Source organism: Schistocerca serialis, chromosome 3, assembly GCF_023864345.2.
Source record: "Schistocerca serialis cubense isolate TAMUIC-IGC-003099 chromosome 3, iqSchSeri2.2, whole genome shotgun sequence".
Lineage (NCBI taxonomy): Eukaryota > Metazoa > Arthropoda > Insecta > Orthoptera > Acrididae > Schistocerca > Schistocerca serialis.
Window position 1 is genome coordinate 852,471,610 of NC_064640.1, and position 288,358 is coordinate 852,759,967.

A 288,358-nucleotide genomic window follows, 5' to 3' on the forward strand; every position below is an offset into this window, starting at 1 on the left:
AACTCCACCTGACACACTATTATCGTTGCTATGGTTCCTGTAATATCCCTTATAGCCGCAGAGGGCAGGGGTTCGCATTGCTGGGAACCAGGTTTCCTGGAGGGTAATGCAGATGGCAGGTGTAAAGCTTAACAGTTGCCGTAGCTCAGCCAGACAGTGGAAAAACAAGCCGTAGTTCGACTTGAGGATGACATGGTGAGACTGGGAAGACATGGAACATTCACTGAGGCAGTTTACGCCTCAGAGTCACCTGCTGCCGCCGATTTATTGCCTGAGCAGTCTATATCCATTGTGTCTGAGGGTCTGGTGAGATCTAGGTCCTCAGCAGACGCCAGAATCTCCACCTCATCGTCAGACGCAGAGCTTGTAGGTAGCAGTGGTGTGGGTGCCACTGAAATTTCCTTCGTCTTAGGGGTTTTCTTTTTGGATTTCTCTCGCTGCTCCTTGGGTTTCCCTGGCTGGGAGGACTTCATTGGCTCCGTCTCTGGGACTGATGATGAGCGTGAAGCCCTACAACCAGCTGCTTTTGGGCTCTTCAGCCACTGGTGGGCGTCATCTTTCCCACTAGAAGAAACCTGGGAAGGGAGTGACCCAAGGGACCCCTTCCTAGCCAGAGAAACTGAAGAAGACTTATGCTTCTCTGGCTTAGAAGTGGGGACGGACGTTCCTGATGGTTGGTGGAGTGTTGCTCCCAAAGTAGGTGGTGCAGGAGCAACAGGGAGGGAAACGCCCCCACCATCAAGGGGGCAGGTGTAGTCTTCTGGCTCTGAGAGGTGACTGGGGTTGGAGGAGCTGATGGTGCCAGAACTGTTGTAGCGGTGGTGTAAGACGATGTCATACACACAGCATGCAAGCGTTCAAATTTTCTCTTAGCCTCAGTGTAGGTCAGTCTGTCCAGAGTCTTGTTCTCCATGATTTTCCTTTTTTTCTGGAGAATCCTGCAGTCAGGCGAGCAAGGTGAATGGTGCTCTCCACAGTTGACACAGATGGGAGGTGGGGCACACGGAGTATTGGGATGTAATGGGCGTCTGCAATCTCAGCACGTGACGCTGGAAATACAGCGGGAAGACAGATGGCCGAACTTCCAGCACTTAAAGCACCACATCGGGGGAGTGATATAGGGCTTTACATCACACCATTAGACCATCACCTTGGCCTTCTTGGGCAAGGTATCACCGTCAAAGGCCAAGATGAAGGCACCGGTGGCAACCTGATTATCCTTCGGACCCCAGTGGACACACCGGACGAAATGTACACCTTGCCGCTCTAAATTGGCACGCAGCTCATCGTCGGACTGCACAAGAAGGTCTCTGTGATATATGATACCCTGGACCATATGTAAGCTCTTGTGGGGCATGATGGTTGCAGAAACATCCCCCAGCTTGTCACAAGCAAGTAACTCCTGTGACTGGACAGAGGATGCGGTTTTGATCAAGACTGACCCAGATCTCATTTTGGACAAGCCCTCCACCTCCACGAACTTGTCCTCTAAATGCTCAACAAAAAAGTGAGGATTCATCATCATGAAAGATTCCCCATCAGCTCTCGAACATTCAAGGTACTGGGGTGAATAAGATCCGTCGCCATCCTTAGCCTGACGTTCCTCCCATGGTGTGGCCAGGGAGGATAACGATTCTTATTCATAATTCTGTGCGTTGAATTGAGCTTGTGATTGCTTAGAGGCTGCTAGTGTTTCACCACCAGCAAGAGATGATGGACTACGCTTCATCGCTTGTCATTCACCCAGATGCCACCAACTCCGACCAGGGACCCTCCCCACGGGTGCCACCCAGCTGCAGTAAAGGCCACCTGGCAGGATGGCCATTGCTGGGAGACCTGATGCCCCAGGAGGATGGGCATCTACCACTTGGCATACATGTGGAGTTAATGGCACAGGCATCAGCAGAGCGGTCCCTGTGTGGTCAGGGGCTACAACCAACAGGGTACATGGCAGCCCCACCATAAAGGACTGGCTACTGTGCTGGATATCAGGTGCCAAGAAGTCAACGCAGACATTGACACTGCATAGTGCATGGTGGAACACACACCCAGGAATTTGTCCTCACCCAAGAGATGGAGAATGGGCAGGACTGCAATGCGACAACAAGAAAGTGGGCTAAAGATCTCAATGCATGATGGACACGATGTACCTTGTAAGACACCCTTCACTAATTGGCTCGCTCTTCAGGAAAATTTTTGAGAATGGAGGTCAAACCATACAGGGGACCATCACATAAAGGCCGAAATGTGTGAAACTCTTTTTAGTCACTTCGTATGCCAGACAGGAATACCTCAGACCTATTCTAACCCCCATACCTGCAGGGGGGGTATACATGTTTGTTATCTTGATATGGGTCTTATATTTTGGGAAATACCATTTTGACTATCTGCATAATTTGAAAATGTATCCCAAGCCAAAACTTGTCAATGAGTAAATGAAAGTGAAATTTTCAACCTTGTCTGTTTTTCCATTGTATTGAATATTTGCTTCATTCTTCTGTGCCAGCTCATATGTATGTACATATTCACCCTGCATATTCTGTTGGCATAATCCGCTATGGCTTGTCAATGCCTCCTTGTAACAGTACTCAATCATTCCTGAAAGAACATTGCACAGCTCTGCTTCTTGTACCTCTTGAGAAGCCCCTAGTTTATCTGCTCAAACATTTATGATTTCTTAGTGCCTCTGTATATTCCACAGTAGTTTTCAATTCTTCCACTAGATGTAATTTTGACACCAATAACAACTGAACATTGGACTAATCACCAATACCTGCTGACATCATTGGGTCCTCAACAAATACCACCACGTCCTCAGATGACCTTCCAGGATGAGGAGGGGGGGGGGGGGGGCGTGCAGCAGCTGATCTATTACTTGGTCTGGTGCCTGGAGCAATGCCATTTCCTCATCCTTAACTGCAGTTTGCCCCCATTACTGTTTTATCTGCTGACAACTGTACTATCTTTTCTTTCAAAAAATGAACTGCCTTAAGCTCCAAACTGCACCATGTGTGACTGCCATTGCAACACCTTTACTCATCATCCACACACAATACACAAAGTATAAATATGCAACAGTTCACAACCTGAAAAAATAAATAAATTACAAACTACACCTTATCATGAACACTACACTCCATATACAGCCTTGCAACATGGCCATATTGTAGGATGTAAAGCAAGTTACATATACTCACTCAGCCCACACTGCAGAATTCCCGAGCAGATTACATTGTGAATATCTAACATCCTCCAAACACTGAGCCTTACCATTGTCCTGAAACTCAGACACATTATCCAGTTGCTCTGACCTAAACCAAATAATTTCAAGTTATGGTGATAGTTACTGCTAGATCCCATGTCTGTCACACACAACAAAGATAACCAATAGTTCTCTCACTCCCCCTACTGTGCTGACACTGTAGGCAGTGGTCCAGACATCGTGCTGCTTGGACAATGCACCATCTAGTGCCTATTGGAGATGCCACCAATTCTGGTGCCAATTATAGCCAAGCTTGAGATGGAGGGGCTACTACAATGTAAGGATGGCAGACAGCAAATGGTTGAGGCAAGGTAGCAGGCTGGTGAAGGTTCAGAAAGAGGTGGCTGCCAAAATTAATACTTTATTTCGCACTATTACGTTAGCACTGCATCAGTGCAAGGAGGCGACCATGCCCTCACTTCATGGGAAGAGGGCAGGTGGTCAGCAGGATGACAGCAAGCAATTGGCCAGCTGGCTGCAACCCACTCACACACAGCTATGCTGACACATGCAGTTGGTGCTTGGCATATGACTGTCACAAGAGCCACAAACAACAGGTGTCAGTGGTGAATGAAGGCGAACAGGAATCTTGCAGAGGTAGCCAATGAGTGACCACGCCCAAGTGGCTGCTGCTTGCAGGGACCAATTGCTCCCGGGACAAGAGTCCAGCTGCTGCCCACTGTACAACAATCTGTGCAAGTACAGTGACATTATTTTTCTGCCGTGGAATATGCCTCTCTAGTGTGAAAGAGCAATGGGTACAGGGCACAATGAAACCTTTAGGCTGACTCAATGCAATAAATTTTATTACCCAGCTGGAATAGTGCCAGCCTTTCTACACAAAAAGGGGTAAAGGGGTGGGGTGGATGGGGGTAGGGCGAGAGAAAGGGGCAGGGGGAGGGGGGGGGAGGGCGAGAGAAAGGGGGAGGGGGAGGGCGTGGGAAAAGGGGAGGGCGAGAGGGGGGGGGGGGAGAGTTGGGCAGATCATGTAACCATTGTGGGGGCATACCCCTCGTACTCAATAGCTGAAGTACAGGACTAGTTTCCTATGATCTTCCAAGATTCCTGCTGCAACACCTGTGAAGGCAAGTTTTTAACTACAGAAGGAGAAACCACTCTGGACCACAGGAGGGCTGCCACTGAAGAGGAGACAGACTTCCAGAATACAGTCTTCAGTGTTACCCAGCAGCAGTTTTAGGTTATACGGATATGCATTTTCAGACTGCTTTTATTTTGCTGATTGCTTTGTTTCATGGTAAATATTTTTTCTTCCTGAAGGCTTATTCTTCCCCTCCCTGCTCCTGTAGAATTCTTACCGATACATACCTATAGGTACTAAGGTGCTGCAAAACTTTTTTTTGTCTTTTGGTAACGATAAACTAGCACTGCAATTTAACAGCTATGGTACTGCAGAGACTGTTAGACACCATATCATTCTTTCTAAATCTTGAATATTTATTAGGTACTTACCATCTGCAAAGGGTAAGCAGTTAGATGGGATTGAATATGGATATATGGCATTCACAACTAAGTATATTATAAACAAAAAATAGTCTAAACCCATGTAGCTAACAAAATTTCAGCTGTCATCCTTAGGGAATTGATTGGATGTCGTATCATTCAACCATCTTGCTGATCAGTGATATCACACACAAAATACTAGATAGTGAGTAATAGTATAGGTCAGGGAGAAACTGTGGGAGATGTCACTGTCAAAGCTATCGAGGTGGTCAGTCAGGAAATGGAACACTACTCTCAAAGAGCTCTCCAGGACTAATTAATTTTTCATTGGACTACAAAAACATCATACTGCTGAGAGGAATTAAAATGAAGAAGGCTAATTGTGGTACCTTTGTCAGTGTAGAAAATGCAACACATTACATGGTTTATAGACGTCTAACAATTTCTCTAAAAGGTTCAGTAGTTATGAAACATTGCAAGAGCAGCAATTTGCTCTCATTTCTCCATACCTGTTTCTGCGGTTCAGTTGTATCCAGGAGCTTGGCCTGTATTCTACAAATAAAGCTGACAGGAACACATTCTTCAGATTCATCAATGGTTGTATACAGATTGAGTATTTTGATTATCTGAAAAACATGTGTAGCAGTTAGAACCATACAAAATAAAATGCAGTAATAACAACAGCAGAAATATTCATTAAATTAATAGCTGTACTACTACTACTGCTGCAACATTACATTTGTAAGGATGTCAACTTTCTCCTAACTTCAGTATCTGATAAAATGGAGACAGACAAAACTGTTCCTCAAAGAAGAATTTCAGAAGGAAGAATTAATTGTACATACAAATAGTACATAATTCAGAGACAACAGCTGATACTGATTAAGACTTCAAGCACATAGAATTCTGATGATATTCTGTCTGCAAGTATCATGTCACCATATCTGATATAACAAATGCCAACACATTTGTGTTCTCACACTGACAATGGCAGATATCGTTAGCCATGAAAGCCCCATGCGTTTGTCGCAGGAGGAGACAATTCCATTTACTTATATAGATGGATGCCTGCAGTGGTGTGTATGCCACGAAGTATTTAATTTTGCCAATATGTATACCATACAACATGACTGTACGAAGACATCCTGAAAAGCAATGCCTCTGAATTTTCTACACGAAAACTCTAAGATTCCTAAATAAAACAAATATTCTTAGCAGTCTGTATCTCTATTCTCAGTATAGTAATCCTGGTAACACATTTCTCCCTGAGACGACAATTTCTTGGTACAGTCATTGCAGAATATTTGACCTGCTTGATGGACCCAGAACCTCACCTCGGCTTGCACCTCTTTTTCATTGTCAAAGTAACATATTTGAAGGTGTTCTTTAAGTTTTGGAAAAATGAAAATTTGATTGTGCCAAGTTGGAATTGTATGGAGGATGATCGATGACAGTGAAACAAAGGTGGACGATTGTTGCAGATGTCACAATGCTAATTTGTGATCTACCTTTGTCATACTAAAGGAGCAGCATGTGTGAACAAACTCTTCTAACCAAGAATCTGATTTTAGCATGCTGTTTCTAATCCACTGACATACTTACATCACTCACCACCATGTTACATGCTACAATTCAGAGACCTCTCATGGCAGAGGGCTGCAAATATATATAAATGAAGAATAAAGATGTAGAATGTTAATAACATGTGCTTTATTTAAAATGCATTAAGAATTTATGTATAAAAAACTTGGAGGCATAAATTTTTAGCACACCCTTGTACATGCTCCCACGCAGGGCATTAGGAGCAGATAGAGGGCAAAATACTCAGAGATCTAACAGACTTAAAAGCAAAATATCAAGAGGGTTACATCTGAAAAAAAAGTTTATTGTAGCAATAAGTCTGGTAGCAGATGCATAATATTTGTCTCCAAAGGAGTTGCAGAGAATTTAAGGAGTTTCCCTTCCCAACAAATTGCAACTCACTGGAACTTGGACATGGCAACCATGGCAGGAGAAAGATATGGATGCAAAGTATGAGGACATACCTAACCACACCACAGTTAGCTTGATTGGTAATTTCTTGTTAATTACTTTCACATTTGTGAGCAAGCTTTTCCTTTTGCCAAAGTGATAGGGAAAGAAGTGTAATCTCTGAAAGATTTAAAATGTTTATCAGAGCTAGCATTCCTGGCAGACATGAAAATACATCTGAACAATTTAAAATGTTACTGCAATGGATGGAGAATTAAATGGTTGATGTGCAAAACAAAATCTGAGTGTTCTTGGAAAAGCTATGTTTGAGACACAAATGAGAAACTGCAATTTAACATTTTTGGGTCACCTGGCTTCTTTAAGATTACTAGTTTTACTGATTACCAAGTCAAGATAAACCAGTTAAGCATGTCTTAAAAAGGGACTGCAGGAGCTCAATATTTTGGAAATGGAAATTAAATTATTCAACAATCCTTTCCTGGTTTCATTCCATGATCTGTCACCAATACCAAAGTTAAAATATGTGAATCTTGTATTTCTAACTTCAATGAAAGAAAGATACCACAGCACACTGACTTAGTCCTAGTGGAATTTTTCATTACAGCAAAAATGTTTCACAACCTATACAAAAATATGGTCATGATCATGTGCATGTTTGGGTATATATATACTAATGTGATCACGTTTTTTGTCCATAGCAAGAGTAAAAAGCAAAGAAGGGAGTTTTCTTTATGAGGTTACAATGAATCTTCCACAGTAACACTGCAAACACTTTGATTCTCAATATTTCCTCTTAATATGGAAAAACCTCAAACTTCAGAAGCCTAATGAACATATTACATACTATTAATATGATTCCTTATTATTTATTTCCTTTGTTTCCTGCATTTTTTAGTTAATGTAACACTCCAAATTTGTTGTTGGCAATAACATAAAGTGCACCATTTATAGTTGTCAGATTACAAGGTGCTGCTATGCAGGCTAATTCAATTCCTCACTGACACCAACACTGGTTGGAGCAATCCACAAATTATTACAAGCACATAAGTTGGAACAACCTGTTCTAGCTGCAGAGAATTACATCATCAGTTGCTGTATAATATACATATGAAGCACCAAGAAATGCTAATTACTTTAATGAAAAAACAACTGTAGCTCACAAGTCTTTATAAATATGTTTCTTCCTAACCCATATGGTATATAAACCAGTCTTTAACATGAGTGGATGCATTACTATGTAAGAACCATCACAATGAGCAATCTAATCATGCACAAAATTTAATAAATCAGTTATAACTGACACCAATTTGAAACAATGATACAGTTAATTTTGAATACATACCTGCAACATTGAAAGTTTATCACACATATTGCATACATGCTGAACATCTTCATCCAGCTTACGAGCCTGTAGCAAGTGGGCAGCCTGAATTGTGGGCTGTAATGTGGTTGGCACGACAGTATACTGGAACAAATGTGATAATTAACCATTTGAAACACTGAATTTTGCTGCATTTAAAATTATTAAGAGAACACCAAGTACTATGTTTTGGTCTGTATTGAACAGCAGAATTGAATAGACATCCACAAAAGAAATCTCAGTTCTTCAGTTTACCAAATGTGGGCACTGAAATAATCAAGTTATGTGTCATAAGTGGACTTCTGCTGATGATCATCTAAAGTACCATTTTATGTAAAAACTAATGGAATACTGGTAAAAAAGACCTATGTAGATTCCCATTTCCTTTCAAATTTTAATGCTCTGTTGATAGTACAGCCAGGAAAGGGAGGAACACTTGTGATAATGTGAAAGGGTCAAAAAAGAAATCAGTGGTGAGGAGTAGAAAATTTAGGACTGGTCCTGTATGAAATTCCACGAACAAAAACAGACGAATGATTTTAGTGTCACATGGACATCTTTGATTATTATTCACAAAAAAGGGGAGCACCCTACAACACAAATGTAGAGTGGGGTTCCTACAAATGATAGCTTTTCTCCTGTAAAACTCTATTCCCTGCAGGAGTACACAGATCCACTTCACTGCATTATTAAATCACTTAACTCAGTCACAAATGGGAAACTGGGATGGCTGGTGCAGTTATTCCTACTCACTGAAATGAATGGCTACAGATGACAGTGATAGACCACCAATATGTTAGAAATATCAATAAACTGCCAAAACAATACTGATATTGATACATTGTTACTGTACCACTGATATTTGTCTCACTATACTGGCCTTTCATAATTATATTTGATAAACATTTTTACTGGATACTGAATTAAATAATCACTGTTTTTCAGGTATCCCTGTTAGAGGGACTCTGTAAAATGAAGACTCATTAAGTACTGTTAATACCAGATTGATATGACACATAATAAAGAAGATTAGAGATTGTTACATTCATAAAATGACCAGTAAATATCAATGTGCAAAGCATGGTGTGCTCTGAAACATTTGTGCTTGCATCAGTGTTGTACTCTGTTGTTGGATCTTTCTTAATCTGTGTTACAGAGCAGACAAACTTTCAATCTCCATGTCCTTTGGTGGGGTGCAGCTGTCCAACATGTCACCTACTCATACTTTCACTGCCCTTCAACCACTTTCCATGGATACTGAGAACAGTAGCACACAAAGAGCTAACCAACTTAGGTTTCAAGTCATAATAACTGCCATTTGCAGTAGTAGTATTAGTAGTAGTAGTAGCAGCAGCAGCAGCAGCAGCAGCAGCAGATTTATTCATCCGTAGATCTCTTATTACAAGGATATTGGACATGTTAAAGTATTTACAAGTTTAGAACAATTTAAAGTAAGCTAATTAGTAGACACACACATTTGCAGACTTCTAGTTAGAGACAACCATTAGATTTACTCCTGGTATAGAATACTTTTTTTAACAAATAATTTGTTAAATAATGTAATGCCACACTGTTCAGTCATATCTCACTATCAGTCACTGCACATGGGCCATTTTCTGTACCGCAATTTCCCATTTGCTATCCTGAAAAACTGAATCAGCATTCCTCCATAAAGAGTGAGATGTTGAGCTCAGAAAGAGGAAGAAACGTTACTATTGTGCCATGCATTGCTTGGGGGTAAGTATTTCTAGGAAGGAAAAGAGAACGAAAAAAACTAAGTGAAGGTGTTATGTGGAATGTGGAATGTTGTATGTTTTATCATCATCATCATTTATTTATTTATTTATTTGTATAACTTTTTTTTATCAAACCCCTACTCTGTTTTAGCTAAGTAATCCTTCAATGTATAAAATATATTTTATAACAGGCACTTTTAGCTGTCTTTTTAAGGAAGTGTATTTCTGCAATTTCTTTAATCTCTTTTGGTAATTTATTGTACAGTTTTATTCCTTGGTAGAAAGTGCTGATTTGAGTTTTATGTTTTTTTTCTTGGTAAATGTAAGTTGAGTCTATCTATCTCTTGTTGCATGGCCATGGACAGAGCTGTTTGTGCAGTAATTACCAATGTTATTTTTGATGTGTACAATTGACTGGTGAATGAATTCACAAGGAGCAGTTAAAATCCCCAGTATTCTGAACAGAACTTTACAAGTTTGAAAATTATGTTCATATTTTGTGCATTTGTTCCCCAAAAAAGAATGCCATAGCTAATCATTGAGTGTACATATGAATAATATGTAACTAAATGACACTGCATGTTACACACTGATGATAGGAGTCTAAGGGCTGATGACATTCTGTTTGCAAGTACCTTTGTGTGTTCGCACCACTTCAACTGAGAATCAATAGTCATTCCTAAAAATTTTGCATTTATTACACAGTCTATAGAGGTAAAATCTACATTTAATTTAACATGGTCATTTTTACTCTTCAAACTGAAATTCATGGCATTAGTTTTCTTCATGTTAAATGTCACTTTATTGCTTATTGACCAATCATAAACTTCCTTGAGAGTTTCAGTTGCTTTCTTGGCAAGGAGTTCTCTTGTTTTCTCCACGACTATAATATTGCTGTCATCAGCAAAGACAATTTTTTCACCACGAGTAACACAAGTGGGAAAGTCATTGATGTGCTACCATGTGGAACCACTATATTAATGTATTTTGGTTCTGATAAGAGTTTTACTAAATGTTTAGTTCTATTTGAAGTATGTGTTCTCTATTCTTTGTGCCCTATCTGCTTCATATGATGGAAACCAGTCATTAGCTACTCCTCTTATTCCTAATGCTTCTAATTTATTTAATAGAAGCTTGTGGTTGACTGTATCAAACGCCTTAGAAAGATCCAAAAATATGCCTGTGACATACTCATCTTTATCAAGAGCATCGAGTACAACTTTTGTGAATTCTACTATTGCTGACTTCGTATTTTTGCCACTTTGTAAACCAAACTGTGATTTGCTTAAAAGATTGTATTTATTCAGGTAATTCATTAATCTGTCTTTCATAATTGCTTCTATTATTTTTGAGAATGCTGACAGCAGGGAAATGGGCTGGTAATTTTCTGTGTCTTCTGCATTATACTGTATTTCTTAAGCAAAGGTACAACTCTTGCCTGCTTTAACTGCTCTGGAAATGTCCCTGATGTGAAGGATTCATTTATTATATTTGTTAAGGGGCCTTGTATAATCCCTATGCATTGTTTCAGTACAAACACTGTTACTTTATTTAAGCCTGCTGACAATTTATTTTTTAGTTACTGAACAGTTTTATTAACTTCATTCTCTGTGGTTGGAAGTAACATCATTGTATTTAGTGCAACATTATTTGCAGGTGTTATATTTGTTTTGGGGAATTTTTGCTGTAACTTGTTGGCAATACTTGAAAAATGCTCATTTATATAGTTTGCTAAGTGTTGTGGATCATTTATTACCTTATCCCACTCCCTTAGCAGTATGTTATTCTGCATTTGTTTGCCTCTCTCCATTTCCTTTTTTAATAACATCCAAGACTGTTTTGCTTTTGTTCTCTGCATTATATATTACTTTATCATTAAATGACTTTTCTGCAGAAATCAGCACATTCTTGTAGGACCTTTTTGTATCTGTGATAGAAATTTGAGAATTCTGGATCATTGCAAATCTTTTTGTTGGAACTGAGTTGTTTAAGAGTTTGGGAGGACTTCTTAATACCTGCTGTTATCCATCTGTTTTTGTGAGATGTTCATATAGACATGCATACTTTTGGAAATGCCTTTTCAAAGTTAAATTCAAACAATGTGGAGAATTTAGAGAATTTCATATTCACATTGGTTTCCTTCTGATAGAAGTCATTTGTAGACTTGGAGTTTAGGGAATGATTCGATGCCTCATTTTACGACTGTTATTTGACAGAGATTGTCTGATAGTTTGAGATCTTTTACAGCTAAATCACATTTTTCCCTGTCCATATTTGTGGCCACAGGGTCAATTACTGATGCAGTCATTGTAGTAACCCTTGTTGCACTATTGACCAATAGGGACATGCCAAAACTCTGAAGGATGTTTATGAAGGTGCTGCTGGATTCATCTATGATATTACTGTTGATGTTAATATCCCCACACAGAATTATGTTGACCTTTGCACTTCAGACTACTTCTAGAACTTCTGTTAATTTATTGAAAATAATGTCCACACTGCTACTGGGAGATATATACTCACACAAAAGAATTAATTTCTTGGTTATATCAAGCCCTGTTAATTCAGTAGCTGATATTTCAAAGTGTTTGTCTTCACTTACTGTACTGAGGTCATGTCTTCATTTGAACTGTATTCCTTTTCTAATATAAATACATGATCCTCCACCCCTTGAAATAGTTGCCATTCCATACAATGTTAATACTACATATTCGATTTCTGTGTCTCTACACCAGTACTCAGTAATACAAACTACTGTGCTGTTCAAAGATTGGAAATCAACTTCTAATAGTTGTATTATAATTTTTATTGATTGCATGTTTTGATGGAGGATTGTTAAGTCTGTGAAATGCCCCATGTTACTCTTTCCAATGGTTTATTTTTCTTTGCGACATCTGGTACGTGTGAAATTTGAAGTGTTAAAATATGTCTTGTGAGTGATTGTTTCAGTATTTTTTAAACTGCTTGAGATAATCTCTATGAGGGGAACCTGGTGTCTGGATTTATCCTAAAAAAGACCTACTTTTCCTACCTATGACAACAGTTATTTGACCATGTGTGGCCCAAGATCCACTCCCTATACTTTCATGAATCAGCTGTATCAATCTTCCCTTCCCAGTCCTGTTTAGGTGCAGGCCATGCCTAGTGAAACCCTATCTGTTGATAATCCCGATGGGCGGCAGAGACACATGAGCAAAGTTGGTTGTCCTCAGAGCCATCCTTAACCCCACATTGATTCACCTCACAGCTCCATCAAGGTGTGGTTGATCATGAAGCATTAACAGCTCAACAAAGTGTACATTGGTGCCATGAGTCAGGGAAGCTATCTTGTCCGTGTCACCACCTATGTCATATGCCCCATCCCTGTCCAAACTGTTTCCCATCCCACCCACTATCACTACATGGTCCTCTTCTGTGAAGTCCTTACATAAAGACCCTAGGTCCTCTATCAAATGACTTAGCCCTGCATTTGGCTTGAATATACTGGTGGCCTGGTACGCTGCCCCTAAACTTTCCTTTAACTGAGGACCTACACCTCAACCATGGCTACTACCTAGCAGCAGCACTTTCTTCTTCCTAACACTTTGTACATTCCTAGGCTTCTTGGCCATGGTTGAAGTGTGCTGCATATTTCCTGCTCCTCATTCTACCTGAGGCACTTCTCCATGTAACTCTGGTAGTGGTAGATGCCTGTTTTTGCTGTTGACAATAAAACTGTCAGATAATGTTCTCTTTCTTCCTATCCTCCTACCAGCTGCCACTTCCCAGCCACCCTCCTCCCCCTATCTCCCTTGATCCTTATGAATTCCTTCCTTGCTCCCTCCGACTGTGTCTGAAGGGCATAGATTTTCCTTTCCTGTTCTCCAGTCAAAATGTTCCTACTGCATACTCTGCAGTTCCAGGAGAGAGCCTCTTCTGTTCTCCCAAAATTCTGCCCATTTCTATGTTTGCTGTTTTCTTGTACATGAATAAACAAACATTGTTCTTTGGGCCGCACTATTGTTTATGTCTAATATTATGACACAATTGGTGTTGAGTGTGGTGTTCACTTCATCATGCTCAGTGTATTTGGTTTTTCTGTCAGTTCTCATGTCCATGCAAGCAGTGCTGAAATCTCTCCTTTAGGAAAAGGAGGCCCTTTCAGTTGCTACCACAAATTTGTCAGCCACACTGACTGTGTAGGTAGGCTTCTATGTTGTCAGCATAACCACTACCCTTTCCCCATTATTGTGTTGGGTCTGAAGACAATTGGCTTATGAGAAGTGGCTTAGGTAACACCACTTTGTTTTTGGTGTCACCAGTGCAATCATGCTTAAGGCTTTGTTCACTTCTTGGATTTCCCCTCAAATTTACCAGTTGTTGTTCCATCTTGTCCCACTCCAGGAACCATGATCACTTTCATTTGATGAAATGTGTAAGTGTGTAATTTCTCCAGTTATCACCAAAAGTGCATGCATGTAATTGCAGCACATGCTGAGTTCTATTGTTGACATAAATAGCCCCATCAGTCCTACGGCCTCAGTTGCAAATATCAGTTTGTTACTGATGCTTGTCAGGATTCACATGCTGATTCTATGGTCTGTGTTGCCACCATTCGATTGGCTCTGGAAAGGAGGGGCATCAATACAGACTACAGTCTGATAATCTATTTTTGGCTGAAGTGTTGAATATTAGTCAATCTTTTGAGGCATCTCATGCTGTTGGTGATTAGACTGAGGCTTGGTATGATGTCACCACAGCAACTTCTGTTCCTGGTTGTTTGACATCAGTTAGTTCTTGGGGGAAGAAGGAGGGGAGGGTGGAGTATATCAATCAGATTCCTTTCAGAGTATGCAGGCACAATAGCGCTTTTCTTAGCAATTGTATACAACCACTCACTTGACGAAAGGTCTGTTCCTAAAGACTGGAAATAAGCACAGGTCACACCAATATTCAAGAAAGGAAATAGGAGTAACCCACTGAACTACAGACCCATACTACTGACCTCAATTTGCAGTAGGATTTTGGAGCATATACTGTACTCTAACATTATGAATCACCTTTAAGAAAATGACTTATTGATACATAACCAACACAGATTCAGAAATTATCTTTTTTGTGCAATGCAGCTAGCTCTTTATTCCCATGAAGTAATGAGGGCTGTTGACAAGGGATCTCAGATCGATTCCATATTCCTAGATTTCCACAAGGCTTTTGATACTGTTCCTCACAAGTGACTATTAATCAAATTGCGTGCATATGGAGTATTGTCTCAGTGGTGTGACTGGATTCGTGATTTCCTCTCGAAGAGGTCACAGTTCGTAGTAATAGATAGTAAATCATCAAGTAGAACAGAAGTTATATCTGGTGTTCCACAAGGTAGTGTCATAGGCCCTCTGCTGTTCGTGATGTACATAAATTATCTAGGTGATAATCTGAGCAGCCCCCTTAGATTGTTTGCAGATGATGCTGTAATTTACTGTCTATTAAAATCATCAGACGATCAATTCCAATTACAAAATGATCCTAGAGAGAATTTCTGTATGGTGGAAAAAGTGGCAGTTGGCACTAAACAAAGAAAAGTGTGAGGTCATCCACATGGGTACTAAAAGAAATCTGATAAACTTTGGGTATATGATAAATCACACAAATCTAAAGGCTGTCAATTCAACTAAATACCTAGGAATTACAAGTATGAGCAACTTAAATTGGTAAGACCACATAGATAATATTTTGGGGAAGGCGAAACAAAGACTGCGCTTTGTTGGCAGAATACTTAGAAGATGTAACAAACCAACTAAAGAGACAGCCTACATTACACTTGTTCATCCTCTGCTGGAATATTGCTGTACAGTGTGGGATCTTTACCACGTGGCATTGACGGAGGACATCGAAAAAGTGCAGAAAAGGGCAGCTTGTTTCGTGTTATTGCATAATAGGGGTGAGAGTGTCACCTGACATGATACGTGAGTTGGGGTGGCAGTCACTGAAACAAAGGCAGTTTTCTTTATGGCAAGATCTATTTATGAAAGTTCAATCACCAACTTTCTCTTCTGAATGCGAAAATATTTTGTTGACAACCACCTATGTAGAGAGGAATGATCATCATAATAAAATAAGAGAAATCAGAGCTCGAACAGAAAGATTTAGGTATTCCTGTTTCCCACGCGCCATTTGAGAGTGGAATGGTAGAAAAGTAGTATGAAAATGATTTGATGAACCCTCTGCCAGGCACTTAAGTGTGAATTGCATAGTAACCATGTAGATGTAGATGGCAAGTTACCCAGTGCCTAGGGCACATAGCCTTGACATGCTACATGAAACAGTGTGGGAAAGATGGGCGAGGTGGTTGGTTGTCATTTGTCACTGTCGATGAGGGTGCAGAAGCTGTGTGCACTATATATAATATTTTGCATGCGTCATTCCAAGCCCTCTTCTGCAGGTGTTAATTGTGTATCTCCAATGCTTATGACTTTTAACAAACTGTTTATTGAAGTGTGAGTAATAGACAAAGAGTTCAGGCAACAAGTGGACACACATATGCAGCTCTGACATTGCTGAACTGGTGAACCTATGTTAATTTGGTATGTTTGGCATCGTGTCTGTGTACTTAACATCTGGCGAGTTACAACTGAACAACATATTCCAGCTCTGGGGCAATTTACAGCTTGACTGTGTATAAATCTGTGGTTCATTCCTTAACTCTTCTGGTAGTGGATGTTGCTGGTGCCAACAATTTATTTGGTCTGGATGCTTTCCATGTTTCTGGTTTTTTATTGCAGATGCAGTGCACCTTGCTTCTGATGAGGTCCCTTTAGCAGCAGTTAGATTCGCAGATTCTGAGTTCACATTTTTTTATGTTTTAGGTTGTGCCACTAATTTTACAGCCCACATTACCTTGAAACCTACTGTGCAGCCACATTTTTACATGCGTGCTCTATTCCTGCAGCTTCGAACAAACAAATGAAATTGGAATTGTATAGGCTGATGATTTTCGAGTCTTACAGCCTATTACAACAAACATGTGGCCTACCCTAACTGTCTGCTAAAAAATCAAATGGTGAGTAGCGCCTCTGCAGTGACTATAAAGTTTCCGATAACACTCACACTATTATTGACACTCACCCTTTGCCCCATCAGGATGAGTTTTTGGTCAGACTTATAGGAGGCTAGTTATTTGCTAAAACCGAATTATCTGAAACCTATTTACAGGTTGCATTGGATGAGGATCCAAAGAGGCTCCCTGTGACTGGGACGACCTTTGGGATATAACAAAATCAGTGCCTCCCATTTGGTGTGGCTGGCACACCTGTGATTTTTTCAGCATTTTTGGAACAATTGATGATGTCTGTTCTGGCATGCATCAACTATCCTGATGATATTGTCATGGTGGGTGTATCCAAGGAAGAGCATTTATGCAACTTATGCTACTTGGTCATGGCCTTACATACTGCAGCCATCAATTGTGTATTTGGTGTTTGAGTTCTCTCAGGATAACATAAAGCAGGGTTGATCAAGATTTCAGCTCCCAGGCCATGCCCAGACACAAGGGCCAAAGTGCTCAGCCTCCCTTCATGTTTCCGCTATTGCCATGATACACTGTCTCAGTGCAAGGTTGGAGAAGAGGGGAAAATGGAACACACCTTATTTAAATGGCAGTACAAGCACACTGCATAATACGTGGTTTTATATTTCACATTTACCAACAACATAGCTAACAAAAAACAAATTTTTGGTATTATTTAATTATTTTTGGCTCATTGAAGACATAATTTTTATCTGGTAGCAACTGTTGGTATATGGACAGATGCAGACAATTTCACAGTTTTGCACTCAAGTTGCCACATAATTGTGACTTATTTAGTTTCATAGTCAAAAAAAATGTTTTTCACACAAATATGATGATTGAAGCATTGTAGCACTTTTGTAATCTCATTATGATGACTTTGAAACTCTACCTGGTGAAATATAAACGTTCTGGACAGTTTTAATGCAGAAAGATTTTTAATGAAAACTAGAATTACAAGGCAGTTCAATCAATCACATCTGTATAAGATTAGGGGCACTTTCAACTGAAACAAAGGGTCTAAGAAATAGATGTACAATTGACAGTGTCCTCAAAATCTTTATAAAACTATCCTTGTAATTCTTGCAAGGCCACAATGGATTCCTCAAACCTTGTATTTTCTTCAATGCTAGTCAGCTTATGGAATTGGACTGTCTTTGCCAGAATGTATCCGTTCTACAACGTGATTTTCTCTTCAAATGCATCCACATAAAATAAGAAAGAAGTGTGGATAGTGTGCAGTCGAGTCTACTTCAAATGCAAAGTCTGTACTCCATTGTGGATGTTCAAATTTTCATTCCTGCTCTCCTTTTTCCTTCATAAATTCAACAATAGTGACTTTTAAGTCAAGAAATCATTCCAGGCATGTGCCTTGACTTAATAAATGTACTTTCAGTAATATATGAAATCTCTGCACCCTTTGTTCAGTTCTATCTATTGCAACTGACAATGGAACAATGTGTGTGACTTCAGAAATTTTACTGGTCATACCATCAATTTCTTCAGGCACTCCAGGCCTGCAAATGTATCATAACATGCAATTTGACTTACAGAACAATGAATCCCATATGTATCATCACAGTTTTTTGCTCTTTCATTGTCAACTAAACCTTCAAATTCTTGTTGCATAGTGTTGTAATTTCATCTCATAGCAAATATACAGTACCTGTCACTTATGTGAACTGAGAATTCTCATCCCTCTCTTCTGTCATTCCTATTCACTTTAAAGGATTGCAGTGATAGATTGCTAGACTGCCTCTTTTTGTAAAACAACCAGTGGACCTTTGAACATCCTTCCATACCATCAACCAACAGCAAAGGTTAAACAGCACTGACAGTGCAATTCTGCCAAACTCAGAAAGTTGTGCCAACTGAAAAATGCTGCACCACACTAGTAAATGAAATGTCACAACATTCCCTGTATGTCCAAGGAGGACTGAGCAAAGCCAAGTGACAGGCTGGGCCTTGTCCTGCCCGCAGTCCACACCCGTTGCATGCGTGAAGTTTGGCACAATGTGGCTGGCCCTGTTGTAAAGCCTTCATGTCATCATGTTGCTGTCACAGCTCTTTGCCTCACCCTTCCAATGTCAAAGAACACCCAACTGCTTTTAGAGAAAATTGCTTACTACCATAAATTCATTCTGGCTGTGTCCACAGCGGACCATCCCCTCCACAAATTTCACCACAAGGACATTTCTTTTCACTGAACATCGGCCTGGCAGCATGCATTAATGCTTCTGAAATGTATGCTGCATTCTTCTCCTGGCATCCTGGCCACCAAATGGTCTTGGCTACAGGCTCCTCTAAGTATGGCCTGATGGTCGTGAGGCTGGTTCTTAATGTCTGATAGTTGACATGTCAAAAATGCTTAATTCCACTCAGCAGCACTACTGCCTAGTTGAGGAGGAGGCATTGCTATCATCTATACCTTCAAAAAGTTTGATGTATTCTTGTATGGATCTAAGTTCCACCTCATTACTTACCACAAGCCCATGGTTCTGTTGTTTAGTCCTTCTGCTTTGTACTTAGACAAAGCAGCAGATTGCCTCCAGTGTGGGGCCTTGTTTCTGTCTCACTACAACTATGAAATACATTTTTGGCCTACTGCACAGCATGTCAATGTCAATGCACTGTCCCTGATTCTGACAGGGCCATACCCTACTTTTGATCAGGAAGAGTTCCTTTGTTTTCATTTAGATGTTGAGGCAGAACGTATAGTGGAAGGGTTTCCTATTGCAGGCTTCTGGATTGCAGCTGCTGTTGCTGTCAACCTGACTTTGCACCAAGTTGTTCAACTTGGTTTGCCAGACAGGTCTTTGGGCAGGACTTCTGATTTTTTATGTAGCTATTCTGTCCTTTGTCACCACCTTCCAGTGTGTAATGGTGGTTTTCTCTTAGCAAATGATGGGCTGCCATCCAGGGTTGTGATTCCAATAGCTGTAGAGTATGGTGTGCTTCAGTTCCTACAGCTGGGAAAGTGGAGGGCTCTATTATACCAAGTCACTGACCCATCGACACATCTTCTGGCCTGGCATTGACGAAGACATTGTGTGTCTTGTCACGGCCTGCTCTCAGTGTGCAACCCATCAGGTGGTAAAGCTCTCTTCCTGGCCTAGGTGGTTAGTGACTACAGCATTGGTGCAGTTCTGCCACTCTGAGGACCCAGATGTCTAGATGCTACCAACACCATTCTCACTGGCCCTCACTTATGGCACTTTGCAAGAGGTGGCCACTGCACACGTCAGGGGCTGTGTCACTTCCACCTTTACTCACCAGTTCCATGCCAGAATCTCCTCCCACATCCACCAGCATCTCCGTTGCCCACCACATAGGTCATGGTTGTGTCATCATTTGCCCCAATTCCGTCATCAGACGAGTGCCCTTTTGGTAAGGGGGAGGGGTGCTATAATCCTGTACATATGGATATGATCCATGTTACCAGGTTACCAGTGCACTACACTCATACTCTGCCAATGGCATCTGTGCGAGATGGCCACCAGAGGCTGCCCGTAACTTGGGCACATGGTATGGCACATGGTGCATCTGCTGGAGATCTCCTCCATATAAGGACAGCACAGCAGGTGCTCATCCTCAGATTATGTTCTACTGTTTATTGTACCATTTGTGTGTTTGCTGTTTACTTGTATGTGGATAAACTAATTTTGTTCCTTGTGGCAGCACAACAGACAGGTGACAGCCAATCATCACAACTGTAGATAGAATGATATGGCATCTACACAATATTATTGAAACACATATGAAGATATATAAAATGATGAGACAGAGTGTCATTGTATGGTAACTGTTATATTTGACAAAAAATAATGATGAAATTGATTTTAACGTTCTAATCTAACATCTGCATAAATGAACCTTAATTTGAAATTAGAATGAAAACTGTTTTGTCATTCAAAACTAAGTTGGTATTCTATATCATACGTTTATTGATTTAAACTATCCATTTACCTTTTTTCTTAAAGTCATGTAAAATGTTGCAGCACACATCTTAATGCATTATTTTCTTTTAAGAGATGTTGTGCAAGGTTGAACCCATCTTCCATAGTGTCCATCTTCTCTGATGTTCTGACAACCTAACTGCCACAGATGTGCTTGACTGACCACTTATACTTTTCCAATATGTTTGCAGTTGATTTTGCACACACTGATCTGCTCTTAATATTTCATTGTGTCTTCAATTTAAAATAATGATTAAGTTATGGATATTGTTTGAAAATCAGATTTGGATAATGGAACCAGTGAGAGGTGACACACCAAAGGAACTGAAAGCTGCTTACTTGTGACTGGATGGTACCATCCTGCACAGGTCACAGTAGAAGTAGCTGTTTTTCTGTAAGTGATAAATAGACCTTTAATTGTGTTAGTGGGAGATCCTTCTATGAAACATTTGCCAGATCACAATTAAAAAGTGCTGCTGCCAATAGTGACGCTATTTTGTGTGGTAAAATTAATACAATTATCAAGTTCAAGAGGAAACTTGTGTCCAGCGATGTTATCACTAACAAAGTCAAAAAATAAAAATACCTAAATAATTCTAAATTTCACAATCTGTATGAAGATCCAACTGCAGCTTCTAACAACCAAGAGGAACAAAACACTATAAAATCATGTGAAAATTTCGGTTCAGAAACCAGCAGCTGGACACTTGTAAATATGACTCCAATGGCTCCTAGATGTTTTGGTTTACCTATGTTACATACGTATGACAGCCAGTAGTGTCCAGTTTCTCTGCTTCTTGTTGATTACTATGGAAGAAACTAGATTACATCACAACAAGAAAACAAAACTTAACCTAATATTTGGCATCAGAAATTCCTCAGCTCTTGTAGCTAAAATTCAAACAATATTGGCTTTAACTACACTGCCTGACAAAAAGTCACTTAATAGCCATGGTCAGATATCAATTTACTTTCATATACATATGCACGATTGTTGAGTAAGTAATGATTAGAGTTGCAGGTAGTCCATTACTGTTGTTTGAGTTAATTGTTGTTACCAAGCCTGGTAGGATATATAAGGAGCATGGACAGTGTAAGATGTTGAATGATCACTGTGAAGAACGTGGAGGTGCCACATACTCTTTTTAGACAGTGTTATCAGCACCTGACAGAGTTTGAAAGGAGCCTCATTGTGGGTCTTCAATTGGCTGCCTCATCAGATTGTGCAATATTCAAATCTGATGGCATTTGTATGTGACAGTGACTGTTTGACTGTATGGGAGTGTGAGGGCTCATATACTTATTGTTAATGTTTCAGTGAACCGCACCTAACCACCACATAGAGGGACTGTCATAGTTTGCACTAACAACACTGTAACCCCTTCTGACTTACATCTGCCTTCTGAGAACAAATAATGAACTCTTGCTACATTCTGTGTCATTCCATACCTTTGGTCAGAAACCAGCAGCAGTTTCACCAGAGAATTACCATCCCATGAGGTGGTCATTAAAACCACAATACAGACTTTTTTTTTTTTGGAGTCATGGTACGGCCAGGAAGAATAAATTGCTAAGTAATGATGTCACATTGCCTTTGTTGATGAACTGAAGTTTGTACTACCCTGGATAACCATCATTGGTGAGTACAATGCCAGTCTGGGAGAGGTCCCATTCTTTCATGGTTTTTTAGAGGCACAAGGTGTTACTCCTGGCATTACGGGGTGTAAAGCCATTGGGTGTAACTCCAGGTAACAGGTTATACTGACGCAGAAAACTCTGAAAGACAATGGTACACCACAGGCATCCTGTGTGTTACCTCTCATGCAAGAAGATTATGGTACCATTTTTCAACAGGATAATGGTCATTCACACATGATGTGTATCTATGAACTGTCTGCATGATGTTGAGGTTTGCCGGTGGCCAACAAAATCCCCAGAACTGCCCCTGACGGAACATGTGTGGAATCAGCTTGGATCTCAACTAACATCCCATGCTGGCATGCAGTATATTAATGACTAGTTACAAAAGTTGTGGGCCAACTTGTCTCAGGAGAGGTCACAAACTCCTTATGACACCTTTTTCAACCAAAGAAGTGCATACATCCATCTCAGAGGGGTGCAACATCATACTGATAAGTGGACTCCTACTATTAAGCTCTTTGTAAATTTGATTCAGTTTTGTAACCACTGCTGTAACATCACATAACTTCTCAAACTGTGAAGTTTATTTTTTTTCCCTTCTTGCAGGTTCACTTTCTTTGTCAGGTAGGGTAGTTTCGTTAAACATCACTAGCTTGTATACAAATACTCCCACTGATGAGTGCAAAAACAAATTGAGATACCTTTTACACATACCTAAGCTGAATTCCATAGTGCTACACATCAGCAATTACCAGTGAAACATATGCAAAACAGAATTATTTTCTGTTTGAGAACACTTACTACAGACCATCTAATGACATAGCTATGGATTTCTTTTATTAGTCCTAACTACATGGTGTTTTACAAACAAATTGAACAAGTGCTCTTCCTGTGAAAGCAACAATGAGCTGAAAAATTAAATACTGGATCAGGTATGTTGGCAATGTGAAGTGTTTATGGAATGGTATCACTAGATAAATGCATTCCTACAACATTTAAAGTCACAATACAAGGTGTACAACTTTGCTTACACTGTTTGCCAATAGGTGGCGACAATAGTAAGTAGCAGTCGAAACAAACAGATCGCAGACATCAGGCAGTTAGCTTGGACCTCAGTCAACATAACCTCGGTCAAACATTAGTCAATTTTTGTCTGCATCATGAAGTTGTACTTGATTGAAAATGTCATTTTATGAGCCTAATTCTCATGATTTGTGGGAGATGTTCCTGTTTTGTTTCAATATGAAGAAAACAGTGGTTGAGTCTCATTGAATGCTCTCAAGTATGAATGGTAAGGATGCTATTAGTGAAAGAATGTGTCTTGAGTGGTTTCAATGCATCAAGAACAGTGATTTTAATGTCGTTGACTGGCATGGTGGAAGAGAGAATGTTTTTGAAGATGCAGAATTGGAGACATTGCTGAGTAAAGACTCTTGTCAAACTCAAGAAGAATTGGCACAATTAGTGGGAGTGACGCATCTAGCAATTTAAAAACTTCTCAAGGCTATGGGCATGATTCAGAAAGAAGGAAGTTGGGTCCCATGTGAGCTGAAACCAAGAGACGTTTAATGGCATTTGTGGGTTTGTGAACAGTTGCTTTAAAGGCAAAAACAGAAGGGATTTCTGCATCATTTTGTGACCAGGGACGAAAAATAGGTTCATTATGATAACCCTAAATGCAAAAAATCATGGGGATATCCTGGCCATGCTTCCACATTGATGGCCAAACCGAATATTCATGGCTCCAAGATAATGCTTTGCATTTGGTGGGACCAGCTTGGCATCGTGTACTATGAGGTGTTAAAAACACATGAAACAATCACAGATGCTTGCTATCGAATGCAATTAGGTGCATTTGAGTGGAGCATTACAGTGAGATGCACAATATAGCGATTTTGCAGCACGACAATGCTCAACCCCACGTTGCAAGAGAGGTCAAAACATACGTGGAAACATTAAAATGGGAAGTCCTATCCCACCTGCTGTACTCTCCAGACATTGCTCCCTCAGACTATCACCTGTTTAGATCAATGGCACGTGGTCTGGCTGACCAACACTCATGAAGAAGCCACAAACTGGATCGATTCATGTATTGCTTCAAAAGTTGAACAATGTTTTTGATGCAGGATTCATACACTGCCTGAAAGATGGGAGAAAGTAGTGGCCAGCAATGGAAAATACTTTGAATGAAACACGTGTAACCATTTGTTTCATTAAAGCCTCAAATGTTGGGGAAAAATGGCGGAAGCAAAGTTGTACACCTTGTACAATAAAATCCAGTTCACTATGGAGATGGGAGGTTCTTCTGTAAATTATTTCAATACAGATCTACTGCTCCATACAATGAAACATCACTCATGAAGTTAGTTTAATGTAAGTGTATCTGTCATGTTTTTAGAGTAGAAGGTATCCTATGCACCTGTGCTGAGATACCTCACAATATTATCCCATATGACATCAAGGAATTAAATACAATTCAAAGTAAAGTAGTTAAAGCATACCACAGGTGCTGACTGTAGATATTGGTATTATTATTGTAAAGCATGTTATCTACATTCACCATTTGCAGATGAAATGTACATGCCTTCCACAAGAGTTGCCACACTTGTCTTCAGTCCTAGAAGTCTGATGTACCACACTACATGATTAGGACATTATTGATGGCTGTAATAACACCAATCTAAAAGGAATTATTCAATAGAAATTACTTATAGTACATTTTTATTGTAACAGAGTTACACTCTTATATGTGACACATCAACAGATTTCCCTCTGATATGTTATTTGTGGGGCTACATTATGCAGTTCCAGATGACAGTCTATTCCTTATGTTATCTGCAAGTTACTTTGGAGTCATCTGCTACACTTGATGACAAGTCATTGTTGAGTAACAGGAAAAGAGGGTGTCCCAAGGCAAAACACTGTATAATACCCCAAGTAAGTGACCTAATCAGACCAAATTTAATTTTTAGTTACATAATAGTCTAAAACAACATTATTTTTCCCACAACATAATGAGATTAAAGGAACTGCATTGATTTCCCTAAATCCTTATTGTTGTCGATTTGACAATACAAAAGTGATTCCATAAGCCAAAGCCTATGAATACTCCACGTTTCATTAATGTTGTTCTTTGCAGGGAGGAGGAAAAAAAAAATAGACTACAGATAACACTACATGTACCTGTAGTCTCATGTCACGACACCACTGTTCAAGATGTGATAGATTATATCTTATCTGCATTCCTTTACTCCAATGACACAAATCCTTTCGGAGCAGTAGGTTATTCATTGAAATGGCACAGATGAAGTAGAATACCTGCAAAATTAAAACACACAACTTCACTTAAAATGGTAACATTGTCATGGGTATTTTCTTTTATTTCTGGTTTGCAATCTACTAGAGACTTCAGTATTTACAAAATACAGCAGTTTCCTTATAGCCTAGGATCATGTAACTTACTGTTAGAAAATTGGTCATCTCACCTGCCGAAATATCTGGACAGTAAGTTCTGGGTCAACACCATGGTTCCCCATAATTTTATAGATATAATTTAGTTCCTGCAAGAGTGCATCCAATGACTTCTGTACACCCAAAAATGGCTCAGAATCCCATGATGACAACACAGCTCTTCCTCTCTTTCCACTAGCTATCTGACTTGTCAAGCCACTTATTTCTTCATGTTCAAGAATAGCTGGCACCACCAGTGGCTGTATCTTTTCTTGTATGTGCCCAGCAATATAATTTAGTTCCTGCAAGAGTGCATCCAATGACTTCTGTACACCCAAAAATGGCTCAGAATCCCATGATGACATCACAGCTCTTCCTCTCTTTCCACTAGCTATCAGACTTGTCAAGCCACTTATTTCTTCATGTTCAAGAATAGCTGGCACCACTAGTGGCTGTATCTTTTCTTGTATGTGCCCAGCAAGACTCTGAATAATGGCATGTGAATGATAGGCATTATTTTGGGGACCGTTATTATATACCTTGTAGATGAATTCATAAAACTGCTACGTTCATAGATGAAATGAGACCAAAACAATCTGTTAAGGAAAACTCAAAATAGGACTAAAACATGTTCTTATTTCAATCCTTTAATGCAGATATTCAATCCTCTATATAGTCAACAGAAAAAAATCCCTACTTTATGTCCTCCATGCAATGATTTAAGAATTAATTAATTAATTAATTAACAAAGGAAGTGTATAATTGAGTCTGTAATGTTTCTCAGCACTTACATAAGAAAACCAAAGAGAATACAAAGACTATAAACCATGTCTTCAAAACTGAAGAAATTTACAAAATCCACAAAACTTTAAACAGACCTGATCAACATTGTTTCTTCACCTCTGTGCACCTCTGTTGCATCTCATACTATGGTGTGCATATCATCTCGGGGTATTACATGCTACACCATTTGGACAGTAATCCCAGAATCAGTCTGCACTTTCTTATCATGTAGCCGTGTAGTAGTTACACACTATAAGGGTACAATATTCAGTAGGTGTGAACTAATTTGAGCTAGAACTTGGGTATTATTTAGAATATTTCATAAATACAATAAGTAAATCAAGTGCCTATCACCTTAATGAAAATTTTCGAGTTTTGCCAAATGAACCTAGCTCCAACTACTCAAAAATTTGACACTGAACTGTGCAGTCTGTGCATGGTTCTTAGTAGAGTCACATTTCCATGATAACACTGTATAAAATTAGCTTGTTTCTTCATACTTTGAGTACAGTATCTACGTCTTATTCAGTATTTAATCTGCATCAATAAGTTGTGTTCCAATTCAAAAGCTATCCTATGCAATGACACACTAAGAAGCTGAGGTTAAGGAGGAGATTAAATTTCAGTGCAGACTAATTCTCATGAGTCTTGCAAGGAGCATATGAAGGTTACACTTGAAATGTAATGAAATCACTTTCCAGGCATAGCCTCATGAGGTAATCAGTTAGGTGGAAATTGTTATATAATACTCTCAGATGAAGAATTATTGCACTATTAAACACAATGGGAGAACATTAGGTGGTATTTAAGAAAGATTCTCAGAAAGTTAAGATAGATCTGGATTTTGCACATGAAAAATTTAGACAGACACAAAATAGTTAACAGAAATCTGTTCTATGGCTTGGGCATGCATAAAATACAGAGCATAAATTATAATAAGTCACATATAGAGTGAGTAGGGAGAAATTTCAACACATAAATTGCCATGTTGACATTCCAAGTTAAAAATATTGCTCAATGTTATGACCTCCTGCATCCATGATAGCCTGGATACCATCTCAATTGTTTGCAGCACTTTTTGAACAAAGGACAATGGAATGTTCAGCAGTTGTGGCACAGCTTGAAGATCGTTACTGTGTCCAGCTTTCTCAGCCATGGCAACAGTACATTCTTCAACAACATGTGACACAACTGGCCACTGGCCTTTTTCAGGAGTAATTCCCAAATTGTCAGTTAGTTCTGACTTCTGAATCATATTCTTCAACACTGGTGTAGAAAGAGGACCTCTTCATATACCTTTAATGCATGAGACTTGTGAAGAGCAGCAACACTAGTGCTGCTGTTTTGATAAAAAAAAGTTCTATGAGTAAAGCTCTGCTCACATGCCCAGACCCTTATTGACTGTCTGCAGCTGTAATGCACATTGATACTTACGTTTCAGCACTTTGTCTCTGTACTAGTATTCCTACTAATGGCAAGTCATGATACTACCACTATTGACAATGCAAATTCTGCAGCACACAGTCTGAACACTGTAAAGTTGGGTACCCATATGGTAAATGGTAATCCACCTACACTTGCTCAAATAGCGAAGTTCAATAACAATCCTCCTCCTCCTCCTCCTCCTCCTCCTCCTCCCTCTCTCTCTCTCTCTCTCTCTCTCTCTCTCTCTCTCTCTCCTCCCTGGATTGAATTCAGGTGTTCTAGAAAGTCATTCAAGTTCTCACTGCCATGAAGCCAAATAACAGAACTATCATCTACGTATATGAAAAAACATGCTAGTTACAGCTGCAGACTCCAAGGTGTGTTCCTCGAAATCTTCCATATACAAATTGGTAATGATGGGTGACAATGGGCTTCCCATTACAACTCCATCTGTCTGCTCACAGTACTGGTCATTGAATAAAAAGTAAGTGGGTGTCAACACAGTGCTTACTTTCTGCAGTTTTGCATTGAAAATGGCAAGGTATGTTCCTGTTGAAGTATCTGCAGTTGTCAACGATGCCACCCAGCTGCATTCTCTTAAGTTATTTGAACACTGTATATGCCAGAAGAAACTAAATCTCACATTGTTAATTTCCTCCCAATAGAACTAATCACTGCTTGTGGAGGTTGGATAAATTCTGCAGCAGTACAGTAAGATTGCAATGTGCAGTGTTGTTTTTACTGCAGTGTTGTGATCAAAATATTGTTCCAACATTTGCCAAAGTAGTGCATCATATTAATTCTCCTGCCACTAGTCTTATCAAGCAATGCACTAGCCTAGATATTGTTTATGAGAGGATCCATTACACTCACTGACAGCTGGATTTTGTTTCCAAGGAATTTTTTCAGCTTCATTTAACGCCTGCTTCAAAATTTCAACTTTTTCTTGGGATTGGTGGATGATGCTTCATGGCACTGGGAATTTCATTCTGTAACTGCCAGGCATTTGGCAAAGTTTGAATGTTTCTGTGGCTTGGAATCTATACTGTATCTCAACATTCTGTGATATGTCTCATGGAGAAAGCTTTTTGATGAAGCAGCTTTATCGGAGCTCCAAAGCATTTGCCAGTGGTTGATTCTATAAGTTCTCTTGTACACACTCTTTTTAAACTACCTCCTGATGTTGCAGAATATACTAGGAGGAAGGCATATTGTGTGTTGACTGGGGGACGTACACCCAAGAGTAATATCACAGCAGCTGAGAGGACTGCTTTACGTTCACTTAGAGTTGACCCGTCAAAGGATGCAGTTTTTACTGTCTGATTCCACATATCGCAGGATCGGTTCTGACCCAACAAAAAGTGTTGAGAGAAAGACTAACAACCTCCTGGAAAAAGTTCCTTATGGTAGGAGAATATCAAGAGCCTCAATTCTTATTGTGCTATTCTCTCTAGGGTACTTGGCCTCCCTAAGGTCCACAGGGAAGAGGCTCCTCTTCATAAGATTGTGATTAAGACTGTTGCTCTGACATTGTGTAGAAAAAAACTTTGTTACTCTGTTGAGTCATATAGTAGGTCAATGTAAGCACCATGTTAAGAACTCAGCAGATTTTGTAGATTAGTTAGAGTGACTGCATTTGAATGACATATTCTTGTAAGTTTTGATGTGGTCTCTCTCTCTCTCTCTTCTCTCATGTACTTCTGTCCGATTCATTACAGTTGATTGAGGTTAGGACTGGTGCTGAATTAATGAACCCATTTCAACATGTGTTAACTCACTTCCTTTTTATTCAATGAGCAGTACTATGAGCAGACAGATGGAGTTGTCACTTATCATTGCCAGCTTGTTTATGGAATATTTTGAAGATCTTACCTTGGAGTCTAAGGCTTTGAAAACTGCATGTTTTTTTCAGATATGTAGAAGATTCTTTTGTTGTTTGGCCTAATGGCAGTGAGAATTTGAATGACTTTCTAGAACACCTGAATTCAACCCACCTCAATATTCACTTCACAACAGTGGTGGAAAAGGATGGCTGTCTTCCATTCTTTGATGTGGTGGTTAGGAGGAAGGTGGACTGTGTGTTGGGACATGCCAATTATAGGAAGCCTACTTACACTAATTTGTATCTGCAGGCTAATAGTTTTCACCATATAGCTTAACATGAAGGGGTACTTCAAACCTTGGTTCACAGGGCCAATGTCATCCTGGGCCCTGAGAGTTTGTCAGCAGAGTTAGTCCATCTTGAAGTCACCTTTTGTCGGAATGGTTGTAGTGAAAGAGAGATAAGACATATGTTGCACTCTTGACCAACTATGCACTGTGTGAGCCATGATAATACTGAGGTGGTACCAAATTCTACGGCTTTTTGGCCTTACACAGGAAGCATTTCAAACAGGATTGGTCATATTCTGTGGAAATACAATGTGATGTGTGTGTTTTAATAACCATTTAAAATTGGGGTCCTTTTAGGTAACATAAAGGATGATCTTGGTTCACGTAAGGTGGTTGTCTACTGTATTCCTTGCAGCTGTTTCATGTCATATATTGGTCAGACTATCAGGACTGTGAAAGGCCAATGTTCTGAGCATAAATGGCATGCACGCTTACAACAGCCAAGTAAATCTGCCACTGCAGGACATTGTCTTGACACCAATCATTCTTTGGAATATAACAGAGATTCCTATATGCACTTCAAGCTATTGGGATAGTGTTCGTGTATTGAAATAGAGAGAGAGAGAGAGAGAGAGAGAGAGAGAGTGTGTGTGTGTGTGTGTGTGTGTGTGTGTGTGTGTGTGTGTGTGTGTGTGTGCGCACGTGTGTCTGCACATACGCACGTTAGAGGACCCGAACTTAGAAAGTGATTTGGGCTGGCTATCCTTATGTAAAAAAAAAAAAAAAAAAAAAAAAAAAGCAAGGATTGATGATTATTGGTCAACGAATCCGTTGCTACACACACCGATATTTGACAAAGTGCTGTCCCGCAGGCAATTCACACAAATATTATCATTTTTACATTTTTGAATGAACAAACATTTGAAACAAACAAATTTTATATTTATTTACATTTTTCTGACAGCAAAATAAAGTGGATAATACTTACCAGCTTTTCAAAGTGCAACTCGTAATTGATTATTTTTCCAAAAAGTTTGAATGAACAAACATTTGAAACAAACAAATTTTATATTTATTTACATATGTATATCTTCGAAATTTCATGTAAGTAGGGGAACGGGATTGAGAACTTACAAGAACTAGTGATGATATCTCCTAATAATGTCAAGAATGGCCAGTGACAAGCCAAGTAATCTGAATTATCACTGTCGGGATCAATTTGTACGATATGTGCAGCCAGCGAAGTGTTAATATAGTATCCCGTAGCAGCATGGCCCTTCCCGTATCATTTTCTCTTCTCTTTCCTTTGATTCCCAGTCAATCCAGCAGACACATATTGCCCAACAAGTAATGATAATAGCTCTTTACGTGCAACATAATACATTCAGCATCTCAAAATTATAACAAATTATTGTTGTGTTAGTGGTTATTTCTTAGTGCTTAACTGATGAATCACAGTATGATAATACATACATATATGAATTCCTTCTTCATGAATTAACTGTAAGCCAAAATCAGTAATGGCAGTATCAAGAGATTGTTAGTAGTGTTTTACTAATATGCCATTTTCAGAGTGTGGTACCTTGTTTCGTCAGTTGCAGCTATATATCCTTTCAAGCCACATGGCAATGGCCCCATTATATGCCTCCTTTAAAATTATTCCTGCATATGTCTCTGCAGCTTTACTGTATGGTTAAATGATGATGGCATCCTCTTGGGTAAAATATTTCGGATCTCCGGGCGGGGACTACTCAGGAGGATGTCGTTATCAGGAGAAAGAAAAGTGGCGTTCTACGGATCGGAGCATGGAATGTCAGATCCCTTAATCGGGCAGGTAGGTTAGAGAATTTAAAAAGGGAAATGGATAGGTTAAAGTTAGATATAGTGGGAATTGGTGAAGTTTGGTGGCAGGAGGAACAAGACTTTTGGTCAGGTGAATACAGGGTTATAAATACAAAATCAAATAGGGGTTATGCAGGAGTAGGTTTAATAATGAATAAGAAAATAGGAGTGTGGGTAAGCTACTACAAACAGCATAGTGAACGCATTATTGTAGCCAAGATAGACACGAAGTCCACGCCTACTACAGTAGTACAAGTTTATATGCCAACTAGCTCTGCAGATGATGAAGAAATTGATGAAATGTATGATGAATAAAAGAAATTATTCAGGTAGTGAAGGGAGATGAAAATTTTATGGTCATGGGTGACTGGAATTCGAGAGTAGGAAAAGGGAGAGAACGAAACATAGTAGGTGAATATGGATTGGTGCTAAGAAATGAAAGGGGAAGCTGCTTGGTAGAATTTTGCACAGAGCATAACTTAATCATAGCTAACACTTGGTTCAAGAATCACAAAAGAAGGTTGTATACACGGAAGAATCCTGGAGATACTAGAAGAGATCAGATAGATTATATAATGGTAAGACAGAGATTTAGTAACCAGGTTTTAAATTGTAAGACATTTCCAGTGGCAGATGTGGACTCTGACCACAATCTATTGGTTATGAACTGTAGATTAAAACTGAAGAAACTGCAAAAAGGTGGGAATTTAAGGAGATGGGACCTGGATAAACTGACTAAACCAGAGGTTGTACAGAGTTTCAGGGAGAGCATAAGGGAACAATTGATAGGAATGGGGGAAAGAAATACAGTAGAAGACGAATGGGTAGCTTTGAGGGATGAAGTAGTGAAGGCAGCAGAGGATTAAGTAGGTAAAAAGACGAGGGCTAGTATAAATTCTTGAATTTAATTGGTGAAAGGAGAAAATATAAAAATGCAGTAAATGAAGCAGGCAAAAATGAGATCGACAGGAAGCGCAAAATGGCTAAGCAAGGATGGCTAGAGGACAAATGTAAGGATGTAGAGGCTTATCTCACTAGGTGTAAAACAGATACTGCCTACAGGAAAATTAAACAGACCTTTGGAGAAAAGAGAACCACTTGTATGAATATCAAGAGCTCAGATGGAAACCCAGTTCTAAGCAAAGAAGAGAAAGCAGAGAGGTGGAAGGAGTATATAGAGGGTCTATACAAGGGCGATGTACTTGAGGACAGTATTATGGAAATGGAAGAGAATGTAGATGAAGGTGAAATGGGAGATACAATACTCCATGAAGAGTTTGACAGAGCACTGAAAGACCTGAGTCAAAACAAGGCCCCGGAAGTAGACAACATTCCATTAGAACTACTGATGGCCTTGGGAGAGCCAGTCCTGACAAGCCAGTCCTGACAAAGTTCTACCATTTGGTGAGCAAGATGTATGGGACAGGCAAAATACCCTCAGACTTCAAGAAGAATATAATAATTCCAACCCCAAAGAAAGCAGGTGTTGACAGATGTGAAAATTACCGAACTGTCAGTTTAATAAGTCACAGCTGCAAAATACTAACACGAATTCTTTACAGACGTATGGAAAAACTGGTAGAAACCAACCTCGGGGAAGATCACTTTGGATTCCGTAGAAATATTGGAACACGTGAGGCAATACTGACCTTATGACTTATCTTAGAAGGAAGATTAAGGAAAGGCAAACCTATGTTTCTAGCATTTGTAGACTTAGAGAAAGCTTTTGACAATGTTGACCAGAATACTCTCTTTACATTCTGAAGGTGTCAGGGGTAAAATACAGGGAGCGATAGGCTATTTACAATTTGTACAGAAAGCAGATGGCAGTTATAAGAGTTGAGGGGCATGAAAGGGAAGCAGTGGTTGGAAAGGAAGTGAGACAGGGCTATAGCCTCTCTCTGATGTTATTGGGTTGGGTTGTTTGGGGGAAGAGACCAAACAGCGAGGTCATCGGTCTCATCAGATTAGGAAAGGATGGGGAAGGAAAACGGCCATGCCATTTCAAAGGAACCATCCCAGCATTTGCCTGGAATGATTTTAGGGAAACAATGGAAAGCCTAAATCAGGATGGCCGGACGTGGGATTGAACCGTCGTCCTCCCAAATGTGAGTTCAGTGTCCCAATGTTATTCAATCTGTATATTGAGCAAGCAGTAAAGGAAACAAAAGAAAAATTCAGAGTAGGTATTAAAATCCATGGAGAAGAAATAAAAACTTTGAGGTTCACCGATGACATTATAATTCTGTCAGAGACAGCAAAGGACTTGGAAGAGCAGTTGAACGAAATGGACAGTGTCTTGAAACAAGGATATAAGATGAACATCGACAAAAGCAAAACGAGGATAATGGAATGTAGTCAAATTAAATCAGGTGATGGTGAAGGAATTAGATTAGGAAATGAGACACTTAAAGTAGTAAAGGAGTTTTGCTATTTGGGGAGCAAAATAACTAATGATGGATGAAGTAGAGAGGATATAAAATGTAGACTGGCAATGGCAAGGAAAGAGTTTCTGAAGAAGAGAAATTTGTTAACTTCGAGTATAGATTTAAGTGTCAGGAAGTCGTTTCTGAAAGTATTTGTATGGAGTGTAGCCATGTATGGAAGTGAAACATGGACGATAAATAGTTTGGACAAGAAGAGAATAGAAGCTTTCAAAATGTGGTGCTACAGAAGAATGCTGAAGATTATATGGGTAGATCACATAACTAATGAGGAGGTATTGAATAGAATTGGGGAGAAGAGGAGTTTGTGGCACAACTTGACAAGAAGAAGGGACCAATTGGTAGGACATGTTCTGAGGCATCAAAGGATCACAAATTTAGCATTGGGGGGAACTGTGGAGGGTAAAAATCATAGAGGGAGACCAAGAGATGAATACACTAAGCAGATTCAGAAGGATGTAGGTTGCAGTAAGTACTGGGAGATGAAGAAGCTTGCACAGGATAGGGTAGCATGGAGAGCTGCATCAAACCAGTCTCAGGACTGAAGACCACAACAACAACAACAACAACAACAACAACAACATGTCTTTTTCCACATTCAGATTAAAAAAGAAAGAAATGTATTAGAGACAATATGGATGTCACGTCAAACCTTATTCTTTTTTAAATTTACAACTTTTTAAGCAAATATCCAGCAAAGTTTAACTTCTTGAACTGATGAAATACCAGGACCACAGAAATAAAAGGCCTCAAATGGCACATCTGATATCTGAAGGCAATGACTTGTTATCGGACCCACTTCAAACAAAATTCCCAATTGAACTACATGACAGAAGCTGTCAATTTCATACAGAGCAACACAGCAAAATCATGTCCACTGCTCATAATAGTTATTCACTACTGAAATTTGCAATGATACATCAAATGAGACGTTATCAGTACTAGCTTCTCTCAAAAGTGGAGAAGTTTTCAGTATGACAGTTCTTATCTAATATACAAGTGAACCTTCCAAATTTCAATCTAAAATACTGTTACACCAAACTTCTTGTTTGCTATAGTAACTGTTCAGAATGGGAATTGCAATTAAAAATCATGGCAGATGTGGAAAGCCATTCAGTAACATTGCTCTTAGTGGAATAAATATCTCAGTGTCACTGACATTCATTAAAAATAATTATTGTATGGGAACTGAATGTTATGAATGAATGTGGTGCACATTGTAATGTGCAATAAGCCATTTGGACCATGTATATTCTCAAATTTACAATCTCATCCATTTTTCAATCTTATTTGAAATGTTTTAAACTCCGACTGTATAATATGTCGTGCTAACACAATTAACCCCTGTGATAAAAGAATTTCATAAAAATTACTGTACTACAAAAAACAAAACAAAAAAAGCTTTGTTCATGTGATTACATATATTATCATAATTGTTCTATTGTGCTGCTGAGTGAATTTCATTTTCTGTAAATTATTCTTGATTTAATAATCTGTTTTGCTCTTAGTATGCCTAAATCTTTACTGATGTACTATGAAATGATGTGAAGTGGGTGCCAGTTGGTTGTATGTTGTCTGTCTGGAAGGAAGGAAGGAAAAATGTAAAGTTGTCTGGAGTTTCAGACAAATGGAATGTATTTCACTGAGTGAACATTGTAGTTGACGTCAGCAAGGCATATAGGATTATTAAAATTTAAAACTACATATGAATCAGTTTGTAGTCTATGTCATTTCAAGAAACATGTCAATCTATAGGGTTTCCAGACCTAAAAGAGAACCTGGCTTCCATACAGAAGAAATTCAAGCAACGGATTGAAGGAGATCCTTTAAAAAAGGAAACAAGAAGAGTATTTTTTCTTTAAATCTACCACTAGATCTGCCCAACAGTATTTCTACTCAATGAACAATTATTACAATTAACAGTCATCCAATGTGCATAACAAAGGAGGTCGTTAAAGTGGTGCCCTTGTGGCCAGGATACTTATACGTTTGGATTTTTGACAGTGTTTATGTTTCAGGTGATCAAAAAGCATATAATTGTGTTGCAAAGTGTAATGATTTTAAACCAAATATTGTTTGACATAGTACATGTTGAGAAGTTTTGGAATGACACAACACTATGGACATACATGGTTTTAAAAGGTTGAAACATTATTACGAAAGTTGACACCACCTACCCAATCCAGGACAATAATAAGCTAAGTACCAATTAAAAAATTTATTTTTGTACTTTCTCAGTGCAATGTTGTGTGGACATTCTGACTGGCATTTTTTCAAGCATTGATAATTTATGAACAAATTTACAACAAATGGATCATGATCAGAACAATGAAATAAGTATGCTGAAGCTACCAGCTTCAACTTATGACTTTAAAAAGGACATAGCCAATAAAGGCATGTTTCAGGACGCATTAGGCAGTAGTTGACCAAAACAGTTAAATGAAATCCATGCAGAATCGAAATTTTTAGACAGTATTGTGTTATATTTGAGTCCAGACCATGAGAAACAAGTATAGTTGCACGTAAGTGAAACAATGCCGAGTGAAAAACCGAAACAGTTAAATTTACAAGACATGTTTACTGCATTAATGTCATCAATGAAACAAAGAGTGAAAAACTGTCATTGATAGAGAAAAATAGTGAAAAACTGTCATTGGTAGAGAAAATTAGTGAAAAAACTGTCATCGACAGAGAAAAATTGTGAAAAACTTGAAAGTCAATAGTCTCAGAATGTAATGTCATTAGAGCAGAGCTTAATGCACAAATTTCAGATATTAAAAAAGACTTAGTTGGTGTTTTTTCGCAAGTGAAAGCTACAGATGAACATGTGAAAAAAGTAGAGAGGAAGTTAGAGGCTTCAGAATCCAAAATTCAATCATTAGAGACAAAACCATAGGAAGCAGACAAGGGTCTCAGATCTGAGATAGGTGCTTTTGAAGTTAGATGTAAAGATGCTGTTGGAGACACTAGTAAACAAGCTGTAAACTTTATAAATAAGCAAAATGAAAAAATAGACAGTGTTGTCTCAGAAATAGATAAAAAAAGTTCAGAAAATATCTGAGATAACAGACTCAAATGTGTTAGACTTACATAGTGATGTCACTATTACCAAAAAAAAAACAAGATGGGGCTTATCTAAAAAAATTCTGCAATGTAGGACACCCAAGCTTTCCTACTATGCCACTAAAATGTTTCCTCGGTGACAAGCATTTCCATCCAGTTGATTTTATATGACATTGCCATGATAGTTTTCTCCCTGGTCTGAGTGATGAATTAAAAATTAAGTTTATTAAAAGAACATTAGAAGGGGAAGGGCTGTCATAGGCCATCCAACGTGACTGTAGCAATTTATCCATAGATGAATTCAAAAAGTGTTTTTTGGAAAAGTTTTGGTCTGACACTGAACAGGCACAGATAAAGAGTGAGTTTTTAAATGGTCCGATGTACAGGGAGCAGAATGGGGATATGAAAGAGTTTTGCGAAGACCAGACCATGAAACATTCTCACTTAGACCAACCTTTTCATGAATTAACTCACATAGGTGCACTTAAGAGAAGGCTACCAGAAATAATTGAAATGGGGTTACTCTATGGGCCAGATGATTCTGTAGACCAGTCCTGAAATATGTAGAAACGTTGGACAGGGTGTGTAACAGGTTTGGCCACCACAGTACAGATTCCAGGAGGCTTAACTGGAGTAATCACAATAATAATAGAAATTCAAATAATAATGACAGTTTTAACCAAGGACATAACAACAACATCCTGGCAAGGAATGACAGGAATCCAAATAATTTTAGAAATTATCAGGATGTAGCATCAAACTATGGGGACCAACAGTTTTATGAGAATAGAAATTCTGGGAACAGAAATGGTGATGGGAATTTTGAAAATAGTGGTGGAAAATGGACAAATAGTAACTAGTCCCCCACATATGTGAGAGATAATGATAGTAGAGGTGATAGATTAAACTGAAACCCTCTCGGTTGGCAGAAACATTGGTGAACAGTCATTTTTGACAGTTAACAGTAACATAAAACCTATACAACACTGATTATGTAAAATTCAGAGAGTTAACAACTATTTGATTATTTTATGAGTACAAAAGTAATCAGAAGGATGTTTTTCTGTTTATAGGGAAAAAAGTTTTTTGATTATATCAAAAAGGTAAGGTAATGAAATTTTACAAAATGTACAAGTGTATCAAATTATTTTGAGTGCCCTGAGTAACCAGTAAACATGAAAGTGTAAAAGGATGTATAATGGTAGGAGTAATGAGATTAGTACACTGCATGTACACAATTTTTTGGGGAATATTGAGGAAGTATAGGGTATATATAGGTATTAGTAGAAGAATACACCAGAGCTATTTAGCATCATGCACTAGCTTGTAAAGGGTTTGTATAATGTTATAAGTGAAAGTACAGTTGCCCAGTGAAGTGCATTTGAAAGTAATGAAGTGATTGTAGGGAGTGTTACCTTTCTGACCCTTAACCCTTATGTGGTCATGTGGCTTTTCGTAATGTTAATAGTCGTGTAGGGTGTTACTAACACCCAAAATAATAGTGGCTATAATGACACTGTTGTGCAGCATATCACTGATATGAATAAGTTTACTTCACAAATGGCTATTTAGAATGTTATCTCCCAGTATATTAGCGTTTTATTTAATGTTACTTTAGTATTAAACTGGGTTATTTGAAACATAAGCAATAATTCCCATTTTCTTACAATATTTTGTTTAATTATTTATTTCTGTCATTCTTCATACTGTATTACAGGTGTAAGACATTATACTTATAATTAAAAATTTGTTCAGTCAATTCATACAAACATTTTATGAAATCAGTCACTATCACTGGCTGCAAGGAGTGCGTTATCATAGCACTTTTCACACACATTTCTCATGTGCTTTACACACATAACTTTCAAACATCGAGCACAGTGCAATTTAACTTTTATATCTTTACCCCGAGGACAAACTGTGCAGCACCTGGACTTAAGTATCCTTTGCTCAGAAGGTGGTGCATTGTTGCTGTCTTCAATTCCTGCCATTTTTGTGGCTTTCTGTCTAACTTGTTTAGGCAGGGAGTGAGTGGCTGCTCTCTTACACACTATGGGATTTACTAATGACCTTCTGACATCACGTAAAAACATTCTTTGGGAAATCCTCTCATTGTTATTATTTGCATATATCATGAAGGCGTTATTGTAAGCATTGTCAATCAGTCGAAAAAATAGGGCAAGTGACCAGCGTCTAGTTTTTCTTGAGGTTGAATAAGTAGCGCACATTTCATCTATTGTGTCCACACCTGATTTGGTCTTATTGTACATTGTCATAATTTCTTGTTTCTTTTCCTCTGCAGTATTAGTGTCAATGGCACAGTCATGATGCAAAGATGAAAGAAGAATAATGTTCTTGCTCTTCTTTGGCACATATGAAACAATGGTGATATCCTTTCTGAATCCAAAAAGGCTGCTTCTAAGTTCATGACCTCTCGAGCAAACAAAGTCTGGAGGGATCTCCCTCTTATTCTTTCTAAAAGTTCCTACTATTGTATGTTTCTTTTTCAGGAGCTCTTCAGTCAGTGGTATGGAACAAAACCAGTTGTCTAGTGTCACATTGCGTCCTGTGCCTCCAATAGGCTGTACAAGTCTACTTACTATCTCCTTAGGCGAGTTTGACAGTGCAAAGGGACCCTCTCGCTGTTTCCCCAACATAGATTTCCATCCCCAAAGTATACCATGTTCTAGCGTCACATAAGGTGAAAATTTTCAAACTACATTTTGTAGGCTTGCTTGGTATATACTGTCGGAAACTGCATTTGCCTCTAAATGCAACCAGTTGTTCATCCACTGTTGTATATTCAGATAGTATAATTACTGACACAGATTGACATGAGTAATTCAAATACTTCTCTGAATGCAGCTAGGTGATAGAATTTCATTCAATTGTTATTTGCTCTCTCCAGCCATTTAACTGTAGCATACCTCTTCATTATTTAACTCACATTTCCAGAAAGTAGTGTAAAGTTTAAGTTGTTGTTTCAGAAAATTCGCGCTGTTGTTTCTCTTTACATACAGTTGCGTATAGGCCAAATTTGTGGAATCATATGCCGGCCGGTGTGGCCGTGCGTTTAAAGGCGCTTCATTCTGGAACCGCATGACCACTATGGTTGCAGGTTTGAATCCTGCCTCGGGCATGGGTGTGTGTGATGTCCTTAGGTTAGTTAGGTTTAATTAGTTCTAAGTTCTAGGCGACTGATGACCTCAGAAGTTAAGTTGCATAGTGCTCAGAGCCATTTGGAATCATATTTTCGTGTTTACCTGTAATTTAATTGACTTATTCTTAATCAACTATTACGTTTATCATGAGTGAAAAGTGCTTGACTTGCCATAGAATCTTAGATCGGTACTTTGGTGTGACGGGTGCTGTAGTTTTTTCCAAGTGGGCGAATGTAGTGGCGTGGGAGTGGGGGAAGTAAATGATACTCGTCAGTGGTTTCATAGGATATGTAGTAGAGGTAGGATGATATTAGAACAGGAGGGGAAAATTGGCACCCTTCAGGCTGAGTTAGATGAGGCCAGGGGGGATCTTGACACGTTAAGGAGGGAGAAGGGCAAAAAGAGGTGAGAAGTGGCAACAGGAGGAACAGGCCTAGAAATTTGTCTGACAGCTTCGTGGTGAATAAGGAAAATAGATTTGACCTGTTGCTTTGGTTAGAAGCTGGTGAGCCTCAAGCAGTTGCAGGTGTAGACAGGGCACAACAAACTTTCAGCAGAAAATTGAAAAGTAGGAATGTAGGGAAATCAGTAAAGAGAAAGAAAGTGTTGGTGTTAGGTAGTTCCCATGGAAGAGGTGTTGGCCAAGTTTTGCAGGATGAACTAGGATGAGAATACCAGGTCACCAATTTTTTTTAAATCTAATGCTGGTCTGGAGCAGGTGACAGAGGATTTAGGATCACTTTGCAAAGATTTCACTACGGAAGACACCGTGGTTACAGTGGGTGGGCCAGGTAATAGTATTGACAGAGTTCCTGGGTGCAGTACATAGTGTGACCTGGCAAAGATTGCATCAGCATCGAACCATACTAGTGTTGAGTTTGTATATGCTCTTGGGCACCATGACCAACCCAATTTGAACTCTTCTGTTAGTAGAGTTCATTTGGAGTTGGTTGGTTGGTTTGGGGAAGGAGACCAGACAGCGTGGTCATCGATCTCATCGGATTAGGGAAGGATGGGGAAGGAAGTTGGCCGTGCCCTTTCAGAGGAACCATCCCGGCGTGATTTAGGGAAATCACGGAAAACCTAAATCAGGATGGTCGGACGCGGGATTGAACCATCGTCCTCCCGAATTTGGAGTTGGAATGGCTGCTTATGTCAGGTGCAGGGTCACACATTGCTGTGGTTCCTGTTGGTTCTCTCAATATGTGGGATTATACTAGGCATGGCCTTCACCTCAACAGAAAAGGGAAGGATAAACTGGCTGAGCAAATAGCAGGACAGTTAAAGGGGGGAGGGACTGTCATGAGTGATAAAATACCAGTGGTTATAGTGTTCAGGGAAGACTCTTTTTAAAGTAGGGAGGACAGAAAGTAACCAAGTTTTAAGAGAGGTTAGGATTGAGACAAACCTTCAGTTTGAGAAAGAAACCAAAAAAACATAATTCTAGCTTGTTACATCAGCATAAACAGCTGCTGGTTAAGAATTTTAACAATCAGCAGAATTATATTACAAAACCAATAGTCAATGGCCTCTCAGAGCATGGCATGCAGTTCCTTCTGTTAAATGTTAATACTGAACAGGATATAAAATATGTTAAATCTGAACTCAACAGGGTAATCAATAAGGCAAAAATGGATTATTTTAGGACACTCCTCAGAGACATTAACTGGAGTGATGTTTACAGTGCTCATGACATGAATGAAAAATAAAACTTTTTTGCTAATAAAGTGCTTACCTTATTTGAACACACTTTTCCCCCAAAACTAGCCAAGGTTAGAGCACAGTCTACAAAGAAGTCATGGATTATTCAAGGAATAGAGGTGTCTTGTAAAACAAAAAGAAAACTGTATCTGTCAATCCAAAACAGTTCTGATGATTATGCTATAGCACATTACAAGAGATACTGCAAAATATTAAAGACTGTAATACGGACATCAAAGCAAATATATTACATGGAAAAGATAGTCATATCAGATAACAAAATAAAGACAACATGGGATATAGTGAAGTGGGAGACTGGTAGAACCAGATATGAAGCGGGGCAAATAGCATTAAGAGTAAATAATACATTGGTGACAGATATGTATAATGTTGCAGAACTTCTTAACAAACATTTTATAACTGTTACTGAAAAGATGGGGTTGCCAGATTCTGTAGATGCTGCCGTGGGATACCTTAGACCAGACATTTCAAGTAACTTATATAATATGAATCTGACCCTCACTACCCCAACAGAAGTAATGTCCATCTTGGCCCACCCCATTAGCTGTGCCATCTAACGCACTGCTAGTCACTGCCAGTCCCTGGCACGAATCTGCCCGATGGATTAGTGTCAAAGTCCGGTATGCCAGCCAGTCTGTGGATGGTTTATAAGGCAGTTTTCCATCTGCCTCAGCGAATGCGGGCTGGTTCCCCTTATTCTGCCTCAGTTACGCTATGTCAGCGATTGCTGTGCAAAAATTTTCTCCGCGTATGTGTACACCATATTTAGTCTACCACAAAAACATAAAACATTGGGGCTACACTCTGGTGTGAAGAGTTACTAGGGAAGAGGGTCCACTGGGGGACGAACCACACAATAACTCTGGGTTTGGTGTGGGGCGGTAGTGGGGTGAGTGGACTGCTGTAGCCTGTTGTTGGGTTGTAAACCACTGAGGGCTATGGCATGGATAAAGCCTCTCCATCATTTCTAGGTTCCCAGTTCCACACAATACAATACGATACAACGTCCATCATAAAATCCTTAAAATCAAAAACATCTGGTAAGTATGATGAAATATCAACACAGTTAATTAAAGAATGTGATTCTGAGTTAAGTAACATATTAAGCTATCTGTGTAACCAGTCATTTATCAGTGGAATCTTATCACAAATAACATACTGTCATAGTTGCAGTTCAGATTTCTAAAGGGTTCTGATATTGAGAAGGCTATCTTCACTTACAGTGAAAATGTACTTAATTCATTAGACAAAAAATTGCAAGTAACTGGTATATTTTGTGATCTGTCAGAGGCATTTGACTGTGTAAATCACAATATCCTTTTAAGTAAATTACAGTATTATGGTGTAACAGGAAATGCTGCAAAATGGTTCAAATCTAATATCTCTGGCAGGAAACAAAGGGTGTTATTAAGAAAGAAACATGTATTGAGCTATTAGGCATCAGCCAACTGGGAACTAATTACATGTGGGGTCCCACAAGGTTCCATCTTAGGGTCCTTACTTTTTCTTGTGTATATCAATGGCCTTTCATCAGTAACATTACCAGATGCCAAGTTCATTTTGTTTGCCGATGATACAAACATTGAAATAAATAGCAAATCAAGTGTAGTCTTAGAAAGACCGGCTAATAAAATATTTGTGGACATTAATCACTGGTTCCTAGCCAATTCTTTGTCACTAAACTTTGAAAAAAACACACTAAATGCAGTTCAGAACTTGTAAGGAGTGTCCCACGAGTATATGCCTAACAGATGATGACAAGCAGATAGAAGAAGTGGACAGTGTTAAATTCTTAGGATTACAACTTGATAATAAATTCAACTGGGAGGAGCACACTTCAGAACTGCAGAAGTGTCTGACCAAATCTCTATTTTCAATGCGAATTCTGTCAGACATAGGAGATATAAAAATGAAAAACCTGGCATACTATGATTACTTTCACTCCATCATGTCATATGGGATTATTTTTTGGGGTAATTCATCAAGCCAAGCTAAAGCAATGTGCAATAAGAGTTATATGTGGTATGAACTCAAGAACATCCTGTAGAGGCCTGTTTAGGGAACTAGGGATTTTAACTACTGCTTCCCAATATATTTATTCATTAATGAAATTTGTCATTAAAAATATATCACTTTTTCAAAAAAACAGCACAGTTAATAGAATCAATTCTAGAAATAAGAATAAACTTCACAAGGATTTGACGTCACTTACGCTTGTAAAAAAATGTGTGCCTTATTCAGGAACACACATTTCCAATAACTTGCCAACAGCCATAAAAAACATAACAACCAATGAAATTCAGTTTAAGAGAAGCCTAAAGGATTTATTGGTGGCCAACTCCTCCTACTCCATTGATGAATTTCTCAGTCGAACCAACAGATTTTTGTGTGTGTTACAATCAAACTTCTGCACCATTTCAGTGTAATAATGTGTTCACTGTAAATAAGTACTGTAGTAGTTATATGTTTATTACCTTATAAATAAAATAAACATTTTTTAAAAATTTTAAATTCTGTGTATTAATGTGACCTTAGTAAATGAGTGTTGTAAAATAATCCTTTTATATAGTGTTCATTAAAAAAATGACAATCATTCCACTTGGGACCTTTGGAAGGTACATTAGCTTATGTGTTTTAGTTGTAAATACTGTATTTGTCATGTATTATTGTTTGTCTGACATGTTCTACATCCTGGAGGACCTCCTGATTACGAATCAAAAGGAATGACAGTAAATCTAATCTAATGTCTTATACTACATTACGTTATTTTGTGAAGTTTATCTATTGTGCAGGATGAAGCAGGTGATTTTTTGTAGGTGATTATTATCATTATTATTTCTTTACTTTCTCAGACGTTGAGTCTGGTTAAAAATGGGACGTGACGCGGACCTTGATCAAGCATTACTTCCTTTTAACTGTACAGTATGTTACATTGCATTTAGGAACTTTTGGGTAATTGAACATGTATCAATAATTACAGATTTCTGTAGTTGTATATATATGTTTGGATGTAGCTGTATTGCGTTGATGTACTGGTGGATACTGTGTGGTATGACTCCTGCAGTTGACAGTTTAATTGGTATAATGTCAACTTTATCCTGATGCCACACGTCCTTGACTTCCTCAGCCAGTTGGATGTATTTTTCAATTTTTTCTCCTGTTTTCTTCTGTATATTTGTTGCATTGGGTATGGATATTTCGATTAGTTGTGTTGATTTCTTCTTTTTATTGGTGAGTATGAAGTCAGCTTTGTTATGTGGTGGTGTTTTATCTGTTATAATGGTTCTGTTCCAGTATAATTTGTATTCATCATTCTCCAGTACATTTTGTGGTGCATACTTGTATGTGGGAACATGTTGTTTTATTAGTTTATGTTGTATGGCAAGTGGTTGATGTATTATTTTTGCTACATTGTCATGTGTTCTGGTGTATTCTGTATTTGCTAGTATTGTACATCCACTTGTGATGTGATCTACTGTCTCTATTTGTTGTTTGCAAAGTCTGCATTTATCTGTTGTGGTGTTGGGATCTTTAATAAGATGCTTGCTGTAATATCTGGTCTTTATTGTTTGATCCTGTATTGCAATCATGAATCCTTCCATCTCACTGTATATATTGCCTTTTGTTAGCCATGTGTTGGATGCGTCTTGATCGATGTGTGGCTGTGTTAGATGATACGGGTGCTTGCCATGTAGTGTTTTCTTTTTCCAATTTACTTTCTTCATATCTGTTGATGTTATGTGATCCAAAGGGTTGTAGGAGTGGTTATGAAATTGCAGTGGTGTAGCCGATGTATTTATATGAGTGATTGCTTTGTGTATTTTGCAAGTTTCTGCTCGTTCTAGAAAGAATTTTCTTAAATTGTCTACCTGTCCATAATGTCTGCTTGTGTCTGTATGTGTGGACGGATATGTGCGTGTGTGCGAGTGTATACCTGTCCTTTTTTCCCCCTAAGGTAAGTCTTTCCGCTCCCGGGATTGGAATGACTCCTTACCCTCTCCCTTAAAACCCACTTCCTTTCGTCTTCCCCTCTCCTTCCCTCTTTCCTGATGAGGCAACAGTTTGTTGCGAAAGCTTGAATTTTGTGTGTGTGTTTGTGTTTGTTTGTGTGTCTATCGACCTGCCAGCGCTTTTGTTCGGTAAGTCACCTCATCTTTGTTTTTATATATATTATGTCCATAATGTAGGTTTTTTATGTCGATAAATCCCCTTCCTCCTTCCTTTCTGCTTAATGTGAATCTTTCTGTTGCTGAATGTATGTGATGTATTCTATATTTGTGGCATTGTGATCGTGTAAGTGTATTGAGTGCATCTAGGTCTGTGTTACTTCATTTCACTATTCCAAATGAGTAGGTCAATATTGGTATAGCATAAGTATTTATAGCTTTTGTCTTGTTTCTTGCTGTCAATTCTGTTTTCAGTATTTTTGTTAGTCTTTGTCTATATTTTTCTTTTAGTTCTTTTTAATATTTGTATTATCTATTCCTATTTTTTGTCTGTATCCTATATATTTATAGGCATCTGTTTTTTCCATAGCTTCTATGCAGTCGCTGTGGTTATCCAATATGTAATCTTCCTGTTTATTGTGTTTTCCCTTAACTATGCTATTTTTCTTACATTTGTCTGTTCAAAAAGCCATATTTATGTCATTGCTGAATAGTTCTGTTATCTTTAGTAATTGGTTGAGTTGTTGATTTGTTGCTGTCAGTAGTTTTAGATCATCCATGTATAGCAAATGTGTGATTTTGTGTTGGTATGTTCCAGTAATACTGTATCCATAATTTGTGTTGTTTAGCATGTTGGATAGTGGGTTCAGAGCAAGGCAGAACCAGAAAGGACTTAATGAGTCTCCTTGCTATATTCCACACTTAATCTGTATTGGCTGTGACGTGATATTATTTGAATTTGTTTGGATATTAAGTGTGGTTTTACAATTTTTCATTACTATGTTTAGGAACTGTATCAATTTAGGATCTACTCTGGATTTTTCCAATATTTGTAGTAACCATGAATGGGGTACACTAGCAAAAGCTTTATGGTAATCAATGTATGCGTAGCGTAGCGGCCTTTGTTTAGTTTTAGCTTGATATGTCACTTCTGCATCTATTATCAGTTGCTCTTTACATCCTCGCACTCCTTTGCAACAGCCTTTTTGTTCTTCATTTATAATTTTGCTCTGTGTTGTATGTGTTATTAATTCCTGTGTAATGACTGAAGTTAATATTTTGTATATTGTTGGTAGGCATGTTATGGGGTGATATTTAGCTGGGTTTGCTGTGTCTGCTTGATCTTTAGTTTTCAGATAGGTTATTCCATGTGTAAGTGTATCAGGGAACGTGTATGGGTCTGCAATGTAACTGTTAAATAATTTAGTTAGATGTGAATATGTTGAGGTGAACTTCTTTAGCCAGAAATTTGCTATTTTATCTTTTCCAGGGGCTTTCCAATTGTGCATAGAATTAATTGCTCGGGTGACTTCATGTTGCAAAATTACCACTTCAGGCATTTGTGGTATCATCTTGTATGTGTCTGTTTCTGCTTGTATCCACAGTGCATGTCTGTTATGTTGTACCAGGTTTGACCATATGTTGCTCCAGAAGTGTTCCATGTCTGTTATGTTTGGTGGACTGTCTATTTTAATGTGTGTGTTATCTATTGTCTTGTAAAATTTCTTTTGGTTTGTAATGAATGTTTGGTTTTGTTTCCTTCTATTTTTACTTTTTTTGTATATTCTAAGTCATTTGGCCAATGCTTGTAATTTTTGCTTCTTTCCATCTAATTGCTCTATCGCTTCTTGTTGTGTGATTTTACCTAACCTTTTTTGTTTTTTGTCTGATATTTCATTTCTTATAAATTGTGTTAGCTGTCCGATGTCTTTTCTCAGTTTTTCTATTCTGATCTGTAGCCTGTGCTGCCATGCTGGTTTTGTGGATTTCTTCTGTGTGTTGGTTGGTTCTGATCTCTGCCTAGTGTGTATATTTAGAGTAGTGAGTGCTCCTATATAAACCAGCAGTTGTAACTCTTCCGTAGTTGTATTTTCATTTATTTTGTTGTGTATGATTGTGTTGATAGTTGTTATTGTTGTTTCGACTTGCGGGTTATTTGGTGGTCTATGCAAGAATGGTCTAATGTCTGTGTTTGTGTCTTTGTATTCTGTATATGTCAGCTGAAATTTTTCTTCTATATCTAACATGTGTGTCACTTTGTGTCCTATTTGTGCTTGTTCTGGTGGCTGTCTTAAGATTTCGTTTTCCTATGATTGTTTAATTGATGCGTGGTGTTCTTTATTTGTTTGCTCTGGGATGTTTGAGTCCATTACTGTATTTTATTCTTCTTCTGATTGCATATTATTTTGTCCCAGTATTTGTTGTACTTGTTGTTTGATGTTTTCTAATTCTGACTGGGGTATCCTGTTATTTTTGATTATTACACGGATCTGATCAGCTAGTCATTGTTCTGTTAAAAATTTTAATTCTGGGTATCTGGTAATAAATGTTGTGTATACTTGTGATCTGTATGCAGTTGTGTTGGTTCCTAAGTTTGTTGCTTGGTAATAACAGAACATGAGGTGTCGGTTAACTTCATCAGACCATCTCATCCTCTGTCTTTCTTTTCTTTCTAGGGTGATTGCAGGAAGCATGTCCTGCAAAACACCTATAGTTGGATTTAAATCATTTTCCGTGTGGCTAGCAGTGTCATTACCATTGTGGACGGGCATAGGGTTCAAGCGTCGTCCCCGACCATGACAGCGCTTGTCCGAGGCTTCATTAGTTCTGTCCTGAACCAACTAATCACATTAAAAAGGGGGTTAGCCCTATTAGTGGTTTGTTCTTTTCGTCGCCTTTTACAACTGGCAGAACAACATACCAGAGGCCTATTCTTTTCCCGGGCCTCCACGGGGATTATTATTATTATTATTATTATTATTATTATTATTATTTAAGTATTAAGTATTAAGTAGTATTTAAGTATTATTAAGTATTTAGTGGAGTAATAAGGTGATATTATGAGGATAATAGGTAAAGTTATTATGTTGATACAATGAGGAGATATTAGATGCATTTAATGAAGTATTTATGTATTACTTATGTGATGTGGAGAATGATGTTTGGTAGGGACTGGATAGGGAACATAACTTTTTCTTACCATGGAGAAAGTTTATGAAAGACACATATAGTCAGCAAGGTTTGTAGAGCAAGTTGTTTTCGGTCTGAAGTAACAGATGCAAGTAAATACTCAGTTAAATTTATGCAGAAAGGTTGGGTCTATGTGAAGTGTGACACCTTTTGTAATTAGGCAACATGTCAGTAACCTGTGCACTGGGAAGTGATTAAGTGTCTTGTTGGTAATTAATGTGAAGAATGTGACACTTTAAAATAGGAAGTAAGCTGGAGAATGTTTTTAGGGAATTAACAACTATACCTATACACCACTACATACTTGTACACTGATGAAAGATAATGAGAAGTCAGAAATGTTTATTTCTGAACTTATGAAATCTTTTTACTTACACTGAATCATACAAGGTAAGTCAAGAAAACACATCTGAACACTTGTGGGTAGATGTATTCAATATTCAAAAGGCTCTATAAATTGAACTACTTATTGTATCAGACTATATATTTGAGACATATAACTGTTCTGCTACTATTTCTGAAAATCTGATGAATGATGGGAGTTATATAGTTACTTTTCTGAAAACATGATGAGGTATATACTAAGTTTTTGAAACATTTTACCCCAGATGGCAGACTTATAATGAATTTGTTTTGTGCTTGATGTGCACCAAGTGTTGCAAGCCAATAGTGACTTACTAAAACATGTTATGATCTACATTTATTTGTACAGAAATTCTAGTTTTTAAGTTTTTAAAGTGTTTCACCACAACCATATCCCACACAATGACTTTTAAATATCTAAGTGGTGTTACATATTTTCTTTGCTGTTTTGTTATTTATGTAAGCAACTATGAGTATGGGAGTGATTCGTGAATGATACTATCAGGTACAAAGACTACTTTGCCATTGAATACTATACCCACACCGCATAAAAAAAACTGCATAACACTATCATTTTTGTAAATACCTTGAAGATAGTGTCTGATAACTAGTAATATATGTATACTATTCTTTGTCTTTGAACTACTTGTAAACAGAAGGCACCATGCGATTTTATTTAGATGTCTATGACACAAAACAAGCAAATCCTTTTGTCATCGAAGTGCGTAAAAGATATCGGGCGAGTTATTGACATCTGTGGGCACTTGCTTCCCAAAATTTGATACATCATATCATCTGCAAACAGTATATAATTTTGTGTATTACCTTTGTGGACATTGTCCAATTCAATCCGGTTTTAAGTGAATATTCAACCAGAAATGGTATGTAAATTTCAGACAACACCATGATCTGGAGAGGACATTTTCATTTTTATGCTTTCAGTGTTAGTTATATGACATGTTCTATGGACATTTACCATAGTGTTAATAAATATGTTATTTCATTGATGTTGTATATTATCCTCACTCACGAGTTGAACCAAACTGATAGTGAACTGGGCTGTGTGTTTAAACACACTACATGGTACCCTCAACTGGACTTGGACTTAAATTGTCATAAAGAACTTTTAGTTAAGTGCTAGATTTTACCATGTGGTATCCCGAATTGAAGCTGTGCCATGTTAGCACACCGGACTTATATTTGAACTACTATACACACAATCTAGTATCCTGGAACTGAGTAGTGCTTATGTAGCACACAGAACTTTGACAAATGCCTTGATGTTTTAGTAGTGTCTATGCTGCACACAGTATTTCATGAACTACTGACAATGTAAAATAGTACTGTAGCCATGGTAGTGCCAAAAAGGTACAGAGGACTTGTTTCTAAGATATGGTATCGCATTTTTCGGTAGCAAAATTGGTATAGCAATCTACAATAGTGCAAATGATATAGTATTTTACAGTTATGATGAAAGTAACAGAAAAGACTGTTTTCAAAATAGTATTAACTTTTCAAAAAATTTAGTAACTTTAGGAAGTCAATTGAATAAGAAAACAAATCATTTATCTTAGTATTTTCTGCATCCAAGTTAAAATTTACAGATTGCTGAGTGTTAGTTTTAGTCTTGTTGCCCCTAATGCATTAATATTTGCTTTACAGTTTTTGTCTTAGTGTAAGTATTTTTCTTTAATATTGCTAATTAGTAGTTATACAAAATTCAAATTTATTTATTTACTTTTTTCAAGATGAGTTAGTATTTGCTTTTACCTAAGGGTTTGCCAAGTATTCTTTTCACTCAAACTTCAAATCAGTTAAGAAGTCATTTTTATGTTTCTCTGGTTTCTTTTTGTAATGCAGACTCTGAAAGCCTTGTTTATCTTGGAATTTTCTCATGAAATATTTCACATATGTGGTTAGGGAACATTGGATTCTGAATTTTATACACTGAAAAATGTTGTTGGAAATATCATTGGAGCTGTGTCCACTCCTAAAAATCAAGACCATCAACAGTATGAAGAAATCTTTGTTTATGTGAATATATATTTTCATAATTGTTCTATTGTGATGATGATGATGACAAAAATTGCTGTCCATCTAACACTGGTGGCTCATGCAAAATTTTACCGATGTGCTACAATACTACAAATATAAACAGATTTTTTTTTTACTGTATCGTCATGACAGGATTGACTTAATACTGTTGTGATATTAGCCTTACATAATGAACTAAGCTCATGTATGATATTTTTATCTACATCTACGTAGATACTCGGCAGTTGACCACATGATGCATGGCAGAGTGTAGCCTTTACCAGTGGTAGTCATTCCCTTTCCTGCTACACTCAAAATATAGCATGGGAGAAATGACTGTCCACCTTTGTGTGGGCCCTAATTTCTCATGTCTTATCTTCTTGGTACTTATATCGAAAGTATATTTGGTGGCAGTAGAATCATTCTGTAGTTAGAGTCAAATACCATTCCTCTAAATTTTCTCAATAGTTTTCCTCAAAAACATCGTCTTCCCATTTGAGTCGCTGAAGTCTCTCCATAATACTCGTGTGTTGTTCAAACCAACTGCTAACAAGTCTAGCAACACACCTCTGAACTGCTTCAATGTCTTCCTTTCATATGATCTGCTGCAGATCCAAAATACTCAATCAATATTCGAGAATAGATCACTAGTATCCTATATGACATCTGCTTTACAGGTAACCACAAAACTGGTTATCATCCACCTTCACAACCACAATCCTCACATGCACATTCCATTTCATATTGCTTTGCAACATTACATTCACATGTTTAAATGATTTGACTGTGCCAAGTGGCACACTACTAATGCTGTTACAGAACAAATTTCTTTCCCTACTCATCCACATTAACTTACATTTTTGTACATGAAGAGCTCGCTGCCATTCATGACAACTAGGAATCTTCAAATAAATTTGTAGTTGAAATATGGACAACAAGCAGCCCTATAATGGAATGACGATAATGAAAATTTGTGCTGGGCTGGGATTTGAACCCTGATTTTCTGCTTATTGCAAGAGGTCATCTTACCATTAAGCTACCCAAGCATGCCTCATGGGCAGACTCGATCTTCTATATGTTGTTAACCATGTGTCTATAACCAACACTAGTAAATCCATTATGTCTATTCCCATACAGGGGAGACATTTTAATTGAAAGTCACTTGCCCAGTGTTGGTAGTTAAATAAGATATTGCAGTGCCTGTGTTGTTCAGAAGTACAATGTAGTGATCTGTCTGACATGTATGTATGTCCAGAGGACCACTGCATCACACCTCTTATGAAAACAAGCAGTGCAATTTTGTATCTTAAGTAGAAATCTTGTCTAAGGCATCTTGTATCCCATTACAGTCACACAACAGTGAAAAGTTCCTGTACATCACATTATTATCAGTAAATAAACAGATTGCTGCCCACCCTATATGTTTATGATTTCCATTGTTTCTTTTTTGTTAATGCATTGATGTCCTAGATCTTTCACCCCTTCTACCCCATGCATTACTGTTCATGAATAACAAACATGAAAAGCAAATAACACACTGTACACATCACAAACACAAATCCAATGCTCTTCATACACTTTCATACTAAATCTCCTCATATACTCACTTTTTTACCACCACCTACAACCTTTTGACTTACAAATGTGGTAATCTTAAGTAAATTGCATATATTAATTTTACCAATATAAATTTAACTGTTTAAATGTATTTAAAATTTTATAATTGAAACTTTAACATTATGATGGGGGAAAAGATGCACAGAGCAGCAAGAATCAAATGTGAACTGACAAACTGCCAGCTGGTATGCTTGAACAGTGCACCATGGCACTTATATGTCAAGTATTGCTCACAAATCCCTCATACTTTACTCACAAATTATTAGAGAGAACTTTACATTTTTTATGGCCCATGCAGGTGACATATGATAGTAAGTTCAAAGGGGCATCCACCCATTTCTACTCACACAGTTTGATCCAGATTTGTTAGGATTTAAATTTGGAATAGGTGTACCTAACTCTAATTCTTCCTTTCTTCTCCAAAAATCTCCTGGAAAAGGGCCTCTTCAGTAGAACATATACTGAATTTACCATATTGCTTTCACATCACCTTACAAACATCTTCAACGAAAAATACTGACTTGTGAATGACATCATGCCCTTAGTGCCACCAGGGATAATGTCACACCAGAGCATGTGCAATCAAAACAGACAGTTTTATTGCTTTTTTGAGTTGAGCATAGTGTGTATGACCATTTCAGCACTTGACACTTGTTTCTGGTTATCATATGGAGAGCACTACAAAACATTTTTTCGTCCATTTTATTTGCATACCAGCACACATTTTATGAGAAATGGTATAATTTTAGTGCAATGTTTACACTGAGCTGTAGCATGTTAAAACATGATCACCAGCCACACTGCCATCAGTAGTCAGCAACAAACTGGTGCAGGAAAATCACTAAAGAAATTCATGAAAGCTATCAGTTTTGTCATATCTCCACTGCCATAACTTTTTACAGACTTCTTCGAGCATTTTGTATGGGATCACGTCCAAATGATTAGGCTATCACGAGTTCTGTGCTCATTGTGTTCCAAAACGACTTTTTGAAAATCACAGAACTCAGCTGATGACTGCTTCTCTTGACAGTCTTCTCTCAATGTGTAGAAATTAGGGATTAAGTTGGGTGAGAGGATTGTTGAGGGAGAATTATGGTGAATTAGTGGGGAGTTACTCTTTGTATAACAGTGCAGATGGAGATGACACAGTGATTAACATGTTGAGAATTGATGGAAGAAGTAATTAGTACCTCTGGTGTAGTGTTTTAGGCTGGAAGCAGTAGACTATAGGTGTTGATAAGCAAGAGTGAAAATTTCTTCAGTGGGTTCATAGCAACAAGCCATAATGAGATGTATTGAATGGTAGGACTTACGAGTTTCAGAAGAAAGTTGAAATTGGTGCGCAGGTGGTCTTAGGACTGAGAAATGAGAAATTCCACAGAGTATTTTTTAGAAGCAATTGGAGGCCATGCTACACTTCTTGACTGCAGTCAATGCAGCAAGTCTTGTCTATTGATTACATTACCACCACCAATTATCATCATCATCTGGAATCTGTTGTTTGTACAACAGCTACAAAATTGCAGTAAATATAAGGCATACCTGGTAGATTTCTACAGCTGTATCTCAAAGAACTTCTCTGTATTCAGTGAGATCAAAATTCTGTAGACACTGTTCATTCTGTAGTGATGTGTTTTCAGTTTGGAACGTTTTGTCTCCACTATACTGTTTCAGATTATGCAGAAGTCTCACAGTATTTGAAAGCCACAAAACCATTATATCAATATCATCATGGCCTTTCTTAGTAACTTTTTCGATGGTGTAGATAGTTGCTGTCAGGAGTAATCGTACTTTCTCATAATCATTTTGACAGTCGGCATGCCTAATGCACATGAACAAAATGTATGCAGGCAATCCTGGCAGTAATGTTACAGCAATATGTGGCTTTAATTCTGCAATTAAAAGAATGTAAAATTCATAAACAATGGAAGTACTTCAATAAAGAGAACACATGAGTGAACATAATGAAAAATTATTCAGGGATATATACTGACCAAATATCACATGCCTAACAATATGTATAATATCCTCTTTGTGAAACTCAAAAATTCCTTGGTAATGTCTTTCATTCTTTCTTATCCCTCTTCTGTTATTCCTTTGACCTTGCCTCTTCACTAGCACTTCCTCTATTGAGTTTTCAGCTGTTTCTGCATTGTTATCTAATTTGCTGGAAAACACTAGGGGAAAAAATGTAATATTGTTTCTGAAGCAGTTACACAATCATTATAACAGCACCTCTCAAAATATGGAATAATTTTAACATCCTGTTTATTGGTCTTCAAAATATACTTACACCCTGCATCCTTCAGCACTTCAGTTTGCAATTTTAAGCTGTTCTTGCATTGTGAAAGTTCCTCTTTAGCTAAATCTAGTTTTTCTTGAAGGACCTGGAATTTGTACACAACACATTTAGAAATAATTAATATATCCAAAATGTATTTTGCCATTTGCACTGATTGTGGTAAAAGTATAAGGAAGCAAAACTGTATTTGCAGGCAATGGATTGGGAAAAAATAACAAAGAATAATAAATGTGGGATTAATTATAAAACTGCTGGGGAAATGATTGCACTACAAATTGCATCTATTTGCAAACCATTACAAGAAAAATTCCAGTGATGATGTTAGATGAAAAAGATCTTGCATTTCTCCTTGGACCATACTGATTTTTTCAATAATGATGGATGTGCAGGATTTATGTACAGTTCCTTATTATCTAGTGAGAAGGTATCATGAAAGGTTATCCTCAGGAGTCACATTCTCTGGCCACAAAAAATCATAAGATATATTCATTGTATCTCTGTCAATTAAACCTTATACTTATTTCCTCACAAATCATTTGTAATTATTGGTCCATGTACATTGGGTGAAGTTTAACAAAACACAAGAAACCAAATACAGTTCATCAGCATTCTTAAAATAGGGACTTCATAGTTCAAGCATATATTAAACAGGTTGGGAAGCCACAGAAGATGATCACAGCATTTACAATCTTATAGTCATATCAGGAGGGTGAAATCTGTAACTCTGGGCGTACCAAGAGTATCCTGAGAGGAAGCATTCAGTAAGTAATGTAAAGGAGTACAATGCTTTACCATTTCTGGCTCAGTTCTTTACTGCATTATGAGCATGAAATCTGCAGCTAAATGACAGATGCAAAGTTGCCAGGATTTTTCTATGCTGAAACCAGTAGATTGTATACCATAATCAAAGAAATGAAGCAGATGATGCAATACTGGGAGAAACTAAACTGCTTTCAGAATAAGATTTTCACTCTGCAGCGGAGTGTGTGCCTGTCAGGAAGTTTCACTATACTGCTTGCATATAGTGGCAATGAACTGCTAACTCATTACAAAAACAGCAATAAATTGGATAATAATAGTTTAAAATATAACTACTGGAATTTACATAATTATTCATGGTATCAGCAAAGTTTTCTCAGATGAGCTGCAGCTTGGCACAGGGTAAATGACAGCCAGTTGAGGCTTTGATTAGTACCCAACACAGTCAACATGTCTGCAACACATATCATTGTAAATATAATGCTTTCAATCAAAATTTCCATAATCAATCTAATGTTCATGACAATTTTCATAACACATGTATATCTTCCAACATGCCTGTGTGAGAAGTGAAACCATTACAGATATGTTGACATTACAACATTTTATTTCTGCATAAAGAATATTTCATATCAAGTTGCTGTTAACCTAATAAAAATGTACTGGTAATCTAATAACTTACATATTCACACACGCCTTATTGCCACATTCTGCAAAGTAGATGTGAAAGTTAATTTAGCATCAGTTCCAGTCAACTCTACTCTTCATGAAAGAATGCCACTGACATAGGAATGAAGGTGAGTGACCATTATGTGGAATCGTGATGAGGTTGGGTGAATGTGCATTGCTGTTGTTCAACTTTTAATATATTGTTTCTCAGCCACTCATGTGCACTAGTCCTGTCCATTATCTTAGTTGCCTCAGCCAGTTTCCAGCTGCAGAGCTTCATGATAAACCAAGTTACTTCTCATACTACAGGAAACAGACTCAGAAGGAGTATGGATTTCAGTTTGAACTTTTCAGTGCTCCAGGAAAGTGTGTTTTTAAGTGGAAGTACATTTCTTAGGTAAGCACAGCCCTTCCATCAGATTGGAGTGACATTAGTTAGCTGGAAAGTAGTGTTTGAGACAGTGAGATCAATGTGAGAATGTTTAGCTTCGATAGAAATTTTTAGAGTAATGTCTTTGTGTGATTCTTTCTCCATTTACATTGACTTTGAACTTCCTTTTTAGTTATTATTGACAACAGCTGCCAGTAGGCAGCTGGAAGTGATGTATTCAACTGACAGCATTTATCATTTTCCAGTCCAGAGCTCATATCTCTGAATCTGTCCTGAAAGTAGTTTGGTAAGTACAGGGCTTTCAATTATTGACTCTGGAGTAGTGAGAAGTTCAACCCTCTCTCACAGGTCAAGTCAAGGCTGGCAACCCTTATTTCAACTTACTGGGTAGTGTGGCAGTGCCGAGAAGTTATCCAGTTCTACTAATAATGCTTCAGATTAAATCTACAGAGCAGTAAATCACATTATTTGTGTAGCACACTGGTCATTGCTAAGAGTAGTGCATTCCAACTGCTGCCATGGATGGAATTGCATGCAATGCCACGGAAGCTCTGACATATGGACAAAAGGAATGTTTCAAACCCAACATTGCATAGTAATGAATGCAGCCATAAGGGTGATTGTTGTTTTAGTAATATAGTGGGGTTTAATAGCTGTTATTAAAATAGAATAAAAAGTTATGAAAGAAGTGATAAAATTATAATATGGTTTATAGGAAATTAGGAGTAGCATAGTATACAAATACTAGTTTGACAAAGAGAGAATGAAATTTTTCACAGAAAAAAAACAAACATGAAGAAATTAAGACCGAAGATGAGTTGTGTAACAACTGCAGGTGTAAATTGATTCCAATAGAAAATAAACTGTTTTTTTTATTAACAAGAATATGAATTTTATTGGCTGGAAAGACAATTTTTCAGAGTTTTGCCTAATTGAATAATAAAGGTAATTATCTCATGTTAGTGCATAGGTGCTCACCCAGAGGATACCAGCTTTAATGGTGGTGATGGAAGAAAGTTTCATCACAGGAATCTGGACAAGGGGATGAGGCAGGGAAAAGGTGGAAGCAGAGAAGAGAGGTGGGGTAACATCCCTAAAGTGTGTCACTCAGTCACTATGAGAGGGCATTTTGTACTGTTGGTTATTCCTCAATCAAATGTGAATGTAAAGTTTTACAAACACCCTCCAAGGATTTGATTTGAAGAATGAAGTATGTGAAGTGAGAGTTTAATTTCATTCCATGCTAATCTGCAATGACAGAAAAAAACTGCACTGCATAAGCACTCAGCACAGTCAACTACACAAGAAAAAAAAGAGAAAAAATAAAAAAAAGAAAGACGAAAAATGAAATGGACACTTCACTGCTGGATCACAAGATGAAAGCAACAAACATTTTCCACTAGTACCTGACAGAGAAAACAGCATGGTATTTGTGCTTAGCCATGAAGTTCAGCATTAAGTAAGGGACTAACTGGAAAAATCTAAAAAATTGGCATAATTATGAACTCTTAAAAAGACCACAGAAAACTACAACTGTTATTGCTGATTTGGTCTCAGTCCTCTATGCATTCTCCTATTGTTAAGTTTTGTTACTGAGAAGAAAGCATAGAATAATACATTGTTTCCCCATTACAGCAGTCTGTATTATCACCTCTTCATGCATGTGTGTTTCCTCCTAAGACATCCTGTACATGCTATAAGCTGTTTTAATGAAGTTTTTAAACATTAATATGATCTGAATTAATATTCACCAGCTTTTCTGAAGTCACTCTTATAATTTCATGTTGCATAAAAGCCTCAGTTTGAGTTTGTGGGCTTTTAGTTAAGCTTGGAGGCAAAAGCTTGTGCTGATTATCATTCTCCTCTCTGAGTTTCTCATTTTCTTGTTGGAGTTGTTCTCTTTCTGCTTGCCACTTATTTTTCTCTTGGTGCAATTCGTCTTCCAGCTGCCTACATATGGAAATGGAAATGTCGTGTGGCTAGGGCCTCCCGTCGGGTAGACCGTTCGCCTGGTGCAGGTCTTTCGATTTGACGCCACTTCGGCGACCTGCGCGTCGATGGGGATGAAATGATGATGATTAGGACAACACAACACCCAGTCCCTGAGCGGAGAAAATTTCCGACCCAGCCGGGAATCGAACCCGGGCCCTTAGGATTGACAGTCTGTCACGCTGACCACTCAGCTACCGGGGCGGACAGCTGCCTACATGAATTTACAGTTTAAAGAGTTAATGATTCCCAGACTTAACTAACAAAAATAAGATATGGTACTGCATTATTGCACATACCTGTTTATCTTCTTCTGTGCTTCAAATGCCAGTACTAGCTCCACAACCTCATTTATTAAGTGTACATGACTTCCATAGTTGATACTAGCAACATTCTTCAAACCTTCAGTTTGCTTTGCTAGAATACTGTGTAACTGAATGCATTCCTCTCGCCATCTGTCAACTTCAAGTTGCAGCTGAATGTACTGCTCTGAATGAGAACAAATTTATAAACTGTCATAAATAAATGAAATTAATAGTAATTCATGTATAACAAAATAACACCAGTCGTGTAGAAAATCAGATGTTATGCTGTTGAACAGTCACCTGTGAATGTCAAGTTACCATCCCTAGAGTATTTGGAAACACAGACTTAAAATGCACATCAGGAACACATTCTCAAACATTATATCTATTATATTTGTTTTAGTGTTATAGCAATTTTATACCTTTAGCATGTAGTATGATAGAATAATTATTTCTGTCTAGAACTGGCAGTATTTGTAAAAACCTGCACTTACAGAAGTCCTCAATTATTAGAAAGAGCATCTATGGAGGAAAAAAAACTGTTTTTCAGAATGAAAACCATGAACTTGGCCATTTGGGAACAACAGCAACGAGAAAGATCCTTACTATGATGAAGAAACAATTTGATCTTACTTAGCAATTCTTCTCGCCCTAGACCATCATCTAATGTTTGATTAGAACAGCAATCATCGAATGATAGCTGAAGTTTAGTCATATTTGCATGTAATCTTCGATTTTCCACTTCCAGTTGCTGCAACTGAAATTGACATATAAAAGGTGTCTCAAGAATGATGCCTCAGAGGCAACAGATACTTAAAACAGAATTAAACTGACTCAACACTGCTCAGTTTATGTTCCTGGCTCAAAAAAGATTTTTATGTAATGATATCACTTATCATTTTTTATGTACAATTTGAGGTACCTTAATATGCAGTGGTCTTTGTAGTATTGCATACTTGAGATTACATCAGAGTCTGTCACACATCTATAAGTATGACGAACCTTGTCTCTTAACAACCACAGAAAAAAAACTTATACAAAGGGTAGAAACTGGCACATCCCCATTATGATTACAAAAGTGGCCTCCTGCTGCTGCTCATTTGATACAGAAGTCTTATGATAACACAGCTATAAAACATTCTCATAAAAATAGGAGTATGCCATGCTGAAACTTTTGCTTCCACTGATAGAAATACGTTGCACAGAAGCTCGCTAAAAAGTGTATAATCAACTGTTTGAAATATTTCTCAATAATAGTTGCAAAGAGGATCCAAGTTTGTACCATTTATCCATCTTATTTGCTAAGTGAATAACAATTTCTGATAATTAGACAAAGTTAATTAGCAACAGTTAGAAAAAGTACCCTTTTAAGAAAGTGTCATTTGCAGCCTGTCTAAGTTTTCTGATTTATCATGGTATAGTTCTCTAACTGGATTCTTTCATGTCATGGTATACTCCTCTAAATATATGTTTACATTAAGAATATCCCTCCTAACAAATCTTTCTTACTACTATATTGAAAGTCATTACTGAATTGAATCTTTACAATAGGAAATGTTCCCATACATCACAGCTATTAACTACAGGCAGTGTAGATAACTGTTATGAGCCTGTAACAAGAGGACTGAGTGGAGAGCAAAAAGTTTCACTTCTTAATCAATACTGGTTCTGTGATACTGATATAGGATAATTGCAGATTAGAAACTGACATTTGTTTTATGTGGGTGACATGAGCTGCATACAATTTAATAAAGTATTGAGGAAGATTAGCTCAACATCCTTCTGGTAATGACAAATCAACTATGTCCTCCTCAACAGTAATATCTCATCATTCACCATAACTGATTTAGGAAAACCTGTTTGAAACCTGGGAAAAATAGGCAACTTTATCTCCACAAAAAATTAAGACCTGCCATGCAAGTGCATGAGGTCGGGCTTGCTGATCACAGCTTACTGTAATTGTGATAGTGCTGTAGGTTAACATCAACAGTGATCTGATAAACAATTAACCATTATGATAAAATTCTCTTGACCTCACAATAACATCAAATGGTGTAAAATCATCAAGCCCTTGGGCCAAGTACTCCTCTGCCATTGTCAAGTGGTGACTATCTTTTGGTTGCTGCCATCATACTTATACAGCAGTGCTTCCTTCTTTGATGTCACTGGTGTTTGCTCCACTGCCATATAGTGTAATACTTTCATTGCACACCCACAGCACCCACTTCAATTTTCTGATGGTAGGGTCCCAAGGCTTGCTTAACTATAGGCCATCAACTTCATTGAGAGTGTTGTTACAAATTTTTATCTCTATTGCTTTTTTAATTATGATATCCTAGAAACAACACATCTGTGTAATAACTGATGTCTTTTTGAATGAAATGTGATGTCTGTTTTCCAGAGCATGCTCTGCTACCCTTGATCACTCAGTGTAACAAAAGTGAAAGTATCTTGTGTTCTACTCAGCACTGTTCATTAGTATGCACAGTCTGTCAAACATAAAAATATCCACACCCACACAGTATTTTATGTACTACTGGCATTCAAACACCTATACCATCTTTCAAAGGACTGATGAGTTGTGAAACTTTTGTTGGAGCCCTGATGATCGAATCTATTTCATGCCTCTTTAGGAAATGGCTGATAAAAGCAATCAGACTTTGCAGGAGGCATGTCCAGCATGATGTTCTCCATAAACAAGTTGGGTATAACTAGAGCTAATGGACTTTCCAATGTGAGGCCGTCCATCTGATTTTGTATGATGGAGAATATAGAATGTTTTAATCAGACAAATGCTTTGCACTGGATGTGGCTCCTGCAAAGCCTAGTTGCTTTTATCATTACAATTGCAATACATTCATCATGTGGTCTCATGAATGTAAAAAGCTTGGGGAATTCTTGGACCACATCAACAATATCCATGACAACATCAAATTCACAATGGAGGTAGAGACTGGTAGTGCCTTGCACTTCCTTGATGTCCTCATCTGCCATAAAGCAATTTGTGTGTCAGCCACAGTGTTTACTGGAAACCCACCCACACATACTGCAGACTGCAGATACCTGCACATTAACAGCTATCACTATCTGTCACAAAAATATTCTGTTCTGAGGATCTTAGTGCATTGTATGGAAGGTGTCTCAGATGCTGAAAACCTGCTGAAGGAACTCAGCCACATACAGAAAGTATTCAAGGAAAACAGATACACTTGTTACCAGATTTCACAAACCACCTTCCTGAAAACACAGGAGCAGAAGGACCCTGAATAAAACTCAATGAAGCTTATGTTTTTTTCCGTTCTGTGGCTCATTAATCAGAAATATTAGCCACTTCTTAAAGGGGTATGAAACAGTTTCAGTCTACAGGCCTCCAACAAAAATTTGACAACTCACGAGACCTGTAAAAGTGATGTAGGCCTCAGAATGCCAGGAGTATATAAAATACTGTGTGAGCATTGACAGTTTTCTGTCAGACGGAACATGAGAGATGCTTTCCCCTGTCATGTCATAAGAAATCAGTGATAGTAGAGCATGCTCTAGAATATTCACATTATACTGCATTCAAAGAGACATCATTTATTACATGGACTAGTTGCTTCTGGGATAGCATAATTAAAGAAGTGATAGATAAAAGTTTGTGAAAACACCCTCAGCAAAGGTGGTAGCCTACCATTGAGCAAGGATTGTAACACAGCCATCAGAAAGCTGAAGCAGGTGCAGCAGGGGCGCAATGCAAACATTACCCTACATGGTGCTGGAGTGAGCACCAGTGACGTCATGTAAGGCAGTGCAGCAGTAAAGGATGTTAGCGGCAACCAAAAGACAGTCACTACTTGACAGTTGACCAGGAGTACTTGACTGAAAGCTTGTGAGTTTTAAACCACTTGCTGCAGCTGGAAGTTCAAGAGAGTTTTAGTGGTACATATCACTGCAAAACCATGCATTAATATAAATCCTCCATAATATTTTAAATGACTCCACATCATACTTAATCAACATGGAATGAGGTTCAGAAATGTTATATTTATGTATGGCCAACTTCACTGATTTGTACATCACTAAAACTAACCGACTTACAGCTAAGATCTTCCCAATTTCATATTCAAAAAAGATAAAAGGAGCACTAACAACTAGCCTCATGTTAGCACTTTGCCGTCCTCACATCTCGTGCAAATTTATACACTTGGCGCCGGCAGCACTAATTCAGATTACTTGGCTTGTCACTGGCCACTTGTCACCTTTCCATAGATGACAAGCTTCTAAAACATTGACTTTTGTGAGCTTTAATTTTCCAGAAATCCTCTATTTTGCCATGTCATTCCACAAACTCAAATTTTCCTTTCAAGTAACTTCTTTGCAAGTTCTACACTGTTATAATAATCAGCCATGCAGAAGTGGTGCCACTTTCCCTCAGAAGGTGTCAATAGTTCCATCACTGTTTTTGCTAAAGGCTGTCCAGCACCGGAATATATCTCGAATGAAGAAATGTATCCTGTACTCAAATCACACAGCATCCGAATGAGTATGCTGTATTTCATAATTTTTGATGGATTATAAACTTTAAAATTTAACTGTCCACCCAATGGTGTCATTCCTTCATCAGTTGAGATGTTCTGACTTGGATTAAACATTTCTTCAAACTTTTTGGAAAAATAATCTATTACGAATTGCACTTTGACTAGCCGGTCGGCATTATCCAGTTTACTGTTGCTGTTGGAAAAATGTAAAAATGATAATATTTGTCTGAATCAGTTGTAGGACATCGTTTTGCAAAATATCAGTGTGTCTATCAATGGATTTGTTGACCAATAATCATCAATCCTTGCTGTATTTATAATTCTCATAAGTATAGCAGCCCAAACCAATTTCTATGCTTGGGTCCCATAACATTGACAAATTTGGCATTTTTAAAATCCAGTTTCCTTCTCTTGCAATTTTGACTATAGTACTTGTTGGATTCGTTGCTCATATATTCAAATATATCGTTCCCGACATCTAATTCTATGATATCCTCGATGCTCTGTGTATTTTTGGGAAATATGTTTGGACCCGAGGATCCTTAAAATTTATTATTGGTCTTTGCTAAATCAAAGTCTGACCCCTGTGCACTGTCTTCTTCATCTGATTCAGCCGAATCAGTTGGAAACCGTAGCCTTCACTGAATTCTTCTTGGACGTATTTTACTGTCTTCCTACGATTCTGCTTCACTTTAAATTTTTTGATATCCTATGTCTTCTTCCTAATCAGCCAAGTCATTCAAAATGTCAGACAAGACGCCTGCACCTTCATTGTAAATAATCCTATTGTCTCTTTCATCTGCCATGATGAAAGGGTGCAAGTACTTATAAAAACAAAAATCTTATTGATGTGTGTAACTTATTGTTACCTAAACAAAACACCAACAGAATGCAAAAGATACTGAAGTGCTGTTGCTGGCCACTGCATCATACTATGCTCATGACACCACTGTGGTGTCACCGACCACTGAGCGATACTGTGCAGACGACACCACTGTGGCGTCGCCGGCCATTGACCGCTATTTTGTGCACGACAGCACTGTTGTACCACCAGACAACGTAGTGTTAATATTTCTGAATTATGAGAAGGAATTTGTTCTGTCCTGTGATGCAAATAGCTAGCCAGGAGGCGGTATTATAAGCAAAGATGTGAATGGGAAAGAGCACCTTGCAGCCCACGCATCAAAACAGTTAAATGAAGCTGCAAAATTACTTGAGTGTGGAAAAGGAAATGTTGAGTTTGATGTCTGGTATCATGTACTTCAGGCGCTATATTTATGCCAGGAAATTGAAAGTCTTAAATGATCACACAGTGTCAAAATGGCTATTAAGCTTGAAGGAGGCTCCAAGCAGGTGGACTTGGTGGGAATTGAAATTAAACAAATTTGACTGGAGGAGATTTATAAGCCAGGCAGAAAGCACATAAAATGCAGACGGATTAAGCAGAAAGTTTGGTGTGATATGGACACTTGGCTGTAACAATACAGAATGATAGAAGCTGCTAACTGCTGATGCTGACTTCAAGCTATTCAAAACATAGCCACAATCTGCCATGCACAATGGAATGCTAGGTAGGGCACTGAAGCTTGAGCCATGCATCATGATGTCTGCTGCATTATGGGAAGAAGTATTGAAAGAAGTTCACACCCACATTCTAACTGGGCACAGAGGTCAAAGAACAATAGATTGTAAGGTTGCTCAACAATATTGGTGAAGAGTGTGAATACAGGATGTTGACAAGTATGTGAGAAATTGTGTGCTAGGTGCATAGTGTGCTTCATCAGCAAGTACCACTGGTAAAGGGACACCCTCCTCTAACATTACCTTTATTCAACAGAAGTTATCGATAGCAAAAAAAAAACTTCCTACCTTATAAACAGGTTAATATTATCTCATCGGTTTAAATAAAAGAATTTCATCTGATTTTGTGAATGATGTATTATAGTTCACTCTAAAATGTATAAAAAGACATTATTTTATTACAATTGATATGTATTACCTGTATATTTACGGTTAAAATTAATTTTATTTTGGAAATATTTGAAATCACGAAATAAAATCACGAAATATCTGGCTCACTTAAAATTCCTATTATTAATTGCACAATCTGATAATATTTATTAAATTTATTTCTGGTCTCATTTATAAAATAATTATATAGCTTTGTGAAAATTCTTCTTTTGTCAAGAAAGTTTGTAAACCCTGTTTTGTAAACTCTTTGGACTGTTGTTAGTACCACAGAATGAAGTAATAGTGGGCACAACTCTGATGGAATTGGACATCTTTTTAATTTTGGCAATAAAAATAAAATTTTTGGTTTTATGGAAGTGTAAATTGTAAAGACAGTGTGATATAGAGAAATGTGATACAATAAAAAAGTACAAAAACAGAAATTACACAACAGATTCACTTAACAGTTATCATGTCATCTGAAAACATACAAAGTCAAAAAATTGAAGCCTCAAGAATCAACCCCTAGATGTGACAAACTGGAGCCAATGATGAGAAAAGAAGGTAAGTACAAAAGTTTATTTGTCAATCTTACTCCTCTCAAAGCTTATGAAACAAGTCAATTATTTAGAAGAGTGAAAATCAACTGTTGATGTGAGGGAGGGTAATTTTACAATTGGTGGCGTGATCAATTGACTGATAATGAAGTTTTGTCTGTTAGATAAGGGACAGTGATTTGTGCCATTTGCAGTTTATATTGAATTTCCCATCACTCAGAGAAAGAAGACCGAGAGTTGCACAGCCAAGTTATAACAACAGTGATGAGATATTTCCCATAATGATGGACCGGATCAATTGAAAGAGGACTTTACAACTACAATGAGGGACATCAAAAACGAAAGCTAAGTACAAAGTATTTGTGAAATTAATTTGTTTGTGTACTTGTGTGATTGTTAACAAAATGAATAGAGATGAGGGCAGGTGTGACGTAGAAGTGAAAGCTGTGGGACCCAGTCAGGACATGTATGAGCCGAGTGAAAATGTAGTCAGCAAAGAAACAATAAAAACTGATATTTTGCAGTTAATTTGGGCAAAGCTAGAGGAAATGAAGACAGATAATAACAGTAAATTTAGTGCATTAATGAGCAGTCAACTGAAATAAGCACGGACAATGATAGAAAATTTACTTCACTACAAGGACAATTAAATGACCTAAAAGCTGAAAACAATAGTAAAATGGATAAGGTACAATACCAAACAGACCAACTTAGTAATCGCGTTTCAGAGCTAAAAAGTGGGTTGTCCGAGGGATTAAGAAGTGTGAACAAAAAAGTTGATGTCTTAGAAAATAAATTTATTGTTTTGGAAAATGAGTTAGTTGCCGAGTCTGCAAGACAGATGAAGAATATTAATGACATCAGAGTTGAACAGAAGGTCATAGCAGAAAAAATGGAACAGAACTTTAGTAGTTTGTATCAAAGAATTTTAAATGTTGAAAACAGTATGCAAAATAATGTAAATGTTTTAGATCAAAAAATTTCAGCAGTTCAGAAAAACTGTATTTACAAAAATCTGCATTCAAACAATAGTGTTGCATGGTGCAACATTCCAATCAAAATTTTTTCTGTAAGACAATTCACATCCAGTAGATCTTCTGCACCACTGTAAAGAGAGTTGTGTGTCAGGCATGAGTGACAGTCACAAAATTAATTTTCTTAAAAGATGTCTTGAAGGCTAAGCTCTGTCTTGGGTAAATCTAAATTTAAGTCAGTGGGAAACATCTCAAAGTTTCAAAAAAAGTTTTTTAAATAAATTATAGTTAGAAGCTGAACGGGGGAGAATTAAAAGTGAACTTTTGAATAGTCCTAATTATAGGAATTGGGCAATACCCTGAAAGAGTTTTGTAAGAATCAACTTCAGAAATTTATGCACCTTGATAAACCATTTGATGAAATGGCAATGACTGATGCACTCGAAAGGAGATTACCAAAAAGGTTGCAGTGGGATTTAGTGCACAGGCCTGATGATTGCCTTGAACAATTTTTACAATATGTTGACAGGCTGGATAGGGCAGTAGAAAGAAGCATGTACCATAATAATCGAAATGAGAGAGATTACAATGGTAATAACTACAGAAACAGAGATAATGGTAGCTTCTATCAGGATCAAAATGTTAATAGAGACAGAAATTTTTAACATCAGCAGGATAGGAATAATGGGGATAACCTAGGGCAATTTAATAGAAGAACCAATTGTAGATGTAACTACTCGGGAAACAGCAATCCGCCTCAATGAAGGTCCATAGTTTTGGGGCATGGAAACACAAAAAGCATGGGACCTTCAATTTACACTTTTAATTTCTCACTTATGTTTTGATAAAAAGTTTTGAGATACTATATTTAATTATGGTGTTGTCAGTACCAATTACAAACCAGAATGTGACACTAATGGGAGTTTTGATGCAGTATGTACTAAGGATTTCTTCTTTTGGTCAGAAAACAGTGTTATTGATGTATACCAGTCAGGTGATGACTCCACTGGATCTGAAATAGATAGTATTTTTTATATAGATGCAAATGAGAGCTGTGAAATGACTGAAGTTGGTATGTCTGAGACTGGTAGCTTATTCAGAATGAATGTATGATCATCAATCATAATCAACAATCATACTCATCAATCATACTCATCAATCATACTCATCAATCATACTCATCAATCATACTCATCAATCATACTCATCAATCATACTCATCAATCATAATCATCATCAGGGAATATGATTATGATGATTATCGTGTAGTTGTGGAGTTTAAGAATAATGAAGTTTCAGAGTTATTTGTGAGTAAAGGTAAGGTGATGTATGTGTTGATGTAAGTGATAGTCTTGGAATACCAGTCCAGTCAAAGCAGTTTTTCATTAATATCACACAGAGTAATGAGATATCTGTAAGCCAAGAGAAAAAGGTCAAAACCTTTTTAAGTCTGTTTTGGACGAGACTGATGGTAACATAGAAAAATGCGCATTCTGGAATAAGTTAGCTGTAGTTAGTCAAAATTTATATCCAAATTGGTGGAATGAAGTCAAAGAAGATCTGAGCAGGAAGTGTAATTTTGACAGTAATATATTTTTTGTGTTCCTTCTGTAATAAGTGAGGTCAGTTGCACTATGGAATCCATTCCTTGTCTTTAATCTATACCTGACAAAATGAGTAACCAAAGTGATTCTATGATATCAGTAAAGTTGATTAAACCCTGTAAAAACAGTGTGGATGTAGCATTTGACAAAATTGAAAGTGATATTTTATATGAAGTGTCTATTATCAGAGATGATGATTCAGATTTTGGATGTCCATACATTAACATTAAGATTGATCAGTGGGAAGGGAACTGTTTGTTTGAGACAGGTACCAATTTGTGGTATATCTGAACAGTTTAGAGACAAGATCCAGCATAATAAGAATTTTGTGGAAATGTCCATTGCACGTGTAAAGATAGAAGGAACTAGTGGTAAGTAAAGCAAGTATGTAAAATGTTAAAGTACTGTTAACTTTTAGTATAGAGGACAAGACCTATGACCATGGTTGCTTAATTATCTAGTAGAAAATACACACTACGTTTGCAGATTCATAGGACTACATAATTGTGGTGTGTTTATCAAGAATGTAGTATGTAAGATAATGTCATTCCTAGAGTTTTGTCTTATCTATAGGCTGTTCAAATTTATGATGCACTATATAATGATGTTTTGTAATAGATTTGTGCTTTAGAATATGATACATATATACTATGAGTCTACATGATTAGATCCTTTTGCAATTTTGAAATGGGATAACATACATAATTTGTACTGTAAAAAATATGAATAGTATGTTAGTATATCTGTGTGTATCACCTTGTTGGTTTATTCTTTCCATTGCAGTTAACTCCGTTTATCAAAGTTTCATATGTGAACCATTTTTAAATCTCATCTCACATAAGTAACTGCTTTTGGAAACTTAATAGGGAGAGCATACTCCGTGTGATGTAAAGAAGGTATTGAACAGCATATTTAGTACATAAAACAATGTTTCAGGATTTGGTTGAATGCTAGACTGAAAGTTTGAGAACTCTAGGGAGGAAACTGAAAGCTGTGCGTAGATTCACTCCCACACTGCTGTATGGCTGTACCTGGCTGGACCAGTCAACTTACAAGAAATCATAGGTGCTGGGTAATGTACTCAAGCACCTGCCAACTACATCAGTGTTGTGACGGAGATTTGTAAATTGTTAACCAAGACTACCAAAGACAGTGTTATTTCACATAAATGTAAGTTTTTTTTTAAGTAGGGGGATTAAATTCCCAATACATTATGTAACTTTGAATCAGTATGTATATATATTTTTTATCAGTTGTAAAGGAGTCTTCTAGACCTTTATGTATGTAGGTTAGTTTGTATGTCTTCCACACTATTTGCTAGCATAGTCAATATAACAAGATGTATACATGTCTACTTCCATACACTGATTTTTGTCCTCAAGCTACTTTATTATGTCATCATTTAAAGCTATTTATGACTCTCCCTCCTTTCATGAATCAACATATCCTCAAATACTCTGGTTTATGTAGCTGATTGATTTTGTACTATATTCCTACTCATAATTGAGTATATTCCTCTGGTCTGTACCCATCGTCATATTTTTAGAGTCGGCTCACTCATCGTACACTTAGGCTCTGAATTTTTTCTCGTCTCTTTTTAAGGCTTTGAAGGTGTGATTTTATGGATGTGTACTTACAATTTGTAATTATAGTCTCTGTACTTATTTCCATAGTGTAGTGTTGTAATGTTTTGACTTTGTATTATCTGTCTTTTAACAGTATGCTCCACAGATCTGAAGAGCTGAATGCCATGCCCTGACATATGTATAGATTATGACTTGTATAGCAGATATTTTTCTGTTTTCTGTAATATGTTATGTACCAGATACTTCTATACATCAGTATTCAACCTTTTGGCATCATTTTGTACACCGATTGTCAAACTTTATAGTCTGTCACAAAATATTGTAAACAAACAGTTTCAAAATTTTGTGAAGGGGATACTGTAAAGGGACACCATCCTCTAACATTAACTTTATTCAACAGAAGTTATAGATACCAAAAATATTTTCTACCTTTTGAACAGGTTAATATTGTCTCAGCTATTTAACTGAAAGAATTTCATATGCTTTTGTATATGATGTATTATATTTCAGACTAAAATGCACAAGGAGAAATTATTTTATTACTTTATCACAATCTATATGTATTGACACTCTATGTACAGTTACAATTACTTTTCTTTTAGAAATATTTTAAATTACAAAATATCTGGCATACTTAAAATTCCTATTGTTAATTGCACAATCTGACAATATTTATTTCTGGGGTCATCTATAAAATGATATAGCTTGGTGAAGATCCCTCTTTTGTCAAGAAAGTTTGAAAACTCTTTTTGTTTTGTAAAATCTCTTGAATATTTTTAGTACTGCAGAATGAAGTAGTAGTGGGTATGGATCTGATGGAATTTATTGAGATTTTAATTTTGGCAATAACAATGCAATTCTAGGCTTTATGGAAGTGGAAATTGTAAAGACAGTGTGATATCAAAAAAGCACAAAAATAGAAATTACACAGCAGACTTACTTAATAGTTAGCATGTAATTTGAAACCTACAGAGTCAAAAAAAACTTAAGCTTCAAGAATCAACCCGTAGATATGACAAACTAGAGCCAACAATAAGGAAAGAAGATATGTAAAAAAGTTTATTCATAAATCTTACTTCTCTCAAAGCTTATGAAACCGGTCAATTATTTACAAGAGTGAAAATCAACTGGTGATGCAAGGGAGGGTAAGATTACACAATTCAATGATTACCAGGATCACCCAGGCCATTTTAGATGGTTGGAATGAACAGTTTTGGGTCCATTGAGCCAAAAATGATGGGAAACCACTCCTTTTTGACTATCATAGACCACTTTTTGTGTTACCTTGCAAAGATTACAAATCAGCTAGCAATTACAGTAGCACAAGCAATTGTGAATAACTGGTTACTGAAGTTTGGCATCCCCAACATGATAATCACTGAACAGGGCACCATCATTATGTCAGAGATAATGAAACAGCCATTACATCCATCACACATTTGGAAACAAAGAACCAGTCCTTGCACCTGCAGTCTTAAGAGAGGACTGAACACATTCACCAAACCATAGATAAGGTGCTGAGCTATTACTTCAACAGTCACCATAATGACTAGGATGTTTACTTACCCTGTGTAATGGCTGTGTATAATTGAAAGGCGCACATTAGTGTTGGGTTGTAACCATATAAGGTGACACATGGAAGAAAGATGCCATAACCTTTTGAGGTATTAAACCTAAGATAGGGAAAAAATGGGAAACATATGGAATTATCACAAAGCATTAAAAGATATAAGAAAGCAAATGCAAAAGGCAAGCAATAAGGCATTCGATTGGCAAGAGAAAATGGGACAGTATAAAGTTAAACTGCCAGAGTACAGAGCCAAGTGAAGGGTAATGTTAACTGGCCCCTATAACCAAAGAGTAAACTGAAGAAATTTATTACGCAATATTATGGGCCATATCAAGCTGTGGAAATGACATCACTAGTAAACATTCCATTGCAGTTTCTGACACACAAACCATTGCTCAGGTGAAGCACAGTTAATCTTTTAAAGGTGCTTCAGATACTACTACAATTGCCAGCACCACTACTTGGAAAGAAGATAGATGGCAAGAGTAAAGGGGAGTAAAGAATCAAACTCGCATGCAGGCTGCACACAAGATACCATATGCTCTCAGGTCACGCACATAAGTGGTTTGTATGTATATTTTAGAAATATTTTTTGTATGATTTATTGTATGGGAGATATGGAGTACATGATAAACTTCATGGTAGATTCTGTTGTGTTTGTATAGTTCTCTTATTTTTCTGTTAGTGTTTTCACTTTGATCTGTTTTCTAGTAATAGGCTTGGTATGAAGTGCAATACAGGAGTGGAACACATGTATATCAGCAAAACAGAATGAGTTATATCATGTCTGGTGTATAACAATGGACCATGGGCAGTGTTCTTATGAGGGGGACGTAGGGTAATGCAGATTCCATTTCCCCAGGTGGTGTTGCCACCAAAAATGGGCATGAGTGCAGTCTTTGCAAGGAATTTTGGTTACTTGCAATATTATTTTACTTGTGCATGAATTTTTCTTGGGATAGGGTGTTCATTTCTTGTGGTTTCATGTCAAGAAGAGTATGCTTGGATTATGGGAACCATTCCAAACTGTAGTATTTTTTGTGCACTTTTTATTGTTATTTGTACTGTTTATGTAGTGAGTTATGGGTTGTGTATTCAGTTTGAGGGTGTATCCAAAATTATGTTTGTTTGTTCTAAATAGTGGAAAGCTCTGGAGAAATACACACAACTAAGGACACCCGAGGTGATGCTGATCTCCAAACAAAGGGGATGCTATGTGTTAATGTTAGTGGATGAGATTTGTCAATGGCAGAGAGGATGGGTTACAATATGCCTAACTCAGATGCTCCAGACTGTCACAAAGGTGCGTGAGAGTTATTTTTAGGTTGGTCAGTTGGTTGGTTGGTTGGTTGGTTGGTTGGTTGGTTGTTTGGGGTTGAAGGGACTAAACAGCAAGGTCATCAGTCCCTTGTTTCAAATGTGGTCCATTCAGACAGTCTGACATCTCAGAAAAGTCAGAACGATGAAAGGAAAAGGCTAAAAAATGTAAAAGTGCAGTTGTGCCATCAATGGTAAAAACAAAATGAGGGAAGTCAGCAAGAGAGCAACTCCAAGGCTATGCTAGAAGCAGGAAATATCCCACCTCTGAATGCTTTTAAATAGCAGGTGGTCTTGCCTCTACTGCATCAACCACTAGAATGTAGACGTGTGTACTGGAAAAGGAGACTAACTAATTCTAAAAAGTGATAAAAACAGAGTAAAAGGGAAAGAAAAGAGGATCTTGGCCCTGCCCCAACACCAGAGTGAGGTTAAAAACCTTAAAACTGAGAATAAAAACCACTTTCGCGGAGGAAACTGAGAACAAGATCGACCATCTGGGATCTGCCAGCCAACATTAAAGGTAAAGTCTGGGGAAGTCTGTACTTAGTACGCAGAGCCAAAAGAAGGCGCCATTCCACCAAAATGCTGAGACCAAGGGATGGCAGGAAAAACACTGGTCAATAGCCAGAAGGCCACTCATTAAGTCCGTACATAACAAAACATGGTTGCGTTGGGACTGTTTAATAAAGGTAAGGGCCTGGGAAACTGCCATCAATTCTGCAGCAAACACCCCACATGTAAGTGGGAGTAGATGATTTTCCATGTCAACAGAGAATGTGAAGGCATATCCCACATGATCAGCAGATTTAGAGCCATCAGTGTAAAAAACAACAGCATCCTGAAACTCCCATAAAAAACAACAGAACGCCATCGGGGGAGTGGAGTCTTTCGGACCTCGAAGCAGCAGGTGGGTGATGTCCACGGTCTGGGAACAAGATAGAATAGGAAGGATGAGTGAGAGAGGAATGGACAGTGATTGCATAAGAAACCAAAAGCTGGGACCGCCGAACGGAAATAGGGGGAGGGGGGGGGGGATCCCAACTTCCACCAGGAGTTTATCAACAGGGCTAATATGGATGGCACCAGTGGCCAAACTGATACCACAATGGTGGACCAGATCCAGGAGGTACAGTGTGGAAGGAGCAGCCGAACCATAAACTTGACAACCATAGTCAAAGTGAGACAGCACTAAAGCCTGATAAAGGCGGAGAAGGATGAAGCAGTCCGCACCCCAAGAGGTGTGGTCAAGGAAGCAAAGGACATTGAGTTCACGGAAACATCCTACCTTCAGGAGTCTGATATGGGGCAGCCAAGTGAGCTTGCTGTCGAAAAGAAGACCCAGGAAATGAAACTGTGGGACCACAGACAATTGTTGTGCATCATGATAGAGCTGCAGATCACGGTAGATTGTAGCACGGCGACAGAAGTGGACCACCCATGGTTTTAAAGGAGAGAATTGAAACCCGTGTGAGGGGGTCCATGCAGAGGCACGCCGTATAGCTCCTTGGAGCTGCCGCTCTGCAGAGGCCATCAAAGAGGAACTAACCCAAATGCAGAAATCATCCACATACAGAGCAGGGGGTGACCAAAGAGCTGACAGAGGCCACAAGGCCATCAATGGCAATGAGGAAAAGTTCTACACTCAATACGGAACCCTGTGGGATGCCATTCTCCTGGGTCTGTGGAGAACAAAAAACGGTACCAACCCAGACCCTGAATGACTGATGGAACAGAAACTGGCAGATAAAAATCGAGAGTGGGCCTGGAAGACCCCACTGATGACGTGTAAGTAAAATGTGATCGCGCAAAGCAGTGTCATACGCCTTGCGAAAGTTGAAAAATACTGCAACCAAATGGGTTGCTGGGAAAAAGTCTGTGAAACTGTGGATTCCAAGTGAAGTAAATGATCAATCAGAGACCGCCCCTCTTGGAAACCACCCTGGTAAGGGGACAATAGACCCCGAGATTCGAGGATCCAAGTGAGCCGACGGGCCACCATCCATTCAAGTAACTTGCAAACAACATTTGTCAGGCTAATTGGCCGGTAGCTTTCGACAAAGGGGGGTTCTTACCAGTCTTAAGGACAGGAACCATGTTGCTATACCTCCACTGAGAAGGGAAGTCACCCTGGAGCCAAATACAGTTAAGGGGCTCCGGAAAGGCTCAAAATCATGAAAAGTTCAATTTTTACTTTTTTGCATTTTCTGAATCTGTAGACTATTACCTTTTAATAGATATATAATTTATTCAATTCCGAAGACTACAACTATTTTTAAATTTTTTTTGAAATGTGTTCTACATGGGCGTGACCCACTGTGGCGCTGTTAAACTGCTGTCAAATGGTGTTATTATTAATGTCCGTGTTCATCAGTTACATTTTAGTGATGTGAGATAAAGTATGTGTTGTGGCTAACCTGTGATGGTTCAATATATATCGCTGGTGTGATTGTCGATTGTTTCATGTTTATTTAATCTGTCGTTATCTCGAAAATATTCGTAATTAATTCTGTTTCTTGAGTCTCTGTTTTGTTGAAGTATAATAATGAGTAAAAGTAAAGTTATTAGAAATCCTCTGAAGGCTTTTAAGAAAAGGAGAAATGTTGGAAAGCCAAAGGTATGTGTTATTACTGTAAACAATAAAGACGATAACCAAGTGAGTGAACCTAACCTCTCAAGTACACCTGCCCATAGCAGTCAAAGTGGGAAAGAAAATACTTCACAGAAGAAGCTTGGTTCAATGAGTGAAAACTATGAATGTTTTATGGGCGAATCGGATGTGAATGAAATATTTGATATGTTGGTTCTCAAAGGAATTTTTTCAAACTGTGTAAGATGTATTCATTGTAGTGAAGCTGGTCGGGAACTCTCTATAATAAAGCACGTAGGACTTGCTAGTGAAATACAACTGAAATGTGATAAGTGTTCATACTTGACCACCTTTTGGAACAGTGTTGCAGTAACTGCAACTGAAGAAAGTGGTAGCAAAATCTACAAACACAACATTAGATTTGTTTATTCCTTGCGTTCAGTTGGTAAGGGTGCTACTGCAGGTGCAATTTTCTGTGGCATCATGAATCTTCCAAATCCCCCAACCAAGTTTACGACCTATAATAAATTAATAGGGTCTAAAGTAGAAGATGTCTGTATAGAATCCATGAAGAACGCTGTGGAAGAGGCAGTAATGGAAAATAATGGTAACAGAGATTTGACTGCAGCGTTCGATGGTACCTGGCATAAACGGGGACACACATCTCTTCATGGTGTAGTATCTGCCACCAGTATGTATACAGGGAAAGTTTTAGATGTAGCAGTAATATCAAAGTATTGTAGATGTCCACAAAAATATAAAGGTACACATGAAAATAATTGCAAAGCTAACTATAGTGGCAGTAGTGGAGGAATGGAAGTGGCTGGTGTTGCCAGTATATTCCAGCGTTCTGAGGCGTGTGATAAAGTGCGATATGTCAATTACCTTGGTGACGGTGATTCTAAAAGTTTCAAACATGTTCAAGGACTGAAGGCCTATGATGATGATGTTGTAGTGCAGAAATTTGAGTGTATTGGACACGTACAGAAATGAATGGGAACAAGACTTTGGCGACTGAAAGCTTCGTACTAAAAACAAAAACTCAGTGATGGTAAAGGTTTGGATGGGAAGGGAAGGTTAACTGACGGTGTAATTGACAAAATATAGAACTATTATGGAATGGCTATTAGGCAAAATACACAAAGTGTCGACGAAATGAAGAAGGCTGTTTGGGCTCTTTTTTTTTCATACTTCTTCAACCGATGAAAATCCCCAACATAGCTTGTGTCCCAAAGAAGAAGACAGTTGGTGTAAATATAAAAAAGGATTGCTAACTGGTGAAATGTACACTCATAAGCATAGTCTGCCTCATGCAATAATGGAGGTGATACAACCTATTTTCAGAGACTTAGCAGCACCTGAACTGTTGAAAAAGTGTATTCACGGAAAAACTCAAAACCCCAATGAAAGTGTAAATAGTGTTATATGGTCGAGAATCCCCAAGACTGTATTTGTTGCAATAGAAACACTTCACTTTGGTGTGTATGATGCTGTTGCGACTTTCAATGATGGCAACATTGTAAGGTGCAAGGTATTTAGAAATATGGTAATGAAGATAGGTTCTAACATGGTATGAGTGATGCTTGCTTTAGACAAGGAACACCTTCGGGCTGCAGACAGGGCTGTAAAGAGTCTAGAAATACAAGCAAGAGTAAACAGGAGGAGGAACAGGAGGAAGCTGGAGGAGGAGTTTGCAGAGGATGAAGATAATCCATGCTATGGACCTGGAATGCACTAAAAAGTTAATCCAATCTTTGTCGCTCGATTCCCAAAACTTTTATTTTCTCATACTAATTACATGTTTTCTAAGGATCTTCCAAACATATTTGTTTCAAACTTTCAGTAAATGTTACACAGAACCTTCTGCATAATTGAACACAGCCTTTTTCCCAAAAACTGTATATTTTTGAATATATAAATAAAAAATTGCAAAAAAATGTTGTGAATTTTCATTACAATTGAAAAAAATTATCTTTAATAACTGAACTAAAATTTTGTAAAATCCCTGTGTTAAGTTGTAGCCCATATTCCAATAAATAATGTGTAAAAAGTTCAACTTCCTACCTCAAATACTTTGTGAGGAAATATGTAATTTATAAGCGTTATTTTAATATTGCAAGTATAGGGCGTTCCGGAGCCCCTTAAACACCCAGAGAAGATGTTGCCATTGAGGAGCACTGAGATGTTGAAGCAATTGGTTATGAATGGAGTCTGGGCCAGAGGCCATATAATGAGAAGAAGAAAGTGTGGAAAGAAGTTCCCATTCAGTAAAAGGTTTGTTGTACGATTCTGACTGACAAGGGGTAAAACATAATGTGGAAGCTTCGGCCCGCTGTTTCTGGTGAAGGAAAGCAGCCGGATAGGAGGCTGCTGCTGATGCTGTTGCAAAATTGGTCACAAGATGTTCCACTAAAATCAATGGGTCTGTGCAAAGGCCATCCGGGAGGTGAAGGCCTGGGAGGATGGACAGCAACCTTGGAGAGAGCGAAGTGTAGCCCATACCCATGACATAAAGACAGTAGAACCGAGGGAAGGAACAAAGCTTTCCCAACACACCCATTTGCTCTGTTTGATTAAGTAAAGGGGCTTTAGCACAAAGGCATTTAAAGGTAATAAGATTGGCAACAGATGGGTGCCTCTTAAGGTGTTGCAAAGCGTGACTGTGATCACGGATGGCAATGGCAATTGCCGTACTCCACCACAGGACTTACTTGACAGTGATCACGAATGTCAATGGCAATGGCCGTACCCACCATGGGACTTGCCGGCGGCATGATGGTCCACTTGAGCGCAGTACAGCAAGGCTAGCAGCGCAAACAATTGCGTCAGACACATAACATAGGACGTCATCACTACAACCTGACAAACATGGAGAAAAAATGACCTGTGCAGTATATAGAGGCCAATCGGCACATTGGAAAGACCAACCTAGATAGATAGATAGATAGAAAGATAGATAGAAAGATAGATGGTCTGCAAGAAACTGGTCTATGAGAAGACCCTATCTAGATGGAAATGCACTGCCCCACAAGGGATGATGAGCAACCCCGAGAAAGAGGAAGGGAGGAGGAAGTTGCTGAAGAAGGGCAGTTAAGGCAGCAGGCGTAAGAGTCCTGTCAGGAGGTAGCTAATGATTGCAAACCGTGACCTCAGAGTCCAGGTGAACCCTAACAGCAACCGCTTCCAATGTAGTTTGAAGAGGAATCCACAACGTCCGTACAGACCAACGTACAAACACCACCAGAGGCCCGCAGGGACCCAACCCGATTTCAACAGAAAACATGGAACCCACAGATGGTCAGTGAGTGATCATCAGTAAATTGAGATTCCTGTAGAAGCACAAAAGCTGTAGAGTAAGACGAAACAAGGGATTTCAATTCTGGAAGGTGATGGTGGTATCCATTACAATTCCACTGGCTAACCGCAGAATGATGATTCAAATGGGGGTTGAACAGGCTAAAGCCAGTCATGCCACCGGGTCACCACTTGTCACCGACAAGGAGGGGTGACACCCACGAACAACAGATCAGAATCAGGATGCGAAGGTGGGGATGGGACCTCTGGTGACACCAGAGGCTCCTTGTCCTGGAACTTATGTCTCTTCTTCTTTTCTGTTTTAGATCATGGAGGGCTGTGTGGCATAAAGGAGCCAGCTGCAGCAAGATCGGGAACAGAAAGAGATCAGGTGACCTGGGGGCCCACAGACCATGGTTCTCGTGGGTCATCTCGTGGCAGCAGACCTTTGACCTGGAAGGTGCCGGTAAGGGGCATCCCAGGAGGGGCTCCCTTGACCGGCAGACGCTGAAGAAATGGGACACGTATCGGCTGGTGAGGGGGAGCAGCACCCAGAGGAGAAGGTGTGGGAGCCGCAGGGGAGGGGGAGGAGAGGGGTTTCGGGACTGGGGTAAGGGAGGCGGAGGAAGGGCTGAAGATTTAACTAAAGCATAGCTAGACGTCATGGACACAGGGTGAAGACATGCATACTTCTTACGAGCCTCGGTGAAGGTTAAATGGTCAAGGGACTTCTACTCTTGTATCTTCTCATGAACTGGGCAATCTGGTGAACATGGAGAATGATTGGCATGACAATTAACACACACAGGAGGGGGAACACAGGAACTCCTCTCAGGGAGTGGACGTCCCCAGTCACCACAGAGAGGGGCCTGCGAACAGCGGGAAGACGTGTGCCCAAAACGCAAGCACCTAAAACATCTCATAGGTGGTGGAATGTATGGCTTCACATCACATTGATAAATAATGATCTTTACTTTTTCAGGGAGCTTATCCCCTTCGAAGGCCAGGATAAAGACACCAGTATCAATGCAATTGTCCTTCGGACCCTTCTGAACACGCCAAACAAAGTGAACACCCTGCCAGCTGAGATTGTCCCGTAGTTTCTCATCAGTTTGAAGGATGAGGTCCCTGTGAAAAATCACACCTTGAACCATGTTTAGAGACTGTTGGGGGGTAATGGACACAGGAATTGTGCCAAGACGGGTACAGTCACGAAGGGCCACAGACTGGGCAGCTGAAGCAGTTTTGATCAACAACGAACATGACTGCATCTTTCTCAGAGAGTACACTTCGTCAAATGTGTCTTCAATGTGTTCCACAAAAAAGAAAGGTTTGGTATCGGTGACAGTATCCCCATCAGTCCTGGTGCAAACTAGATAATGGGGGAAAGGTTTCGCTCCTACCTGATGAGCCTGACCCTCCTCCCAGGGGGTAGCCATGGATAGGAAGGCCGAAGGAGCAGGAGAAGCAGCACTAAAAGAATCAGTTCCACGCAGAGAGATGGCCGCAGAAGAACGGCCAGAGTTCTGGACCTGTATGTGTTTCATTTGCATAGCGTCCGCCCTGATACCTCCCACTCCAATCAGGGGCTCTCCCCATGGGCGCCACCCAGCCACAACAAGGGCTGTCTGGCACGGTGGCCATTGCCAGGAGTTCTGATGCTCCAGGGCAACAAGCAACCACTCCTAGGCTTACACGAGGAGGTCACAGCTCAGGTATCAGAAGTGTGATCCCTGTGTGTTCAGGGGGCTCAACCAAAAGGGTACATAGCGACCCCACCACACGGGCTGCCTACCGAGCAGGCTATGCATCCTAGCATCAGACAACGATGTGAAAGAAAAGGTGGAATGAACTAGGAGGGCACACGTCGGAGACACTAGGTAAGGCACTCTTCCCCAAATTGCTCACACTACGGAACAGAAGTTTAGTAATGGAGGTCAAACCCCAGAGGGGAACCAGGAAACGCCAAAAGGATGAGGTGATTATGCAACAAAACCAAATTGCAAAGCCAACAGAGCCAGGAGGATAACAGGGCCAACTTAAAACAGGACACCAAGAGAGGGTGAGGAGAGGGGGAAGGGGAAGGAGCAAGGAGAGGAAAGGAAGGAAAGGGCAAGGAAATTCAGCCCTGGAAAGAAGGAAGGCTGGAATAGCTCGGGGCCCCATGCTCGCCATGCACATACTCACAGAAGGACCGTGAGGCCCATGGGGGGGGGGGGGGGGGGGGTGATTAGTTTTAGGGATAAAAGATGCCTTAGGATGCCAAAGGGATGTCATGGCACTGTATCCTTACTTTCAAAGGGCTGGAATGTATTATATCTAATCCATATTTACAACCAAAATAGTTGTTATAAACTGCTATGAGCGAGGATGACCGAAAGGGAGGATGAGGCTAAAATTATGAGGTAGTGTGCTACTGGTAAATGGTACAACTTGTGGCATAGCAGGAACTGCCTTACAGCTAATATCAATGGAACCACTATAATGAATATGGTACAGCCATTGTTGTATTAGCTGAAAAAAAAACTACTGAAACTACTACCAATCCAGGCTTAAACTTACATAAGCAATGCTTAAAACCTGACTTCCTTTCACTGGTTAAGCTTACAGCTACACAGAAATCATGCATTACTGCAGAGCAGGTGCTCCAGCATGTGTGGCAATACCATGATCAGTTATTCATAAAAAACATGACACAATGTCCTGGTGTCTGGTATCACCATGGTTGTGACTACTGTGTGTTACTAGTATCTACTTTAAGTGGGAAACCACCTGATTGCTTTAGCTTTTATTATGACTGCCAATAAACTGTGTTAATATTCGAAAACAGTACTTAAGTTAGTAAACAGCAAATGAACAAAGTGGTTCACACTGAACCTGAGAAGAGAGAAGTGGAGAATATTGGACATATATGAAACATCTATTAAGATTTTCTTTATAAATGTTAACATATCACAACTGGAGAGACTGAATCTCAAAGTGGAAGGTAGTGCTCTACCATGGCTTTGCCTGGTGTAGCAAACAACTGCTGTGTTCATTCAGCAGAATGACGTCATGAGGAGGGAAGCGTACATCAGCTCAATAATTAGGTGATATGGCACAAGAGTGCATATTCAGCACTCAAGAACATGTATTCAGTACACTGAAAATGGAGAAGATGCCAGCCATCATCTACAGAAGTCCAGAAGTTGAAGTTATGATGCCTCCCTACTCCAGTAGAGCTTCTGGAGGAGCTAACAAGATAGGAAAACCATGGCAAATGAAGTCAGTTTCCCAATGATTAAGTCTGACAATAGCAACCTGTTGTGACTTACAGGTCAGGACTGCTGCCGTTTGAGAAACACTATCCAGCCCAGCTCATCTACATACATACCCCCCCCCCTCCCCACACACACACAAAACCTAATTTAGTCCATCAGTCTCAGTAGCATTAATCTGCACACAGAAGGCCCAGTTACGCAGTTTATGCTGGCCACTAGCTATGAAAAGAAATTTGCTTGCAATCAAAGATGAAGCAACCAGTCATTGCTGTCAGACTTTGCTGTCAAGAGCTGCAGGCCTCTGCTTGAGCTGAGCCTGTATGCAGTTTACTGAATGACTACCATCTGCCAACAGCCACCTCCCTGGTGGGCCATGGTTTTGAGGCTGGTGATCTAGCTACCCTTGCATCACTGCCCTCTGTGGACACATGTAATTGCTGTTCACTGTTCAGAACAGGCACATGCCATTGTCATCAGTCATCCCAGTGTCTGTAGTTTAACCCCACCTACTCCATTGTATTCTCTGGCGTGTCAAAAAAGCAAGTGAGAACCAAGGTGGCTTCCTACTCCCTGTCACCTGTAGCCATTACTGCCTTGCAACAGCACTCTGCTGCTGTGCTGATTTGCTGATTACAGCATGATGGGTTACCATCGTACTGTGTGCCACCCTGGGCCACCCTCCTTGCAGACAACTGCTAATGCCAACACACTTTAGCAGCTATTGTCACCTACATCATGGATGCAAATGACACTTCCCTGATGCCATCACTGTAACTGTTATGAATAAAAGACTTTCTAAATCAGGAACATTTATCTGATGGGTCACCATACAACAACTGCTACCACCAACACTGCAGACATGCTAGAACAGGGAAACTGCACTACAGTCTGAAATATCAGCAGCCCAATTCACTTGCCAGCTCAGGGGCTATGCTCTACTGCTCATCATGGGTACAGCACTGACCTGTGCATGTGATGTCACAAATGTAAACAATGTGTGCCAATGCCATCATAGCCAATCTACTTACTGCTTCCCTTTTATATCTTTTGACAGATAACTACTGTCTGGTTTCTGTGAAAGTTGTAGACAGCCTGCAGTTCCACATGTTTTATCCACACTACTTTCACAAATGTAGTTTTGTCTTCGAAGGTAAGCCCTAAGCCACAGACTCAGTATCGCCTCATGTGTTCTTATATTCTTCCAGGAAGATGTATCAATATGATAGTACAGGATCTTTGGCTGACAGTCTCATCTTGCATAAATATGTTGTTATTGTTATTGATGATACTTTTAATTATTAATAATTAAGAAACAATTATTTATATTCAATTATTACTAGTATTAATGAAAGATTAGTAATTGTTAAGATCAATAATAATAATAATAATACGCCAGTCGTAAAAGGCAACGAAAAGAACAAACCACTAACAGGGCTAACCCCCCTTTTAGTGTGATTAGTTGGTTCAGGACAGAACTAATGAAGCGTCGGACAAGCGCTGTCATGGTCAGGGACGACGCTTGTACCCTATGCCCGTCCACAATGGTAACGACGCTGCTAGCCACACGGAAAATGATTTAAATCCAAATAGAGGTGTTTTGCAGGATATGCTTCCTGCAACCACCCTAGAAGGAAAACAAAGACAGAGGATGAGATGGTCTGATGAAGTTAACCGACTCCTCATGTTCTGTTATTACCAAGCAACAAACTTAGGAACCAACACAACTGGATACAGATCACAAGTATACACAACATTTATTACCAGATACCCAGAATTAAAATTTTTAACAGAACGACTAGCTGATCAGATCCATGTAATAATCAAAAATAACAGGATACCCCAGTCAGAATTAGAAAACATCAAACAACAAGTACAACAAATACTGGAACAAAATAATATGCAATCAGAAGAAGAATAAAATACAGTAATGGACTCAAACATCCCAGAGCAAACAAACAAAGAACACCACGCATCAGTTAAACAATCAGAGGAAAATGAAATCTTAAGACAGCCACCAGAACAAGCACAAATAGAACACGAAGTGACACACATGTTAGATATAGAAGAAAAATTTCAGCTGACATATACAGAATACAAATACACAAACACAGACATTAGACCATTCTTGCATAGACCACCAAATAACCCACAAGTCGAAACAACAATAACAACTATCAACACAATCATACACAACAAAATAAATGAAAATACAACTATGGAAGAGTTACAACTACTGGTTTATATAGGAGCACTCACTACACTAAATATACACACTAGGCAGAGATCAGAACCAACCAACACACAGAAGAAACCCACAAAACCAGCTTGGCAACACAGGCTACAGATTAGAATAGAAAAACTGAGAAAAGACATCGGACAGCTAACACAATTTATAAGAAATGAAATATCAGACAAAAAATGAAAAAGGTTAGGTAAAATCTCACAACAAGAACCAATAGGGCAATTAAATGAAAAGAAGCAGAAATTACAAGCATTGGCGAAACGACTTAGAAGATACAAAAAAAGTAAAAATAGAAGGAAACAAAACCAAACATTCAACACAAACCAAAAGAAATTTTATCAGACAATAGATATCACACACATTAAAATAGACAGTCCACCAAACATAACAGACATGGAACACTTCTGGAGCTACATATGGTCAAACCCGGAACAACATAACAGACATGCACTGTGGATACAAGGAGAAACAGACACAAACAAGATGATACCACAAATGCCTGAAGTGATAATTTTGCAACATGAAGTCACCCGAGCAATTAATTCTATGCACAATTGGAAAGCCCCTGGAAAAGATAAAATAGCAAATTTCTGGCTAAAGAAGTTCACCTCAACACAATCACATCTAACTAAATTATTTAACAGTTACATTGCAGACCCATACACATTCCCTGATACACTTACACATGGAATAACCTATCTGAAAACTAAAGATCAAGCAGACACAGCAAACCCAGCTAAATATCGCCCCATAACATGCCTACCAACAATATACAAAATATTAACTTCAGTCATTACACAGAAATTAATGACACATGAAACACAGAACAAAATTATAAATGAAGAACAAAAAGGCTGCTGCAAAGGAGCACGAGGATGTAAAGAGCAACTGATAATAGATGCAGAGGTGACATATCAAGCTAAAACTAAACAAAGGTCACTACATTACGCATACATTGATTACCAAAAAGTTTTTGATAGTGTACCCCACTCATGGTTACTACAAATATTGGAAATATACAAAGTAGATCCTAAATTGATACAGTTCCTAAACATAGTAATGAAGAATTGGAAAACCACACTTAATATCGAAGCAAATTCAAATAATATCACGTCACAGACAAAACAGATTAAGTGTGAAATATACAAAGGAGATTCATTAAGTCCTTTCTGTTTCTGCCTTGCTCTGAACCCACTATCCAACATGCTAAATAATACACATTATGGATATAATATTACTGGTACATACCAACACAAAATCACACATCTGCTATACATGGATGATCTAAAACTACTGGCAGCAACAAATCAACAACTCAACCAATTACTAAAGATAACAGAAGTATTCAGCAATGATATAAATATGGCTTTCGGAACAGACAAATGTACGAAAAATGGCATAGTCAAGGGAAAACACACTGAAAGTATGCAGTCATGTGAAACCAGGAGCACCAATGTGGGAAATTATTAGGGACGTTTTACGGGACCAACAAGACAACAAAAATCATCATGTTGTATTAATTGGAGGAGCAAATGACGTGTATTGTAACGAGTTAGCTAACGCTATTATCAGTCTCAAAAGTGCCTTCAGCTCATTAGAAAACTAAAAAGTAACTGTTATTGGTATACCACATAGGCATGACCTCATATCTGTTTCATGTGTGAAAGCCGAAATGAAGGAAGCAAATAAACAGATACAAACAGTGTGTCAAGTGTACTCAAACATAAGATTTCAATCAGTCGATTTCCTGGATAGATGCAGCTTTACAAAACATGGCATGCACCTGAATAGAAGAGGCAAGTCATCTCTGTGCAAAGCAATTTACGAAATATTAGAAACATATGAAAAACAGAGTATCTATGAGTCAGTACCAACTATTGCAATGAACTACCGATACATTACTGAAAGCAACCATGCAGGAAGTGAATATGTCCTGGAGACAACAACTAAAGCAGCTACAGAACCACAAATTGTTACAGCATCACGATCAAATTCAGTAACAATGGCAGCACCATCAAAACCAGCAACATCTGAATCAGCTTGAGCAACAAGACCAATAACAGCAGCAGCACAAGCAACTGAAGCAGAAATGGTGTCAACAACAACTGTAGCAGTTCCACTGCAGTCACTGGTAGAAAAGAGGAAGGAAACCACAGTGAGTATTGTATCACCACCTCCATCCTACGCCAAAGTGTTATCAAGTGCCTCCACTCAGCCTGCCCACATAAACTATGTAACATGTGAGACAAACAAGAACCTTGAGAAACAGACAACAAAAATGTCACCTTGATTACCGGATAAGAAGACAGAAACCTAAGTAAGTATTTTATCATCTCCATCCCATAGTGAAGTGTTATCTAGTGCATCAAATCAGCCATCCCACATAAATGTGTTATCAAGTAGGCCTATATCAACTCCCCCATGCCAGATAAATTATGCAGGAAGTGAAATAAACAAGTCTGCCACCCGAGCCTCAAACAGAACCAAAAAAATACCACAGAGAAGTAATGATTTTTTATGGCCTGCCACAAGGAAGTCCAGCCGCTACCGAAACATAACACCATCACCACACCAATCATGAGGACCAGTGAAAGGCAAACCACCATGTGTGCATCCCGTTGGGCCCAAGACATCATGCATCTTCCCTCTTGCTGTGAAAAATCAATATTATTCATGCACATAAATATTAGATCTCTGAAATATAAAGCTGATGAACTTGGTGTTGTATTGAATGGAAACAATAGAATTGTATTATGTATTAATGAACACTGGTTAAGAGAAGAAGAGATAAAACTGTATGTACCACCATGTTTTAATTTAATTACAAGTTACTGCAGGCCCAATGAAGGTTATGGGGGTTCCTCAATATATATAAGTGACAACCTAGGGTTAAGATATACTGTGGTTGATGTTAAGGACATATGTGTTAAAGGCATTCTTGAAGCGGCTGTCATGCTACTACCAACATTAAAACTCACAGTTATTTCAATATACCATTCTCCTGATAGTGATGCTGATCAATTTGTAGAGTGTTTAGATAAACTTATTCACCATACAGAAAAATATACCAAACACAAGACAGTAATTTTAGGAGATTTAAATTTTGATGTAAGGAAAAAAAAAACACACACAAAAATACTAATTTGCTTAACATGCTAAGATCACATAATCTCTTCTGTGCAAATTATAGTCCCACAAGGCAACTTTCTTGTCTCGACAGTTTTATCACAAATATACATAAAGATGATTTTGAATTGGGACTCCTTAATGTTGACCATCTGACAGGTCACAAAGGTATATGTGCAAAACTAACAATTAATGAAACAATGGGGGATTGTGAACCAACCCGGTTTGTCAGGTTATTAAATGATAAAGGCATAAATAGCTTCAGGGATAAGCTGAAGGTACTAAACTGGAATAATATAATATATGCTTCCAACAATGTTGAGGAGGCTTGTAGCAGGTTTGTTAGTACTTTATCTGAAATTTTCAATACCTCCTGTCCAATGGTTACCAAACAAAACAAAACTATGGCAAGTAAGCATGGTAGAACTACTCCACATAGGTGGTTCACACCATATTTACAGAAGCTAAGATTAATGGTCTTGATATGCTATGATAAGGTAAAAAATGGTAGTGTTGACAATGAAACATATGTTAGCCTCAAGAGACACTATAGATCACAAATCAGAGTAGCAAAATGTAGAGCAAATGATATCTTCATTAAAAACTCCAATAATAAGTGTAATGCTGTATGGAGGGTCATTAAAGCAGAATTAGGTACAGGTAGTCATAGTGTAAAAGTTACAACTGGTGTTAATGTCACCCCAGATGAATTTAACCTCTTTTTTATCAATGCAGCAAATCCTAATCCCTCATCTCCTCATAAGAACAGTTCAAAACAAAATTCACAATCTACTTATATAAACCAGTTTTTACAAAACTTTGCTGATACTGTGCCAACCTGTAATTGTGGACATGTGGAAATACGTGATGTAATTAAATCAGTGGCAAAGTTAAGTGACTCCAGATCAGAAGATATTTATGGCCCCTCAAATTTTGTGATTAAAAAAAATAATCGATTTGATGTCATTCCCCCTCTTCACTGGATATTTGACTGTGGTATTTCTCCAGAATGTCTAAAGAAGACAGTAGTAATTCCATTACACAAAGGGTGATAATAACTGCACTAATAATTATCGTCCAATTTCTCTGATACCTATTCTTTCAAAAGTAATAGAATATTGTATACAAAAGCAAATTAACATGGATTTGTCAAAAAACCGTGTACTGACTAAGTCTCAATGTGGTTTTAGGGCCCAGTTATCAACAATTAATGCTGTTGAAAATGTTGTTTCTATTGTGCAATCTTCTTTTGAATCTAAATTATCTGCTGAAGCCACACTAGTGGACTTAAGCAAAGCATTTGATTCTGTAAACCAAACAATACTGCTGGAGAAACTATGGTGTTATGGCATTAGGGATCTGGAATTCTCCCTCATTAAATCATATCTCAGTAACAGAAAGCAAACTGTAAACTACAATGGTGAAAAGTCACAGTTACTGAACGTCACTAGAGGGGTACCCCAAGGATCAGTGCTTGGGCCATTACTGTTTATAATATTTATAAAAGACCTGACCAGCAATATGCCATGCAAATCTGTGCTTTACGCAGACGATACAACTTTCATCAATTCAGGGAAGGACATAAATAAACTGAAGGAGCAAAGTAAAGATTTTCTCAGATTATCCAATATGTGGTTCGAAGCCAATGAGTTAGCTATTAACTATGAAAAGACTGTAAATATATCCTTCAGCTTATCCAATGCTGATACTGAGTACACTTCTACCAAACTTCTTGGCATATACTTAGATATGAAATTAACCTGGCAGAGTCACATAGACATTATATCTCAAAAGCTTTCGCGAGTTATCTATCTACTGAAAAAATTACGCACATGTGTTTCTGAAAGCCTGCTGATTAATTCCTATTATGCATTCTTTCATTGCCATATTAGCTATGGTATTCTTCTATGGGGTCATTTTCCATGGTCCAGGAAAATTTTAATTTGGCAGAAGAAAGCCATCAGGAGCGTCTCTGGGATTACCAAAAATAACATATCATGTAGGTCATACTTCAAAGAATTACAGATAATGACAGTCCCTTCTCTTTTTATATACAGCTGCCTTTTGTACATAAAAGAAAACTTTAACAGTTAAAACCTTAGGCAGTCCGTTCATAATCATAACACTCGTCAAACATTTAAGATAGACATACCAACAACTCGACTCAAGAAAACACAAGACAGTTATGAATACATGGGAATAAGGCTTTTCAACACCTTACCTGTGCAGGCACGTTGTGTCTCTCATAATATGTTTAAAAGTAAGACTAAAAAATGGCTGATAGACAAAGCTTCTTACAGTGTTAAAGAATTTGAAAACTCTTCAAAAATAGACCTGACTTATGAAACAACTTGCAACTCTGTTTGTACCTCTAAGCTTTTTTTGTCTCTGTAGTTCCACATTTAACTGTTAAACATGTGGAGAAATCCTTATGTATGAAATGTATTCTTTTATTATGCACATTCTTTAAAATGAACACTTTAGTTATGTGGGCTATCTTTATGTATCAAATGTATTCCTTTATTATGTATGTTCTTTTAAAATGTATACTTTAGCTTTGTGTGATACCTCACAATAGTTATATTTCTTAATATGTAAATTGTACATTACTCATGACGATATCGATTGCATGTAAATGCTTAAAGATGGATAAATAAATAAATAAATAAATGCACCACAAAAAGTACTGGAGAATGATTAATACAAATTATACTGGAACAGAACCATTATAACAGATAAAACACCACCACGTAACAAACCTGGCATCATACTCACCAATAAAAAGAAGAAATTACACAACTAATCGAAATATCCACACCCAATACAACAAATATACAGAAAAAAACAGGAGAACAATTGTAAATACATCCAACTGGCTGAGGAAGTCAAGGACATGTGGCATCAGGATAAAGCTGACATTATACCAATTGCACTATCAACTACACGAGTCATACCACACAATATCCACCAGTACATCAACGCAATACAGCTACATCCCAACATATACATACAACTACAGATGTTGGCTCTGAACACTATGGGACTTAACATCTATGGTCATCAGTCCCCTAGAACTTAGAACTACTTAAACCTAACTAACCTAAGGACATCACACAACACCCAGTCATCACGAGGCAGAGAAAATCCCTGACCCCGCCGGGAATCGAACGTGGGAACCTGGGAGTGGGAAGCAAGAACGCTGCCACATGACCACGAGCTGCGGACTACAACTACAGAAATCTGTAATTATTGATACATGTTCAATTACCCGAAAGTTCCGAAATGCAATGTAACAAATACCATACAGTTAAAAGGAAGTCACGCTTGATCAAGGTCCATGTCACTTTCCATTTTTAGCCAGACATAACGTCTGAGAAAGGGAAGATAATAATAATAATACAGACCAGCCAGTAAAACTGGAGAATTGGAAAAGGTGAAGATCTTTTAAAAAGGATAGGTGGTAGGCAAAAATGCCAGTTATAATACAGCAATATGTCTAATAGGAAAAATACAAAGATCCAGACAGATTTTCAGAAAAAGTATGTGCACAGTTCAAAGAGAAGTGATTGTAGTATTAATATGTGTAGACAACCATTTAATGATTATTAAGTTTATGAGGAGCCAATTCACCATTTCTTGTGTCCATATTTTAACATTCTAGAAAATTATTTCCTTGTAAAACATATACATGTGTTAATAAATCTGACATTTGTGGTTGGAATAGAGAAGACTAAACCTCGGTATATATGATAATGGAAGATTCAGTCACAAAAACATACAGCTCTTCCTCACTGAAGCTAAGCCACTTATGGGACAACTTGCGAAATATACTGTCAGTACCTCAGTTACGTAACATTTCTGCTGGAAGTGTAAACTGGTGTGTCCAATACAAAATAAATGACAAATGCACCATTGTTCAGTTTTGATTGTAGCAGTATACACACTGGGCACAGTGCAGAAAATTGTCCAACAACATCATGTGCGAGCAAATGTATCTTCCAGTATCATCCAGTTTTTATCATGTACTGAAGTCACTGCCCTGAAGTAACTCTGCTAAATGCATGTAATAGGGTGGAAGGAGAGCTCTGAGCATAAACACCAGCCACTGCATATCTGAAGCATGAAAGATTCCTCTTTGACTGGTGAGTCACATTACACATTGCTACACAGCAGTGGCAAGGTAGAAGCACATAAAAACCACAATAAATGATGGATCACTCTTAGCAGCAAGATTCAGTTCAGGCTAGTGGTAGTACTTACACACTTAAACACGAAAATGTGAACTAATCATGTGTTATGGCACTACATTTCCAAATCAATGTCTGCAACCTGCACCCAGATGAACCACCAGGTACCTTACCAAATTATGGTGCCTGTACTGGACACACACTGAGCTGACATGAAGGAAACCTCTGCTCCAGCACTGAAGTGTGTACATTTGCCACATACCAGGCCCTGCCAGCTGCTGCTGGGGCTGGAACACTGTTCACACAGCATGGTGTGAGATCCAGGTTATTGCAGTGACTACCTGGATTACATCCTGCCAGGAATGGCACTCTGCTGCTTCTGTGGTCTAAGTGGCCAAAAGTGACATACTGTCATAACAGAGCCAGATCGAGCGGCCCCAAATATCACATGCCTCATCCAACTGTTGTCAACTGCACCATACACTGAAAAGTACTCCATGGTGATCGTCGACCCAAAGTGGGTCATCTCAACTACAACTAGGTGCTACCTCCTCTACCTATGCATCTATGACCCACATGTAATCTCAATGCTGCCAGTAGCCAAACTGTTGCCTGCCAGCTAGAGGCCTACTGTTGGCTGTCATCAACTGACTCTGGGGCACCTTCTGGTGTCCTTGGTTCATTGCCCATCCTTGCATATTTTCTGCACCATGTCCAATGCGAGCTCCTGGCCTGCTGCATTGGCACCTGATAGCATAGCCAGCCTACACCAGAGTTTTCTGTCGTTGTGCGTCTGATGTTGGCAGGTATGACACAACTCCACACCAGACAATGTGCTGACTTCAGTACTTCTGTGGCCACTTGCCCAGCCTGACATCTTTGCACTAGTGGAATCTCGCACTGCCATGTGTTAAGCAAAGGAAATATCACAGCCCAGGGTCAACACGCGTCACTGGGATGCTGACTACTTGACTTGCGTGACTTTGGCTATATAAATAATAATGTTACCTTCACTGTCTTTACAATTCTATGACAGCTGAGAAACTGGTTCTTCTAACCTACTTTTCAGTCTATCATTCTTGTCCATTGTGAGATTAATAGCACTAAGACCATCCTGACCCCATTACACATGCTTTGTTTCTTTAATTTACAAAGGGCTGAAATGGTGCTGCTCATACATCTTTTCTTCTACAATGTATGTGAGTTACACAAAAAGCTGCAGGCAGAGTTTGAAAATTCATTGAGAAAGTATCACATCCCCACCCAAAAATTTGGTCAGTGGTTTGATCAACAAGCCATGGAAATTCAGTTACCTACCTGGTCCTCAAGATCATCTGAACACAATTTTATTTAGTGTGGCCACCTGGAATTCAGTTGAGAGAAACTGGCCCATCTTGGGTCCTACTTAGGCTGAAAGATAGAGTTGTTGATAGACCTAAGGGTAGTGTGACACTGTTACTTTTGGAGATCATGTGAACTATTGCTGCTACGACTATTGCAAGGCTGGTGCAGTATGTTTCTAGAGATAGTTTTATATGTCACTTGTTCATTAAGGCAGAGAAATCACCTTCACCTAACCCCTTTCTACATAAATACTGTCAATATCTTGTCTTGCAAGAACATGGCCCCTGCAACATTACAGTACTTTCAAAATGCCTCTCATTTAGCTCCAAATCCAGTTTAAGAATGATGGAATAGCAAAGGCCCTGCTTTCCTTTATTTGTTCCCTTCAGTCAACTCATTTGTTTGTCATCTGCACAACTGAGCTCAGCCAGCAAAAAATCACACAGCAGCTTGTCTCAAACACTTCCAAACTACTACTAATTGTGGTCCTCAATCCATCCTAAGCAGCCATTCCTGATAACTTTCCAGGAACTCCTCACATCCAACTTAACATTACCTTCCTGCCTTAGATCTCTTTCCAGTAAGGTGAACTGCACACTTACAAAACAACCTCAGCCTTAAAATGAACTTCAGCCCCCTTCAGAAAAGGGCTCCAGAAGCATGGTCATGGATCAAAGTAACCACGAGGCAGAGGGAACTCTCCTCATGTTTTCAACACCAATGCTTACACACTTTACCACAGGATGCTATCCCTATACGACCTTCAGCCTACACAACCGCCAGCAGCTCTTTCCAAAGCTCTTACCTTAATCCACGTGCTCACACATTGTCAACCACTTGAACCTTTATCTTCACTTTCACCCCCATTTCACAAAGCTAATACCACTAAACCCCTTACAGTTCGCCTCACTGTGGCTGGATATAACACACTCATAGAAAGATCTTCCAGCCTTTGTTGAGCATCATCTCCAATCAATTGTCCACAGTCTGCCTTCTTACATCAAAGACTAAATCACTTCCTCCTGTGCTTTGCACTGTGGATGCTATTTCCTGACACATCATCACCTATGCTCATAGCTTTATTGCCATGAACACATTTCCCAGTAACCTTCCAATATGAATCCACCACTTAAATCCTAATCCTTTCAGTCAATGACATTCTGCCCTATAATTCTCTCTTTTGATGCCTAAATCTACAAAAGCTCCATGGAATTGTGATGAGTATCAGTTTTGCATTAAATGCTAACCTGTTTGTGGGCAACCTAAACAAATAATCCATACCTGTTTGACCCCTAACAGCCCTTGTTTGGTTTAAATTAATTGACATCATCTTCATGATCTTGGGGCTTTTTTTTCAAGTTGCTTCATCATCATCATCATCATCATCATCTCCAAAACCTGCTTCATCTGACCATCAATGAGCTACCTTCCCAGATGTTGATTTCTCTGTTTGAGATGGCTCAATAAAACCACCTGTTGATGTCAAACACAAAAACCACCAACTGTAACCCTATTTCAGTAGCAATATGTTCCCACTCCACAAAAATTTTCTTTCCACTAACCTTAAAACATTTGGATGTTGTTTCTGAAATCTGAAACAAGAGTTGACAATGGAGTTGACCACACAGATGATGCATTTTAATATCGATTTACTATATAAGCTGTATGTATGTTTTGTGAGAAAGTTTGTACTGTTCTAATGTATCATTCAGATTGTAGGTTACAAAATTCATCCATGTGTTGTTAGCTAGTGTTAATGTACAGAACTGGTCAGGCAAGGCAGTTTGAAGAAACATAAAATAATTAATGCAAGCAACTTCTGTCAATACACATTAAAAAAACCATCATATAGATCAAAGCAGCACAGCACCCTTGATTCAAAATGGTTCTTTTATTGCATTTCAAGTCATCATCTACTACTCTTCTTCTTCTTCTTCTTTTCCTTCAGCATTTGTCCCATGTGCCTGCGGGGTCCCCTATATGGGTCCGTTGTCTCCATTTTGCTATATCAAGGGCTGCATCTGGGTGGATGTTCACACATTTAAGGTCTTTATGAATTGTATCAGCCCATTATTGCTTAGGTCATCCTTAGGGTCTGCTGCTGACAACTTCAAGTGTGTAACCCACCTTGGCAATAGAGTCATCACCAGCCCGTAAAACATGCCCAAACCATCGAAGATGACACACACACACATCTTGTTCTTACAAAAAACAGACACAGAAAAAATAATCCCCTAATCAATATTATTTTTGATATCAAATTCTAATATACTATCAAATAGATTATTTAAATAGTAGTACACAGAATTGAAAGTTTAATCATCACTTCAAGTCATACTCTAAAACCAACATGTGTAAATGCTGTATCACCACATGGACCATCTTTTTCTTTCTCTACCTCTTCCATTTGTTTCTGCAACTTGATTGTTTCTTTTTCCAGTTCTTTTACCTTCTGGTGGAGCCTGAGAACCAATTGAACACCTTCAGTCTGAAAACAAAGATAGCACTGAAAAGCATGACTAAAGCACATGAATCAATAATAAAGCTTCCTTACTGGTAGAGTTTTACTTCCATATCCTGTATTTTGAGGTGAAAAGCCTGGTTTTCAATAATATTGGCAAACACAATTTGAATGTCTTCTTACGTAGCAAAGTATCTACCAATGAGTCAAATTTCTTTTCATATTAAAGTACATACCATGGTCTTTATACTGGTGTCCCAAGATGAAGTTTCCAGAAGAATGTGGAAATGGTATTGATCAGACTAATTATAACTCACCTCTCTGGAGACCTGAAGAAAGATGTTTGTGGCCACAGATTTGCTTTGGATGAAGAGGTGCATGTCTGGGTACAATCATGGTTTGGTAGGCAACCACAAACATGTTTCTATGATGGTATTGACTGTGTATCACATAGTGGGTTAAGTTTATCAACAGTTATGGTGATTACTTTCAAAATAATGAACAGTTTACTTACTTTTTCCATCTGATTTCCAGGTAAATTCATTACATTTTATATTTTCTACAAAGTGGTAACAATGAATAAATTTATAAACATGTTTGCACATACTTTTTTGACCATATACGCTATAATGAAATTTATTTTGGAAGCTTCAAAATGGCTGACAGTTCTTGCAGTAACTCGCGGAATGGTATTCTGTGTGCACTCTACTGGGAAAACATTCAGGAATATGACAGGAATGATCATTTGGGGGAAAAAATAATAATCTAGTGAACTTGGGCTCTGAAATGCATACCTTAAGATCTGTGAGCACTTATTCAATAGAAGAGATACATTTCCCAGTAGCAAAGATGTACATATTCTCATAGAGCTTAAGGAATGCATTTTAGAGCCCATGCTTACTAGAGTTTTTTCCTTGGAATGGTCCTTCTCATCATATCCATGAATATTGACAAATCCTCTTGGGACACCAGTATAAAGGCCAAAAGGCCATGGTATGTACTTTAACACTGAAAAAAATTGAGTGATAGGTAGATCCTTTGCTACAGAAGAAGATATTCAAATTATAACCATGTTTATGGTTCATTTTACAAGTGCTGGAATAACCAAAGTGATCATACATTCATCATCAGGTGGATATATTTAAATTAACAGAGCATAATATTGATACTGTTCCATCTACTTCAGCAAGCTGTGGAACCTGAATAACGATTTTTTTCTTTTGCTGGAATTCCCTTCCTCCTTTTAACATTCACATGAGACAAGCCTGAAGTTTTAATTATTATTTTGAATTTGAAAAATATGTGAAGACAAAATTGTTTCATCTGTGTAAGTTATCTGATTCTGCATTACCCCAAAATGCATTTCACCTACAAGTAAATCCCATAGTATACAGACATTGCAAACACAAGATAAACACAGTGGGGATAATAAAGGAATAAAAACTTACATCTTCCCCATGGTCAGATACACCACTTATAGTTTTATCTTGTGCACTAACAGTGATTGGACTATAAAAAGAACACTGATGAGTACTTTTAGAATGCCCATGCCATTGCAGGTGACCCATTTCATTCTTCAAGCTTTCATTTTGTTTTTTCAATAGGTTGTGCTCTTCCAGGAGTTTCTGATATCCATCTCTATCTTTGCTCAGCATCAGCCTTTTTAGCTCAACACAAGCCTGTAGATTCTCTACTAAAATTAAAGAAAATTATTGCATAACATCACTAAAATATATACCATTTAGGGTAGCATGTCCAGTGGAAACAATTAACTGCAGTATATCCTTAAAAGGGTGTCTTCATTTTAGCATACATAATATACTAGTCTCAATAAATGTTGATAGCATCAAAAGAAGCATTATTGGAAATACAAATCTGAGTGACTACAAAGTAAGTGTATACATTTTTTTAGTGCCATGGACTAATAATAATACAAACATGAATCATTCTGATCAATTTAAGCTCAACTATAATCAGATAGTGAATGATTAACCGAAAACAAGCATAAGTCACCAACTGAAAAAGCTGTTGCTCTTCTGCATAGTTTTACACTCCTGTATACATAGTACAAGGTGCTGCTTTTGTATTCAAAGGAATTTTTAACACAGAATACTGACAGTTAAAAATTACACACAAAGTCTTATCAATTTTGAATATTACAGGCTCAATAATGAAAAATAATGGGCCAGAATGAAGTCCTCAAATGAGTTTAAGTGCAATGTCATTTTTCCAAGAATGTTGTTTCAAGATTGAACAATGTGTGAGAATAGAAGAGATGAAAGTATTTATTAGTGTCACTTTCCACACAGTAGCTGCTTAATGTCAGCTAGGTAGATCAATCACAAGCTTTCCTGTGGATTTTTTAAAATGTGAGTGGCAGAATAAATTGTTATAAGAATGATTATATTTGGCATCTGCAGGCTTTTCTTCTCCCATCAATATGGGTCTGAAATATTACAATGAATTAACAATTACAATTAAGAATTAACAATTGCATGAAATAAATACACCCTGATATCAAAGTTGGTCCAAACATACAGAGGCATTCACTACCAAAGAGAACTTTATACACATACAGCTGAGGAAAAGATACCAATGTGTTTAGCATCCTCTAAAGATATGAGCCTATATCAGGCTAGGGGTATCATAAATCCCATATGCTCTCCTAAATAACATCTCAGTGAAAGTGCCTTACAAATGCCCCTGTTTGGCCTGTTACCAACTATTAAGTGTGCATCTACATTCTGTGATTCTGTGGATAACTGATAAGCAATGGTGTCACATTGTGGTGTTGGAGACAAGTATGGAACAAATGGGAGGTTGAGGTATGGTTGATGGTCTCCCAAACCTAGCATAAGGTGGGAGACACCTCAACCACAGCCACCCACCCCCACCACAAAAGTAGTTGAAAACATTATGTTATTGTTATTGTTGTTGTTGTTGTTGTTGTTGTTGTGGTCTTCAGTCCAAAGACTGGTTTGATGCAGTTCTCTGTGCTACTTTATCCTGTGCAAGCCTCTTCATCTCTGTGTAACTACTGTAACCTACATCCTTCTGAATTTGCTTACTGCATCCATCTCTTAGTCTCCCTCTATGATTGTTGCCCCACACACTCCCCTCCAGTATTAAATTTGTGATCCCTTGATGTGTCCTTCCAACAAATCCCTTCTTTAATTCAGTTGTACCACAAAATTCTCATCTCCCCAATTCCATTCACTCTATACTCAATGTTAACAAATTTCTCTCCTTCAGAAATGTTTTTCTTGCCATTACCAGTCTACATTTTATATCCTCTCTACTTCGACCATCACCAGTTATTTTGCTTCCCAAACAGCAAAACTCATTTCCCAATCTAATTCTTTGAGCATCACCTAATTTAATTCTATTACATTCCATTATCCTCATTTTGCATCTTATATCCTCCTTTCAAGACACTATCCATTATGTTCAACTGTTCTTCCAAGTCCTTTGCTGCCTCTGGCAGAATTACAATGTCATTGGTAAACATCAAAGTTTTTATTTCTTCTCCCTGGGCTTCTAATTCCTACTCCAAACTTTTCGTTTGTTTCTCTTACAGCTTCCCCAATACACAGAATGAATAACATCAGGGATAGGCTACAAGCCCATCTTACACCCTTCTCAACAACTGCTTCCCTTCGGGCACCTTAACTCTTACAACTGCTATCTGGTTTCTGCACAAATTATAAATAGCCCTTTGCTCTCTGTATCTTACCCCTAACACCTTTAGAATTTGAAAGAGTGTATTCCAGTCAACTAGGTCAAAAGCTTTCTCGAAGTCTACAAATGCTATAAATGTAGGCTTATCTTTTCTTAACCTATCTCTATGAGAAGTCGTCATATTGCCTCATGTGTTCCTACATTTCTATGAAAACCAAACTGATCCTCCCCAAGTTGGCCTCCACCAACTTTTCCATTATTCTGTAAAGGATTCATGTTAATATTCTGCAACCGTGACTTATTAAGCTGATAGTTCAGTAATTTTCACACCTCTCAGCTCCTGACCTCTTTGGAATTGGAATTACTACATTCCTCTTGATGTCTGCAGTTATTTCACCTGTCTCATCCATCTTGCTCACCAGATGGAAGAGTTCTGTCATGGCTGGCTCTCCCAAGGCTATCAGTAGCCCTAACAGAATGTTGTCTACTCCTAGGGCCTTATTTTGACTTAAGTCTTATAGTGCTCTGTCAAATTCTCCATGCAGTATCATATCTCCCTTCTCATCTTCATCTATGTCCTCATCCATTTCCATAATGTTGCCCTGAAGTACATCTCCCATGTATAGACCCTCTACATGCTCCTTCCACCTTTCTGCTTTCCCTTCTTTGCTTAGGACTGGTTTTCCACCTGAGCTCTTGATATTCATACCGGTGGTTCTCTTTTCTCCAAAGGTCTCTCTAATTTTCCTGTATGCAACATCAATCTTACCATTAGTAATATATGCTTCTACATCTTTACATTTGTCCTCTAGCCATTCTTGCTTAGCCATTTTGCACTTTCTGTCGATCTCATTTTTTAAACATTTGTATTCCCTTTCACCTACCTCATTTATTGCATGTTTACATTTTCTCATTTCACTGATTAAATTCAATATCTTTTATGTTACCCAATGATTTCTACTACATCTTTTTACCTGCTTGGAACTCTTCTGCCTTCACTATTTCATCTCTCAAAGCTACTCATTCTTCTTCTACTGCATTTCTTTCTCCTGTTCTTGTCAGTCATTCTCTAATGCTCTTTCTGAAACGCTCTACAACCTCTGGTTCTTTCAGTTTATCCAGATCCCATCTCTTTAAATTCCTGCCTTTTTGCAGTTTCTTCAGTATTAATCTACAGTTCATAAACAATAAATTGTGGTCAGAGTCCACATCTGCCCCTGTAGATGTCTTACAGTTTAAAACTGGTTCAGAAAGCTCTGTCTTGCCTTTGTATAACAATCTGAAACCTTCTGGTGTCTCCAGATCTCTTTCACGTATACAACCTTCATTGACAATTCTTAAACCAAGTGTTAGTTATGATTAAATTATGCCCTGTGCAAAGTTCTACCAGGCAGCTTCCTCTTTCATTCTTTTCCCTCCAGTCTCCATTCACCTATTACTTTTCTTTCTCTTCCTTTTCCTACAGTCAAATTCCAGTCCCCCATGACTATTAAATTTTCATCTCCCTTAACTATCTGACAAATTTCTTTTTCCTCACCATACATTTCCTTAATCTCCTCTTCATCTGCAGAGCTAGTTGGCATATAAACTTGTACTACCATGGTGGGTGTGGGCTTTGTATCTAACTTTGCTACAATAAGGCATTCACTATGCTGTTCATAGTAGCTTACTTGTGTTCGTATTTTGTTATTAATTATTAAACCAACTCCTGCAAAGCCCCTATTTGATTCTGAATTTATAACCCTGTATTCACCTGACTAGAAGTCCTTCTGTTTCTCTTGCCACCGAACTTCACTAATTCCCAGTATATCTAGCTTTAACCTATCTACTTCCTTTTCGAATTTTCTAACCTACCTGCCTGATTAAGGAGTCTAACATTCCACACACTGATATGCAGAATGCCAGTTTTGTTTCTCCTGATAATGACATCCTCCTGAGTATTCCCCACCCAGCGATATGAACAGGGGACTATTTTACTCAAGAGGATGTCATCATCATGTAACATGCAGTAGAGCTGCATGCTCTTGTAAAAAAAATTACTGTTTTCGTTTTCTCTTGCTTTCAGCCATTCACAGTACCAGCACAGTGAGGCCATTGTGCAACTACAGAAAAAGCTGCTGCCCCTCTTCAGGAACAACATGTTTGCCCGGCCTCTTGACAGATACCCCTCCATTGTGGTTGCACCTCCATTACAGCTATCCACACGAGGCATGTAAGCCATCCCACCCATGGTAAGGTCCATGGTTCATGGGGGAGAAAACATATCTGACAAAAAACCAATTTTATGGATAACAACAGGAAACCAGTCCAACTGCCCATGAGTCGATTGTCAATATTAGAGGCAAAGAATTAAAGCCAGGAGGGGGCACTCTACCAGGTTGTGTGTACTACTGTCTGTAAGGTCCCATAACCACAATGTGGAGGTAGCTTGTTACATGAAGTAAAGCTGTGAGTTAGTCTGGTATGAGTGATAAGGAAGCGACATAGAACAGTAGAGTCCTTCTGGGAGGGATGGAAGGAGTGGCATGTAGCAGTAGTCTCCCTTATAGTGTGGAGTTTATTAGAAGGGGCAGTAGCCCACCAGATGTTCCAACTCAGTCTGAACAGAGACTATTTGCACTGGAAAATGTCCATCTGGGGTGATCAAAGTATATGTGGGAATTTAACTGCTTTTCTAGTCAAATGGTCAGCCAGTTCATTCCATTGGATAGCCACATAGCTTAGAGGTCAGAGAAAGACAACTATGCAGGCAGTGTGACTAAGGTAAGAGAGGTTATAAGTAGCCAATATTACAGGATGACAAGAATAGCATTAGATAAATGTCCAGAAAATTGCTCCTTGAGCCACAAATTAAAGAGCTATTAACGGAGGCCAGTTTCAGAAAACTTAATGCTCTGTTAATGGCTATCAGCTCCACTGTGTGAACACTACATGTTCCTGGGGCTGAATGTAAAAGCACATGTCATCCTGTCTATGGTTTCAGAGCATAAATGAGAGGTAACACCCTGATACTAAAACTCAAAGCAACAGATGCTGAAAAGTCATGGTGGCAATGTAAACTCTACAACCATGAAACAGATTGGTCTTAATTCATAGCTTGGGTATTGACCAAAGGGGAGGATGCAGGGAGTATGTTCTCAAGAAGTTAAGTGGAGATCCCGGCACAGGGCTGTGAGACATACGCCAACTGGTAATCCTATCAGGGGGTTGGTGTCAGGAGATCAAAGCCAAAAAATATGTTGGGTTGGGTTGATTTGGGGGAGGAGACCAAACTGCGAGGGCTATCCACAAAGTACATTACATTTTGGAATTAAAAATAAATAAAGTATTGGAATTTTTTTTTACTATATACATATGAAAGCCACACTTAAATACTACTTTTCTACATAGTTGCCATTTAAATTAAGGCACTTATCATAGCAATGGACGAGCTTGGAAATTCCTTCATCGTAAAATTCGGCCACCTGCACCTTCAACCACGTGGTTACCTCTTCTTTTGGGACAGAAAAGGTGTGATTTTTGTGGATTTCCTGGAAAGAGGCACTACAATAAACTGTCAAAGGTATTGCCAAACTCTGCACAACCTCAGAAGAGCAATACAAAACAAGCGCAGGGGAAAGTTGGGCTCAAAGATCTTGCTGATTCACGATAATGCCCGGGCGCACACGGCAAATGCCACTCGTGAAGTTCTTGAATCTTTTAAGTGGGAGTTGTTTCCTCATCTGCCGTACAGTCCTGACCTGGCACCAAGCGACTTCCACTTATTCCCAGCGATGAAGAAGTGGTTGGCTATGCAGCGTTTTGATGACGACGCACAGCTTCAAGAAGAGGTAACCACATGGTTGAAGGCGCAGGCGGCCGAATTTTACGACGAAGGAATTTCCAAGCTCGTCCATCGCTATGATAAGTGCCTTAATTTAAATGGCAACTATGTAGAAAAGTAGTATTTAAGTGCGGCTTTTATCTGTATATAATTAAAATAATTTCCAATACTTTATTTATTTTTAATTCCAAAACGTAATGTACTTTGTGGATAGCCCTCGTATAAGGTCATTGGTCTCATTGGATTAAGGTAGGATGGAGAAGGAAGTGAACCATACCAGCATTTGCCTGAACTGATTTAGGAACATCACAGAAAGTCTAAATCAGGATGGCCAGACAGGGTATTGAACTGTCGTCATCCTGAAAGTGGGGCCAGTGTGCTAACCACTGCGAGACTTCTCTCGGTCAAAAATGTGTGATCATTTGGATGATTAGGGAATTGTGTGATGGTAACAGCATAAGTGAGCAACAGTTGGTACTATCAGAAATAAAGAGGGAAGATTCTTGCTTCAGCAAGAAGTGTGTCTAGGGAACTAGTCAGGAAGGTGCCAGTGGCCAGTCTTACCCCATGATGACTGACTGGATCTAACAGTTTCAAAATGTAAAAGGGTGCCAAAACACAAACCTGGCAACCATAGTCCAACTGTGGCAATAGCAGGGCCTGATAAATACAGAGAAGAGTAGTGCAATCAGCACCTGAAGAGGTGTGGGCAAGAAAGCAAAGACTGTTAGTCTTTAGTTGACAAATATTGTGCAGCCAAGTCAGTGTTGAGGCTAACTGACATATCTGTCAATGGACAAAGGGGTTTTTGCCTAGCTTAAGAACTAGTATGATGATACTACCTAACCATTGTGAAGAGAAATATGGTTAAAGATCCTCAGTACATGGAGCAACTGAATAATATTCATTCAGATGTTGGATCATCTCATAATGAATTTAATCAAGGCCTGGGACCATACTGTGAGATGAGGAAAGTGCCTGAAGTAGCTCCAATGCAGTGAAATGTTCATAGTGCTCCCTACATTCATTTTTACTGCATTTAATTAGATAGTGAACCTCAGAATTTAGTTGCCTGAAAGGGAGGATGTTGGATTTCCTGGAAATAGGCACTACAATAAACTCTCAAAGGTATTGCCAAACTGAATAGGCATTGCAGTTTCTTTGGTCCACCATGGCACATACAATGGCGGAGGCAACCTTCAGAAAGAGGAATAGCAGTTCCAGCAGCATAGGAGATTGTATCAAAGACATCTCCCACAACCTTGTTGAAGCAATCTGACAAACAGGCAACAAAGATGATAGCAAAAGCATACAACTGTCATTGGTTCTCTGAAGTGCCAAACATGGTTATTGGTCCATAGGGCTGCGACAAGTGATAGGACACTGAAAAATGGTCACTGTACGAAGCTCATTGGGTACAGGCCATTCTAGCGAAGCCATGAGCTTAGGGGAAAGAGATCATAAGGTCAGCAGCTGAATAGGCGCTATGGGAAGCAACAAAGTGGCTAGGAGTATTGTCATTGAGGGGAGACAGACCAAGATTGGAAAGAAGTTAGCTAATCAGAAGGCCTAACCAGAAGAAATGGAACTTCCCCAGGGCATGATGGTGTGCACTGTAATTGTAAAGTAAGAGGAAAGGGCGGGACTGATTGATTAACTGAGAGAGTATGGGACCAAACGGTGAAGTCATCAGTCCCGCGATTCCAAAGGGGGTTACATTAGAAAGAGAGTCCACTAGAAATGAAAAGATTCAATCAGAGGAGCAAAATTATAAAAGAATGAACATTAAACACACACAGTATAAGCATAAAAGGTGAGACCAAACCTAAAAACTGGAAAAAGGGAAAGGGGGGGGGGGGGGGTTGGGGGGGGGGGGGTGGAGGCTGTCATGGGATCACAAACCGTGAAGACTGCAAAAGGAGTCCCAATCACAACCAACCTGCCCCTGCTCCAAGACAAAAGGAGAACCTCATAACTGGAAATAAAAACCACTTCCATAGAGTAATTTGAGGACCAGGTCAATCATCTGTGAATCATCCGCTAACATTAAACTTAAGGAAGCAAGGAGACTATACTTAGCATGAAGGGTCGAAAGAAGGGACATGCCACCAATATGCGAGATTTCGCCAGTCTGGCGTCACAACCACATTGTGGGGGGAGGGTCGTTATGTAGGAGGAAACAATGGGTGAGCCGGGTATGGCCAATAAGTAAACAACATAAAACAGTGGACTCCTGAGAGGGGGCCGAAAGAAGTGCCCCAAACTGCAGTAGAGTCCTTGATTGTGCGGAGTTTATTACCATGAGCAGTAGCGCTCCAGATGGCATTCCGCTGTTGAGCAAAGAGAGATTTGACATAGATCCACATATCCGCAGTTGGAATCGTGAAAGGAAAAGTGGGTAAGTATCTGCTTCTCTAGCCAAACAGTCAGCCACTTCATTCCCTGGGATTCCTCCATGACTTGGGACCCAGACAAAGATGACTTAACAGGCAGCATGCTCAAGGGCAGAGAGAAAGTCATGGATGGTGGAGACCAAGGGTGATAAGAGTAGCATCGATCAATAGCCTGAAGGCTGCTCATGGAGTCTGAACAAATTAAAACACTATGGAGGGAGGCCTGAGAAACAAAAAAGGAGGGCCCTGTAAATGGCTAGAAGCTCTGCTGTAAATACACTACATGATCCTGGCAACAAATAGTGCTCAAAGCTGGTAAGAGACGTGAAAGCATATCCCACCTTATCAGTAGTCTTAGAACCATCAGAGTAAAATATGGTGGCACCCTGGAACTCTGCAAGGATGGCACATACAAGATGCCAGTAAACCATAGGATCAACATAGATCTTAGGACCCTGGAAGAGAGTGCAGATGGAGATCCTGACAGAGGGTAGTGAGATGCATGCCAACTGGCAATCCCACCCTTGGGCAGGTGTTATGAGGGAGACATTCCTCATTGGTGAAGACTGCAGTGTATAGAGGATGGTCAAGGAAGTGGTGAATGGCAACTGCACAGGAAACAAGGAGTTGGCTCTGTTGGATGTCTATGGGGGGAGGGGAAATTCACGCTTATGTGAGGAGACTGTCAACAGGAGTAGTGCAAAGGGCACCAATAGCCAGATGCACCCCACAATGATGGACAGGGTCAAGGAGTTTCAAAGTGGAAGGAGCTGCTGAACCATAAACCTGACTACCATAATAGATAATAGAGTCTGGACAAAACCAGAGCATGGTGGAGAAGGAGGAGGAGGAGGAGGAGGAGGAGGAGAAGAAGAAGAAGAAGAAGAAGAAGAAGGAGAGTGGAATGGTCTGCACCCCAAGATATGTGGGCCAGGAGGTGGAGGGCAGTAAGCTTCCGTATGCATGTAGTTTTTAGGTAGTGAATGTGGGGCAGCTATGTCAGCTTGTTATCAAAAATAAGGCCCAAGAAACGGGACTGTGTTACAAAATCAAGGAGCTGATTGCCTATGTAAAGTTCTGGATCAGGGTATTGTGGGTTGACAACAAAACTGCATAACCTTCGTTCTGGAGGAGGAAAACGGGAAGTCGTGTGTGGTGGCCCACACAGAGGCCCATCGGATGGTGCCTTGGATCTGGCACTCAGCAGACGTCATCGAGTGGGAGCTGCACCAGGTGCAAAAATTGTCAACGTACAATGCCAGGGTAACTAGAGGCCCAACAGAGGTCACAAACCCATTAATGGCAGTGAGGAAGAGAGTAACATTTAGCACAGAACCCTGTGGTGAAGTGCCAACTTGAACTCGGAAGAACCAGTAAGATAAAAACTCGCAAATAAAAATCTGAAGAGGACCATGGAAGCCCCAGTCATGGAGGGTAACTAAAATGTAATGGCACCAAGCCATGTCATACACCTTATGTAGGTAAAAGAACAGTGGGACAAGGTGCCAGCAGTGAGTAGAAGCCTGTCAGATGGCTGATTCCTATCAGAGTAAATCGTCAGGTGAGAGAGTGGGGTGGGGCTGTGGTAAGGACGAGGGGGGAAGGGGGGGCATGGTAAGAGGAGGAGGAGGAGGAGGAAAGGAAGTAATAGAGGCAAAAGTTGAAGATAGTGTTCCCGGATGGAGTCTCTCATACTTTTGGTGAGCCTCAGTGTAAGACAGGCGATCCAGGGGCTTATATTCTTGTATCTTCTTTTCTCTCTTGTCAGCCGAGCAATCTGGTGAGTGAGGGGAGTGGTAGTAAGCGCAATTACGACACACATGCAGCGGAACAAGGGCTTCCCTCATGGACGGGGTGGTCACAGTCACCACACAAGTGGTCCGCCGTACAGCGGAAAGACATATGCCCAAAACGCAACCACCAAAAGCACCACATAGGTGGAGGGATGTACAGCTTCATGTCACATCTGTAACACATAACCTTGACCTTCTCTGGGAGGGTATCCAACTTGAAAACCAGGATGAAGGCGCCAGTATTGGTGCAGTTGTCTTTGCAACCCTTCTGCACACGTCGGACAAAATGAACACCACGCCACTCCAGATTAGCCTGGAGTTCCTCATCAGTTTTCAGGGCAAGATCCCTATAAAAAAATTACTCCCTGGGTCATATTCAGAGATTGGTGAGGAGTGATAGACACTGGGACATTGCCAAGACGATCACAGGCACAAAGAGCTGCAGATTGGGTGGCAGAAGTAGTTTTGATCAACACGGAACCCAATCACATCTTACTAATCGACTCCACTTCACCAAACTTGTCCTCTATATTTTCCACAAAAAACAACGGCTTTGTGGTGGTGAATTTGTCCCTGCTATCTGTCCTAGTACAGATGAGGTAACGGGGAAAAGGTTTCAGCTCCATGGGAGCCTGGCCCTCCTCCCATGGTGTAGCCAGGGAGGGAAAAGTGGCCAGGCCATGTGAGACAGCATTTAAGAATCCTTCACCATTTGAAGAGATGGCTGTGTGAGAACAGCCAGATTTTTGCAGCTTGCACCAAGCATCTGCCCTGATATCACCCACTGCAACCAGGGGCTCTCCCCATGGGCGTCACCCAGTCACAGCAAGGGCCATCTGGCACAGTGGCCGTTGCCAAGAGTTCCAATGCTCCAAGAAGACAAGCAACTACTCCTTGGCATACACAGGGAGGGAACAACTGAGGTTTCAGCAGTGTGATCCCTGTGGTGTCAGGGGGCTCAACCATATGGGTAAATAACAGCCCCACCACAAGGACTGGCTACACGTGCTGGTGACCTAGCAGTGTGGAAGGGGGCTAGAGTGGGAAAGGGAGAGGGGAACTGAGAAGGGAGAGGAATCCACACCGCAAATGCTAGGGAGGGAGTTCTTCCCCATATGGCTCACAATAAAAACAGGAAATTTTGAAGTGGAGGTAAAACCTCAAGTAAGGGCTAAAACGTCAAAAGGGTGAAAGAACAGGCAAAAGGAACAAAATTGCAACCAATACAGGAAACCAGGAGAATAGCCAGGTCAACATAAAGCAGAACACGAAGAGATGGGAAGGAGGTGGCAACAGGGAAGGAGCAGGGATAGGGAGGGAGGGGGCAGGGAGAAGGAAAATCAGCGAGGGAATGAAAAATGAGCTGCAATAACTCGGGGCCTCATGTGCACCACACACGAACTCATGAAAGAACCATGAGCCCCCTGGAGAGGAAAGATGGGAGGGGAGGGGAGTTGTTGGATTAAGTTGGTCATCTCAAGGTAAATAATAGCCTGCCTTGGAGGTGGTGGTGATTGCTGAGGTCATTCTCACATGCACTGCAATTGCTTCCACTGTAGTACAAACAGAAATTCACACATTGATGGCATGATAACAATGCAGCATTGGGAAATAGTCATCAGTGAAGCATGTTTGTTATAGAGCAACACGAATTGTAGAAGATGAGTAAATGAGATAATGTAGTTCTGGCAGGTGACAGTAATATCCATTACGGTTTGATTAGATCATCATGTGCTGGGTGTCCTGATTAGGCTAGAAGGGCCAGAAAGATCAGTTGTGCCCCAGAATCACTACCTGTCATCAGTGGGGATGGAATCATATTGATTAACATTTGTTCCATATCCAAATGAGTGGAGAGATCTGATGCCTCTGGAGTCACTGGAATGGCCTTCTCCTGGTATTTCCCTTCTGCTTCACAACCTTTGGTCACTGACATTCTTGTGAGGACTTATCAAAAAGGGTTCAAATGGCTCTGAACACTATGGGACTTAACTTCTGTGCTCATCAGTCCCCTAGAACTTAGAACTACTTAAACCTAACTAACCTAAGGACATCACACACACCCATGCCCGAGGCAGGATTCGAACCTGCGACCATAGCCGTTGCGCGGTTCCAGACTGTAGTGCCGATAACCGCTCGGCCACACCGGCCGACGAGGACTTATCCACAGCTGTTGTGGATAAGGATGAAGGGCAGACAACTCTGGCACCCCCAGGATGTGGCAACTCCAGGCAATAGTTGGTGTCAAACCTCTGACCTTGGGGTTTCAGGGGAAAGGGGTCCCAAGAGGGAGCACTGCTAGAGGAGGGAGCTGCTTCTCTGGATGGGAGCAGGATGTGGTTCCCAAAGATGGGGCCATGGAAACCATGAGAGAAGGGCAGAGGCAGGATGTAAGTATTCATTTTTTTTAAGCATCAATATATGACAGGTGCTCAATTTTTTATATTTTTGTACTTTTTTTTTTCTTTTTTAAATCTGGGCAAGTCAGTAAATGCGGAGGATAGGGTTTTTTTTTTTTTTTTTTTTTTTTTTTTTTTTTTTTTTTTTTTTTTTTTTTTTGAAAGTGAGACACAAAGAATAAACCACCATTTGACTGTAAATTACTATATTTTTCTTCTGTACTACCTATATTTCACATTTTACATAGTTATTGAGTACAATGCTAAAAGCTCTTACACCATTAAGACATCATATCTAGTTATATCTGGTTTTTCACCATATATAATGTGTTAATCGTCGAAGAACTTTTAGCATTGTACTTGATAATGGCATAAAATCTCAAATATAGATAGTACAGAAGAAAAATACAGTAATACACAGTCAAATGGTGGTTTATTCTTTTAAAAAATACTGCATGACTGTGACTCAGCACAATCAAAAACCTTTTACAAAGGTGGTTGTTTAAAAGGCTCTTCATGGAATGGCCATCTACAGTTGTCACATTTTATGGCATGTGGCATGATGACATATGACCAAAGCATACGCATTGGAAGGACCTCGTGGGTGATAGGACATAATGTTTCATTTCACACCTGTACACCATGATTAACTTCCTCTGGGAGGAGATTTGCTTCAAATACTAAGATGAAAGCAGCTGTATCTGTTCGGTTATTCTTTGGACCTTTTTGTACATGCAAAAAAATGGAAACCATGCCATTTGAGATTAACCTATAGCTTCTTGACTATCTACAGTGTAAGGTTTCCTTGGACTGGATTAGAGATTTACATGGGGCAATAGAGAGTAGTCAGGAGTACTGATTGCCATGCTGTGGACCTGGGTTAAATTCCCAGTACTTCTGGGATTTTTCCTTGGTGGGAACACTGGAACAGGGTTCACTCAGCCTCATGATGCCAACTGAGGAGCTACTTGACCTAGAAGTAGTGGTTCCAGGTTATGAAAACTGACAGTTGGGTCAGCCATGTGCTGATCTGACACCCCTCCATTGCACATCCAATAGTCCCATTGACTGAGGATGACACAGCGGTAAGTCAGTACTGACGAGCCTGCCAGGGCTCAAGGACAGAGTTCAACTTAGTGAACAGTCATTGGTAAGCTACCCAGTCGTCCACATGTTTAAAGAGCTTGAGATTGTGCAGCAGAGGTGGCCTTAAAAGTGATCCATTGTGCATTTCTCACAGGGAGTCAACTACAAATTTATCTCCAATTTGTTCTACACAGCCGGCCGAAGTGGCCGTGCGGTTAAAGCGCTGCAGTCTGGAACCGCAAGACCGCTACGGTCGCAGGTTCGAATCCTGCCTCGGGCATGGATGTTTGTGATGTCCTTAGGTTAGTTAGGTTTAACTAGTTCTAAGTTCTACGGGACTAAAGACCTCAGCAGTTGAGTCCCATAGTGCTCAGAGCCATTTGAACCTTTTTGTTGTACACAAAAATAATGGTGTTTTCACTGTAGAAGTATTCCCATTTACTCTAGTACATACCAGGTACCGAATAAATTTTTTTGCTCCCAGATGTCTGGCCCATTAGGTAGACAATGTGGGGAATTGTTTATGTGTTTTATTCATCTCATGATGTACATTTGCAATCCATTTGGTTTGCATATAGGAGACATGTCAAAAATCTATAAAACAGTTACAATGATTTTTACATTAATAAATAATAGCACTATAATAAATAATAACACTATAAGGATATTTCTTAGAATGTGTAACACATTGTCCAGCTCAAAAATTTCCAGTTTGTCCTGCATGAATTCATCCACTGAGTACTAACACTTCCGTGTCAGTACCTCATATAGCTTTCTTTTAAGTGAGTCTAAATTCATCTGCATTAACTTGTTCCCCTTTAATTTATTACAAATTTTCATTCCCATGTATTGAGGTCCCTGGGCATACAGTCTGATGTGGTGGATGGGGAGCATAAAATTTTCTGTTTCTAGTATCACGTGAATGGACAAAATGGTTTCTCTCAAATAATTCATGTCTGGTGTACAGAAATATAATAATCTCATAAATGTATAAAGATGGCAGAGTTAATATTTTAAGTTTTCTAAATACTGGTCAGCATGGTTCTTTGCGATTTGCACTGCACATATTTTGTATGATTTTTTCTGTCCTTTTAGTATCTGCACTATTTGTCGAGTTACACCAAAAAACAATACTATACCTAATAATGGATTCAAAGTAACTTGTATATGCTACTTTTTGTGTGTCCACGTCAGTTGCAGTTGATAATATTTGCATTGCAAATGCAAAGCTGCTCAGTTTGTTTGCCAGGTATTCAACGTGTGCCAGCCAGCTCAAATTTTTATCTACATTTAAACCCAAGAATTTGACTGAGTCAACTTCTTCTATAGGTTTGTTGTTGTGTACAATCTTAGTCTGCTCATATTTAGACTGTTTGGTTTTGAACTGCATCATGCGAGTCTTAGATACGTTTAGATTCCACCCATTTAGCTGAAACCAAGTTTCTAAAGCACTGAGGTTACTGATCACAGATTTGGGAATTTTTTTCTGAATCCTGATCTTCAACTAAGACAGAAGTATCAACTGCAAACAGAACTGATGGGGAGCTGATATTTAATGGTATGTGATTAACATAAAAGAGAAACAGGACTGAGCATAATATGGAGCCTTGTGGAACAACAATAATTTCCCCCCCCCCCCCCCCCCCCCCCCCCCCAGTCAGAAATATAATATATGCCATTTGAAGAAATGATAACTCTTTACTTTCAGTTGGATGAGTAGGATTTAGGATTTAAGCCACTGTAGGGCACTGCCACTAATGCCATATTTTTCAAGTTTGTAAACAAGCAATGTATTGTGTACAGAATCAAACACCTTTGTGAGGTCGCAGAAAATTCTTGCCATCTTATTTCTCTTGTCTAATGATGTACTTATTTTCTCAATGAAACTGTTTACTCCATCTATAGCATTTTCCCCCTGCTGAAAACCAAACTGATTGTTTAGAATAACAGAATATTTTGCAATGAAGTTTTGGATTTGTGCAACAGAAAGTTTTTCAAATAAAATATTTTAGATAGGACAGGGAGAATTGAGATAGGATGATAATTTCCCATGATCTCTCTTGATCCCTTCTTGAAGAGTGGTTTGACTTCAGCATATTTTAGTTCCTCTGTGAAACAGCCCTCTTCGAAACATTGATTCATTATTTGAGCTAGTGGGTTTGCAATTTTATTGTGTACCACTTTATGAACTTTGGTGGGTATTCCATCCCAACCCGCAGATTTTTTGTTTCTCAATGTTAGAATAGCATTTTCTACATCCTCCACAGAAACTTTTAGGAATTTTGTAAAGTATTCAGAGTTTTCACCTAGGACAAAGGGATTTACTTTGTTGTGGCAATCTATTACATCTACATCAGACTTTGCTACATTTATAAAGAATTTATTACAATACTCTGCTATTTGAGTTGCATTTACAATAGTATTTCCTTCAATGTCAATTTTTGAAATTGCTTGGTTACAGGCTTTAACACCTAACTCAGATTTAATGACTGATCACACAGCCTTTGCCTTATTTTTATGGTTTAAAATTAGCCTGTTATCTGCCAGTTGTTTTGCTGCCCTGACAACTCTTTTAAATATGGTTTTATAGAGTCTAACATATTTAATGAAATCTTCTCTGTGCAGTTGCCTTTTCTTTACACTGAAAATTTTTATGCCCTGGGTAATCCACTTAATTTTTTTTATTTTATTGCTGCACAGTCTAGGTGGAAATGTTTCATTAGATACAGCAAGATGACTATTTAGGAATTTCTCAAGGTTTTCATCACTTGAGTTACAATGATCAAAAGGCCATGTTTTCTCTTTTAGCTTCTCACTAAATGTTAGCAAGTTTTCTTTGCTAAAGTTCCTGCTCGTATGGGTTCTCATACATGAAAAGTTCCTGTGTCTGTGTTTGGCAGCTCAATGAACAATGCACAATGATCTGAAATACCTGGATCTGGACAAAATTTATACACATCTTCATATACATAATTAGTTAGAACATTGTCAATACATGTTGCTGATTTCCCATTGTCTCTGGTAGATTCAAGGAAATTTAACTTGAAATCATATTTTTTTTACTACGTCATTGAATTGAAGTGTGGCTACCATCACACATATCAATATTAAAATCAGCAGCTATTACAATTTTTTTCTTTTTTTCCTCTACAAAAGTTTTCTAGCATAATTTGAAGCTTAGATAAGAATAGTTCTGTTGTTGATGCCCCCAGAATTCTGTATATTGAGATTACTATGACATTTGTCAGTGAGTCCACTAATTCTACAAAACAGCTCTCAAACGCACATTCTTCATTTAAATAATTAAAACAGTTTCTCATCTCATAAAGTTAATATCACTATGTAGAAGTATACATGAGCCTCCACGTGACTTGTTTCTTCTGCTTATCTGAAGTTTCCTATATTGTTTAGAATTTTGATTGTGTCCTCTGTAAACCTGTGCTCATTTAAACAAGCAACTCTTAGATTTGCACATTCTGACAGAATGATTTCCAATTCATCTAATTTGGAGCTTTTGTTGTTAGAAGCATCAGTGTTTAAACCATTTATATTCCAGTGGATACCATACCTACTTTCACTATTTTTTATAGGCTTTAGCACATTTCTCACCAGCAGAACTGGAACTGTCTGCACTGAAATTCCTAGACTTCTCTGATGAGACAACCAGATCAGAACAGCCATTGTGGAAATTTAATTTTCAATGACTTAGGTGTAAAATGTCTGCCTCATGCCATCTACTCCAGTCTAGGGCTCTCCCTAACGACAAAACTCATCCACAGCAGAGGCCATCTGGCACAATGACTACTGCCGGGAGTTCTGATGCCCCATGAAGTTGGGAATCTACTCCTTGGCATGCATCGAAAGTTAGTATCGGAAGTGTGATCCCTGTGTTGTCAGAGGGCTCCACTGAAAGGGTATGCAATGACCCCACCATGTCAGATTGGCTACCACATTGGCTTTTAAGCACATGTATGAGTCTAAGCAGTTATTGTCCACAGATTATCTTTAACACTGTATGTAGTGGATGCTACTGACAGTGTTGTTCTCCAGTTATTCCACATTACAGAAAAAAGTTAAAAATGAAGATAAAACCTAGAAGGGAACTAAAATTGGTGTAATATAATTAAATGAAGATTTCAAGGAAATAAAGCAGAACCTAGGCAATGGCCAGGTCAACATCAAAGGTTGCCTCCATGAGGAAGCAAGATGAGTATAGTTGGAGATGGGAGACTGCAGCACGAGAAAGCAAGGAGATACTACAATAGATTGGGGGGCCGTGCTCACCATGCATCTACTAATGGAAGAGTTATGAGCCTCTTGGGGGTTGGGGTGGGTGGGGAGGTGGGGGAAGGGGACAGCAAGTGGCATGGACAGAGTGGCAGCATAAAAAGTAAAAGAGAGGAAGGAAACAAAGGGGTGCAAATGAAGGAGATTAACCATAGAAAAGAGGTATTAAGTGCTGATGATCCCAAGTAAGTAATCTCATCTGCAAGCTGTATGTCAATATTACAGATCTACAAAATTTAACTGATCACATAACTTTCAAATTTAAATAAATAAATCAAAGTAGAAACAAAGTAAAATAAAGTTGGTGAAACTTTGGTATTTATGAATGACATATGTTTAATGTGCTACTGGTTTACCTGCTGCTCCAAACTGAATAGATTTTATTCTCTCATTTAATTTGTCAAGCTCAGCTTTTAATCTAAGATTTTCTTTATTAATTCTTTCTACTTCTTCTGCTTTTTCTTTTTCAAAATGTTCCTTTTCATTAATTATAGTCATTTTTTCTTTCCTTTCATTTTCAAGCAAGCTTTTCAGAGTTTTTAAGTCTTCATCCTTTCTCTGCAACAAGGCAACCATCATTTTTTTCTCTGTCTCCACAACTCTCAAGGCATCAAACTTTCGTTTCATTTCGAGTAATTCTATCTGTGCCATCCTTAAAGCATTGTTCTCTCTAACCTGCAAACAAATTGTAAACAAGCAATTTTCAATAACAAATTGGTATCATCTGCATTACTGGTCAGCAATATGACCTCACATTCAGGAACATGCATAATATCATGAATGTGAAAAGAAATCCTACCTTCAGATGCCATTTTAACTGAGTTACAAATAAATTAAATTCAAGCTATAATACAGAAACAGTCACAACATATTGCAAAACCAGGTAAAGAACCACAACAAAGAGCAGCTAGTTGTTGATACAGGATTTCACTGAGAGAAGCTCTGTGACAATGCTGTATCCTGCTACCAGTGCATGTGACATATATAATAGAGGGAAACATTCCATGTGGGAAAATTTTATATAAGAAACAAAGATGCTGTGATTTACCAAATGAGAAAGCGCTGGTAGATAGACACAATAAAAAACACACGAACACTCACACAAATTTCAAGCTTTCGCAACCCAATGTTGCTTCATCAGGAAAGACGGAAGGAGAGGGAAAAACGAAAGGATGTAGGTTCTAAGGGAGAGGGTATGGAGTCATTCCAATCCCGGGAATAAAAAAACTTACCTTAGGGGGAAAAAAAGGACAGGTATACACTCACCTTAAAACCCACATCCTTTCATCTTTCCCACTCCTTCCGTCTTTCCTGATGAAGCAACCTTGGGTTGCAAAAGCTTGAAATTCGTGTGTGTGTTTTTTTTATTGTGTCTATCTACCACCGATTGGTGACTGCCCCTGGGAGGCGTTATGCATGGAGCAGAGCTGACTCTCTCTGTTTATCCAGTCGTACTTTTTACACTCATTGTTCTGTGCCTCGTATTGTGTGGATTCGTGAGAGGCCTATTTCTGTTACTGTTCAGAGGTTTATGAATAAAACATTTATTTGTGTTACTTTGATAAGTTTCATGTATTACTAGGTAAAGTCAGGCATTGAATCATTTCCTAAACTACATGCCTACAAATGACATCTATCAGAAATCAAAATAAAAGCTTTTTCAAAAGAACTAGAAAAACAAAGATGGGATGAAGTGTATAAGAAAACCAATGTGGATATGAAGTTCTCTAAATTCTCCACGTTGTTTAAATTTAACTTTGAAAAGGAATTTCCAAAAGTATGCATGTCTGTATCAACATCTCACAAAAACAGATGGATAACAGCAAGTATTAAGAAAGAAGTGCTCCCAAACACTTAAACACCTCAGTTCCATGGAAAAGATTCGCAATGATCCAGAATTCTTAAATTTCTATCATAGATACAAAAAGATCTATAAGAATGGGCTGATTGCTGCAGAAAAGTCATTTAATGATAAAATAATATATAATGCAGAGAATAAAAGCAAAGCAGTCTGGGATGTTATAAAAATAGGAATGCAGAATAACATACTGCTAAGGGAGGGGGATAAAGTAATAAATGATTGACAGCACTTAGCAAACTATGTAAACTAGCATATTTGAAGTATTGCAGAGACAAAAATTCCCCCAAATAAACATAACACCTGTAAATAATGTTGCACTAAACATGGCGATGTTACTTCCAACCACAGAGAATGAAGTCAGTAAAACAATTCAGAAACTAAAAAATAAAAAGTCAGTAGGTTTAGATGAAGTAGCAATGTGTGTACTGAAACAATGGATAGGGATTATACAAGGCCCCTTAACAAATATAATGAATGAATCCTTCACATCAGGGGCATTTCCAGAGCAGTTAAAACAGGCAAGAGTTGTACCTTTGCTTAAGAAAGGTAATGCAGAAGACATAGAAAATCACCAGCCCATTTCCCTGCTGTCGGCATTCTCAAAAATAATAGAAGCAAATATGAAAGACAGATTAATGAATTACCTGAATAAATACAATCTTTTCAGTTTGGTTTCCGAAGTGGCAAAAATACGGAGTCAGCCACATTAGAATTCACAAAAGTTGTACTTGATGCCCTTGATAAAGATGAGTGTGCCACAGGCATATTTTTGGATCTTTCCAAGGTGTCTGATACTGTCGACCACAAGATTCTATTAAATAAATTAGAAGCATCAGGAATAAGAGGAGTAGCTAATGACTGGCTTCGATCATACCCAACAGATACGGTAAAAAGAGTAGAGATAACACATACTTCAAATAGATCGAAACATTTAGTAAAACACTCATCAGAACCAAAATACATTAATATAGGGGTTCCGCAAGGTAGCATATTAGGACCAATATTGTTCCAGATATACATCAATGACTTTTCCAGTAGTGTTACTCATAGTGAAGAAATCCTCTTCCCTGATTCTTTTTTTAATTTTTTTAGGGTTTTAGGGCGCTCAACTACTGAGGTCATTAGTGCCGAGTCAAAAATGTAAGTGCACACATAATTCGGTACAACTCAAGGGGGGAAAGGGGGGGGGGTTGGGACATAAGAAAGTTCTTACAAAGACACAGATAAAATAATTAAAAGAGTTAGATGTCTTTGGATAAGTCCATCAAAGTAATAAAACAAAGAACACGAACAGCTGCTCGAGCGTCATCAGCTAAAATTTTCTGTCGTGTAGAGGGCAGAGACAGGACAACACGAGATTGAGTAAAATGGGGACACAACAATAAAACATGGCGCACTGTCAATGCATTACCACAAGGGCACTGCAGGGCGGGGTCACCAGATAGCAGGTAGCGGTGGCTAAACCGGCAATGCCAAATCTGCAACCTGGCCAAAATGACTTCCTCTCACCGAGATGGTCGGGAGGAGGTTGTCCAAGCTGTTGGGAATGGTTTTATGGCCCAGAGCTTATTTTCTTGAAGTGACTACCAAGTATCCCACCATAATGACACAAACCTCTTACTAACAACCCCACTAATGTCAGATGATTGGACACAAAGGGAGGATGGCCGAGGCAGGAGGACTGCAGCCTTGGCCACAGCATCAGCAGCCTCATTCCCAGGCACTCCTACATGGCTTGGAACCCACATAAAGCTAACTGGAGAGCCATCATCAGCAAAAGAATGGAGGGATTGCTGGATCCGTTGCACCAAGGGATTGACCGGATATGGATCTCCATGGCTCTGAAGAGCACTGAGTGAATCAGAGCAGAGTACATACGGAGAATGGCGGTGGCGGCGGACATACTGAAAGGCCTGAGAGAGAGCAAAAAGCTTAGCCGTGAAGCTGGAACACTGGTCAAAGAGCCGGTATGTAAAGGTGATGTTCCCGACGACAAAGGAACAGCCGACACCATCATCAGTTTTGGAGCCATCAGTGTAAATAAAAGTGTTACTGGTGAGTCGCACACGAAGTTCGACAAACCGCGAGCAATACACTGCATCCGGAGTACCCTCCTTGGGGAGTGAGCTGAGGTCAAAATGAATGTGAACCGGAGCCTGGAGCCAAGGTGGTGTCGGGCTCTCACCCTCTCTGCAGGTGGTAGGGAGGGCGAAATCCTATCGTCGAAGCAGGTGACGAAAGCGGACTCCATGGGGCAGCAGGGCAGACACATGCAACCCACGCTGACGGTCGAGAGAATCGTCGAAGAAGGACTGATAAGAGTAGTGGTCGGGCATTGACAACAGCTGGCAGGCATACCAACAAAGCAGTATGTCATGCAAGTAGGTCAATGGTAATTCGGCAGCTTCAGCATAAAGACTCTTGACGGGACTGGTATAGAGATCTCTGGTTGCAAGACGTAACCCCCAATGACGGATGGTGTTGAGACGGCGTAAGAGGCATGGGCGAGCAGACGAGTAGATGAGGTTCCCATAATCCAGCTTTGATCAGACTAAGGACCGATATAAGCGAAGCAGGAGAGTGTGAACCACTCCCCAAGATGAACCACTAAGAACACGTAGGATATTCAGAGAACGTGTACAACGGGCAGCCAAATAAGAGACATGCGGAGACCAACAAAGTTTCCTGTCCAGTGTGAGCCCTAAAACCTTTGTTGACTCCATGAAGGGGAGAACAACGGGACTGAGATGTAAGGATGGTGGAAGGAATGCTTTATATCACCAAAAGTTGATGCAAACCGTCTTCTCTTCAGAGAACCGGAAGCCATTAGCCGCACTCCATGAATATAGGCTGTCAAGACAACGCTGAAGGCAGCGCTCCAGGAGGCATGTTCTCTAAGCCCTGCAGTAGATTGCGTAGTCATCGACGAATAGAGAGCCGGAGACGTTAGGTGGAATGCAATCCATAACGGGATTGATCGCTATGGCAAAAAGGGCTACGCTCAAAACGGAGCCCTGAGGCACTCCGTTCTCCTGGAGGAAGACGGACAATACGGAACCCACACGTAGCCTAAACATTCAATCTGTTAAAAATGAATCAATAAAAAGGGGCAGGTGACCACGTAGGCCCCACCTGTGCATAGTGCGGAGGATACCTCCTCTCCAACAGGTATCGTAAGCCTTCTCCAAATCGAAGAACACAGCTACCGTTTGGCGCTTTCGCAAAAAGTTGTTCATGATGAACGTCGACAAGGTGACAAGGTGGTCAACAGCGGAGCGGCGTTGACGAAAGCTGCATTGAACATTAGTAAGTAGTTGTTGAGATTCAAGAATCCAAACCAACCGAGCGTTAACCATACGCTCCATCACCTTACAGACACAGCTTGTAAGAGAAATGGGGCAGTAGCTAGAAGGAAGGTGTCTATCCTTCCCGGGTTTGGGTATGGGAACGACGGCCTCACGCCAATGCGCGGGGACCTGACCTTTGGTCCAGATGCGGTTATAGGTACGAAGAAGAAAGCATTTGCCTGCCGGAGAAAGGTGTGTCAGCATCTCAACGTGAATGGCATCTAGCCCTGGAGCAGAGGACCGGGACAGTGCAAGTGCACGTTTGAGTTACCGCATGGTAAAGGGGGGTACTATAATCTTCCAGATTCAGCGAGTGGAAGGAAGGTCGCCGAGCCTCTTCGGCCTCTTTTCTGGGAAGGAAGGCAGGGTTGTAATGGGCGGAGCTTGAAACCTCCTCAAAAAAACAGCCGAAGGCATTGGAGACATCCACAGGGTCTACAAGTACCTCATAACCTGAAGTCAGGCCAGGTATTGAGGAGTGGGCCTTAATGCCCCACAGCCGGCGCAGGCCACTCCAGACGACAGAAGAGGGAGTTTGTGAAAGAGGCCCAACAAGCTTTTTTGCCGTCTTTGATGACTCGACGACATTGCACTCAGAGTCGTTTGTAATTAATACAATTCGCCAGTGTAGGATGGCGGCAAAAAGTGTGTAAAGCAGGTCGTCGAGCACAGATAGCATGTCTGCAAGCCTCATTCCACCAGGGGACTGAAACGTGATGTGAAGAAGAGGTAGTACGAGGAATGGAACGTTTGGCAGCATTGATGATAACAGCCGTGAGGTATTCGACCTGACTGGCACAGCTGAGAAAATCTTGGTCTGGAAAGGTCGCCAGGAAGGAGTAAAGTCCCTAGTCAGCTTTTGGTATGTTCCAGCTCGAGGGAAGTGGGGATGGGGTGTGGTGCAGGAGACGAATAACACAGGGGAAATGGTCGCTCGAATAGTTGTCAGAAAGGACATACCACTCGAACCAATGGGCAAGATTGGTAGAACAGATCGAGAGGTCCAAGTGGGAGTAGGTATGAGTAGAGTCTGAGAGGAAAGTCGGGGCGCCAGTATTGAGGCAGACAAGATTGAGATGGTTGAAAACATCCACCAAGAGGGAGCCTCTCTGACAGAATGCAGGAGAACCCCAAAGGGGATGATGGGCATTGAAGTCACCAAACGATAAAAACGGCGGAGGAAGCTGAGCAAACAGGTGCATCATGTCAGCCCAACTAACTGCGGATGCCGATGGAGTGTAGACAATACAAACAGAAAAAGTAAAGGCACAAAGAGTAATACGGACAGCTATTGCTTGGAGTGGGGTGGTCAATGGGATGGGATGGTAATAGACATCGTCCCAAACGAGCAACATGACCCCACCACGAGCTGGAATACCGTCCACAGGGGTTAGGTCAGATAGCTCGGAGGTATAGTGGGTAAAAGCAATACGGTCAGTTGGGCGTAACTTCATTTCCTGGAGACCAATGATGAGTGGACAGTGCAGGCGGAGTAGCAGTTTTAATTCCTCCCAATTAGATCGAATACCTCTTATGTTCCAATGTAACAGAGCCACCGCGAGTCAGAGAAAGGGGGAACGAAACGGGGGAGTGCCGGTCACCTCGATGGCCGCGGAGGGCCAGGTTTTGAGGGAACATCGCTACAACCATCGGGAGGCGGATCCTGTTCCATTGAGTCATCGCCAGCTGCGGCCACATTATTGGGTTGCACAGGACGGGCAGCATTGTCTGTTGGCAACAGGCCTGCTAAGCGCCTGGCAGCCGAGCGTCCCGGCGAAACTGAAGACATCCGGGAGCAGCGACTGTCAGATGGAGCATCAGACGAAATGCGCCGGGGTGGAGAGGGGGATAAAGACTTCTTCTTGGAGGCCTTCTTGGAAGACTGATGAGTCACAGGGATGGTGAGCTGTGGGGGCTGGACCCAAAGAAAGTCCTCACGCTCGGGGTCCTTTTTTGAATGCCGAACCTCGGAAGCTGGGGTCCATAATGTTTCCCCAATGGACGCCTGAGAAGAGGATCGCTTCTCAGGACGACGACGACGACAACGACGAGGAAGAGGAGGAGGATGAGGATGAGGATGAGGAGGAAGAGTGGCCCCTGGGGCAGAGGGGGCAGGTGCCGCGAGGGAGGAGGATTTGGAAGGGAGGGATGTGGGAGGTGGAGGCATAGACCCCGGATGGGGTGAGGAGGTGGAGGGGGGACAGGATAGGGGTGAGGATACTGCAGAAGGAGTGGACACGACTGAAGCAACCGACATTGTCAACATCACAGGATGGAGGCGGTCATATTTCTTCCTGGCCTCAGAGTAAGACAGACGGTCCAAGGTTTTCAATTCTTGTATCTTCTTCTCCTTCTGATAGGCGGGGCAGTTGAAAGATCTAGGCGAGTGGAGGCCAGGACAATTGACGCACTGAGGTGGTGGGGTGCATGTATGTCCCTCATGAAGATGACATCCACAATCGCCACAAAGGGGCTCAGCTTCACACTGAGACAACATGTGCCTGAAATGCAAACATTGAAAGCATCGCATAGGAGGTGTGACGTAAGGTCAAACATCGCACTGGTAGCACATCACCTTTACCTTCTCTGGGACAACATCCCCCTCGAAGGTGAGAATAAAGGCCCCAGTGTCGACGCAATGATCTTTGGGGCCAAGCTGGACTCGCCAGATGAAATTCATGCCACGGCGCTCCAGGTTGGCCCTGAGCTCCTCATCAGATTGCAGCAGGAGGTCCCGATGGAAAATAATCCCCTGCGTCCTATTGAGCTCCAGATGTGGGACAATGGACACTGGGATGTCCCCTAGTTGGTCGCATACCTGGAGCGCCACCGACTGTGTAGCGGAGGTGGTCTTTATGAGAATGGACGCCGAACACAATTTACTAAGAGCATCAATTTCTCCGAAGATATCCTTGATATGCTGTACAAAGAACATGGGGTTTGAGGTGGCGAACATCCCCCATTGGTCAGAGAACAGACTAAATAGCGGGGGAAGTATTTAGCCCCAAGCCGGCGGGCCTGCCTTCCTCCCAGGGAGTGGCCAAGGGGGGAAAGGCAAAAGGACCAGAACCAGAGACAAAACCTTTCCTCTTAGAAGATGCGGCCGCAGAGCGCCCCGATTCATGTTGACGTTTCATCTGCGAAACGTCCGCCCCAATACCATCCACTCCAACCAGGGGCTCTCCCCACAGGCACCACCCAGCCTCAGCAAGGGCCACCTGACAGGGTGACCATTGCCGGGAGTCCTGATGCCCCAGGTAGACGGGCATCTACTCCTCGTCTTACGTGGGGAGGGTGAAGCGCAGGTACCGGCAGTACAATCCCTGTGTTGTCAGGGGGCTACAACCTAGAGGGTACATGATGACCCCACTACAATGGGCTAGCCACTGTGCTGGATATCGGGTGCCATGGAAAGTCCATCACGATTGAAGGTGCAGATGGGGACACACTACGGGCGTAACCTGTGCAACCCATCAGGTGTTTAGGCCCAAATTGATGAACAGTGGGTGCAGTTACGACGCCGTTATGATGATGAGTGTCAAGGTCTTACTGCACTGTGGACCGGTGATACACCACGTAAAGTGTCCTTCCCCAAAAGGCTCGTACTTCTGTAGAATTTTGAAAAGTGGAGGTCAAACCCCAATGGGGACCATCACGTTGAAGGCCGAAATGGTTGAGACTCCTTTTGGTTGCCTCTTACGACAGGTAGGAATACCTCGGGCCTATTCTTACCCCGGACCCGCAGGGGGGCTCTTCCCTGATGACAGCAATATTATAGTCACTGAGAAAGCAAGAGAACTCCTTGCTGAGAAAGCAAATGAAACTCTCAAGGAAGTTTATGATTGGTCAATAAGCAATAAGGTGACATTGAACATGAAGAAAACTAGTCATGAATTTCAGTTTGGAGAGGAAAAAAGACCATGTTAAATTAAATGTAGATTTTACCTCTATAGGCTGTGTAAAAAGTGCAAAATTTTTAGGAATGGCTATTTATTCTCAGTTGTAGTGGTGTGAACACACAAAGGTACTTGCAAACAAAATGTCATCAGCTTGTTATGCCCTTAGAATCCTATCATCACTGTGTAACATGCAGTGTCTTTTCGTTACATATTATTGATATGTACACTCAATTCTTATCTATGACATTCTTTATTGGGGAACAAATGCACAAAATATGAACACAATTTTCAAACCCCAGAAAAGAACCATAAGAATAATAACCAAAAATAGTAGTCAAGCACATTGTGAAGATCTGTTCAGAACATTGGGGATTTTAACTGCTCCATGTGAATACATTTAGCAGTCAGTTGTACACGTCAAAAATAACATTTGTAATTACTGCACAAAGAGCTCTGTCCATGACCATCCAACAAGAGATAGACTCAACTTACATTTACCAAGAAAAAATAAACATAAAACTCAAAACAGCACTTTCTACCCAAGAATAAAGCTGTACAATAAGTTACCAAAAGAGATTATAGAATTTGCAAAAATACAGCTGAAAAGTACCTGTTATGCAATACATTTTATACATTCAAGGATTACTTAGCTAAAACAGGGTATGGGTTTGATAAAAAATGCTATACAAATAAATAATAATAATAATAAAGAACAAAAACGCTGTTACAAATTAGCACGAGGATGTAAAGAGCAACTGATAATAGATGCAGAGGTGACATATCAAGCTGAAACTAAACAAAGGTCACTACACTACTCATACATTGATTACCAAAAAGCTTTTGATAGTGTACCCCACTCATGGTTACTACAAATATTGGAAATATACAAAGTAGATACTAAATTGATACAGTTCCTAAACATAGAAATGAAAAATTGGAAAACCACACTAATATCGAAACAAATTCAAATAATGTCACATCACAGCCAATACAGATTTAGTGTGGAATATACCAAGGAGACCCATTAAGTCCTTTCTGGTTCTGCCTTGCTCTGGACCCACTATCCAACATGCTAAATAATACGAGTTATGGATACAATATTACTGGAACATACCAACACAAAATCACACATTTGCTTTACATGGATGATCTAAAACTACTGGCAGCAACAAATCAACAACTCAACCAATTACCAAAGATAACAGAAGTATTCAGCAATGATATAAATATGGCTTTTGGAACAGACAAATGTAAGAAAAAATAGCATAGTCAAGGGAAAACACACTGAACAAGAAGATTACATATTGGATAATCACAGCGACTGCATAGAAGTAATGGAAAAAACAGATGCCTATAAATATCTAGGATACAGACAAAAAATAGGAATAGATAATACAAATATTAAAGAAGAACTAAAAGAAAAATATAGACAAAGACTAACAAAAATACTGAAAACAGAATTGACAGCAAGAAACAAGACAAAAGCTATAAATACTTATGCTATACCAATATTGACCTACTCATTTGGAATAGCGAAATGGAGTTACACAGACCTAGAAGCACTCAATACACTTACATGATCACAATGCCACAAATATAGAATACATCACATACATTCAGCAACAGAAAGATTCACATTAAGCAGAAAGGAATGAGGAAGGGGATTTATCGACATAAAAAACTTACATTATGGACAGGTAGATAATTTAAGAAAATTCTTTATAGAACGAGCAGAAACTAGCAAAATACACATAGCAGTCAGTCATATGAATACATCGGCAACACCACTGCTATTTCATAACCACTTCTACAACCCTTTAGATCACATATCAACAGATAAAAAGAAAGTAAATTGGAAAAAGAAAACACTACATGGCAAGCACCCGTATCATCTAACACAGCCACACATTGATCAAGATGCATACAACACATGGCTAAGAAAAGGCAATATACACAGTGAGACGGAACGATTCATGATTGCTATACAGGATCAAACAATAAACACCAGATATTACGGCAAGCATATTATTAAAGATCCCAATACCACAACAGATAAATTCAGACTTCGCAAACAACAAATAGAAACAGTAGATCACATCACAAGTGGATGTACAATACTAGCAAATACAGAATACCCTAGAAGACACGACAATGTAGCAAAAATAATATATCAACAACTTGCCATACAACTTAAACTAATAAAACAACACATTCCCACATACAAGTATGCACCACAAAATGTACTGGAGTTCCATTCAATATTTGGTGTTTGGTGATGCTGGTGTTGAGAACTTGTTCAGGATGGACACATTTCCAGCATTTAAATTTTCTATCACTGGCATAGTTCGCCTTATATCCAATCAGGTACAGTGTTCTCTATTGGAAAAACTGTGTGAGGAGTATTTAGGCTTGTTTTTGGAAGGTGTAGCATGTGCTGAGAATTTTTCTGCTCATATTTTGTTAAAATTCATGTATCTGCCTCATTTTTGTCATGCGCGTCCTATTCCTGTTGTCCTGAAAGATCAAGCGAAAGCAGAATTGGATAGAATTCAATCTCTAGGGTTGGTGCAATGTGTTATAGATAGTGAATGATCATCTCTGCTGACTGTAGCTCAGAAGCTGTCAGGGAAACTTCACCTCTGTGGCGACTTCAGTACTACTGTCAATGCACAGTCGATTGTGGATACATATGCTCTCCCATGCAAGGAGGAACCGTTGTCAAAAATATTGGGTGACCAGTACTTTTCTAAAATTGATTTGTCTAAAGCATATCTGCTGGTTACTGTGGACAAAGTGTCTTGGTGAGTTCTGGTTTTGAATACTCCTTTTGGTTTATATCAATATTTGCATTCTCCTATTGGTGTGGCTAGCATTCCTGCTATTTTCCAAGAATTTTTAGAGGAATTGACTATGCCTGTCCCAGTTTGCATTAATTATCTGGATGATGATGTCATGAGGTGCTCTGCAGCGCTGCCTGGTTTGGCCGAGTGGTTCTAGGCACTTCAGTCTGGAACCGCGCGACCGCTACAGTTGCAGGTTTGAATCCTTCCTTGGGCGTGGATGTGTGTGTTGTCCTTAGGTTGGTTAGGTTTAAGTAGTTCTAAGTTCTAGGGTACTGATGACCTCAGATGTTAAGTCCCATAGTGCTCAGAGCCATTTGAAGCATTTTTTTGTTCTGCAGCAGATCACTTGAAAAATTTGCACATTTAGTTTTACCTTTTACGGTGTAACCTCACGAAATCTGAGTTTCTTTCATCTTTCTGTTTATCTGTGGTTCGAGATCTCCCTGTTTGGTGTTCACCCTCTGCTGGACCCCATCTCCACTGTTACATCTATAATCTATGCCTCACTCCACATCTATCACAGCTGAAATCATGGTGGATTAGAAACAGGTTGATACCAAACACCTGACTTGCCGCATTTTTGTGGAGGTCGTGTCCATTTATCTGGGAGGATGGTTGGTTGGTTGATTGGGGTTGAAGGGACCAAACAGCAAGGTCATCAGTCCCTTGTTTCAAATGTAGTCCATTCCGATAGTGTGACATCTCAGAAAAGTCAGAACGATAAAAGGGAAAAGCTAAAAAATGTAAAAGTGCAGTCACGTTGTCAATGGTAAAAACAGCAAGTCAGCAAGAGAGCAAACCCAACGCTATGCTAGAGGCAGGAAATATCCCACCTCTGAAGCAATAGAGGCAAGACCACCTGCGACTTAAAAGTGTGCAACTGCTAGAATGTAGAAGTGCGTATGGGAAAAGGTGACTAACCAATCCTAAACAGTGATAAAAACAGAGTAAAAGGGGAAGAAAAGAGGATCTCGACCAGGGAGGGGAGTCGGGAATCTCCAAACACAGCTTACAGTGGGATATACCCCAACTCACCGCCCTGCCCCAACACCAGAGAGAGATAAAAACCTTAAAACTGAGAATGAAAACCACTTTCCCAGAGGAAACCGAGAACCAGTTCGATCATCCAGGAATCGTCAGCCAACATCAAAGGTAAAGTGCAGAGGAGTCTGTACTTAGCACGCAGAGCCAGAAGAAGGGGGCATTCAACCAAAAAGTGGGCCACTGACTGGAAGGCTCCACAACCACAAAGTGGGGGTTACTCATCACGCAAAAGAAAACCGTGGGTCAACCTTGTATGGCCAATGCGGAGATGACACAGTGTGGTCGAGTCCTTTCGGGAGAGGCGAAAGGAAGAATGCCATGGGCCTGGTGTCACCTTAATCGCATGAAGTTTAGTAGACAGGGATGTAGCCTCCCATGAATTGCCCCTTATTGTGCGAAGTGGGATTTGATTTGAAGCCGTAGATCCGCTACAGGAGGGGTTACAGAAAATGGGGGGTAAGTGATTGCTCCCCCAGCCAAACGATCAGCAAGCTCATTACCTGGGATACCCACATGGCCAGGGACCCAAAGGAAGTCAACGGAACAAGCAGCACGGCGAATATCAACGAGATGGTCATGGATGGCAGAGACCAAGGGATGGCCCGAAAATCACGGGTCAATAGCCAGAAGGGCACTCATTGAGTCCATACATAACAAAATGCGGTTGTGTTGGGACTGTTTGTTGGCACTGTTTAATAAAGGTAAGGGCCTGGGAAATTGCCATCAATTCCACAGTAAACACCCCACATGTAGGTGGCAGCAGATGATTTTCCATTCCAACAGAGGACGTGAAGGCATATCCGACATGATCAGCAGATTTAGAGCCATCGGTGTAAAAAACAGCAGCATCCCGAAACTCCCATAAAATGGAATCTTTCGGACCTTGGCAGAGATCCATCTGAATTCGGGGCTGAGGAACTAACCAAGCAGGGGTGGAGGTGGGTGGAGGGAGTGTGGAAGACAGGACAAAGAAGGAAGCTGAAAATCACGGTGGAGAGACGCAAAGCAGAGCCCAACCGGTAAACCTGTCCAAGGGCAGGAATCAGGTGGGTGGCGTCCATGGTTTTGGAACAGGACAGAATAGGAAGTATGGGAGAGGAACGGACAGCGATTGCATAAGACACCAGAAGCTGGGACTGCCGAACAGAAAGGGTGGGTATCCCTGCTTCAACCAGGAGACTATCAACAGGACTACTAGGGAAGGCACCGGTTGCCAAATGGATACCATGATGGCGGACTGGATCCAGCACGTGCAGTGTGGAAGAAGCAGCCGAGCCATAAACTTGACAACCATAGTCCAAGCAAGACAGAACTGAAGCACGATAAAGGCAAAGAAGGAGGGAGCGGTCCACACCCCAAGGGGTGTGGGCAAGGAAGCGAAGAACATTGAGTATACGGAAACATCCTACCTTCAGAAGTCTGATATGGGGCAGCCAAGTGAGCTTGTCGTCGAAAAGAAGACCCAGGAAACGAAAGTGTGGGACCACAGGCAATCGTTGTGCATCAAGATAGAGCTCAGGATCAGGTTGGATCGTAGTACGGTGACAGAAGTGGACCACCCACGATTTTAAAGGAGAGAATTGAAACCCGTGTGAGAGGGACCATACAGAGGCACACCGTATAGCTCCCTGGAGCTGCCGCTCTGCAGAGGCCATCAAAAAGGAACTAACCCAGATGCAGAAATCATCCACATACAGAGCAGGGGTGACCAAAGGACCGACAAAGGCCACAATGGCCGTATAATGAGAAGAAGAAAGTGGAAAGAAATTCCCATTCAGTAAAAGGTTTGTTTTAGGATTCTGACTGACAAGGGGTAAAACATAAGGCGGAAGATTCGGCCAGCTGTTTCCGGTGAAGGAAAGAAGCTGGATAGGAGGCTGATGCTGATGCAAAATGGGTCGCAAGATGTTCTGCAAGAATCAACAGGTCCATACAAAGGTGAAGGCCTGGGAGGGTGGACTGCCGATGGCAACCTTGGAGAGAGTGAAGTGTAGCCCATACCCGTGACATACGGACAGTAGAACCGAGGGAAGAAACAAAGCGCTCCCAACATATCCATTTGCTCCATTTGATTAAATAACGGGCTTTACTGCGAAGGCGTTTAAAGGTAATATGGTTGGCAACGGATGGGTGTCTCTTAAGGTGTTGCAAAGCTCGACAGCGATCACGGATGGCAATGGCAATGGCCGTACTCCACCATGGGACTAGCCGGCGACGAAATGGTCCAGATGAGCGCAATACAGCAATGCTAGCAGACATCATCAATACAACCCGACAAAGAGGGAGAAAACATGACCTGTGCAGTATATAGAGGCCAATCGGTGCATTGGAAAGACCAACGAGGTAATCTGTCCATTGGGGAGCAGGAAGGGAGCAAGAGAATCAACGGGAAATGGTCACTATCACAAAGGTCGTCGTGTGGTGACCAGTGTAATGAAGGGAGGAGGGAGGGAGAAGAAAGAGAAAGATCAAGGCAGAAAAGTTACCATGACCAGCAAGAAATAAGTAGGGGAGCCATCATTAAGAAGGCAGAAGTCGAGGTCTGTAATAAACTGGTCTATGAGAAGACCTTGTCTAGATGGAAAAGCACTGCCCCACAACGAATGATGAGCATTAAAATCCCTGGGAAAGAGGAAGGGAGTAGGACGTTGCTGAAGAAGGGTAGTTACAGCAGCAGGTGTAAGAGTCCTGTCAGGAGGGAGATAAAGATTGTGAACCGTGACCTCAGAGTCCATGTGGAACCTAAGAGCAACCGCTTCCAATGTAGTTTGAAGAGGAAGTCACGTGCTAGCAACATCTGTACGGGCCAACGTACAAATGCCACCAGAAGCCCGCAGGTGTCAGACCCGATTTCAACAGAAAACACTGAACCCACAGAGGGTCAGTGAATGATTATCAGTAAAATGAGATTCCTGTAGAACTACACAAGCTGCACAGTAAGACGAAATAACTGATTCCAACTCTGTAAGGTGACAGTAATAACCATTAGAATTCCACTCGATAACCACAGAACGATGATTCAAATGGGGGTTGAACAGGCTAAAGCCAGTCATACCGCCGGGTCACCACCCATCACCGACAAGAAGGGGGCGACATCCATGAACAGCAGGTCAGAATCTGGTTGTGAAGCTGGGGATGGGAGCTCTGGTGACACAAGAGGCTCCTTGTCTCAGGACTTATGTTTCTTCTTCTTTTCTGTTTGAGATCGAGGAGGGCTGTGCGGCATAATGGAGCCAGCTGCAACAAGATTGGGAACATAAAGAGATCGGGTGACCTGGGGCCCAACAGACCACGGTTCTCGTGGTCGTCGCGTGGCAGTAGACCTTTGGCTTGGAAGGTGCCGGGAAGGGGCACCCCGTGAGGGGCGCCCATGACCGGCAGACTCTGAAGAAGTGGGACACTTCTCGGGCTTGGGAGGGGGAGCAGCGCCTGGAGGAGAAGGTGTGGGAGCCACAGGGGAGGGGGAGAAGAGCCGTCCGGGACTGGGGTAAGGAAGGGGGAGGAAGGGTTGAAAATGTAACTAAAGCATAACTAGATGTCATGGACACAGGGGAAGACATGCATACCTCTTACAAGCCTCAGTGTAGGTTAAACGATCAAGGGACTTATGCTCCTGTGTCTTCCTTTCCTTCTTATAAACTGGGCAATCTGGTGAATGTAGAGAGTGATTGGCATGACAATTAACACACACAGGAGGGGGAACACAGGAACTCCTCTCATGGAGTGGACGTGCACAGTCACCACAGAGAGAGGCCCGTGAACAGCGGGAAGACTAAAAACACCTCATAGGAGGTGGGATATATGGCATCACATCACATCGATAAAACATAATCTTTACTTTCTCAGGGAGGGAATCCCCCTTCAAAAGCCAGGATATAGACATCAGGATCAATGCAATTGTACTTCAGACCCTTCTGAACACGATGAACAAAGTGAACACCCCACCATCCGAGATTGTCTTGATGCTCCTCATCAGTTTGAAGGATGAGGCCGCTGTGAAAAATCACACCTTGAACCATATTTAGAGACTGGTGGGGGGGGGGGGGGGGTAAATTGACACAGGAAACAGGAATTGTGCCAAGATGGTTACAAGCACGAAGGGCCACAGACCGGGCAGCTGAAGCAGTTTTGATCAACAACGAACCCGACCGCATCTTTCTCAGGGAGTCCACTTCACCAAACTTGTCTTCAATGTGTTCTGCAAAGAATAAAGGTTTGGTATTGGTGAAAGTATCCCCATCAGTCATGGTGCAAACCAGCATTACTGATGGAGGGCGCTGCAAATTTGTAAGTGATTTTCAGCCAGCTGTCCAAATACTTTTGATCACATAGTGTACATGGATGCTAAATCAGCAATGCTCACACCACATTTGCGTTTTTCAATGATTTTACATTTCATTTCTAAGGCCACCTTCTATCTCTTATTGTCGTCTCCTAATGGCTTTATCTAAGGGACATTTGTATGAAAGTTATTAACATTTGCACACAGAAAAACACTATGTGAACACAAATTTAGAAAAATGTATGATCATAATCTGCACTAAGATGGTAGCTGCAGACAATGGAAGGTGTTTATGTTGTTGAACATTTCTCCTGCTATGCACAAAAGGCTGGTGACATCACACTAGCCATCGTCCCTCATTATGTATAACATTGCTCGTTAATCGAGTCATATTTTACCATTTGTTTTGCTCGTTATGCGAATTGCACATTATGAGCAGTGCTCATTAAGTGAGGTTCCACAGTATAGTTCATTCTCTCGAAATCCCATTACGTCCTGACACCACCATTCTATTAGTTAGAAGACTGTCTATTCCTCCACCCATCACTGATTGGTCAGAGAGATATCGCAACGAGAAAAATAGAACACTAACATGCAGAAGGAAATTCTCAACTATGCAGGGTATACATGGATGGTACAAAGAAATTCGGAAGCACTACACCTACAATTCATCGATATCGAATGACTGTCTATAAATATCCCCCTGTACATGTCCTAATCTTTATCATATTCCTATGATTACTACGCTAGATATACAACAGTGTAATAGTGTCAGATCATCAGATCCTTTGTTAATGGCAAAGTCTCTCTTCTTCTCCCGCGTCCGGCCATCCTGATTTAGGTTTTCCGTGATTTCCCTAAATCACTCCAGGCAAATGCCGGGATGGTTCCTCTGAAAGGGCGCGGCCGACTTCCTTCCCCATCCTTCCCTAATCCGATAAGACTGATGACCACGCTGCCTGGTCTCCTTCCCCAAACAACCAACCAACCAGTCTCTCTTCTTCTTCTTTTTCTTATTCTTCTCTCTCTCTCTCTCTCTCTCTCTCTCTCTCTCTCTCTCTCTCTCTCTCACACACACACACACACACACACACACACACACACACACACAGTTTGCTTTTTTAATATCCAATGAACTATTAAAACTTCACCAACGCCACCTGGTAGAAAACGGTGGTAAGGTTTTAACATGCCTCTCATTTCCAATATGTCGAAAACAAATACTTTCTGCATGCTGACATATCTGGCAATCCTATTAAATATGTAGGTATTGGCACACTGAAGCAGGTGGCCAGTGGTTAAAGTTGCTTGCACAGAGCAGTGCAAAGTTTTTTCGTCTGTGCTGGAGGAAGGACCATATCCTACAGACCATCAGTCACAATAGAGGGTTCCTGTGTTGATGTTTCATAAGCAGTTTGATACATTGATTTTTTTTAATGCATCGAAACAGTGTGTGGCTACAGCTTTGTACACCACCATACATTTTGGTTTCCTACCTTGACTTTGAGGTATGTGTCAGGTGCTAAATTGACATTAACACTTTTCGATTCCTTGAGCTCTCACAGAAGCTTGGACATCACAAGGCGTAAACTAAGCTGCTCCCAAAACACACAGGATGGTTGAAATAAAAGACAGGGGTGGTGTTACTTAGTGACGAAAATGTGGATGAGACTGCAACATATGGAAACTGGTAAATTTTGCAGTAATGTAGAGCATTTCCAAACAGATATCTAAAGGTCATGACGTCTGCAATTAAACTCTAGTTCCATAGTGATGTGGTAGCAGATGTCTCAGTGTTCCATTTTTTAAGAGTCCAAAAGCATTGATTCCTCATTCTGGTGGTGCTTATTGCACTCACATGTGGGGTTACTGTTTTGGTGGCCTAGGTAGTCATCATCATGATCTCTGAATGTTTGGACACTGCGTCTTTCATTTTTATGGCTTACAATGCATAACCACATGTGGAACATGGGGTATTCTGTAGGACTTAAACCCATAGAGCATAGATAGTATGCAGAATCAGTTGTCAATTACACTGGTGGAGGAATGGAATGATTTTTGTACACCCAGGCGATCATGTAAGTACCCCTATTCCTCCACATTTCTGTCGCATTTACCTCAGTTTTACGTATTTTCCATTAATTTTCGTAATTTTGCCACGTTTCCCATAAGGCAATTTTCCCAATTACTCGACTTCCAGACCACCACTCTCGACGACCTGTCAATACAACAAAGAGTTTCGTTGTGTCAATCTCGTTATGATATCAGCCAATGGGACTGCAGCATGAGTCTCATTTTCTGTATCACTGCTAAACCATACCCTCCATTACTTTGCGAGTGCTATATACATGTGGACATATCGCAAACCCTGTTACACTTCCTACATGACATGAGACAAATACTGTTCTTTAATGTGGGAAATAGTCATTAGCAGAGAGAATGTGCAAAAGCTACTTTCCTTAGCCAAAACACTGCATACATTCTGTAAGATTTTATTGCAATTGCCTATGTCCCTAGCAATCATAGAATAAAGTCTGAGATTGAAAGATCACCTTTGATAACTACCATCCCAACAAAAGAATCATATTCATAGCAGCACTCTGCCCTCTATATCGAAATGAGCTGCCCCTTGATTGAACCTGTCGACTAATGATCCTGAGAAAAAATTCTAGATGCTCTCTCTATGCATCTTGTAACTGTCCCTTGGCCTTTAACCAACCTTCCCTGTGCACATTGTCGCCGACTTAATTTGGAACTGACCTGAAGTATGAGCGCACTATACCCACTACATTCGATACCTTGTTAAAGAACGGGATGAACTGAGTTCCATGTAATCAATATATTTCGATATTGTGCTTTCAGAAAGAGCATAACACGACTTCCAAACTTGCACAACCAACTGATACTAGCGATACAGACCAGTATGCAAATTCCACTACTGTAGCTGCTGTTCTGTGAAGACTGTTTGATACCAATCTTACATCACTCATCCAATTACACACGATCTCTCTAGATGCATCCATGCTGAGGAGGTTAGCACCCTTTACTGGTGTGTAGCGAATATGAGCCTGATACATTTGAGACTGTTGCGGTGATATAACAGATGATTAAGAAGAAGAAACGTATGGTTTATGCATGATGGAACTTCAGGAGGAAGGAGTTTAAAAAATTGTACATAAATCACTTGTGCTAGCAATTCTGTAGTATTGGAAAAAGATAAATTGTCGCAGAACATGAACATACACTCATAAGACTACACGATTCAACACTTAAGCATGCTATAATGTAAAAGGAGTGTGGTTTCCAATATGTTAGTCGCATGGAATGCGATGCTATTAATACTCCAATGGAGTAAATATATGTCTAACACCTGACATATATTCACCCTCTAAGATTTCTATCCTACTTACTATGGTGAGAAGCTTTATGATGATAAGACTACTACCTTATACACCAAGAGGAAAAAATAGATTCTTTGTGAAACATGCACTATATAGCTTTCTGGAGGTGTACAGCACACACTGTTCATGTCCAAATATGGTTCAAAAAATATTCTACGCTCGCATCAGTCATATTAAATGACTGTCAGCAATGGAAAATTCATGAAACTACCACATCTTATGAGGAAAAAGACAAACGCATAGCAGTGGTGTTTGACATGTCAGACTACACCAATGCTGCACTATCTATGAGAACAGAACACAATCTCTTCCAAACACAATAACTGTGAAGCAAATGTATATGCAGGGATTACAGTACCTCACAAACCCCTGCCTCAATTTATGTTCAAGATGTGGCAGGGGAATGGAGTACTTTGCATACATCTTCATTTGTTTAGAGGAGGATGCTGAAATAGGTTTTCCATTGGTTTGGTAGACATGGTTCATTGCACATGCGTTGGAAGTGCTCCGCAGGCTGTGGTATGGAGGGGTTTCCTGTTAATGATCGCAGGTACATAGCTCTCTAAATCACACGTAGAACATACAATTATATATATATATATATGAGTTGAATGAAAGTTATACCAAACAACTGATACACTATGAGAAAACATCAGAAAAATAATGGTTGAAAGTGCAATACATGACCTGCCACAACTTCTCGCTGTCTCTAGAATGCATCATCAGTCTACCATTAAATCATAACTCATTACAGCCCCTCTCAGCTGATTAATCCACCTACTTTTTATCATCTTTTAGCACAGATCAATGTCAATTTAGATGCAGAGGGTTTTCTTTTCTAGTAGTGCAGTGAACTTGCATATATCTCTATTATATCAGTAGACATACTGCAGAATGTCGTTAAAAAGCATTCTGGAAATGTTCTGTAAGGTATCTGTTAGCTGACACCACATGATTGTCAGTGGTAACTGCCGTGTGCTACACATCACCTGTGCAGCAAGCAACGTAAATTTAAGTATTAACTGTGTTTTTCTTACTTGTCACTTCTTTTTCCGTGTGTTTTTGCTTTTAGGAAACTTTAATTTTCAAGCACTAGTAATAGTGTTCCATAGATTTTGTGTTTGTTTCGAATAAAGTCCAGAGACAGTTAGTGCTTAGTCTCATTGTTTCCAACAAGAAGTGTCTAGTAACCACAGTTTAGTCAGCTATTAGCCGCCTTTACTGAATTAGCAGTCTAGTTCAAAACTGATTACTTAACGCTTTACAGTAAATTGTTGATTCCTTGGGATGGACAGGATGTGTGACTGCTGTGTACGGATGCAGGAGGAGCTGGCCACTGTTTGTGAACAGCTGAACATGCTGATGGCCACAGTCAGCCGTCTTCAGGCTGCTGCCTCGGAGTGTAGGGGCAGTGGGGAGTCTGATGCATCGCATGGTACACCCCAGGTGTTACATGCTTCACCCACAGTCCCTGCTGTCGAGACATCTTCGCGGGTACCGGGCACAGTTGGGCCACCCTTTTCCCAGGGGGAGTGGCGGGTTCAACGATGTTCACGTCGCATGAGGCGGAGGGTCAATGTGGAGGCTGTCCGTGTGGCATCGCCCGCTCAACCTGTGAGTGGACATGTGGCCGCTCCTTCAGCAAGGTCCGAGCAGGCACATGGGGGGAGGGGTTTATTAGTGATTGGGAGCTCCAATGTTAGGCAGGTGATGGATCCCCTTAGGGAAATAGCGGAAAGGTCAGGGAAGAAGGCCAGCGTTCACTCTGCTTGCCATGGGGTCTCATCCGAAATGTGGAGGAGGCCCTGCCGGCGGCGATAGGGAGCACTGGGTGCACCCGACTGCAAATTGTTGCTCATGTTGGCACCAATGACTCCTGCCGACTCGGTTCAGAGGTCATCCTCAGTTCATATAGACGGTTGGCGGAGTTGGTGAAGGTGGCTGCCTAGATCGCAGGGTGGAAACGGAGCTAACTATTTTGAATGTCATTCCCAGAACCGATCACGGGCCTCTGGTTTGGAGCTGAGTGGGAGGCTTGAACCAGAGGCTCAGACGATTCTGCAGAGATCTGGGGTGCAAATTTCTCAAGCTCTGCTATCGGGCAGAGAATTGTAGGGTCCCCATGAATAGGTCATGCATGCACTACACCCAGGAAGCGGCTACAAGTTAGCGGAGTACCTGTGGAGTGTGCATGTGGTTTTTTTGGGTTAGAGAATTCCCTCCCTTGGCCCAACAAGACGCCTCCTAGGACGCGACAAGGTAGCAGTAGGCAAAACGCAACAGTGAATGACAATATTAGTGTGGTAATAGTAAACTGCAGGAGCATCTATAGAAAGGTCCCACAACTGCTCTCATTAATAAACAGTCACAATGCCCACATGGTACGAGGAACGGAAAGTTGGCTGAAACCAGATGTAAACAGTAATGAAATTCTAAACTCAGATTGGAATGTATACTGCAGAGACAGGCTGGACAGTGAAGGGGGAGGCGTGTTTATAGCGATAAAAAGTGCAATAGTATTGAAGGAAATTGACGGAGATCTGGAATGTGAAATAATTTGGGTGATGGTCATGGTTAAAGCAAGCTCAAACATGGTAATTGGATGTCTCTATAGGTCCACTGGCTCAGCAGCTGTTGTGGCAGAACACCTGAAGGAAAATCTGGAAAATATCTCTAGTAGATTTCCCGACCATGCTATTGTTTTGGGTGGAGATTTTAATTTGCCAGATATAGACTGGGAGACTCAAACGTTTATAACGGGTGGCAGAGGCAATGAATCCAGTGAAATTTTTTTAAGTGCATTATCTGAAAACTACCTTGAGCAGTTAAACAGAGAACCAACTTGTGGCGATAACATATTAGACCTTCTGGTGACAAACAGACCCGAACTATTTGAAACAGTTAACGCAGAACAGGGAATCAGCATTCATGTGATCATAAAGCTGTTACATCATAGGTGATTTCAGCCGTAAATAGACATATTAAAAAAGGTAGGTAGATTTTTTTGTTTAGCAAAAGTGACAAAAAGCAGATTTCAGAGTACTGGACGGTTCAACACAAAAGTTTTATCGCAAGTACAGATAGTGCTGAGGATTAGTGGACAACGTTCAAAACCATCATACAATATGCTTTAGATGAGTATGTGCCAAGCAAGATCATAAGAGATGGAAAAGAGCCACTGTGGTACAACAACCGAGTTAGAAAACTGCTACGGAAGCAAAGGGAACTTCACAGCAAACATAAACATAGCCAAAGCCTTGCAGACAAACAAAAATTACACGAAGCGAAATGTGTGTGAGGAGGGCTATGCATGTGGCGTTTAACAAATTCCCAAGTATAGTTCTATGTACTGACTTGGCAGAAAATCCTAAGAAATTTTGGTCTTATGTCAAAGCGGTAGGTGGATCAAAACAAAATGTCCAGACACTCTGTGACCAAAATGGTACTGAAACAGAGGATGACAGACTAAAGGCCGAAATACTAAATGTCATATTCCAAAGCTGTTTCACAGAGGAAGACTGCACTGTAGTTCCTTCTCTAGATTGTCACACAGATGACAAAATGGTAGATATCGAAATAGATGACAGAGGGATAGAAAAGCAATTAAAATCGCTCAAAAGAGGAAAGGCCACTGGACCTGATAGAATACCAGTTCGATTTTACACAGAGTACACGAAGGAACTTGCCCCCCTTCTTGCAGCGGTGTACCGTAGGTCTCTAGAAGAGCGTAGCATTCCAAAAGATTGGAAAGGGGCAGAGGTCATCCCCGTTTTCAAGAAGGAACGTCGAAGAGATGTGCAGAACTATAGACTTATATCTCTAACGTCGATCAGTTGTAGAATTCTGGAACATGTATTATGTTTGAGTATAATGGCTTCTCTGGAGACTAGAAATCTACTCTGTAGGAATCAGCATGGGTTTCGAAAAACACGATCATGTGAAACCCAGCTCGCGCTATTTGTCCACGAGACTCAGAGGGCCATAGACACGGGTTCCCAGGCAGATGCCGTGTTTCTTGACTTCCGCAAGGCGTTTGTTACAGTTCCCTACGGGTGTTTGATGAACAAAGTAAGAGAATATGGACTATCAGAGCAATTGTGTGATTGGATTGAAGAGTTCCTAGGTAACAGAATGCAGCATGTTATTCTCAATGGAAAGAAGTCTTCTGAAGTAAGAGTGATTTCAGGTGTGCCACAGGGGAGTGTCGTAGGACCATTACTATTCACAATATATATAAATGACCTTGTGGATTACATCGGAAGTTCACCGAGGCTTTTTGTGGATGATGCTGTAGTATATCGAGAGGTTGTAACAACTGAAAATTGTACTGAAATGCATCAACGAATTGACGCATGGTGTAGGGAATGGCAATTGAATCTCAATGTAGACAAGTGTAATGTGCTGCAAATACACAGAAAGAAAGATGCTTTATCATTTAGCTACAATATAACAGGTCAGCAACTGGAAGCAGTTAATTCCATAAATTATCTGGGAGTAGGCATTAGGAGTAATTTAAAATGGAATGACCAAATAAAATTTATTGTTGGTAAATCAGATGCCAGACTGAGATTCATTGGAAGAATCCTAAGGAAATGGAGTCCGAAAACAAAGGTAGTAGGTTGCAGTACACTTGTTCGCCCACTGTTTGAATACTGTTCACTGGTGTGGGATCCATACCAGTTAGGGTTGATAGAAGAGATAGAGAAGATCCAACAGAGAGCATCGCACTTCGTTGCAGGATCATTTAGTAATTGCGAAAGCGTTACGGAGATGATAGATAAACTCTCTGCAAGAGAGACGCTCAGTAGCTCAGTACGGGCTTTTGTTGAAGTTTCGAGAACGTACCTTCACCGAGAAGTCAATCAGTATATTGCTCCCTCCTATGTATTTATCACGAAGAGACCATGAGGATAAAATCAGAGAGATTAGAGCCCACACAGAGGCACACCAACAATCTTTCTTTCCACAAACAGTACGAGACTGGAATAGAAGGGAAACCAATAGAGGTACTCAATGTACCCTCTGCCACACAGCGTCAGGTGGCTTGCAGAGTATGGATGTAGATGTAGATAAAGATGGTAGAGAGGACAGACGAGCATATTGTGAATTATGTTTGTTAGAGTTTAAAACACTTAAACAGTCATACACAGCGTCAAACACACGATCCATTCTGTAGTTGTATATTGCAGTCCACAAGCTGGTAACGAAATGCTCTTCAGCTAAGGAGGACATAAAGTTTATTATGGTCACATGTCACATGTCTACTGTGACCTTACAAAGGCATTCGATTCTGTGAAGCACTCCATGCTGCTTCATAAACTAGACAGATATGGCATCAGGCAAAATGCTCTGCAGTGGCTCAGGCGTTTTCTGACAAACAGGTAGCAAATGCTAATCATAACAACTAATGCCATGGGAGTACATTATCACAATGAGTCCATCAAGGCTCAATCTTAGGGCCAATATTGTTTCTCTTTTACATAAATGATTTACCTCTTAATATCACGGCTGAGCCAGTCACGTTTGCTGATGATACTTCAGTACTCCTTGAAAAATAAAATGTAGGAGAAATTCCAGATGGTGTTATAAACACACTAAACAACCTAGATACATGGTTTCAAGAAAATGGACGTAAACTTAACTTTTCAAAGACCTTCTTTACACAATTTAGAACCAAAGAATAAAAAATCAGTGACTTCAGTATTGTACACAAAAATTAAGTTATGGTCGAAGCTCTGTCCATTAAATTCTTGGAAATAAACTTGGACAAAAATCTAAGCTGGCAAGCACATTCAGATTATTTAACTCCAAAATTAAACAGCCTTGCCTTTGCAGTGGTATACCAGACATAAGCTGCAGAAAAGCGGTGAACCACAGTTACTTTGAACCTGTAATTAGATATGGTTTAATTTGGGGGGAGGGGGATTCAAGCTACATGTCATGAATCCTGCTACTTCAAAAAATAATTATTAGAAAAATCTGTGCTGCCCCTCCAAGAACATCCTGCCACCAATTATTCAAGAACCTAAAAATATTACCTATCCCTGTATTGTACAGATTTTAAATTATCATCTTTTTAAATAGTAAACCTGAGCTGACAGAAGAAAACCATTTTAAACATACGTACAACACTAGACACAAAGAAAATTTCATGCTTCCACATCACTTAAAACTCTACCAATGGATATCTCAGTCCATGGGAATGAAAATTTACAATAAACTCAAGGGTAGAGATGTACTGAGCATGGAGATAGGTTCATTGAAGAGAAAACTATATAATATCCTCTTGGAAAAATGCTACTATTCAATTGAGGAATTTATCAACAATGAAATTGTCATTTGAATAGTGTGACTGTTTAATATTATAGCATTGGGTATAATATTGGATACATATATAAAGATAATGTACTGTTACATCATAAGAAAAACAATTTTATATAATTACTATGGCCATCATTTTTACAGTGTGACTGTTTAATATTATAGAATTGTGTATAATATTGTACACATATATAAAGGTAATGTACCGTCACATCATAAGAAAAACAATTTAATAATAGTGCTGTGTCCAGTATCAACCAGTAATGGTAAAAATACTGTTATGTAATTACGTATATCATAAGGCTAAATTTGACGTGTATTCTGTACAGCATGATCGGATAATCTGTAAATGTATGTTATGAGATGAATACAAAGTATCACATAGCCTTTAAGAAAGACCTTGAGCACTCCACGAATACCCCTGCTACATGAGTAGCTCCTTGCTTTGTGTAATACACCCGTGACCTGTCAACAGGGGTCCTACGACTTTCCACTCAATAATGTAGCCCTAGAAATCTGCATCCAAGATCATCACAGAGCCAAAGATAATGGTTGAGGAAACAATGCTGCAATTTGCCATCTCTGGTTGCATCCCACAGGCAAGGCCAGCGGGCTACTCCACTTCCCCGAGCCACTGGCATGAATTGAGGATAGGCTTGTGGCGGCCACACCATTCAAAACCGCAAAGGGCTGAACTATTGCACAGACGACACAAGTAAGCGACGCTCGGCATTCACGAGTGCAGCTACACCGTTATACCAAGTTTTGGCATTGGTGCATCCCACTCCAGATCATACAGGACAAAGCAGACAGACAGTGCGAGCTGATCAATGCGACGCAACACATGTCTCTGACTTCTCATGCCGCGGACCACATGCATCGAGTGAAAGCGACTCCACCACAAATGCATGTGCGCAGTCCTAAATGGAGTCGCCCGTTTAGTGGTGTACACCCTTCCATTGGAAGTGCCTTTCGCCACTTCACAGACATCACGGCGCCTCCGGTCGTGCCAGGAACTAAACTTTTGGTGACACGGCTTTTGTCTCAGTCAGTCCTCACTGTCGCGCCAAGGCTCATCACTGGAGTGTACACCCTCCAGGATTGGTGATCAAGCTGTACAGCTAGCTCAACACACCTGTATGGATGGACATTACTGATGAATGGTATTTGTTACTTATTGTAAAACTAGTGAAGAATAAATGTGTCACGACCAAAAACTGCCCTAGTTGTTTCTGTCACCAAGCCTCTCCCTTGAGCACAGTGCATTGGCATGGCAATAAAGCTGGTTCACTGCACATCATGACAGTGATACCACATGTCCCCACTTCACTGGTGACCCCGACGTGATCCAAGGCTAAAAACACATGGTGACGAATGTTTGTCAGTATGAGTAATGTGGAACCGCAAGTAGGCTGAACAGTGCTCCTTAGTGATAAACTTTTTTTGTGTATGAACTCTTTTTTTGTATTGTTTTTGTGCGCATATGTTTCGTTCGTGAGTTGTCTAGTGTTATTCTTTTTTGTGTGATTTCCTTCGTCGTGTTATTTTGTGTGCTTTACTCTTTAGTGAGGATTCGACTCTGAGCTAAGATAGCGACATTGGAAGAGTTGCAAAAGGCTGTTGAAGACCCATTCGCATGCAACAAGGGGCTGGAGAGTGAGCTACAAGCATGGACTACACGTGCGGATGCTGCACAGCCACAGACAGCCCAGAACAATTTTGGCGCGCAAATCCCTGCCACAGTGATGCCTCCTATGATCACTGGAACGCCAAAAAGCACTGGTTGGATGTTGATCAGGCTGCCTCCCTTTTGGCCGCGCGATCCTGTAATGTGGTTCAGCCAAGTGGAGGCAGTCTTTATGAGCAACCACATAACCTGTAACCTGGCAAAATTTGGACATGTAGTGAGCCAGCTCGACCAGAATTATGCGGCCGAAGTGCAAGATGCCCCGCTGACGCAGTCATCCTACAGACGGCTCAAGGAAGAACTGATCCGGCGGATCTCATCATCTGAAGAACAACGAGTGCACCAACTGCTGCGGCAAGAGGAATGCGGCGACCAGAGGCCCTCACAGTTCCTGCGTCACTTACGGAGTCTCACACAGTCCAACATGGTGCCAGATTCGCTGTTATGCACTATCTGCGTGCGCAGCCGCCCAGCTGAGGTGCAGGCAGTGATAACAGCACAGATGGAGATGCAGCTGGACACTGTTGCTAACTTGGACGACCACGTGCACGATGTGCTGACAACAGCGTGGAAGCTTACGACACCGCCCCCCCCCCCCCACCTCAGTGGTGGCATGCACCTCCCACACCCACACTGGATGCTGACCTGCACAAGCTAGTGCAAAACTTGGCCACACAGGTGGAAACTCTCTCCACGCAAGTCGACTGGTTGGCGCGCTCACGGCAAGAGGGCAGCACGCATCGCAGCAGCAGCAGACTGGGCTACAGGCGGCGCAGCTGGCAATGCAGCAACAGCCGCTCCAACTGTACCCTGTAGATGTCAGATCACGCACAAATCGGCTTCTGCTGGTACCATGCCCGTTTCGGCAATGAAGTAACCACGTGCCAGGCTCCTTGCTCGAACCCAAATGCCAGCTACGATCGGACCTAGGCACACCCGGCTGCAGTGTGATATCGAAGCGTCTATTTGTCGTGGAACGGGGTGCAGGCGTGAGGTACCTTGTCGACACCGGTTCGGACCTTTCGATATTCCCCTGTTCTATGATACGAGACTGCAGGCGGGTCGAGGCACTCTCCCTCACAGCGGCAAACAATTCAGCAATTAAAAGTTACAGCACACACAGCCGCAATTTAGATCTAGGTCTATGCTACACATTATCATGGACTTTTACTGTGGCCGGTGTCAATGAGCAGATTCTGGGTTAGGACTTTCTCGGCCACTACAGGCTGCTAGCCGATATCACAAATGGCCAGCTCATCGACATGACAACAAATTTAAAGACAGTGGGACAGCTCCGGCAGGCTGCATTCTACAGTGTTAAACCTGTGAAGTGCCCCAGTCCTTACGTTGACATCCTTTAAACATTCCCCAACCTCACCCGCCCAGCCAACGCACCGAGAGACATTAAACATTCGATGGTGCACCACATAATAACCACGCCCGGACCACCCACATTGTGGCGCCCACGTCGACTCGCGCCTGATAGACTTGCAGCAGCAAAGGCAGAGTTCGAGCCATGCTGCAGCAAGGCGTCATTCGACCATCGAGCAGCCCATGGCTATTGGTGTTACATTTGGTAATCAAAAAAGACAATTCGTGGCGTGCATGTGGGGACTACCGCGCCCTTAATTTGCGAACGGTATCAGACTGATACCCAGTCCCACACCTTCAAGACTTCAGTTATGCTTTGGCGGGCTGCGTGGTGTTTAGCAAGATAGAGTGCGCAAAGGCATACACCCAAATTCCGATGGCGCCCGAAGACATTGAAAAAACAGCTATTGTAACGCCCTTTGGGCTTTCCAAAAGCCTATTTGTGACATTTGGTCTTCGGAATACTGCCCAGACTTGGCAGCAGTTCCTGGATGGCGTCTTGTGAGGCTTGCCATTTTGTTTCACATACCTCGACGACATCTTGGTGTATTCCAAGACGCCCGAGCTCGACAGCCGCCACCTAATGACTGTCTTTCAGTGCCTGAGTGACGCCGACATCGTTATTAATGCAGCAAAATGCGAATTCGGTGTGACGGAAATCGAGTTCCTTGGCCATTTAATTACCCCCACCGGATCGACGCCACTACCGGAGAAATTGCAAGCGACACTGATCATGCCGCGACCGCAGACACACAAAAAACTATGTCGTTACCTTGGCAAGTTGAACTTTTATCGCTGACACCTGCCCAACGCTGCCGCCGAGCAAGAGCCGTTGACTAAGGCGTTACACGGTCCTACCTCAAAGGGAAACACCCCTGTGAATTGGACAGACGAAATGGAGCAGAGCTACACGGACTCAAAACGGAATCTCACAGAAGCGACACTGATCGCTCACCCAGTAGATGACGTGTACTTAGCTGTAGTCTTGGACTCCAGCCAGGCCGCCACTGGTGCGGCGTTAGAGCAGTGCGTCGGCGGGAGCTGACAGCATCTCGGTTTTTTCTCTAAGAAGATATACAAATCGCAACACGCCTGGAACGCTTATGACCGAGAGTTGCTTGCGGTGTATGTGGCGGTGAAATACTTCCAACTGTCCTTAGGAGCACGACAATTTGTCATTTTCACCGGCAATAAACTGATTATGCACGCGTTCCATAACAACCACACTAAGTGTTCACCGCGCCAACTCAAGCAATTAGCCAGGCCGCCACTGGTGCGGCGTTAGAGCAGTGCGTCGGCGGGAGCTGACAGCGTCTCGGTTTTTTCTCTAAGAAGCTATACAAATCGCAACACGCTTGGAACGCTTATGATCGAGAATTGCTTGCGGTGTATGTGGCGGTGAAATACTTCCAACTGTCCTTAGGAGCACGACAATTTGTCATTTTCACCGGCAATAAACTGATTATGCACGCGTTCCATAACAACCACACTAAGTGTTCACCGCGCCAACTCAAGCAATTAGAGTTCGTGTCGCAATTTACAACATACATTCGACACATTTAGGGGATAGAAAATATTGTCGCCGATTATTTGTCTCGAGCATGTGCCGCTATCTCACCCTCTTTGAACTTTGAGGATATCGCCCAAGTACAGGAGAGTGATGAAGAACTGCACCACTTCCGGCACGACAATTCCAGTGGCCTGCAACTGGAGCTGGTGCCTGCCCCCGGCTCTGCAAAGAAGATTTGGTGTGACATCTCAACTGGCATGCACCGACCGTTCCTTCCGGAGCAGTGCCTTCGACTGTGCCCACAGACGTTCACACCCCAGCACCAACACCACAGCGAAGTTTGTGGCCACGCGTTTCATCTGGCCCGGGCTTTGGAAGGACTGCCGTGAATGGGCGCGCACCTGCACGGCATGTCAATGTGGCAAAGTCGGGAGGTACACCCACGCACCCGTGAGCACCTTCCCTGATGCGACACTCTGAATTGCGCATGTTCATGTGGACCTCATCGGCCAGCTTCCTGTCTGTTGAGGCAAGCGGTATCTCTTAAACGTGGTGGACCGCTTCACTCGCTGGCCGGAAGCAATGCCTGTCGCAGACATCACCACCGAGACTATCGCCACCACATTCGTGGACAGCTGGGTGGCACGCTTTAGATGTCCCTGTCATGTGATAACTGACCGCGGCCGCCAGTTTGACTGTGCATTGTTCACACACGTCGCCAGACTGTGTGGCATCCGGCTACACAGGACAACAAGCTACCAGCCGGCGTTGAATGGCGTGGTCGAATGGTTCCACTGGACTTTGTAAGTCACCCTAACTTGCCACGACACCTCATGGCCAGAGGCACTCCCACTGGTGCTGCTCGGCCTGCGAGTAACGCCGAAGGAGGAGATAGGTGCGTCACCTGCCGACCTCGTTTACGGTCAACGTCTGACGATCCTGGGCGATTTAATTGAAGAAGTACCACTCCCACACGACACCGTGGCACCCACTCTGGCAGAACGTCTGTGCACTCACACGGCCAGCCTCCGAGCAGATGCACCGATGCAGCAAGGCATCAGGAAGCTATTCGTGCACACTGAACTACAGTGCTGCACGCATGTCATGTTGCGTATCAATGCAGTACAATCATCTCTCTGGCCACCCTACTGCAGACTGCACCAAGTGATCGCTGAGGTGACAAAATGCTCGTCATCAAGTGCAACGGGAAGCCATCTACAGTGTCAATTGACCACGTCAAGCCAGCCTACGTCTTGCCCACTCCAGCAGCCACGCTTTTCTTCGACCCAGCAGAAGACCTGATCACAGACGACACTCCCTCAGCCAGTAGCCAGACGGAGCCCGCACCCATAGCCGCCGGTGATGCACAGCGGCAGCCTGCTGTCATCACGCCACCACGTGTGCCTAACACCACCCCGCCCAGGCAGCTGGCACGGCCACTCGGACCGCGCCCACCACTGGTGCACCGGTCGCTCCCACCACAGCCGCCAGTGGACTACGTCCCGCGCGCCAGTCACTGTCTCCGATTCAAACAGCAGTGCTGCATCACCAATACGCCACACCACCCACAGCAGAAAAAAAGCACCCGAGCTGCCGAACCCGTCAGAATCTGGCGTGCACCTGCCGCCATCTGCTGTAGAGACCTAGTCTCCAGCTTACCACGCTTTCAGCTGGTAACCCCAGACAATGCCTCCTGTGTCTGTCGCAGCTCCTGGACGCGTGTTCGTGTCCCTGTGCCTCTGCCACATTGGGCGTTAAGGCCGGATTGACATCCGTGTTAGTTTACCGATTCGCATCACCGTCGAGCTGCAGATATCGCGCTCCGCACCGCCCGGCTTGTCCGTATCAGCTCCCGGACCCGCTTTCCAGTCATGATAGTACCATACTCATGCATGTTCTCCAGACCTCCGTTGTCTCAAACGTTGAGGTCGGTTCGAGTGCTCTGCTGCTTCCGCGACTGAGTCACTCGGCAAACTTGTGCAATGTGTGAACACTTGAACCTGTCACTCTGAATACCACTCTGAACAATGTAAATAGCGAACTTTTTCTGTAGCTCTTGTGAATACCCGACATTGTTATTAAGAAGTCAGTGCCTTAGAGATGTCACACCAAATTACCTGCATAGTGAGACATAGTGCGTTGAGTGGTTTGGCAGTTATTTCATTTAATGCAAAAAAAGTATCTTCTTCTTCTGTAGCTGCAAATTTTGAAATATAAACAACTGTCTTATATATTTTTACTTCAGTCATCAACATACATTTTAATCACTCTAGCAAATAATTGTGACTACTTGTGACAGTTTTACCTTGTACCTTAACTACAATAAAGTCACCTTTCTGCACTGTTTCAATATTTTCAACACTTGTGTACAAGTTAGCATCAGATGAATTAGTGTATTGGACCTGATCAGAATCTTCAGAGCTACTGCTCCTTTCTGCCAGTATTTGGCATACTTAATTTAATTTATGCTTATTTGGCAATAGCTTTGCTCTTCTGTCTTTTGCTGCTGCCTCTGTCCATTGTTAAACTGTTGTACTGTTAAGGACAGTTTATTTTCCTTTCCATCTGTGTCTCATTTTTTTACTTGTACCAGCTTTAGTACATGGCCAAACTTATAATGTATGTGTAATTTCTGTTTGCTTATCTTCTGGCTGGTGTCCAAGATTCTGAACATTGTTATCTGCAGATATGCTTGCATGTTCTCCCAGTGAATCATTTGTTATTTGTTGTCAGACTGGGAAAGGTCTGCCCAATATGTAAGACGATAAAATATTGTACGCATAAAATACGAGAGAACTGATACGTTTGATACTACTAACATGAAAGCTTTTCCAAATGTCAGGAAATGCAACACCAACAAGGGCTGTGTTATATATGGTATTTTTCTTGGGCACTAGAATGTGTTTCTTTGAAATTACTCATGAGATCAGAGCCTTTAGAGGTCAACATAAAGTTGAATTTCCAGGCAATTTCTGACAGCAAGCAAATGAAACTGCATGAAAAATGGTTTTTACTTGAACGTGCAAACCTTACATTTATGTAATTTATTAGATGTTTTGCAACTGTCTGGGGTTAACTGCACCAATCCACTTAATGACAAATTTTACTGGTACACTTAACCCCACCTTCACTTTATCAACAATCTTCAGCATGAAGGGAAAATGACTCCATGCACAGTTCATATTTCATGGAGTATCATAAAGCAATAAACAATTAATCTAACTCAAAAAAGTAAAGCTGTAGGAGATATTGTTAAATGCAAAAATAAATTACTCTTACCCGTGGATTTCAGTTTTTTTAATCTATATCTGCAAATGTAGCTAACAGACAACATCCATATTAGCTCACACAGTACAGCTCACCTAAGGGAACATATTTGTGGTATGAAAAAACAATTTTCCCTCTTGAATTGTTTATAAATGTGATGGTTGAATTAGCTTTGAGAATCAGTTAACCCAACTTTTCCTAAGTATGTGAAATTCAGAAAGTCATTGCCCCAAAGTAAAATTTAATTAAGTTCAGTTGTCTGTATGAAAGTTCATCTTTTCAGTGCATGTGTGCCATATTATAAGTCTTTCAGGCCAAAATAAAGAATATTGCAGTAATAATAACTGTTGCATACACAAAATTTTAGTGAGAACAAAGTGTGTCATAGACTTGCTCTTCAAACATGAGGAAAATAAAGTGATTATTTGAATACATTTTTCTCTGCTATGTGATAGAGAGTAATGTCTTGTCATTAATATGGGTGGTTGCTGTTGAGAATTATGCAGTAGAGTCATTTTTTGTGTATAAAGCCAAACAGAATGAAGTATATGAAGTAGCAATGTATTATGTAATTGAGAAGTATACTATAATGAATTGATGAAATGGAAAGTGAATATGAAGTGGCAAACTGAATTAAGTGCTTTGAAGTATATATGAAACAGTAATGATTAGGGACCCTGCCTTTGTAACAGCTTCTTTTGCAAAAGTACCTCTTCAGTCAACATGTCTGTAACAGGATAAATAAGTGGTATAATGAGCATTGATAAACTGGAAAGTGAAATGATACACAAGAGAATAATATTCTTTTGTTGTGATGGCATGCCTAAGTAATATGACATAACTTGTTGAGAACCTGCTGGACATTACAGCACTGTATTCAGAAACAGAGTGATGCTTTCATGAAACAAAAATGATAATAATACTGAAAATTATTTAATGAAGCTAAGTGAAATACTAATTTATTTAATGACTTGTTGAATATAAATTGCTACAAAGTTCATTTCTATGATACTGTACTGTTCACCACCTATTTGATATAATTTTCTAACAGGAATTAAAAATGCAATGAATTTCACTAACTCAATCTTCATTTCAAGAAAGTTAAGTCATAGTCAGAGGAGATCTTTGTTGTAAATTCTCTGTGTGACATTATACTGATAGCTGTGTTATTTTATAACACGTAAATGTCCAATTAATGAGTAATCATTCTTATTGGAGATATACAGATAGGAATTATTAGTGCACCAATTTAGAAAATTTGTTTGTCTTTTCATGTTTGTAAATGCCGAACACCACTTTGGATCAATACAATACAATACTATACAATACAATACATCGGATGTGAGTGAAAATTTGAAGGAGAAATCCCAGAAAGAACCTACAGCAAACCATGAATGTGGTTTTTGTGAAGGTGGTGCCAACAATGAGTAATGAACTGTGTTAACATGGTGAAAAATTTGGGAAATATCAAGAATAACTTATGACCCATGAAGTTCTCTGACATAAATGTGTTTTGAAATATTGTAGTTACACACTTGTATGTTTCAAAATTTTTTAAAATTTTATGTCATAAGATGGCCAGGGAAGGCTGTTAGGTAACATTTAGTTGGGATACCTGATTTGAAAATTAGTTTAAAGTATTATGATAACATTGTTTCTTTTTTATGTATTTTGATACATGTAAGACTCTTATAGACCACTGAATTATCCAGTAAGCTAATTGTCATAAGTGTCTGTTTAATTCAGTAGGAGGGTGAACAGAAATAGGAAGTTGTAAAATACTGCAACTGTTGTGTTTTCTGCTCATATGAATAACTAAAATTATTTCACTTTTTCATCCTGTATCTAATGCTATCACACACATAATATGTAAGATATACAGGAATGTGTAAATTTGTTATTTATGTGAAATTTTATTTAAATTTGTGGTTCAATTGTCTGTATTTATCTTCCTGATTAAAATGATGTAGTTTTACTAGAATATTCAGAAATTAAAAGTTGTGGTTAATTAAATTTCCTGCAACAACACTTAATGGGAAAACATATTGAGCTAATGGGCAGGATAGGAAGTATTATTACCACTCATTCAAAAAGAGACATTCCCAATTTTTCATGACCATATTTTAAATTATCTGAAATTAATTAACATATGGGATAAGTGACATTAAAAGTTTGGACACTCATAATTTCAATAATCTATTTTGCTTTAATGTCAGTGGGATTTTGGCATGTGATGGTATAATTATTTTTTTGCTATATATTTTTCTGAATCACATAACAACTCTCACTAATTAATTCAGTCATTAATTAAGATTTTGGATAACTGAGGATCACAGAATATGGATTTCAGGAGAGATGCCCTACTTGTAGATATGGGATTTCAGACTACGAAAACATAATGATGTTCCACATGCTTTTATGGTTTATTAACCTAAAACATTTTTCATAAGCTAGATAATAGTAAAAGTCCTTGAGTCCACACAAAATAGTAAAATCTAACCTAGCCAAATTTTAAAAAATTAAGTAATTTCATAAATCACAAAAAGTTCTTGTGCCTTTCTTTAAATAGCCACCCCTCCCCCAAAATCACTGGGTTGTGTCCAACTAGTGTCGATTAAAGTGAAAGTCTGTGAATGGTCAGCAACCAGGTAACATCTCTATGTCAAGTTGAGTTAGACTCATGGGTGCACTACCAAACGAACAACGTCAATGCATCAGAAAGTTCTGTGACACGCTAGCACTCAGAAACATGCTATATCATTCCGCGTGAAAGTCCCAGACTAAGTATCAAAGGCCTAATATCTCATGTGAAAATTTGTGATTTGACATCATCTGCATGACACATATGTCACATATGTAAACTCAAAGTGTTAATGTTCAATCACTATTATTTACTGGACAGTATAATTCATGTTGGTGATTGTGTAGCAAGTTATATAATGTGCACTGTTAACTACATATTTCTGTCACTGCATGTTATACCACCATGAAATTCAATAAACATTGTGACTCTGATTAGTGGTTGAATTGATTCTCATCTGGATACATTTACGAAGGAGGAGGTGCATGTCTCCTCACCTGTTTAAACTGTAATATGTAAAACTTGAACTGACAATCAACAATGCTATAGTGCAAATAAAGTAGGAGAATTCACTTTGAAATTTAACTATTGTGTGGTCTACATAATTTTGCACTATGCTTTATAGAATTGGTATTCGGCATATTATTTCAAAACCCTGAAATTTGAGACTTTGAGATACATGGAGCCAAGTGCATCAACAGGTTATGAATATGTCACAAATCATCGTCACAGCAGATATGCTGTCCACAAGTGGCCATGCTAAATGGAAACAATTTTTTGATGTCTAGAGGGTGACAGTGCTCAAAAAGTAGGTATTGTTGGTGATTAGTGAGTTTGACATGGACAGAGATCTACATCTACATTTATACTGCGCAAGCCACCCAACAGTGTGTGGCGGAGGGCACTTTACGTGCCACTGTCTTTACCTCTCTTTCCTGTTCCAGTCACGTATGGTTCGCGGGAAGAACGAATGCCAGAAAGCCTCCGTGCGTGCTCAGATCTCGGCAATTTTACATTTGTGATCTCCTCGGGAGGTATAAGTAGGGGGACGCAATATATTCAATACCTCATTCAAAAACACACCCTCTCAAAACCTGGACAGCAAGCTACATCACAATACAATGTGCCTCTCTTGCAGTGTCTGCCACTTGAGTTTGCTAAACATCTCCGTAACACTATCACGCTTACCAAATAACACTGTGACAAAACACGCCGCTCTTCTTTGGATCTTCTCTATCTCCTCTGTCAACCCGACCTGGTATGGATCCCACACTGATGAGCAATACTCAAGTATACGTCGAACAAGTGTTTTGTAAGCCACCTTCTTTGTTGATGGACTACATTTTCTAAGGACTCTCCCAATGAATCTCAACTTGGCACCCGCCTTATCAACAATTAATTTTATATGATCATTCCACTTCAAATTGTTCCGTACGCCTACTCCCAGTTATTTTACAGAAGTAACTGCTACCAGCGTTTGTTCTGCTATCACATAATCATACAATAAAGGATCCTTCTATCTATGTATTCGCAATACATTACATTTGTCTATGCTAAGGGTCAGTTGCCACTCCCTGCACCAAGTGCCTATCCACTGCAGATCTTCCTGCATTTCACTGCATTTTTCTAATGCTGCAACTTCTCTGTATACTACAGCATCACCCGCAAAAAGCCATAAGGAACTTCCGACACTATCTACTATGTCATTTATATATATTGTGAAAGGCAATGGTCCCACAACACTCCTCTGTGGCACGCCACAGGTTACTTTAATGTCTGTAGATGTCTCTCCATTGAGATCAACATCCTGTGTTCTGTTTGCTAACAACTCTCCAATCCAGCCACACAGCTGGATATGGATGAAGCCATCAATGAGATGGAGGACAATGCCAAGAAGATGACACATAGGGCTGAGAAGGACCAGATGAAGAAGATGGGAGAGAAGGTGTTAAGGTTGTGGATGAATGAAGATAGGATATCTTGACCCTAGGTCCAGATCATGAAAATATCGATAACAAATCAGAACCAGACAAGGTGTTTGGAGTTTTGGGGTTCTAGGAAGGATTCCTCTAGAAGGTCTGTAAACAGATTGGCATAGAAGGGTGCCATGCAGGTGCCCATGGCTGTGCTGTGGATTTGCTTAAATACACTGACTAAAAAATATTGCAGTACCAAGAGGGAGCTGTGCAAAACAAATGAAAGTTGGTATGTGTGTTTCTGATGTCTATTAAAATTTCATGCTAGTCACATAAGAGTGCTGGTAGTAGCGCCACTATGAGGATGCAAATGAGGCTTGCTTTAAATACATGCTGTAAATACTATAGTGTTGGTTGAATTTGGGACTAAACATAACGACTTGATATTAGTCAAGAACCACTTTAAGGCAACAAAAATGCCATTATCAGCACCTCACTGAGTTTGAGCGAAGTCATGTAATAGAGCTATGAGAAACTATATGTTCCTTCTGTATTATTGCAGTAAGACTTGGCAGAAATGTAACCACTATAGATGATCATTGGCAGGGGTGGTCATGAGAGAGTACAGTCACAAGAAGATGGGGGGTCTGGACAGTCACATGACACTACTGAGAGGGAAGACCATCATGTCTGGCGTGAGGCTCTGGCGAATTGTGCTGCATCTGCAGTAGCAATTAGCACACAGTGACACAATGAATTTTTACCAATTGGTTGCTTCAAGGGCAGCTCTGAAACAGATGCCCTGTAGTGTGCCTTCCACTGACCCCAAACCACTGTCATTTGTGACTTCAGTGGTGTCAAGTGGCTCATAGGAGGCCAGGGTCGAGAACTGTTGTGTTTTTAAATGAAGGCTGGTTCTACCTCAGTGCCAGTGATGGCTGTGTGTTGGTTATAAGGAGGCCAGTTGAGGGCCTGCAACCAACCAGTTCATGTGCTAGACACACAGGACCTACATCTGGAGTTATGGTCTGGAATATGATTTTGTATGACACCAGGAGCAATCACGGGATTAGTCCATGCATCCTGACTGTAAATTTGTATGTCAATCTAGTGATTCAACCTGTTGTGCTGCCATTCTGGAAAAGCATTACAGGGAGTATTTTTGAACAGGATCAAGCTCGCCCACGTACTGCTGTTGTAATCCCACAAGCTCTACAGAGTGATGAAATGTTGCATTGGCCTACTCAATCATGAGATCCATATTCAATCGAGCACTATGGGACACCATCAGATGACATCTCCAGTGTCATCCACAAAGAGCATTAACCGTCCTTCTATTGACTGATCAGTTGCAAGAGGCTCCATCCCACAAAGAGACAATCAGCAGTTGTACAACACAATGCATGCATGTCTGCATGCTCGCATTCAGAATTCTGGCAGGTAAACTGATTATTAATGTACCAGCATTTCACATTTGCATTAGTTTATCCTGTGCTTACATTGACCTGTGATCCTGTAATGTCAATCATTTAAATATGATACCTACACCAATATATTCCTGAAATTTCAGTATTCTACATTAATTATTTTTTGGCGTTGTGATTTTTTTTCCTGGCAATGTATCTTCCTCTCAAAGGAGGATGTAATGAGTAAGGTTTAGAAGGAGTGAGGTAGTGGGTTGATGTCAGAAGGACATTGAGAGTGGTAGTGTTGGATGGCAGGCCATTGGCCTGAGGAATGTTGGTGTGTAGGGAGGTGTCATCAACTGTGACAAATAAGGATCCAGGTGGCTATGGAGTGGGGATGGCTGAGAATTGCTAAGTGGAGTGGCTTGTATGTTTGATATGAGAGGCTAAGCTACAGGCAACTGGTTGGAGGTGCTGGTCAACAAGAGTGGCGATCTTCCAATGGGAGCATAGTAACCACCTACAATTGGACATCCAGCATTGTTGGGTTTGTAGATTTTAGAAAGCTTGTAAAATATGTGTGTGCAGGGGGGGGGGGTTTGGAGGGAGGAGGGAGATGGATTCAGGGAACAGATTCTGGGATAGGCATATGGATTTGAGTAGGAATCGAAGGTTATGTTGTGCTTCTGGGAGGGGATCACTATGGTACAGATTGTGGGTGGAGGAGTTAGAAAATAGGTGGAACCTTACTTCTGGCAGTCACAGTGCTGCCACAATTTCTGCAGAGCATTTTATTTTGACATGATCGCCTACAAGCAGCCCAGAGGAATGAATGGTCATTACCTGATTATTAATGTACTAGCGTTTCCTAACCATTGTCATCTGGATCCTTCCCCTCCAACACCAGATTTCCTGAAATACAGATAGGAGTTATCATTGCAACACATACTTCAATCATGTAATCCTGCAGACCCAGTCATCGCTAACCCACTGGCACAAAGACAATTAAGGTGCCCATGTCATAACCTTAGAGTATCAAGAAGTAAAAGAACTTAAAAGAAATTATACATTAAGTCCAATCGACTGATGGAAAGCGAGCTAAGAACAAGGACTTCCTCATGTAGAAAGGCCCACAAAATATGCTGTGGAGACAGTGGAAGTCCTGAACCAAAGATTAAATGTCATTTGCCACATTGCTATGAAGGATAAAAAGTAAAACGCAGTCGACAACCCCTGCATCCTTCACTATAACACCCTACAAATCAGACGGCAAACATATATGACAACATAAGTAGTTAAAACAAGGACATTCGGTCATGAAATGGTGAACCATCAAAGGTTGACGACAATGAGCTCAAAGTGGTGGGGGATCACCACTTAACAAATGGCGATGGCTAAAACGACAATACCCAATATGCAACCTAGCTAAAATGATCTCCTCACAGCAAAGGGGCCGAGATGACGTTGGCCAAGCTGCTAGGGGAGGTTTAATTCCCTGGAGCTTGTTGCCATGAAGAGTGCACCAGTGGCGATGCCAAAGTGACACCACCTGCCAACAGATGGCAACATAGAGATCATCCAAAGGGATGGAAGAGCTAGCAGACTGAGGTAGGAGGATTCCAACTTTGTGAGCAGCATCAGCAGCCTGATTTCCCATCGGAGCAATGTGAACAGGAGACTGCATGACCATCACAGTGTCTCCCTCAACAGACAGCAAATGGTAGCTTTGTTGGACCCATTGCACTAAGGGATGGACTGTGTACAGCACACAGAGGTTCAGAAGGGCACTGAGAGAGTCAAAATATGACTCAATTAAAAAGCCTCTCCAGCTGCATGTATTAGGTAGCCTGATAGAGGCCGAAGAGCTCTGCTGTAAATATTGGGTGGTGTTCTGGAAGCCAGTACCGGAAATGGTCCATGTCAATGACGAAGGCACACTAGACACCACAGTCAGTTTTAGAACCATTACTGTGCACAAAGGTGCTGTCACTACGTTGTGTGTGGAGGTCGAGAAACTTACTGCAATAGATCAAATTGGGAGTAGTTTACTTAGGGAGTAAATAAAGTCAAAGATAAACACAGGCCACCGCGCAATGCCAAGGTAGTGAAGGGTTCACACCCACTGGAAAACTGGCAAGGAGTGTGAAGTTAAGCTGCTGGAATGGGAGCTGAAAGCAAACTCTGGGAGGTAACAGAGAAGAGGGACGCACCCCATACTGGCAGTCAAGGGAGTCATCGAAAAAGGAGGTGTAGGATGGGTGGCTAGGCATAGCAGATAAATGGCAAGTGTATCTGTTGAGGAGAACATCACACCGGTATAACAGCAGTTGCCGGCAGCTTCTGCATAGAGACTCTCAACTGGGCTAGTGTAAAAGGCGCCAGTGGCCAAACGGATCCCACGACGGTGGATTGTATTAAGATGGCATAAAATTGATGGATGTGCAGATGAATAAATAAAACACCAATAGTCTAGTTTCGAATAGACAAGGGATTTGTACAAATGGAGGAGGGTGGTATGATCTGCTCCCCCAGAAGTACCACTTAGAACACGTAAGACATTAGGAGGCTGGGTACAGCGTTCAGCCAGATAACACACATGGGAGGACCAAGAAAGTTTTCTATCACGCATGAGTTCAAGGAATTTCATAATTTCAGCAAATGGAAAAGCAACAAGCCCAAGATGTAAAGATGGTGGAAGAAACAGATTGCACTACCAGAAAATCATACAAACACTTTTGTCAGTGGAAAAGCGAAAGCCATTGTTGATGTTCCACGAGTAAAGATGCTCAAGACATGGCTGAAGATGCTGCTCAAGGATACAAGTATGCGGAGAACTGCAGTACATCGCAAAGTCATCGACGAAAAGTGAGCCTGTGATGTCTGGTGGGAGACAGGCCATTATAGGGTTAATGGCTACAGCAAACAGTACGATGCACAGGACGGAGCCTTGAGGCACCCCAGTCTCCTGGATGAAGATGTCTGACTAGGTTGTATCCACACATATCTTGAATACTTGGTCTTTTAAAAATTTCTGAAGGAAACAGGGCTGGCGGCATCAAAAGCCCCATGTGTGTAGAGTACAGAGGATACCAGCCCTTCAGCAGATGTCATAGGATTTCTCCAAATCAAAAAACAAAGTCACCATTGGGTATTTTGGCTGAAAATGGTTAATGACAATGAGTTGATAAAGTGATGAGCTGGTCAACAGCAAAATGCTGATGAGAGAAATGGAGTGGTAGCTAAAAGGAATGTGTTTGTCCTTATTGGGCTTAGATACGGGTATGATAATGACTTCACGTCAGCATCTGGGAAATGTGCCATCTGCCCAAATGTGATTGTGTGTATGAAGGAGGAAGTGCTTGCCCTCAAGAGAAAGGTGCTGCAACATCTGAATGTGAACATTATCTGGCCCTGGGGTGGAAGATCAGGATGAAGTGAGAACATGATCTATTTCCCCTATGGTAAAGACAGAATTGTAGCATTCACTCTTCTGAGAGGAGCAGGGTATCATCTAAGCCTCCTCCACTCGTTTCCGAGGGAGGAAGGTGGGGTGATATTGGGTGGAGCTCAAAATCTCCACAGAATAGCAGCCCAAGGTGTTCGAGATAGCTACCAGGTCCACAATGACATCACAAGCTACAGTCATACTGGAAATCAGGTAATAGACCTTAGTCCCAAACAGACGATGAAGGTTGCCCCCCACAGGACGGAAGAGGAAGTGGAACTGTTAAAAGAACTAGTAAATGAAATCCAGCTAGCTGTTTTGATATAGCAAAGAATACAATGACACTGCACTTGCAACTGTTTACAGCAAATAGAGCTTGCCATCAAAGGATGATGGTTATAAATGCAGAGAACAGGTCTTCGCATGTGACTCACATCACAGTATGCCTCAGTTCTCCTGGGGACCAGTACACAGCATGGTAGACATGAAGTGCGAGGTATGGAATGTTCTATGATGGTAAGGATAATGTTTGTGAAGAACTATGACTGGTCATCACAACTGGGGAAATGTTTTTTGAAGGTCTCCTGGGAGGACTGAAGGCTCCAGTCAGCCTCAGAAAGCTTCCAACTGGCTTTACACATAGGTGGGATAGGAGTCAGCAAACAGATAGCGCACGGGAGAGTGTCACTCTAGTACATATCAGAGAGAATGGACCATTCAGGATGACAGGAAAAGTGGGCACTGGAGAACAAGAGGTCCAAATGGGAATAGGTGTGTGTGGAGTCTGAGAGGAATGTCGGTGTTCCATTATTAAGATAGAGAGGTTGAGTTGATTGAGGTCAGACAAGAGAGCACCTCTCTGACAGGTTTTGGAAGAGCCCCAAATGCGATGGTGTGCATTAAAGTCACTGAGCAGAGGTGAGGCAGTTGATCAATAAGCTGGAGGAAGCCTGCCCTGGTGACACCAAATGATGGAGGGACGTATACACTGCAAAGAGCAAAGGTTAAGCAAGGAAGGATAATGTCAACTGCAACAGCTGGCAGCCAAGTGTTCAGTAAGATGGTCTGGCTATGAATGTCATCCCAGATGAGCAATATGACTCCCCCATGAGATGGAATGCTGTCTTCTGCAGGAAGGTCAAAGCAGACCAGAAGGAAATATGAGAGGTCATAGCGATCTCAAGGATGCAGTTTTGTTTCTTGGAGGCAGAGAAAGAGTGGATGCTATGATTCAAAGAGCAGCCATAATTCCTCCTATTTGGATCCAATGCTGTGGACCTTCCGCTGGAGGCTGCATGGTCGCTGTTGCAATTGATACAGCATGGAGGAGGAGGTGGCAATTGTCCTTGCGAGCAATCCTACCACAAATAACTCATTTGGTTTTGTTTCAACAGGACATGTGAATTTGGTTGTAATGTTGTCACTGGTGGCAACACATCCAGTTTGGAATGTACAGTTGGATCGTAATCACTTCATAATCTACTTTGATCTTCGGTGGAAGCACTGCTTGATCAAAAGTGAGAAAAAGAGTGTGTGTAGGCACTAAAGTTGCATCAACCTTTTTCATTACCTGATGGACTGCAGTGATGTCCTGATCAGAGAGGTAAGTTTGGATTTCTCCCTCGGTCAGACCTCCAAGCAGTCTAGTGTAAATAACACCATACAAAGAATTCAGTATTCAGTGGGCCTCAACATGATTGGGCCTGAAAATCACAATTATACTCCAAATACAAAGTTCCATTACATAAATGGTAGCAATATTTCACAGGACCTGCAATTGCAGCAAAACCTTTTTGAATAATAAACACATTAACAGTAGCAAAGGACTGACCTTCTTCAGTATTTGATACCCTGAGGGACTGAGGTGCCACTGGGAGATTCTTTGCATCTTTAGCCTCATTCTGTTTACATTTAGTAGATGTAGACAGAAATGATGATTGGCTCATTGTGAGAAAATCCCCCATGATTGACAGTGCCTTCGATGGTGCTTTCCTTCGAACTGGGGTCCTACCAAGGGGGCCTCACCTGCCTTACGTGATTGTTCACACCTCACATCACACCTCCCAAACTCCTGATAGAGTGACATATTGGCAATTGGGGAAGGTAACAGCTCAGGCAGTCATCCCTCCCTGTGCCTGGCCTGTAGCAGGGGTTACGTGCAAACACTACCTGTTGACCCGTGGCTAGGAATAACACATTACCAGTCAGCTGTTACACGTCAAACATATAGGCCAGCCTTCAGGAGCAAACAGGAAGGAAGAAGAAACAAAGAGGAACCTCAGATGTTGAAGCAGAGGAAGGGCAGGAGATGGCGAATGAAGAAAGAAAGAAAAACAGTTGAGGGACTGTTCTGATGTCAGGATACTAAAGCTTCAGAACGAATTCCCAAAACTACCCGGACATATTTCCCAAGGGAGGGCAAAAAGAACAGCTGGAAGATAGACATTCAGCACAGGTGCTGCAAAGGCTTGGGCTGTACCTGACCTCTCAAGATGTTGACAGACCGTTAGGAAAGTTTGAAGAAAATAATATAGCCTGTTCACCTTCACTCATGTGCTCCATGAAGCTGACTGGAAGGGTGTACATTGTGATAGTGATGTTGACTGTAAGGTACCAGAATTTGAGTATTCTGTACAACCATGAAGATGTAGCATTTCCAACCAAACTTAGAGCTAAGCAAACTATATGGAAAATGTCTAGTAATAAATTGCTGGTGTCAGGAACACAAACCTCTTGTACAAACAAAAGACTACTCTATGCTTACAGTAAAACTACATACAAGTTATTCAATAACTATTTCAAAGTGAACAAGTTTATTGTGAAGCCAAGAGAATGTACAACTGGCAGTTTATACTCAATTCAAGTAATAAATCAAAAGCTATATGGAAAGTCATCAGTGAGACGGGTGGTGAAAAGGAAAGACGTCAATCAATAACATGCATTAAGAATGAAGATGGTGTTTCCTCTGATCAAAAAATGTATGTGAAATATTCAACAATCACTTTATAAACATTGATGACAAACTTTCTTCTTTTATCAATCCTTCTGTACTCAGTCACTGTACAAGCTTTGTGCTGCTCCCAAGATAACTTTTTCCTTGCCCGCTCACACCTACTGAAATTTGCAGTATTATAACACAAAGCCTAATGAATAATCCTGTGGTTAGGATAATATTGCTTATTATCTTCAAAAACCAGTCTGACATCTTGTCCATTTATTACCAGCTCTGTGTTGTTAACCAGCCATAGCTGGACAGACTGCATCAAGATTACAGTAGTATTACAACAATAAAATGAATGAAAGACTGCAGTTTAAACTATGATGCTATAAAATATATAATGAAGAGAACAACTTGATTATAATCTAATGTACAATGACAATACAACTATGAAATCAGTTCTAGAACATAGTGCACAGTTCAGACAAAATTTTAGTCCTAAATTGCTCCATTGGTAATGACAGGATACCCTTAGGTAGTGCATTCAACAGTTCGAGAGCCGCCCTGTGGACACCCTTTGTGTGTTTGTTAATCAACATCCAGGGCTTTCTATACTGTCTATTGTCAGTGCTGTGGTGATGAAATTTATTTCTCTTTCTGTAGCGTGCATGATTTACCTCCATATGAGCAAGGCAGTTGAATAAAGATTGGCTAAAACAAAGTATATTCTTGCAGCCTGCAGAGTGCCTCCACAGCAGCAGCCCATGTCTCATGCAGCTTTGGAAAATTACATGGTACACTGTTGGTTGCTACTTGTCCGATATTACACCTTGTAATTCCCCCAGAGATACAGGACCCAGGAAAGTTTGGAATATACCATTTTGTGGGCTGTTGCCATGTTAACATAGAATCAATGAAAAAGCCCATGGCTGCTGTGTCACACAGGGCTCCAGTTTCATTCAATAAGGCTCCATGTCATTCTGTGTTTTGTATTCACGAATTTTCATCTTGTTCATAATAAACTAGGCCTTGGCTTTGCTTAATAGGACTTCTGCTGGTTGAAAAGCCTGGGCGACACTCTCCCTTTTTGAGAACAAATGTTATTATCTGCAAACTGCAAGGTGTGCCCATTGATGCTTATGTCACTAACAAAAATCAGGAACAACAGAGACCCCATTACAGGTTCCTATGGTGCACTCCATTTCAACTTCTTTTCAATTGAGTCTACTCCTTGCACTGATACAATCTGCTGTCTGTTATTTAGGTAGGAATTCGCTCAACAGCTCCCCCAGCACCACAAGATTTTACATTGCTGAGGAGGGCCTTACATGAGGTACAATTGAATACCTTACTAAGCTCACAAGGTACCAGTGCTCTAGACTCTTTTGTCTTCAAAACCCTGACTTATATTTGTAACTAAGTCAAGTACTGCTACTGTCATTGACCTACCCTTCTAAAGGCGATATTGTGATCACAAAAGAAGTTACTTCCTCCAAATAACTTATCCATATTCGAAGATTACTAAATACTTCAGTGAATAAAGCATTTATTGTTTACTAAGCCACTGAAAAGGGAAAGGCGGACGATCATAAAAATTTCATGCTGACTTTTGTAATAGAACTATTGGAAACTCACAGGGAGAGACTGTGGTGTATGTGTTTTGTTTCAATAGTTGTTTTAAAATATAGCACACTGGAAGTTCATTTCAAGTTATCATCTGTGTTTAATGCATAATAAAGGACTATTGTTAACAATTCTCAAAATTTTCATTAATTGTTAAAAAATCATTCCTATGCTAGAGTAATTTAGATGAAATTCCATGTTTCAGTACCAGCTGGCCACATAAACTAGTGCCGGTAGGTTAGCTGCAAGTGCAACAACTATTGGCCTGAGGAGCTTCCTTAGAATTTATTGCTTATTGGTTGTCCAAAAGTTTGTCTTTTTAGAAAGGGTAATGATAAATGGAGCTTTATATTCATTTTGATTAATTCTATAGTGCATTTTAAAAAAAAAACACACAACAGGCTATTCCTTGAGCTCACAAACTTTGGCAACCATACATTACATTTGAGAAATTATGGTAGTATCGAATTAGGGGAAAATGCAGTTATCGGTTCAGATCATATCTTTTGAACAGAGTCCAAAAAGTTATAATCACCAAACAAGTAGTGAAAGCGTTGGTTAAAGCAGTAAGTAGTAAGACAAGGAATTCCTCAATTTTCACACTTTGAGCAATTCTGTTTATCATACTTTGCAATGATCTGTCCCTAAACATTCAGAATGGTCTATTGGTAATGTCTTCTGGTGATTCTAATATACTGTTCTCATCAACTCAAAGCTCTGACTGCTGATACAAACATAAAAATGCAACTACAAAATTCCTCAGAGTATGTTGACAGACAGTACTCGACAGTAGGAATACTTAAAGAGAAGTCATTAAACAGACTGAGTAAAGTCATCAACACAGAAACAGTTAAATGTGCCTGCTTTGCAGTTGTACATTTCGTAATGCCACACTGCATTACATTTTGGGACATATCTCTCAAAAATATATTTATTACACAAAAGATGAAATAATGAAATAAGTGCCTTTCTCTTCCATCACTTGACACCTTTGAAAGAACTCAATGTTTTGCCACTGTCATGTATCTATATGAAGCAGTGAGCTTCATTTTTAACAGAATTTATGTTCTTCACTTCAAATATTCTGTTAAATTGTTGAAAGAGTGGCTAATGAGGTATTATTTTGTTTTGTTTTTAAATATTTGCAAATGTTCAGTTTTCTGCTTGCAGCCCACTTTTATAGACTTTTGTATGCAAAAATAAAACTCCATTATGAACCCTAGAAAGGGATACATAGCTGACATGGGAATTATTACTTCATCTAGTTATGTGATTGTGAATTGCTGAGTTCATCCTAAATTCACTCTTGCTGTTAACGAAAAATACCACCAGGGAGAGTATACATGTACCAATCCCTAGGTCCATAAAGAGGCTTCTATAAGATGTTCAGTTGCAAAGTCTACCAAATGTACGCATTTATTAATTTTATTATGTACATTTCAGTATAGGGCTACTGTATGAATTACTCTACAATGTGGGACCATGTAGGGAAACCATCTACTACATATCAAGTACATACAGGGAAAAACAGTGTATTAGTGAACAAACAAGGACAGGAAGCAACAAAGAATATGAGTAATTAAAGACACACTGCACTTGTCACACATTTATTAGTTGATTATGTCACTCTCACACAGCATTTGCTCCCTCCCCCCCTCCCCCCTCCTAAAAGATGAGAGGGAGTTCAAATTTGAACTCACAGCCAGCTTGTGTGTGGGTGGCTGGGCATGATGGACATGTAACTGACTGTCAGTGACACAGCCAGAACCGTAGAATGATGGTTGGTAGGAGTGCCATTGGTAGCAGACAGAGGGGGAGGGGTGTGAGGTGTTCCTTCCCCTGGTAACATTGTGTAGCCACTGGAAATCAGTGGTAGTCATTTCCAAGCAATTCAGTGGACTTGTGACGATATTGCAGACCAGGTCTGGTAGAGATATGGTGAACCATAGTATGTGTGCCCATGCCCTGTGATTTTACGGGCCACAGTTACTCCGTGGACGCAGTTGTGTGCAAAGCACAGATGCAATGCAGAGGTGTCCTATGTTGTTCTTATGTTTTGTGGGCCACTTGGAGTTTGTCTTCTGTTTCCAATAGGGTATCATTCAACACCACATTGTCCTCATGCAACTTGATTATTTCACACCTGATTGTTACATAATCTTGTTTCATGGTATGGAGATGTAATTTCAAGTTGCAGCAGTACAACTCCCAGTAATGTTGATGGTCATTTGAGGTGTTAGCACTTAAATTATACACATTGCACATTGTGTACTTTGATGAATGAGCCTTTCCTGCAAGAATAGTATGACTGTTGACAGAGTGTATCAGTCATTCATTTAGGAAATTGGTGGTCAGCGCAGCCTGTGTGAGGAAATCAGCACCTGAAATAGGTTGAGCAACGTTGGTTAATTTGTAAGTCCACTTGCAGTTCTCAAAGAGGCAATTGTCAGCCTCAAACGTATTGTGACCATATGCACATATGACGGACTTGTTAACTGCCATTAAATTGGCCTTAGTGTGGCAGTGTGCTGATCTCTGATCCCATTTGATTAATAACACTAGCCCTGAATAGTGGTTGGTAATGAACAGCCTTTGTGATGTAGTGCCGTGTAGTCATTCGGTAGTCAGCAGCTTTGGGGGCATTCCGATAGAAGCGTTAGGCTGAGCAGTCCTATACTGTCTTTTTGACATAGGGTGCTAACTGTTCTAAAACAGTAGGTGCTGTAAATGGGTGTCAAACTGTTGCACCTGAGCCAAATCATCTCTCGGCATTGAGGTGCAAACATAATTTCTTGCACTTCATTGCCAGTTGACCAAAATGTCTGTGGAACAGTAAACATTTGTCTGAGTGGTCTCATGGCTATGAAACCACTGTGGGCATGTGCAAGGGGCTCGTTTGTGGTCAGCTGTCACGATCAATAGTTGCAACATTTATGACTGCTTAGTTAGCCGCTTGACAGTGGCATGGGGAGTTCACAGGCCCTCGAGAACACTCTGTGACTTTCAGGCAGATGTGGCATGGTAGCAAGGCAGCAGCATGTTGGGCTGGTCACTCTTCCTTCAGAGTGAATGGAAATTATCATGGTGGCCACTGTGGCATATGTTTTGGGCAAGGTGTGTGCTTTATTGGTAACTAATATAATGATTGCCCTTCCTGAGTAATTAAAATTAACCTCATTTTGGTAGCAATTGTTGTTGACAAATGTGTAACAGTAAAGCATCCAAACTGGTAATCATTCCATGCAGATGTCTCCAGAATTCAGACAGAATCATGTCATAATGCCTCTCATGGTACAGGACTTGTGTGAGCCTTTGACCCATTGATTTTGTGCAATGTGAAATAAGCACCATCATGAGGGCATTGTAGGCTTGGTGCAGGGAGCATCATAATATAATGTCCAACACTACTGCAGTAACACGTTGATCAAGATTACTGGTCACCAAAGTGAACTATTTAAAAGAGTCACTAATTTTCTGTTACTTGAAAATGCTCTCCATTTACTGCAACTAAGTTTTCAATTGACTGGTTGCAAACAGTGGGGCCTGAATTTGCAAATACAGTGTGGGAGGACTGCGAAAGCTGACGAGTGGATATTTCTGTTGATCTCACATGTGGTACCAGTGAACACGAAATGACTGGAAATATGTTCACTCTGAATTTGATGTCTTACGACAGTGCTGTAATTATGTGTGAAGCAATGTTATGTGATTATATCACTGTGTCCAATGTCATGACCAGTGTGTTTGAAACCGTGATGTTCCAAAGTGGATCGGTGTGTGGCACGGAGTCTAGTGGTTGAAAAACAGGAGGCGGGCAATGTAGAATCTGTATCTCATTTTTAATGACCTGGATGGTACCACTGATGGAATGTAGAAGGTTACGTGTGGTATGCCTGATGGTACTTATCTATGCTAACTGCAGCAGATAACCTATCCACGAGAGCAGAATTGCTTCTTTGGGTTCACAAATTATGGGAGAACACTATCTCCTACAAATAAAATACATTCACGGACTAACAGTGTAATACACTGAGGTGTCAAAAGTTATGAGTTGCCTCCTGATATCATGTTGGACGTGCTTTTACCCGGAGTAGTGTAGCAACATGACGTGGCGTGGACGCAATACATTGTTGGAAGACCCCTGCAGAAATATCGTCCCATGCTGTCTCTATTGGTGCGAATGTTCCTGGTACACAAGTTTGTGCATGAACTGATATCTCAATTATGTCCCATAAATGTATGAAAGGATTCACGTTGGGTGATCCTGGTGCCTAAATCATACACTTGAATTGTTCAGAAAGTTATTTAAACTGAGTGCGAACAATTGTGGCCCGGTGACCAGGTACACTGTCATCTATAAAAATTCCACCATTGTTTCAAACATGAATAGCTGCAAATGGTCTCCAAGTAGCTGAACATAAACATTTCCATTAAATGATTGGTCCAGTTGGACCAGAGGAGCAAGTCCATTCTATGTAAACACAGCCCACACAATTATGGAGCCACCAATAGCTTGCACTGTGCTTGAAATTTGCTACTGTCGAAACACTCTTGACACTGCGGATCTCAGAATACTGAATTCCCTAATGATTTTTGAAGTGGAAAGTCCCGCACATCTAGCAGCGACTACCATTCCGTGTTCAAAGTCTGTTAATTCCCCTCATATGGCTATTATCAGGTTGGAAACATTTCACATGAATCACTCAAATACAAATGACTGGTCTGCTAATGCATTGTCCTTTAATACACTGTATACATGATATTACCACCATGTGCACATTGCTATTCTATTACTGTTTTTCACCTCAGTGTAAACCACACTTTATTGTGCACAGATACAAAAGACACATGTGTACACATTAGCAAACAAACCAGAACAGGAAGCATCAAAGAACATGAGAAATTAGAGAGACACTGCACTTGTCACATATCAATTAGTTGATTACATCACTCCCACAACCGCATTTTGTCAATTCCCAATGTAAAAGTAGTTATCAAAATTATTCACGGAACCATTGACTGCATGTGAATGATTTGGTGTAGATAAAAATAAATAAATACCTTATCCCCATTCAGTATTTCAATTTTGTGGGCAAATAATGTAGAATAAGTGATCAAGTCTGCTCTGATATATGACACTTGCGGCAAAATTACTACGTGGAATAGAGAATGTTTACAAGACTTGGCAATGTCAACACAGCACTGGGACTATTACATACAAAGTTCTGTGACTATAATGAAATGGGATTAGATTACATTAGATTTAGTTTTTGTGCCAGAGACCCAAAAATGAGGTGATTCTCACGGGTGTGAAACAAGTCACAAAGTGTAACATAAAAAAAACATAAAACATCTGAAAATCATAATCACTACCCTGATCAATTATCAGCAGACTGTCAAACTAGGTATATGCATTTCAGTAAACTAGAACACCTAATATTTACAGAATTAATACTCTATCAGGATGAAACACAGCTATGCACATTTAATTATTTATCATTCATAAAATACCTAATCTTGTCAGTTGTGACCTATTGGTGCAAACTAAAATTTTTCCTTAAGATGGTCTAACAGTCGCTGTTAAGATATTTATTTGTAGAGTAGAAGGAGTTGCCTACCAGAAAGTCTTTCAAACTCTGTTTAAACTGTGCTTTATCTGAAACCAAGTTTTTAATGGTTGCTGGTGATTTATTGAAAATGTGTGTTCCTGGATATTGGACCCCTTTCTGATCCAAGGTAAGTGATTTTAGGTTTTTATGTAGATTGTTCTTATTCCTAGTACTGATACTATGTATTGAGCAATTGGTTGGAAATGGAGATATATTACTTGCAACAAATTACATTAAGAATAAATATACTGAGAAGCAATGGTTAGGATACAAAGTTCCTTGAACAGGTTTCTACATGATTTTCTTAAATTTACACAACAAATGAGTCTTGTTATATGCTTTTGCTTGCTAAAAACTTTTGATCGGCTTCGTCAGTTACTCCAGAATATGATCCCATATGACATGACAGAAAGAAAATAAGAAAAGTATGCAAGTTCTTATTATATTTACTACACCTGACATCATTCTGACTGCAAATCCCATCCCAACTGAATTTATTATCGAGTTATAATCCCAGAAATTTAACACTGTCAACCTCTTTGATCTGCATGTCTTGTGCCAGAGACCCAAAAATGAGGTGATTCTCACGGAAGTGAAACAAGTCACAAAGTGTAACATAAAAAAAAACATAAAACATCTGAAAATAATAATCACTACCCTGATCAATTATCAGCAGACTGTCAAAATAGGTAAATGCATTTCAGTAAACTAGAACACCTAATATTTACAGAATTAATACTCTATCAGGATGAAACACAGCTATGCACATTTAATAAATTTATCATTCATAAAATACCTAATCTTGTCAGTTGTGACCTATTGGTGCAAACTAAAATTTTTCCTTAAGATGGTCTAACAGTCGCTGTTAAGATATTTATTTGTAGAGTAGAAGGAGTTGCCTACCAGAAAGTCTTTCAAACTCTGTTTAAACTGTGCTTTATCTGAAACCAAGTTTTTAATGGTTGCTGGTGATTTATTGAAAATGTGTGTTCCTGGATATTGGACCCCTTTCTGATCCAAGGTAAGTGATTTTAGGTTTTTATGTAGATTGTTCTTATTCCTAGTACTGATACTATGTATTGAGCAATTGGTTGGAAATGGAGATATATTACTTGCAACAAATTACATTAAGAATAAATATACTGAGAAGCAATGGTTACGTTAGGTTAGGTTAGGTTAGGTTCTGTGCAAGTTATCCATTCGTAAACTGTTATATTTTGCTGTTATAAGAATAGCTATAACCACGAAAAGTTTTATTCAATAGAAACGGTTATGCCCAGAAGTATTTGCATTTCGGTTGAAGAGATTGGGGAAGCTCCAACATTCCTGCTTGTTACGCTCGTTGAAATTGTGTGGCTTAATCAATATTATTATTATCGTAGTCGTCATTACGACTGTGGTACTAAGCTCTATAGGATTTCTCCAACTATTTTATGTCGATTCTTTTACGGCTACTGCGCTTCGCCAACCCTCCTCCTTTCTCCGGGCTTGGGACCGGCAACAGCAACTGCAGAGCTACTTAATTCACTCCAACAGTAACTGCAGGCGGAGTTAAAGTGGTTTCCCACACCAACATGTCAATTTATACGTTCACACTACAAACAAATTTATGACAAGTGCTTTTGCTTTTGACTCTTATGGACTTCAATTTCCTCAATCAATTGCAGCGTTTTTTTTTTTTTTTTTCCTTTATTGTAATTTTCAGCACCTCATACAAGGCGGGCTGGCAGCAGCTTAATACGCCGCTCTTCAGCCGTATGGGGTACAATAATATGAGATAGGTGACACAGAAAATACAAAAAATGGCGGGCAAAGAAAGTAGTTACAAAAAAACAAAAAAACAAGAAGCCGTTCACGGTGGACGAAAAAACACTAACACTTGTTGACACGGCGCACAAAACATGGAGAGCTGCGACGGCACATGTGAACAGTGGAATTGTAACTGCACGAAACACAAAACGAAGCACACACACTAGACACTGACAGCGATGATCTCCGGCGCACGAATGTTCACCATGCGTGTGCGAGTCCGGGGACCCGCCAAGAGAGGAGGAGGAGGAAGGGGAGTGGGAGAGGGAGAGGAGAGAGCGGAGATGCCACGGGCAGGGGAGAAAGGGGGGAGGGAGGAAGGGGGAGGGGAAGACCGGGGGGAAAGAGTGGTGGAGGGAGGGGACGGGGGAAAAGGAAAGACAAGGGGTGGGAAGGGAAGAGAAGGGAGGGAGGGAGGGTGCCTAAAGGAAAGGACACCGGAAGTGGGTGGTGGGGCAGGGTCAAAGTTGATAGGAGGGGTAGATGGAGGGGAGGAGGACATCATCAGGGAGGGGGAGCTGGTGGAAGCCACCTTGGGAGAGAGTAAGGAGGGTGGAGAGATGGAGACCGGGCGGGACGTGGGAATACAGGCGCGGCAGCGGGCGGGGATGGGAGAGGATTGGGGAGACGAGCGGGTGAGGAGGATCGAGTTTACGGGAGGTGTACAGGATCCATATCCTTTCAAGGAAAAGGAGGAGGTGGGGGAAGGGGATGAGATCATACAGGATCCGCGTGGGGGAGGGGAGACGGATGCGATAGACGAGGCGGAGAGCATGGCGTTCAAGGATTTGGAGGGATTTATAAAAGGTAGGGGGGGCGGAGATCCAGGCTGGATGGGCATAACAAAGGATAGGGCGGATGAGGGATTTATAGGTGTGGAGGATTGTGTAAGGGTCCAGACCCCACGTACGGCCGGAAAGGAGCTTGAGGAGACGGAGTCGGGAACGTGCCTTGGCTTGGATTGTATGGAGATGGGGAGTCCAGGAGAGGCGACGGTCGAGGGTGACGCCAAGGTACTTAAGGGTGGGAGTGAGGGCGATGGGACGGCCATAGACGGTGAGATAGAAATCAAGGAGGCGGAAGGAAGGGGTGGTTTTGCCTACAATGATCGCCTGGGTTTTCGAAGGATTGACCTTGAGCAACCACTGGTTACACCAAGCGGTGAATCGGTCAAGATGGGATTGGAGAAGGCGTTGGGAGCGTTGCAGGGTGGGGGCAAGGGCGAGGAAGGCGGTGTCATCGGCAAACTGGAGGAGGTGGACGGGGGGCGACGGCGGCGGCATGTCCGCCGTGTACAAAAGGTACAGAAGGGCGGAGAGGACGGAGCCTTGGGGCACACCGGCGGAGGGGAAAAAGGTGTAGGAATCTGTGTTATGGATGGTGACATAGGAAGGACGGCGGGAGAGAAAGGAACCGATCAGACGGACGTAGTTAATGGGAAGGGCAAAGGTTTGGAGCTTGAAGAGGAGACCGGAATGCCAGACGCGGTCATAAGTGCGTTCGAGGTCAAGGGAGAGGAAGATTGCGGAGCGACGGGAATTAAGCTGTTCGGAAAGGAGATGAGTGAGGTGAAGGAGAAGATCGTCGGAAGAGAAGGATGGCCAAAAGCCACACTGGGTGACGGGAAGGAGGTGGTGCTGGCGGAGATGCTGGTGGATGCGGCGGGTGAGGATAGATTCCAGGACCTTGCTGAAGACCGAGGTAAGGCTGATGGGACAGTAGGAGGAGACGGCGGACGGCGGTTTGCCAGGTTTAAGGAACATGAGGATACGGGAGATTTTCCATAGGTCGGGGTAGTAACCGGTGGACAGGACTACATTGTAGAGCCTGGCCAGGGTGGAGAGGAAAGAGACAGGAGCTTCATGAAGGTGACGGTAGGTGGCACGATCGTGACCAGGAGCGGTGTTGCATTTTGTGCGGAGTGTATCAATGAGATCCTGTTTAGTGATAGGGGCATTGAGTTCCGTGTGTGTAATATTGTCCAAGTACTGGAAACCAGGAGCGAGGGGAGGGGAAGAGGTGTCCGTTCGATCGCGGATATCTGGGAAGAGGGAGTAATCGAACTGGGGATCATCGGGGATGGAAAATACATCGGAGAGGTAGGAGGCAAAGTGATTGGCCTTACTAAGGGAGTCAGGGAAAGGGTGATCATCATGGAGAAGAGGATAATAGGGGGAGGGTTTAGTTCCGGTAAGGCGACGGAAGGCCGACCAGAACTTGGACGAGTTGATTGGTAGGGTTGCATTTAAACGGGTGCATGTCTGTCGCCAGTCCCGGCGTTTCTTAGCCGCGAGCAAATTACGAACGTGTCGCTGGAGTTGCCGGTGGCGTCGTAGTGTGTCCGGGTCACGTGTGCGGAGGAAGGCACGGTAGAGACGACGGGATTCACGGAGGAGGAGAACGGCCTGTGGGGGTAAGGTAGGACGGTGGGGGTGGATGGCGACAGTAGGAACGTGGGCCTCCACGGCCTCAGACAAGATCTGCTGGAGAAAGGAGGCGGCATGGGTGACATCGTCAGGGTGGTGGTAGGTGAGAGGGTGGCTATCGACCTGGGTGGAAAGGGTATCCCGGTAGGCATTCCAGTCGGCTCGGGAATAGTCGTGGACATACTTAGGGGGAGGGTCAGTACGAGGGTCGGGGCGAGGGCGACGACCGTCTGAAACGGTGAGGAGGACAGGGAGATGGTCGCTACCAATAGGCTCCAGGACATCCACCGTTATGCGGCCAAGGAGGTTGGGGGAGGAGAGGATAACATCAGGAGTGGAGCTGGATTCAGGACGGGTATGCCGGGGGATGGGGACGAGGTCACCTTGAAGGGTGGAGAGGAACCGATGCCATCGTCATAACTGGGCAGTGGAATGACTATGGATGTTGAGGTCGGCGGCGATCACGTAGGAGGAAAAGGTACGATCGACGTGGGAGAGGAAGTCGAAGGGAATAGGAGCGTTGGGGCGGACATAGATGGTGGCGCAGGTAACGGTAAGGCCGGGGAAGAAGAGACTAAGGATCAGGTGTTCGGTGGGGTCGGGAAGGAGAGGTTGGAGCCGAACGGGGATCTGGCGGTGGTGACCAATGGCAACTCCGCCACGCGCAATCGGGAGGGGATTATCGGAGCGGTGGAGGAGGTAGGGCGAAGTGTGAATGGTGTGGTGGGGTTGGAGGAAGGTTTCATTAAGGAGGAAGGCATCCACGCGGTGGGTGGCAAGGGTGTGCAGGAAGAGGTTCCTGTTGGCGGGTAGGGAGCGGATGTTGTTGAAAAGGATACGTTGCTGTCGCGCCATGATAGGGATTTAGACGAGGGTGTCGAGGCGGGAGAAGGTGAAATGGGCCTGGTTGTTGGAGTAGGTTTCGTACATCTTGAGTTGGAATATGGAACGGGCGGCGAGGGAGATCTGTTGGAGGGTGTGTGGGCGCTGAAAGGGATGAACATTCTGGAGGACGATGGTAAGGAACCTGATGATGTCCTCAGTGGTGGTGGGGGGACGAAGGGAATTGCCAGGAGGGGTGGGGGCGTCCAGGGGACACACAGGGACGGTGAGTTCAGGAGTGGTTGGAGGGGGTCGGGCTTTACACTTTTGGGAGTAGGTGGGATGGGGGAGATAGCAGGTATTGCAGGAAGGAGGGGATTGGAGGTTGGGGCACTGCCTGAGGAAGTGCGCTTGCCGACAATGCGGGCAGGTGGGGGCCTCGTGGCACTCAGCTGTGGGGTGCGCGTTATAGCGTAGACACCTCTGGCAGCGCAGGGATTGAGGAGGGGAACGGGAGGGGTCGACCTTGTACCGCTGGTTAAAAAGGAGGGCACCCTCCTTCAGGAGACGGTCAATGGAGGGGGCGTGCTCAGAAAAAACCCGCATAAGGCGGGTGGGGCCGGCAGCGTTATGTATGCGGCGAACCGCACGCACCTCCAAATGGGGATGTGCCTGGAGCTCCGCCAACACCTCCTCCTCCGTGATCACTGGACTAAGCCGAGTGATCACGGCGGTGAGAGTTGGCGGGCGACGCGGAGGTTGGGGTTGGCGGGAGGGAGGTGGTGAAGGAGCAGGGGTGAGAGAGGCATGAGGGCCAAAGCGAGTGACAGGGATGCGGGAAAGGAGGTAGGTGTGGAGGGTTGGGCTGGGGGAGGAGATGAGGACCAAATCTCGGCGAGGAGTGAGGAGGGAGATGGGGGCACCAGGACAATGCTGGCGAAGGAAGAGGGTGAGGTTCCGGGCTTCAAGGAGAAAGGGATCAGGACGGGAGAGGAGGTAGCGGTAGGAGGAAGGGGGAGAGGAGGAGGATGAGGGGGCAGGGACAGGCGGGGAGACTTCCATGGCATCATGGGTGGGGGAAGGAGGACGAGGCGCAGCCTTTTTGGAAGCAGAGGAAGCAGGAGTGCAACCGGGGCGCTTGACGGCGGTGGAGGAGGTGTGGGGGATGGGAACAACGGGAATGTGGCGGGGAGGGGCAGGTCCCGGGGCCGGAGTCGGCGCCGGAGATGGTGACGGTGACGGTGAAGGCGAAGGCGACGGCGACGATGACGATGACGGTGGCAGTGGCGGCGGTGATGGCGAAGGTGACGGGGAGAGCTGGGCGTGGGAAGTGGCCCGAGGGGCCACCACCCGAGCCGGAGCTGCAGTGACAGGCTGGGGGAGTGGGGGGAAGGGATCAGAACGAGAGGAGCGGGAGGAAGAAGCGGGAGAGGGGGCGACAAAGATAGAGGGTGAAGGGAGAGTGAGGAGAGGTGGAATGGAAGGAGGGGGGTGGGACTGGGCACACCAAGTTATAGTGGTGGAGGCGGCGGAAGGGGAGGTATAGACAATGGCAGTGGTGGTAGTAGTGACAGTGGTGGTGGGGGCGGACATGACGGGAGAGAGAAACAAGAACGAACAGAACGAAGAGGAGAGGACAGAAACTGCGGACAGACAAAGACGAAGACGGATGGAGACGAAGACGGCCGTAGACCAGGGTCAGGACGGCGGCGATGGCGGCGACCAGGCGGCACCGGATGGAGGCGACGGCGGGCACCGGATGGCGGCGGCGGCGGCGGCGGCGGGCACCGGCGGCGGCGGCGGCGAGCCCCGGCAGGCGGCGACGGCGGCGGCGGCGTCAGCGGCGATCAGCAGGCGGCGGCGGCGGCGACGGCGGCGGCGGCGGCGGCGAGCACCGGCAGGCGGCGACCAGGCGGGGGCGGCGAGCCCCGGCAGGCGGCGACAGCGGCGGCGGCGGCGAGGACCGGAAGGCAGCGACCAAGCGGCGGCGGCGGCGGCAAGCTGACGACACGGCAGGGATCTTCCACGTCGAAGGCGCACCCTGAGAGTAGCCCAGGCAGTGAAACTCTTCGATGAAGAAGAGAGGGAATCCAACCCTCGAATGGTCAATTGCAGCGCTGAAGATTCGCTATTTATATGCTACAAGATTGACGCGCACAACTATCGATAGTTAACGAGTGTCGAACCATTGCAAAGAAGTTTATTACACTTGTATTTCCATGGACCTAGCTTTCGGTGAATTAGTCAATTTACTTCGTTTTGCAATATTTGTAAATATGTAATAAATCGATGCAAGTACAGTGTTTGGCGGTGAATCGCACAAGACCTTAATGACAGCGAAACAAGCAGACGTGATGTAGTTCTCAGATGTTACCACATCCCATTTGAAGGCGTTGTGAGTATTAACTTTGAAGATGAAATTTTTGGCGAGCGGGAACATCTGTGTTTGTTATTGTTGTGTTCAAGATAGTAGGTGCTTCGTAGGATTCGTGCTCTTCCGATTTATAAGAAACGAAAAGCAGAACGCAAAATTGTTGGAGAGAGAATAGGAAACGTAGTATACATTGACATTCTTGGAGGCAAGTGAGTTGATCAGTTAAAATGATTGTGGTTAGCATATCGTATTTTCCCGTAGAATATAAATGTAGAGGATTTATCTAATACTGTGTCGTATGTGCTCAAGCCGCAAGTACAGCGTTGTACTGAGAACGTTATAAACTGCAGATTTAGTTTCATAGTTGTAAGTGTATATTAAAGAGTACAAAGGTATGTTGTATGCAACTTAGTACTGTTTATATGGTTGATGGAAGGCTTCTTGAAAGTTAACTTTCATTTAAACATTTTGAGTTGTTAAGTAGTGAAGTTCTTGAACTTTATTTTCAGTCACTGAAGTGTTTAACGATGAAACTTGCTAAAAGCAGAAGGTGACATGCAGCTAAACAGTAGATAGTGTGAGAAATTTTTTCATTTGCAAAACAAGATACTGAAGTAGCAGGTAAGGGTTTATGCGGCTTACATTCAGAAAATCAGCATCTTCAAAATTCGCTGTTTATTATTAATCTTAAGTACCAGTGGGGAGTAAATGGTTTAGGGTGTAAGTATATGAATTTGTGTTAGAATAGACAATTTTTAAATCTTACGCTGCGCTGATTAAAAAGAATATGCTGTAGGACAGATTGAATAAAATTGTGCTGTCAGTCTTGTTTGTGGGCCAGTACAGTGAGAAAGATTTCTAAGTGCAAAGCAGGCAGTGCTGACCCTTTTGGGTTGTACCAAGAAGATGCACACACTGAACAAATGTTCCAACAGTAATTAAGCTTCTTTCTAGATAATTTAGGCCTGTTTTCTTGCCAATTGGTAGTCATTGGCTCATCAATATTTGTGAGGCGGAAAGCGAAAAGGGACCTCTCGTCGAAAATTTAGGAATTTAAGTTTCTGTAGTTTTTACATTCAGCATTAAATTCTGAACAACCTGTAAAAAACTTTTATTTTCTATCTTTAAATTTGAGGAAGTTATGGCAGGTTGAATATTTATGACATAAAAGAGGTGTTTTGAGATATGGGCTTTTAAAGGTTCACTTTATTATCATTGCTTAACTTTACACATTTAAGAAACAAATTCTGCATATGTATTACACTTAAAATGTCTTTTGTCAAGTGGTTTGGAGTTTTTTTTTAATTAACACTTCACAATAAGTGGATTACTCCCTGAGACCTATATCACATCAGAGTGTAAATACATTTGAAACCAAATAAATTTGCCCCTTGCTGAGAAAAATATAGCAAGCCCCATGCTTATTTCTTTGGCATAATATTTATATTTTTACACTATGTTATGGCATCTTTTGGATTAAATTTTGATCCTGGAGCAATTAATGGCACTAGAACCACAAGAAATTGGAAGTCACAAATCCTACAAAATAGATTACTGAGATCTCATATTTTGTAGTTGCCAAACAGCTTGATTTTCTGTTCATAAAACAAGGTCTGAATGGGGTTAAAGGCACTTTAACAAGAGCATTTTCGCCTCTTCTTTTTTCACTGGAATATTTGTTTGGTCAGGTTCTTCTTCAGGATCTTTACTTTCGCTGACTTGAGTTTCTAGTTCACGTTCTGAGCCTACTTCGAGACACATAATGTCTTTGTAGTTCTCTTTGCAATAGGTCCTGATGTTTTTAAAAAGGTACTGTTTTTGTTGTCTTGTCATCCCTGGAGCAATTACTGCAGCAGGAAACCCAGTGGGTCCATTGTCATTGGGGAAGATGTGGTGCACAAATTCATTTCCATCAATGTCCAATTTTCAATGTACTCTACCTTTGTAGCTAACATTGAACTCAAAGTGGTTGTATTTAGTTATGTGAGGTACTTTGTTAGCATTACTATCCTTCAATAAATTTAGCCAGTCATATGTATTCACAGCAACTTCACCTATTACATTTCCAACAGCAACAGCTGAGTTAACATGTGTTGTAGATGTAGATTTCTCTATGCAGTTGGCGAATTATTGAATGTAAGAGATATGTCGTTGTTGTGATCTTCAGTCCTGAGACTGGTTTGATGCAGCTCTCCATGCTAATCTATCCTGTGCAAGCTCCTTCATCTCCCAGTACCTACTGCAACCTACATCCTTCTGAATCTGTTTAGTGTATTCATCTCTTGGACTCCCTCTACGATTTTTGCCCTCCATGCTGCCCTCCAATGCTAAATTTGTGATTCCTTGATGCTCAGGACATGTCCTACCAACCAACCCCTTCTTCTGGTCAAGTTGTGCCACAAACGTTTCTTCTCCCCGATTCTATTCAACACCACCTCATTAGTTACGTGATCTACCCACCTAACCTTCAACATTCTTCTGTAGCACCACATTTTGAAAGCTTCTATTCTCTTCTTGTCCAAACTATTTATTGTCCATGTTTCACTTCCGTACATGGCTACACTCCATACAAATTCTTTCAGAAACGACTTCCTGACACTTAAATCTATACTCGATGTTAACAAATTTCTCTTTTTCAGAAATGCTTTCCTTGCCATTGCCAGTCTACATTTTATATCCTCTCTACTTCGACCATCATCAGTTATTTTGCTCCCCAAACAGCAAATCTCCTTTACTACTTTAAGTGTCTCATTTCCTAATCTAATTCCCGCAGCATCACCCGACTTAATTTGACTACATTCCTTTATCCTCGTTTTGCTTTTGTTGATGTTCATCTTATATCCTCCTTTCAAGACACTGTCCATTCCATTCAACTGCTCTTCCAAGTCCTTTGCTGTCTCTGACAGAATTAAAATGTCATTGGCGAACCTCAAAGTTTTTATTTCTTTTCCCTGGATTTTAATACCTACTCCAAATTTTTCTTTTGTTTCCGTTACTGCTTGCTCAATATACAGATTGAATAACATCGGAGAGAGGCTACAACCCTGTCTCACTCCCTTCCCAACCACTGCTTCCCTTTAATGCCCCTAGACTCTAATAACTGCCATCTTGCTTCTGTACAAATTGTAAATAGCCTTTTGCTCCCTGTATTTTACCCCTGCCACCTTCAGAATTTGAAAGAGAGTATTCCAGTCAACATTGTCAAAAGCTTTCTCTAAGTCTACAAATGCTAGAAACATAGCTTTCCCTTTCCTTAATCTTTCTTCTAAGATAAGTTGTAAGGTCATTATTGCCTCACGTGTTCCAACGTTTCTACGGAATCCAACCTGATCTTCCCCGAGGTCGGCTTCTACCAGTTTTTCCATTCATCTGTAAATAATTCGCGTTAGTATTTTGCAGCTGTGGCTTATTACACTGATAGTTCGGTAATTTTCACATCTGTCAACACCTGATTTCTTTGGGGTTGGAATTATTATATTCGTCTTGAAGTCTGAGAGTATTTTGCCTGTCTCATACATCTTGCTCGCCAGATGGTAGAGTTTTGTCAGGACTGGCTCTCCCACGGCCGTCAGTAGTTCCAATGGAATATTGTCTACTCCGGGGGCCTTGTTTCGACTCAGGTCTTTCAGTGCTCTGTCAAACTCTTCACGCAGTATCGTATCTCCCATTTCATCTTTATCTACATCCTCCTCCATTTCCATAATATTGTCCTCAAGTACATCGCCCTTGTATAGACCCTCTATATACTCCTTCCACCTTTCTGCTTTCCCTTCTTTGCTTAGAACTGGGTTTCCATCTGAGCTCTTGATATTCATACAAGTCGTTCTCTTATCTCCAAAGGTCTCTTTAATTTTCCTGTAGGCGGTATCTATCTTACCCCTAGTGAGATAGGCCTCTACATCCTTACATTTGTCCTCTAGCCATGCCTGCTTAGCCATTTTGCACTTCCTGTCGATCTCATTTTTGAGACGTTTGTATTCCTTTTTGCCTGCTTCATTTACTGCATTTTTATATTTTCTCCTTTCATGAATGATATTCAATATTTCTTCTGTTACCCGAGGATTTCTACTAGCCCTCGTGTTTTTACCTACTTGATCCTCTGCTGCCTTCACTACTTCATCCCTCAAAGCTACCCATTCTTCTTCTACTGTATTTCTTTCCCCCATTCCTGTCAATTGTTCCCTTATGCTGTCCCTGAAACTCTGTACAACGTCTGGTTTAGTCAGTTTATTCAGGTCCCATCTCCTTAAATTCCCACCTTTTTGCAATTTCTTCAGTTTTAATCTACAGTTCATGACCAATAGATTGTGGTCAGAGTCCACATCTGCCCCTGGATATGTCCTACAATTTAAAACCTGGTTCCTAAATCTCTGTCTTACCATTATATAATCTATCTGATACCTTTTAGTATCTCAAGGGTTCTTCCATGTATATAACCTTCTTTTATGATTCTTGAACCAAGTGTTTGCTATGATTAAGTTATGATCTGTGCAAAATTCTGCCAGACGGCTTCCTCTTTCATTTCTTAGCCCCAAGCCATATTCACCTACAATGTTTCCTTCTCTCCCGTTTCCTACTGTCGAATTCCAGTCACCCATGACTATTAAATTTTCGTCTCCCTTCACTACCTTGATAATTTCTTTTATCTCATCATACATTTCTTTTATCTCATCATACATTTCTTCAATTTCTTCGTCATCTGCAAAGCTAGTTGGCATATAGACTTGTACTACTGTAGTAGGCATGGGCTTCGTGTCTATCTTGGCCACTATAACACGTTCACTATGCTGTTTGTAGTAGCTTACCCGCACTCCTATTTTTTTATTCATTATTAAACCTACTCCTGCATTACCCCTAATTGATTTTGTATTTATAACCCTGTATTCACCTGACCAGAAGTCTTGCTCCTCCTGCCACCGAACTTCACTAATTCCCACTATATCTAACTTTAACCTGTCCATTTCCCTTTTCAAATTTTCTAACCTACCTGCCCGATTAAGTGATCTGACATTCCACGCTCCGATCCGTAGAATGCCAGTTTTCTTTCTCCTGATAACGACATCCTCTTGAGTAGTCCCCGCCTGGAGATCCGAATGGGGGACTATTTTACCTCCGGAATATTTTACCCAAGAGGACGCCATCATCATTTAACCATACAGTAAAGCTGCATGCCCTCGGGAAAAATTACGGCTGTAGTTTCCCCTTGCTTTCAGCCGTTCGCAGTACCAGCACAGCAAGGCCGTTTTGGTTAGTGTTACAAGGCCAGATCAGTCAGTCATCCAGACTGTTGCCCCTGCAACTACTGAAAAGGCTGCTGCCCCTCTTCAGGAACCACACGTTTGTCTGGCCTCTCAACAGGTACCCCTCCGTTGTGGTTGCACCTACGGTACGGCTATCTGTATCATTGAGGCACGCAAGCCTCCCCACCAATGGCAAGGTCCGTGGTTGATGGGGGGAGGATGGAAGAGATATAGGTGACCCTAAATCTTTTCTTTAAAAGTCCAAGTGCCCAGTCACATGCAAATTTCGTATGACCTACTTTCATGAATGACAAAGCAATACTCTTATTTTTGTTATTACTGATTCTCCAAGGAAGATATCCTAATAAGATATCGTTCTTGTTCTGACCTACACAATTGTCAGCATGAATGAACATTGTCTTCTCCATGACTGTAGTTTTTCAAGTAGTTGTGGAAAAGACTGACAACAACGTTGGATCCCATTGTTGTTCCTACACTTTCTGGGAGTAGATAGTTTACTTGTTTGTTCACAGTCTCACACATAACCCCAAATATTCCTATTCTGAATGGAACCAAGAACTAAATAGGTCCAGGCTGCAATGGGTTACTGGGTATGTGAACCTGCTGGGCTATGTCAAAACTGTAGTGTACACAACTTCTATCACCATCTTCAAAATTTTCCGTAGTCTTTTTGATAGTTCCCTTATAAAACACTCTTTCTTTTGCAACAAGTTGTAGATGGGACCTCATTTTTTCAATCGTTTCCATTTTAGTTTCTTCAGGCACTGACGCCATTGCAGTTCCTGATGTGAAATGCTGTTGGCAAAATGCACAAAGATCTGATTTGGGCTTCATGACAACTATTTTTGGGCATATCTCTTTCCAAATATTACAAAACACTCTACTTGATACTGGTTTTAAGGGCATATCATTTGTAAAGGAAGCCATATAAGTTTCAAAAATTTTGGCTTTATTATCACTTGAAGGTAGAAGCTTGAAATTTGCATTATACTGAGTGCTACTTCTGCCTGGTAAAATTATGGCATGTTGTTCTGCATAATTGTGTAAAACCCTTACAACAAACTCTGAATCAGAAAAAGAAGTCACATTCTTAGGAAGTTTTCTTGCATTACCATGAGCTTTGACAATCAATCCTGTATCATTATACATGTTTGTTAGAGCACTTTAGTCTTTTAATTTTAATATTGTTGGAAAACATGTAAGTGTTTTTACAAACATGCCGACCTTTTACTAAGTATTTACTTCGTGATTGTTTCCTCTCAGTTTGTACTTTATGTTTACGAGCTGTCAAAGAAGAATCTGAAGTTACACACCGCAATTGGCCTAAAATTACTTGATCTAATGTGTTGACATTGTTCTCATAATGATCAATCTCAGCACATTCATGATGCATTTCCAAATATTCATCAACTGAACAGTAAGTGCAACATTCTTCTTTGCACCCACAACCTGCTTTTGAAAACTCTGAAACGATAGCATAGTCTCTGTCGGCATCAAAAGAGTCAATTAAATTTATGCAGTCATCAGTTACTACCAGGTCAAAGTCTTCAGCACAACTTGATCACTATTAACATTTCGTTCTATTTGAGTAATAACATTATCAGTAACATTATCGTTGTTACCTAAGGCTTCATTAAACTTCGGAATGTCTTCTAATAAAGAAATATCAGATAGGTTAACTGACTCATCACCTTGAGGTTCCAGTTCATCACTTGATTCGTCTCTACTTGGCATTATTTCAGAAAAATAATCTTCAAATACTTCATAAAGTTTATCATATAAATCACCACCAACACCAATATTGTTTAGTGCTTTCACAATTCTATCTTCACATATTGCATTCTTTAAACTGAGCAAGCCGTAAACACGAATTTGTAATGTCAGCTGTTCTTTGAGGTCTACCAACTATGCATTGGCAACATCTGTAGGCATTCGTAAAAATAGGACCATGTGTGTTGTTTGGTATTATTGAAATCACAAAACAGTTTTCTTTTATACGAAATTACTGTGAGCTCCTTAAAATGCTTCTAAAATTCAATAGATGCTATTTTGTGAAGTACTGCATGTATAGCTGCGATATTTAGAAAAGAGACCTCTTGTCGAACCAATGTTATTTCCCGATAACGACAAGAGGTCCCTTTTCTGAAGACTGACATCGATTGTTTTTAATGATATAATTGACTTTTGTTGCATTCAAACAAGTTTCAAATCATTATGAGTGTGTACAGAATGAAGTAAGCTATTATAATGTAAAAAAAATTAAAATTGATATTTTACACATTATTGAATGTTTTTGCTTGTACTGGAAATTATACTCTTCCGACAAGAGGTCCCTTTTTGCTTTCCGCCTCAAATTTACTATCTGAGGCTACTGTCACATTATTTGCTCAAGGTCATGTGCTGATGCTACACCCATCTGCTTAGACTTGTGACGTACCTGTGATGTGGTGTTAATGTCATGGTGAGGTTTGATGTTTCTGAGTCTGTCTGTGTTTGTAGATGGGGTGTTGTAGTATTTGGGGGCGCTCTCTTGTGCTAGATGTATGTTAGTGAGTTGTTTGACATGAATTGAATGTTTCAGGTTGCTATTGAAAGAATTTCTGCGGAGATAGTTTGAATTTTCACATTGTGGCTGATGGATTCATTTTTAGGTTTGGAAATATTAGTGGCATGTGTTTCTTATGGTCAGAGATTTAATATTAATTTCTTTTTCTTTTTTCTTCAATTGTGAATAAGATACAGATGTTTATGGGTAGGTCATTACTTGTTGCAGTGGGAGATATTTTTGCTTTTATTATATGTTTTATGATGGAGATGAACGAGTCGTCGCCAGTGTTGGCTGGTTGCCAGTGCGAAATAGAAACATATAAATCACAGCAGGTTTGTCAGTAATGTCAATAAGGTGCTGGCTGCATGGTCTGGATCTGCAATGATTAGAAGTCATTGGAAAATATTACATATATTTAACTGGTTGTTCAGGAATCTTCTTGGATTCATACATATAATTATAAACAGGTAGCTATTGAGGCCTCACTTAGGCCATACGTTACTAAGTGCCTTGTTAGAGGTTGCTTCCTATCAGCTGAAGGCTATGCTACTTTACTACTTGACATTTCGTGCAAGAGTGGACGAGAGCTTGCTAGAAACTTGATACAAGTCGCAGAGCAGCGCTAGCTGCGCTAGTCATGACTCATGGGTACAATGATACTAATACGGACAGCAATTGATAACTTCAACCCCTGACAATTGTGGTATCATACGTTGATACCACATTCCTCCCTGGCAAATCTGCGAACGGCTGTTGAATATGGCTTATGACCGCCACGTGGAGGACGCCATGCTGATGTAGTTGAGGAGGTGGGGAGCCTGACTGCAGGCGAGGCATGCCCACCTACACCCTGCCATTCCGACCAATGGGAGACAGGAAACGCCTGGAAACCTAGTCCAGGGTGCACGTCAACATGAGGCATCTGCGCTTCTACAACTATGGGAGCAACCGAAGGGTCGACCTCAATCGGGTCGGGGCACCCGACCGGCAACAAAGAAGGAAATCAGGAAGTGCAGACTGTTCTGCGGCATTGGATGGCGTTGTAACTGGAATTTCACTGTGCCCTATCACAGTTGAAGGCACCTGGTCTGTATGGTAATCTGGTCACCGCAGCGTTGCTGGCACTGCAGGTGACTCCACTGTGAGACATGGTATCGGCGCTGGCGCATAATCGCGTGGCAAAGGCGAAGCTACGGGCGCTGGCACCCAGGGGTGAGGAGAGCAAGGAAGAGGGTCCTGCAGGGGCAGCCCCGACGGCGCCGACACTGGAAACATAGGGCAAGTGGCAGAGACCCCACGGCTAAAGAGATCCGTCTGCTTCTGATGCCTGCATGCCTCACCAGATGAACCTGATATGACAAACATAACACGACAAAGATGGCGAAGGGTGCACCCTTTCAACCATCGGCGATTACCGTGGGAATGACGAAAATAGACAATATCATCTGGCAAGAATTTGTGGGTCTGCCATGGCTAAGAAACATGGTGCAGGGGATGCAACAAATGCAGAGTTCTGTGAGGATGACCTTGCAGTGATTCACCTGCGAAGCACCATCGCATGGCTGCGATTGGTACGAAGACAAAAACAACAAAAGAGCATCCTCACGAGAATGAGAGTCAATCAGTTTAGACATTTGCGACTTAAATGTCCGAACGAATCTTTCAGCTGCTCTGTTCGATTGAGGGGAGAATGGTGCTGAAGTTAAATGCTGAATACCATTAGCTTCACAAAAGGTTTTGAACCCTGCAGACACAAATTGAGGTCCATTGTCGGTGACGACAACTTACAGCAATCCTTCTATGCTAAATATAGAAGACAAGTATTCGATGGTAGCAGACGATGTTGTTGACATGTGAACAACAGATGGAAAACTGCTAAAAGAATCAACAAGAATTAACCATCGTGTGTCCCAAACAGGACCAGCGAAATCTAAGTGTAAGCTATTCTGTGGCAAAGTTGCCTTAAGCCAAGAGAAAATTTTCTGCGGTGGTGCGGATTGTTTTCTGCACACACGGAACAAGAAGAACAAATCTTGGGTATGTCAGCAACAATACCAAACCAGGTACAGTGACGGCAAGCTAACTGTTTTGTCTGTACAATACCCTAATGACCGTGGTGAAGAAGTCGTAGCACAGTGACTGCAAAGAATGAGGAACAATAACATGAGACTGATCGTTCTCCGTGCAGAGCAAGATGACGCCACATTGGACAAAAAGTCGTCTGCACAAAAAAAAAGACGAACCAATGGTTCTTCGATCCAAATTTTAGACAAAGGCCATTGCTTAGTGACATAACGCAAAACAACACTTAATACTAGGTTGTTAGCTGTTGCTGTGGTTATACGACAAAAGTCAGCGGGAAAACTTTCTACTACATCATCATTTTGCACACCAGTGAACATACAAGCCTGTTTGGAAGAGTCGAACAGCAAGTCTTCAGATATTGGCAATCTGGATAACGTGTCGGCGTGGGTTTTTGTGACTCCAAAAATCAAAGCAAGAGCTTCCTTCTCGATCTGTGAGTAGTTACGCTGTGCAGAGGAGAGTAGCTTTGAAGCAAATGCGATCAGGCAATTGCGCAAACCAATTTTGTGAGCAAGAACAGCTCCAATCCTAAAATCGGAAGCATCAACCATGAGGCCAAGAGGTTATGTACTAGATAACAACGCAGATTTAAGCTGCTGAAGGGCACATTCACATTCAAGCGACCAGTTGAACGAAACGTTCTTTCAACATAGTCGATGTAATGATGTTGCTAGAGATGATGCGTGAGGCAAAAACTCATGATAATAAATGAGCTTTCCAAGGATGGATTGTAATTATTTAACTGTCTTGCATGCTGGTAGCTGTGATATTGCTCTTACATGATCCGGACTTGGGTGGATGCCTTGAGAGTTTATTACATGTCCTAAGTAGGATAACTGTTCAGAAAAAAATGTACACCTGTCCTTATTGAGTTTAAGTCCTTTCTCATGTAACACTTAAAATAACTGTCTCAAATTATGCAAATGTTCATGCTGTGTAGAACCAGAAGCTATGATGTCATCTAGGTAATTAGACACTGAAGAAATCGATGCACAAAGAGTCTGTAAGTACTGCTGAAATAGTGCAGGTGCAGAGGCTCATCCAAACAGATGCCTCTTAAATTTGTAGAGACCTAAATGCGTTTTCACGATGAGAATCTTGTGGGATTCATCATCCCCAGGAATTTGAAGATGTGCATCTTGCAAATCTATTTTGGAAAAATATTTACCTTGACACAATTTGTCAAACAAGTCTTCTGGACGTGGCAAAGGAAATGTTGAAACAACAAGTTGAGGATTGATGGCAGCAATTTGCCTGATGGTTTTGTTAAGATAACCAACAGTGAAGCCCATAGTGATGCTGTCACTGGTTAAATCACTCCTTGTTCCTCAAGTGCATGCAGTGTTTTAGCAACTTCATCTAGAAAGCGCGTGAGGCACTGTGTGAGAGCGGAAACATTTAGGCTGTGCATTGTCCTTCAATTCAATATGTGTCTGAAAATTTGTCTCGCGCCCTAAGCCTGGCGAAAAAAATGTCAGCAAACTCTTGACATAGTTCGGAAACACTGTTGGTGGGAACACGTTTAGTGATGGCTAGTACGTCATCATGCATAATTAAGGAGAATACATCAAATAAATCAAGATCAGAAATGTTTACAGATGAGGGTGAACACAGTGCATGAAAAGAAATCACTTGAGTTTGCAGTCCTAAAACCTGGATACTTTGACCACTGTAGGTAGCTAACTTAACATTTGCGTTACTCAATGGAGGTGAACCAAGCAATTCATAAGTTTTATGATTTATGAGTGTAACAGAAGCTCCAGTGTCCAACTGAAAAGGGATCATATGATTCTGAATGTTCAAGTTTACAAAAAGTTTGTTCTGCCATCAGCGAAAGATGGCATTCTGAGAAGCAGTGTGCACTGGCTTGTGTTGACAGGCAGATCATGTGTGACGTGTCTCCTTACGTCGGCTTGCACTGGCATCACAAAGAAAATTCACACACTCGGGCCATGTCACAGGTACTGGAGGCGAATGTACAACATTTATTTCGATTGCTTACAGCTCATTGTGATAGGAGGTCTTATTTTGGAAACCATTCCGGTGGAAGCTACTTTGTCTGGAAACGTAATATGGAGCATTTGATTTTTGTCTTTTGAGGCACACTGCCTGGACATGTCCCTTCTTGTTGCATAAGTGGCACACGGCCTTGCACGATGGGCATGAGCGCAAATCGGGCGGCTTCTGCCGGCGCATAACTGGTGTCTGTCTCCTGGAAGTGAATTGGGCAGGCGCGCGCCGAGCCGGTACAGCATCATCTATGTGTGATGCGCGTGCAGCCAGCTTGCTAACCTGACAGACAGTGGGAGGCGATTCAAAAGAATTTGCAGCAAAATCCAAAGTGACCTGCCTGTCCAAAATGTCCAACACTTGTTCTGAAGTTGGGTTGGATAATTTAAGAATTTGCTCTCTAATGCATGTGTTGGACACGTTTTGCACAATAGCGTCCTGTACCATTATGTCAGGATATGATATGCCACAAGAACATGAAAAGCCACAGTCGTGAGTGAGGCCTTGCAAAGTGACTACCCACTCACGATAATTCTGATGAGGTACACGTTTTGTGCGGAAAAATTTGTACTGCTGAGTGACAACATTCACACTTTCCTTGTAATAATCAGTTAATTCCTGAACAAGTTCTTCGAAACTGTGCTGATCTGGAGAAATTCTCGGGAAGAGTTAGAGGAGAATGTGGTACGATGCCACGCCAACACAAGATAAAAGCACATGCAGCCGTGTTTTACGTTGGATGTCATATGCCGCAAGGTGGTGTGAAAACTGCACATGTCACTCCTGCCATCTTTCCACACAGAAGTCAAATGCACGAAATGGCGGGACTGTGACCCGCTGTACGGCCGGCTCCTGTGCAGCCGGTACTTGTAGCACAGCTTGTTGTTGTCCCTGGACGAGCAGTCTCAATGTGTGCAGTAGTGCGTTGGGCTGCTGATTCTGTAATCTTAACAGTTCTGCCTCTGGATTTGCCATCACAACGAAAGCAAATAATCACGAACGGGAGTAGGAAAAAATGTCATGCACTCATCAATCACACCATGTGGAGAGGATGGGTGGCACAGCCGGGTATACAGTCTGTAAACATTTATAAATAGCACTGCTTTCACTGTTCCGCTTTCCAAAAAAATCTGTACCTTTAACCTTGTCGCCAATTGTTATGACTGGTGGTCAATGCTAAATAGAAACATATAAATCACAGCAGGTTTGTCAGTAACATCGATAACTTGCTGGCTGAATGGTCTGGATCTGCAACGACTAAAATAATTAAAAGTCGTTGGTAAAAAAATAATATATATTGTACTTAACTGATTGTACAGGATTCTTCTTGGCTGCATACATATAATTATAAACAGATAGCTATTGAGGCCTCGTTTGGGCCATACGTTACTAAGTGCCTTGTTAGAGGTTGCTTCCTATCAGCTGAAGGCTTTACTACTTGACGTCCTGAGCAAGAGTGGATGAGAGCTTGCTAGAAACTTGATACAAGCCACGGAGCGGCACTGGTCGCAACTCGCGGGTCCAATGATACTAATATGGACCGTGGTCGATAACTTCAACCCCTAACAAGTGTGGTATCGAACATTGATACCACACTATGTATGGTATGAGTTTGTTGACTATAGTTTCTTTGTGTATATTGAAATTAGTGATGATGCAATTTTTCATAAATTTTGGGATTTTTCTTGTCAGTGTGTGGTAATTGTGTTGGATTGTAATTGGTTGGTATCATGGTTATTGATGTACCATTAGAAAATGTTTCTGATATTAGTCATGTGGGCATGATTTGGTTTGTTGTACTGTGGTTTTTGTTTTAGAGTAAGTGAAAGTGTGGAAAATAGATTTTAGTGTTTGAGTGTGTTTCTTTTTGTACAGTGGGCTTTGTTTTTTGGTGCTATATAGGTAAATTTGTGTCATCGGGTTTTGGAGTTGGGTGCAAGTTCACGATATCAAGATCTTTGCTTGAGGATTAAGGGTGAAGTGAAATTTGCAACACCATATTTTAGAGTAGTATGTTAGTTCCTGTTATCGAGGGCTTTGTTGGAGCTATGTGGGTGAAAATTGTGGTGTTGAGTTTTTTAGTTGTGTATGGGTTACTGGTATTGTAGTCCTCATTTGAGATATCGAAATTTACAACACCAATAGATTTTGTTTTTGTAATTTTTTTGTGTTAAATTTTAAGGATTTCATGTGCTTGATTTTTTTGGCAAATATTTGTTTTGCTGTAATGTCGTTATTCTTACTGTCGTATATTTGTCCGCGCCCGAAACCACCTCCGTCATTCAGTTCTCCTGTCAGTTTCATTCTGTTGTTGGAGTTAAATACTTGTTATTTATGTTTGTCTGCAGTTGTAATAAGTGATGCCATGGTCACCGTATTGTATATGCTTGAAATAGTTTAAACCATGTTGATGACATTACTGTTCAAAACAGGTTGGTGGAGTCATTATTTTGTTTTGCCAATCTACCTTTTATCATAGTCAGAGCAGTAGATCCCTTTATATAGACTGATTTTGTTCTTCAGATATAGTTTGTGTGTCTAACTAGAAATAATGCCATGTTCCAAGGATCATTGGTCTGTTTGTACCAAAATGGTGTAGGTTACATTGGCTTTACACTCTGTGTCTTCTGTGTCTACATACTAGCTACTTACAGATTACCAGCTAGCTCACTGGCTGAAAAGTAATAATAATGAACATATTGGTATCTGTCACTGCTCATGTTACTGTGAAGGAATATTGATATGTAGTTCTAAATAGCCCAAGCAATCGTAGTCTTATGCCACAAGGTTATTGATAAATATCTCTCTTCAGGCAGATGTTGCCAGAAGAAGCAATGTCAGTTCAGGTTTAAAATTGTGTAAAGGTTTGCAGCAGCCAGGCGCCTTTGATTTTATTCTTCAGTTTCTATTTACCATGGCCGGTTTTGAATTCACAAGCGATTTATCATCAGATGGGACATATTTATTGCATATTTCCAGCATTGTTGTGGCTCATGTAGCTATGGCCAGAGAACAAAACATGTACACACTGAATGTAGTGAGAAGTATGTACAGTTCACACCTGGCCACAGCTGGACCACTCCAACAATGCTGCAAACATGCACCATCTGACGATAGGGCAACAGTTGGCTCTCCCCATCCTGTGCATCATACTGCACCTGAGAATGCTGTCTGGTGGGTAAAAAAAAAATCAGTCATTATAGTGGGCATATAGGTGTCAAGAAAGAACTGTAGTGTGGCTGTGAAAAATCAGTTCAAGCTGAACTGTGATCTGGACCATCAATACAAGACAGAAATCTAACTTAGGAATTATATCCTATGGTGTGAAGATATTTGAGAAGCTCCCATCTAACATACAGCAAGTAATTGGTTATCTCAGCCAATTAAAAACATTCCTGGTGATGACTCCTTCCACTGTTTATCTTAGTGCAAGGGTTTGATTCCTCCTTTAGATGGATGGCAAGTAGTATGTTGTAAACTGTCCTGTGTAATAACAGATTTAGGTTACTATTTTCTTTGAAAAATACTTTATTAATTAAGTAAATATTAAGTTCCTGTTAAGACAGTCTGCAGCTACCTAATGGAACTGAAGTAACAGCAGCTTTCTTTCTAATTCATTAGAACACTTTTATCTGGCAGAGACAGAACTATTATTAAGCAGTATTGTGATAGTTTCTTGTTAATATAGTGTAGGGCTTTAGCTGTAAATGATGTAGCTGACAGTTGTACAATTGCGATTCACAGTTCTTTACTTTCACTGTTCACAACCTGCCCAATATTACACAATTATATGGCTGATTAACTGCTGGTTAATGTTGAAAAGCCACATTAATAGGTTGCAGGCAACATCAGCATATTGCTGCAATAGTTTGCCATTGAACTTCTATGAGCAGTAAAAACCTAAGTAGGCAGTTCTTGCAGAATAATACGATATGTGTGACACTATTTCTCAAATAAGTTGAACAGACATTGTCATTAATTGTTCTAACACGCAGCTTCTTTGTGTTACACTTATTCCACCGTTAAGTTGATGGATTGTTGTTAATTTAACAAATACATACTTCCTGTCTGAAAATCGTCCGTGGACTGACTGTCTCAGCACCAAAAATCAGTTTTTTGTATATCCTCACAATAATAGGCGCTGAAGCTTTACATTTTCACTGTTTAAGGTACAGAAATTACAATTAAAATTTAACTCATAACTCATTCTTTTTAGTAGTTCCTTCTACCACAAAGATTAGGCCGAATCATTTGTTTAAATAATGACATTCATATAGTTACACAAACAATACTTTTGACAAACCTGGTAATTATTTTGGAATTAATTAAGGGCTTTTTGAATAGAGCCAAATAGATACTTTAAGAATCTGAGTAGTTTTTCTTCCAAATGTTTATATTTACCACAGAATTTATAATTGTTTACAAGTTGACAATAGAATCTGTCACAAAACAATTACTGATTTCACCCTATAACAAAAATTTAACTAGGAATGGTCAAAATAAATTAGGAAATTAATTACATATACAAAAGAATGCACAAAATTAGACCTTTTGCTATATTCCTTAAGACGGAGGGCCATAATTTCTCTTCCTTGGAAATGCAGATTATATTCATACATGTAAAGGTAACTAGGCAAAAATTAAAATAAAAGTAATTTAAGGAGGCAGGTGGAAAAATAAGAGACAAAGTAAAGAGATCCCAGCTTGCTTCGTCACAAATGCTTAAGGCCTTGAACATGCATCTATAAAATGACTCTTGGTAAACACTAGCATCACTGTCTGCAGCTGCCCACTTACATTGTGAATGCAACATGTTATCATATTAGCTGAGTATATGCTTCACCATTGGACAGCTTAATATTTGCTCAAATGCAGCAGTTTTCATTCCTAGGTGCTTCATTGGCAATGGAGTGGTGTACTCTACACACAAAATTTATGTTACTAATCAGTACATACTTAATTCTTTTCTAATTTGACATACAGTGATGTTATTCTACTTATGTTTGTTCTTTCCACTCATTCAGTATATCTTTGATTTATTTTCAGGAACACATCACAAATTCAGTAGTACCACAACAGAACGACTACAGGAGCGATATGTACACCTCGCCACTCTAAATTGGGGCCCAGCTTATCGCCAGACTGCAGAAGAACGTCTCTGTGAAATAGGATAACCTGGACTATATTTAAGCTCTTATGGGGCGTGATGGTTACAGAAACATCCGCCAGCTTGTCACAAGCTAGTAACGTTGGTGACTGGGCTGAGGATGCTGTTTTGATCAAGACTGACCCACATCTTGTTTTGGACAATCCCTACACCTCCCCAAACTTGTACTCCAAATGCTCCACAAAAAACTGAGGCTTCATTGTCATGAAAGATTCCCCATCAGCTCTCAAACATACAGGGTACTGTGGCGAATAAGTTCCACTGCCATCCTTAGCCTGATGTTCCTTCCATGGTGTGGCCAAGGAGGGGAACGATTTGGGGTCGCACTTCTGTGCGTTGAATTGAACTTGTGATTGCTTAGAGACTGCTAGTGTTTCACCACCACCAGCAAGAGATGATGGACTACGCTTCGAGTGTCATTCTCCCTGATGCCACCCACTCAGACCAGGGGCACTACCCACAGGCGCCACCTAGCCACAGCAAAAGCCACCTGGCAGGACGGCCATTGTCGGGCGTCCCGATGCCCCAGGGGGATGGGTATCTATCTACCCCTTGGCACACGTGGGGAGTTAATGGCGCAGGCATCAGCAGACCGCTCCCTGTGTGGTCAGGGTGGCTACAACCAACACGGTACATGGCGGCCCCGCCACAACGGACTGGCTACCGTGCTGGATATCAGGTGCAAAGAAATCCATGGTCATCGTCGACACAAAGCGACACTGCACAATGTATGGTGGAAAACACATCCAGGAAGGTGTCCTCACACAAGAGATGGGGAATGAGCGGGACTGAGATGCAGCAATGAGGGAGTGGGCTAAAGATTTCAATGCACGATGGACATATGCACCATGTAAGGCTCCCTTCCCCAATTGGCTTGATATTCAGGAAAATTTTGAAGAATGGAGTTCAAAACCCTGCAGGGGACCGTCACATAAAGGCCGAAACGTGGGAAACTCCTTTTAATCGCCTCTTATGACAGACAGGAATACCTCTGGCCTATTCTTACCCCCAGACGTGCAGGGGGAGAACCATCAGTGATTTCACCATACAGGCAAAGCAAAGATGACTGATGTGAATCTACTACTTACTATCTAAACGTTTTGGGGATGACTGGAAGAGCATAGGAGATTTAGATTTCTGTATGAACTTCATTGGTGCAGCTCCTATTGTAACGGGCAGTGAGGAAGAGGTTTGTACATCAGCTTGTGGCTGCTTGAAAGGAGCATGACGACCTTACCAAATATTAACAGAAACCAAAAGAATGGCCATTCTCAAGATTCTATAAATCAAAATATTTACCAGAAAGACATGCTGAGTTTGATATGAAATGATTAATGTGAACATATTTATTGTGTAATAAAAATGTTTTCAAAGACAAATGGCATCAAAAAGGACATCATTAACACTATTATTCTACAATAGTAACAAAAATAAATACTTAGTTATGTATTTGCCTCATTAAATTTTTTTATTTTTATATTTCCATTTAGTCATGGTGTATTAAGACCGCCACATTTTCCTTAAATATGAAGAACAGAATTGCAAAATTGATTTCACTTTTTCACATTTCTAGAAGTACATCTCAAACATAATAACTTCACATTTTAAAGGTAATCAGTTTTTTTGTCATTATGCAATTTGAAATGATGCTCCCCAGTTACACATAGTGGACAATTTCATAAGACAATGAATTCACGGGCAATGAACATAAGTACATTCTCTCAAAGAATGCATTTTAAACCTTCGGCATTAGTATCTAACTGCATAGATAGTAAACTGAGCCAGATATAGCTTACTGTTGATGCTATTTTTAATGTTGCTGGAAAATATTATTGTGTTACTGACATAACTACAGGTAAGTTCTTAAATATGCATGGCAGTGTTGTTCTAATTTGATGGGCATTCGGATGCCAGTTTGAATTTCATTCGTCTTCTGCAACATCAACCTCAATGACATGCAGAGAATGCATCTACATCATAATTATCTAATAAGATGTTTCATGAGACTTTTAGGGGTGCCACTGAATGGGATGAGGGCTTGTGGAAAGGAATCGTCACAAATAGTTGAGTAAAATTTCCACAGGCATGATGAATTAACCCCATGCTAATATACAAATGGAATAACCAATTTCAAATGAGATGTTTTTCCTGTTTTTATTTTTCAAGGTAATTGCCACAAGACGTACATTCCTCCCAGACTACTCACCATGCCGTTTCTTCCTGTATGGACTTAAAGGGCAAAGACCATATTCCTTGATTTCTAACAACCGAATTGAGAAAGTGCGTCACCACAGCTAATGAAAATGGTAGACTATATCTGCTAGAAAGAACTCGGGGAAAAAATGGGACTTAGACTTCAACACCTGTGATGTTTCTAATGGGTCTCATACCTGGTACCTCACACATTTCAAATTCTCGTTACAGAGATAATGTTAGGATAACGTATTTCTTTGTTTATTTTAGATGAAAATATGGTCTTCCTGAACTTCCAGTTTCTGTTCACCTTATACACTGAAGTGACAGAAGTCATGGGATACCCCTTAATATATTGTCAGACCACCTTCTGCCTGACGTAGTGCAGCAACTTTATGTGGCATGGATTCAGAAAGTCATTAGAAGTTCCCTGCAGGAATATTGAGCCATGCTGCCTCTACAGCCATCCATGATTCTGAAAGTGTTGCTGGTGCAAGATTTTGTGCACAAACTGACCTTTTAATTTTGTACCATAAATGCTTGATGGGATTCATGTCCAGTGATCCAGGTGGCCAAATCATTTGCTCAAATTGTGTAGAATATTCTTGAAACTAATCATGAACAGTTGTGGTGTGGTGATATGGTCAATTGTCATCCACAGAAATGAAGTCCATAAATGGTTGCAAATGGCCTGCAAGTAGCTGAACATAACCATTTCGTCAACCATTGGTTCAGTTGGACCAGAGGATCCAGTCCAGTCTGTGTAAACTCAGTCCACACCATAATGGAGTCACAAACTGCTTGCACAGTGCCTTATTGATAAACTTGGGTCCGTGGCTTCATGGGGTCTGCACCACACTAGAATCCTACCTTCAGATCTTACCAACTGAAACAGGGACTCATCTGACCTGGCTACAGTTTTCCAGTCATCTAGGGTACAATCAATATGGTCATGAGCCTAGGAGAGGCACTGCAGTCTATACCGTGCTGTTAGCAAAGGCACTCCTGTCGGTTGTCTCCTGCCATAGCCCATTAACACCAAATTTCACCATGCTGTCCTAACGGATACATTCATCATGTCCCACAACAGTATCTGCAGTTATTTCATGCAGTGCTGTTTGTCTGTAAGCACTGACAACTCTATGCTGCATTTGTCAAGAATGTACACAAGTTCCTTTAATACTTTGTTCTTATCTTCCTCCCTCATTCTTTCTTCCTCTTGTCTACTAACAGCTTATCTTATTAAGAAAGAAAATGTATGCACTGAAACACTGGAATCTCCATTAATATGATGACTGCCATGAGGTCATAGCAGAGCCTCACCCCTAACACTGTGTGCCTGGTTTGGCCTGTGGCAGTCAACATGTTAAAGTCATACACACTATTAAGACTTTTTTTCATTTCTTCCCCTCCTCTCCCCTCTCCACCTCTAAGGAACTATACAGCTCTTAGCAGAAGTTCCTTAACATTTTTCCTCATACTTGCCACTTATCCTAATTTTCTTACTAACATGTATGGCAGTGAAATTGATGATCTTGAAACCTCCACCACCAATAAAAATTTATTCACAGTGCTAGAAAAGAAATAAAGTAACAGTTTACAATGCTTGCACTTCAAGATGACAATCACTTGAAATGATGTCATGTAGCTGACGACACATTTCATGTCTTAATGAAGTTAGACTTCACATCTTGCAAGACTGGCACTGAACTTCAATTAATTTCCTCCTGAATTTGGTCCTTCATTTCCTGGATGGTGTTTTGTGGGTCCACTGGAAGATCTGAGATTTCAAATGACCCCAAAGGAACAAATCACATACTGGAAGGTCAGGGGATCTAGGAGGCCAGGAAACGTCCCCACTGTTGGCGATCAGATGACCAGGAAAGATGTTCTGTTGCATGTTAATGGAATGCTGCAAGGTATGGTCTTGTTGGAAGAATGTCTCTAAAGTTACAGGAAGTTGTCACATTAGGGTGTGTTTCACTATGTGAACACAATGTTTTGTATTCATGGTACCGGCATTAGCACAGTTGTCTTAGAAAAAATAGCACCCAACAATTCCAAACATTAATATACTGCACCACACCACCACTTTATTACTAAAGTTGTGTTTCATGAAGCATTTCAGGATTTTCACATGATCAGTCGCTAAAGTTTTGGTTGTCAGCAAAGCCTGACACCTCATCATTCATGGTCAGATTGTTGCACAGACGTGTGTGGTTGTTCATGAACCCCAAAAATTTCTGCTGAAAGAATAGTATTTTCAGGAGCTCATTTGCATCAGTTTTTGGCACTATCTGAATTTTGTATAGGTAGTTTTGCAGTTCTTAGTACTATATTCACCACACACTGCAATCTGTTCCGTCAAGTTTCAGCACATGCTTTTGTGCAGAATGCCTGGAATTTCGGCTGAAGGCTTCTTCCATTCTTGCAACATTCTGTAGTGTACACTTCCATTTTGCACTTCCATCCCTCTTTTGCACCTCGTCACCCATTTCCTCAAAGTTCTGTACCTGTACTTGGATAGCATGTGCTGATGGGACAGGGGCATGCCTTGCGAGTTTGTAAGGAGTATGAAAAACACACTGCATAGCTGCTTAGTTGTCATTTTTGTAAATCACCTTCGTGGCAACAACACATTGTTCACTGGCCCAGGGACAGCATCTCCACTGAACATAAATATCAGGGTCAGTGGCATCACTCCCGTTTTGTGATTCCTACTTCCAGTGTTGCCAAATCTCTCATTTCACTGCTGCACCTGTTTGTTATTTTACCTTTCATATCCAAAGCTAAAGAACCCATGCATGTGCATATGACATTAATAAGTGCAATAAGTGATCTTCAGTGGTTTCAGTTGTAGTTTTCATGTTCATGTTTCATTAATATTCCTGATACACTTAATTGTGAGATCATAATGCAATTGACAATATGGAGATACTACTATACCTGAAAAATAAACTTACTTACTTCCTTACTACTTTATTTTCCAAGATGCTAAATTACTGCCTCTAATTAATTTTCCAAGCAGTTAGCAAAGTTTGTGTTAAATGTTATCAAACAGTGCTTTTTCCAAAGATTGTAGCCAATGGATTATACTCTCAGCCAATATTGCAAGTTATTTTTACTCTCTGCATAGGACATTACATTACTATGAAATAAACACAAGTGACCATGCACAACTTAAAACATTACTCTTACTTCTTCTCTGACTTTTGAACTATGAAAATGAAATGTGCATATGGCATATTTTGCCAGGGGTACCCTTTCAGGGAGTTTGTCAGCTGCAAGTCGTTTTAGTTGATTTCATTTTGATGACTTGCATGCCGGTAATGATGAGGACGAAACAATACCCAGTCCCCAAGCAGAGGAAATTGCTGACTCTGCTGGTAATCAAATCCAGGCCCCCTTAAATGGCATTCAGCCACACTGACCACTAAACTATGAAGGTGGGAGTGAACTATGAAATGCAGTTAAAAAAGTTCATAATTTAAGTATCAAAAATTTCAATTATGTGCTTAAAATAATTAAATAGACAACACTTTTGATTATAGATCTTCACAGCTATTAATTTATGAGGTATGTCCACAAAGCAAGTTCCATTTGGTTATATAAAACAAATGTGCACAGACACAGAAAAAATATTTATTGTAAAACATCTACAACTGTTAAACTACTTTTTTACATAGCTTCTAAAATTTTGTAGACACTTGCCATACTGTGGTACAAGTTTTTGTATGCCTTCTTCATAGAAGATTGCCACCAGTGTATTCAACCATGTGGTAACATGTTCGTTTAGCTTGTCATTATCATTGAAGTGTTGACCACCAAGGACAGATTTTAGGTGTAAGAAGAGAGCTAGGAGCAAGGTCCAGGCTGTACAGAGGATGATCAAATGCATCCCAGTGAAATTCTCATAAGAGCTGTGAGGTTGGGCATTATTGTGGGGAAAAAACACCTTTTGACAGTAATCCTTGGCGCTTGTTCTGTATTGCACGGCACAATTTGCTGATGGTCTCTCAGTAACCATGTGCATTGATTTCTTACCACGAGGCCAATCAATCAACAAAATGCCTTTTCTGTCCCAAAAAATGGTGCACATGACTTTTAGAGGTGTCAAGATTTGCTTAGGCTTAACCTTTATTGGGGTGAAGTGTGCCTCCATTCCATTGATTGCTGTCTTACATTACCCAAGTTTCATCCCCCATGACTACCCGAGAAGGAAAACCATCGATTTCTTCATTTTAGTGTGTCAAAAACTGAAGTGCACTGCCCATCGGTTGTTTTTTGTGTTGTTCAGTAAGAAATTTGGGTACCAAACATGAGCAAAGTTTCCAAAAATTCCGTTTTTCAGTAACAATTTCATGAATTAGTGATAGTGAGATTTGCAGAATTTTCATAGCAAGAGCACTAAGTGTAAACGTATGGTTGTGCTTAATCTTCTCTTCAATTGTGTGAACCAGTTCATCAGTAACCACAGACGGGCGTTCACTCCATTGTTAATCGTGAACTTGATCATGTCCTTCATTGAACAGTCTGACCCATCTTCTAACCATTGAATCACTCATAGCATTTTGTCCATAAACCTCACAGATTTGCCAATGAATTTCCTTTGGTTTAACTTTCTTTGCATTTAGAAAATGAATCGCAGATCTGATTTCACACACGATGGCATTTTCAATTACGGCTGACATTATAAAGAAGCACTACAAAGCACATATCGGCAGTAGCGATCGTAGCGCTACCGCAGCTAGAAATAGAAATGGAACTTACTTTGTGGACTACCCTCGTATTATTCAGTGTGGTCATTTACAGATACAGAATGGATGAAGTTATCGTGACTAGACGTTTGAAAGTATATTTCTGATTTATCTGAAACAACTCTGTATCTTTATAGTAATTCTAATTTTTTAATAAAAATAAGAAAATGTGATCCTTGGATTATCTTAGAAGAGAATCATTTACAATAAGCACTGTAACTACACACACCTCAAATGGAGGGTCATTACTACAGTAGCACCAGCAATGCCTGAATGATAAATTCTGATTTAAAGACACTGTAGTTAGGTCACTATTCCCATTTAATTCCATTCTTTGATCTGGCCAGCATTCATGAAGAACATATTTCTGTCAGTATAATGTGATATTTTATAGTTTTACCGTATTTACTCGAATCTAAGCCGCACTTGTTTTTCCGGTTTTCGTAATCCAAAAAACCGCCTGCGGCTTAGAATCAAGTGCAAAGGAAGCGGAAGTTATGAAAAATGTTGGTACGTGCCGCCACAACTAACTTCTGCTGTCGAATATATGTAGCGCTACGCAGGCATGCTTTGTAGGCACAAAGATAAATACTGGCGCCAAAACCTCTGCGTCGGTAAATGAATTTAAAAAAAGTGGAAGACGAGCTTTTTTCTCCCCCGCGAGTTTCGACCACTGCATTTTCATACATTATCCAACGAAGTAAATACAAATTCCGTACTGTTCATCTTCGAATGTAGCACAATTTCAGTGTACTACAAAAATCTGACTGGCAAGACTGTTTGGGATGTTTGTCAATATGGCCAACTCTACGTTCTGAATTTTTTCCTATCTGTGAGAAGAGATAGTTGCTAATAGGAACCTGATAAAATTTGAATCACATACAGTATTCTCTTCACCATAAGAATAATACGAATATAAACATTTTGCCATGTATTCTTTCGTGTTTGCTGCTATCTCATTTAAATCCTGTCTGCCTAATAAACTACGAAACTAGAGTGAGACAACAGCAAACGCGGAAGAATATACGTATCGTGTCATGTTTATATTCCTATTACTCTTATGCCTAATAGTGATACAGTCAGAAATGAAGCACGGCAAGTGACTAGATTTTTAAATCTAAGATGAATAATTTCTGTGCAGAATTTGATGTAATAAAGAAGCGGCCGCAAAGATTTTCAAACGGAGAAAAATTTTCGCCTAACTTTCGTTCAGAACATGTTCTATCATACGCAGTCTATCATTTGATTCTTGTTGATCATTATCAAAGAAAGCAGCAGTGTAAGTAACAACAAATAGCAGTCTCTAGCCATTGTTCCGCTAATGAGACGATTCCTTTTTTTTTTTTTTTTTTTTTAACTGTAAGCGGCGGTAGCGTGCACAAAAGCAAGCCATGCCGCGAGCCGCGACAGGTCGTAAACACGCACTATCAGAATGCGACAAACAATGCATGACACAATGCAGTAATGCATTTTCAGCTTAGTAACGCAAACAGACGAAGCACGTGAAAAAGGAAAGGTACCCGTATAAATACGGACGGAGCGCCTGACGCATAGCAATGGCTACGTGGTAAAGCTTAACTGCTAAGCTTACGATTTGAACCAAACTACTGTAACTGTATCGTCATTCATTCGACCTGAATTGTGTCTCATATTACAATGGACCAACTTTGTTTAGATTTGGAGGTGCGGCCTAAAACTTTTTTCTTCCCTTGAATTTCGAGTCTCAAATTTCAGGTGCGGCTTAGATTCGGGAAATTTTTTTTTCCTTTGTTTCGAGTCTCATTTTTCAGGTGCGGCTTGGATTCGAGTAAATATGGTAAATGAATCAAATGCTAGTTACATCCCAAAAACAACATTAAATTTTTCATAAAACACACTTTTTAAACTAAATATAGCATCACCAGGTCCTTTAGTGGCTGTGAGGAAGTACATGAACAATGAGTATTATACAACTTTTTTTAACAGTGGTACAGTTTTAAGAGAATCTGCACATTAAAGAAATATTTTATGTACATCATGTTCCTAGCCAAGCATGTTACTCATATTCACTATCCATCAGAACTGCTAAAAACAGTTAAAGTTCAGCGCACAGATTATTTCTCGCTGATAAGCTCGGCAATATTTACAGTTAACAGTGACTCAAATAGCTTTTTATGGATTTAAAATTTTTATTCAGTCAGTCAGAGGAACAATAGAATTTGTTTCTACATCTTATGTTCTCAAAGTCTCACACTATTTACTGACAACAGAAGTAAAATTATACATCTTTCCATAGTATAGTTAACACCATAATCTTGAATTATGATGGAAATCAATTTTTTTCATGTGTCTATTCCTTTTTACCAACATTTTAGCCCAGGAAATCTTTTATACTTCAGCTAAAGCCAATGACTGATATAGAAATATCTAGTAGGTATTACACAAAATATATAACAGAAAAAACAAAAAGAGTCATTAAGATGAAAAGCTCTCCTCATGCAGATCTTGTCAAAGAGTAGGTCTGCCTATCACATTTATGGTGGATTTACTAATAACCTCATTTGTTTTACTTGTAGCCATCTGAGGGCCTATTAATATTAAATTTAAAAAAATGACAGTGATTTTTGATGAACAACCAATATTAGACTGCAGAGAAAGTAATATTTCAATTATTTACTTAAATTTGCAAGAAGACCACCAAACTTCTGCCTGATACATAATACCCACAGTTGACAAATGTCACAGTACAGATTATAAACAAATACATAATAATCTTTCACACAAATAAGAAGATAAAAGTAATGTCATTACATGATGTAAGAGCAAAAAATAAAAGAATTAGAAACTATCAAAGCAAGTTCCTTTCCCCTCCCCCCCCCTTTCAATAGGCAATTACATTTTAAAATCAAAGGTTTACTGTCAGTCATGAATCACAGCAGTTTGACAGCCTACAGATTATCATGGCTTTCCAAAGTTGCTAAGGCTGCATATGATATGATGTGTTATTTCTTCATTAATTTTCATTTTATTGACAATGAATCATTCTTTGATGTCAAATGTGAATGTCTATATGAGACACACAAACTTAATAGGGAGTATGTCCACCGTTTTCACATGGATGACAGTGGTGAGGTAACACATAATGGCATGTAAGCAGTGAGGTCTTGGTAGGTCACTGTAGGGAGCTGGCAACACACCTGCACACCCAAGGCACCCGATTTCCGTAAATTCCTGGGAGGGGGGCGATGAGCTGTGTTAAATCAGGTTCAGATCTGGCTAGTTGGGGTGGCCAGCACATCAATTGGAACTCACCACTGTGTTCCTTGAACCATTCTGTCACACTCATGGCCCTGTGATATCACATTATCTTGATGAAAAATGCAACTGCTGTCGGTAAACATGATTGTCATGGAGGGGTACATGTGGTCTGCAACCAATGTACGATACTCCTTATCAATCATGGCCTAGCGCAAGCTCCACTGGACCCGCGAGTGTCTACTTGAATGTTGCCCAAAGCATAATGGAGCCACTGCCAGCTTGTCTCCATTCCAAGTGAAGGTGTGAAGGAGATGTTCCACTGGAAGATGACAGATTTGCACCACCCATTGGCACGATGATGATGGCATCGGGATTCGTTAGACTATTCAATTCTCTGCCACTCCACCAATGTACAGTGCCAATGGTCACTTGCTCATTTCAATTGTCGTCGTCGATGTTGTGGTGTTAACATTGGCATATGCTTGGGTCATTGGCTGCAGAGGCCCCTCATTACGAGTGTTCAGTGCACTGTGTGTTCAGACTTACTTGTACTCTGCCTAGTATTGAAGACTGAGGATTGTTTTGCTACAGTTTACTGCCTGTCCTGTTTTACCAGTCTGCTCAGCCTACAACGTCCGACATCTGTTATGAGTGGCGGTCCCTCAACCCCATGACGTTTGAATGTGGTATCACCATGTGTTGAAGGCAAATCATCACAGCACTTCTCAAATAGCCGACAAGTTGTGGAGTTTCCGATATGCTCATTCTGAGCCTCGGGCCATTACCATCTGCCCTCAGTCAAACTCAGATAGACTGTGCACCTTCCCCATTCTACACACACACACACACACACACACACACAGGGTGTGTGTCTAGCAGTCATTCCTCTCAAGGTGACACTGCTATTGATGGACAAGTTTATATTGATAGTAGGTTGGAGACCATAATGTTCTGGGTGATCAGTGTCTATATTAAACTGTGCATGTCAACCAGTAACTTGCAATATCTCTGTAACACATGATCAAATTAAATTATCATGGCAAATCCCAACAACTTAAAAAATTATATTATTTCTGACAAAAATCACTTACACATACACAGAACAGACAGAAAGAAGTTAACTTGATTTCTTTATCATCACAGTAATTTCTTTTGTATGGTTGATATGGATATTGTGAAAATTTTAGCTAATGTTTAAAAAAATGAGACCATACTGATACCCATATGAAATGAAACAGAAAATCCATTTTTAAATATCCTTATCATGGTACAACTCCTTATTTACCTTTTAACATGAAATTTACATCTATCATTTATATATGTGAACTGAATTAGTCTGAATAGAAATCTCTAGCTAAATAATAAGAACAAAGGCCTGCTGGAGGCCCATTATGCATGCAGTAACTAGTACAAAATTGATGCTAAATACCAGTCATATCTGTAAATCAGTTGCACATAGCAGATCTGATATTCATTTACATGGCAGTACTGGCCAGAAACCAATTTCATATAATATCCTCCAGACAACTACTTATATTTGTACTGTTCCTTTACAAATAAACCACATTATGATTACAACAAAGTAATTTGGCACTCCAGAATGAGATTTTCACTCTGCAGCGGAGTGTGCGCTGATATGAAACTTCCTGGCAGATTAAAACTGTGTGCCCGACCGAGACCCGAACTCGGGACCGTTGCCTTTCGCGGGCAAGTGCTCTACCATCTGAGCTACCGAAGCACGACTCACGCCCGGTACTCACAGCTTTACTTCTGCCAGTACCTCGTCTCCTACCTTCCAAACATTACAGATGCTCTCCTGCGAACCTTGCAGAACTAACACTCCTGAAAGAAAGGATATTGTTCAGACATGGCTTAGCCACAGCCTGGGGGATGTTTCCAGAATGAGATTTTCACTCTGCAGTGGAGTGTGCGCTGATATGAAACTTCCTGGCAGATTAAAACTGTGTGCCCGACCGAGACTCGAACTCGGGACCGTTGCCTTTCGCGGGCAAGTGCTCTACCATCTGAGCTACCGAAGCACGACTCACACCCGGTACTCACAGCTTTACTTCTGCCAGTACCTCGTCTCCTACCTTCCAAACTTTACAGAAGCTCTCCTGCGAAACTTGCAGAACTAGCACTCCTGAAAGAAAGGATATTGCGGAGACATGGCTTAGCCACAGCCTGGGGGATGTTTCCAGAATGAGATTTTCACTCTGCAGCGGAGTGTGCGCTGATATGAAACTTCCTGGCAGATTAAAACTGTGTGCCCGACCGAGACTCGAACTCGGGAGCATTGCCTTTCGCGGGCAAGTGCTCTACCATCTGAGCTACCGAAGCACGACTCACGCCCGGTACTCACAGCTTTACTTCTACCAGTACCTCGTCTCCTACCTTCCAAACTTTACAGAAGCTCTCCTGCGAACCTTGCAGAACTAGCACTCCTGAAAGAAAGGATATTGCGGAGACATGGCTTAGCCACAGCCTGGGGGATGTTTCCAGAATGAGATTTTCACTCTGCAGCGGAGTGTGCGCTGATATGAAACTTCCTGGCAGATTAAAACTGTGTGCCCGACCGAGACTCGAACTCGGGACCATTGGCTTTCGCGGGCAAGTGCTCTACCATCTGAGCTACCGAAGCACGACTCACGCCCGGTACTCACAGCTTTACTTCTGCCAGTATCTCGTCTCCTACCTTCCAAACTTTACAGAAGCTCTCCTGCGAACCTTGCAGAACTAGCACTCCTGAAAGAAAGGATATTGCGGAGACATGGCTTAGCCACAGCCTGTGGGATGTTTCCAGAATGAGATTTTCACTCTGCAGCGGAGTGTGCGCTGATATGAAACTTCCTGGCAGATTAAAACTGTGTGCCTGACCGAGACTCGAACTCGGGACCGTTGCCTTTCGCGGGCAAGTGCTCTACCATCTGAGCTACCGAAGCACGACTCACGCCCGGTACTCACAGCTTTACTTCTGCCAGTACCTCGTCTCCTACCTTCCAAACTTTACAGACGCTCTCCTGCGAACCTTGCAGAACTAGCACTCCTGAAAGAAAGGATATTGTTCAGACATGGCTTAGCCACAGCCTGGGGGATGTTTCCAGAATGAGATTTTCACTCTGCAGCGGAGTGTGCGCTGATATGAAACTTCCTGGCAGATTAAAACTGTGTGCCCGACTGGGACTCGAACTCGGTACCGTTGCCTTTCGCGGGCAAGTGCTCTACCATCTGAGCTACCGAAACACGACTCACGCCCGGTACTCACAGCTTTACTTCTGCCAGTACCTCGTCTCCTACCTTCCAAACTTTACAGAAGCACTCCTGCGAACCTTGCAGAACTAGCACTCCTGAAAGAAAGGATATTGCGGAGACATGGCTTAGCCACAGCCTGGGGGATGTTTCCACAATGAGATTTTCACTCTGCAGCGGAGTGTGCGCTGATATGAAACTTCCTGGCAGATTAAAACTGTGTGCCCGACCGAGACTCGAACTCGGGACCGTTGCCTTTCGCGGGCAAGTGCTCTACCATCTGAGCTACCGAAGCACGACTCACGCCCGGTACTCACAGCTTTACTTCTGCCAGTACCTTGTCTCCTACCTTCCAAACTTTACAGAAGCTCTCCTGCGAACCTTGCAGAACTAGCACTCCTGAAAGAAAGGATGTTGCGGAGACATGGCTTAGCCACTGCCTGGGGGATGTTTCCAGAATGAGATTTTCACTCTGCAGCGGAGTGTGCGTTGATATGAAACTTCCTGGCAGATTAAAACTGTGTGCCCGACTGAGACCCGAACTCGGGATCGTTGCCTTTCGCGGGCAAGTGCTCTACCATCTGAGCTACCGAAGCACGACTCACGCCCGGTACTCACAGCTTTACTTCTGCCAGTACCTCGTCTCCTACCTTCCAAACATTACAGATGCTCTCCTGCGAAACTTGCAGAACTAGCACGCCTGAAAGAAAGGATATTGTTCAGACATGGCTTAGCCACAGCCTGGGGGATGTTTCCAGAATGAGATTTTCACTCTGCAGTGGAGTGTGCGCTGATATGAAAGTTCCTGGCAGATTAAAACTGTGTGCTCGACCGAGACTCGAACTCGGTACCGTTGCCTTTCGCGGGCAAGTGCTCTACCATCTGAGCTACCGAAGCACGACTCACGCCTGGTACTCACAGCTTTACTTCTGCCAGTACCTCGTCTCCTACCTTCCAAACATTACAGATGCTCTCCTGCGAACCTTGCAGAACTAGCACTCCTGAAAGAAAGGATATTGTTCAGACATGGGTTAGCCACAGCCTGGGGGATGTTTCCAGAATGAGATTTTCACTCTGCAGTGGAGTGTGGGCAGATATGAAACTTCCTGGCAGCTTAAAAATGTGCCCGACCGAGACTCAAACTCGGTACCGTTGCCTTTCACGGGCAAGTGCTCTACCATCTGAGCTACCGAAGCACGACTCACGCCTGGTACTCACAGCTTTACTTCTGCCAGTACCTCGTCTCCTACCTTCCAAACTTTACAGATGCTCTCCTGCGAACCTTGCAGAACTTGCACTCCTGAAAGAAAGGATATTGTTCAGACATGGCTTAGCCACAGCCTGGGGGATGTTTCCTGAATGAGATTTTCACTCTGCAGTGGAGTGTGCGCTGATATGAAACTTCCTGGCAGATTAAAACTGTGTGCCCGACTGAGACTCGAACTCGGTACCGTTGCCTTTCGCGGGCAAGTGCTCTACCATCTGAGCTACCGAAGCACGACTCATGCCTGGTACTCACAGCTTTACTTCTGCCAGTACCTCGTCTCCTACCTTCCAAACTTTACAGAAGCTCTCCTGCGAACCTTGCAGAACTAGCACTCCTGAAAGAAAGGATATTGCAGAGACATGGCTTAGCCACAGCCTGGGGGATGTTTCCAGAATGAGATTTTCACTCTGCAGCGGAGTGTGCGCTGATATGAAACTTCCTGGCAGATTAAAACTGTGTGCCCGACCGAGACCCGAACTCGGGACCGTTGCCTTTCGCGGGCAAGTGCTCTACCATCTGAGCTACCGAAGCACGAAGTTTTAATCTGCCAGGAAGTGTCATATCAGCGCACACTCCGCAGCAGAGTGAAAATCTCATTCTGGAAACATCCCCCAGGCTGTGGCTAAGCCATGTCTCCGCGATATCCTTTCTTTCAGGAGTGCTAGTTCTGCAAGATTTGCAGGAGAGCTTCTGTAAAGTTTGGGAGGTAGGAGACGAGGTACTGGCAGAAGTAAAGCTGTGAGTACCGGGCGTGAGTCGAGCTTCGGTAGCTCAGATGGTAGAGCAATTGCCCGCGAAAGGCAACGGTCCCGAGTTCGAGTCTCAGTCGGGCACACAGTTTTAATCTAATTTGGCACTCATCAGTGGCTGCAAGTAACTTGCCACTAAAAAAAATAAAAATAGATACCCAGTTGGCAGGCACTGAGGAATGACTGCAAATGAAAAACAAAATCATCCTGAAATTAATCATACAAGATTTACCTAAGTGTTAATGAGGAACAGATGACGATGAAGCAGTATAAGAGGAAGAAGGTGGTGAGATAAACAGAATACCAAAGATACGGTTGAAGTTATTCTTTCTTTCATATTAGGCAAAAGAGGGAATATGAAGGAACAATAAATGTCCTTGAAAGAAAAATGACTATGTTATCTATTTCAGTTTCTTCATGGTTACTGATCTGTCAGATGACAACTTTTTATTGCTCTGTCCTTGAACCCTATTTTTCTTGGAAAAATTTTAACAAAAAGGAATAATAGTCTAGTAGTGTCATGGCATTTAAATAAACCATCATTGTGGATAATTAAGAAAGATTAAAACACTGCTCCACATGGTATATACACATCCTTTGACTTGTAGAACGAAGTTTTTATTTCACAGATAGAGGAGGAAAGTGACAGTTGTGTTACAAGTAAACAGAAGTTGTCATGATAATATCTGTTTTTACATCTACAAATGTTTGTTGTTGCAAGTGAATTAGGACATCATACAGAGCCAAACACACACACACACACACACACACACACACACACACACACACACACACACACACACACAAGCCAAACATTAACCACATATTTCAACAAAAGCCATATGTACACAAACTGCAAACATTTTAAATAGTTATAAAAGATATTTTATATATAATATTTTTGATGAACAAAAAAACTGTAGATTAACATTATAACAAAATATTAAGAATGAAATGCATATTAAAGTGAAGGAATAAAGAAGTTTAAATTTATAGGATGCTGATGACTGTTTAACATTAAATACATAAGTCATTACATTTTTTACATTTATTACTTCAGAACCCAGATCTCCAGAAGGAAATTTATGTCAACCTTGTAGTAGGGCACATTTTTCCTGATGAACGCTACTCTCACAAGTTTAAACTTTCTTTAGCTTTGGTAGGTTCAACACCTCTGGTACTTCTATTTCTTCAAGCTTGATTTTTGATGGATTAAAAGGAAATCTTACTGGGAACATGAATTTTGTGTCCATCAGCATTGTGGCCTGTAAGAGCAACAAGGTTATGCAAATAGTGATGAATAAAATACACAACATGAAACAGTGTACTTCCATAGCAAAACACCCATGTACCCACTATATATATATGTTGTGACAAACTTCTGGGGGGAGATGGTGTATTCATTTACCATAATGAGCAGTTATGGGCACCAAGAAATGCCCACGGCATGCGGCACCACATCGCACATCATCAATTCACAGTTAACATTTGGGTGGGTTTGGTTAGTGAGTGCTTCGTTGAGCAGTACCTTTTACCATCGCACTTATCAGACATTTCTGGAACAGGTTCTTCCCAGTTTGCTTGAAAATGCTACAGTAAATGTGAGGCACAGCATGTGGTTCCAGCATAATGGGGTGCATGCTCATTTTGGATTGGCTATTCATAGGTGTTTGAACAGGTCTTTCCTGTATCAATTGATTGGGCATGGTGGACCAGTTCCCTGGCCTCCATGGTCACTGGATTTATTGAGTCTTGGTTTGTTTCTGCGAGAGCCATGAAATCTCTCATGTGTCATAAGCCTGTGTAGTCTGAAATGGATCTTGTCACAAGAATTTTCTTTGCAGGTGTTCCAATCAAAGAAACTCCTGGTGTGTTTGACTATGTCTGGCAATCAATGCATACTTTGATTTCATCATTTTTGAATGCTGAAATTATACTTTTATACTTGATGCTTGCCAATCAAATGAAATAATGTGGAAACGAGCTCATCAGTCAGCATGTTAATGATTTCATGAATGCATTCATAAAGAGTATGGCCCTGGTGTCCTGAATAAACAAAAAACATATACAGCTTTTTGTAATACAAATATGTCATAATCACCAAATAGCACTTAACAGGAAACACTGTAAATTAATTCCTCACATTGGTGAAGAGCCTTCACACTTTTTTTTAATGTATTTGTTAAATCTCCTCAAAACATACCTGAACAAGGGATTGTGTTTTCCGCCGCAGAAACGATCATTATAGTGACCTGCTGAACTACCACATCGATGGCACCTTGTGGGGGAGATTCAGTGGTGACAGCAGAGGTGAAAGCTTCCCAATCTGCCTTGTTTAAAGCCCATCTTGTTGGACGTCCAGTAAGATGGGAAAGTGGTCACTACTACACAAGTCGTCGTGGGCTCTCCAGTGGACAGGTAGGACAAGTCCTGAACTGCAGAGGGATAAATCAATGGCCAAGTAAGTGCCATGAGCCACACTGAAATGTGTGGGGGCCCCAGTATTTAAGAGGCAGAGGTAGAATTAAGACAGGAAAGTTTTGACATCTCTACCTCGGCCAGTAAGCACAGTGCCATCCCCACTAGGAGATATGGCCGTTAAAATCTCCCAAAAGTAGTAAAGGTTTAGGAAGTTGATGAATCAGTGCAGCCAATGTGTTCAGGGGTACTGCACCATCTGGAGGAAGATATATGTTGCAGACAGTTATTTCCTGCGTCGTCCTTTTCCTGACAGCCACAGCTTCAAGAGGGGTTTGAAGGGTCTCAGGTTCACTGCATACTGAGTTCAGGACATAGACACAAACTCTACCTGACACACTATAATAGGCACTACTGTTCTTGTAATATCCCGTATAGCCATGGAGGGCAGGGGCTCACATTGCCGGGAACCAAGATTCCTGGAGCGCAGTGCAGAAAGCAGGTGTAAAGCTTAACAGTTGCTGTAGCTCAGCCAGGTGGTGGAAAAAGCAGAGCAATTCCACTGGAGCATGACGATATTGTGAGGTGGGGAAGGCATGAAGCATGCAGGGAGGCAGGTTACACCTCAGGGTCACCCCCTCCCACCGATTGAGTATTTGTATCCATTCCTATTGTGGATTATGTGTCAGTGAGATCCAGGTCCTTAGGGGATGGTGAAATATCCACCTCAACCCCAGGTGCATAATTGGTCATCGGAGGGTCCTTCTTCTTAGCAAACTTCTTTGTTTGCTTGCCTTCTTGCTTCTCTTTAGGGGCTGGCTGGGAGTACTTCTCTGAAGTAGCTTCAGGCACGGAGGATGACCGAGAAGCTCTTCATCCAGTAGCTTTTGTCTCCTTTAGCCACTGGTGTGTGTCCCCTGTGTCATTGGTAGAGACCTTGGGAGAGAAGGTAACAAAGGACCCCTTCTGCATGAGAGGAGCTGAAGGAGCCTGTTGCTTCTCTGGCTGGAGGGAGGGGACTGATGTCCCCTGCATTTAGGGGGGCCTTGCTCCCGAAGTAGGTACTATGGGAGAAACAGAGATTTTCCCCCTACCACCTAGGGGGGCAGATGTATTCTGGAGGCCTGGAGGGCCCCCAGTTCGTGGCACACAGAGTGTGGTATGGCTGGTACTTGTGATGGCGATTGTAATGTAGCAGCAACACATGTGGACATCAACCAAATGGAGTGTAATCGATCAAATTTACGTTTAGCCTCTTAGTAAGTCAACCGGTCCAAGGTCTTGTATTCCATGATTTTTCGGTCCTTTTGGAGTACTGTGCAGTCTGGTGAGCAAGGGGAGGGCTGCTCTCCACATTTGATACATGTGGTAGGAGCAGCACAGGGAGTATCTGCTTGCAGTGGATGTTCGCAGTCTTGACATGTGGCACTGGAAATGCAGTGGGAAGACATGCCTGAATTTCCAGCACTTAAAGCACTGCATAGGGGGAGGGATGTATGGTTTATCATCACAGTGGTAAACCATCACCTTGACCTTTCAGGCAATGAATCACCCTCAAAGGCCAAGATGAAGGCACAACCCTGTTGTCTTTGGGTCCCCTGTAAACGCACTAGATGAAATGAACACCCCGCCAATCTAGATTGCCACGTAGCTCATCATCAGATTGCAAGAGGAGATTGTGATGGAAAATAATCCCCTGGACCATGTTGAGGCTTTTATGGGGAGTGATGGAAACACGAATATCATGCAGCTGGTTAGAAGTGAGTAACGCCTAGGATTGGGCTGGGGATGCTGTCTGAATCAAGACTGCACCACTGCTCTTCTTGCACAGTGCTGTCACTTTCCCAGGCTTATCCTAAAGATGTTCAAAAAAAATTTGAGGCTTCGTAGGTAGAAAGGAGTCCCTGTCTATTCTGCTACAGACTAAATACCGAGGCGAATATGGCTCTCTTCTTTCTTTTTTTTTTGTTTGTTATGGTTTTAGGGCGCAAAACTGCTACGGTCATTAGCACCTGGTCTGTGACTTAGGAAAAGCTAAAAAATGAAACTGGAAACCAGCAGCAATTGGAGCAAAACTCAAAAAAGTGGGGAAACCAAAAACAGAAGGGGGGTTGTTTGTCCCCAAAAAGAGCTTAAAATTACTGACGTCATCTCACTGGAACTAATGAACTCGAGGACGCTATCGGCTGAACGCGTGTCATCTGCTAAAATGGAAGATATATCACACGACAGCTGTAGACGGGCGCATAACGAAGTAAAATAGGGGCACTCAAGTAAAAGGTGTCTCACCGTTCAAAGTTGAAAGCAGTGGGGACAGAGTGGGGGAGGATCGCCGCTTAAAAGATGTCGATGGCTAAAAAGACAGTGCCCTATACACAGTCTAGTTAAAATTACCTCCTCCTGATGATGAGTTCCGGAGGAAGAGGTCCAAGCACAGGGAAGAGCTTTCACCTTCCACAATTTATTATTGGGAAGTGTCGACCAATGTGCGTGCCATAAAAGAGCAACACGATGACATAAAAGACTCCGTAGATCGGCGAAGGGAATCATGCGAATAGCTGGCTGAAGAAGAGAGACTCCATCCTTGTCCGCTATATTGACCACCTCATTCCCACAGATACCAACATGTCCAGAGGAACGCCATAGAGACACCCCTCAAGTGGAGCAAGTGGAGGCAGTCCTGAATCCGGTGGACCAGAGGGTGGACAGGGTAGAGAGCTTTGAGACTGAGGAGAGAGCTGAGAGAATTTGAGCAGATAACATACTGTCTCTGCTGATGGCGACGGATGTGTTGGACAGCCTGGAGAACAGCGTAAAGCTCCGCAATATAAACCGAACACTGGTCGGGAAGCCGAAATCCATTTGGGGTGTCGCCAACCATATAGGCACTCCCAACACCAAACGATGTTTTTGAGCCATCAGTGTAAATAAATGTGGTATCCTTCATTTGTGCGCATAGAGCAGCAAATGTCTGACGATAAACAAGGGAAGGGGTACCATCCTTGGGAAACTGACAAAGGTCACAGAGCATGCAGGTCCAGGGCCAGAGCCAAGGCGGTGCTTTACCCCAAGTTGTCAAGAAAGTTTTAGGAAAGTGGAAGGAAAGAGAATGGAGCAGTTGACGGAAGTGGACTCCCGGTGGTAGTAGGGAGGAAGGGCGGTCAGCATACCCTAAATCCAAGGAGGTGTCGAAAAAAATTGTCATGGGCCAGATTTGCAGGCATGGAAGACAGATGGCTAGCATAATGACTCAGAAGGACAGCTCGCCGATTGGACAGAGGAGGTTCAGCAGTCTCAGCATATAGGCTTTCCACAGGGCTGGTGTAAAAAGCTCCAGACACTAAACGTAATCCATGGTGGCGGAGAGAGTCGAGACGCTGAAGAATAGACGGCCGAGCAGAGGAGTAAACTATACTTCCATAGTCCAATTTTGTGTGCACTAAGGTGCGATAGAGGCGGAGAAGGACCACTCGGTCCGCTCCCCAGGAGGTGCCATTCATGACACGGAGGGTGTTGAGGGATCACAGATAGCGAGCCGAAATATAGGAAACGAGGGAGAACCAGCAAGCTTTCTGTCAAACATAAGACCCAAGAATTTAGCGACATCCGCGAATGGAAGGTTGACAGGGCCTAGATGTAAAGAAGGTGGAAGAAACTCCATATGATGCCAAAAACTAACACAAACGGTCTTACTGGGAGAAACGCGGAAGCTGGTTTCGATGCTCCAAGAGTGGAGGCGATCGAGACATCCTTGAAGAAAGCTGGTCCGTTGAGAGCTGTAATAGATCTCAAAATCGTCCACAAAGAGGGAGCCGGAGACATCAGGAAGGAGACAATCCATAATTGGATTTATGGCAATGGCAAACAGTACAACACTTAGCATGGAGCCCTGGGGTACCCCGTTTTCTTGGGAGAAGTTACGGGAGAGAGTAGTGTTCACCCGCACTTTATATGTGCACTCTGCCATAAATTAATGAAGAAAAAGGGGCAGCAGACCTCGATAGCCCCAAGAGAACAGTGTGCGGAAGATGCCTGTCCTCCAACAGGTATCGTATGCTCTCTCCAGATAAAAAAATGTCGCTACTGTTTGGCGTTTCCTGAGAAAATTGTCCATGATATAAGTGGAGAGAGCAACAAGATGGTCAATTGCAGAATGTTGCTTTCGGAAACCGCATTGGGCAGGTGTTAAAAGACTGTGGGACTCCAGCCACCAGGCTAAATGGCAATTCACCATACACTCCAAAACCTTACATACACTACTTGTGAGAGAAATGGGGCGATAGCTAGAGGGGAGATGTTTGTCCTTTCCAGGTTTCGGAACAGGAACGACGATAGCTTCCCGCCATTGTCTGGGAAAAGTACTGTTCGTCCAAATTCGATTGTTAAGGCGAAGGAGGTAACACAGACCATGGTATGATAAATGCAGCAACATTTGTATGTGGACCATCCGGTCCTGGGGTGTAAGAGTGAGAAAAAGAGAGTGCATGTTGGAGTTCCCGCATGGAGAAAACAGTATTGTAGCTTTAGCGATTTTGAGAGGATAAGGCAAGAGGTTGCACTTCCGCTGCACGTTTCTTCGGGAGAAACGCTAGCGGGTAATTTGAAGAGCTCGAAATCTCAGCAAAGTGTTGACCCAATGAGTTAGAAATTGCGACGGGGTCCACTAATTTATCATGCGCGACAGTGAGCCCAGAGACCGGGGAGAAATTAGGTGCTCCAGATAACCGCCGAATCCGACTCCTAACTTCCGAGGAGGGAGTGAAGGTGTTAAATGAGCTAGTAAAGAAGTCCCAGTTTGCCTTCTTGCTATTGCGAATGACGTGACGGCATCGTGCACGGAACTGCTTATAGTGGATACAGTTGGCCAAAGTAGGATGGTGTCTGAAAACGTGAAGAGCACGTCGCCGCTCACGTATTGCGTCACGGCATGCCTCGTTTCACCAAGGAACTGGGGGGCGCCGGGGCAATTCGGAGATGCAAGGTATTGAATGTTCTGCAGCTGTAATATGAGTGACCTCACTGTTGACTCTAGGGAAGTGACGGACATCGAATGTCGCTAGAGACGAAGAAAGTGTCCAATCGGCTTGGGCAAACTTCCAGTGTCTCGGGCGCATATATGGCAGTTGTGGCTGCAATCGAAGGACACATGGAAAGTGGTCACTCGTGTGTGTATCAGCAAGAGTGAACCATTCGAAGCCCCGAGCTAGCGGAACAGTACCGACCGAAAGGTCGAAATGAGAGAAATTTGTCATGGAGGCAGACAAAAACGTAGGGTCCCCAGTGTTGAGGCAAACAAGATGCGCTTGGTGGAAGACATCTATCAATAGTGAGCTGCACGGACAAGGATGCGGAGATCCCTAAAGCAGGTGGTGGGCATTGAAGTCCCCAACCAGCAAATAGGGGGGCAGAAGCTGACCAAGAAGATGAAGGAGATCAGCTCGTGCCATTGGTGTGGACGATGGAATGTAGACACTATAAAGAGAGAAGGTGTATCCAGAAAGGCAAAGATGGACAGCGACACCTTGGAAGGAACTGTTTAAGGGGATTGGGTGATAATGGAGAGTATCATGGAGAAGAATCATGAGTCCTCCATGTGCTGGAGTGCCTTCAACAGAGGGGAGATCAAATCGGACCAATTGAATATGGGGGAAAACAAAGCAGTCGTGGGGACGCAGCTTTGTTTCCTGAAGACAGAAGATGACCGGCGAGTAGGATCGTAAGAGGATTGACAATTCATCCCGATTGGCTCAAATGCCGTGGATATTCCAATGGATAATGGACATAGGGTGGACAGAAAATGGAAGAATGTGACCAAGGTTGCCCTCAACTCAACGACTGCTCAGAGCTTGCGACTGACAGCGTGGAACGGCATTCAACTGAAGGCAGAAGATCCCGATCCATAGGTTGTTCAGGAGCACCTCCTGCCACCAGCGATCGGCCAGTTGATCAGCCGCCAGCAGTGCACCTCGGCGACACAGAAGACGGCTGAGGTTGGTTACCACCTGGCGGTGCTGTAGGTGAGACACACCGTGGCGAAGAAGGAGAGGAACTGGGTTGCTTATTAGCCTTTTTGAAAACAGAACATTGAGAAGAAGGAGGAACCGATGGTTGAGAAGTTGGGGTACGTAAAAAATCTTCACGAGTAGGCTCTTTTTTGGAAGTCCGGGTGTCTGATGTTGGGGTTCAAGATTTAGCAGAACCCAATGAACGGTGAGCATAGAGTGAGCAGGTGAGAGTGGGGAGGTTGAATGGCCGATCTTTGCACTGGCCAATCTGATGACCATGGCACTAAAGGTGAGATCACAAGTCTGAGTGGCTGCCTCCTTTGTTGGCCAAGGAGAGGCAAGGACAGTGCTGTATTTACCTGTGTGAGGCACAGTGGGCTTTTAAGTGGCGAATAACTTTCGAGCAGCAAAGGTCGACACCTTTTCCTTCACCCTGATTTCCTGAATGAGCCGTTCGTCTTTAAAAATGGGGCAATCTCTAGAGGAAGCAGCGTGGTCACCCATACAGTTGATGCAACGAGGGGATGGAGGTGGGCAAGCACCCTCATGGGCATCCTTGCCACACGTAATGCATTTGGCCAGATTGGAACAGGACTCGCTGGTATGATTGAACCGCTGACACCGATAGCAATGCATAGGGTTTGGGATGTAAGGGCGAACAGAAATTATCTCATAGCCCGCTTTTATGTTCGATGGGAGGTGAACTCTGTCAAATGTCAAGAAGACAGTACGGGTTGGATCGATGTTCGTGTCAACCCTTTTCATGACTCGATGAACAGCTGTGATGCCCTGGTCAGACAGGTAGTTTTGAATTTCCTCGTCGGACAATCCGTCAAGGGAGCGTGTATAAACGACCACACGTGATGAATTTAAAGTGCGGTGCGCTTCCACCCGGACAGGGAAGGTGTGTAGCAGTGAAGTATGCAGCAATTTTTGTGCCTGTAGGGCACTGACTGTTTCTAACAACAAGGTGCCATTTCATAATCTGAAACAAGACTTTACAGGACCTGCAATTGCATCGACACCTTTCTGAATAATGAAAGGGTTGACCGTGGAGAAGTTGTGACCTTCATCAGACCGAGAAACAACAAGGAACTGTGGCAACGATGGAAGAACTTACGCTTGTGAGCAGACATAGTAGATGATGAGGAAACCATTGCGGAAGTATCCCCCATGATTACCGGCATCTCCGATGGAGCGCTCCTTCCTTGTGGGGGCCCTCTCTGAGGGCACTCCCGCCTTAGGTAATTATTCACACCTCAGGTCACATCTTCCGAGAAATGGACGGAGGGACCAATCGGCACTTTTGGAAGGTATCAGCTTGGGTAATCACCCCTCCCTGGGCCTGGCCATTACTAGGGGTTTCGTAGGCATTGCCCTGTCACCAGCTACGCATAGGAATGCGTGGGTCGGCCTTCAGACATGCACAGGGAGGAAAAAAGAGGAAGGGAAAAACAAAGAAAGGGAAGGGAAAGGAAAGAAGTGAGGTCTCAAACGCTGCAGCGGAGAAAAGGGTAAAGAGGAGAGGTAAGGAAAAAAGAAGGACAAAGACTTGCCAGCAGAGAAAGTGAAGAAGAGAGACTGTTTTACATTTTAGAGCCTCCATCTCCTGACGAAGGCAAAAAAATACTCCCAGAGGGGGAGAAAGGGAAGGAAAGAGGCATTGGTGAGGGGGGGAAGGGGGGGGGCAAAGATGGGGGATGGGGAAGGATGCGGAAAAGGAAGGTATGCACCCCGGAAAGGAAGGAGGGCCACATTAGCTCGGGGTCCCGTGCTCGCTACGCACGTATCCACAAAAGAGTTGTGGACCCTCTGGGGGGGTCTCTTCTTTCTGTAGCCCTATGTTCCTCGCATGGTGTAGCGAGGGAGGGAAACGATTTAGTGTCATATCTGTCAGCATTGTACTCGATCTTGCCCTTCGTAGAGACTGCTGACGGTGTATGGTTACCAGCGAGAGATGACTTAGTCCACTTCATTGCAGGTCATCTGCCCTGATGCCACCCTCTCCGATCAGGGGCTCCCCCATGGGCGACACACAACCACAGCAAAGGCCACCTGGCATAATGACCATTGCCAGGAGTCCTGATGCTGCAGGAAGACAGACATCTACTTCTTGGTATACATGGGGAGTTTACAGTTCAGGCATCAGCAGTGCGATCCTTGTGTTGTCAGGGGGCTACTACCAAATGGGTACATGACGGCCCCACTACAACGGACTGGCTACCGTGCTGGATAGTGGGTGCAGAGAAATACAATACTGTCATGAGGGTGAAGGAGGACAGGAGGCAACGGAAGCAGATGACATACCCCGTAAAGTGTCCTCGCCCAAATAGTTGAGTTGCAGGTGGAGATGCAAAGCCATGACAAGAGGTTCAAGAGATCGAATCTAAGGTCACTATGGATAACTCTCGCACCACGTAAGGTGTCCTTCCCCATATGGCCGGCACTTCTGTAGAATTTGGAAGGTGGCAGGTCAAACCATAAAATGGGACCTGAATGCATAGGGCCGAAAAGTGTGAGATTCCTTTTAGTCACCTTTTATGACAGGCAGGGGTACCTCAGGCGTATTCTAACCCCCAGACCCATTGGGGGATCTCTGAACAGTCAAAGGGACTGTGTCTGTGATACAATATCCACAGTCAACATCTATCTTTAGGAGTTCTGGGAACCTGGGTGGTGCAAAACTTTTTTTGATGTTTGTATAATCAGAACCAGCCAAGACTAAACCTTGTTAAGACAAGTCTGTGCATTTCATCTGTGGGGTGGAGCAACTCATTGTGAGCTACATATAGTATGATCAGGAACCAGATTAAAGCACTGTTATGCTACTAAATGTCTAGGTTCAAATCAGGTAAATCTGGTGGTACAGACATCAACGTGAGTTAATTGTATTGCCTCCTGGATCACTATAGCATGTTTCCAGGCATGAGACATCGGCAGTTATGTTGGAAGATGCCATCACTGGCAGAAAGAAATCAAGCATGAAGGAATGTAAATGGTCTACAACAGTGTCCATATACTCCATAGCTTTAATGTGTCTTTGATTATTACCATACTTCCCATGAAAAACAAGGTGAATGTCCAGCAGAGAATTAAAGTACTTCAATTGGCCTGCATACTTTGTGCAACAAATGATTCAAGCAGCCGTTCGTCTGGATGACTGTATATCTAGACACAATCACTGATCTTGTGTAACAAGAAATGTGATCCATCTAACTAAGCAAGACATTTACACTGATTCATGGTCTAATCTCTCTTCTGCTGTGGCCACTGCAATCACAACTGGCAGTGTCAATGGGTCAACATGTAAACACACAAGGGTTCTCTGTTGTGGAGGTTTATTTCAATAATGTGCATGAAACTATGTATCCCTTAACACTGTTCAGCACTGTACTGTGTCATCAGATCTACCACTGAGCACTCCCTGTCTGCCTCTACAGAATTGGCAAGTCTCTGACCTCCACATTCTACGATCAGCCATGGACATTCAGCATCTTGTCACCTACCAGTGCTTTCGCCATCCTTCAACCGCCACTTTCTGTAGGTGCTCATAACAGTAGCATGTTATAGGTGACCTTGGGGTGGACAGTTGGCTATGATGTCAGGATGGGAGACAGTGGGGAGTTGAGGCTGGTTAGTAGGCTGGTGAAGGATGAGAGAGAAGAGACTGTCAAAATTATTGTTTTATTTTGCACCGTTACATTATCACTGTATCTATACTGCGAGATGGCCTTGCGCCATTCTATGGGTGTCAGCAATGCATGAAGGTGAAGAGTAATCTTGCAGAGGTAGCCAATCCTGCAAATAAGTTACTGCACCCAGGCAGTCTCTGCATGTGGCACAGAGGCATGTCCACTGTGGTGGTGAGAAACAGCTGCTATGCATGGGCTGCAATTTGTTGCCTTGTTGCCCCCATGACAGGAGTTGGGCTGCTGCTGGAGTGAGCCAGGAAGGTCTGCTGCACTGTGGTACTAAGTCTGAAGCACGGACTCCATGTCGTCTCCTTGTCTGCTATAGCCCTGTGCTCATGTGCAACTGCTGCCTGAGTAAAACTGCTACAAAATTGATGACAGTGATGGGGAAAAGAATCGCAACACCAAAAAATAATTGTATGCTCTATAACTATTTATTTGCACTTTGTTACCTATACATGTTTGGTTGGTTGGTTTGTTTAAAGGTGGGAGAAGGGACAAAACTACAAGGTCATTGGTCCCTTGTTCCTAATAAAATAATGCCAAAAGTGTGAGAATGAAACGGACAAAACATATAACACAAAACAGAACGAAAGGAAAAGCCACAAGAGTGAAGGGAAGGCAATGAACACCAAAAGGAACAAAAGAGGACAAGGAAACACAACAGAGACGCTAGAAACAGAAGAGAGTAAAATATGAAAGCAAATTACAGTAGCTAGCCAACCACGAGAATAAAAAGGGAAAGCCAGTCACTCAGCAATACATTAGAACCTACACCCTAAAAGCACTAGGGTGGAGGACACAAAGGGACAAAGGGCATGCACTAAAACCTAGATAGAAGTATAAAACACACTCTTATGGATAAAATGTAAAACTGAAGCTGCTACAGAGTCATTGTTGCCCAACACCAAAGGCAGGGTGCTGGGAAAGTTAAAAGTCTGCTGCAGAGTGGCTAAAAGTGGGCAGTCCAGCAAGAGGTGGACGACTGTCTTTTGGGGCTACAGTGACACTGAGGTGGGTCCTCGCAATGGAGTAACCATGCGTTAGTCACGTATGGCCAATACGGAGCCGGCAGAGGACAACTGATTCCCTGTGAGAGGCCTGCGTGGAAGAATCCCACACATTCATAGTCTCCTTAATGACATGCAGTTTACTGTGCATGCTGTTATCCATTCCGTCTCCCAAAGCCGGAAAACCCTGTCGTGTAAGACAGAATGCAGGTCAGCTTTGGAGATGCCTATCTCCAGAAGCAGTTTCTGCATCTCCTGTTTGGCTAGCCTGTCAGCAAGTTCATTGCCGGGGATTCTGACGTGTCCTGAGGTCCACACAAACACCACGGAATGGCAGGACTGTTCCAGAGAATAGATAGACTCCAGAATGGACACCACCAGAGGGTGGCAAGTGTAGCACTGGTCGATAGCTTGTAGGCTGCTCAATGAGTCAGTACACAGGAGAAATGACTGGACGTACTCAAAAGCACGAGATATGGCCGCCAGCTCTGAAGTGAAAACCCTGCAGTCAACTGGCAAGGAGTGCTGCTCAACATGCCCTCCACAAACATATGCGAAGGCTACATGACCATCAGCCATTGAGCCATCAGTGCAAACCGCTTCAGAGCCCGGAACATGTCAAGAATCATGAGGAAGTGACAGCGGAGAGCCGCAAGGTTAACAGAGTCCTTAGGGCCATGCAAAAGGTCCAGAAGAAGCTGCGGCCAAGGCGTACACCATGGAGGCATACATGAACGGACCGTAAACAGAGGTGGGAAAGGGAAGGACTCCAGTTTGGAGAGAAGGGACCGCATGTGAACCACAATCGTTAGCCCAGATCTGGGCTGTCGATGTGAGAGATGGACTGCTGCGGGAAGGAAAACGAGATGGTAATTCGGATGCTCAGGGGAACTATGAATGTGTGCAGCAAGTTTGATCTGTAGTGGAGGGACAACAGCCTCCACCAGGACACTGGTCACTGGACTCGTACTAAAAGCTCCTCACACTAATGAAATCCCACAGTGGTGCACAGGGTTGATTAAATGCAATGTTGAAGGCGCTGCTGAACCATAAACCACTACCATAGTCAATTCAGGATTGGACAAGGGCTCTGTAGAGGCTGCAGCAGTGTAGAGCGATCTGCACCCAAATTGTTGTTGCTCAGGCAACGGAAGGCATTGAGGCGCTGCCAGAACTTCTGCTTAAAGCTGAGAAAGATGAGGGAGCCAAGTCAATTGAGCATCGAAAAACAGTCCTAGGAATTGATATGTCTCCACTACAGCTAGTGGATCATCATTAAGGTAAAGTGCGGCTTCCGGATGAACAGTACAATGGCAACTGAAGTGCATAAGACACGACTTTGTGGCTGATAACTGGAAGCCATGGGCTAGAGCCCATTACTGCGCTGTGTGGATGGCTCCCTGTAGGCGCCGCTTGGCAACAACAGTAATTTAGCAGCAGTACAAAATGCACAAGTCGTCTGCATACAGAGAAGGTGAGACAGACGGCCCGACAGCTGCTGCTAGACCATAAATGGCCACTAAAAATAGAGACACACTCAATACAGAGCCTTGAGGGTCTCCATTCTCCTGGATATGGATGGAACTATTGGGAGGCATCAACTTGGACACGGAAAGTACGGAGTGACAGGAAGTTTTGGATAAAAATCGGGAGTGGTCCATGGAGATCCCACTCATACAATGTGTCAAGGATATTATGTTGCCAAGTCATGTCGTATGCTTTACCTAAGTCAAAAAAGACGGCAATCGTGTTGCCATCTAGAAAAGGCTGTTCGGATGGCAGACTCTATGGACACAAGATTATCAGTGGTAGAGTGACCCTGGCGAAAGCCACCCTGACTTGGAGCCAGCAAGCCACGTGACTCCAGGACCCAACCCAACCGCCGACATACCATAAATTCCAGCAGCTTACAAAGAACGTTGGTGAGGCTGATGGGCTGATAGCTATCCACATCGAGCGTGTTTTTACCGGGTTTGAGCACCGGAATGATGGTGCTCTCCCACCATTGGAACGGAAAGATGCCATAGCAGCAGAGCCGGTTGAAGATGACAAGAAGATGTCACTTGTAGTCAGATCATAGATGTTTAATTATATGGCTGTGGATGCGATCAGGCCCAGGAGCTGTGTCAGGGCCATGTGCAAGGGCACTGAGGAGCTCCCACTCTGTAAATGTGGTGTGATAGGATTCACTGCAGCATGTAGTGAATGAGAGGACATTCCCTTCCAGCTGTCGTTTGAGTGTGCGAAAGGCTGGAGGGTAATTCTCCAATGTAGAGGCTTGGGCACAGTGCTCGGCAATCGTGTTTGCGTTGGTACATAACTCGCCATTTATGGTAACACTGAGGACAGCTGTTGGGGCCTGGTACCCGAAAAGACGTTTGATCTTTGCCCAGACTTGCGAAGGTGATGTGTGGCACCCAGTGGTGGAGAATTATCTCTGCCAACACTCCTTCTTCCATTGTTTGATAAGGTAGTGAACACAGCACGGAGTCGTTTAAAAGGTATGAGGTGCTCCAGGGAAGCGTGCCGCTTATGCCGCTGTAGAACTCACTGACACTCCTTAATTGCTTTAGCGACTTCCGGTGACCACCGAGGGACTGCCTTACACCTTGGGCAGCCTGAAGAGCAGGGGATCACGTTTTCTGCCACAGAAACAATTGTGCTAGTCACCTGCTCAACCATCACATCCATGTTACCATGTGGGGGAGATTAAGCAGTGACAGCAGAGCTTAAAGTTCCCCAGTCCACCTTGTTCAAAGCCCATCTGGGCAGGTGTCCTCGTGCTTGGCGCTGGGGCAGTGACAGGAAGATGGGGAAGTGGTCACCACCACACAGGTTGTCATGTGCTCTCCAGTGGATAGATGGGAGAAGTCCTGTGGTGCAAATTGATAAATCAATGGCCGAGTAACTGCCATGAGCCACACTGAAATGTGTGGGGGCATGTGTATTTAAGATGTAGCTGTTGAATTGCAACAGTAAAGTTTTGACATCTCTGCCTCGGCCAGTAAGCATGGTACCACCCCACAAGGGGTTATGGACATTAAAATCTCCCAGAAGTAGGAAAGGTTTAGGGAGTTGATCAACTAGTGCAGCTAATACATTCAGGGGTACTGCACCATCTGGAGGAAGATATACATTGCAGACAGTTATTTCCTGCATCATCCTTATTCTGACAGCCACAGCTTCAAGAGGGATTTGAAGGGGCACAGTTTCACTACAGATTGAGTGTAGGACATAAACGCAAACTCCACCTGACACACTATTATCGTCGCTATGGTTCCTGTAATATCCCTTATAGCTGCAGAGGGAAGGGGTTCGCATTGCTGGGAACCAGGTTTCTTGGAGGGCGATGCAGATAGCAGGTGTAAAGCTTAACAGTTGCCGTAGCTCAGCCAGGTGGTGGAAAAACAAGCCGCAATTTGACTCGAGGATTACACCGTGAGCCTGGGAAGGCAGTTTAAGCCTCAAGAGTCATCTGCTGCCACTGATTTATAGCCTGAGCAGTCTATAACCATTGTGTTTGAGGGTCTAGCGAGCTCTACGACCTCAGTGGACACCAAACTCTTCCCCCCCCCCCACCCCCCCCTCCCCATCACCCCATCCTCAGCCACAGAGCTTGTAGGTAGCAGTGGTGTTGATGCCACCACGATTTCCTTGGTCTTATGGGTTTTCTTTTTGGATTTCTCTTGCTGCTCCTTGGGTTTCCCTGGCTGGGAGGACTTCACTGGCTCAGTCTCTGGGACTGAGGATGAGTGTGAAGCACTACAACCAGCTGCATCTGGTCTCTTCAGCCACTGGGGGGTGTCATCTTCCCCACTAGAAGAAACCTGGGAAGGGAGTGACCCAAGGGACCCCTTCCTAGACTTAAGCTTCTCTGGCTAAGAAGTGGGGAAGGGTGTCCCCGATGGTTGGGGGGTGTTGCTCCTGAAGTAGGTGGTGCAGGAGCAACAGGAAGGGAAGTGCCCCCCACAATCAAGGGTTGGGCAGGTGTAGTCTTCCACCTCTGAGAGGTGACCTTGGTTGGTGGAGCTGATGGTGCCAGAACTGTTGTAGTGGCGGCATAAGACAATGTCATATGCACAGGATGCAGGTGTTCAAATATCCTTTTAACCTCAGTGTATGTCGGTCGGTCGGTTGGTCCAGGGTCTTGTACTCCATGATTTTCCTTTCTTTCTGGAGAATCCTGCAGTCAGGTGAGCAAGGCGAATGGTGCTATCCGCAGTTGACACAGATGGGAGGCAGGGCACATGGAGTATTGGGATGTGATGGGCGTCCACAATCTCGATATGTGATGCTGGAAGTACAGTAGGAAGACATAAGCCGATCTTCCAGCATTTAAAGCACCACATCAGGGGAGGAATATAAGGCTTTACATCAGACCAGTAGACCATCACCGTGACATTCTCGGGCAATGTATCACCCTCAAAGGCCAAGATGAAGGCACCGATGGGAATCTGATTATACTTCGGACCCCAGTAGACATGCTGGACGAAATTTACACCTCGCGGCTCTGAACTGGCGCGCAGCTCATTGTCAGACTACAAAAGAAGGTCTCTGTGAAATACGATACCCTGGACCATATTTAAGCTCTTAAGGGACATGATGGTTACAGGAACATCTCTCCAGCTTGTCACAAGCGAGTAAGTCCCGTGATTGGGCAGAGGATGCTGTTTTGATCAAGACTGATTGAGATCTCATTTTGGATAAGCCCTCTACCTACCTGAACTTGTCCTCTAAATGCGCAACAAAAAATTGAGATTTCATCATCATAAAAGACTCCCCATCAGCTCTCGAACATACAAGGTACTGGGGTGACTAAGGTCCACTGCCAACCTTAGCCTGATTTTCCTCCCATGGTGTGGGTAGGGAGGGGAACAATTTTGATTCGTACTTCTGTGTGTTGAATTGAGCTTGTGATTGCTTAGAGACTGCTGGTGTTTGACCACCAGCAAAAGATGATGGACTACGCTTCATCACGTGTCATTCACCCTGATGCCACCCACTCTACATCTACATCTACATCCATACTCCGCAAGCCACCTGACGGTGTTTGGCGGAGGGTACTTTGATTACCTCTATCGGTTCTCCTTTCTATTCCAGTCTCGTATTGTTTGTGGAAAGAAGGATTGTTGGTATGCCTCTGTGTGGGCTCTAATCTCTCTGATTTTATCCTCATGGTCTCTTCGCGAGATATACGTAGGAGGGAGCAATATACTGCTTGACTCTTTGGTGAAGGTATGTTCTCGAAACTTTGACAAAAGCCCGTACCAAGCTACTGAGCATCTCTCCTGCACTGGAGTTTATCTGTCATCTCCGTAATGCTTTCGTGATTACTAAATGATCCTGTAACGAAGCGTGCTGCTCTCCGTTGGATCTTCTCTATCTCTTCTATCAACCCTATCTGGTACGGATCCCACACTGCTGAGCAGTATTCAAGTAGTGGGTGAACAAGCGTACTGTAACCTACTTCCTTTGTTTTTGTATTGCATTTCCTTAGGATTCTTCGAATGAATCTCAGTCTGGCATCTGCTTTACCGACGATCAACATTATATGATCATTCCATTTTAAATCACTCCTAATGCGTACTCCCAGATAATTTATGGTATTAACTGCTTCCAGTTGCTGACCTGCTATTATGTAGCTAAATGATAAAGGATCTATCCTTCTGTGTATTCGCAGCACATTAAACTTGTCTACATTGAGATTCAATTGCCATTCCCTGCACCATGCGTCAATTTGCTGCAGATCCTCCTGCATTTCAGTACAATTTTCCATTGTTACATCCTCTCGATATACCACAGCATCATCTGCAAAAAGCCTCAGTGAACTTCCGATGTCATCCACAAGGTCATTTATGTATATTGTGAATAGCAACGGTCCTATGACACTGCCCTGCGGCACACCTGAAATCACTCTTACTTCGGAAGACTTCTCTCCATTGAGAATGACATGCTGCATCCTGTTATCTAGGAACTCCTCAATCCAATCACACAATTGGTCTGATAGTCCATGTGCTCTTACTTTGTTCATTAAACGACTGTGGGGAACTGTATCGAACGACCAGGGGCCCTCCCCACTGGCGCCACCCAGCTGCAGTAAAGGCCACCTGGCAGGATGGCCATTGCTGGGAGTTCAGATGCCCCAGGGGGATCGGCATCTACCCCTTGGCATACGTGGGGAGTTAACAGCACAGGCATCAGCAAAGCAGTCCCTGTGTGGTCAGGGGGCTACAACCAATAGGGTACATGGCAGCCCCACCAAAATGGACTGGCTACCGTACTGGATATCAGGTGCAAAGAAGTCAACACAGAAACTGATAGTGCATGGTGGATAACGCACCCAGGAAGGTGTCCTCACCCAAGAGATGGAGAATGGGCAGGATTGCAATGGGACAATGAGAAAGTGGGTTAAAGATCTCAATGCACAATGGACATGATGCACCTTGTAAGATGCCCTTCACCAATCGGCTCGCTCTTCAGGAAAATTTTGAAGAATGGAGGTCAAATCCTACAGGGGACCATCACATATGGGTTTTATATTTTGGGAAATACCATTTTGACTATCTGTGTAATTTGAAAATGTATCCCAAGCCAAAACTTGTCAATGAGTAAATGAAAGTGAAATTTTTAACTTTTTCTGTTTTTCCATTGTATTGTATATTTGCTTCATTATTCTGTCCCAGCTCATATGTATGTACAATGACCTTGCATATTCTGTTGGTATAATCCTCTATGGCTTGTCAATGCCTCCTTGTAATAGCTCTCAATCATTCCTGAAAGAACATTGCACAGCTCTACTTCTTGTACCTCTTGAGAAACCCCTACTTTACCTGGTCAAACATTTATCATTTCTTAATGCCTCTGTATATCCCACAGTAGTTTTCAATTCTACCACTAGATGTAATTTTGACACCCACAACAACTGAACATTGGACTAATCACCAATACCTGCTGACATCATTGGTTCCTCAACAAAGGCCACCACATCCTCAGATGACCTTCCAGGAAAAGGAGGGGGGGGGGGGGGGCATGCAGCAGCTGATCTATTACTTGGTCTGGTGCCTGGAGCAATGCCATTTCCTCATCCTTAACTGCAGTTTGCCCCCATTACTGTTTTATCTGCTGACAACTGTACTACCTTTTCTTTCAAAACATGAACTGCCTTAATCTCCAAACTGCATCATGTGTGCCTGCCATTGCAACATCTTTACTCCTCATCCATACACAATACCCAAAGTATAAATATGCAACAGTTCACAACCTGAAAAAATAAATAACAAATTACAAACCATACCTTATCATTAACACTCTACACTCCATATATAGCCTTGCAACATGACCATATTGTAGCATGTAAAGCAAGTTACATATACTGACTCAGCCCACACTGCAGAATTCCCAAGCAAATTATATTGTGAATATCAACAGGCTCCAAACACTGAGCCTTACCATTGTCCTGAAACTCAGACACATTATCCAGTTGCTCTGACCTAAACCAAATAACGTCAAGTAATTTAAAAGGGGAGGGGGAGAGAAAGGGGGCAGAGGGAGGGGGGCAGAGGGAGGGGGGCAGAGGGAGGTGGGCAGAGGGAGGGGGGGAGAGGGAGGGGGAGAGAGAGGGGGGAGAGTTGGGCAGATCATGTAACCATTGTGGTGGCATACCCCTCCTACCAAATAGCCAAAGTACAAGACTAGTTTCCTATGATCTTCAAAGATTCCTGCTGCAACACCTTTGAAGGGAAGTTTTTAGCTATGGAAGGAGAAACCACTCTGGACCACAGGAGGGCTGCCACTGAAGAGGAGACAGACTTCAGGAATACAGTCTTCAGTGTTACCCAGCAGCAGTTTTTGGTTACACGGATATGCATTTTCAGACTGCTTTTATTTTGCTAATTGCTTTGTTTCATGGTAAATATTTTTTCTTCCCGAAGGCTTATTCTTCCACTTCCTGCTCCTGTAGAATTATCATTCCACTATCTTGCTAATCAGTGATATCACACACAAAATACTAGATAGTGAGTAATAGTATAGGTCAGGGATGAAACTGTGGGAGATGTCACTGTCAAAGCTATCGAGGTGGTCAGTCAGGAAATGGAACACTACTCTCAGAGAGCTCTCCAGGACTAATTAATTTTTCATTGGACTACAAAAACATCATACTGCTGAGTGGAATTAAAATGAAGAAGGCTAATTGTGGTACCTTTGCCAGGGTAGAAAATGCAACACATTACATGGTTTATAGATGTCTGACAATTTCTCTAAAAGGTTCAGTAGTTATGAAACATTGCAAGAGCAGCAATTTGCTCTCATTTCTCCATACGTGTTTCTGTGGTTCATTTGTTTCCAGGAGCTTGGCCTGTATTCTGTGAATAAAGCTGACAGGAACACATTCTTCAGATTCATCAATGGTTGTATACAGATTGAGTATTTTGATTATCTGAAAAACATGTGTAGCAGTTAGAACCATAGAAAAAAAATGCAGTAATAACTACAGAAGAAATATTCATTTCAGTTAATGGCTGTACTACTACTACTACTACTACTACTAGTACTACTACTACATTTGGAATGATTATGTATGAGACAGACAAAACTGTTCCCCAAAGAAGAATTTCAGAAGGAAGAACTAATTGTACCTACAAATAGTACATAATTCAGAGACAACAGCTGATACTCATTAAGACTTCAAGCGCATAAAATTCAGATTATATTCTGTCTTCAAGTATCATGTCACCATATCTGACAAACAAATGCCAAAACATTTGTGTTCTGACACTGACAATGGCAGATATCATTAGCCATGAAAGACCCATGTCTTTGTCACAGGAGGAGACAATTCCATTTACTAATATACATGGATGACTGCAGTGCTGTGTATGTCACGAAGTATTTAATTTTGCCAATATGTATACCATACAACATGATTGTACAAAGACATCCTGAAAAGCAATGCCTCTGAATTTTCTACATGAAAACTCTAAGATTCTTAAATAAAACATATGTTTTTAGTGGTCTGTATCTCTATTCTCAGCATAGTCTACCTGGTAACACATTTCTCTCCGAGATGACAATTTCTTGGTACAGTCATTGCAGAATATTTGACTTGGTTGATGGACCCAGAACCTCATCTCAGCTTGTACCACTTTATCATTGTCAAAGCAACATATTTGAAGGTGTTCTTTAAGTTTTGGAAAAATGAAAATTTGATTGTGCCAAGTTGGAATTGTATGGAGGGTGATCGATGACAATGAATTGAAGGTGGACGATTGTTGCAGATGTCACAGTGCTAATTTGTGATCTACCTTTGTCATACTAAAGGAGCAGGTGCTACATGTGTGGACAAACTCTTCTAACCCAGAATCTGATTTTAGCATGCTGTTTCTCATCCACTGACATAGTTACATTACTCACCACCATGTTACATGCTACAGTTCAGAGACCTCTCATGGCAGAGGGCTGCAAATATATAGAAATGAAGAATAAAGATGTAGAATGTTAATAACATGTGCTTTATTTAAAATGCATTAAGAGTTTGTGTATAAAATACGTGGAGGCTTACCTTTTCAGCATACCCTTGTACATGCTCCCATGCAATGCATTAGGAGCAGATAGAGGGCAAAATACTCAGAGATCTAACAGACTTAAAAGCACAATATAAAGAGGGTTACATCTGAAAAAAAAGTTTATTGTAGCAATAAGTGTGGTAGAAGATGCATAATACTTGTTTCCAAAGGAGTTGCAGAGAATTTAAGGAGTTTTCCTTCCCAACAAACTGCAACTGACAGGAACTTGGACATGACAACCATGGTAGGAGAAAGATATGGATGCAAAGTATGAGGACATACCTAACCACACTACAGTTAGCTTGATTGGTAACTTCTTGTTAACTACTTTCACATTTGTGAGCAAGCTTTTCCTTTTGCCAAAGAGATAGGGAAAGAAGAGTAATATCTGAAAGATTTAAAATGTTTATCAGAGCTAGCATTCCTGCCAGACATAAAAATACATCTGAACAATTGAAATTGTTACTGCAGTGGATGGAGAATTAAATGGTTGATGTGCAAAACAAAATCTGAGTGTTCTTGGAAAAGCTATGTTTGAGACACAAATGAGAAACTGCAATTTAACATTTTTGGGTCACCTGGCTTCTTTAAGATTACTAGTTTTACTGATTACCAAGTCAAGATAAACCAGTTCAGCATGTCCTTAAAAAGGGACTGCAGGAGCTCAATATTTTGGAAATGGAAATTAAATTATTCAGCAATCCTTTCCTGGTTTCATTCCATGGTCTGTCACCATTATCAAAGTTAAAATCTGTGAATGTAGTATTTCTAACTTCACTGAAAGATAGATACCACAGCACACTGACTTCGTCCTAGTGGGATTTTTCATTACAGCAAAAATGTTTCACAACCTATACAAAAATATGGTCATGATCATGTGCATGTTTGGGTATATATACTGATGTGATCACTTTTTTTGTCCATAGGAAGACTAAAAAGCAAAGAAGGGAGTTTTCTTTATGAGATTACGATGAATCTTCCACAATAACACTGCAGACACTTTGATTCTCAATATTTCCTCTTAATATGGAAAAACCTCAACTTCAGAAGCCCAATGAACATATTATATACTATTAATAGATTTCCTTATTATTTATTTCCTTTGTTTTCTGCATTTTTTAGTTAATGTAACACTCCAAATTTGTTGTTGACAATAGCATAATGTGCACCATTTATAGTTGTCAGGTTACAAGGTGCTGCTGTGCAGGCTAATTCAATTCCTCACTGACACCAACACTGGTTGGAGCAATCCACAAATTACTACGAGCACATAAGCTGGAACAACCTGTTCTAGCTGCAGAGAACTACATCATCAGTTGCTGTATAATATACATATGAAGCACCAAGAAATGCTAATTACTTTAATGAAAAAACAACTGTAGCTCACAAGTCTTTATAAATATGTTTCTTCCTAACTCATATGGTATATAAACCAGTCTTGAACATGAGTGGATGCATTACTATGTAAGAACCATCACAATGGGCAATCTAATCATGTGCAAAATCAATAAATCAGTTATAACTGACACCAATTTGAAACAATGATACAGTTAATTTTGAATACATACCTGCAACATTGAAAGTTTATCACACATATTGCATACATCCTGAACATTCTCGTCCAGCTTACGAGCCTGTAGCAAGTGGGCAGCCTGAATTATGGGCTGTAATGTGCTTGGCACATCAGTATACTGGAACAAATGTGATAATTAACCATTTGAAACACTGAATTTTGCTGCATTTAAAATTATTAAGAGAACATCAAGTACTATGTTTTGGTCTGTATTGACCAGCAGAATTGAATAGACATCTACAAGAGAAATCTGAACTCTTCAGTTTACCAAATGTGGGCACTGATATAATCAAGTTATGTGTCATAAGTGGACCTCTGCTGGTGATAATCTAAAGTACCATTTTATGTAAAAACTAATGGAATATGGAATACTGGTAAAAAAAAATATGTACATTCCCATTTCCTTTCAAATTTTAATGCTCTGTTGATAGAACAGCCAGGAAAGGGAGGAACACTTGTGATAAAGTGAAAGGGTCAAAAAAGAAATCAGTGGTGAAGAGTAAAAAATTTAGGACTGGACCTGTATGAAATTCCATAAACAAACACAGATGAATGATTTTAGTGTCACATGAACATCTTTGATTATTATTCACAAAAAAGGGGAGCACTCTACAACACAAATGTAGAGTGGGGTTCCTACAAATGATAGCTTTTCTCCTATATGACTCTATTCCTGCACTACAACACAATTGTAGAGTGGGGTTCCAACTAATGATGGTTTTTCTCCTATATAACTGTATTCCCTACAGGAGTACACAGATCCACTTCACTGCATTATTAAATCACTTAACTCAGTCACAAATGGGAAACTGGGATGGCTGGTGCAGTTATTCCTACTCACTGAAATGAATGGCTACAGATGACAGTGATAGACTCATTAAGTACTGTTAATACCAGATTGATATGACACATAATAAAGAAGATTAGAGATTGTTACATTCATAAAATGACCAGTAAATATCAATGTGCAAAGCATGGTGCGCTCTGAAACATTTGTGCTTGCATCAGTGTTGCACTTTGTTGTTGGATCTTTCTTAATCTGTGTTACAGAGCAGACAAACTTTCAATCTCCATGTTCTTTGGTGGGGTGCAAACGTCCAACAATGTCACCTACTCATACTTTCACTGGCCTTCAACCACTTTCCATGGATACTGAGAACAGTAGCACACAAAGAGCTAACCAACTTAGGTTTCAAGTCATAATAACTGCTATTTGTGGTGGTAGTAGTAGTAGTAGTAGTAGTAGTAGTAGTAGCAGCAGCAGCAGCAGATTTATTCATCCATAGATCTCTTATTACAAGGATATTGGACATGTCAAAGTATTTACAAGTTTAGAACAATTTAAAATAAGTTAGAGACAATCATTAGATTTACTCCTGGTATAGAATACTTTTTTGGTTCCTCCATAATGAGTGAGATGTTGAGTGCAGAAAGATGAAGAGATGTTAGTATTGTGCTATGCGTAGCTTGGGGGTAAGTTTTTCTAGAAAGGAAAAGAGAAGGAAAAAACAAGATGAAGGTGTTATGTGGAATGTTGTATGTTTTATCATCGTCATCATCATCATCATCATCTATTTATTTATTTATTTATTTATTTGTATAACTTTTTTTTATCAAAGCCCTACTCTGTTTTAGCTAAGTAGTCCTTCAATGTATAAAATATATTGTATAACAGGTAATTTTTAGCTGTCTTTTTAAATAAGTGAATTTTTGTAATTTCTTTAATCTCATTTGGCAATTTATTTTACAGTTTTATCCCATGGTAGAAAATACTGTTTTGAGTTTTATGTTTATTTTTTCTTGGTAAATGTAAGTTGAGCCTCTCTCTTGTTGCATGGTCATGGACAGAGCTGTTTGTGCAGTAATTACCAATGTTATTTTTGATGTGTACAATTGACTGGTAAATGAATTCACAAGAAGCAGTTAAAATCCCCAGTGTTCTGAACAGATCTTTACAATGTGCTTGGCTACTATTTTTGGTTATTATTCTTATGGCTCTTTTCTGGAGTTTGAAAATTGTGTTCATATTTTGTGCATTTGTTCCCAAAAAAAAAAATGCCATAGCTAAGAATTGAGTGTACATATGAATAATACGTAACTAAATGATACTGTGTGTTACACACTGATGATAGGATTCTAAGGGCTGATGACATTCTGTTTGCAAGTAACTTTGTGTGTTCACACCACTTCAACTGAGAATCAATAGCCAGTTCTAAAAATTTTGCATTTATTTCACAGTCTATAGAGGTAAAATCTACATTTAATTTAACATGGTCATTTTTCCTCTTCAAACTGAAATTCATGGCATTAGTTTTCTTCATGTTAAATTTCATTTTATTGCTTATTGACCAATCATAAACTTCCTTGAGAGTTTCATTTGCTTTCTTGGCAAGGAGTTCTCTTGTTTTCTCAGTGACTATAATATTGCTGTCATCAGCGAAGACAATTTTTTTCACCATGAGTAACGCTAGTGGGAATGTCATTGATGTATATCAGGAAAGTATTTGTCTCAATATGCTACCATGTGGATCCACTATAGTAATGTATTTTGGTTCTGATAAGAGTTTTACTAAATGTTTAGTTCTATTTGAAGTATGTGTTATCTCTACTTTTTGTGCCCTATCTGCTTCATATGATGGAAACCAGTCATTAGCTACTCCTCTTATTCCTAATGCTTCTAATTTATTTAATAGAATCTTGTGGTTGACTGTATCAAATGCCTTAGAAAGATCCAAAAATATGCCTGTGACATACTCATCTTTATCAAGAGCATCAAGTACAACTTTTGTGATTTCTACTATGGCTGACTTCGTATTTTTGCCACTTTGTAAATCAAATTTTGATTTGCTTAAAAGAATGTATTTATTCAGGTAATTCATTAATCTGTCTTTCATAATTGCTTCTATTATTTTTGAGAATGCTGACAGCAGGGAAATGGGCTGGTAATTTTCTATGTCTTCTGCATTAGATTTCTTAAGCAAAGGTACAACTCTTGCCTGTTTTAACTGCACTGGAAATGTCCCTGATGTGAAGGATTCATTTATTATATTTGTTAAGGGGCCTTGTATAATCCCTATAAATTGTTTCAGTACACACACTGGTACTTCATCTAAGCCTGCTGACCTTTTATTTTCTAGTTTTTGAATTGTTTTACTGACTTGATTCTCTGTGGTTGGAAGGAACATCATTGTATTAAGTGAAACATTATTTACAGGTGTTATATTTGTTTTGGGGAATTTTTGCTGTAACTTGTCTGCAATACTTGAAAAATGCTCATTTATATAGTTTGCTAAGTGTTGTGGATCATTTATTACCTTATCCTGCTCCCTTTGCAGTATGTTATTCTGCATTTGTTTGCCTCTTTCCATTTCCTTTTTTTATAACATCCAAGACTGCTTTGTTTTTATTCTTTGCATTATATATTATTTTATCATTAAATGACTTTTCTGCAGCAGCCAGCACATTCTTATAGATCTTTTTGTATCTATGATAGAAATTTACGAATTCTGGATCATTGCAAATATTTTTCTTGATGTGTTTAAGTGTTTGGGAGGACTTCTTAATACCTGCTGTTATCCATCTGTTTTTGTGAGATGTTGATACAGACATGCATACTTCTGGAAATGTGGAGAATTTAGAGAATTTCATACTCACATTGGTTTCCTTATACACTGCATCCCAGCTTTGTTTTTCTAGTTCTTTTGAAAAATCTTTTATTTTGATTTTTGATAGATGTTGTTTGTAGGCTTGGAGTTTAGGGAATGATTCAATGCCTGATTTTTACTACTGTTATTTGACAGAGATTGTCTGATACTTTGAGATCTTTTACAGCTAAATCACATTTTTCCCTGTCCATATTTGTGGCCACATGGTCAATTACTGATGCAGTCACTGTAGTAACCCTTGTTGCACTATTGACCAATAGGGACATGCCAAAACTTTGAAGGATGTTTATGAAGGTGCTGCTGGATTCATCTATGATATTAGTGTTGATGTTAATGTCCCCACACAGAATTATGTTGACCTTTGCACTTGAGACTTCATCTAGACCTGTTAATTTATTGAAAAAAATGTCCACACTACTACTGGGAGATCTAAACTCACACAAAAGCATTAATTTCTTGGTGATATCAAGCCCTGTTAATTCAGTAGCTGATATTTCAAAGTGTTTGTCTTCACTTACTGTACTGAGGTCATGACTTCATTTGAACTGTATTCCTTTTCTAATATAAATGCGTGATCCTCCACTCCTTGAAGTAGTTGCCCTTTCATACAATGATAATACTACATATTTGATTTATGTGTCTCTACACCAGTGCTCAGTAATACAAACTACTGTGCAGTTCAAAGATTGGAGCTCAACTTCTAATAGTTGTATTTTAATTTTTATTGATTGCATGTTTTGATGGAGAATTGTTAAGTCTATGAAATGCCCCATGTTACTCTTTCCAATGGTTTATTTTTATTTGCGTCATCTGGTAAGTGTGATATTTGAAGTGTTAAAATATGTCTTGTGAGTGATTGTTTCAGTATTTTTTAAACTGCTCAAGATAATCTTTATGATGGGCACCTGGTGTCTGGATTTATCCTAAAAAAGACCTACTTTTCCTACCTATGGCGACAGTTATTTGACCATGTGTGGCCAAAGATCCACTCCCTATACTTTCATGAATCAGCTGTACTAATCTTCCCTTCCCAGTCCTGTTTAGGTGCAGGCCATGCCTAGTCAAACCCCATCTGTTGATAATCCCAATGGGTAGCAGAGAAACATGAGCAAAGGTGGCTGTCCTCAGAGCCATTCTTAACCCCACATTGATTCACGTCACAGCTCCATCAAGGTGTGGTTGATCATGAAGCAGGAACAGCTCAACAAAGTATACGTTGGTGACATGAGTCAGGGAAGCTATCTTGCCAATGTCACCCCCTATGTCATATGCCCCATCCCTGTCCAAACTGTTTCCCATCCCACCCACTATCACTACATGGTCCTCTGCTGTAAAGTCCTTACATAAAGACCCTAGGTCCTCTATCAAATGACTTAGCCCTGCATTTGGCTTGAAGATACTGGTGGCCTGGTACGCTGCCCTTTAACTGAGGACCTACACCTCGACCATGGCTACTACCTAGCAGCAGCACTTTCTTCTTCCTAACACTTTGTACATTCCTAGACTTCTTGGCCATGATTGAAGTGTGCTGCATATTTCCTGCTCCTCATTCTACCTGAGGCTCTTCTCCATGTAACTCTGATAGTGGTAGATGCCTGTTTTTGCTGATGATGATAAAACTGTCAGATCATGTTCTCTTTCTTCCTATCCTCCTACCAGCTGCCACTTCCCAGCCACCCTCGTCCCCCTATCTCCCTTGATCCTTATGAATTCCTTCCTTGCTCCCTCCGACTGTATCTGGAGGGCATAGATTTTCCTTTCCTGTTCCGCAATCAAAATGTTCCTACTGCATACTCTGCATTCCAGGAGAGAGCCTCTTCTGTTCTCCCAACATTCTCCCCATTTCTATGTTTGCTGTTTACTTGTACATGAATAAATAAACATTGTTCTTTGGGCCACACTATTGTTTATGTCTAACATTATGACACAATTGGTGTTGAGTGTGGTGTTCACTTCATCATGCTCAGTGTATTTTGTTTTTCTGTCAGTTCTCATGTCCATGCAAGCAGTGCTGAAATCTCTCCTTTAGGAAAAGGAGGCCCTTTCAGTTGCTACCACAACTTTGTCAGCCACACTGACTGTGTAGGTTGGCTTCTATGTTATCAGCATAACCACTACCCTTTCCCCATTATGGTGTTGGGTCTGAAGACAACTGGCTTATGAGAAGTGGCTTAGGTAACACCACTTTGTTTTTGGTGTCACCAGTGCAATCATGTTTAAGGCTTTGTTCACTTCTTGGATTTCCCCTCAAATTTACCAGTTGTTGTTCCATCTTGTCCCACTCCAGGAACCATCATCACTTTCTTTGATGAAATATTTAAGTGTGTAATTTCTCCAGTTCTCACCAAAAAAGTGCATGCATGTAATTGCAGCACATGTTGAGTTCTATTGTTGACATAAACAACCCCATCAGTCCTACAGCCTCAGTTGCAAATATCAGTTTGTTACTGATGCTTGTCAGGATTCACATGCTGATTCTATGGTCTGTGAAGCCACCATTTGATTGGCTCCAGAAAGGAGGGACATCAACACAGACAACAGTCTGATACTCTATTTTTGGCTGAAGTGTTGAATATTACTCAATCTTTTGAGGCATCTCATGCTGTTGGTGATTAGACTGAGGCTTGGTGTGATGTCACCACAGCAACGTCTGTTCCTGGTTGTTTGAAATCAGTTAGTTCTTGGGGGAAGGAGGAGATGAGGGTGGAGTATACCACTCAGGTTCCTTTCAGAGCATGCAGGCACAATAGTGCTTTTCTTAGCAATTGTATACAACCACTCACTTGACGAAAGGTCTGTTCCTAAAGACTGGAAATAAGCACAGGTCACACCAATATTCAAGAAAGGAAATAGGAGTAACCCATTGAACTACAGACCCATATCACTGACCTCAATTTGCAGTAGGATTTTGGAGCATATACTGTACTCTAACATTATGAATCACCTTTAAGGAAATGACTTATTGATACATAACCAACACGGATTCAGAAATTATCTTTTTTGTGCAATGCAGCTAGCTCTTTATTCCCATGAAGTAATGAGGGCTGTTGACAAGGGATCTCAGATCAATTCCATATTCCTAGATTTCCAGAAGGCTTTTGATACCATTCCTAACAAGTGACTATTAATCAAATTGCATGCATCTGGAGTATTGTCTCAGTGGTGTGACTGGATTCGTGATTTCCTCTCAAAAAGGTCACAGTTCATACTGATAGACGGTAAATCATCAAGTAGAACAGAAGTTATATCTGGTGTTCCACAAGGTATTGTCATAGGCCCTCTGCTGTTCCTGATGTACATAAATTATCTAGGTGATAATCTGGGCAGCCCCCTTAGATTGTTTGCAGATGATGCTGTAATTTACTGTCTAGTAAAATCATCAGATGATCAATTCCAATTACAAAATGATCTAGAGAGAATTTCCATATGGTGGAAAAATTGGCAATTGGCACTAAACAAAGAAAAGTGTGAGGTCATCCACATGGGTACTAAAAGAAATCCCATAAACTTTGGGTATATGATAAATCGCACAAATCTAAAGGCTGTCAATTCGACTAAATACCTAGGAATTACAATTATGAGCAACTTAAATTGGAAAGACCACATAGATAATATTTCGGGGAAGGTGAAACAAAGACTGCGCTTTGTTGGCAGAATACTTAGAAGATGCGACAAACCAACTAAAAAGACAGCCTACATTACACTTGTCCATCCTCTGCTGGAATATTGCTGTGCAGTGTGGGATCCTTACCAGGTGGCATTGATGGAGGACATTGAAAAAGTGCAGAAAAGGGCAGCTCGTTTCGTGTTATTGTGTAATAGGGGTGAGAGGTTCACCTGACATGATACGTGAGTTGGCGTGGCAGTCACTGAAACAAAGGCTGTTTTCTTTATGGCAAGATCTATTTATGAAAAATGAATCACCAACTTTCTCTTCTGAATGCGAAAATATTTTGTTGACAATCACCTATATAGAGAGAAATGATCATCATAATAAAATAAGAGAAATCAGAGCTTGAACAGAAAGATTTAGGTGTTCCTTTTTCCTATGCGCCATTTGAGAGTGGAATGGTAGAAAAGTAGTATGAAAATGGTTCGATGAACCCTCTGCCAGGCACTTAAGTGTGAATTTCAGAGTAACTATGTAGATGTAGATGGCAAGTTGCCCAGTGCCTAGGGCACATGGCCTTGACATGCTACATGAAACAGTGTGGGAAAGATGAGTGTGGTGCTTGGTTGTCATTTGTCACTGTCCATGAGGGTGCAGAAGCTGCGTGCACTATATATAATATTTTGCATGCATCATTCTCAGCCCTCTTCTGCAGGTGTTAATTGTGTATCTCCAATGCTTATGACTTTTAACACATTGTTTATTGAAGTGTGAGTAATAGACAAAGAGTTCAGGCAAAGAGTGGACACACATATACAGCACTGACATTGCTGAACTTGTGAACATATGTTGATTTGGTATGTTTGGCATTGTGTCTGTGTACTTAACATCTGGCGAGTTACAACTGAACAACGTATTTGAGTTTTGGGGCAATTTACAGCTTACACTGTGTATAAATCTGTGGTTCATTCCTTAACTCTTCTCGTAGTGGATGATGCTGGTGCCAACAATTTATTTGGTCTGGATGCTCTCCATGTTTCTGGTTTTTTATTGCAGATGCAGTGCACCTCACTTCTGATGAGTTCCCTTTAGCAGCAGTTAGATTCGCAGATTCTGAGTTCACATTTTTTTATGTTTTAGGTTGTGCCACTAATTTTACAGCCCACACTACCTTGAAACCTACTGTGCAGCCACATTTTTACATGCGTACCCTATTCCTGTAGCTTCGAACAAACAAATGAAATCAGAATTTTATAATTATATAGGCTGATGATTTTGGGGTCTTACGGCCTATTACAACAAATATGTGGCCTGTCCTCACTGTCTGCTAAAAAATCAAATGGTGAGTAGCGCCTCTGCAGTGACAAAGTTTCCGATAACACACACACTATTATTGACACTCACCCTTTGCCCCATCAGGATGAGTTGTTGGCCAGACTTATAGGAGGCTAGTTATTTGCTAAAACTGAATTATCTTAAACCTATTTACAGGTTGCATTGGATGAGGATCCAAAAAGGCTCCTTGTGACAGGGACGCCCTTTGGGATATACCAAAATCAGTGCCTCCCATTTGGTGTGGCAGGCACACCTGTCATTTTTCAGCATTTTTGGAACAATTGATGATGTCTGTTCTGGCATGCACCAACTATCCTGATGATATTGTCATGATGGGTGCATCCAAGGAAGAGCATTTATGCAACTTATGTTACTTGGTCATGGCCTTAAATACTGCAGCCATCAATTGTGTATTCTTTCAGGATAACACAAAGCAGGGTTGATCAAGATTTTAGCTCCCAGGCCATGCCCAGACACAAGGGCCAAAGTGTTCAGCCTCCCTTCATGTTTCCCGTATTGCCATGATACACTGTCTCAGCGCAAGGTGGGAGAAGAGGGGAAAACGGAACACACCTCATTTAAATGGCACTGCAAGCACACTGCATACTAAGTGGTTTTATATTTCACATTTACCAACAACATAGCTAACAAAAAAACATATTTTCAGTATTATTTAATTATTTTTGGCTCATTGAAGACATAATTTTTATCTGGTAGCAACTGTTAGTATATGGGCAGATGCAGACAATTTCACAGTTTTGCACTCACGTTGCCACATAACTGCGACTTATTAAGTTTCATAGTAAAAAAAAATGTTTTTCACACAAATATGATGATTGAAACATTGTAGCACTTTTGTAATCTCATTATGATGACTTTGAAACTCTACCTGGTGAAAGTAATATAGATGTTCTGGACAGTTTTAATGCAGAAAGATTTGTAATTAAAACTAGAATTACAAGGCAGTTCAATCAATTACATCTGTATAAGACTGGGGGCACTTTCAATTGAAACAAAGGGTATAAAAAACTGATGTACAATTGACAGTGTCCTCAAAATCTTTATAAAACTATCCTTGTAATTCTTGTAAGGCCACAGTGGATTCTTCAAACTTTGTATTTTCTTTCATGGCAGACAGCTTACGGAACTGGACTGTCTTTGCCAGGATGTATCCCTTCTACAACACGATTTTCTTTTCAAATGCATCCACATAAAATCAGAAAGAAGTGTGAATATTGAGCAGTCGAGTCTACTTCAAATGCAAAGTCTGCACTCCATTGTGGATGTTCAAATTTTCATTTCTGCTCTCCTTTTTCCTTCATAAATTCAACAATAGTGACTTTTAAGTCAAGAAATCACTCCAGGCATGCCCCTTGACTTAATGAATGTACTTTCAGTAATATATGAAGTCTCTGCACCCTTTGTTCAGTTCTATTGAAATGTATTGCAACTGACAATGGAATAATGTGTGTGACTTCAGAAATTTTTCTGGTCATACCATCAATTTCTTCAGGCACTCCAGGCCTGCAAATGTCTAGATGCTACCAACACCATTCTCACTGGCCCTCACTTATGATGCTTTGCAAGAGGTGGCCACTGCACATGTCAGGGGCCATGTCACTTCCACCTTTACTCACAAGTTCCAGGCAAGAATCTGCTCCCATATCCACCAACCTCCACCAACATCTCCAATGCCCACCACATAGGTCATGGTTGTGTCATCATTTGCCCCAATGCTGGCATCAGGGGAGTAACCTTTTGGTAAGAGGGGAGGGGTGCTATAATCCTGTACATCATATATGGATATGATCCATGTTACCAGCTTACCAGTGCACTACAGTCATACTCTTCCAGTGGCATCTGTGCGAGATGGCCACTGGAGGCTGCCCATAACTTGGGCACATGGTGCATCTGCTGGAGATCTCCTCCATATAAGGATAGCAACAGCAGGTGCTCATCCTCAGATTATGTTCTACTGTTTATTGTACCATTTGTGTGTGTGTTGTTTACTTGTATGTGGTTAAACAAACTTTGTTCTTTGTGGCCACACTTTTATTTGTGTCTGGCAGCACAACAGACAGGTAACAGCCAATCATCACAACTGTAGACAGAATGATGTGCCATCTAAACAATATTATTGATACACATACGAAGATACATAAAATGATGAGACAGAGTCATTGTATGACAACTGTTATATTTAATAAAAAAATAATAGTTAAATTGATTTTAAGGTTGTAATCTAACATCTGCATAGATGAACCTTAATTTGACATGAGAATGAAAACTGTGTTTTGTTCAAAAAATGTTCAAATGTGTGTGAAATCTTATGGGACTTGACTGCTAAGGTCATCAGTCCCTAAGCTTACACACTACTTAACCTAAATTATCCTAAGGACAAACACACACACCCATGCCCGAGGGAGGACTCGAACCTCCGCCGGGACCAGCCGCACAGTCCATGACTACAGCGCCTTAGACCACTCGGCTAATCCCGCGCAGCCTGTGTTTTGTCATTTAAAACTAAGCTGGTATTCTATATCATATGTTTATTGATTTAAACTATCCATTTCCCTTTTTTCTTATAGTCATGTAAAATGTCACAGCGCACATATTAATGCATCATTTTCTCTTAAGAGATGTTGTGCAAGGTTGAACTCATCTTCCATAGTGTCCATCTTCTCTCATGTTCTGACAACCTAACTACCACAGATCTGCTTGACTGTGTTAGCAGTTGATTTTGTACACAGTGATCTGCTCTTAATATTTCATTGTGTCTTTAACATAAAATAATGATTACATTATGGATATTGTTTGAATATCAGGTTTGGATAATGGAACCACACACCTAGGAATTGAAAGCTTGTGACTGGATGCTACCATCCTGCACAGGTCACAGTAGAAGTAGCTGTTTTTCTGTAAGTGATAAATAGACCTTTAATTGTGTTAATGGGAGATTCTTCTATGGAACATTTGCCATATCACAATTAAAAAGTGCTGCTGCCAGTAGTGATGCTATCTTGTGTGGTGAAATTAATACAGTTATCAAGTTCAAGAGGAAACTTGTGTCCAGTGATGTTATCTCTAAGAAAGTCAAAAAATAAAAATTCCTAAATAATTCTAAATTTCACAATCTGCATGAAGATCCAACCGCAGCTTCTAACAACCAAGAGGAACAAAACACTACAAAATCATGTGAAAATTTCAGCTCAGAAACCAACAGCTGGACACTTGTAAATATGAATCCAACGGCTCCTAGATGTTTTGGTTTACCTATGTCACATACAAATGACATCCAGTACCGCCAGAAGTGCCCTGTTTCTCTGCTTCTTGTTGATTACTAGGGAAGAAACTAGATTACACCACAAGAAGAAAACAAAACTTAAACTAATATTTGGCATCAGAAATTCCACAGCTCTTGTAGCTAAAATTCAAACAATATTGGTTTTAACTACACTGCCTGACAAAAAGTCACTTAACAGCCATGGTCAGATATCAATTTACTTTCATATACATATGCATGATTGTCAAGTACGTAATGATTAGAGTTGCAGGTAGTCCATTACTGTTGTTCGAGTTAAGTGTTGTTACAAAGCCTGGTGGGATATATAAGTAGCATGGACAGTGTAAGATGTTGAGTGATCACTGTGAAGAACATGGAGGTGCCACATACTCTTTTTTTTAGATAGTGTTATCAGCGCCTGACAGAGTTTGAAAGGAGCCTCATTGTGGGTCTTCAATTGGCTGGCTCATCAGATTGTGCAATATCCAGATTTGATGGCATTTGTATGTGACAGTGGCTATGTTTGACTGTATGGGAGTGTAAGGTCACATATAATTATTGTGAATGTTTTGGTGAACTGCACCTGACCACCACATAGAGGGACTGTCATATTTTGCACTAACCACAATGTAACCCCTCCTCACTTACACCTGCCTTCCCAGAACAAATAATGAACTCCTGCTACATTCTGTGTCATTCCACACCATTGGTCAGAAACCAGCAGCAGTTTGACCAGAGAATTACCATCCCATGAGGTGGTCATTAAAACCACAATACAGCCTTCTTTTTGGAGTGATGCTATGGCCAGGAAGAATAAACTGCTAATTAATGTTGTCACATTGTCTTTGTTGATGAACTGAAGTTTTGTACTACCCTGGATGACCATCATTGGTCAGTACAATGCCGGTCTGGGAGAGTTCCCATTCTTTCATCATTTTGTAGAGGCACAAGGTGTTACTCCTGCATGCAGTATATTAAGGACTAGTTACAACGATTGTGGGCCAACTTGCCTCAGGAGAGGACACAAAGTCCTTATGATGCCTTTTCCAACCAAATTAGTGCATACATCCATTTCAGAGGGGTGCAACATCATACTGGTAAGTGGACTCATACTATTAGGTTCTTTGTAAATTTGATTCAGTTTTGTAACCACTGCTGTAACATCACATAACTTCTCAACCTGTGAAGTTTACTTTTTCCCCTTCTTGGAGCTTCACTTTTTTGTCATGTAGGATAGGTTTGTTCAACATCACTCGTTGTATACGAATACTCCCACTGATGGCTGTAAAAACAAATCGAGATACCATTTATACATACCTAAGCTGAATTTCATAGTGCTACACATCAACAATTACCACTGAAAAATGTGTAAAACAGAATTATTTTCTGTTTGAGAACACTTACTACAGACCATCTAATGACATAACTATGGATTTCTTTTATTAGTCCTACACTACATGATTTTTCACAGACAAATTGAACAAGCACTCTTCCTGTGAAAGCAACAAGAGCTGAAAAATTAAATACTGGATCAGATATGTGGGTGATGTGAAGTGTTTATGGAATAGTATCACTAGACAAATGCATTCCTACAAGATTTAAAGTCACAACACAAGGTGTACAACTTTGCTTCCACCGTTTGCCGATAGGTGGCGACAATGGTAAGTAGTGGTTGAAACAAACAGATTGCAGACATCAGGCAGTTAGCTTGGACCACAGTCAACATAGCCTCATTCAAACATTAGTTGATTTTTGTCTGCATCATGAAGTTGTACTTAATTGCAAATGTCAGTTTACGAGCCCAATTCTCATCATTTGTGGGAGGTGACACTGTTTTGTTTCAATATGAAGAAAACAGCGGCTGAGCCTCATTGAATGCTCTCAGGTATGTATGGTAAGGATGCTATTAGTGAAATAATGTGTCTTGAGTGGTTTCAATGCTTCGAGAACGGTGATTTTAACGTCATAGACTGGCATAGTTGTGGAAGAGAGAACGTTTTTGAAGATGCAGAATTGGAGACATTGCTGAGTAAAGACTCGCTTCAAACTCAAGAAGAATTGTCACAATTAGTGGGAGTGACACATCAAGCAATTTCAAAACTTTGTAAGGCTATGGGCATGATTCAGAAAGAACAAACTTGGGTCCCGTGTGAACTGAAACCAAGAGACACTTAACGGCGTTTGTGTGTTTGTGATCAGTTGCTTCAAAGGCAAAAACCGAAGGGATTTCTGCATCACATTGTGATCGGGGACAAAAAATGGGTTCATTACAATAATCCTAAATGCAAAAAATCATGGAGATATCCTTGCCATGATTCTACATCAATGGCCAAACCGAATATTCACGGCTCCAGGATCATGTTTTTCATTTGGTGGGACCACCTTGGCATCGTGTACTATGAGGTGTTAAAACCAAGTGAAACAATCACAGGTGCTTGTTATCAAATGCAATTAATGCGTTTGAGCAGAGCATTAGAAGACAAACGGCCCTAATACAGTGAGATGCACAATAAAGTGATTTTGCAGTGCGACAACGCTTGACCCCACGTTGTAGAAGAGGTCAAAACATTTGTGGAAACGTTAAAATGGGCAGTCCTACCCCACCTGCAGTATTCTCGAGACATTTCTCCCTCTGACTATCACCTGTTTAGATCAATGGCATGTGGCCTGGCTGACCAACACTTCCAATCTCATGATGAAGTCACAAATTTGATCGATTCATGGATCACTTTAAAATATGAACAATTTTTTCGATGTGGAATTTGTACACTGCCTGAAAGATGGGAGAAAGTGGTGGCCAGCAATGGAAAAAAATTTGTTTCATTAAAGCCTCAAATGTTGGGGAAAAAACGGCGGAAGCAAAGTTGAACACTTTGTACAATAAAATACAATTCACTATGGAGATGGTAGGTTTTTCTGTAAATTATTTCAATACAGATCTAGTGCTCCATACAACGAAACATCAGTCATGAAGTTAGTTTAATCTAAGTGTATCTGTCATGTTTTTAGAGTAGAAGGTATCCTATGCAATATTATCACATATGACATCAAGGAATTATACAGGGTGGTCCATTGATAGTGACTGCGCCAAATATCTCACGAAATAAACATCAAACGAAAAAACTACAAAGAATGAAACTCGTCTAGCTTGAAGGGGGAAACCAGATGGCACTACGGTTGGCACACTAGATGGCGCTGCCATAGGTCAAACGAATATCAACTGCATTTTTTAAAATAGGAACCCGTATTTTTTATTACATATTTGTGTAGTACGTAAAGTAATATGAATGTTGTAGTTGGACCACTTTTTTTGCTTTGTGATAGATAGCACTGTAATGTAATGTTCCGCCAGTGTGGACGATATTTGCTTTGTGATACATTACCCACATTAAAACGGACTGTTTACCAATTGTGGAATGGTCGATATCATGTTGATGTATGGCTATTGTGATAAAAATGCCCAAAGGGTGTGTGGTATATATGCTGCTAGGTATCTTGGACGACATCATCCAAGTGTCTGGACAGTTCACCGGATAGCTACGTTACTTAAGGAAAGAGGAAGTTTTCAGCCACATGTGAAACGTCAGCCACGACCTGCAACAAATGATGATGTCAAAGTAGGTGTTTCAGCTGCTGTCACAGCTAATCCGCACATCAGTAGCAGACAAATTGCATGAGAATCGGGAATCTCAAAAATGTCTGTGTTGAGAATGCTGCCACTGTGCACAAGAGAAATTACTGGACGATGACAGATTTTTTGCATGCGTTCTATTTAGCGATGAACCGTCATTCACCAACAGCTATAATGTAAACTGGCATAATATGCACTATTGGGCAATGGAAACTCCACGTTGGCTGTGGCAAGTGGAAAATCAGTGACCTTGGTGGGTTAATGTATGGTGCAGCATTATGGGAGGAAGGATAATTGGCCACCATTTTATCGATAACAATCTAAATGGTGCAATGTATGCTGATTTCCTACATAATTTTCTGCCGATGTTACTACAAGATGTTTCACTGCATGACAGAATGGCGGTGTACTTCCAACATGATGGAAGTCCGGCACATAGCTCAGGTGCAGTTGAAGCGGTATTGAATAGCATATTTCATGACAGGTGGATTGGTTGTCAAAGCACCATACCACGGCCCGCACGTTCGCCGGATCTGATGTCCCTGGATTTCTTTCTGTGGGGAAAGTTGAAGGATATTTTCTATCGTGATCCACTGACAATGTCTGACAACATGCGTCAGCTCATTGTCAATGCATGTGTGAACATTACGGAAGACGAACTACTCGCTGTCAAGAGGAAAGTCGTTACACGTATTGCCAAATGCATTGAGGTTGACGAACATCATTTTGAGCAATTATTGCAGTAATGTGGTTTTTGCAGGCAATCATGCTGTAACAGCATGCATTCTCAGAAATGATAAGTTCACAAAGGTACATGTATCACATTAGAACAACCAAAATAAAATGTTCAAATGTACCTACATTCTGTATTTTAATTTAAAAAACCTACCTGTTAGCAACTGTTTGTCTAAAATTGTGAGGCATATATTTGAGACTATTACAGTGCCATCTATCACAAAGTGAAAAAAGTGGTCCAACTAAAACATTTATATTTCTTTATGTACCACACGAATATGTAATAAAAATAGGGGTTCCTATTTTTAAAAAAAATGGAGTTGATATCCATTTGAACTATGGCAGTGCCATCTAGCGGGCCAACCATAGCACCATCTGGTTTCCCCTTTCAAGCTATACAAGTTTCGTTCAAAAATTTTTTACGTTTGAGACTTATTTCGTGAGATATTTGGCCCAGTAATGATCAATTGACCACCCTGTATACAATTCAAAGTGTAGATGTTGGTATTATAATTGTAAAGCATTTTATCTACATTCAGCATTTGCAGATGAAATGTACATGCCTTCCACAAGAGTTGCCACATTTGTCTTCAATCCTAGAAGTCTGATGTATCACACTACATGACTAAACCATTATTGATGGCTGGAATAACACCAATACAAAAGGAATTATTCAATAGAAATTACTTATAGTACATTTTTACTGTAACAGAGTTGCACTGTTAGATGTGACACATCAACAGATTTCCCTCTGATATGTTATTTGTGGGGCTACATTATGCAGTTCCAGATGACAGTCTATTCCTTATGTTATCTGCAAGTTACTTTGGAGTCATCTGCTACACTTAGTGACAAGTCACTGTTGAGCAACAGGAAAAGAGGGTGTCCCAGGGCAAAACACTGTAAATACCCCAAGTAAGTGACCTAATCAGACCAATTTTAATTTTTAGTTACATAACAGTCTAAAACAACATTATTTTTCCCACAACATAATAAGATTTAAGGAACTGCATGGATTTCCCTAAATCCATATTGTAGTCAATTCGACGATACGAAAGTGATTCCATAAGCCAAAGCCTATGAATACCCCACGTTTCATTAATCATGTATGTTTTCTTTGCAGGGAGGAAGAAAAAAAATAGACTATTGATAACACTGCATGTACCTGTAGTCCCATGTCACGACACCACTGTTCAAGATGTGATAGATTATATCTTATCTGCATTCCTTTACTCCAATGACACAAATCCTTTCGGAGCATTAGGTTGTTCAGTGAAATGGCACAGATGAAGTAGAACATCTGGAAAATTAAAACACACGACTTCACTTAAAATGGTAACATTGTCATGGGTATTTTCTTTTATTTCTGGTTTGCAATCTACTAGAGACTTCAGTATTTACAAAATACAGCAGTTTCCTTCTAGTCTAGGATCATGTAACTTACTGTTAGAAAATTTGTAATCTCACCTGCCGAAATATCTGGACAGTAAGTTCTGGGTCAACACCATGGTTCCCCATAATTTTATAGATATAATTTAGTTCCTGCAAGTGTGCATCCAATGACTTCTGTACACCCAAAAATGGCTCAGAATCTCTTGATGTCAACACAGCTCTTCCTCTCTTTCCACTAGCTATCTGGCTTGTCAAGCCACTTATTTCTTCACGTTCAAGAATAGCTGCCACCACCAGTGGCTGTATCCTTTCTTGTATGTGCCCAGCAAGACTCTGAATAATGGCATGTGAATCTTAGACGTTATTTTGGGACAGTTAAATATACCTGGTAGATAAATTCATAAAGCTGCTACTTTCATAGATGAAATAATACCAATACAATCTGTTAAGGAAAACTCAAAATAAGATTAAAAATTTTCTTACTTCAATCTTTTAATGCAGATATTCAATCCACTATATAGCCAACAGAACAAACCCCCACTTTATGTCCTCCATGCAATGATTTAAGAAATAAATAAATAAATAAATAAATAAATAACAAAGAAGCATATAATTGAGTCTGTAATGTTTCTCAGCACTTACATAAGTAAACCAAAGAGAATACAAAGACTATAAACTATGTCTTTGCTGTACTTTAGTGCATTCAAAATTGAAGCAATTTACAAAATCCACCAAAATACGAACAGACCTGATCGACATTGTTTCTTCACCTCTGTGGACCTCTGTTGCATCTCATACTGTGATGTGCATATAATCTCAGGGAGTATTACATACTACATCATTTGGACAGTAACCCCAGAGTCACTCTGCACTTTATCATGTAGCCGTGTAGTTGTCACACACTATGTTGTTGTTGTGGTCTTCAGTCCTGAGACTGGTTTGATGCAGCTCTCCATGCTACTCTATCCTTTGCAAGCTTCTTCGTCTCCCAGTACTTACTGCAACCTACGTCCTTCTGAATCTGCTTAATGTATTCAGCTCTTGGTCTCCGTCTATGATTTTTACCCTCCACACTGCCCTCCGATGCTAAATTTGTGATCCCTTGATGCCTCAGAACATGTCCTACCAACCGGTCCCTTCTTCTTGTCAAGTTGTGCCACAAACTCCTCTTTTCCCCAATTCTATTCAATACCTCCTCATTAGTTATGTGATCTACCCATCTAGTCTTCAGCATTCTTCTGTAGCACCACATTTCGAAAGCTTCTATTCTCTTCTTGTCCAAACTATTTATCACCCATGTTTCACTTCCATACATGGCTACACTCCATACAAATACGTTCAGAAATGACTTCCTGACATTTAAATCTATACTCGATGTTAACAAATTTTTCCTCTTCAGAAATGCTTTCCTTGCCATTGCCAGTCTACATTTTATATCCTCTCTACTTTGACCATCATCAGTTATTTTGCTCCCCAAATAGCAAAACTCCTTCACTACTTTAAATGTCTCATTTCCTAATCTAATACCCTCAGCATCACACGATTTAATTCGACTACATTCCATTATCCTCGTTTTGCTTTTGTTGATGTTCATCTTATATCCTCCTTTCAAGACACTGTCCATTCTGTTCAACTGCTGTTCCAAGTCCTTAGCTGTCTCTGACAGAATTACAATGTCATTGGTGAACCTCAAAGTTTTTATTTCTTCTCCATGGATTTTAATACATACTCTGAATTTTTCTTTTGTTTCCTTTACTGCTTGCTCAATATACAGATTGAACAACATTGGGGAGAGGCTACAACCCTGTCTTACTCCCTTCCAAACCACTGCTTCCCTTTCATGCCCCTCGACTCTTATAACTGCCATCTGCTTTCTGTACAAATTGTAAATAGCCTTTTGCTCCCTGTATTTTACCCCTGCCACCTTCCGAATTTGAAAGAGAGTATTCCAGTCAACATTGTCAAAAGCTTTCTCTAAGTCTACAAATGCTAGAAACATAGGTTTGCCTTTCCTTAATCTATTTTCTAAGATAAGTCGTAGGTTCAGTATTGCCTCACGTGTTCCAATATTTCTACAGAATCCAAACTGATCTCCCCCAAGGTTGGCTTCTACTAGTTTTTCAATTCGTCTGTAAAGAGTTCACATTAGTATTTTGCAGCTGTGGCTTATTAAACTGATTGTTCGGTAATTTTCACATCTGTCAATACCTGCTTTCTTTGGGATTGGTATATTATATTCTTCTTGAAGTCTGAGGCTATTTCGCCTGTCTCATATATCTTGCTCACCAGATGGTAGAGTTTTGTCAGGACTGGTTCTCCCAAGGCCCTCAGTAGTTCTAAAGGAATGTTGTCTACTCCCGGGGCCTTGTTTCGACTCGGGTCTTTCAGTGCTCTGTCAAACTCTTCACGCAGTATTGTATCTCCCATTTTGTCTTCATCTACATTCTCTTCCATTTCCAGAATATTGTTCTCAAGTACGTCGCCCTTGTATAGACCCTCTATATACTCCTTCCTCCTTTCTGCTTTCCCTTCTTTGCTTAGAACTGGATTTCCATCTGAGCTCTTGATATTCACACAAGTGGTTCTCTTTTCTCCAAAGGTCTCTTTAATTTTCCTGTAGGCAGTATCTATCTTACCCCTAGTGAGATAAGCCTCTACATCCTTACATTTGTCCTCTTAGCCATCCCTGCTTAGCCATTTTGCACTTCCTGTCTATCTCATTTTTGAGATGTTTGTATTCCTTTTTGCCTGCTTCATTTACTGCATTTTTATGTTTTCTCCTTTCATGAATTAAATTCAATATTTCTTCTGTTACCCAAGGATTTCTACTAGCCCTCGTCTTTTTACCTACTTGATCCTCTGCTGCCCTCACTGCTTCATCCCTCAGAGCTACCCATTCTTCTTCTACTGTATTCCCCCCCCCCCCCCCCTTTCTGTCAATCGTCCCCTTATGCTCTCCCTGAAACTCTGTACAACCTCTGGTTTTATCAGTTTGTCCAGGTCCCATCTCCTTAAATTCCCACCTTTTTGCAGTTTCTTCAGTTTTAATCTACAGCTCATAACCAATAGATTGTGGTCAGAGTCCACATATGCCCCTGTAAATGTCTTACAATTTAATACCTGGTTCCTAAATCTCCATCTTACCATTTTATAATCTGATACCTTTTAGTATCGCCAGGATTCTTCCATGTATACAACCTTCTTTTATGATTCTTGGACCAAGTGTTAGCTATGATTAAGTTATGCTCTGTGCAAAATTCTACAAGACAGCTTCCTCTTTCCTTTCTCTCCCCCAATCCATATTCACCCACTATGTTTCCTTCTCTCCCTTTTCCTACTCTCGAATTCCAGTCACCCATGATTATTTAATTTTCGTCTCCCTTCACTAACTGAATAATTTCTTTTATCTGATCATACATTTCATCAATTTCTTCATCATCTGCAGAGCTAGTTGGCATATAAACTTGTACTACTTTAGTAGGCATGGGCTTCATGTCTATCTTGGACACAATAATGCGTTCACTATGTAAGCGTACACTATTCAGTAGGTGTGATCTGATTTGAGCTAGAACTTAGGTATTATTTTGAATATGTCATAAATACAATGAGAAAATCAAGTGCCTATCACCTCCATGAAAATTTTCATGTTTTACCAAATGAACCTAGCTCCAACTACTCAAAAATTTGACACTGAACTGTGCAATCTGTGCATGGTTCTTAGTAGAGTCACATTTCCATGTTAACACTGTATAATATTAGCTTGTTTCTTCATACTTTAAGTGCAGTATCTACGTCTTATTCAGTATTTAATCTGCATCAAGCTCTTGTGTTCCAATCCAAAAGCTATCCTATACAATGGCACACTAAGAACCTGAGGTTAAGGGGGAGACTAAATTTCAGTTCGGACTAATTCTCACGAATCTTGCAAGGAGCATATGGAGTTTACACTTGAAATGTAATGAAATAATATTCTAAGCATAGTCTCATGAGGTAATCAGTTAAGTGGGAATTCTTACATCATACTCTCAGGTCAGCTGATGAATAATTATTGCATCACTTAACGCAATGGGAGAACATTAGGTGGTATTTAAGAAATATTCTCAGAAAGTTAAGTTAGATCTGGATTTTGCACATGAAAAATTTAGACAGATACAAAATAGTTAAAAGAAATCTGTTCTATGGCTTGGGCATGCATAAAATACAGAGCAGAAATTATAATAATCCACAAAGTGAGTGAGTAGGGAGAAATTTCAACACACAAATTGCCATGTTTATGTTCCAGGTTACAAATATTGCTCAATGTTATGACCACCTGCATCCATGACAGCCTGGGTACCATCTCAATTGTTTGTATCACTTTTTGAACAGAGGACAATGGAATGTTCAGCAGTTGTGGCACAGCTTGAAAATTGTTACTGCGTCCAGCTTTTTCTGCCACGGCAACAGTACGTTCTTCAACATGTGGCACAATTGGCCACCAGCCTTTTTCAGGAGTAATTTCCAAATTTCCAGTTAGTTCAGACTTCTGAATCATGTCCTTCAACACTGGTGTAGAAAGAGGACCTCTTCAATATTCTTTTAATGCCTGAGACTTGTGAAGAGCTGCAACACTATTGCTGCTGTTTTGACAAAAAAAGTTCTATGAGTAAAGCCCTGCTCACATGTCCAGACCCTTATTGACTGTCTGCAGCTGTAATGCACATTGATACTTACGTTTCAGCACTGTGTCTCTGTACCAGTATTCCTACTAATGGCAAGTCATGATACTAACACTACTGACAATGCAAATCCTGCAGCACACAGTCTGAATGCTGTAAAGTTGGGTACCAATACAGTAAATGGTTTTCCACCTACACTTGCTCAAATAGCGAAGTTCAATAACAATGCTCCCCATCCCTCACCTTTCCCCCCTACTCCCTGGATTGAATTCAGGTGTTCTAGAAAGTCATTCAAGTTCTCACTGCCATGAAGCCAAATAACAGAAGTATCATCTATGTATCTGAAAAAATGTGCAAGTTTCAGCTGCAGACTCCAAGGTGTGTTCCTCGAAATCTTCCATAAACAAATTGGCAATGATGGGTGACAACGGGCTTCCCATCGCAACTCCATCTGTCTGCTCGCAGTACTGGTCATTGAATAAAAAGTAAGTGGGTGTCAACACATCACTTACTTTCTGCAGTTTTGCATTGAAAATGGCAAGGTATGCTCCTGTTGAAGTATCGGCAGTTGTCAACGACACCACCTAGCTGCATTCTCTTAAGTTATTTGGACACTGTATATGTCAGGAGAAACTAAGATCTCACATTGTTTATTTCTATTGGGAGGAAATTATCATTGCTTGTGGAGGTTGGATAAATTTTGCAGCAGTACAGTAAGATTAAAATGTGCATTGTCATTTTTACTGCAGTGTTGTGATCAAAATATTGTTCCAACATTTGCCAAAGTAGCGCATCATATTAATTCTCCTGCCATCAGTCTTTATCAAGCAATGCACTGGCCTAGATATTGTTTATGAGAGGCTCTATTACACTCACTGACAGTTGGATTTTGTTTCCAAGGAATTGTTTCAGCGTCATTTAACAACTGCCTCAAAATTTCAGCTTTTTCTTGGGATTGGCGGATGATGCTTCATGGCACTGGGAAACAGATTTTTGTGAATATGTAAAAGATTAATTTCTTTGACAGGGGTCCAAGTAATGCTCAGCAAGGTCCTGTTTCTGATTCAAGATCTTATCCACTTTCATGAGAGCAGATATTGTGTTTGGCATGCATAAGTAGTTTGAGTATGCATAGACAGGGGACTGTAAGCATTTTATGCACAACAAAATATGATCTGTTGATCACCGAAAACAATATACTCCTGATGGCAGCATGCATTGCATATTTCAACACTGTTAGAAGGTACCCACATGGACTACCAGAAGTACGACTTATTTTTACAGTACATGTACTTGGTGCTTCACAATTCATGCTCTACAGACTGTAGAGCAGATTTAGCAGATCAAGTTTTACGTAGGAACCTGCATCTGGAAGCATCATACAACAACACCACAGAGTGTCAATGTTGCAGGAACTGGCACCTGTAAATGTATGTATATACAGTGTGATTCCATGAGAATGATACAGACTTTCAAGGATGATGGAGAAGGATAAATGTATCAATTTGAGGTAATATTACCTGGTACAGAAATGAACGAGTCAAAAGTTATAAGTGAAAACCATTCTGATACCACTGACAGACTGCAAGATATCATTAATTTGTATCAAACTGTAGAATACAACAGTTTCCTTTTAAGAAGAGAGATTGGGATCACTTAAATGACATCTTCCACAACTGCTAACTTTCATTATGCCCAGAAATTAGGATTGTTCTGTCCAAAATCCTTCACAACTCTCCAAAAGGGGTATTTCACCACCTGAGACCCTTGGATTTGTATTCTGACAATTACTGACTAAGCTATAATGACACAAGAATTTTAGCACTTAACAGTCTGCCATCCAGTGACACCACAGAGGTGTCATGCACGAAATAGTGGTCAACGGCCAGCAACACCACAGTGGTGTCGTATGCATGGTATTGCTCAGTGACCGGCGACACCACAGTGGCATCGTGAGCTTAGTATCACACAGTGGGCAGCGACAACATTTTGGTATCTTTTGCATTCTGTTGGTGTTGTGTTTAGGTAACAATAAGTTACACATGTCAACAAGTTTTTTTGTTTTTATAAGTACTTGTGACCTTTCATCAAGGCAGACAAAAGAGACAATACAATTATTTATGTTGAATGTGCGGATGTCTTGTCTGACATTCTGGAAAACTTGGCCAACTCAGAAGAAGACACTGGATATCGAAAAAGTGAAAGTGAAGCAGAATTGTCAGAAGATAGTGAAACACGTCCAAGAAGAATTCGGCGAATGCTACGGTTGCCAACTGATTCGAATGAATCAGACGAAGAAGGCAGTGCACAGGGGTCACACTGATTTACTGAGGACCAATAATAAAACTGAAGGATCCGTGGGTGCAAACATATTTCCCAAAGATACACAGAGCATCGAGGATGTTGTCAGATTATATATTGGGAATGATCTGTTTGCATATAACAGCAATGAAACCAACAAGTACTACAGTCAAAATTGCAATAGAAGAAAACTGGATTAAAAAATGCCAAAATTGTTGACGTTACAGGACCCAAACATAGAAAATGGTTTGTGCTGGCTATCCTTACGGAAATTTGTAAAAAAAGCAAGGATTGATGATTATTGGTTAACGAATCCATTGATAGACACACTGATATTTTGCGAAACGATGTCCCGCAGCCGATTCAGACAAATATGATCATTTTTACATTCTTCTGACAGCAAAATAAACTGGATAATGCTTACCAGCCATATTTGATTATTTTTCCAAAAAGTTTAAATGAACAAATATTTTAAACAAATTTTGTATTTATTTACATATGCATATCTTCGAAATTTCATGAAAGTAGGGGAACAGGGTTGGGAACTTACGAGAACTAATGATGAGATTAGTAACACTTAACATTTCATAATCTCCTGATAATGTCAAGAATGGCTGGTGACAAGCCAAGTAATCTGAATTAGCACTGCCGGCACCAAGCAGATCAATCTGTATGAGATGTGCAGACGGCAAAGTGTTAATATAGTATCCCATAGCAGCATGGCTCTTTGCTTCCTCTGCTCTTCTCATATCATCATCATCTCTTCTCCTTCCTTTGATTCCCATTCAATCCAGCAGACATATATTGCCCAACAAGTAATGATAATAGTTCTTTATGTGCAACATAATACATTCAGTGTCTCAAAATTATAACAAATTATTGTTGTGTTAGGGGTTATTTCTTAGTGCTTAACTGATGAATCACAGTATGATAATACATAGATATATGAATTCCTTCTTCAGGAATTAACTGTAAGCGAAAATCAGTAATGGCAGTATCAAGAGATTGTTAATAGCAGTGTTTCAGTCATGTGCCATTTTCAGAGTGTGGTACCTTCTTTTGTTAGCTGCAGCTGCTTTCAAGCCACATGGCAATCTCCCATCTCCCCATTATATGCCTCCTTTAAAATTATTCCTGCATATGTCTTTTTCCACATTCAGATTAAAAAAAGAAAGAAATATATTCAATACAATATGGACGTCACATCAAACCTTATTCTTTTTTAAATTTACAACTTCTTCGTCAAATATCCGGCAAAGTTTAACTTCTTGAACTGATGAAATACCAGGACCACAGAAATAAAAGGCCTCAAATGGCACATCTGATATCTGAAGGCAATGGCTTGTTATCAGACCCACTTCAAACAAAATTCCCAATTGAACTCCATGACAGAAGCTGTCAATTTCATACAGAGCAACACAGCAAAAGCATGTCCACAGCTCATAATAGTTACTCACTACTGAAATTTGCAATAATACATTAAATGAGACGTTATTAGTACTAGCTTCTCTCAAAAGTGAAGAACTTTCTAGAGTGACTGAGTCCTTATCTAATACACAAGTGAACCTTCCAAATTTCAGTCTAAAATATTGTTACACCAAACTTCTTGTTTGCCTGTAGTAACTGTTCAGAATGGGAATTGCAATTAAAAATCATGGCAGATGTAGGAAGCCATTCAGTAAAATGGTTTTTAGTGGCATAAGTATCTCAGTGTCACTGACATACATTAAAAATAATTATTGTATGAGAACTGAGTGTGATGAATGAAGGTTGTGCACATTGTAATGTGCAGTAAGCCATTTGGACCATGTATATTCTCAAATTTACAATCTTATCCTTTTTTCAATCTTATTTGAACTGTTTTAATCTCTGACTATAAAATTTTTGTTTTATATATATATATATATATATATATATATATATATATATATATATATATATATATATATATATATATATATATATATATATATATATATATATATATAGGAGGATGCTCTGAATAGCCAGTGTGGATGTGGGACTTTTATTAAGGATAGGAGTTGACGGGTGTGTTCATTGGCTGAGTTGATGTGTAGGTGAAGGATTGGGTGGGTGAGGGCAATGGATTGTTCAGTTTGGAACTGGTATAGGGACTGATGGAAAGAAGGGTTGCAGCCAGAGATGGGAACTTTAAGTGTGAGGCCTTTGGGGGTTATGCCAAATGTCAGACAAGCCTGAGAAAATAAAATATGTGAGCGTAATCTGGCTAGGCTGAAGGCATGTTTGCGGAGGGAATGTAAATAAAACTTAATGGGGTCGTTGTGGGGGTGTTGTGAGGGTGACATGGTATTAGAAGGTGGAAAGTGTAACATGAGGTTGAAATGAAAATGAAAGATAAAAATATATGTGGAGAGATAAGGGTGAACTAGAAAGTAACTGGAGATCTGGTATGAAAAAAGGCGAAAAAGTGTTGGTTAAGTTGATCCTGTGGTGAACTTGGGTTGGTAGACAGCGATGTGCATGAAGGTTAGGTGGTTGTGTTGCCTATAAAACACGTTAAAGGACGGATAAATTCGGGAAAATTTCGAAAAAACGTGTAAATGTATTAAAAGGAGTGGTGGTGTGGTGAAAGATTACGAAAATGGGGCTAACAATTGTCTGACGAAGAAATAATGACGTTAAAACCTGTGGGGAGCGGCTAAAAATGATCAGTGATGTACGAAAAACGGAAGTGGAAATAAAGTGAAAGTTATTAGAACTAGCCGAAATGGTTGTTTAATACGTGAAAGCAGCTGTTATTGAACTAGAAACGGTGGATTTTATAGCAGCGGTAGTGTTGAAAGCGGAAAATAAAAATTTTTTTTTTGGTTATGGTTTGGAAGTGGGTTACGTATTATTGAGTGTATATAGGCGGGATAAAATTGTATTACGGTAAAAAGGGGAAGGTGAATACAAAGTGAGACTACTGGTAAAAACAGAGAGAGAAAATAAAGAGAAAATAAGGCGACAGGAAAGATTTCGAAATGCAACAGCGACAATAACAAACGTAATTGTTGGGTTCAAATTAATGATATAGTTATAATAGAGGGAAACATTTTTTGGTTGGCCTGTAGGAGGATGCTCTGAATAGCCTCTATTATAACTCACACCGGCTATTCAGAGCATCCTCCTACAGGCCAACCAAAAAATGTTTCCCTCTATTATAACCCTCACACCGGCTATTTATCTATAGCACAAGGTGAAGCAGGTCATTTTTCGTAGGAGGAAATGATGATGATTATTATTATTATTTCTTTACTTTCTCAGACGTTAAGTTTGGTTAAACATGGGAAGTGACGCGGACCTTGATCAAGCGTCACTTCCTTTTAACTGTACGGTATATGTTATATTGCATTTAGGAACTTTCGGGTAATTGAACATGTATCAATAATTACGGATTTTTGTAATTGTATATATAAGCTTGGATGTAGCTGTATTGTATTGATGTACTGGTGGATATTGTGTGGTATGACTCCTGTAGTTGACAGTATAATTGGTATAATGTCAACTTTATCCTGATGCCACATGTCCTTTACTTCCTCAGCCAGTTGGATGTATTTTTCAATTTTTTTCTCCTGTTTTCTTTTGTATATTTGTTGTTTTGGGTATGGATATTTCGATTAGTTGTGTTAATTTCTTCTTTTTATTGGTGAGTATGATGTCAGGTTTGTTATGTGGTGTTGTTTCATCTGTTATAATGGTTCTGTTCCAGTATAATTTGTACTCATCATTCTCCAGTACACTTTGTGGTGCATACTTGTATGTGGGAACGTGTTGTTTTATTATTATTATTATTATTATTATTATTATTATTCTTTCTTTTTCTCAGACGTTATGTCTGGTCAAAAATGGAAAGTGATGCGGACCTTGATCAAGCGTGACTTCCGTTTAACTGTATGGTATATGATATATTGCATTTAGGAACTTTCGAGTAATTTTTGTTATGTGGTGGTGTTTTATCTGTTATAATGGTTCTGTTCCAGTATAATTTGTATTCATCATTCTTCAGTACATTTTGTGGTACATACTTGTATGTGGGAACGTGTTGTTTTATAAGTTTATGTTGTAAGGCAAGCTGTTGATGTATAATTTTTGCTACATTGTCATGTCTTCTGGGGTATTCTTTATTTGCTAGTATTGTACACCTGCTTGTGATGTGATCTACTGTTTCTATTTGTTGTTTGCAAAGTCTGCATTTACCTGTTGTGGTATTGGGATATTTAATAATATGCCTGCTGTAATATCTGGTGTTTATTGTTTGATCCTGTATTGCAATCATGAATCCTTCCATCTCACTGTATATATTGCCTTTTGTTAGCCATGTGTTGGATGCGTCTTGATCGATGTGTGGCTGTGTTAGATGATACGGGTGATTGCCATGTAGTGTTTTCTTTTTCCAATTTACTTTCTTTTTATCTGTTGATATGTGATCTAAAGGGTTGTAGAAGTGGTTATGAAATTGCAGTGGTGTAGCCGATATATTTATATGAGTGATTGCTTTGTGTGTTTTGCTAGTTTCTGCTCGTTCTATAAAGAATTTTCTTAAATTGTCTACCTGTCCATAACGTAGGTTTATTATGTCGATAAATCTCCTTCCTCATTCCTTTCTGCTTAATGTGAATCTTTCAGTTGCTGAATGTGTGTGATGTATTCTGTATTTGTGGCATTGTGATCGTGTAAGTGTATTGAGTGCTTCTAGGTCTGTGTTACTCCATTTCACTACTCCAAATGAGTAGGTCAATATTGGTATAGCATAAGTATTCATAGCTTTTGTCTTGTTTCTTGCTGTCAATTCTGTTTTCAGTATTTTTGTTAGTCTTTGTCTATATTTTTCTTTTAGTTCTTCTTTAATATTTGTATTATCTATTCCTATTTTTTGTCTGTAACCTAGATATTTATAGGCACCTGTTTTCTCCATCACTTCTATGCAGTCGCTGTGGTTATCCAATATGTAATCTTCCTGTTTAGTGTGTTTTCCCTTGACTATGCTATTTATCTTACATTTATCTGTTCCAAAAGCTATATTTATATCATTGCTGAATACTTCTGTTATCTTTAGTAATTGGTTGAGTTGTTGATTTGTTGCTGCCAGTAGTTTTAGATCATCCATGTATAGCAAATGTGTGATTTTGTGTGGGTATGTTTCAGTAATATTGTATCCACAATTTGTATTATTTAGTATGTTGGATAATGGGTTAAAGGCAAGGCAGAACCAGAAAGGACTTAATGGGTCTCCTTGGTATATTCCACACTTAATCTGTATTGGCTGTGATGTGATATTATTTGAATTTGTTTGGATATTAAGTGTGGTTTTCCAATTTTTCATTACTATGGTTAGAAACTGTATCAATTAAGATCTACTTTGTATATTTCCAATATTTGTAGTAACCATGAGTGGGGTACACTATCAAAAGCTTTTTGGTAATCAATGTATGTGTAGTGTAGTGACCTTTGTTTAGTTTTAGCTTGATATGTCACCTCTGCATCTATTATCAGTTGCTCTTTACATCCTCGTGCTCCTTTGCAACAGCCTTTTTGTTCTTCTTTTATAATTTTGTTCTGTGTTGCATGTGTCATTAATTTCTGTGTAATGGCTGAAGTTAATATTTTGTATATTGTTGGTAGGCATGTTATGGGGCGATATTTAGCTGGGTTTGCTGTGTCTGTTTGATCTTTAAGTTTCAGATAATTTATTGCATGCATAAGTGTATCAGGGAATGTGTATGGGTCTGCAATGTAACTTTTAAATAATTTAGTTAGATGTGAATGTGTTGAGGTGAACTTCTTTAGCCAGAAATTTGCTATTTTATCTTTTCCAGGGGCTTTCCAATTGTGAGTAGAATTAATTGCTTGGGTGACTTCATGTTGCAAAATGATCACTTTAGGCATTTGTGGTATCATCTTGTATGTATCTGTTTCTGCTTGTATCCACGATGCATGCCTGTTATGTTGTACCGGGTTTGACCATATGTTGCTCCAGAAGTGTTCCATGTCTGCTATGTTTGGTGGATTGTCTATTTTAATGTGTGTGTTATCTATTGTCTGGTAAGATTTCTTTTGGTTTGTGTTGAATGTTTGGTTTTGATTCCTTCTATTTTCACTTTTTCTGTATCTTCTAAGTCGTTTGGCCAATGCTTGTAATTTCTGCTTCTTTTCATCTAATTGCTCTATCGCTTCTTGTTGTGAGATTTTACCTAACCTTTTTCGTTTTTTGTCTGATATTTCATTTCTTATAAATTGTGTTAGCTGTCCAATGTCTTTTCTCAGTTTTTCTATTCTGATCTGTAGCCTGTGTTGCCATGCTGGTTTTGTGGGTTTCTTCTGTGTGTTGGTTTGTTCTGATCTCTGCCTAGTGTGTATATTTAGTGTAGTGAGTGCTCCTATATAAACCAGTAGTTGTAACTCTTCCATAGTTAAGTTTTCATTTATTTTGTTGTGTATGATTGTGTTGATAATTGTTATTGTTGTTTCGAATTGTGGGTTATTTGGCGGTCTATGCAAGAATGGTATAATGTCTGTATTTGTGTCTTTGTATTCTAAATTCTGAAATTTTTCTTCTATATCTAACATGTGTGTTACTTCGAGTTCTATTTGTGCTTGTTCTGGTGGCTGTCTTAAGATTTCGTTTTCCTCCGATTGTTTAATAGATGCGTGTTGTTCTTTGTTCGTTTGCTCTGGGATGTTTGAGTCCATTACCATATTTTCTTCTTCTTCTGATTGCAGTATATTTTGTTCCAGTATTTGTTGTACTTGTTGTTTGATGTTTTCTAATTCTGACTGGGGTATCCTGTTATTTTTGATTATTACATGGATCTGATCAGCTAGTTGTTGTTCTGTTAAAAATTTTAATTCTGGGTATCTGATAATAAATGTTGTGTATACTTGTGATCTGTATCCAGTTGTGTTGGTTCCTAGGTTTGTTGCTTGGTAATAGCAGAACATGAGGTGTCGCTTAACTTCATCTGACCATCTCATCCTCTGTCTTTGTTTTCCTTCTAGGGTGTTTGCAGGAAGCATATCCTGCAAAACACCTCTATTTGGATTTAAATCATTTTCCAGTTGGCTAGCAGTGTTGTTACCATTGTGGGTGGGCATAGTGTTCAAACGTCATCCCCGACGGCGCTTGTCCGAGGCTTCTTTAGTTCTGTCCTGAACCACCAAATCACACTAAAAGGGGGGTTAGCCCTATTGGTGGTTTGTTTTTTTCGTCGCCTTTTACTACTGGCAGAACATACTGGAGGCCTATTCTTTTCGCGGGCCTCCACGGGGTTTATTATTATTATTATTATTATTATTATTATTATTATTATTATGGAGTATTTAGTGGAGTAATAAGGTGATATTATGAGGATAATAGGTGAAGTTATTATGTTGATACAATGAGGAGATATTTGATGTATTTAATGAAGTATTGATGTACCACTTATGTAACGAGGAGAATGATGTTAGGTAGGGACTGGTTTGAAGTAACAGATGCAAGAAAATACTCAGTTAAATTTATGCAGAAAGGTTGATTCTATGTTAAGTGTGACATCTTTTGTAATTAGGCGACATGTCAGTAATCTGTGCACCGGAAAGTGATTAATTGTCTTAATGGTAATTAATGTGAAGAATGTGACACTTTAAAATAGGAAGTAAGCTGGAGAATATTTTTAGTGAATTAACAACTATACCTATACACCACTACATACTTTTACACCGTTGAAAGATAATGAGAAGTCAGAAATGTTTATTTCTGAACTTATGAAATCTTTTTACTTATGCTGAATCATACAAGATAAGCCAGGAAAACACATCTGAACACTTGTGGGTAGATGTACTCAATACTCAAAAGGCTCTATAAATTGAACTACTTATTGTATCAGACTATATACTTGGGACATATAACTGTTCTGTTACTGTTTCTGATAATCTGATGAATGATGGGAGTTATATAGTTACTTTTCTGAAAACATGATGAGGTATATATTAAGTTTTTGGAACATTTTACCCCAGATGGGAGATTTATAATGAATTTGTTTTGTGCTTGATGTGCACCAAGTGTTAAAACCCAACAGTGACTTACTGACACATGTAATGATCAACATTTATCTGCACAGAAATTCTGGTTTTTACGTTTTTTTAACTGTTTCACCACAACCATATCCCACACAATAACTTTTAAATATCTAAGTGCTGTTACATATTTTCTTTGCTGTTTTGTTATTTATGCAAGCAACTATGAGTATGGGAGTGATTCTTGAATGATACTAACAGGTACAAAGGCTACTTTGCCACTGAATTCTATACCCACACCCCATAAAAAACTGCATAACACTATCATTTTTATAAATACCTTGAAGATACTGTCTGATAACTAGTAATATATGTATACTATTCTTTGTCTTTGAACTACTTGTAAACAGAAAGCACCATGCAATTTTATGTAAATGTCTATGATACAAAACTCTGAAACAAGCAAATCCTATTATCACCGAAATGAGTAAAAGATATCAGGCGAGTAATTGACATCTGTCGGCACTTGCTTCCCAAAATTTGATACATAATATCATCTGTGTACAGTATATAATTTTGTGTATTACCTTTGTGGACATTGTCCAATTCAATCCAGTTTTAAGTGAGAATTCAACCAGAAATGGTATGTAAATTTCAGACAACACCATGATCTGGAGAGGACATTTTCATTTTTGTGCTTTAAGTGTTAGTTACATGACATGTTCTATGGACATTTACCATAGTGTTTATAAGTATGTTATTTCATTGATGTTGTATATTATCCTTACCCACTAGTTGAACCAAATTGATAGTGAACTGGGCTGTGTGTTTAAACACACTACATGATACCCTCAACTGGACTTGAACTTAAATTGTCATAAAGAACTTTTAGTTGAGTGATAGATTTTACCATATGGTATCCCAAATTGAAGCTGTGCCATGGTAGCACACTGGACTTATATTTGAACTACTATACACATAATCTAGTATCCTGGAACTGAGTAGTGCCTATGTAGCACACAAAACTTTAACAAATGCCTTGATGTTTTAGTAGTGTCTATGCTGCACATAGTATTTCATGAACTATTGACAGTGTAAAATAGTACTGTAGCCATGGTAGTGCCAAAGAGGTACAGAGGACTTGCTTCTAAGATATGGTATTGCATTTTTCGGTAGCAAAATTGGTACAGTAATCTACAATAGTGTAAATGGTATAGTATTTTACAGTTATGATGAAAGTAACAGAAAAGACTGTTTTCAAAATAGTATTAACTTTTCAAAAAATTTAGCAACTTTATGAAGTCAATTGACTAAGAAAACAAATCATTTATCTTAGTATTTTCTGCATCCAGGTTAAAATTTACAGATTGCTGAGTGTTAGTTTCAGGCTTGTTACCCCTAATGCATTAATATTTACTTTACAGTTTTTGTCTTAGTGTAAGTATTTTTCTTTAATATTACTAATCAGTAGTCATTCAAAATTTATCAGCATTATTACAGCTGACCCTTTTTTTTTTTTTTTTTTTTTTTTTTTTTTTTTTTTTTTTTTTTTTTTTTTTTTTTTTTTTGCGGGAAGTAACACATTCAAATTTATTTATTTATTTTTCAAGATGAGTTCGTAGTTGCTTTTGCCTAAGGGTTTGCCAAGCATTCTTTTCACTTAAACTTCAAATCAGTTAAGAAGTTATTTTGATGTTTCTCTGGTTTCTTTTTGAAATGCAGATTCTGAAAGCCTTGTTTATCTTGGAATTTTCTCATGAAATATTTCACATATGTGATTAGGGAACATTGGAGTATGAAGCTGATACACTGAAAAATGTTGTTGGAAATATCCTTGGAGCTGTGTCCACACCTAAAAAATCAAGACCATCAGCAGTATGAAGAACCATCTGTCACCGCCCTCCAAATTCAGTGCACACCAGACACCTCCTTTTACCAGCCTTCAACTATTCAGGCCACAGAAACCTATGATGATATTTCATAAACACTTGTGTTACTGCATGTTATACTTTTCAAATTTGTTAACATTGCGCATGCCTGCGAGACATTCCCTCGCAGTGGAATGCGAGCGAAACTCTCGGGGGGCTGTGTAACGTGCAATAAGCCATTTGGACCTTGTATATTCACAAATTTATGATCTTATCCTTTTTTGATCTTATTTGAAATGTTTTAAAATCTGACAGTATAATATGTTGTGCTAACACAATTAACCCCTGTGATTAAAAAAAAAAAAATCAAATTACATAAAAATTACTGTACTACAAAAAGATAAATCTTTGTTTATGTGAATATATATTTTCATAACTGTTCTATTGTGGTGGTGATGATGACGACAACAAAAATTGCTGTCAATCTAATACTGGTGGCTCACGCAAAATTTTACCGATGTGCTACAATACTACAAATATAAACAGATTTTGTTTCACTGTATCGTCATGACAGGATTGACTTAATATTGTTGTGATATTAGCTTCACATAATGAACTAATCTCATGTATGATATTTGTATCTACATCTACATAGATACTCGGCAGTTGACCACATGGTGCATGGCAGAGTGTAGCCTTTACCAGTGGTAGTCATTCCCTTTCCTGCTACACTCAAAATATAGCAAGGGAGAAATGACTGTCCAACTTTGTGTGGGCCCTAATTTCTTGTGTCTTATCTTCTTGGTACTTATATGGAAAGTATATTGGTGGCAGTAGAATCATTCTGTAGTCAGAGTCAGATACCATTTCTCTAAATTTTCTCAATAGTTTTCCTCAAAAACATCGTCTTCCCATTTGAGTCACTGAAGAATCTCCATAATACTTGTGTGTTGTTCAAACAAACTTGTAACAAATCTAGCAATACACCTCTGAACTGCTTCAATGTCTTCCTTTAATATGATCTATTGCAGATCCAAAATACACAAGCAATATTCCAGAATAGATCACTAGTATCCTATATGACATCTACTTTACAGGTAACCACAAAACTGGTTATCATTCACCTTCACTACCACAATCCTCACATTCACATTCCACTTCATATAGCTTTGCAACATTACATTCACATGTTTAAATGGTTTGACTGTGCCAAGTGGCACACTACTAATGCTGTATCAGAATAATATTCTTTCCCTACTCATCCACATTAACTTACATTTTTGTACATGAAGAGCTAGCTGCCATTCACGACAACAACTAGTAATATTCAAATAAATTTGTAGTTGAAATATGGACAAAAAGCAGCCATATAATGGAAAGACGATAATGAAAATTTGTGCTGGGCTGGGACTTGAACCCAGATTTCCTGCATATTGCAAGAGGTCATCTTGCCATTACGCGTGCCTCATGGGCATACTCGACCTTCTATATGTTGTTAACCATATGTCTATAACCAACACTAGTAAATCCATTATGTATATTCCCATACAGGGGAGACATTTTAATTGAAAGTCACTTGCCCAATGTTGGCAGATAAATAAGATCTTGCAGTGCCTATGTTGTTCAGAAGTTGGTTGGTTGGTTGGTTGGTTGGTGTTGAAGGGACCAAACAGCAAGGTCATCAGTCCCTTGTTTCAGATGTGGTCCATTCTGATACTGTGACACAGCAAGACTAGAACGATAAAAGGGAAAAGGCTAAAAAATGTAAAAGGGCAGTCATGTTGTCAATGGTAAAAACAAAATGAGGTAAGTCACCAAGAGAGCGAACCCAACGCTATGCTAGAGGAAGGAAATATCCCACCTCTGAAGCAGCAGAGGCAAGACCACCTGCAACTTAAAAGGTGCAACCGCTAGAATGTAGAAGTTCGTATGGGAAAAGGAGACTAACCAATCCTAAAAAAAATTATAAAAACAGAGTAAAAGGGGAAGAAAAGATGATCTCGGCCAGGGAGGGGAGTTGGGAATCTCCAAACACTGCTTACAGTGGGAGATACCCCAACACTGGAGGAAACCGAGAACCAGGTCGACCATCCGGGAATCGTCAGCCAACATCAAAGGTAAAGTGCGGGGGAGTCTGTACTTGGCACGCAGAGCCAAAAGAAGGGGGCATTCAACCAAAATGTGGGCTACTGACTAGAAGGCTCCAAAACCACAAAGTGTGGGTGGCTCATCATGCAAAAGACAAAACCAAGGGTCAGCCTGGTATGGCCAATGCGGATACGACACAGTGTGGTCGAGTCCTTTCGAGAGAGGTGAAAGGAAGAACGCAATGGGCCTGGTGTCTCCTTAATCGCACGAAGTTTGTTAGACAGGGAAGTAACCTCCCAAGAGTTTGACCCATGATTGTGCGAAGTGGGATTTGATGTGAAGCCGTAAATCCACTGCAGGAGGGTTACAGAAAATGAGGTGGAAGTGACTGCTTCCCCAACCAAATGATCAGCGAGCTCATTACCCGAGATACCCACAAGGCCAGGGGCCCAAAGGAAATCAATGGAACAAGCAGCACAGTGAATATCAGTGTGATGGTCATGGATGGCAGAGACCAAGGGATGGTGTGAAAAACACCAGTCAATAGCCAGAAGGCCACACATTGAGTCCATACATAGCAAAACATGGTTGTGTTGGGACTGTTTGTTGGGAGTGTTTAATAAAGGTAAGGGCCTGGGAAATTGCCATCAATTCCGCAGTAAACACCCCACATGTAGGTAGCAGCACATGATTTTCCATTCCAACAGAGGACGGGAAGGTATATCCCACATGATCAGCAGATTTAGAGCCATCAGTGTAAAAAAAAAAAAAAAAAAAAAAAAAAAAAAAAAAAAAAAAAAAAAAAAAAAAAAAAAAAAAAACACACATCCTGAAACTCCCAACAAATATGGCAGAAAAAGGAACAAAACATCATCGGGGGAATGGATGGAATCTTTCAGACCTCGGTAGAGATCCATCCGAATTCAAAGGAACTAACCAAGGGGGGTGGGGGGAGGGGGGCTGGGAGTGGAGGGGAGTGAGTGAAGAAGACAGGACAAAGAAGGAAGCTGAAAATCACGGCAAAGAGACACAAGGCGGAGCCCAACTGGTAAACCAGCCCGAGGGCAGGAATCAGGTGGGCAATGTCCAAGGTCTTGGAACAGGATAGAATAGGAAAGATGAGTGGGAGAGGAATGGACAGTGAGTGCATAAGACACCAGAAGGGGGGATCCCAGCTTCAACCAGGAGACTATCAACAGGGCTAGTAGGGAAGGCACCAGTGGCCAAACGGATACCACAATGGTAGACTGGACCCAGCACGTGCAGTGTGGAAGGAGCAGCCGAACCATAAACTTGACAACCATAGTCAAAGCGAGACAGCACTAAAGCCCGATAAAGGTGGAGAAGGATGGAGCACTCTGCACCCCAAGGAAGTAAAGGACATTGAGTTCACAGAAACATCCTCCTCCAGAAGTCTGATATGAGGCAGCCAAGTGAGCTTGTTGTCAAAAAGAAGACCCAGGAAATGAAACTGTGGGACCACAGGCAATCGTTGTGCAGTGAGATAGAGCTCTGTATCAGAGTGGATCGTAGTACGGCGACAGAAGTGGACAACCCACGATTTTAAAGGAGAGAATTGAAACCCGTGTGAGAGTGTCCATGCAGAGGCACGCCCTATAGCTCCCTGGAGCTGCTGCTCTGCAGAGGCCATCGAAGAGGAACTAACCCAAATGCAGAAATCATCCACATACAGGGCAGGGGCAACCAAAGGACCGACAGAGACCACAAGTCCATTGATAGCAATGAGAAAAAGAAGTGCATTCAAGACAGAACCCTGTGGGATGCCCGTCTCCTGGGTCCGTGGAGAACTAAAAACAGTACCAAACCGAACCCTGAATGACCGATGGAACTGGAGCTGGCAGATAAAAATTGGGAGTGGGCCCCGAAGACCCCACTGATGAAGTGTAAGTAAGATGTGATAGCACCAGGCCATGTCATAGGCCGTGCAAAGGTCAAAAAATACTGCAACCAAATGGCGGCGCAGGGAAAAAGCCTGCCGAACTGCAGATAGCAAGTGAAGTAAATGATCGATTGGAGACCGTCCCTCTCGGAAGCCACACTGGTAAGGGGACAATAGATCCTGACATTCGAGGACCCAATTGAGCCGATGGGCTACCATCTGTCCAAGTAACTTGCAAACAACATCAGTCAGACTAATTGGCTGATAGCTGTCAACAAATATGGGGTTCTTACCAGGCTTAAGGACAGGAACCACGATACTATCCCTCCCCTGAGAAGGGAATTCACCCTGGAGCCAGATACAGTTAAACACCCAGAGAAGATGTTGCCGTTGTGGAGCACAGAGATGTTGAAGCAGTTGGTTATGAATGGAGTTTAGGCCAGGGGCCGTATCATGAGAAGAAGAAAGTGCGGAAAGAAATTCCCATTCAGTAAAAGGTTCGTTGTAAGATTCTGACTGACAAGGGGTAAAACATAAGATGGAAGCTTCGGAACACTGTTTCTGGTGAAGGAAAGCAGCCGGATAGGAGGCTGATGCTGATGCCATTGCAAAATGGGTCCCAAGATGTTACGCAAGAATCAATGGGTCTGTACAAAGGCGATCTGGGAGGTGAAGGCCTGGGAGGGTGGACTGCCAATGACAACCTTGGAGAGAGCAAAGTGTAGCCCACATCCATGGCATAGGGACAGTAGAACCGAGGGAAGAAATAAATTGTTCCCAACATATCCGTTTGCTCTGTTTGATTAAGTAAATGGGCTTTAGCACAAAGGCATTTAAAGGTAATATGGTTGGCAACAGATGGGTGGCCCTTAAGGTGTTACAAAGCTCTATGGCAATCACAGATGGCAATGGCAATGGCCGTACTCCACCACAGGACTTGCTTGACGGTGATTACGGATGGCTATGGCAATGGAAATGGCCGTACTCCACCACGGGACTTGCTGGCGGCAAAATGGTCCACATGAGCGCAGTACAGCAAGTCTAGCAGCGCGAACAATTTTGTCAGACATGTCACATAGGACATCATCAATAAAATCTCACAAACAGGGAGAAAAAATGACTTGTGCAGTGTATAGAAGCCAATTGGCATGTTGGAAAGACCAACGAGGTAACCTGTCCATCGAGGAGCGGGAAGGGAGAGAGAGAATCAATGGGAAATGGTCACTATCACAAAGGTCGTCGTGTGGTGACCAGTGTAATGAAGGGAGGAGAGAGGGAGAAGAAAGAGAAAGATCAACGGCAGAAAAGGTACTGTGACCAGCACTGAAGTGAGTAGGGGAGCCATCATTAAGAAGGCACAAGTTGTGGTCTGTAATAAACTGATCTAAAAGAAGACCTTGTCTAGATGGAAATACACTGCCCCACAAGGGATGATGAGCATTAAGATCCCCCAGAAGGAGGAAGGGAGGAGGAAGTTGCTGAAGATGGGTAGTTAAGGCAGCAGGTGTAAGAGTCCTGTCAGGAGGGAGATAAAGATTGCAGACCGTGACCTCAGAGTCCAGGTGGACCCTAACAGCAACCGCTTCCAGTGTAGTTTGAAGAGGAATCCAAAATGTCCATACAGATCAATGTACAAACACGACCACAGGCCCGCAAGGGTCTGACCTGATTTCGACAGAAAACACTGAACCCACAGAGGGTCGGTGAGTGATCGTCAGTAAAATGAGATTCCTGTAGAACCACACAAGCTGCACAGTATAACGAAATAAGGGATTTCAATTCCGGAAGGTGAGTGTAGTATTACAATTCCATAGGATTACCACAGAATGATGATTTAAATGGGGGTTGAACAGGCTAAAGTAAGTCATACCACCGGGTCACCACCCATCACCGACAAGGAGGGGGCGACATCCATGAACAACAGGTCAGAATCTGGTTGTGAAGCTGGGGATGGGACCTCTGGTGACACAAGAGGCTCCTTGTCCCAGAACTTATGTCTCTTCTTCTTTTCTGTTTGAGATCAAGGAGGGCTGTGTGGCATAAAGGAGCCAGCTGCAGCAAGATCGGGAACAGAAAGAGATCGGGCTACCTGCAGGCCGACAGACCACGGTTCTCGCGCTTGTTGCGTGGCAGCACACCTTTGGCCTGGAAGGTGCCAGGAAGGGGCATCCCGGGAGGGGTACCCTTGACCACCAGACGCCGAAGGAGTGGGACACTTCTCCGGCTGGGGAGGGGGAGCACCACCCAGAGGAGAAGGTTTGGGAGCCACAGGGGGGGAAAGGGGGAGGAGGAGAGGGGTCTGGGACTGGGGTAAGGAAGGGAGAGGAAGGGGTGAAGATGTATCTAAAGCATAACTAGATGTCTTGGACACAGGGTGAAGATGTGTATTTTTCTTACGAGCCTCTGTGTAGGTTAAACGATCAAGGGACTTATACTCTTGTATCTTCTTTTCCTTCTTATATACTGGTCAATCTGGTGAATGTGGAGAATGATTTCTATGACAATTAACACACACAGGAGGGGGAACACAGGGACTCCCCTCATGGAGTGGACATCCACAGTCACCACAGAGAGGGGCCTGCGAACAACGGGAAGACATGTGTCCAAAACGCAAGCACTTAAAACACCTCATAGGAGGTGGGATGTATGGCTTCACATCACATCAATAAACCTTAATCTTTACTTTCTCAGGGAGGGTATCCTCTTCAAAGGCCAGGATAAAGGCACCAGTATCAATGCGATTGTCCTTAGGACCCTTCTGAACACGCCGAACAAAGTGAACACCCCGCCATCTGAGATTGTCCAGAAATTCCTCATCAGTTTGAAGGATGAGGTCCCTGTAAAAAATCACACTTTGAACCATATTTAGACACTGGTGGGGGTAATGAACACAGGAATTGTGCCAAGATGGGTACAGGCACGAAGGGCCGCAGACTGGGCAGCTGAAGCAGTTTTGATCAGCAACAAACCCGACCGCACCTTGCTCAGGGAGTCCACTTCGCCGAACTTGTCTTCAATGTGTTCCACAAAGAATAAAGGTTTGGTATTGGTGAAAGTATCCCCATCAGTCCTGATGCAAACCAGATAGCGGGGGAAAGGCTTTGCCCCTAGCCGACAGGCCTTACCCTCTTCCCAGGGTGTAGCCATGGAAGGGAAGGCCGAAGGGGCAGGAGAAGCAGCACTAGAAGAATCGGTTCCACGTAGAGAGTCGGCTGCAGAAGAACGGCCAGAGTTCTGGACCCGTATATGTTTCATTTGCATAGTGTCTGCCCCGATACCACCCACTCCCATCAGGGGCTCTCCTCACGGGTGGCACCCAGCTACAGCAAGGGCTGTCTGGCACGGCGGCCACTGCCGGGAGTTCCGATGCTCCAGGATGATGAGCAACCACTCTGAGGCTCGCATGAGGAGGTCACAGCTCAGGTATCAGAAGTGTGATCCCTGTGGGTTCAGGGGGCTCAACCAAAAGGGTACATAGCGACCCCACCACACGGGCTGGCTACCGTGCTGGCTACCATGCTGGCTATGCACCCTAGCATCAGACGACGACGTGAAAGTAAAGGTGGAATGTACTAGGAGGGCACACATCGGAAACACTAGGTAAGGTGCTCTTCCCCAAATGGCTCACATTACGGAAGAGAAATTTAGTAATGGAGGTCAAACCACAGAGGGGGACCTGGGTGTGCCAAAAGGAGGTGGTGATTATGCAACAAAGCTAAATTGCAAAACCAACTTAACCAGGAGGATGGTGGGGGCCAACATAAGCAAGGACACCAAGAGAGGGAGAGGAGAGGTCAAGGTGGAAGGAGAAAGGAGACGAAGGGGAGGGAAATGCAGCCCAGGAAAGAAGGAAGGCTGCAATAGCTTGGGGCCCCGTGCTCACCACGCACGTATCCACAAAAGAGTTGTGGACCCCCTGGGGGGTTGTTCAGAAGTACAATGCAGTGGTCTCTCTGGAATGTATGTATGTCCACAGATCACTGCATCACACCTCTTAAGAAAACAAGCAATGAAATATTGTATCTTAAGTAGAAATCTTATCAAAGGCATATTGTACCCCGTTACAGTCACACAACAGTGAAAAGTTTCTGTACATCACAGCATTATCAGTTAATAACAACAGATTGCAGCCCACCCTTTATGTTTATGATTTCCATTGTTTCTTTTATGTTAATGCATTAATGTCCCAGATCTTTCATCCCCTCTACCCCATGCATCACTGTTCATGAATAACAAACATGGAAAGCAAATAACACATTGTGCACGTCACACACGCAAATGCAATGCTCTTCATACACTTTCATACTAAATTTCCTCATATATTCCCTTTATTACCACCACATACAACCTTTTGACTTACAAGTGTAGTAATCTTAACCAAATTGAATATATTAATTTTACAAATGTAAACTGAACTGTTTAAATGTATTTAAAATTTTATAATTGAAAGTTTATCATTATGAAGGGGGAAAAGAAGCACAGAGCAGCAAGAATCAAATGTGAGCTGACAACCTGCCAGCTGGTATGCTTGACCAGTGCACCATGGCACTGATATGTCAAGTATTGCTCACAAATCCCTCATACTTTACTCACAAATTATTAGAGAGAATTTTACATTTTTTATGGCCCAGTAGAACATATACTGAATACACCATGTTGCTTTCACAGTACCTGACAGACATCTTCAAAGAAAAATACTGACTTGTGAATAACATCATGCCCATAGTCCCAACAGGGACAATGTCACATCAGAGCATGTGCAATCGAAACAGACAGTTGTATCGCTTTTTTGAGTTGATCATAGTGTGGATGACCATTTCAGCACTTGACACTTGTTTCTGGTTATTGTATACAGAGCACTACAAAAACATTTTTTTGTCCATTTTATTTGCACACCGGCCACATTTTATGAGAAATGGTATAATTTTAGTGCAATATTTACAGGTTTCTTTGTGGTTTTATGGCGTACAACTACCGTGGTCTTTGGTGCCCAGACTAAATTATGAATGCACTGCGAGGCACAATGTTAAAACAGCAACTAAAAAGGACATCACTATAAAAGGCACATTAACAGGCAAGGAATTAAAAGAAAACAGCATAATCAAACGTCCTTAGACAGGTTTGTCAAGTGGATAAAATGAAGAACGCGAGCAGCTGCTCCTGGGTCATCTGCTAAAATTTCATCCAGAGTACATGGCAGGCCAAGATCAATGTGCAGTGTATTAAAATTCGGACAGGACATTAAAATGTGGCGTACCTTCAGCACTTGCCCACATGGGCAGAATGTCGTCGGTGCATCCATCAGCAGATGACGGTGGCTGATCCAATCCAAAACCGGGCCAAAACAACCTCCTCCCGCTGAGAAGAGCGTGAAGAGGTCGTCCAAGCCATGGGGAGAGGTTTCAAGGCCAGAAGCTTGTTTTCAGTAAGTGCAGACCAATCGGCATGCCACAGCAATAAAACGTGCTGACAAATGACCGTGCTAAAATCAGATGAAGGAACACAACACGAAGCTATCCGAGGCTGGAGGACCGCAGCCTGGGCTGCGGCATCTGCAGCTTTGTTCCCAGGGATACTGACTTGGCCAGGAACCCACATAAAGGTAACCGGAGAACCGTCGTCCGCCAGCTGCTGAAGAGAGTGTTGGATCCGGTGCACGGAAGGGTGAACCGGATACGGATCACTGAGGCTCTGGATGGCGCTCAGGGAATCATAGCAATGACATAAGCAGAATGTGGGTGGCGGCAGATGTAAAGAACAGCCTGATAGAGGGCAAATTGCTCAGCTATGAAAACCGAACAATGGCCATGGAGCCGGTATTTGAAACTGTGTGCCCCGACAATAAAAGAACACGCGACACTGTCATTGGTCTCAGAGCCATCTGTACAAATAAAGATCATATTAATGAACTTCGAACATAGTTTGACAAACCGTGAGCAGTATACCGAAGCTGGTGTAACCTCGTTTGGGAGCGATCTCAGGTCAAAGTGAACGCGAACCTGAGCCAGGAGCCAAGGTGGCATTTGGCTCTCGCCCACTCTAAAGGTTGCAGGGAATCGAAAATCAAGTTGCTGAAGGAGGTGACAAAAGCGAACTCCAGGGGGTAGCAGGGCAGATACATACAACCCGTATTGACGGTCGAGAGAGTCGTCAAAAAAGGAACTGTAAGATGCGTGTTCAGGTGTTGATAATAGTCGACAGGCAACCCGACAAAGCAGTATATCATGCCGGTAGGTTAGTGGCAATTCACCGGCTTCAGCATGAAGACTCTCGACGGGACTAGTATAGAATGCTCCGATCACAAGACGTAACCCTCGATGTTGTATAGAGTTAAGGCGGCGTAAGATGGACGGCAATGCAGAGAAGTATACAAAGCTCCCATAATCCAGCTTTGAGCGGATGATTGACCGATATAGACAAAGTAGGACAGTTCGATCTGCTCCCCACGACGTACCGCTGAGAACACGGAGGACATTTAGGGAACGGGTATAACGGGCAGCCAAATATGACACATGTGGATACCAGCTACGTTTCCTGTCAAATGTAAGACCTAAAAATTTTTTGGTCTCCACGAATGGGAGAGCAACGGGACCGAGATCTAAGGACGGTGGGAGAAACTCTTTGTAGCAGCAGAAGTTAATACAGATCGTCTTCTTGGCAGAAAAACTGAAGCCATTGGCTACACTCCAGGAGTAAAGGCGCTCAAGACAACGCTGAAGACAGCGCTCCAGAAAACATGTACACTGCGCACTGCAGTAGATGGTAAAATCGTCCACGAAAAGTGAGCCTGATACATCACCTGGGAGGCAATCCATTATTGGATTCATCGCTATGGCGACGAGAGCGACACTCAAAACTGAGCCCTGTGGCACCCCATTCTCCTGGCGAAAGGCGTCGGACAGGACAATACCCACACGCACCCTGAACTTTCAATCCATTAAAAATGCACGAATGAAAAGAGGGAGGCGACCGCAAAGGCCCCATGTATGCATGGTGCGGAGAAGGCCTGCCCTCCAACACGTGTCGTAAGCCTTCTCCAAATCAAAGAACACAGCCACTGTCTGGCGCTTCCACAAGAAGTTATTCATAATGAAGGTTGAGAAGGTAACCAGATGGTCAACAGCAGAGCGGCGCCTACGAAATCCACATTGTACATTGGTAAGTAGGCGTCGAGGTTTGAGCAGCCAAACCAAACGAGAGTTAACCATTCGTTCCATCACCTTACAGACACAGCTGGTAAGGAAAATGGGTCAATAACTGGAATGTAAGTGCTTGTCCTTCCCTGGCTTAGGAATTGGCACAACAATAGATTCACGCCAGCATGTGGGAACATGACCCTCAATCCAGATGCGATTATAAGTACAAAGAAGAAAACCTTTACCCGCAGGAGATAGGTTCTTTAGCATCTGAATATGAATAGAATCAGGGCCCGGAGCGGAGGACCGTGACCGGACAAGTGCACTTTCGAGTTCCCGCATGGTGAATGAGGTATTATAACTTTCGTAATTTGTGGAGTGGATGTTGGGTGGCCTTGCCTCCTCTGCCTGTTTTTGGGGGAGGAAGGCAGGGTGGTACTGAACGGAGCTCGAAATCTCTGCGAAAAATTGGCCGAAGGCATTGGAGACATCCTCACGGGCCACAAGGATGTCATTCGCAACTGTCAAGCCAGAAATTGGCTTTGGAGATGTTCCAACTAGTTGAGCATGGAGATGGGGTATGATGCAGGAGATGGATAACACAAGGGAAGTGGTCACTCGAATACGTATCAGAAAGAGTGTACCACTCAAACCGACATGCAAGTTGGGTAGTACATATAGAGAGGTCAAAATGGGAATAGGTGTGACTTGTGTCCGAAAGTAGGGGCACCAGTATTGAGGCAGACAAGATTGAGGTGGCTGAAAAGGTCTGCTAACAAGGAGCCTCTTGGGCAGGATGCTGGAGAGCCCCAAAGGGGATGGTGGGCATTGAAGTCCCCAGTCAACAAAAATCGTGCAGGTAGCTGAGCAATAAGTTGCATCATTTCTGCCCTAGTAACAGCAGATGACAATGGAGTGTAAACAGTACAAATGGAAAATGTGAAAGTGGGGAGAGTAAATCGGACAGCAACTGCCTGCAATTTGGTGTGCAATGTGATGGTATCATAGTAGATATCATCCTGGACCAGCAACATAACCCTTCCATGAGCCGGAACACCTGCCACAGGGGGTAGGTCAAAACACACAGAGGTATAGTGTGCCAAGTCAATACGATCGCATGGGCGTAGCTTCATTTCCTGGAGAGCTACTACAAGTGGACAGTGCAAGTGTACCAGCAACTTTAAGTCCTTGCAGTTGGAGCGAATGCCAGAAATATTCCAATGAAGAAGTGCCATTGTGAGAAGAAAAAGGAGAAGCAAGAAGGGGTCACATCGAAGGCTACTGAGGGCCTGGCTTCGAGCAAGCACTGCTGCCGCTGTCAATAGGAGGAGAGTCATCGTCCATTTTTTCAATAGGTTCATTGGCCACCATGTTAAGATGGTCAGAAGGGGGAGCTTCCTCCGCCGGTGAACGGCCAGATGTTCGGCTACCAGCGATGCGGCCAGGCGAAATGGATGATGGCCTGGGGTGGCAACCGCTGGGTGGCGCAGGAGAAGAAACGTGCCGTAGGGAGAAGGAGAACTTTTCTTCCTATGGGCCTTCTTGGGAGGTCATTTAGTCGAGGTATTGGTCGATGGCTGGGAGTTCGGGGTACGTAAGAAGTCTTCATGGGACGGTTCCTCCTTGAAGGCCCGTGCATCTGACGTCTGGGTCTTAGTCTTGGCAGAAACTGATGAAGGTGCTTGTGTCTTAGGGGTGATGGGAGGAAGAGGAGACACTGACCGGGCGATCTTAGCACTGGCCGATCGGATGACCGTAGTGTTAAAGGTCAGATCGCATGTCTGTGTCGATACCTCACCGGTAGGCCGAGGAGAGGTGAGGATGGTACTGTATTTCCCCGCTGGGAGCAGCGTGGGCTTCCTACTAGCAAGAAGCTTGCAAGCAGCCGAGGTGGACACTTTCTCTTTGACCCGAATTTCCTGTATACAGCGTTCATCCTTGTAGATGGGACAGTCGCGAGAGAATGCTGCATGGTCACCCTGACAAGTTCATGCAATGAGGAGATGGAGGTGGACAATCACCCTCACGGGCATCTCTGCCACAAGTGACGCATTTAGCCACATTACAACAAGATTGGTGAGTGTGGTTAAAATGCTGACACTGGTATCAGTGCGTAGGTGTCAGGACATAGGGGCGAACAGAAATAACCTCATAGCCTGCTTTGATGCGCGACGGCAGCTGAACACTATCAAAGGTCAAGAAAAGTGTCCAGGTCAGTACAAGGTCATTGTTGACCTTTTTCATGATCCTATGGACAGCCGTCACGCCCTGCTCAGCGAGGAAAGACTGAAGCTCCTCGTCAGTCAATTCGTCGAGTGATCTAGTAGATACCACACCACGCAACGAATTCAAAGTGTGGTGAGTCTCCACCAGGACAGGGAACATATACAGGAGTGTGGCCTGAAGGAGCTTTTGTGCCTGAAAGGTGCTCTCAGTTTCCAACAACAATGTACCGTTACACATCCTGCTACAAGGTCCGGCTATGGCATCTACGCCCTTCTGCATAACGAAAGGGTTGACAGATCAAAAATCCTTTCCGTCCTCAGATCTAGAAACTACGAATAACTTTGGGGCAGGTGGTAGTACTTTTGTCACTGGTGGCTGGTCAAGTTTCAGTTTTTTGCCAGAAGTCAAGAGAGAAGAAGAAGAGAAATCCATTGCGGATGAATCCCCCATGATTGCCAGCGTCTCCGATGGCGCGCTCCTTTCTTATGGGGACCCTCTCAGAGGGCGCTTCCGCTTGAGGTGAATGTTTACACCTCAGGTCACACCTACTGAGAAATGGATGGAGGGACCAATCGGCATGGTCGGAAGGTGTCAGCTTGGGCAATCACCCCTCCCCGGGCCTGGCCTTTACCAGGGGGTACGCATGGGCCCAACTTGTCTACCCAGGGCGGGGAATTATGCTTTACCCCGTCACCGACTACGTGTGCAAACACGGGGATCTGCCTTCAGGCACGCACAGGGAGGAAAGAAGAATAAGGAAAAAATGGAGAGAGGGAGAGAAAGGACGGACTGTCTCAAACGCCGAGGCAGAGACCATAGGGTGGACAAGAAAGCAAGGAGAAGAAGGCAAGGAGAAGGATGCAAGGTAAAAAGTAAGGAAGACAGTGAGAGAGGGAGAAGGACAAAGAAAGAAAACAAACAAAGGAAGGAAACAACCAGAATAAGCAAAAAACCAAAATGACCACAAATGTAAGTCATTGAACCGTCCGTCTCTGCATGCAGGCGCAAACTACCCCATTGAGGGGGAGGGACTCCTTTTAGTCACCTCTTATGACAGGCAGGAATACCTTGGGCCTATTCTTACCCCAAACCTGCAGGGGGGGCAATGTTTACAGTGAGCTGTAGCATGTTAAAACATGATCACCAGCCACACTGCCATCAGTAGTCAGCAACAAACTGGTACAGGAAAATGACAAAAAAAATTCATAAAACCTATCAGTTTTGCCATATCTCCACTGCCATAGTTTTTTACAGACTTCTTTGAGCGTTTTGTATGGGATCACATCCAAATGATTAGGCTATCACGAGTTCTGTGCTTGTTGTGTTCCAAAACCACCTTCTGAGAATCGTAGAACTCAGCTGATGACTGCTTCTCTTGACAGTCTTCCCTCTTAATGTGTAGAAATTAGGGTTTAAGGTGGGTAAGAGGATTGTTGAGGGAGAATTATGGTCAATTAGTGGGGAGTTACTCTTTGTGTAATAGTGCAGATGGAGATGATACGGTGACTAACATGTCAAGAATTGATGGAAGAAGTAATTAGTACCTCTGGTGTAGTGTTTTAGGCTGGAAGCAGTAGACTATAGGTGTTGATAGGCAAGAGTGAAAATTTCTTCAGTGGGTTCATAGCAACAAGCTAGAATGAGATGTATTGAATGGCTGGACATATGAGTTTCAGAAGAAAGTAGAAATTGGTGTGCAGGAGGTCTTAGGACTGAGAAATGAGATAAATTCCACAGAGTATTTTTGAGAAACAATTGGAGGCCATGCTACACTTCTTGATTGCAGTCAATGCAGCAAGTTTTGTCTATTGATTACATTACCACTACCAATTATCATCATCTGGGATCTGTTGTTTGTACAACAGCTACAAAATTGCAGTAAATATAAGGCATACCTGGTAGATTTCTACAGCTGTATCTGAAAGAACTTCTCTGTATTCAGTGAGATCAAAATTCTGCAGACACTGCTCATTCTGTAGTGATGTGTTTTCGGTTTGGAATGTTTTGTCTCCACTATACTGTTTCAGACTATGCAGAAGTCTCACAGTATTTGAAAGCCACAAAACCATTATATCAATATCATCATGGCCTTTCTTAGTAACTTTTTGGATGGTGTAGATAGTTACTGTCAGGAGTAACCATACTTTCTCATAATCATTTTGACGGTCGGCATGCCTAATGCACATGAACAAAATGTATGCAGGCAATCCTGGCAGTAATGTTACAGCAATATGTGGCTTTAATTCTGCAATTAAAAGAATGGAAAATTCATAAAGAAGTGGAAGTACTTCAATAAAGAGAACACATGAGTGAACATAATGAAAAATTGTTCAGGTATATATACTGATTAAATATCACATGCCTGACAATATGTATAATATCCTCTTTGTGAAACTCAAAAATGCCTTGGTAATGGTTTTCCTTCTTTCTTGTCCCTCTTCTGTTGTTCCTTTGATCTTGCCTCTTCACTAGCACTTTCTCTATTGAGCTTTCAGCTGTTTCAGCATTGTTATCTAATTTGCTGGAAAACACTAGGGGAAAAAAATAATATTGTTTCTGAAGCAGTTACACAATCATTATAACAGCACCTCTCAAAATATGGAATAATTTTAACACCCTGTTTATTGGTCTCCAAAATGTACTTACACCCTGCATCGTTCAGCACTTCAGTTTGGAATTTTAAGCTGCTCTTGCATTGTGAAAGTTCCTCTTTAGCTAAATTTAGTTTTTCTTGAAGAACCTGGAATTTGTACACAACACATTTAGAAATAATTAATATATCTAAAACGTATTTTGCCATTTGTACTGTTTGTGGTAAAAGTATAAGGAAACAAAGCTGTATTTGCAGGCAATGGCTTGGGAAAAAAAAACAAAAAAATAATAAATGTGGGATTAATTACAAAAATGCTGAAGAAATGATTGCACTACAAATTGCATCTATTTGCAAACCATTACAAGAAAAATTCCAGTGATGATGGTAGATGAAAAAGATCTTGCGTTTCTCCTTGGACCATACTGACTTTTTCAATAATGATGGATGTGCAGGATTTATTTAAAGTTCCTTATTATCTAGCGAGAAGGTATCATGAAAGGTTATCCTCAAGATTCACATTCTCTGGCCACATAAGGTGGAACAATATAGTCATAAGATATATTCATTGTATCTCAATCAATTAAACCTTATACTTATTTCCTAACAAATCATTTGTAATTATTGGTTCATGTACACTGGGTGAAGTTTAACAAAACACAAGAAACTAAATACAGTTCATCAGCATTCTTAAAATAGGGACTTCCTAGTTCAAGGATATATTAAACAGGTTGGGAAGCCACATAAGATGATCAGAGCATTTAAAATCATATAGTCATATCAGGAGAGTGAAATCTGTAACTCTGGATGTACCAAGAGTATCCTGAGAGGAAACATGCAGTAAGTAAAGAAGGAGTACATAACTTTAAAATTTCTGGCTCAGATCTTTACCGCATTATGAACATGAAATCTGCAGCTAAATGACAGATGCAAAGTTGCCAGGATTTTTCTATGCTGAAACCAGTAGATTGTATACCATAATCAAAGAAATGAAGCAGATGATGCAATACTGGGAGAAACTATACTGCTTTCAGAATAAGATTTTCACTCTGCAGCGGAGTCTGTGCCTGTCAGGAAGTTTCACTATACTGCTTGCATATAGTGGCAAAGAACTGCTAACTCATTACAAAAACAGCAATAAATTGGATAATAATATTTTAAAATATAACAACTGGAATTTACATAATTATTCATGGTATCAGCAAAGTTTTCTCAGATGAGGTGCAGCTTGGCACAGGGTAAATGACAGCCAGTTGAGTCTTTGATTAGTACCCAACATAGTCAACATGTCTGCAACACATATCATTGTAAATATAATGCTTTCAATCAAAATTTCCATAATCAATCTAGTGTTCATGACAATTTTTGTAACACATGTATATCTTCCATCATGCCTGTGTGAGAAGTGAAACCATTACAGATATGTTGACACAATATTTGACATTACAACATTTTATTTCTGCGTAAAGAATATTTCACACACACCTTATTGCCACATTCTGCAAAGTAGACGTGAAAGTTAATTCGGGGTCAGTTCCAGTCAACTCTACTCTTCATGAAAGTATGCTACTGACATAGGAATGAAGGTGAGTGAATGTGCATTGCTGTTGTTCAACTTTTAACATATTGTTTCTCAGCCACTCATGTGCACTATTCCTGTCCATTATCTTAGTTGTCTCAGCCAGTTTCCAGCTGCATAGCTTCATGATAAACCAAGTTACTTCTCATACTACAGAAAACAGACTCAGAAGGAGTATGGATTTCAGTTTTAACTTTTCAGTGTTCCAGGCAAGTGTGTTTTTATATGCAAGTACATTTCTTAGGTAAGCACAGCCCTTCCATCAGACTGGAGTGCCATTAGTTAGCTGGACAGCAGTGTTTTAGACAGTGAGATCAATGTGGCAATGTTTAGTTATTATTGCCAACAGCTGCCAGTAGCCAGCTGGAGGTGATGTATTCAACTGACAGCATTTATCATATTCCAGTCCAGAGCTCATATCTCTGAATCTGTCCTGAAAGTAGTTTGAGAAGTACAGGATTTTCAATTATTGACTCTGGAGTAGTGAGAAGTTCAACCCTCTCTCACAGGTCAAGTCAAGGCTGGCAACCCTTATTTCAACTGACTGGGTAGTGTGGCAGTGCCGAGAAGTTATCCAGTTCTACTAATAATGCTTCAGATTAAATCTACAGAGCAGTAAATCACATTATTTGTGTAGCACACTGGTCATTGCTAAGAGTAGTGCATTCCAACTGCTGCCGTGGATGGAATTGCATGCAATGCCACAGAAGCTCTGACATATGGGCAAAAGGAATGTTTCAAACCCAACATTGCATAGTAATGAATGCAGCCATAAGGGTGATTGTTGTTTTAGTAACATAGTGGGGTTTAACAGCTGTTATTAAAATAGAATAAAAAGTTATGAAAGTAGTGATAGAATTATAATTTGGTTTATAGGAAATTAGGAGTAGCATAGTATACAAATACTAGTTTGACAAAGAGAGAATGAAATTTTTCACAGAGAAAAAACAAACATGAAGAAATTAAGACTGAAGATGAGTTGTGTAACAACTGCAGGTGTAAATTGATTCCAATAGAAAATAAACTGTTTTTTTATTAACAAGAATATGAATTTTATTGACTGGAAAGACAATTTCTGTCAGAGTTTTGCTTAATTGAATAATAAAGGTAATTATTCATGTTAGTGCAAAGGTGCTCACCCAGAGGATACCAGCTTTAATGGTGGTGATGGAAGAAAGTTTCATCACAGGAATCTGGACAAGGGGATGAGGCAGGGAAAAGGTGGAAGCAGAGAAGAGAGGTGGGGTAACATCCCTAAAGTGTGTCACTCAGTCACTATGAGAGAGAATTTTGTACTGTTGGTTATTCCTCAATCAAATGTGAATGTAAAGTTTTACAAACACCCTCCAAGGATTTTATTTGAAGAATGAAGTATGTGAAGTGAGAGTTTACTTTCATTCCATGCTAATCTGCAATGACAGAGAAAAACTGCACTGCAAAAGCACTCAGCACAGTCAACTACACAAGAAAAAAAAGAGAAAAAATGAAAAAAAGTAAGAAGAAAAATGAAATGGACACTTCACTGCTGGGTCACAAGATAGAAGCAATGAACATTTTCCACTAGTACCTGACAGAGAAAACAGCATGGTATTTGTGCCAAGCCATGAAGTTCAGCATTAAGTAAGGGACTAACTGGAAACATCTAAAAAATTGGCATAATTATGAACTCTCAAAAAGACCACAGAAAACTACAAATATTATTGCTGATTTGGCCTCAGTCC

The 288,358-nt window shown here is 40.9% G+C and overlaps 1 protein-coding gene across 1 annotated transcript; it reads right to left on the reverse strand.

Moving 5' to 3' along the window:
- Positions 1 to 7,871: 7,871 nt before the first annotated feature.
- LOC126471266 (unconventional myosin-Va-like) lies at positions 7,872 to 184,494 on the reverse strand. The gene is made up of 16 exons (XM_050099385.1): positions 184,344 to 184,494; positions 183,732 to 184,234; positions 116,415 to 116,733; positions 98,048 to 98,292; positions 96,477 to 96,626; positions 87,384 to 87,662; positions 60,654 to 60,777; positions 60,015 to 60,204; positions 59,478 to 59,676; positions 55,899 to 55,992; positions 55,600 to 55,782; positions 55,298 to 55,497; positions 25,939 to 26,388; positions 25,637 to 25,771; positions 8,058 to 8,180; positions 7,872 to 7,976 (listed from the first exon to the last, which is right to left on the reverse strand). The coding sequence occupies exons 1-16, from the start codon at positions 184,492 to 184,494 to the stop codon at positions 7,872 to 7,874; spliced, it is 3,450 nt and encodes a 1,149-aa protein (XP_049955342.1).
- Positions 184,495 to 288,358: the final 103,864 nt, after the last annotated feature.

Bases quoted from the DNA above. Each gene is read 5' to 3' on its own strand.
- LOC126471266 (XM_050099385.1), bottom strand. From the start codon at position 184,494: ATGCATCATGAATGTGCTGAGATTGATCATTATGAGAACAATGTCAAC. The intron at 55,783-55,898 runs GTAAGTATATTT...TTTTTCCCCTAG, and splicing joins AGTGCTGAAGGATGCAGGGT to TGTTTTCCAGCAAATTAGAT. The intron at 55,498-55,599 runs GTCAGTATATAT...TTTTAATTGCAG, and splicing joins TGTTAGGCATGTGATATTTG to AATTAAAGCCACATATTGCT.